The sequence below is a fragment of the Aphelocoma coerulescens genome, chromosome 6 (genome assembly GCF_041296385.1).
Source record: "Aphelocoma coerulescens isolate FSJ_1873_10779 chromosome 6, UR_Acoe_1.0, whole genome shotgun sequence".
Classification (NCBI taxonomy): domain Eukaryota; kingdom Metazoa; phylum Chordata; class Aves; order Passeriformes; family Corvidae; genus Aphelocoma; species Aphelocoma coerulescens.
The window spans coordinates 13437281-13659215 of NC_091020.1; the positions used below are offsets into that span (position 1 = coordinate 13437281).

General features: G+C 38.3%; 3 protein-coding genes across 13 annotated transcripts; 2 read left to right on the forward strand and 1 right to left on the reverse strand.

Annotated features, from left to right (window-relative positions):
• Positions 1 to 10523: 10523 nt before the first annotated feature.
• On the reverse strand, positions 10524 to 17285 carry RPS24 (ribosomal protein S24). Of its 3 annotated transcripts, none has more exons than XR_011151720.1 (7): positions 17194 to 17285; positions 15757 to 15822; positions 14979 to 15188; positions 14449 to 14559; positions 13592 to 13608; positions 11470 to 11510; positions 10524 to 10616 (listed from the first exon to the last, which is right to left on the reverse strand). XR_011151720.1 is itself a non-coding variant. In XM_069019281.1 (6 exons), exons 1-5 carry the CDS (start codon positions 17194 to 17196, stop codon positions 11508 to 11510), a joined length of 393 nt encoding a protein of 130 aa, XP_068875382.1. In that variant the 5' UTR covers positions 17197 to 17283; the 3' UTR covers positions 10524 to 10616; positions 11470 to 11507. The 3 variants fall into 3 exon arrangements, 1 of the variants encoding a protein (XP_068875382.1); XR_011151721.1 differs by lacking the exon at positions 17194 to 17285 and adding an exon at positions 17147 to 17152 and having other exon boundaries at positions 15757 to 15823; XM_069019281.1 differs by lacking the exon at positions 13592 to 13608 and having other exon boundaries at positions 17194 to 17283.
• Positions 17286 to 17933: 648 nt separating this feature from the next.
• Positions 17934 to 59862, forward strand: POLR3A (RNA polymerase III subunit A). Of its 5 annotated transcripts, none has more exons than XM_069019278.1 (33): positions 17934 to 18024; positions 18875 to 19010; positions 19537 to 19674; positions 20204 to 20375; positions 21596 to 21750; positions 22679 to 22918; positions 23828 to 23990; positions 24190 to 24326; positions 24809 to 24912; positions 25606 to 25747; positions 26249 to 26389; positions 27575 to 27644; positions 28329 to 28456; positions 28934 to 29072; positions 30264 to 30428; positions 30700 to 30872; positions 31478 to 31589; positions 32915 to 33033; positions 34352 to 34489; positions 35996 to 36166; positions 36974 to 37087; positions 37804 to 37839; positions 40920 to 41006; positions 41092 to 41174; positions 42582 to 42752; positions 43329 to 43422; positions 43507 to 43599; positions 44035 to 44199; positions 44870 to 45034; positions 45375 to 45506; positions 46740 to 46872; positions 49621 to 49806; positions 55992 to 59862. In XM_069019278.1, the coding sequence occupies exons 1-32, from the start codon at positions 17981 to 17983 to the stop codon at positions 49767 to 49769; spliced, it is 4209 nt and encodes a 1402-aa protein (XP_068875379.1). In that variant the 5' UTR covers positions 17934 to 17980; the 3' UTR covers positions 49770 to 49806; positions 55992 to 59862. The 5 variants fall into 5 exon arrangements, with proteins under 5 accessions (XP_068875379.1, XP_068875378.1, XP_068875377.1 ...); XM_069019277.1 differs by lacking the exon at positions 55992 to 59862 and adding an exon at positions 50360 to 51604; XM_069019276.1 differs by lacking the exon at positions 55992 to 59862 and having other exon boundaries at positions 49621 to 51604.
• Positions 59863 to 64168: 4306 nt separating this feature from the next.
• On the forward strand, positions 64169 to 162431 carry DLG5 (discs large MAGUK scaffold protein 5). Of its 5 annotated transcripts, none has more exons than XM_069019287.1 (33): positions 64169 to 64721; positions 102098 to 102166; positions 113124 to 113289; positions 118401 to 118544; positions 120048 to 120231; positions 123483 to 123742; positions 124853 to 125165; positions 129014 to 129244; positions 130267 to 130451; positions 131069 to 131194; positions 131856 to 131988; positions 132998 to 133125; positions 133819 to 133994; positions 134515 to 134618; positions 135326 to 135418; positions 136294 to 137313; positions 140362 to 140500; positions 142348 to 142495; positions 143020 to 143141; positions 144189 to 144278; positions 145508 to 145676; positions 149381 to 149543; positions 150421 to 150554; positions 151123 to 151287; positions 151630 to 151813; positions 153089 to 153237; positions 153540 to 153710; positions 154026 to 154222; positions 155044 to 155187; positions 155373 to 155500; positions 156259 to 156368; positions 158102 to 158211; positions 160567 to 162431. In XM_069019287.1, exons 1-33 carry the CDS (start codon positions 64421 to 64423, stop codon positions 160668 to 160670), a joined length of 6060 nt encoding a protein of 2019 aa, XP_068875388.1. In that variant the 5' UTR covers positions 64169 to 64420; the 3' UTR covers positions 160671 to 162431. The 5 variants fall into 5 exon arrangements, with proteins under 5 accessions (XP_068875388.1, XP_068875383.1, XP_068875387.1 ...); XM_069019282.1 differs by having other exon boundaries at positions 64337 to 64721; positions 142351 to 142495; XM_069019286.1 differs by lacking the exon at positions 64169 to 64721 and adding an exon at positions 93467 to 93514.
• The last annotated feature ends 59504 nt before the right edge of the window (positions 162432 to 221935 follow it).

Here is a 221935-nt window from a genome sequence, read left to right on the forward strand (position 1 = left end):
GGGAGAAAGAGCACAGAGAAAGACAGGACTGGAGAGAATCAGCTTTTCTTTTTGTAGTGGTTCTGCCTAGTGCTGCTTCCCCTTTTTTGATTGTATTTGCACTGTGATGCCTGAAAGCTGGGTGGGAAACAGAATTCTTCCCTCTGTAAAAACACCCATGTGATCTGAGGGAAGGGGTTTCTTAATGCATAGAATAATTAGTGACAGCATTTCAGAAAACAGTATAGGTTCTACAGCATATTTGTTCTTGTCTACAGTGAAGCATGGAAATACATGTAATGAATGTAGGCACTCTTACATCTTTTAGTCCCCCAAAGCAGTCAACTGCAGCCTTACTGCTAATGTCAGTTATAGTCCTAAAGGTCACAGTTACTACAGAAAACAATGTTGATTTAACCATCTAACCTCGCTAAGATAAGTTGTTAGAAGTTGAACTGAAAGCAAGTGAGAGCAACTACATGAAGGTGTTACACCCCTCTACCAATTTATTAATTTTTTTTTGTGTGTGAATTTGCCATGTATACAAACCCAAAATGTCTTGGAAATTCATAAACTTTCATAGTCTACATCAGACAGTTCCTGGCAGGTAGCACACAACAGGGTCCAAGAGTATTTTCTAAAATTTTTAAAAGCAAATCTTCCTTCTGTAGCTTGTGGAATCTGTCTAGATTTATTTTCTTTCAGGCATTATAAAGTCATTGGGAAGGAGTGTAAATGGGGAAGAGACATTTCTGGCTCCCAACAGTGGAGGGCTATATGACTTGTAATCACAAGTGCTCTGATAGTGTCTGCTATTCTGTGGCTGGAAAATCCCCCTTGCCTATCCCGAAGCTTTTATTTTCTTCTTATCCCTCATTTGCATTCTCTCTTTCATCCAAACAACACCACAAGTTCAGCATTTTGACAGGTTGTCATCAGTATCATTCCTATCCTGAGGGCTAGATCCACGCTGTACAATTGTTCTCCACGGCCTGTTTCATCTTTCCTACGGAGTGCGAAGGAGGACGCAGAAATATTTCAGTGTTTTAACATGCAGACTCCTGTACAAAAGGGGGATAACACATTTTAGCATTCAAAAGGGTGGGTGCCAGATTAATATGACAAACCTGGGAGAAGCCTGATAGATAGCCAGGAAGAGATGACATAAGGTGCAGGAGAATGGGTTTTAAATTGATGCTGAAACAAGCCATGTTAGCACTGATGTCATGAAGTCATGGAGTGTTTGCATACCACAACAAGTGTTTGTTTTCTCCTTAGGGACAGTTTGTGTTTGCTATAGCTGACAAAAAGAAAGGTGAGGAAGAAAGAGCTAGTGTGTTTTAAAGTATGATAGAAGAAAAAAAAAAAAAGGCAAGTCTTTCATATTTTCCTGGTGTTTGGAGACTATTTTGCTCTGCAATTTAAACAGATTGTAACTGGTGAAGGACAGGAGTCCTTCAAAAGAAGGAACATAGGAAAACAAAATGGGAATTGCCAGTTAAATCCTGAATCTGAACTCACTAGAGTGCCGTAGGATAGAGGGGTCTAGAAACTTGAAGTCAAACAGACACTGGTAACTTGGAAAGCCAATTGCTCATGATTTCAGGCCATGTGTACTTCATGATCCTATAAATACAATAAAAAATGGCCCAGACTGTGTTTATCTTACAGCCAAAAGGAACTGATTATCTGAAACTTCAGCATACACACATATACTCACCTGCAGTGCAGTTTGACTCAAAAAATGTCCCAACATTTTGGGGATTTTTGGCTACCCCTTTGCACATAGAGGGTTTAGAAAATAGTAGCTGGTGGCAACCACAGAACAGTCCCACTGATGACAAACTCAGGACAGTTCACTTCCCTCTGTGGTCCTGGGTTAGCTCCAAAGACATAACAACTGCTAAAATCAAAAAGAACTGTTTCACTACAGTGACTCGATATACTCACTGAATATACATGGAAAGACTGTATAAGAAATAAGTTTTACATAGAGTTACATTTTAAAAATAAGTGCATATCCTACTAAGTCTTTCCCTACCATATCAAGTTTTTAAAAGGAAAATATATTTTCCTATCTATTTCAAGCTTTAGGACTTCAAAATTGAGATGCAAAATAAAATCAGTATTTCAAGGTAGAACTGTCTCACTGCTTACTGTGCAGTAGCCAGAACAGAGTAATTTCCTGTTGAAATTAGAAATTAAATAGAAATTAAAGTATGGTTCATCTCAGGAATTCACATTGCAGACAAGTGATGGTATTGTTAACTCCATTTTTTTTAATCTATGTAGAGATTTCTTTTTCTAATTGGAGATCCCTAAGAAATACTCTAAAAGAGACAGGTAAGTGGTAAATTTTTGTATACAGACATGCCCAGAACAGGTTAACTATCTTCAGATGACACCTCCTTGGGCACGCAATTTCTTGTTCTGTTTTGCAGTAATGGATGCTTAACAACCTAGCTCAGAAGAGAGGTAGAATTCCTTAGGCCAGGGAAGCTGTAGCAAATAACAGAATTTTAAAGAATTTGAGAGTTTGCATATTTGTTTTTCTCACATAATAGTCTCAGCCTTCATTTAGATTTACAGCATTAGGGAATGTTTTTAAGTATTTTATCCATGTATCAATTATTCTCTGAAGAGGGCTCCACTGTATATCTACAATATTGCACTTGTGAAGTAAAAACAAGTGTCTGAAGAACCCTCATGAAAATACATAAAAGCCAATTATTGTGATTTGTGTTTACATTCCAGCTGTCTTCTAATGGGATTTTTTTCCATGCCATTAAAAAAAGAGGATAATGCTGTCAGTTTCTGGAGTCAGAGATAAAGTTCATGAAAACATTTAAGTATCTATTTCAGGTTTTGTCTTATTGAGAGATTTTCCTGAAAAGACATGAATTTAAACATATGTAGGAGTGCCTTCCTGAATTAAAAAATTGAATAAATAGAAGGAAGTAAATGCACAATGAGAGTGAATTCAGCCACCCATTTGTAGCCATCATTCCTTCCCAACTCAAAGTAACTGCTCACCTTTGATGATGAATGCCATGGGTATTTCAGGGCAGTCAAAATGACAGAACTCGTTTCAAGAGGAATTCTTCCAGACTACTATTATTTCTACTCGACTTTGAGCAGGGGACAGATGATAAAAGGCAAGACCTTGTTACTGCCAGTATGGGAACTCCAGCTTTTATGGAGTAGCTAGTCAATCTGCCCACCCCAGGTGCAGAGATCTAGAGCCCTAAAGTCCCACACAGACACAAACGTCCCTGGAAAGCAGTTTGCTGAGGCATCCCAGCACAGCTCAGGCATCTGCCCACACACAGAGTAAAAGTTGAATGAACTCCTGTAGGAAGTGGGAGCAGAGTGAATATGCCACTATAACATACCCGAAGTGCAGCTGCTGTAATAGCACAGTGAATGTTCTCATTTCTTAGAGGGTGCCATGCATATCAAACTTTTCCCAGTCTTAATTACAAAACAAAAAATAATATGATCCTCTTACTGTATGTCTTTCTTTACCCTCTCATCTGCTCTGGTGTTTTTAATATCCAAGTTTTAGTTCGAAACAGATGCCTCAGCTTTAGCACCCTCTTGTAATGGCTTAATACTCTAGGTAAGACCAAAGACAGAGGAAAAAGATGCTACAGTGAGCACAACTTCTGAGCAAATGGACTTGAATATTCATTAAACAACATTTAATTTAAACACCCAAACCCTAAAAGCAGCAACATATGGGCCTGTTTTATTTTACATAAGCTGAATGGGAGGTTGTGCCATTAGTTTCTGCAGACATAATGTTCATTACAAATGAAGTATGTTTTCCTTTAGGGAATGCACCACCATTTCTGTAGTGTTGTCATTCCCCCAAAAGGTTCAGTATACTTACCATATGAAGTACTATTCTTGGCAATGTGCTTCAAAATGTAAACAAAATTCCCATAGATTTTCATCGACAAGGGGAACCTGAGGCAAATTAAATTCCTTAATGAGAAACAAACAATGCAAAGAGCCCTCCCTTCTCAGTATTTTACCATATTTAAGAGACTATCTCGACTTCAGTTTGGTACATGAGTTTTTCCCCTACTCTTTGTGATGGAACATTTTTGCCTAACTGTGTGATATGTGGTTCTACAGTCCTCTGCTGGCTGAAGGATTACTTTGCACCACCTCTTACAGAATCTAAGATGTTTTCTTGTACGTGCCTTTACTGAAAAGCAAGATATTTGCTCTTGAAGTTTGTGCAGATTAAAAATGGCTAGAAAAAACATTTTGATTACTCAGCAAGCCCCATGAAAACAACTTTAGACATGCTCCTGCACTTGATATCCCAAGATAGCTATTTAAGTGATAAAACAATTGAAAAAAAGGAAAAGAAAAAAAGTCTGGGAGAACTAAGCTGAACTAAGCAAGAAAAGCTTCACTACATCAGAACTCATCTTGTATCTTTACTAAATAATACAGTTAATGTAGGACTGAAGAAGCATAGTATCCTGATACACCTGGGAAGTCTATCTCCTTTCATCCACACAACAGCAATACAAAATGCTTTACAAACTTCCCTCGACCCTGCAGACAGCAACCTCAGGTTTCTGCCAGTTTTTTTGGCACTTGTACCCACAAAGGTTCCAGTGGAGCGCTGATGAACCACTAGGAAAGAGACTGATAAATAAATTGCTTTATATGAGCTTTGTAATTATTACCATTCTTATCTGGTCTATGGGAACGTAAAGATAGAAAAAGCATCTGCAAGCAGAACAAATAAAAGAAACAAAAAGCCATTAGGATGAAAAGGGAGAGGATGCAAAGTAGAAACACAATATGTAGGGAGATATATCACTAAGGATACATGCCTTGAGACATGCATCAGTACAACAGCCATACAGAGAGCATTTCCCAAAATGAGTGGAAAGGACTGACACAGGGTTCAGAAAGAAGCATGGTCCATATGCAACAGACAGCTTGAACAACGACAAGATATTCTCTTGGCTAAGCATGCTTGTGGGTTAAAGAAACCTCAGGAGTCTTTAAGGAGACAGCAAAAGATCAAAGATGAATTACCTACCTTCCTCCACTTCTAAAACATTAAAATCAGTAGTGATCACACAAAGTACTTACTTTAAAGGACACGATGTTTATGTTATGGGCCAATGAACTTTGCTAATGAACACGGGGATACAAGTTATAAACCTCAAAGAATGCTCCTAGTTAGGTAGCCTGTTATGGGAACAGCTGAGTTGTGAGACTAAAAGGGTACAAAATTATGTGGATCTAGCATCTGACAAAAGGTGTTCCTCAGTCTGGAATGTTCCAGTGCTCCCACTTCACACACAAAGCACAGAAGAATAAAGTATGAGGATATTTTTTTAAGTAGCTCACTGTTTTAAAGGCATAAGTACAAATATACTTCTGTACAAATACATAGAATAGGCTATTTCAGGTGGAAGGGAATTACAACAATCATCTTGTCCAATGATCTGACTGAGTCAGGGCTCACCAGGTTAAAGTGGGTATTAAGGGCACTGTCCCGGGAATTGTAAGGTTGTCTGATGACATCCTGCCAGGACCACAGTCTGCAGCAGCACAGGTTTTTCTAAGGAGGCTCCCCGAGGTCTGTCTGTGCAGCACACCACGTGAAAGCTTCTGTAAAAGTATTTTTTAGTCCTACACTGAGGCTTTCACCCAGGTCATCAGACACTTCATACCAACAAAGTATTTGCAGGAGACAAAACACTGTTGAACCAAAATAAAGTGTTTTAAAGCAATCATTTACCATGCTGAGAGATTTATTGTTTTCAAAAGCACAAGTTGGAGTCACAAAAGTCAACTAACAGACATTCAGACACATGAAGATTTTCACGCTTAATAAAAATGAATAAAAAAGCATATTGCACTTAGGATTTAATGACAGATGTTTACTTTTCAGCATTTCTTTGACTCTGGGTAACTCACATTCACCCTGTTTTCTGTGGTTTATGCATGACTACAATCCTTCAGTACCTCTTTTTACAAGCACTATGCAGTTCAGTGCTAGGAATAATATATTCACAATTTAATTAACTCCTCGAAAAACATACAAGTTTAATATTAGTGTGTGAATAGGAAGCAGTTTCTCCCAATCCTAGGTGCTTACATTATTCTTTCCTTCTGTAAAGCCCTTAAGTAGGGCCTAAATCAACCTCTCTAGAATAACCAGAATTGATCAATTAAAATAAATACTTAAAACATGAAATCTCTCAGTTCTCATGTTTTCTGATACCCTTCTGCTTGTCTTAAAAAAAAAAAAAAAAAAAAAACAAAAACAAAACAAAAAAAAAAAAAAAAAAAAAAAAAAAAAAAAAAAAAAAAAAACCCCAAAAAAACCAAAAAAAACCAGCTTAATTTGACCTCTTGGACTTCTTGTCTGTAGCAGGATCCATCCCACTACAAAGAAAACAGGGAAACAAACTAACAGGAACTATTGATCAACATTTTAGAATTCAACTTTTTTCACGCTCTTAATTTAAAATTATTAAGCTGTTTTTTTTATTGTTGTTATTATTACATTAGCTGTTAAACCAGACAGAAAGCATTGAAAAAGCAAACTGTCAGTCCCAATTTTCTACTTACAGCCAACACTGTACAGGAGATATGGATCTGAGGTCATCTGTCACAGAAAAGTTTTATTATCAGTGATTGAAACCTGTTATCAAATCAACACAAATGATGCCTGGCTTAACAAACAGGCTAGCAAAAATTGACAGAAAATGATAGCAGGGCAGCAGCTCCAGTACAATCAAATCAGATCATCATGAAAGGCAGTGAAGCATGTTTCTCCTAATGGGGGTCAGTGTGCAGCCTGGCCAGCTTCATTAAATAACAGCTGTATTTTAACCCAATGAACACAAGTACAAACTGTTATCATCCACCCCAGTGAAGCATTGCACTCATCATTTTTGCTGGTTGTGCAACATCTACTATGTTAAGAGAAGGCACAGGTGCTCTGAATCCTCTGCCCCAGCACACTACTTGACCTTATCTAAGATCTCTGTGCACAAACAGCAGCCACAGAAAGAAGATGGAGCTTTGTCAGAAGTACTGGCTGCCAATGGCCAGTTCTTGGAAAACACCTTCTAGCACACAGGATGTCTTTTAGCCATTTCTGCATCGGTTTCATTAGCCACAGCCTTTAGAGAGAGGAATAAATTTAGAGGAAACATATGGAATTTGAGATGTGGACAAAATTCCACAGAGAATAAAGACACAACTAGAGTTCAAAAATGTTAGCAACGAACCCAAGTTTCCATTTAATCCCTTTATAATGAAGGTGTCCAAAGACGTGAATGTACTTGGGTGTGCCTGCTCCTGATACTGATTTGTAAAAGTTTACTTAAACTTCTCCCTTTTACATCTTAGATGCATTACAACAAATATGTTCATAGAAATAGTTTAATCTCATTGCTATTCTGTCAGGGACACTGATGAACAAAAGAAATTTCTGCCACCTATATTGGAAAATTCACCTGCTCAGATGTCATAGGAATAATAATGAACTACTCTCATCTTGTCTCTTGCAGTATCAAAATACCCATCCAAAAAAAAGGCTCACTAGATCTTGTTTTGCTCAAACAGAAGCACATGAGCAAGAAGCATTCACAACGGGAATTTCAAACTTACTGTGTGAATCTAGTATCATCGACAGCTGCTACTGGTTCTATTTCCTCTGTGTAAGAAACCAATGCCATTAAAATTCTTTTTTTATAGGAACTGACCAGAATAATATGGACAAGTTAATTTCTCTGACTGTTGCAAACAGATTTGATAGCAACCTACATACTTTAGTCCTTAAATGACACATTTTCTATCATTAGAAACCACATTGCCCATTCAGCTGACTGCTGGCACTGCAGTCTTCTCAAAGCATACTCTGCCTCATTTATTTCAAGCCACTGCTGCTGGTATCAGCTTCATTTCTTCCCCTTAATACTTGTTCTCAAACTTGTTACAAGCTGGTCCCTAGACAAAACCACCTCATTGTCCCCAGCTGGTGCCAAATTTTACCATCTTTCATCCTCATTAACATTCTCTTTTTCTGTGCAGCCAGGACGCTAATCCCTCCTCTCACTAGGCCTGCTATACAACTTTGAGTCCTTCCTACAGAAAAATATCAACATTTTCTGTGCATGCAACTCCAACAAGCCCTAGCCACTGTAAACAGCAACTAATAACATTCTTTCCACATATATAAATTTGAGATTGTTCACCACCAGATTAATTTAGAAGTTGTTCTCCAAAATTCCTTCATCTTCTAATCTAGATTCCAGACTGTCATTAAATAGATAAAATTCTTGAGATATTGAAATATGAGGGCCAGGCCAAGCAGGCAACAGGGACAAAACTACTACTTCTAAATGATGGCATGTGCCAAGATCAGCATGAAATAAAAGGGTTCCTTCAGCACACAGTAAAGAAAAAAAGTGAAGATTCCTGTTCCACTTAATTGTTTTATCTCCCACAGCAAAGGGGATTAACCTATAGTGTTCACAGCATGACGCGTGCATTAAACCTCTGAATTACAGAACACCTGCTATACCTTGCGTAAACTGGAGTGCAGAGACAAAACATTGGCAGAACAAACATCACATGAAGACCTGCATAAAACTCCCAACTGCTGAAGTGCAAAGATCCCAGTGACAGCTCTTCAGTTGTTTGCCATTTTCCAGGTAGAATGACAGGAGAAAAGGACAGATATACGAACACAGAATGTTGCAGAATAGTGGGAAAACTCAAACAGCCTGATCTGATTTGATCAGTTAATTCTAGGTCGATGTCATTTTCACCCCTTCCCTATTTTTTGTGCTTATTCCCTCCCATTGCTAGACCAGAGTATATCCTATGGATATGACGTTGTAACTTAACCCTGCAAGGAATCAATTGTTCTATGGATTCACTACATATTTTTTGCTGTCAATCTTCAATCAAAATGGGGCATGAAATACTAAATTATGGCACCAAGATGTAACTATTTCAATCCATCTGCTTTGCAGAATTACTGTACTACCCACATAAACAAATCTGTAATGAATAAAATGTAAGACATTACAAAACTGAAGAAGGAAACCTTCAGTACTCCAATTCCAGAACTAATTTCTGCTTCTAGAGGCAGACTGCCCAGAACAGTACTGTTTACTATGTAAAGTCAAAACATCAATCCTACACAAGGCATGTACCTTTCCACCAGCACTTATTTATAGATCATTTCTTGATTGCATAAAACTAAGGTAAGGAGGCTTCTGAAAAGAGCAACTAGAATTTGTGCCAGCACTCTACAGCTTTCAAGCAGTAAACATTTGGAAAACACGAACTCCTATGGTCTTCACTGAAACAGATGGTTTCCATCAAATTCAAACCAAGAGTGAAACAAGCATATCACTTCAAGTCTCAGCTCTTTAACACAACTATTTTTAACGCATGTTTTCAAAGAAATTGACCTCTCTGGCCAGGAACAATTTGGCTTCCTTCCAACCTATTCTAGGAAGAATTGCTGCACGTTTTCCTTGCATTTGTAGTGCTCTGTTCACAGCACCCCCTAGTGATTGTTCAATTACACTAAATAGCCTAACTCCTCTCTCTAATGTTCATGCTGAACATTATATATGGGAAGGGCTTACTGCAGCACCACAGCTATGAGCTGTACAGCCAACGGTGTGATGCTGCTGAACACAGACAACAGCAACCCCACTAGTTCAAGACTGGGACTGAAGGTACTACAAGAGGCATTAAGTGCCTTATCTATACTTAGCAGAGCTTGTACAACATCCCCTTCTGACCCCTTTAACAACTCTTAGCTGTGGTAGTGCTGGTTTTCTCCCTCAAACGCTAAAAGCACTTTACCTGTCTTAAAATGTGCTGCCCAGTACAAAGGTGGATCAATTAAAAAATACTGCATTTAGGTAACAAAGAGCCTTAATCAGCACAGTTGCTAGAGCTGCCCAGTCTGTTTCACTCCTCTTTGAAACACAGAACTTCTGCTTTCCTTGCTCCTCAAAAAACCTGCACCAGACTGACCACACTTCTCTTAAATGGCTCCTTTAACACTATTAGATGAAAAATTAGGGATGTACCACACAGTCTGCGGGTCAGAGACAGATCCCAGAGCCTGTCCTGACAACCCAGGAACAAAAGACAAATCATTCCCATCATCTTCACTAGCAAAAACTTTAACTGTGGAAGTAAGCAGCTCTGAGTGTCTCTGTCTGCATGTTCTGTTCTCCTTTCCACTGTGTTCTACAGGTCTATATAAAACAGGCAGCCAAACAAAAAGACTTTCCAAACTACAGTTTGAACAAAAGCATGTCTACCTCTGTGAACTAACAGTCCCTGCTTGGAATTAGCTCCAATACTACCTGCAGGAAGCTCTGGTTCACTTCGAGCTGATACTCAAGACAAGACTTGTTTAATTATGAAAAGATTTTAATCCAGTGTGAACAGTACACCCATACTGAATTTCTCAAACTTTACAAAATGGTAGCTTTCAAATCAAATTAAAGGGCAAACCAGTATTTTATTGACAGAGTTTATTTGATGTTAGTCAGATCAGCAGCTTCTGCTTTCCAGAGTAATTAATTCTATAGTTCTTCATGGAATGATGCTGCCTGTAAAGGAAAAAACAGATCACTGACCCACAATTAAAACAATTTTTACACTCATACCTCTATAAAGCCTGAAAAACTGTTTCCCAAACAAGTCAGGTGAACCACATTGCTCTTTTTACAAGAGCCTAAGGTTCAAAATTTCCCAGCACCATCATGGCAATAAATGAGCCTAGATTATAGCATTTCTGGAGAAGAGATCAACAAGCTACAACTGCTTTGACAGCTTTCTGTTTAAGACATTATACCCATGATATCAGCTCCCAGACAGACTGTTTAAGTTGCTTTCAACTGAGTCACTCAGACCATTTGTAATAAAAGCAGAGTTTTTTCTGGAGCAGTTCTTGACCACAGCTCTTATGTTTCTGCAGCAAAGACATAAAAATGTAGTCTGACTTGTATGTAAGAGTATCCTGTTTGTTTGTTTGTATTTTACTTGAAATGAGTACCTGTAGGAAAACAATAATCTTCCAAAAATAGGTATCATGCTACTGTCGTCTATTTAAGACAATAAAACCCAGAAGTCTACTATCCTCTCTTTAGCATACCTACAAATGAAAAATATAAGCCTTGTTTACAGTAAGACTAAACAATCAGGAGCTTTAGCAACAGTAAATCTGAAGTGCCTGATGTATTATTTCAGTCTTTATACTAATCAGGTATTTCATCCAAGTCCAAGTCACATAAGCTACCAACTCAGTAGTAAGTGCAAGAGTGATTTGTAAATATTCTTAAACTCTTGCACTGGGTTCTATGTCTGCACAAGTATCCCAGTCTTTGCATAAATCAACCTCAGACTTGTTACAATGACTGCACTGCTGAATGTCTGCCCTTACAAAGTATTCTGAAGTCATACCTGTTATCCGTTTTCCACCCAAAGAATGTTCTGGTCATTTACTGAAAAAGAGAAAGCATCAATTAATAATAATTTTATCTCAATTTGACTACTGTAGAAAATTAAGCTTTGAGGGTTCTTACTGACACTCAGAACGTGCTTTTTTTCAATAACCACGCTGAAATGCGATAGGAAACCATCAAAGTTTTGACTACTGTAGGCACTGAAGACTTAGATTTTACTATTCCCTTAAGTACTCAAAATAGTTCTTAACAATAGCTACTTAAAAGTTAACTAATACTCAGAAAGCCTGCTCATTATACCTACAGGCTACAATGGCTTAGAAGTGCTTATCCATCCACACTTCTATTTGACAGCCTTACGTGTCAAAGGCTGTCACAGCTACAGTTATGACATTAAAAACACTATAAAAATGTTGTTTGGCTTATCAATGTTTTGAATGCAGAGACCAGGTTAGGCATATCCACATATACTTGTTCCAAATTTTAGCAAGCTCAGCAAACTCTAGAGCCACAGAATACACTAAAAATACTTTAAAACACTTCTCTTGAAACTGCAGGGGAAACAGAATGGGAATTCTAAAGGAGTGCGAAATGAAAGGAAGCACCAAAGAAAACTATGCTGATGTCTTGCTAAGTTATGTCAGTTTTTCATGACTGTATCTGCTACTTAACTTTTAGAACAATATGCACTTGCCTGCACATTTCTCAGAATCAAGTACCTACGCATTTCTGAGATAAACAGTTCTCACCGATTCTGCAGGTGGACTCAAAATCATATTCCAGGGCTCCTATTAAAAATTCCTCCACATAGCTGAGATAAGGATGATGAACCATGCCACGCCATGATCTTTGAACATGCATTTTTCAAGACAAAGCTTAAAGACCTAAGTGTATTTCACAAACGTTTTTCTGTAATGCATCACAGAACTCTTCTCAAGCAACTTTTTCAGGAAGTACACAAAATAATTTATCCTTAGCTTAAGTGACAACACAAAGATTAACAAATCTGGTAAACAAGTCACATCTAACCTGTGCATACTTATCAACTGAAAGATCATTTTAAAAGACATCAAAATAACTCTAATCAAAAACACAGTTCACCTACTACTAAGACTGCATATTAGTTTGACAAGCACTTGATACAGAAGTCACATCTCCTATATAATAACCACAGGGCATGATCCTTGCCTTTAATTTCTGAAGTGCTGATATGCTTTGAGAGAGTTTCTATGAACTAGACAGCATCAATAATTCAAGTGAATCATTTAATCACTTTTCATCAACACTCAACAACAGCTACCTTCAGGTGCAAAAGTCTTTAAGGGACGAAGTTCATCCATACTAGTGGGATTGGTGCAACATGAAATGACTCCTTGGCCATTGACAGAAGTGTACACATTAGGTGTTACTAGTATACCAAATGCTCATTTTGTGCCATAAACAATATTAGGACTTAACGATTAAAACACCATTAAAGCAGAAAGGAAGAAGGCTCCTAATGTTTTCTAGTAGAGTAATTCCCTGATCTAACAACTGTCAGTAACACTGGTTCCTTTCCATCCAGGGATAACAAGAACTTCACTTCCACACTAACTACTACAAAATCTAATTTCACTGACATTTCCAATTCCACTGTAATTTATTTCTTAACTAGGAATACTGCAGGGCAATAGTTAAATACAGTTTAATGCTGACAACTGTGCCATTTCCAAGCACCATCTCAAATGCACCAAGTGTGATGTGACTTAGCTTTCACGTACACAACTACTTTCACACAATGGTCAAGTTACACATGCAGTTGCACTGTACTACTTTGAATCAGATCCTGCAGTGTCTGAACCAACGTTTCAAGTCAACAACACTGAGTTTCTTGGATTTTTTCTCACTGGGAATTATTTTAAAGTTGATTCACTAGTTTCAAAAAATCTGGTTTGCTACTAGCCAAATTTTACTTCCAAGTCACACAAATAAAATTCATTATGGAATTAACTGAACCTTCACAGGACAGATCTAAATTTAAATCAAACATGCATACAAGGCAGTACAGTGCTTCAATTAAAGGATGGACACATTTCAGTGATGTATAATTCAGGCACCACATCCATGCTCATTTCCAGTACCTGTAGATACTTCACTTCTGATGGAGAGTTCCAAGAAAGTAGGAAAAAAGCAAAAGTGAAGATTACTGAAGTTCAAGATGTCAAGGCATTTTCTCAGCTACAGAACACTACCCTCTCTCCCCTTGTTAAAACACTTGAAAAAAACCAACCCACTTGACTGCACAGTTTAATCAGTTTATTAGAGGACAGAACACTGTGAAGGAAAGTGACTGGCTGGCTTCCCACCCAACCTATGCCTCAGCTTTGGTTTTGTTTCATGATGGAGGAAATCTGCCTCCCCCCAAGCTGCTTGTATCAGGTCCTAGATATAGCCCAAGAAGGCTGTATCAGTCCAGCCACACCAGAGGAAGACTCCACTACCTTGGGAATCAGTCTCTCAAACCCAGATGCATTCTACCTTATTTCTATTCACACACTGTTCTCACTGCCTATACCACACAAACTTACCTCTACAGATAACACCATACCAACAGTAACTTGGTGGAGAAGCATTAGGTGTTTAGGCAGCCTGAGTAACAAGTGTTAAGATTCTCTAACGTGTGTATTGCGAGACGGAGTTACGTGATTAGAGCAATACTGTTAGATTTATGAAGTTTAACTTTAGTTCAAATGACACATAGGAAACAGTAATTTAGGAAGCATTGTTTCATGTCACATCAGCTAGGCTTGCAGCAGTGAGGAGCAAAACTAAGCTACTGAGCTGATGACAAGCTATACAACACACAGTTTTTACCTTCTGTTATCCAGTAGAACAGGTGAAAAAATGGAAGAAAAACAATGTTATTCTGTTGAAGAGTTTCTAATCAACATTTCAAAGCCATATGCTCACTCTATTTTAAAAGATATTCTCATCCTACCTTCTTGCCAGCACCAACATTTGCCTTGGCTGTGCCCCTGACTTTCTTCATTCTGTTCTTACGCTCTTTTCGCTGCTTCCTGGAAGTCTTTTTCTTTTCATACAAGCCGTGCTATTAAAAACAGTTAAAAGTTGCATTTAACATTGTCTGTCTACTAACAACTCTTGAACTTAAATTTAAATTTGAAATATTAAGTAGCAGTATCATTAACTAATGAATGATTCAATACAGAACATAAACACTGAAGTAGGACATCTCTTATGCTTCTTCCAGACCATTATTAGTGTTTTGTTAAAAATTACTGCAAAACACCTCTGGTAACATCAGTTTTGCCTTCCCAACTCCCTTGTAATATAGCATAAAAATATACTTAGCCTATTTTGCAAATGCAGAAGTTAATCTGTACTATTTTAAGAACTCTCATACAACTGTACTTTCACAAAACTTGAGTTTTTACACACACAAATCATGGGTAACTAAACACTTCCAACCTATGCCAACTGCTTTCAAGACACCAGAAGACAACATACCCTGGCAAGCCTGTGCTTTGGTTCGTTTTTCTTTGCATAGTCCAGGGAATCATAGATCATGCCAAAACCAGTTGTCTTGCCACCACCAAAGTGAGTTCTGAAGCCAAAGACGAAAATTACATCAGGGGTTGTCTTGTACATTTTTGCCAGCTTTTCCCTGATTTCTGTTTTGGGGACTGTGGCCTTCCCAGGATGAAGAACATCAATCACCTAAGAAAGAATTTTTACAAGTTGATAAAAAGTCAAGGTCCAGTACAAAAACCAGGTGCTACAGTCCCACCATGAGCTTAACATTTAAGCTAACCAATTTTAGCAGCATAAACTATTACTCATTTGATACAAAAGCATTCAAAAGCTTCTTGCTTCACAGAGTCATTTAGACTGAAAAATACTTCTAAAATCATTGAATACAATAGTAAATCCAATCCTGTCAAGTCTCACACTGGCACTAAGCCATGTCCTCAAGCACTACACCTACATGTCTTTTCGATACCTCCAGGGATGATAACTTAACCACTTCCCAGGGCAGCCTATTCCAATGCTTAATAACCCTTTTGGTGCAGAAATTTTCCCCAACATCCAATCTCAAGCTCCCCTGGTACAACTTCACTATCAAGATTTACCTTAAGAATACATCAACGCATCTAAACCCGTAAGCTCTTACAATTCTTAATTTAAGAACTCTAGCAATTTTAAGACCCCATACTTATAGTGGCTAAACCTTCTTCCAGCCCAGAACAACCAGAACAAATAAAGGCAATTTTCTGTAGTATTTTACCATCTGCTTGCGCTGCAGAAGTCTGTTGGTCATGAACTTCCTGGTTCTGATGGTCACTGTGTCATTCTGCAAGAGAAAACATTAAATAAACCAAAACAATAGCTACAAATGCAACAGAAACTTAATACATACATAAACAATGTACAATACCACAACAGCCAGGAGCCTCTGATACTGACAGTGAATTCATAACCTAAGTGGACCGGTCCTGGGCTACAGAAAATACTTTCTGATAGTACAGTGAAAAACTGACAAACTCATCCCCAGATTCCAAACACCATAGCAACATACACACCTTCACTACCGTGAAAAGCTGAAGCAGCTTTTAGTAGAAGACATGGATCTCAATCCCGAGTATTACAACAATATAACAGAAGTTTCCTTCTAAGCCCAAATGCTACCAACTCTGTGGCTGACCAGCCCTAAGGACAAGGGAGCACCCGAGATACCTGGATGCTCCTGGTTGAAAGGAAAAACAGAGATCAGTGAGTCCACAGAAGCTTACCATGATTTTTCAGTAAATTACACACTTGGCATAGTACTTGGTATGTTAGCACCTGACCTCAGGGTAAGGACACGGCAGTGGGCTGAGGGTAAAGGGCAGGATGAAAAGGAAGCGAGGGAACAGAAAAGAGCGAGTGACCACACACTGGAGGAGTAAAGAAGTTCTTCCTGATGCTCAGGCAGAACTTCCTGTCCATCACTTTCTGCCCTTGCCCCGGGTACGACTACCTAGCACCACTAAGCAGAGCCTGGCTCCATCCTCTGACACCTCCCTTCAAATACTGGTAGACACTGGTAATGTCCCCTTTTGTCATCTTTTCTTGAGCTAAATACGTTCATCTCTCAGCCTTTTTTGTAAGAGCAATGCTCCAGTACCCCAGGTTATCCTCACTGCCCTCCACTGGAGCCACTCCAGGAACTCGATGTCTATCTAGTACTGAGAAGCCCAGAACTGGAACACTCCAGGTACAATCTCACCAGAGCTGACTAAAAGGACAGATCAGCGTCCTCGACCTGCTGGCCACGCTCTTCCCAACGCAGTAAGTTTCTTTGAAAACCCTGCACACCACTATTTCCATAAGGTTTCCAGACAGGAGCAGCCGTGATAAACGCGAGTGTGACCCACGGCAGCTCCTAAACACCCCCAGAGCAGCAGCACACTGGTGCCGCATTATCAGAGCCCGGGGCTGCTCTGACCGAGCACAGACACGGCGCAGCCGAGCACACGGCGCGGCCCTCACCCCGCAGCTCGCTGCTACCAGCGGGCACGGACGCGCGGCGGCTCGGCCGCAGGAGCCCAGGCTCGGTGACCGCCATACCGCCGCGGGCGGGTGCGGGCAGGCCGGGCCGGCGGGGCGCGGCGGTGCGGGGCCGCGGCGGGGCCCGGATGGCGGCGGCGCGGGGCGGATGGCGGGACGCGGCCCGGGCACTCACCATGGCGGCGGCAACGGCTCCTGCGACCCGACGGGAAAAGGGCCAGCGCCGCCCCTCGGCCAATCATAAGGCGGTGCGGGGGCCCTTCCTGTGCGGGTGGAGTTCTGCGTAGGGCTGTCTATTCCAGAGCCGGACCTGGCAGGAGATAGCGGCAGGGGCGGCTTCTGTGTGCCTGAGGGGACCCGGGGTGGAGGCAGCTCCGTGTCCCACCGGGGGAAGGCTCAGCTCCGTGAGCGCCTTGCGGCGAGCTCAGTTTAGCAGAGCCGAGCTCAGCCCCGCCGTGTACTGGCACTGCCCCGGGGGTCCCGCCGCTGGTGACCGGGGCCAGGCCCAAGGCTGTTGTGGGGACACGCAGAGCCACGGACTGAACGTGGCGGCTCAGCACCGGCTGAGGAGTTGTTTAAGCCGCAGGGAGTTGGGCCTCTTCAGCCTCGAGAAGAGGCGACCGAGAGGGGACCTCATTTATGTGCATAGCTAGGGAGGGCTGTCAGAGAGCGGAACCGGCCTCTGCTCCGTGGTGCCGGGTAGTAACAAGAGGCGATGGGCAGGCGATGCTCAGGAAGTTCCACCCGAAAATAAGAAGCGATTTCTTTGGTGCGCACTGACCGCGCACGAGAGTGGGGTGCCGGAGAGGCTGCCGAGTGTCCCCCGGTGGCGACAGCCCCGAAGCGGCGGTGCCGGCTGGGGGCGCTGCGGGCGGAGGCCGCGCTGACGGCCCCGCCCCGGCCCGGCCCGGCCCAGGCCCCGCGTGCAGCCGCGCGGGTCCCGCCGCGCCGCCGCCGCCGCGATGGTGAAGGAGCAGTTCAGGGAGACGGATGTGGCCAAGAAAATGTGAGTGAGGGCCGTGCGGTGCCCGCGGGCTGAGGCGGGGAGCAGCAGAATTCCGGGGGGCGGCGGAGGGGGGCAAACGCTGTAGCCGGAGCTAGGAGAGTGTTGGCTTGGAGGGCCGCGGGGGGCGGCTCCTGGCTCGGCTGCTCCGCTTCTTGGAGCGCTGGCACAGGCTGGGTTCTCCCACACGGGTGGCTGTGCCTGTGTCCAGCTGTGGGGATGCTCAGGAAGGTCGATAAATGCCTCAGATAAAAACCACCATCTCATCGCAAAGCACCTTTATTTTTTATAGTTGTCCGAAAAGAATCTGGTTGAGCAATGTTGTGAATCAAGGGCAGCGGAGCTGGCGAGGGGTCTAGAACACAAGCCCTATGAGGAGTAGCTGAGGGACCTGGAGTGTTTAGCCTGGGGGAAAGGAGGCTCAGGGGAGAGCTTATCAATCTCTAAAACCACCTCAAAGGAGGTTGTAGCCAGCTAGGAATTGGTCTCTTCTCCCAGGCAATCAGTGACAGGACAACTGGACACAGTTTTAAGTTGCGGTAGGGAAGGTTTAGGTTGGACATCAGGAAGAATTTCTTCACAGAAAGAGTGATTAAACATTGGAATGGGCTGCCCAGAGAGGTGGTGGAGGAAAGGCTGGATGCGGCACTCAGTGCCATGATCTAATTGACAAGGTGGCATTTGGTCATAGGTTGGGTTCCGTGATCTCCGAGGTTTTTTTCAACCTCATTGGTTCTGTAGTTTAGTGATGCTTATGTGTATGTATGCTTGTTGCTGTAAGTTTTTTTGCATATATATGTATATATGTGTGTGTGTGTGTGCCCATGCATACATCTGAAATTTCCTGTCCTAGAAGCCACATCTGTTTTGGCATGAAATCTCCAGAAGAGATGCGTCAGCAAGCTCATATTCAAGTGGTTAGCAAAAATTTGTATAGTCAGGACAACCATCACTCTCCACTGCAGTATGGAGTGCTGGACCATCGCATGGTGAGAACCTTTTTTCTTTGTTTTCCAGATTCTTTCTGAGGAGTTGCTGGAGTGGTTAAAAAAAAAGTTGGGGTAACTGAAATGTACTGCTTGTCCAAAACAAGTTCAATTGAGTCTTTACTTGAGTTTCATAGACTTTTAGCTGTGCTGCCAGCTATTTTCTTCATGCTTTTGGAGGGCAGAAATGCATTCTTTTGAGGCAGGACGTAAGTTTCTTTCTGCCAAACTGCTGGGACACCCAGAAACATGTGTCACCAAAATGCTACAATGTAGATTAATGGGCTGTAGATCAGCTGCAAGAGCTGCTTGAGTCCGGGTCATTGGTGTCAGCAGGTTCTGTGTGTAAAAACCATTTTTCTTAAGGGTCAGAGTGACTATAATGCTATTGATGTGCTTCTGATGCTGGGGGGGAGTGGCCCTGCTATTAGGATTCCTGATTAGATTATAAACTGTTGCATTTTGTATCTATCCCATAAATTACAGCTAACTTTTTTTCCTCTACGTGTGTGTTTGCTTTCTCCCAAAGGGAACCAGTGAAAAAGACCGTCCCTGTGAAACCTGTGGAAAAAGTCTGGCTGATTGTTTAGGGCACTATGGGTACATTGACTTAGAACTACCATGTTTTCATGTTGGATACTTCAAAGCTGTGATAGGCATCTTACAGGTAAAAATGATTATGATTTGTTGTCAGTTTTTAGTCTAGAAAAAGGAAATTTTCAGGAGAGATGATGCTTGAAAGTAATTGACAAGGCCAAAATAAGGTTGCATTATTGATTTATCTTTATGTACATTTTCTTTTGTAAAATACGTGTATTTAAAGACCAGTCTTAGTGATGTTCTATGTAATCTCAGACTGATAAATCTAATCCATTATTTTTCTGCAGTTTGAATTGAATATATGCAGGATGATTTGCCTTTTAGAACATCCCAGTAAACCAAAGCTCTGCTTGCTTTACAGGGATTTTTGAGTCCCTGCAGTGCTTAGCTAAGGATTTGCCTCATTGGCTGTATTTCTCCTTTTCTTTTGTGCTTTTTAATGTGTATTCCAATATGTGAATTGGTCCTTCAATCAAGACAGTAGTATCTCATTCAAAAAAAATGCACTGTGTTGAAGAACTTAAGCTATAGTTCAAGAGGTTACATCTCTGAATGTGTCTCTTAGACAACTGGATTTATATGTGTTTACACTTAAGATGATCTGCAAAACCTGTTGCCGTATCATGCTGTCAGTGGAAGAAAGAAAGCAGTTTTTGGATTACCTAAAACGACCTGGCCTCACATATCTTCAGAAGAGAGGGCTAAAAAAGAAAGTGTCTGAGAAGTGCCGAAAGAAAAACACTTGTCCTTACTGTGGGGCCTTTAATGGTGAGTATTGACATCAACAATTTGTGAAGTTGTCTGCTCTGATGGTTTTTACCTTGATGGCTGTGATAGGATCCAAATCTTGAATATGCTTGTTCATTGCACAGCTAATGGGTGTTCTCTCCGGCCTTCGTTAAGAAACATAATTGCATTTTTAGGGCCAGGCACATGCTTGTTCACATCTCATTGGTGTGGATATAGACAGTTTCCTTGTTGCTTGTATTGTTTCATGGCAGTAACCAATATTTGATACTTGAATAATGGCAAAAAACCCCCCTTTTAACATGTTTTTAAAAATATTGGGAGCTATTGGCAACGATTGATACATTCACATAAAAGCATTGGTAGCCTTTGTAATTTTGAGTGAGCATCATTTTTCATCATTGTATTAAATTATCTTTCTTAAGATTATTCCTTCTTCAGGGCAGAGTATTTTTGTAAGAGTTCACATCTAGTTTTCAAAATATATCTTGGTTTTTTTTCATCTACACTGATCACTTGTTACTGCTGCGTAAGGTCTTGGAGGATTACAGATTCATAGTTGATGGTTAATCCATAACTTAAAACTTTTAACTCATGAAAATTGTGGGTTGTTTGTTGTAATGTTCAACAACCTCAATAAAAGGAGAGCTGCTTCATTATAAATGTCCTAGGTATGCATAGCAGGCATAAACAGTAGGCATTTAGAAAAGTTACATGATGGCTCAGAATACTTCAGTAAAAAACAATGAGTATCTAGACTAGTCTCTGTAAGTTTTAAGAATAATGATAGCTGCATGACATGAAAATATTTATCAGATTTTTCTGGTAATTCACTTGCAAAATTACTTTAGTAATTAATGTTATGATACGTAAATGGCACTTCTTAGTCCTGGTTTTAGTGTGGGGACTTCTACTTTGGAAATATCTGCTGTGAGTGAGGTGAGGCTGAGTTAACGTGTGGGCTAAACCACCTACTTTCAGATTCAGAGGCTGCATCATGATGTACATACACCAAGCCATCCATATAAGAAGGTTTGACTTGCTTGTTCTTTTGTTGCTCTGTGAGTTTAGGAAACTAGTTAGTAAAGCTGATAAAGTTTTATTTTATTCTTGTATTTACTGAAGGTTTAGCTTGTTTTGGAACTGTAACTTACTTAAGTTTTGGTGGTGTTTTGTTTTGTTTGTTGTTTTTGTTATTTTGAAATAAAATCCCAAGAGAATCCATATTTAATTCCTTGCAGGAACTGTGAAGAAGTGTGGTTTATTGAAAATAATACATGAAAAGTACAAGACAAATAAGAAAGTCGTAGATCCAATAGTATCTACTTTTCTCCAGTCCTTTGAAACTGCCATTGAATATAACAAAGAAGTAGAACCCTTACTGGGAAGAGCTCAGGTGAATTTTATTATAACCTAAATTTCTTGCTAGTTTTTGTGCATGAAATAAAACTCCTCAAAGGTTTGCAATGTATCAACTGAAGTCTTGTGGTGATCCAAGAATTTTGTATCTCAAAAGACACATGAAGAATGTTTGTATCCAGTGCAATAATGCTAACTTTGCTAAAATAAAAAATTTAGTGTATTAGCATGGTCTGATATACCATTACCTGCCTGTAAAGAAAGGGATGTTCCTGGTGTGTTATGCCTCTATAAACTAGACAATGAAGAAGAGACACAGGTCCATATAAAGTTTGCATGTATATGTACATTCACGGTAACTCCAATATTGCTCCAATACACACTTTTGTTTTCCTTCAGAAGTTCTTAATGTTGAGACGAGAGGAGGCTTAATTTAGTAACTTTTTGTTTCCTTTAGCTTTTCATTGTATGCAGTTTTGTTTCTTTCTGCTCTTTGCGAGCTGGAAAGATCTCCAGGTACATACTTGGATGGAAAAAGTAGTGAATACGGCTGTAGCTGTACTAAGAAGAGAGAAATTAAGCTCTGAAAAATACCTAGAAAGTACTGTAATCATGCGATTTACTAATAAAATGAATACAATGTACTGTAAGTTTGTTGTAGGTAATTGAGTTGCTTCATCTATTAACGATGAAATACTCTCCATTGACTCTTGAGACGAGAGCAACACGATAAGAAGTAAACACTCATATAGAGGGAAAAAAAGGAAGGAGAGAATATAGCCAGTTAACATCTGAGATGCTAAAAGCAGTCGTTCAGAGTAAATAAAACAGTTGTTTGCATGAATAGTTCTCTATTTGCTTTTGAAAAAGACTATTTCTGAACATCAGTAAAATAAGGGGAGGAGGGAAACATTGAAACGTGACATGATGGCTTCTTCTCCCCATTTTCCCAATGGATTTTGTAGGAAAACTTGAATCCTTTGGTAGTATTGAACCTCTTTAAAAGAATTCCAGCAGAAGACATCCCTCTACTTCTAATGAACCCACAAGCAGGTAAACCTTCAGATTTGATCCTCACACGACTCCTCGTGCCTCCACTGTGTATCAGACCCTCTGTCGTGAGCGACTTGAAGTCTGGCACCAATGAAGATGATTTGACAATGAAACTGACAGAGATCATTTTCCTCAATGATGTAATAAAAAAGGTGAGTCAGCCTTCACACTCCTAGACTGTTGCCTTCAAAAAGATTTGTTTAGAATTGAATATAGCACATGAGTTTACTGCTTACAGTCTGATGCTGCATTTCTATGTTGTTGGGCATTTTATTGAAAGATAGGAGAAACTTGCTTCGGATGGAGCTGGCTGACTGGCTGCTTGCAATGTAGGATCTGCTGGAATGCTTATGGGAAGTGGTTTTCCATTTCAGCTCTGGTCTGATAACTGTTTTTCTTAATTTTTCTTTTTTTTCCCTTTCCCATGACTGTCACACTTTTTGAGTGGTCACTTTCAGTGAAAATATTGCACCTGTTGATTTGTGTTGTTGTTTTTTTTTTTTTCCCTGTAGACCTTTCTCTTTTTTTACATCTTTGTGCTTTATTTATTCTACCATCTGTTCTGGAGAAATCATTTAGCATAGTCATCAAATTGAGACTAAAAGAAAATTAGGCAATTTATCATTTGTTTAGAAGAGCACTTCTACCAGACTAATATTTTTCACAGTTTTCAAAACTGGTCTTTTTTCAGGCAAACAAAATTAATTTAGTAGTAAATCTTCCATGATTTGAAAAATTAACTACTTATTTTCTTGTCTGTTAAGTTATATTATCTTAAGTGGATTGGGAAGATTATAATTTAAATCAATATCTAATTTTGTGAGCATTTGTTCAAACCCCATATTAGTCAAAAGAAATTTTTCACTGGGTTGTCTTGTGGCTGTCCGTATATTATAGCAGTATATCCTGTTATAAAGTTACTTTCTTTTTTTCATTCCAATCAATGGAAGTTTCATGATATTATTTGCAAAGGAAGAGTTGTACTCTAACAGAGAAATTCTTGGCTAGTTTAATATGTGTTGTTATATTTATTTTCTGAATTGGGTAACTATTTTGTTTAGCATAGGATATCAGGAGCCAAAACACAGATGATTATGGAAGACTGGGATTTTCTTCAGTTGCAGTGTGCCCTGTACATTAATAGTGAGCTCTCTGGAATACCCCTCAACATGGCACCTAAAAAATGGACCAGAGGTTTTGTTCAGAGACTTAAGGGAAAGCAAGGTTTGTCTAGAAAGTTGCTTTTAATTATTTTTTATAATTGAATCACAAAATTTGCTATTGCCAAGTGTCTCTCTGCTACTATTGTGTTGCACTTCAGTGCTGTACCTTAAAAGATGTTCTAATGTGCTGTCTTAACAGATAACATTTTGAAAACTATTTTTATTTGAAGAGTTTTAACTGTTTTGTTCTGTTTTGTTAGGTCGGTTTAGAGGCAATCTGTCTGGAAAGAGAGTGGATTTTTCTGGCAGAACAGTCATTTCACCTGATCCTAACTTAAGAATCGATGAAGTAGCGGTGCCTATTCATGTTGCTAAAATACTGACCTTTCCTGAAAAGGTAAGTAGTGTAGGACTCAAAAACTCTTTCTGTTCCATTTTTTTTTTCCCAAGCCAGCCCTCAGTGTTGTTTCTTTACTCGCTCAAGAAGGGAGTGAATGTGTTGCATTGTGTTTGAAATGCCGTTCAGTGATGCTTTGCCAGTTCTCTTGCTGCTGGCAAATAAAGATTTTTAGTATTAGATATAGGCAAGTGCTGACAAGATGTAGTGTAAGTCACATCTGTAGAAGGAAGAGTTTTGCTTCATATTTTTTCAACTAAGTTTACCTCCCAGATTTTTAATTTAATTTCCCTCAGATAGTCTGCTCAAAGATGGTTGACGTTTTCCTCCTCTCTTCCCTCCTGAGAGTTCCACTCAGCAGCTGGAGACTGTGTAGGGGGATTGTCAGTTGAGCCTAAAATTTGAGAATGCAAAAGCCAACAGTAAAAACATGATCCTGAAACATGTTTTGTTTGTTTCTGATTGAAGTTTTTATGCAACAGGTGAACAAAGCAAATATTAATTTTATGAGGAAACTTGTCTGTAATGGTCCTGATGTTCATCCTGGAGCAAACTTCATACAGCAAAGGCACACCCAAATGAAAAGGTATCGTGCTTATTTGTAATGATTCACTTTTTATTTGTCCCCATCAACTCGTTCTTTTTGCTATGTGAAGGCAGTTATATCTTCAGGGATTAAAATCTATTTTTAGGATCTTTCATAAAGGGCAGTAAAAAAAGAATTGTCGTTATGTTCCCAGGTTTAGTGTACAATTCTTTTTTAAATACTCTCATGCATGTAAACTGAATTGCACATGCTAATGATGTTGAACTGCAATTAGATTTATATTTTTTTATGTCTGAGTCTATCTTAGTTGAAATAGAGGGTGTAGTGCAGACATAAGTGAAAACAGGGTTTTGGGCAAGTTGTACTGGCTATTCTCGTGTGGGAGCTAATCTGCAGTCAGTTTATAGGTAGGAAGAAGGGATAATATATGAATGGAACTTCCTATACTTTCTGATACAATTGAAACAAATTCTGTGGTTTTACAAATGGACTTTTTTCTTACTTATTGTTCCAATCACTGTTGCTTTGTTGACTAATGTCAAAATACATTCATTGCTTAAAATAGCAGCAACTGATGTTCAATCCACGCCAGTTTTGTCTTCTGGTTATTGTAATACAAATACTCCAGCATTTAATGGAAGAGTTGGCATTATAAGCACAGAATTAATTTTCAGTTGTCTCTCTATCTACTGTCTGTATCTTCTGACTGCATTATTATATCTTCCTATAAAGATTTTTGAAATACGGGAACCGAGAGAAGATGGCCCAGGAGCTGAAGTTTGGTGATATTGTGGAGCGACATCTTATAGATGGTGACATCGTCTTGTTCAACCGGCAGCCCTCTTTGCACAAGCTGAGCATCATGGCTCACATTGTGAGTGCACACAGGCTAGCACAGAGATGGTGCAGCCCACAATATTAGGCACTTGACCTTTATGGTGTTTCTGTCTTACACGAGCAAAAATAAACAGCTCCTGCTGAAACAGTTGGTGGAGCAAGGAGGAATGCAGTGCACTTGTGCCTGTGTATGGGAATTGATGTGTACCTGGGCAGGATGCTGTGTGCACACTTCTGCTAAGAGCTATAATTGACCTAGCTATCTATACTTCTTGTGTGAGCATTTCATTTTTGTGGAGTTGATGTGATCTTTACAAAGCACATTGTCTTTTACGCTTTTTATAAATGAAAATTATTAGCTACATTTCTATAATATAATGTGAGTATGATTTCTGTTGGGTCCTGGTTGAGTTAAATCCTATAATCAGGAATTTTGGCTCATGTCTGTAATATAAAGATAAGGTCTGCAAGGAAGCACTGACTTCTTTAGCCATGCCCAACTGTGTGTGCATCTTTCATGGTTTTTTTCCTTTTCCAGGCTAGAGTAAAACCTCATAGGACATTCAGGTTCAACGAATGTGTCTGTACACCCTACAATGCAGACTTTGATGGAGATGAGATGAACCTTCACCTTCCTCAGACAGAAGAAGCAAAAGCAGAAGCACTTGTTTTAATGGGGGTAGGTAGATAAAATGCTCGCGTTGGGACTTTGCTGGTGACGGATGGCTTCAGCCCTTTAGTTCTTAACTTGCGTGTGAAATCTGAAATACTGTCTAGGTTACTGGGTGGGGATAATTTACAGCTTTGGAGCTGCCTGAAAATTCTGCAAGAGGGACTTCAGAATTAGGACTGTTGCACACTGGTAGTCTAATAGCCTTAGGTTTAACATCTGTGGAAAATCCAGTGGTTTTAAGATGTCATCGTTATGTTTCTGCCTGACTGTCCTTAGCAATTGCTACCAGACTAGGGTGGCTCTGTTAGCAGCAAATAAATCATTTGCAGGTCAGGCAGCCTGGGAATTGCAGACAGACAGACCAGCTGGAAATGAGGCAGTGATACTGGGCTTGTACTGGAGAAGGCAGCTTCCCAGAGAAGGCAGGAGACAGTAGGCTCATAGGGCAGGGTCAAAAAGGGAGAAGGGAAGGTAGATAAATAGGGATCTGATGGTTGCAAGCTTTGATCAGTGGTGTGAAAGTAGAGTCAGTAGCACCAAGCTGAGGGTTTACCAATCCATTGTTCCTTTAGGGTTACCAAATGCCACTGCTACTTCAGATGTCCCCATACAATTGTTGGCTGCAGTATTTAGGGGCTCACTGAACTGATTTGTGAGGTTAAAAAACACCCCCAGCAATTCAGGTCTGTGTGGGCTTGTGTTCAACTTCCCCATAGGTGGGGATGATAAAGTGGAGCAGTAGTTTGAGTAAAACGTGAGAACATGGGGCTAGAGGTGGCTTGATTGTTACTCATCAGAAGGGACCACACAGCTTGGCATATTCCAGTAGACCCCTGTAGCGAATGTAACATCTCTTGTCCTTCCCCTGTTCTCAAAGCTAGCTTGTCTTCCTTTCCCTGTCCCTACCAAAACATATCAAGTTGTTTGCCACTTCTGCTTTGGAAACAGAATATGTAATTTGCAGTAACTTTCCTCAGACTATTCCTTAACTGTCAATAGATGTGCATGGACTGAAGTGAACTGAAACTTCTGGTTTATTTTGTCCTTTGTTTTGAAGAAAGCTGTAGTTTGATTTAGAATAAGCTTTGACCATTTCACCATAAAATAAATGTCTTCAATGATAAGTTCCCTTTTGAATAGCAAATGGAGTATCAGTGTCTTCAAATGCATAATTTTTTTTGTGTCGTGCAGACTAAAGCAAACTTGGTAACACCAAGAAATGGAGAACCTCTTATTGCTGCTATTCAAGATTTCCTCACAGGTGTGTATGACCTTATTTCAGAACTGTGTGATCTCACAATTGTTCCTTCAGAATCACTTCAATTTTTTCAGGATTTTTCTATATTAATTAAAAGCTTTCTCCTTTCACAAGTCAAAGTGACATTATGAAATAAGGCCATTGTTTACCTGAAATATAAGTATGTTCTCAGGGTAATTTCTGATGCTGTCTGCCTTTGTAGCTGCTGTTACTACTACCTTTGAGTGTATTTTGCTGTGCTTTTCTGCAAGTGAATATCTGGGATCTTTGTCTGTTTTACATAGACAATGTAAACTGCTTATGATTATGGTAGAGGAGTTGATTTCACTCAATAAAAATTAATTTTAACCTACAGTATGTACCTTCAATTTCTTTTTAGGAAATGTTCAATGAACGTGAGGAAGAAAGGGTACAAAAATAAATGGCAAGGCTTTATTTCACTGGTGGAATAGAGTCTGAGAGCAAGAGAGTAGGTTATAGAAATAAACTATTTCTAATTTTTAGATGTTTAGTGTAGAGCAATTAAAAAAATTATGGAAAGGATTTACAACTGAAGCTGTCTAAACTATTGTCATTTAGCTTAGTAAGTACCTGACTAGTATTAGAATAAAATAATTGACACTGAATATGCAATAGCTTTTAAATTGAATCTAAGTTTAGTCTGTCATAATACTTTTTTCGTTTCAGGTGCCTATCTTCTTACATTAAAAGATACCTTTTTTGATCGAGCCAAAGCTTGTCAAATTATTGCTTCTATCCTGGTTGGCAAGGATGAAAAGATCAAAGTTCGTCTTCCACCCCCAGCAATTCTAAAGGTGTGTCAACTATTTTTTTTGTGTTACTAAGACTTTCTCTGTTGTGTGTTCTTGACCCATGGTGATGTTATATGATTCTTCAAACTCCTAAAATTTTAAACCAAAGGTACTTTATAAAGAAGTAATTATAAGTGTTGCAGCCTCTTTGAGAAATGAAATGACAGCAGCAGCATCTTTGGGTTTTTCCCCTTTTCTAATCAGAAAGGGGAACATGACAGTAAGAGGGAGCAATGAGCACATTTTTCAGAATGCATGCACATACCCTGTTGTAAAGGATAACCATTCAGCACTCAGGGGTTTAAATCTATAAAAGTGCATAATATTTTTCAAAGGAATTCTGCTATGCACTTCTGCAAGTGCAGTTCTCTACAGACAGGTTCTGTATATAAAACAATTTTACAATTAAATTATTGCTTGCTCTTTTTCTGTAGTTGTAGCACGAACTTGTAATCTTAATTCTTCTCCTCTTTCTCTCAGCCTGTAACACTCTGGACAGGAAAACAGGTTTTCAGCCTCATTCTCAAACCCAGTGATGATTGTCCTGTAAAAGCCAACCTACGAACAAAGGGCAAACAGTATTGTGGAAAAGGGGAGGACCTGTGTTACAATGATTCTTGTGAGTGATGCTTCTAAGTCCTTGTTTTGGAAGTCTTCAAAGAAGTAGAAATTGTTGAGCTGACTGTAGGTGTTGAAGCAGTATTTCACATAAGTGTTCTTGAAATGAAACCTAAAATGATGCAGTTTTTCTCAAGAGTTGAAGTCATGCTAAATGTGTTTTCTTAAACTAAAATGTCTTTTGTATGATGCTCAGCTTGTCATGACGCTAACTTAGTGTTTGAAGGTGAGAGAGAGGAAACCACAGCTTAGGGAGTGGTTGTACAGAGGTCAAATGGAAAAATTTAGTCTCTTAAGTGGGGGTAGTAATACAGGGATTAGAAGTCAAACACTGAAAGGAATTAGAATATGCAGGGAAGATAGAAATCCCTAGGATATCAGGCCATGTATGTCCTTCCAGTTAGGGAAGTCAGTGGCAGATGGAATGCAAAGCACCATGGTTTAAAAGGCTGTAAGAGATGAGCAAGACTTAGCTTATAATTAATTTAACATTTGTGGGGTGACTGTTGGACAGGGACTTGAGCAGGCAGGGTTAGGCTGGTTCCTTGCTGCTCAGAAGTGTAAGTTGAGGAACAATGGATTTCTATTAATTCTGTCATACAAAGTTGCCTCAAGATAGAATTTCCCAGTTAGCACTCTAGTCCCCCCTACAGCAGACTGAGTGATTTCTGTAGATGAAAGAACCACTCTGTGCTGTGAAGTTGGTTGTAAACATGTGGGAAAATTTTTTTCAGCTTCTAAATATTGTAGGACAAAAGGCCACAAAGCAATCCTGCTCACACGCCTGTGAACATGAGACATCTTTATTTCACAGTCTATTCATTTTAGAAAATGTGGGAAGATTTTCAACTTCCTGAGTTTGACAAGAGCACGTGAATGTGGAAAACTTTTAGATTTCATTGTTGGCTGTATTCTCTGAAAAAAAAAAGATTTCTGATGGTGTAGTAATTATCTTTAGAAAGTTCTCTGCAAATTCTCAAAAGTCTTAAGAAAACCTGGTATCATGTTTTGATTTTATATGATAAGTGATAGCGCAGTTACTTGTGCTTCAAGAAGATGATACCTAAATTCACATTGAAAATATTGAGCATGGTACAGAGCTTTTAATTAAAAATTCTCTCCATAAGTGATTACCAGTGGTTAGTGAATGTTTTAGAAAACTGGTGAATTCTTTTTGCCTTTTCATTTCTAGATGTCACTATTCAAAACAGTGAGTTAATGAGTGGCAGTATGGACAAAGGAACATTGGGGTCAGGATCCAAGAACAACATCTTCTACATCTTGCTGAGAGACTGGGGCCAGGTGGAAGCTGCAGATGCCATGTCACGTCTGGCCAGACTTGCTCCAGTCTATCTTTGTAAGTACATTTCCTTGGAAAGTAGTACTTTAATGCAGAAATAGAGAGCAAGCAAGATTTTTGCTTCAAATATGACGTGTTGTGCTTTAAAAAAAATAATGTAGTTTTGAAGCTGGCAGACAGTGAAAAAACTTACTGTTTATGAAGTGCTTGTGATGGTCACATGATGGGAGGTGAAATTGCAAGTTCCCAGTAACAGTTCCTGGTTTTAATTTGTTTTCTCTATATGAGATTGAGCTATCAAAATAATTTATTTTCTTTTTAATAATAGCTAATCGTGGCTTTTCAATTGGAATTGGTGATGTAACCCCTGGGCAGGGCCTGCTAAAAGCTAAGTATGAGCTCCTGAATGCTGGCTATAAGAAGTGTGATGAGTATATTGAAGCTCTGAACACTGGCAAACTACAGCAGCAGCCTGGTTGTACTGCAGAAGAGACACTAGAGGTAAACTTTTTTATTTAGATCACTATCCATTTTGAGCAGAGACTTCACAAATACATTCATATACATTGTGATCTCTAAAGTTGTCTTCTGAAACCTAAAAATACAAGCAAATACAGTCCCTAGGCATGCAACTTGAGCTGAGTCTATATAGACTTAAAGGTGTTTATATGCATCTAAAAAGGTTAGCTAAACACATAACAGCTGAGATCCTCCAGGGTGTATTGGGGCGATACAAGAGAATAGAATTACGCAAGTAATTGGAATGGAGTTGATTACATTGATCAAGATTTTTGCAGTTATCTTTCACGTAGCACAGTGTGACTTAGTGCAGTGCTCAATTTGGCTGAAGTTTTTACTGCTGCTAAGAGATTGTCATGTTCCTGGATATCCCTGTCTTATCCCAACAAAGACATATTCTGCAGCAAACTGGAAGTTAGGCAAGCTAAAATTTCAAACTGTTCTACCTGAAGCAACAGGTGGATTTCTTTGTCTTTACTGTATTTTGAATTCCCTTTGACTACTGAAGGTGTTGCTGGGAGTGATAGAGTTCTGTTTGTTTAAGTGTTTTTTGGCAAATTCTGAACCTCTGAAATACTGTATTTCAGGCTTTAATCCTTAAAGAGCTGTCTGTTATCAGAGATCACGCTGGCAGTGCCTGTCTCAGAGAACTGGACAAGAGCAACAGTCCCCTGATCATGGCTCTCTGTGGTTCTAAAGGTAGGGATAGCTGAACTTGGCATGTAGGTTGCTCACTCAATCACTTCTGTGAAAATGACTTGTTCCATCTTTATAGCTTGTTTTATACTGTCAGTTGTGCATGTTCATGTCATAGCTGTTTTAAGTGGCTCAATAAGTACAGGTTGGGTATGGTTTGTTAAAACCAAGTTGATGTATTTAGGTATTTTTGCGTCTTAAATTTTAGTACAAGTTGGAAAACATCTTGTTGGAACTTTGGATGTTCTTAGGACTTGAATGAATTAATCAGTAAAACATTTTCAGTTGTGTTTCTACTTCAAGTATTTATATCACATAGAAAAATCAACTGCAAATGATACATTCAGAATTAGAACTAACATTTCCTAGAATTGTGGAGTTATTTGGAAGGGAGCTTAAAGATCATCTAGTTCCAACCCCACTGCCATGAGTTGGGACACCTTCCTCCAGACCAGGATGTGGCATCCACAGCTCTCTGAGCAATTTGTTCCAGTGCCTCATCATCCTCATAACAAAGAGTTTCTTCCTGATGTCTGATCTTAACCTGCCCTCTGTCAGTAATTCCTCCTGTTCTACACTACATGCCCTTGTGTGAAGTCCCTCTCTGTCTTTCTTTTAGCCCCTCCTTACGTACTGGAAGGTGCTATAAGGTCTCTCAAATTCTTATCTGAGCTTTCATTTGTTTTCTATAAGAATTTGAAGAAAACACTTAACCTTTTGCCTTTTTTAGCTGTCTAATAAATTGTGGAATGCCTCATAGTGACATGATGTGTTCTAAAGAAATACTAAAATCTAAGAAGAGTAATATCTTAACTGTATAATTTTTGTGGAGGTGATGGAGAAGCATTGTTTGCAAGCATATTCAGCAAATAAAACTTCTGAGTTAGTGACTTAATTCGTTCTAGGAGTCCTGGTAGGTACTGAACCCTTTATAAAAAAATATTGTTAAAATATGTTTATTGAAGAAATTGTGAAGCAAAATATGTAGGTTAGGATCATGGGCTGTGTAAAACACAATCCGTAAAACAAACCAGGATAATATAAGGACTGGAATCAAATAATGGTGGCATGAATGTCTATGACCCAAAGGAAAAAAAAAAAAATTAAAAGTTGACTGTATCATAGACTTAATTGTCAGCCTTTGCACAAATGCTGAAATGAACAGGATGAGTAACAGAAAAGCTTCTCTAACTCTCTTGCAGCTCTGTTTTGTTGAGCAATTACAAGGCTGAATAATAGATCTTCATGGAAGTGAAAGTAGCTCATCAGGGAAGCAGTGTATTCCTCATTTGTGAGTGAGGGGCTTTCTTTTCCTTTTGTCTTTTCAGGCTCCTTCATTAACATATCCCAGATGATTGCTTGTGTAGGTCAGCAGGCTATCAGTGGGTCCCGCGTTCCTGACGGGTTTGAGAACAGATCCTTGCCTCACTTTGAGAAGCATTCTAAGGTAATTCTGTACATTTACAACAAACTGTGAAGGAAAGTGAAACAAGTTTCCTTAAGGCATTTTGAGAAGGATGCATGATAAAATCTGTTTTTATGATATGCTGAAGGAAAAGGATCAGATATGGTCAGTGTAAAATGTTTTGTGTGATTTGGGAGTTAACAACAGTGTTCGGAATTGCCATAGGATGTCTAGTTAGCTTGACTATTTACAGCTAAGCCTTCCTTTAGCCTTTCTAATATAGAAAATTAAAGTGAAGTGATGATACATTTTTTATTCTCTTGAGAGTCCTAAAAATAGTATGTCAGAGTTTCTCTGGTGTAATGCTTGACTGCACTAATACTTTTCAGGAAAACTGCTGAATGTATGTTGGTATTTTTCAACAGGTGAGATATGCCAGATAAACCATTCGGGAGTCTGGTTTTTCTCTTTTTCCACCAGGATAGGTATCATGGGTTACTCAGTGTTTCACATTTCAGTTCTGTCCTACATGAAGCAATAATGGGTCTCATGCATTTGTTCTTATAATTCAGTGACTTTAATTTTTTTTAAAGTGCTATTTGAAATCTAAGAAACAGTAAAGAAGGTTCTAGGTATAAGCCCATAGTCTAATTAGTGTGTTAGCTAAGTCTCAGATGTTATCTATGGTACTTGTGTTTGTCACTGAATTCCAAATTTCAACTTCTGAGTTCTGTAACATAATGAATAAATAGAAAAAGAAGCAATACTGCATGGTTTAGATGAGAAGATAAAATTTAGCTCTAGCTTTTTTTCTAATTTAGAAAGTATTACCTGTTAAATAACAACAAAAAGGGATTTTTGACTTGAAGGCGTCAAGTCAAAATTGCTGCATAAATTTCATTGGCAAGAGCTTTCCTCAGGGGTGAAGGCAGATCATTCAAAAAATTAATTTTATACATATCTCCAGTAATATTTTTTCTGGCTTCCTTAGTCTTCAGCAAATAGCTTTGCACTACTCTAACAAAAATGAGCATTCTTAATTGCCTTTTCAATTTTTGCAAGTTTAAGGGAGTCTGAGGTGTTGGTGTAGTGTTTGAGAGGAATAGCTTGAAGTGTGACAGGGTTTGTAGAAGGAAGGAGAAAGTGTTAAATTAGTTTGGAAGAACTAGGCAAGGGTTTCTGAAACCTTTATTTGCATCTAAAATACAAACATGGAACCTGAGAGCTAAGCAGAGCTGAGATCAGTGTTAGTAAGGGTGTTGGCTAATTTTCAGAATTTAGAAGACATGCATCATGCTTTTCTGTAACATACAGAACGTACATTGCATTTTAACTGTGTTTTTCCCGCTCTTCCCTGCAGCTCCCTGCAGCAAAAGGCTTTGTTGCTAACAGCTTCTATTCTGGGTTGACTCCCACTGAATTTTTTTTCCATACAATGGCTGGTCGGGAAGGTTTGGTTGATACAGCTGTAAAAACAGCTGAAACTGGATATATGCAGGTAACTGTCAGCAGACTGAGGGTTTTATCAATCTGGAAAAATGTGGATATTTCTCATGTGTATGCTGAGGTGACAGATCAGGGGGAAGTGCAAACACTCTGTGTGTGTGTGTTTTCAATGTAACAGAGTAATTTATACTGTGAAATGCATGGCTTGGTCTGTTCTCCAGGAGGTGTGGAGTTTGCACACGAGACCTCAGCCACTGATACGGTAACATGCTTGTATTAAGCTGTTTCCTCTCGAATATGGGTTGTAAAAGTCCTTGTTCTGTGCAGTTGTTGAGGACTACCTTCTGTGTAGTGTGTTTGCAAAAGTGATGTGAATTATGACAGAAATGCAGCTACAGCTCCCTTTCAGTGTCTGTTCTCTCTAGGTAAGAGGCACCTTGGCCATATAGACTAAGACTGGTTCTGTAAGATTTTAGTGTCTTTGGCTGTACCTCCTGTGCAAATAAATGTCCCTCCAACAAAGCTTCTTGCTATTATGTGCAGTCTTAAGACTTCTGTTCTAACATTTAAGTACTGTTCAAATTATAGCCCTCCTCCCAGTGTAACAGGCAGTTGAAAAGCCAAGATAATTTGGGGCTGGGAACACATTCCAAGATACACAAGTAACTGTACAAAGACAGAACAAACCCTCCTTTTGGAGTGGGTGATTAATTAGACCATTTGTCTCCAAAACTAATGGAATAATCTTGGCATGTCTGCAAGTATTTACAAATGTATATAAATACAATAAGCAACCTGCAAAATATTTTTCATCTTCAGCTTTCTTCCTATGTGAATGAAATGTAACTCTTAGACTTTGGAATTAAAAAAAAAAAATCTTAACATTTATTTTATCTTACCTTTTTTCTTGCCAGTGAGAAAATGCCAATTTATAGTCTAGTTTAGGTGATCTAATTTGCTTTTGTGGAACAAGGAAATCCATCTTTCAAGTAAAAATGTTTTTCACCTAAAATGTTTCATAGCATGCTTTCTTTTTGGGATGCAAAGGAAGATGGTAGTTAAGGGATTTCCCAGTATAAGGAGTTAATGTAAGAAAAGCAGATAACCCAGACAGAAAAATGGCTTTGGCAGATGACCTTTATGGTTTTTGTCAGTGAAAACAATCGTTGAGTGGTTCTGCTTCCATACACAAAAAGTAATGTATCCCTTGAGAAATAAACCTCCTTGGAAGAATATGAGTATTATGTCCCAAAAAACCCACATAAATCCCTCAAACTACGGTAGGTTCTTGCAGCTATTTAGGTCATTAGCTTTCATGGAATTCTAAATGTGGAGTATTGTGTTGTTACTTGAAATTTTGTTGACTTTTATGTTCTGTGAAATCTACAGTAAAGCCTTAGGGGTAATGTATGATTTTAAATAGGTTTTCATGCCTGCTCATCATTGTGTCAGATTTATTTCTGGAGTCCAGTTTCTGTACTTCTTGTAATGCAAATCAACAGCTATTTTTAAAAAGATCCGTTTTACTTTCCTTGTACTTTTGTTTTTTTCCCTTCAGAGACGTCTGGTAAAATCCCTTGAAGATCTTTGCTCACAGTATGATTTAACAGTCAGAAGTTCTACAGGTGACATTATACAGTTTATTTATGGAGGAGATGGCTTGGATCCTGCAGCTATGGAAGGGAAGGATGAACCACTGGAATTCAAGCGAGTTCTAGACAATATCAGGGTAAGGATTGCTGAAATCCTTTCTGGAAATGTGAAAATACTATTAAGCATGGAGGAGAAAGCAGTAAATGATGGGGAAAATTGTTTCATTTGAAGTATTTATTTTCAAATTGCCCTTTTTGAATGGCCCTGGTCAGGGTTTCAGCATGTGTGTTCTAAGAGTAATAGATATTTTTTGCGGTGGAACAGACCAATTCGTGCACAGAGACCAAACTGTGTGTAAACAGTGAAAAGTAAAATTTCTTTCTGTGCTTGAACATAGTTTTAGGGCCTAATATTGAACTCACTAGATAAATTACTACTGGCTTATTTGGGTACCAGTTTGGTACATTGCACAAAATAATTCTCTATTAAATCAAGACATGGATGTTCTTTGAATTGAACTTGGCTGATGGTTGTTCAATAATACTGTGATGTTTGAAGACCTGTATTGTTTAGTTTTGGTTTTGTGGTTGGTTGATTGGTTGGTGTGTCATGACCCCCTTCTCTCAGAGAAAAGCCTTTTGCTGAACTAACCGTTCAGCTTTCTGTAATGTGAGTGTAATAAATGGATAGAACTAGAAATGTCTGGGTGTATACGTTCAGATATGCAGAAATAAGTAGAAGTGGATGTGGCCCTTCTTTTCACAGTAGTCTGATATAGTATAGTAAACCAAAACCAACCCAGCAAAAAACCCCATTAAACAAGCTACACAACCAAAACTAAAGAATGCTGTTAATCAGTTCTACATGTCTGTATTCTGTGTCTTTGCAATGGAGTTTTTGTGCATGTGCTGTCTGTGAAGAAGTCATGTTTTTTCCTGTTAAGGCTGTCTATCCATGCAGAAATGAACCAGCCCTTAGCAAAAATGAATTGGTGTTAACATCCGAGTCCATCATGAAGAAGAATGAATTTCTTTGCTGCCAAGACAGTTTTCTGCAGGTAATTATCTCACTTCCTTATCACACTGTGATTAGCTTTTCCTTATAAATTAAGAACAGGACTTCAGCCTGTCTGGAGACTACTTACACATCTTTTAAGGATGAGTGAAGGTTCATGTGATTGCTTTCACTATGAGTTATAAAATTCAATTTGTTTGAAAGAGCATTGGGCAATTTTAATATTTATGAGAGCAGCCATTCTCAAGACTTCCTTGAGAATCACTGGTCAAAACTGTGGAATTAACCTGCCTGTAGAATTAACCTTACCTTCATATAAAGCTGTTACCTTGATGAACCTTCTGATTCTGAGTACTGGCAGTGATGAGAACAAGATGAATTTAATGACCTATAGATGAATTTAATGACCTTTTAATAGATCAGAGTGTTTCAGAGCACAAGGTAAACCTGAATTGCACTTCCATTCATAGAGTGGAGTTGAAAAAATAGCTATATCCATATTTGAAATACGCTCTAAATCTTAACTGCAAGTCTGAAGGAAAAGAAATCAAATAGTTTAGTATCAGAGTTTGGGGATAAAGCTGTTATTTGAAATATACATCTTTTAAATCATATCATGAAAATCTAAGTAATGGTTACTAATTTCAGAAGCACAGATATGGCTACATCACCTTAGTGATAATTAGCTTGACTTAAGATTTTTAAGTTTTAGATAGTTATGTTTTCTTCTTTCCTTTTTTTTTCTGTTCATCCTTGAAGACATTAACTGAGACAGGTTATGAAAAATATAATGAGGTAATCGTAGCATGTGTGTGCACTGTGTGAGCATTAATGTTAGTGCTTTTTAGCTAAAGATGTGTGTATAGTGCTAAAGTAATTGGTTAGCATATATACATTACTGCTTGTTAAATTATGACATAGGTGTTCATCACAATTATTTAACTTTTTTAATGTGGAAAGTGTGACACGTTAATTAATACCCATTGCTAAATTCAAGGATTTTGAGGAAGCTTTCTTTCAGTGCTTGACTCTTTTTTCTCAAATTCATTCTTTCATTCTCTAGGGATATTAGCATGTTTTTCTGGTGTTTTCCTATCCATTCCTATCCACTTTTCCATTCCAGAACAGAGATGCTTCTTAGTGCTGTTATTTTAGCAGGAGGTTCCTGTAATGAGCTTACCCACTCTAGTCTGGAACAGAGTGTGTCTAAATAGTCTCTTCTAAACAGACAGCATTCATTCTTCCTGCACTCTGCCCTCACTGGAGGGAATTCAGCTGATGAAAAAGCAGATTGTTGGCTGGCACAGTTTCAATTGTGTAAATGTTTTAACATATTTGAGTATATTAAGGTACAGTTGAAGGGAAATTTATTATTTTTCTTCTGGTTGTAATTGGGGGAAGTCCTTAAAAACCCTCACAATTTAAAAAAAAGCCAGTAATTTTTCTGTGGATTTTTTTTGAGACGTTAGGAGTTTTGGGAACGTGGTGCAAACACAGAAAAAGCTCAGCACACAGCCTGTCAGTGCTGCCATATGCAGAGTTGACCTACTGGGTCTGCTGGAACTGGAGCAGATTTTGGCTGAATCTCATGACATTGTCTGTGCTACTGTGCATTTCAGTGGCTTCTTCACTGCAAGGATTGCAATGCGAGCAGTGCTTCAGGTGTATAAATGATCCCACTCACTTGGGTGCTGGGGCACCTGAGGCAAACCCTGGGTGAGCATGGCCTATACCCTGAACTGCCCTTGACTAAACAGCAGCTCTGTAGGAGCTGACAAGGCCCATATTGAGACAGACCTTACTGAACCCATGTGGTGCCCTTTTGTTAATCTGGTCCAAAATAAGACTATGGATTTAGAAGGTGTGAAAAAAAATCAATGTTTTTTTGAGTCCACTCTGGAAGTTACATAGCTGTGCTTATAGAGTAGAGTGTTGTACTAAAGATTTTAAGTCCTGAGAGAGAGAGACTCAGCAAAGAGTGAGCTACATTTTCATTCCATTTGTAGCATGAATTAATGCATAGTTTGGATAAACTGCCAACAGATACTTGAAAGTTGAGAAGAATAAGTAATTTCCTCTTTTAGGTCTTCTTCATGAGTAAAAATTTGACAATGAAAAATAAGTCTTCAGAGATTTATCTTTTATCTTTCACCTTTTCTGACTCTGGTGTATGGAAATAATGTATAATTTGAGTACCTTATTCAGAATTATGTATAATAATTGATGTACTGTGTTGGAGTTTATGGATTTTTTTAAAGTACTTTGGAACTCAGGCACTCTCAAAGAGGAAAAGTCTTCTGCAAGTCCTGCAGTGTTCCTTTTTTATGTACCTGTAGTAAAAAGATTAACTTCTCTAATACCATATTATTGCTTAAACACTTATTTTAGGAAATAAACCACATTATCAATTTTATGCAATTATTTTGGGGTCAAAAGCCTTTAAAATGTCCAGATATGTTATTTGTCAATAATGCTACTTACTGCAGGGCAAAAAAAAAAGGGGCAAAAATGTAAGAATGCATCCTGTCATCCAAGTGAAGAAGCAATTTTGAAGCATCCATTTCAGCAGCACTTCTGTTGTCTGTGCTTCCATTTGAACTTGCTTCTGGTATTCACAGAAAGTAATGTACTCTCTGGAAACACCTTGAATACCAGTAAGAATGCTGTTATTTTGAGAACTTGAGAATTCTGTTAGGATGTAATAGAAGTGCTTTCATAATGATTCTATGAACTCAGTTAAAAAAAAAAAAAAAAAGACAGTCAGATACTTACTCAATTTTGCAAGTTATTGTCAGTGCTCGGCTGCTGTAGTGGTTGCAAGGAGTCCAGTACCTAGTGCAGAGGAGGTGATATTGTGTAACCATGACTCAGTCTGTCAGGTAGGACTAATGGGGTAGAAGGGGTTTAAAAGGACTCTAAAAAGATCAAACTGCTTCTCTGTGGAGCTTTGCTAAATCATTGTTGAAATAAATGGGAAGGAATGGGAAGGATTTCCTCTTGCTTTTTGTTTATATTTTGGTTTTGATAACCCTGTGTTATAACAATGACTTGCACTGAGTCCACATCTGTGGAAGAGTTTAAGCATGGACCTCATATTTCATAACTTTTAGTGTACATGTCTATATCCAAAGTGTAATGACCAAATGATCTTTTATAGAACACATGTTGGATATTTTTTAAACAGTATTGTTTCAGTTTGTGTTCCAGTAAAGACTATGAGAACTTCTTTGGGTTTGCCTGATAAGAGAGTGAAAGGTTTATGTACTATGGTATGTTAAATGCAATTATCTGCAAGACCTCTCCACAGCATAGAGAAGCTATTCGAATTATATTAGGTAGACACTGACGTGTATAATAATTTTGAGGTGTTTTTCCCGCAAATAAAGTGCATCTGAAGTCTATACAGCAGATATACTTTATATACTTCCTCTCTTGCCAATCTTCTATTTTGACTATTTTGACTATTTTGAATGGGGAATGAGGGAGAATGTGTTCGTGTCAGTATCATCAAAAAATAAGGATTTTGAGTTGTGGGGTTTTTGAGTTTTTCAGTCAGTTTCAGTAAGTGGTGGGTAGGAAGGTAGGATCAACCCAAGCTGGGTATCTTCACCTGCCAGTGTGTGCTCAGGAAGGATGCTCTTACTCAGCATGGACAATATTCCTTATGTACTGCTACTGATTTGTGGCTACACAAGAGTGGATCTGGTTTGCTAAACTCAAGTGTATGTGTTTGTCTAAATTTTGATGTTCTTCTCTCCATATTGTGCATTATTAATTTATTGTAAATATTTGGAACTTTAAGTAAGTAACTTACTGTTGAAGACTTCAATATGGAGAGCATGTCTTTGCTTACTGTGGCTTTAATGTGATTTCAGGAAATTAAAAAATTCATCAAAGGTGTTTCTGAGAAGATAAAAAAAACTAGGGACAAGTATGGAATTAATGACAATGGCACAACAGAGGTAAATAGTTTCAATGGGGTAATGATGTAGCTCTTTACAATCTTCATAAGTTGTTGCTTTTCCAACTATTCCTTTCTCTTTTCAGCCAAGAGTTTTATATCAGTTGGACAGGATTACTCCAACACAATTAGAGAAATTTCTAGAGACTTGTAGAGACAAATACATGAGGTGAGTGTTTACCCTGCTGTGTTCTCAATGCTGTTTTGTTGGTAACATAGGGGTGTATTTTGCTGTTTTTACTGTATGACTGTTGTTTCTGTTGTGAATGTAGTACAAGGAATTAGAAACAATTGCTCCAATGACATAAACATTGCAAGACAAAGGTAGGATGCCATTAAAAAAAAAAGGCATCCCTGTCTACAGGTGGGCTTGTTAAAGCAGAATTGAGTCTTGTACTAAAAGTTCTAGAGGTCTGGCAGGTGGGGTTTTTACATTTGACTTGAGTCAAAATCAGATTCTTTCATAAACAGACTTTGTTTGGTATCCTTTTACATTGTAGAAAAACTGCTTTATGTTTCATTTTATGTTTCTTGAATATGCAGAGTTATCTGCTTGTGTTTAAGCACATTCCTTCTGAAATAATAGCAATCATACTAAGAGCACAGTTTTAGGCTTTAGCTGCTCACTACTTAAATCCACAGATTCTGTTTTGGCAGCAGATTCTGGTAAAAGCCAAAATTGATAGGATTCAGAGTAAGGGAGGGTATTGTTTAAACATTTAACATTTTTACACCCACTGCCAGACATGTTTTCTTCCTCCCCCTCTTGCAGGAGGCTTTTGAAAACCTGCAATAAGTCCATGCAGAACAAACTCTAAATAGATGAGTTTCAAATTCATGTGAATCTTGATAGCTGTTCTTGATCTACACAGTCTGAGGAGTTGTATCACACTTTGTTCTAAAATGTTCTTTGATCTGTTATGCACTCATAGGATCCTTTTGTTTGTTGTTCTTGGTTTCTACCAAGATAATGCTAGTGTGGATGTTTTAATCTCTTTATCCATTGAGATTTATTTCATTTATTTAGACTCCTTGGATTTGGACATCCACCTGCAGCCATGGGTGTTCTCTCCTTTGTGGCCTATCTGCATCAATTGTTTCCTAATGTTTTGTTCTTCTAGAAAATTCATGTATATGTTAAGTTCTTAACTATTTTAAATAGTTTACCAGTTTTTTTTCTTTCCCTTATTAGGAGAACTTGTTTACATTTGTCTTCAGTGTTTTTAAACATTAATTATCATTTTTACTGTAATAAGTAAATGTTAGCATATGGGATTTCCCTGAAGGGAGAATCCTGGATCTACTGCTTGATGCTTAGGAGGAAGAGGACAAGCATTTTGTTATCTGTTATGGAAGTTATACTGCACCTATGGAATGCTTATATAATGGGCATCTTCTTGCTTTGCATGAAATCAGTCTTAAAGTATTGGTGACCTTTCAGCCTCTCTCTTGTTTGTTTACTATAATAATATATTAATAAACTTCTCATATATCTACCAGAATAGTTTCTCTTGCTATTTGCTTAGGATCTTATACCTTATTCAGTTACATATCTCTTTCTGTATTTTTTTATCAGGGCGCAGATGGAGCCTGGTTCTGCAGTAGGAGCTCTTTGTGCACAGAGTATTGGTGAGCCTGGCACACAGATGACTCTGAAGACTTTCCATTTTGCTGGTGTTGCTTCAATGAACATTACTTTGGGTGTGCCAAGAATCAAAGAAATCATTAATGCTTCAAAGGCTATTAGGTACTGACATCGTTTTGATTTATTTGGCATTTTATTTCCTTTGCCTACGTGAAACCTGATGGATAAACTTGCAATACATGATAGCATTTCCCTGTCCTCAGCAATATACTAGACATCATTCAATGCAAATACCCAAACAAGAAAAATCTAATGTCTGCCCAACTGTATGTGATACTTAAGCCCAGAGAGAAAATCAAATAAAGGAAAGGATTATTTGTTCAGTATAGTATTTCCTTAGATGTCTCATTTATTGTGAAGTGCTCTGGTGTTTAGCAGTACTTGAAGCATACCTATTTGTAGGTATGCATGAAGCCATGCTTAAAGACTAGGATAACATATGCCAGGAAAACAGTCACTAGTACTTGAGTGTTCGCTTGTTTTTACCATCCTGAATTACATGAAGAGTAATTTTTCTTAATACACCTGAGGAACCTGAAGATCTCTTTATGTTACTAAATACTGCTCTAGATAAGAGATAAATTCCATAAGGAAGCTGTAATTCAAGTTGCCATCTATACTCTAACTGAGCAATTTCCTAGCTGGGGTTTTTTTTTGTGTATGTGTTTATTTTTTTAGCACCCCTATTATAACAGCACAGTTGGACAAAGATGATGATCCTGATTTTGCCCGTCTGGTTAAAGGAAGAATTGAGAAAACTTTGTTAGGAGAGGTAAGAAAAAGTGTATTATTGCTAATGCTTTAATGGCATTTTAGCCATTTTTGCATGCTAACTTTTTGTTCTTGTCATTTAAAGATTTCTGAATATATTGAAGAAGTGTTTCTTCCAGATGACTGTTTCATCCTAGTGAAGCTGTCTTTAGAGCGCATTAGACTACTGAGATTAGAGGTGAGTTGTTCAGTTCTTATGCAGAATACACCTTGGATATGTCCCAAAGGGTCTTTTAATCCTGTGTCAGAAATCACACCAGTGGAAGTTAAAAAAAAGGAAGTGAGTGATGGATGTTGTGTGGCTACATTACGTCTTTTTTTTCCCTTGCAAAGTGGATAATTTCCCCTTTATTTGGAAATGAGAGAACATGCATTTGTGTCTTGCTACACCCAGGGATGCAGTTTCTGTCCATTGATTAATGTATGGGCTGGTACCCTCAGTATAAGGTAGTATTTCATGCAATTTGTAAGACTAATTTAGAAGAGAATATTTGGGATTTTTTTCCTACATTCTTCCTTTTTATAATCTGTTGAAAGACTTTTCTATTTATTTGAGCATGTTGATATATGCTGAGAGATAACCCTGGTGTTTGCTGGCTGACTTTTGCCACAGGTGAATGCAGAGACTGTGCGCTACTCAATTTGCATCTCTAAGCTCCGAGTGAAGCCTGGGGATGTTGCTGTCCATGGAGAAGCAGTTGTATGTGTGACCCCTCGTGAAAATAGCAAGAGTTCCATGTATTATGTATTGCAGTCCCTCAAGGAAGAACTGCCAAAGGTAAAAGCAAAGGCTTTCTCATGCTTTTGTGGGAGGTAATCAGTAGTAATAATTCAGGGTTCCATGGTGGCAAGACAAAATAATTCTTGTCAGTATTGACACTGAAGATAGGCTGAGGTCAGTAACTCTTAGATTGTGGTCGTACTGCCTTGCTGTTGAAACTAAGCCATCCTTTGCTAGTATTTGTAAATAAAATGGAAGCTTTGATATTTCCCTCACAGTTTACTGAAGCTTTCCAAGTTCAGCAGTTTTATTAAATAGTTGCATCTGTTTCCAGCTGCATCTAGAATTGAACCACATGACAGTATCTGGCATTTTTTCAGCTTTCTGTGAGGAGACTGTCTACTCTGGATTCTAAAAATAGAGATAAATGAACCTTTATTGTTAGCAGCTTGCCCTTTTATTTGTATGGGTCTGCTGCTATTCAGACACCCAAACCTGAGTATGAGAATATCTGACATAAAATATAAAATGTAGATAGTGAGCAAGGTTTATAGTACAGTGTCAGTTTGTGTATTTAAGAATAAGAAATTTTATTAATATGTGTTTTGAGTGAGCCTTTACTCCACTTACTAGACCTTCTCAGTAGGTTTGAATGCTGTAAGTGTTACCCTTTTATACTGTGTTACTGTATACATCAAAGTTACCAGGGTTTTTTTGTTTTATGAAGGTTGTAGTGCAAGGCATACCAGAGGTTTCCCGGGCTGTCATTCATGTTGATGAACAAAGTGGAAAGGAAAAATACAAACTTCTGGTTGAAGGTGATAATCTACGAGCTGTTATGGCTACTCATGGAGTGAAAGGAACAAAAACATCCTCTAACAACACTTACGAGGTAATGTCTAAATGGGTGCTGTGGGGTTTTCCCCATAGCATCTTTATTACAAGTGCTCGTTTGTGCTCAGATGCAGGAGTTGATATGCAATCAAGCCTGATTTCACTAATAGGTGTCAGAATGCATTAACACAAGAGAATAATTCCACTGGCAGCACTGTTCACTTCAAAGAAGCTGTTTCTATAAATATTTTTCAAATGGAGAAGTTGAAAAGGGTAGTCATAGAAATGGAATATCAATATGCTATCAGATGGTATTTATACCAGGAATATACTTGCTCCAAGCAATTGGTTCTTCTTTCATCTAACACATAACAATCATGTAACAATATCTTGTGTAGGTAGAGAAAACTCTGGGAATTGAAGCTGCTCGGACGACCATTATCAATGAGATTCAGTATACGATGGTGAACCATGGCATGAGCATTGACAGGAGACATGTTATGTTATTGTCTGATCTAATGACTTACAAGGTTTGTACTATGTCTTATCTAAATGTTACTATTGGCCTGTTTATACAAATTAATTTTACCAGCTAGCGAGCTAGGGAGATGGAAATTCATCCTAGGCTTAAAGAATTCAAAGTTGTACTGACCTAATACTGTTATTTGTATTTTACACAAAATGCTTAATTACCCCAGTTCTTGGGCGAGGAGGGATCTATTTTGACTGAAAACAAATGGATAAAATGAGAAGGGAACAATAATTTCATACTGAAAATAGGAATCCTGAAAATGACGGTGTGAAAATCAGCTGTTTGGGTAGCCATGCATGCAGTTTAAGGCTTGCTGTGGAGAAAACCCCACGGGGTGTGGTTCATAACAGCTGCACCATATGTGAGAGTCAAAGGATGCAGACACTACACATAGAATCAGCTGATGTGAACAGTCTTACAGAATGTGTTAGAAAATCAATCAATAAAGAGCAGATATGATTTTGCACTTTCTTTCACATCCAATGTGGTTTTTAGAGTTGAGTACACTTAGTGAAGTAAGATTTTCCAATTTGCCTGCCAGAGTGCAAGGGTTTAATTTGGGTGAAATGGATGAAGTTCTGATTTGTTCCAAAACTGCAGAGCTTTGTTGTATTGAGCTGCAGCAGTCCCCAGGGCTGACCCTATGGAGCTGCAGCACAACAGTAGAAAAGGGCATCAGAGTGTCATGTTTTAAACTTGGTGGGCTCCTACCATGCATTCTTTTGCCTGTACTTGTGACTTAGGCTTCTTTGTGCAATCTGTTATAATCAGGATTTTTCTAACAAACATAGGCAGAAATAAGTTAGTTTAAAAAGCTAATTACCTTTTTTTCTGGAGAATGAAAAAATGAAGATTTAGCATCTTCTGTCAACTCCTGGCAGCTGAGGTCAGATTTGTCTGCAGATAATAGGCAATAGATTCAGCATATTGCTCTCAGACCCCACTGAAGTTTGTAGCTCAGAAGCCAGTTTATAATTGTGGGGGCTTTTCTCATGGCCATGTTTCTTCCAATCTTTTCAATACTCTTGCTTAAAAAAATGATCTATTAACTGTTTGCAGCAGCTTATGTTGTATATGAAGAATGACTTTTGTTTTATATAAATATTGATTACTATCAAACTATTAACCTTCAGGATGTTCAACTGTAAAGCAATGTCTTACGACAATTCTCTATTATAGATAATATATTTATTTACTTGGACTTACTCTTTGGGTTTTTCCATCAATCAAGGGTGAAGTGCTCGGCATTACCAGGTTTGGACTGGCAAAAATGAAGGAAAGTGTGTTGATGCTGGCTTCTTTTGAAAAGACTGCTGACCATCTCTTTGATGCTGCTTACTTTGGACAGAAGGATTCTGTTTGTGGTAGGTATTGCAAAGTCTGCAGTTTGTGGTCCTTACCCAACGTCTGTAAACTTCTTCAAAGCATTGGAGTTTTGCTTTGTTAAGCTTCCTGTTCCGGTGGTATGTCAAAAGCTTCAGGTCTGAGCCTCATCCATCTTCTAGGACCCCCTTGGTCCTAGAAGTTTGGTGTATGTTTCTCTACTTCTAATCTCTGACTGAGATCTTCAAATCAGTTGGATATTTGCTGGATGTTTCTTAAAGTACACTTTTGGTAATTTGGTTTTACTTCTCATGCTAGATCTCAGTGAAACACTAGGAAATTTGTCCCACTATCACTAGTTCTGTTTTTTTCTATTGTAAAATGTTTGTGTATCTTCAACACCTAGAGCTGATGAATAAATGTAGTACCTCACTCAGTATTTAGATTTCATTTTCATTCCTGCTAAGAAGTAGGAAGACAGGTACATCTCAGCCTAGCTGAAGATTGCACTGTTACCTGATTGCTTAGGTGATTTGGCACTGGTACCTAGAAATAAGCAGAAAGGCCAGGTTCTTGACTTCTTCATTTAGTTCTAATCTAAATAGATGAAAATTATGGGTCTTTGTTTTTTTAATTAGAAGTCTTGTTTATCATTTAACAGAACAGACAAGATACCTGTTGTCAGAAATTTCTTTTTAAAGGTATCTGTTCTTCAGTTTTAAATTTAAGTTCATTAGCATCCCCTGAATCATCTTACTGAATTCATGAATTAATCTGGTAATTGAAAATATATGGCTACATATCCACAAGTGTATGCATGCCCACATACATTCAGCAAACAGAATATTCATTAAAAGAGTTCTGGTATTCTGTTTGTCTCTTTATTTTCTATTTTTGCCATGTGCTCTAATATTTGGAATTAGTTGGTTTTTTTTTTAATGCCTTTGCCCCCATTAGCCCCCAATCAGATTTTCTTCTCCTTTAAGCTACGTACATTTTGGGACTGAATTGTTAAAAAGTCTGTCTAATAGGTTAAACGGAGAAAAGAAGTCAAGCAGGTTTCACCCTTTTCAAGATCTGTTTATGCAATACCTACCCTCCTGGAGCTGGAATTGCTCATTGGGAGTTTCTGGGTGCTAATGAAATACAGAAATATGCATGTATTATGTTAAAATTTACTGGTTTCTGTGTATGTCTAGGTAGTCTTAATGTAGCCAGTTTCAAACAGTGCTTTGTGCACAGTATTTTCTGAATCGCTGGAATCTGTGGATTACTAGCTTGTATTTTGAGAACTCTGCCACTTCTGGCTCTCCAGCATTCCACATGAGTGGGATTTAATTTCCTTTTTTTTTTTTTTAATTTTTAATAATTTGCCCACGATTAAAGCAAAGATCCTTTCTGAGAATGATTCAGTCCTAGACAGTAAGGAAAAGAAAATGTGTTCTCTAAGTCCCCTCTGAGCTGGTAAAATCCTGTTTTGAATAATGTGAAAACCAAAGGTATTTTGATGTCGCCTCCTATATAAATATTTTAGTTTGAATAAGGAAATGCAGTGGAGAAAACAGCAATTGTTGTCTGCTTACCAAAACTGAAGAGATGATACTGGCTTGCTTGTGTGAAAAATTGCTGTGCAGCTGCCTGACTTATTACTTGGTCCGTGAGGCAAAAAGGAGGTGGGGAGGAAGGCTTCTTGTTGTGTATGTGGAAGTATTGCAAGTGAATAGGGATGTACAAAATCTAAATTCAGTTTTCATGGTTCAGTGGTAGACTCAGGTTGAAAGATTATTGTGCAAAAGCAGGGAAGGTTTTTTTGCTAGGTGTAAGAAAGGTATTTCCTTTATCTGTTGTAATGTGCATGCTGTAGGGGCCTAAATCTACAGTACCTCTTGAAAGTTCTATTTTGCACAAGATTTTTAAGAGCATATTATTGGCAAATAATGTAGAAATGCAGCACTGGTCTAAGAGCAAAAATACAGACTCTTCATTCCTATACATTCAAATTGCAAATCATGCCTTGCCAGAATTTTGAGTAAATGTATTTCACCCTTTGTGCATTCAAAGGTACATCTATTTATTGCTACCTTCTTAAACATTTATGTGAAGGACAATCTAGTTATATTCCTGAGAACATGCAAAAATGTCATTTGGATCATAACAGTGTGCTGAGAGAGAAACACTGGTATCTGAGAGCTTGCTTTGAGTGTGGAACGTTCTTTGGAAAAGGTGTGCACATTGGTAGATCTGGAATATAAATGTGTCAGCACATTGCAGTGAAAATGTTACAACCATCAAAAATCATTGGGACAGACTCAATCTTCGCTTCAAAATGAGCACTTTCTGAGTGGTGAAAATGCCAGAAGTGTTAAAGCTCAAGTACTTCTGTGCCTTTCTCACTGGGAACTTGGGGAGGTTTCAAAGGAACCCTGCCAGATTTGACTGAAGCCTTAGCACTGAGTCAGAGAATTAACATCAAGTAAGTTTGCCTTGCATGTTCTGCTACAGGCACTGCATGGAATATGTCTTCTCCAAAAGGAAACCTTCTGAAGGGCTTTCATTACTGGAGAAGATGTCTAGGCTAGGTTGAAGTTTTCCTGTAGAATTTAATGCTGTTTAAGTAACATACTGGTCTGATGACCATGACATTTAACTTTGTCGAGTGAAGGGGCCTTGGTCCTTACCTGTGAAGTTCAAGACTTTGTAGGCAACACATAACGGAATGGGCAAATGAAAGTAGTTTTGTAAATCCTTACTGTTCAAATGTTCACTGGGTTTGTTTGGTTTTTTCCTAGGTGTTTCTGAGTGCATCATCATGGGAATTCCAATGAATATTGGAACAGGACTCTTTAAACTGTTACACAAAGCGGACAAAGAATCAACCCCTCCCAGGCGGCCTCTGATATTTGATCATAATGAATTTCACATTCCCATTGTTACGTAGCACTTGGACACAAAACAAGATAGTAAACCAAGAAATAGTAAGCAAACATAATTTAAATTAAGAGAAGTGTATTATCAGTTCTATGTGTCTCAATAGCAGTGAATTGGTAAGTTAAATACTATCAAAAGAATTGCCCAGTTGTTCACCACCTGTTTTTAGTACAGACCCTGAAAGGAAAGAGTGCACCAGAGAGTGGAAATAAATTTAAAGTAGATTTCACCTGATAGCATTTTCATGTGATAGTGTTTGCTTTTTCTATTACTGTTAATGGGTGGAAGCTGTTATTAACTCAGTATTTATTACATGTGTATTCAGATTTTTTTTACTAAAAAAAAGAGAAAATTGCAAGAGAGTTCTGGGAGCTTGCCCAGAGTGCTTTTGGAAATGTCCTTTCAACAGGAGCTGCAGAGGTCAGTCTACAGCTGTTAAGAGCAGGAACTTCAGAAAGCTGGAACTAGTCTGTGATTAATTCATAGTGAGTTCAGGAGTGCTGTTCAAAGTGTTTGAAATACTTGCTCTTTGCTTTTGGTAGTTTTAATTGGTTTTTCTTTATCCTGAGTTATTATCCATTAAATTATTTTCCTCCCCAGGATTCTGTTTTGGGACCATATCTACAAGAAGCTGCACATTGTGGATGCTACTAAATTCTGAGAAGACTGTTGTAAGAATATTACAAACTATAGATAGCTTTTCATATGACAGCAACTGTCTAACTGCTGGAATCAGTAACTTACAGTAGTCTTAGTTTAGGGAAAGTTTCATAATTGAGCAGGATCATCTGAACAACTTAGTTTTATTTTACTATCTAAAGTAGAAATTGAAGCGGATGCTGTTTCTGTGCATTGCCGTGAAATAATTTGGAAGTATTTTTAGATTTAGTCCACTAAAGCAGTTTTCAGAATGAATATAGATCTCAAATCATTTCAGTGTAGTATGTTTAAATTTACTGTGGTGCTAAGGAGGGAAAGTACCTTCTTGTTTTGTCAGCAGTGTTTGGATACTCAGTGTGCTCATGACATGGGTCAAGGAAGTAGATAAAAAAGCAGAAATTGTGCCCTCATGAAGTAAAAGGTGACTGCTGAGTATTCTAGCATTTGAAAATGAACACATTAGTGCTGCAGTTTGGCTTTATGTCCAAGAAAAGTGTAAGGCTCCAGTCAGAGACTGTAAATCTACTGGTTTAAGTCTTAAAGTGCCACTGTGTCTGTTTTTTAATTCATGCTCCATGCAGACAAGATCTCATGTGAAATTCAACATAGCTATTCTCAAATTATTTTGTATTTTCAGTGTGCTGCTAAGATCTACATCTGCCTAGATTTTGGCAGGGTGAAGATGGAGAATGTAGTGCATTTATTATCTGCTCTAAAAACTACATATATTTTGCTATCTCTGTTTTAGCAATAGAAATTTCAGAAAAAATTAAAGTTTTCTTTGTTATCTCAGTGAGATTGCCACTTACTCATTTGTCTATTTCTTTTTCAAGTTGTAAATTTAACATGGGTAGGGGCTTCATGGAGAGAAAGCCCATAAACCTTTCCTGTGGTTCAGTACTTTGTTTTATCATGGGAAATTCTACTGACAGTGCTTGGCATTTTTCTGAAAAAAGATTCTTCCCAAGGTCAAAATGGGTAGAGTTTGTATTGGAACAAATAACCACATCTTTCTTTCTTCCATTTTTGGGTTTTTTTTTATGTTCTCTCATTTTTTGGTTTTGGGTTTTTCTTTTTGTTTGGTTAGGTTTTTTTGTTTGGTTGGTTTGGGATTTTTGTTTTGTTTTGTGTGGTTTTGGTGTTTTGTAAATATAGAGAAATGAGCTATTTAAATGGTGGGTTCACTCTCTTTATGTTTTAAAAGTAAGAATTAAATTACATCTTTTATCATTGTCTTAAATATGACAATAAAAAGAGGCAGAGGTAAAGAATATGGAAACTTTGTGTTTTATTGGTGTATTATATTTCTGCATAATTAATTTATGGATGAGATAACCTCCATTTCCTTTATTTGCTTAGTTAGTAAGACAATTGAGAATTACTAAGCTTAAATCTCAGGTATTTACAATGTAAATTAATAAGTAATATAAAACCTATCTTGCCTAAAGTCACTGTGTCTTGTCCTCAGATCATGCTCTGAGCCTTATGAGTGTTTCAACCAAAAATAGATTGTTTACAAGAGCACTCTGAATTAGTAATTATTGTTTGAGCTCTCTGTGCAGTCAGTAAACAAATTAGCTGTTGGATTTCACTCGTAAGCAGCTTTTTCTTAAGGGTTAGTTTTAACAGTAAAGAAATGGAACTTTGTAATAATAAAATTTACATTTTTAGTAAATTTTTTAGCTTATTTTGGGTTTTTTAAAAATAAATACTATTTTTCACATTTTCCTCTATTTTCTAATTAATGTGCTAATTGAAATTAGTGAAGTGTAAATTTTCAAGAAATCAATTTGTTTTCAAATATCCATATGCTGCTTTCTCATCTTCATTTTTTCCATCTGTTTTAAAACAAATTTAAACTCATAAAATGAAGTACTTTCTTGGTGTGTTTATCAGGAAACTACTTCACACACGTCTCTTATCTGCAGAGAGAGAAGAAAGCAGCTGCACATGCTATATAGGTTTCCTGTTATGACTATGGAAAGTTGGAAGTAAATCCAGAATTGTGCTGCTTTGGTCCATAACTTGAATAAATTTAGTATAGAAGGCTATTTCCTTTTTTGATTATCTATGCTTAAAGATAAAAAAGAAGACGAAAGCATATGAATGCTGTGTTCTATAAGTTAATTGCAAGTAGGAAAAAATCTGGCTGTTTCAGGACAAATATTCCTTGGCGTCTGACCAATTGTCACTGTTTCAGTATAAGTTGAAGGAACCACTGCAACAGGAATTCCTCAATTTTTGTATCCCTATGCTTGCAGACTGAAATGTCTTTAGAAACCCATAGCAAACAGGATACAGGTTTTCTTAGTATTTGCATATTTGCCTGAATTATTCTGTGCATGTAACTAATAAATCTATCTTTGAAGTGGTTGGCTAAGCTTTGTATTCAGACCTAGGAAAGTCTGTTGGTTTAAATATGTTGGGAAAAAACATAAGAAAATAAGCAAAATTGGCCTATTATTTTTATATTGTCTAAGAACAGAAAAACTAAAAGGGACCAGATTATAAGATATGTTAATATTTTAGTGCATCAGTACTTGACAGGTTATTTGGATGTGGTTATGGTACTGATACAAATGCATAGCCAGTTTATCTTGAAGAATGAATACCAGAATCTCACAGGCTGATCTGAAAGACTCATAGAAAACAAACCAGCCCTGCTACTTTGGTGTTTCAGTGCTTGTGAAAATGAATCAAAGTTTCCTGGAACTGATAAAATGAAAATTTTAAAACATTCCTTCTTAATGAAACCAGATCATATATCATCATCTTCCACTAGAGAGCAGCATTTTCTTCTGAGAAAAGAAGTATTTGGGTAGCTTCCTTATTTTTTTTCTATTAAAAATGGTTTTTTTGCAATATCAGGACTGAAATAAGAGGGAGAGTTACCTGTTACAATGATGTGCGTGAGGAAGGAAATTAAGGGAATTTATTTTCTTAAGAAGGAGAAAGCAGAGTCCACATATGCTTTTTCATTAATTAGTAAAATTTTCACTTGAATATATTTTGTCCATCTGGCTTAAAAAATAAACAAGCAAAAAGCAGTACTTAAGTAAAGGCTATAGTCATTCCTAAAAGGATGTAGTGAGTTGCCCCTGGGAAGTGATAGAACAGCCAATCTGCAGTGAGTGGGGACATGTCTTTTGTGGCAGCATTTTCCATGCAGCCGTGATTGTTCCAATCTGCAGTCAGTCTTTCCAGCGGGCACTGAAATGCAGCTCTGAGAGCTGCTCTGAAGCATGAAGTTCTGGCAGCTGGCTGGGGAGTATCTCACATCCTTCAGCTGCTGCTGAACTCCAAGGCAAGGCTGCATTAAAAACACTTAAAGGTGATGCTGATTGATGCAAGAGACCAATGGTTAGGACTGGAAATAATACGAAACTGGTGGTCTTCTCTGTGTATAGACAGCTGAAACCAGCAAGATTTATGACAGATGACCTCCACTTGAATGTCTAAAAGCTACAAGCATGCCCGTAGTTTGTTAGTTCCTGTCGTATTTGTGACTCAATTCACAGTGGTGAGAATCTGGTATTGGCTGGCTGTGCTTAGGGGTTCTGTGGGCCATGAGCTGCTCTGACACTGCATTGCCTCAACCACCACAGTTACTTCTGTGTGAAGCCACTGTGTGTATCAGATGTTAAAAGGTGTTTCTTCATCTAAAGAGTCTGTCCTGTGAATCCAAGCCTGCAGGATCAGGAATAATTGCATGCTCCTTTTGGAAGCAATGAGAGTAGATAGGACTGATGTATATAGAAATATGGTGGTTTCTGCAGGTGTTGAGGATAAAGGGAAGAAAGCAGAAAAGACAGGAAATGCAAAAATAAGCAGGGGTATATGGAAGCAGTGTAGAAATTCAGATCTGCTTGGGGAAGAAACAGACATGGCAGCTGGGTAAAGTGACACACAGTTATTCATAATCTCTTTAAGGAGTCCTAGTAAAGTACTGGAAATAGCTGGGAAAAGGACAGGTATTCATTCCTGAGAACTAAGATTTTGTCATTTGTCCTGGGGATTGCCGTTAGTGGCTGTGACAAATTATAGTTAAATCATCATTTATTTTGTGGGTGACTTAGTAATGAGCAATAACTCCAAATTAATTCCTCCAGGTATTGTATCTGTTTAGTTATAAAACTCTATCAACCAACTGTGCATAATTACAGCTGCTGAACTACAGTGATTGCTACTGTTAAGTGTAAAAACTGCTGTTCCTGGTGGGTTCTGGTACAGCTCATGTGGAAGATCATAGCTATAATTAGCAGATGAATAGGAATCTTTTAAAACATGTTGATACCTGCAGTTAGATCAGAAATATTCCTAGAAAATCCTTATCTGAGGAGTTCTTAGTAATATGTAAGTCCTGCTACTGGGACAAGATACAGAAATTACATCAGTTACATTCCTTACGTTGTGTCTCTTCCTGGAAGAGAGGTGACAACATCTATGAAGAGCAGATGGGTAATTCACTGAAGTCTGTAAAGGAAAGCTATTCTATGTTGGTTTTTCTATTGTTTCTGTCGATCGTAGCACTCTGATGGCAGACATTCATTGCAAACTGTCTTAATTTTTATGTTGGTTTCAGATCCAGGTAGTGCAGAGGAATTTTAGTCCATGGGTAAAAGAGGACATGCAAGTGTCTCTCTGACTGTGGCTTTCAGGGTCCACAGAAAGCTGGGGTACCGTACCCTCAAGATTTCAGTCCAAGTTCCTCTCCATGATAGTGGTGTTTTGTCAGGTGGAGACAGTGTTGGCCAGCAATGAAGCTGTTGTGAAAGCAGCAGGTGCCTGGATTATTAACCACAGGCATTTTATTCTCCTTTTTGTGAAAATGTAGGTTGGTTGCTTAATCTTTTGATACATATGACAGTTTTCTCAGTGTGCATCCCTATTAAGTGTTAAATTGTGTGGATTTTTAAAAGCAAAATAAAGAAAATTAATTGCCAAGAAATGCAAAAGCAATAGTGAAATTATGCTGGTAAACTTCAAGAGTCCCAGAAAATGTCAGAATTAGTTGTGAGACTGAAATTATTTTTCTTGATTTATTATTCCAGGGTTTGTTGGTTTCTGGGAATTGATTAATGTGGTGTGATTCATCCTGGTGTGTCACAGGCAGGGGATTCTTTGGCTCAGGTTGATTGACAGCATCCCCATGGTAAAATGCTGTTTGTGTTTGGAGTGATGAGGATAGTTTGGCCATGTCATGGTGCAGGCTTGAAGCACTGACAGTGTGTGACTCATTTCTGAAGGGCACAGTGGGTAGGGGATCTCATTCATGGGAAGGAAGGACACACCTCACCCCTTACTCTGCCCTGATCCCTGCACTTTTCCGATTCAGTGATGCTAGAATGTCTGCTGTGTGTGTGGGTACCTTGACAAGCCCACACAATAACTTTCCCATATGCCATTGTTCCAGATTTTCTACTCATGCAGGTATTTTCCAGTTACATCAAAGACTTTCTTTAAACTTTTATTTTTCAGAAGATGTATAGTTCTTCTGACTTACACTATTGCTGTGCATTTTCCAGTTTCCTTTGCATTTATTTCTGTCTCCTTGTCCTCATTTCTCCCACAGATTCCTCCCTTCTGGACCTGTAGTGACTGTCACTGCTGGTGACACTGCTTCCCTGCAGCAGTGCTATGTCAACCATACTGTGCCACTGGCTGGATTCAGCTCAGCCATGCAAGGTTACCATGAACATTTGCCTGGAGGATAATTAAACCACTCAAGGAAGAAACATCTCCTCAGCACATCTGGATGTGGAAATTCACTGCCATCAAAATTACAGCTATAGTCAAATAACTTTTGAAAAAAAAAATGACCACATTATATGAGGGAATATATTTGTACTCTAAACCAAAATGAAAGGCATCCCTGCTTCTTGTGGCTCTTTGTCAGCACTAAAAACTGTATTCTGCCCTTTAGATCTCCAATTACTTTTGTCTTTAGCCTGTTTCTGCTTTCTTCTTCAGCCTTCCTACTTAGCTGGCACAGATGTCTTTTCCCTTGCTTGTGGTTTTGTGTATTCTGTTGAAAATAAGTATGGGGAAAGATGAGCAGCACAGCAGTTTGGGAGGTAGTTGGTACATGTAGAATCAGTTAACTGTTGCTGCCACAGACATATAAGACCTGCGGAAATCTTTAGAATCTCTGTACTTTAGATTCAGTCTGTTAAAGACTATTAAGTTATAATAGTCTCTCCTGAGCAACATGGTTGTGATAAAGCCATCAAGGTGAGAGAAGGGACTGTGCTTGTGAAAACATCCATGTTGTATGGATTACTTAGTAAATAGCATTGCCAGGATGTGTGGATTAAAGAATGTGATTAGCATCTGCTGTATATAGTTCTTTTTATTCTTTCATCTTCCAAAGAAAGTCAAAAAAGGCTAGTTGGTGCTCTTGAAGTCAGCTGCAAGATAGACACTGACTTCAGCTGGAAAAGGAGAGGGCAAAGCAATGAAGCTCTTGGCTTCCATTAATATTCTTGGAAGGGGAGGGTGGCAGCTCTGAAGGTGAGTTAAGGGAAAAAAGTTCTAAAAATACAAATAGCCCATGGTAAAAAGGATAATATTTGGCTTGCCTTGCTGATGAAGTATATTTATCCTTCATGGAATATCCCTAGCAGATTTGGAGACTTTTTATTTCAATTATTCTTTTGCACAGTCTTTTTATTACCAAACTGGGGCTTAATCCAAGTCCCCTGGAAACCAATTAGAGAACTCAGCAGAACTGGATGAGCTTTGATATATGCATTATATTAAATATTTCTATCATCAAACTCCCACCAGTTAATGCATCTTTATAAGTTGCAAACAGTTGAACAACACTTCTCTAAATATCATTGCTGCAGACTTGATTCAAAAAGAATCATGTTAACCTAAATCCTTTTTAAGGCTTCCCTGCCACTCAGGACTTTGTCTCAGATGTCTCTCCTTATTCTGGGCCATGCTGGATATGCTCTTTTCCATTTAATATCGAGGTGGGGATTTTCTATTTGTCTTGGGAGTTGTTTGTTTGTTGTTCAATTCTGACAAATCTTGGTATTTATAATAACTTAAGTTCTAAATTATTTTTGTAGCATTTTTCTTTAAAAAATACTGGTTAACTTGAACTGTTGAATGTTTAATTTTTACATTTGTGTTATGAGGGGAAAAAATACAGATAGGTTGAAGATCTGTAGTTCATTCTAAACTGTATGACCAAACCTTGTGGAAGCTGGTAATGCAGCTGCCACTGTACCAAGCTGAGACTTTATTTCATTCTGGAACTCTCTGATGGCTTTCCCATCCCTCCAAGGCATGTAGGCTGGAGCAGAGACTGTATTACTTTTGCCTTTTAAATGAGAGTGTAATTTAGGAGTTACTTCATTTCACGCTGTTTTCAGAACTGATTTTAGTTAAGTCCAGTATTTTTGTCATTTAAAACACTCCTCAGTCTTAAGCTGCATCTTGGCCCATGGTCTGCTTTGCCTGAGCAAATTGACTACAGCAAGTTGTACAAGGGTTTCTCTTTGACTTTATTCTCGCTGTCATCCCAGTTTTGTGTTTACCTCCTACGAAAATCATTTCCCTCTCCTGCCCAAGGACTATCATGCAATATTAAAAGTAAAAATTCCTTCTCAAATTAGAAGCATATGGAATTTATGCAGTACTTACGTAAACAGAAATCCATGTATCACTGTCAAGTGGCAGTTCAAATCTTAGCTATGGGTATGACACACAGAATCTGCTGCAAGTCAAGCTTATTTTTCAATGTCTTGACCATCTATCTTTGCCTGGTTTTCACAGACACTTGTAAAACTGCACAATTAATGAAAGTACACTAGAAATGCTTCTCCTGTATCATAAACCAGATGAATTCAGAATGCTAGAGCATTCATTATGAAGCAATAATAATCCCCTCTAGCTCTCTACAATCCTGTTTTATCTTCTTCCATGCATAACAAGCTTTTGCAGTCCAACCACTTCTGAGTATTGGTCTGTTCTCAAATGTGGATCTGCTGGGTTCTGGGGATTTTTAGGAAATGGGCTGCCACCTCTCTTTTCCCCTTAGCTTAAGCATTACAGAATAGATGAGCTGTGGGATGAGCTCTTCAGGCATGTGTGGAAAGACAGGTGTTGCATGGTATCTAGGGAAACAGAGAACCAGACTTGCATGCACACCTGTCCATTTTCTCAGGGAGCTCTTTGGGCTTGGACTAGAGATACTTGGACTACTCTGCAATTTTCAAGGAATATTGACTTTTCTTCAGCATCAGGAACCATTTTCTTTGCGTTCAGTTGTGCCACAATCAAAGCACTGCCCCTGGAGTCCCTGGAAAACTTACCTTGTAATTGACAAGGATTCAACTCTTAAACCCTTGTATGTCAGTGAGCAGGGGAACTACCTGCTGTTAAAAGGAGATACGTAATTCTTAGCAGAGCTGAGAGATGGAACATAAGGAAATGCCTTTCCTTCTTCAAGAGCCTTTAGCTTCAAATGCACTTTGAAAATACTCATTTCTGACAGAAAACCAATGATGATGGTGAAAATGTGCTGAGGCAGTCTCTGGAATCCTTACTATTACATTTTAATATCTTCAACTGCAGTTTGGGTTTTGTTCTTACGAGCTCCCAGTTTGTGCATGGCTTGTTAATAGAAGTTGCCCGTGGGTGTTTAGGGCACCCATTTGCTTTTATCTCCCCATTAGCGCTTAAAGAAGTAAAAGCAAATGATTGGTATAAATAATCTCTTGTCTTGACTTGAAAACTGACCTAGAAACTGAACCAATAACAAACTTCAACAAACAGCTTTGAAAGGGCTGTTTAACATCTGCTTGCTTATAGAAGTTAACCACATCACAAGCCAACCCAGTCTCCCAAAGAAAATTAAATCACCCCCAGTCTCCCAAAGAAAATTAAATCACCCCCCTGGTCTGTTCTAAGCAGATGGGTACTTGGGATTTGCTTGCAGAGTGTCTTCCCTACAAAAGCTGAAACTTTTACCCCCCTGCAGGATCGACGCCAGTGTGCCTCCATAGTGTTTCTGGTTTCCTTTTGCTGCCTGTTTTTGGAAGCAGTTGAGAAACAGAAGTGATTGTGTGTATTCACAGCTCCAGGAGGAGATGATTTACCTACCCTTTTCTTCTCCCCTCCCTACCCCAAACAAACAAACACCCTTCCTGCCAGCTATTCTGCCCCTGAGGAAGGCCTTTTCTTTCTCTTTTAACAAGTTGATTAAGTAAAACAAGTTTTTTATTTGCTTTTTTAACAGCCCAGGGGGAATCTAAAAACTTCAGCAAATGGGGTATTTTCTTTCTGTTGAAGCTTGTTGAAGCTGACTGAAATAACTGTCTCATCTTCTTCATTTTAATTTGCCCAGAGTGGGAAAAGACCACAATAATTTTTATCTGAAAACTGCCTAGTATAGTACAAGATGAAGTGACTGGTGAGTTTTATGGCTACAGAAATAAAAGGCAAAAAAAGGTAATATGATCCTCTGGTCTGCTTTCCCTCATACAGTCTGTCACAGAAGTTCAGTGAAGAAAGAGCTAAACCATTTCCTGGAGTTCACAGTTACACATTTTTGGGAAGATAAATGATCCATGTCCTTCTGTGAGTGTCCAACAGCAGCTCCCTCAGTCTGCAGCTTCAGCAGGAGCTCTGAGGATCTCAGAATTTATGGCCATAGCCCATTCCTGGAGATGATACTGCCAGGTGAAATATTTTCCCTGGGCACTGCCCAGACTGCTCACATTATGGTTTTGGTTTTTTTTAATGGCTAAATGAGATCCTTTGATCTGCTGGCATATTAAACCAGCACCTTCTTATCCTGCAAACGCTAGTTAATTGTCTATCAGTTACATTAATCTGAAAAAAATAAGCTTCTGTTGAGAACTGCTTAGCTGCTAGTGTTTTCTATTCCACCCATGACCAAGTCTCTGTGCTGTTCACTTTGTACCTAAAGAGCTCTAATCTTAACTTGGTGATTACTTGTGTTTTTCATATACCTGTCTTAGAGATTGCATAACCTTCCTTCCATTACCTTACAGTAGATCTCTCGATATTGTTCTCTAAACCCATAGTTGCTTGAATCATATGATTACATGAGAAGCATAGCTTTTGTTATGAAGCCATTTCTAGTGTACATGTCTGCCTGAAGATCTGTGTCCTAAGGGCTCCAATACCAAAAAGCAAATGAAATGTCTCCCGTATATTTAAAAATAATTTTAAAAATCTTCAAATCTTGAAGTAAATTCTCTACTTTTGGCCATTAGAATCTGTGATTGGTTCAAACCAATGATTTTGATGAGGGGATTTACCAGCGAACCTGTTACTGTATCCCGCAGCCGTAGGGAGGAGAGGAAAGAAGATCCAGCAGGCAGGAATTGTGCAGCAAGATTGATTTATTTAATTATTTTACAAACTCTTTTATAGACTTGTTTCTTCATAGTCTAATTGGACAAAGGATCAGCCACCCCCCCTGGGGTGATTGGCTAGAATCCTAAAATATCGTCAAAATATTTTTCCACTGTACCATAAACAAAGTTCTACAGGGTCACAAGTGTTCATAGTTACAGAACTTCTGCAAATATCTTCGTGAGAGAGAAAAGTATCTCACGGGCTTAGAAAGAAGCAGGAAAATTGCTTGGTAACAGCATTTTTGTATCCACACAAACCTATGGCAGCAGAGCTGCTGCTGTGACTCGGGCAGCAGTATGCAGGCAGGTGCAGAAAAGGAGGAAATGTTTGAGGAGTGACAGCTAATTTTGCACAGAATACTTGTCTGATGAAAAGTTCCATTAAAATGAGGATAAGAAGCCTGTTTTAAAGACTAGATGTGTCTAAAGGGTGTCTTATCAGGAAATATCAACATTCTGGGGTACTGTAGTGATCTGAATTTGGGTCACTGTATAAACTTCTGGCATAATAAATTTGCATCCATTTCATAATTTGAGTCTTCAAAGTATGCCTAAGTCTTACAAAGACTTTCCCTTGCACTTGCTGGAGAAGGTCTACACTGAGTTAAAGTAACCGAGGTAACAGCAAGGTCCTCTCTTAGGCAAGTGTGGCAGCTGGACCCATGGAAGAGACATCTGAGCAAGGAGAAATTTATCTGAATTCTGCTGAGAGCCAAGACATGCCATTTGCAAGAAAAATTGAGTGTTGGAGACTCAGATATGATAAAAAGGTAGAAACTGCATTTCCAGAAAGTAAGAAACCTGGTACATCAGGGATTTACCTGCTACCTTGGCACTACCTGAGAAGGGCAACAAGCAATGTGGATCTGCAGGCAAAAGGTGGGGCAGGCAATGCACCATGAGAAGATGAATGTTTTAGTTTGAAGAGAAGGCAAAGGACTAAGACAAACTTCTGGGAAAGGCAGGAGTAAGAAGTATCCAGAGCAAACACTTACCAAGGTACACTTCCCTCTAGATTTTGAAATGAGACTCAAGATAGGGCATAATGTGGCTGCTTGAGCAATGCCATTCCTGTGTTACTGCAACCCCTGGTGAAAGGTGCACTTCAGTGCCCAATCAGGCAGAGAACAGAAACCAAGATTGTCTTTATTACTTCAAGTAGCAGAGAACTGCTGCATCGACCTGAAGTATGGCTCTTAACATAATGCCTCGTAATGAAATTTGATGGCATGTTTCCTTTCCTTTACAGGAAACTATTTAAGCACATACACAATAAAATAATGTTGTTAAAGGAGATTAGTTGATATTAAAAAGTCTTAAAAAAAGGACATATTTGAATAATTTGTGCAATCTTTGTTCAGTCTTCCTGTGCATGTGCCTTCCAAAAGCTTTCCATTGCACGATGTCCTCTGGCAGGCACAAAGGGACCTGTCTTGGCACTGGTCGGGGGAGGTCTGCTCAAGTGGGTGACACCAGGCAGCTTTCACTTCTTACCGGTGCTGTGAAGCCAACAATTAATGCACACTGGTGTTAACTACTACTTAGGGAATGTACAATTACTTTACTGGGTAAACTGCCCAACTTACTAGAGAGATATAGGCAGATTTTCTGGTAAATTCAAATAGACTAGAACTAACATCGTTTGCAGGAATTTGTAACAGTAGTCATCAGACAACAAAGGTAATCTCTGTGTATTTTGTATAGCAAAGAAAGTTGTTAGAAAAAATGGATGCAAAATTAGAAGAAATTAGTCTACAAGAGCATTAAATAACAATGAATTGACCAAACATGAAAATACTTGTTTCAAAATCACCCCATAGTTTCAAGTATTGTTGTAAATAATGACTTAAGAAAAATCCCTAAGACCTCTTATTCTCTATCTGCCTTCACCAGAAGTAGAATCCACAGCACAATCATGCACGTAACCCAAGGCGTTTTCACATGAGAGAAATCATCATCTACTGAGCTACATAAAGTGTCTTGAGATCAGTTCAGCACCTGAATTCTCCCAATCGGTGTGTTAACAGGAAATTGTAGGGAACAAAGGCTTCCCCTTGTACCTTACTGAGTCCAGGTCTCTGGATACTAAATAAAACACGTGGTTGGTTGGACCGGAGACTGTCAGATAATTGCGGTTCTTTCTTGATGTAATGGGGTTAATACCACTACCAGTAAAGCCCTTTCAGTGTAATTGAAACGTATGAAATGTGGATTTATGATGATAACTGCTTGTGGTCATTTTGCAGTCTGTTTGCCTCGCTGTTTGCAAATTACGGTAATATTTGGTGCAAGTGATGTTGGCAGCCCATTTAATTTCAGACAGAAAAGTTGTTACTCTCCTGTTTCTTTGCTAAACAATTGCATCCTCCTGCTACGCCTGAGTACGGACACATCTGTTCTCTATTTGTAAATTACCTGGTCTCTGGTCATTCATGAAACGCTGATGAAATTTACAGGGAAGACGAGCCAACAGCTATTACTGGTGTTTAGATCTCTTGTTTGGAAACTTTTGTTTTTACAAAATCTAATGGACAAAGCCCCTATCCAGTCTGCTATTATTTTGATGTTTAGCTTCTCCAGGCTTGGGAAGAAATAAACCTTGATGCCAGAAGCTGCCGCCCGGTGCAGACTCCGGCTCCGCCGCTGCACGGCCGGCAGCCTCAACAGGCGGCCGCTCCCGCCTCCGGGAGAGGGCAGCGGCACGGCCCGCCCGGCCCCGGCCCCAGCGCGGCAGCGCCGCCTTTGTCTCGCCGCCCAGACACCCGGGCTGGGCACCCCGTCCTGTCCCGGCGGAGCCCCGGCGGGAGGAGCGGCTGAACCTCCCGCAGGCCGCGCCGCGGGTCCTTCCCCCGGCCCGCCCCGCTCCGCTCCGCGCCACACGGGGGCCGACGGGCGCCCCTGACTGACGGCCGGGGGGCGGGCGGCGGCCGGGCCGGGCCAGACCGGGCCGGGGGAGCGACGGCCGCTGCGTCGGGCGGGCGGCGCGGAGCAGAGCGGGGCGGGCGATGCGCTGCCGCAGCCCCGTCTCGGCGCAGGCGGCAGCTTTGTGTAGCCAATATGGCTGCGTGCGCCCGCCGATGAAAGGAGGCGCCTGGAGCTGAGCCCGTCTCCCCGCACCCCCTCCCGGCCGTGTGGCTGCGGCGAGCGGCGGAGAGAAGTTATCCTGACTGCCCCGCGGGGGTGCGGGGTGCCGGGAAGCGGCGGCGCTCCCCGCAGCTCCTGCTCCCGGCGGTCTCCTCCCGCGGGCAGGCGGGAGGAGGAGAAGTTGTTTCGCCGCCCGGGGGGGCGGAAAGGAGGCGAGCGGGGCGCCAGACGGAGAAGGAAGAGGAGCAGCAGCCCCTGACGGCGGCTCGCCCCCCGCCTGCTGGAGGAGGAGGAGGAAGAGGCGAAGGCAAAGCCGCCCTCGGCCCAGGTCCTGTCCCAGCTCCGCTCCTCCTCTCCGGACGAAGTTTCGCCGGGGGCCGCTGCGGAGGCGCCGGGTGCCGGAGGAGGGCGGCCGGCGGCGCCCGCCCCGCCTCGGCCCGCGCCTCCCCGGGGGCGGCGGTGGCGGAGCGGCGGGGCCGGGGGCGGGCGAAGTTTGGCCGGCGGCGGCCCTGCAGCAGCCATGGAGCCGAAGCACAAGGAGCTGCTCGCTCAGTGCCGGCAGAGCTTGGCACAGGCCATGACCGAGGTGGACAAGGTGGTGGAGCTGCTGGAGGCCGCCGGCGCCCTCGGCCCCCGCGACCTGCGCGACCTGGAGGCGGCGGGCGGCGGGAAGGCCGAGCTGCTCATCGCCCTGCTGCTGGGCAAGGAACGGGACCACTTCCAGGACCTGCGGGTGGCCCTGGAGAAGACGCAGCCCCACCTGCTCTCCATCCTCTACCTGAACGGTGTGGCGGGGGCGCCGGCTGCGGCCGAGACGGCCGGTGAGTGGGGCCCGGGGCGCGGGGCGGGAGCAGGAGGAGGGCAGCGCGGGCCCCTCGGGGCCCCCCGCCCGAAGGTGGGAAGGGAGCGGGCGGGGGTCCTCCTTTTCCGGTGGAGAATAGAAGTCCCGTGTTTGCGCTTGGGCTCTCGATGCTTGTTTTGTGTTTCCGACCCTTTCGCTTTCTCTCCTGGCGGGAGCGCTGGTACTGGTCCCCGAGAGGTGCCGCGGATGCTGCGCCCTCCCTTTGGAGAGGCCAGCCCAGCCTGGTTCTTGCGGCTGCTCCCGTCCCCAGTAGCCGGGTGTCGACTGAGGGCTCGGGAAAACCGAACGCGAAGGGGCTTTTCTCCCTTGAGCACCAACGCCAGTGGTGTTACACAGTCGCCTCTTGACCGGGCAAAACTGAAGCTCCCCCCTGCAGCCACTCTGCCGGAGCTGGCTGGCTGGCAGGACTCCAGCAGATGTGCCTTTGAGTGAATACTGTAACTTTTTCTCCGGACAACCATCTGTTTGTTTGAGGTTATATTGTTGTAACTCTTCTTGGTGGTTAGAACAGGGAAACCATTAGTTTAACTGCAAATCCAGACGAGAAGAATTTGAGTGTAAAACACGTCCTTAGGTAAGTTGGGCTTTGATCCACGGGTCTTTCCCTATTCTCCTCCTTCCAAAACAAGTCACAACCTACTTTCATGTGCACAAACCAAAGCTTTAAAATAATGATAGGTGACAGTATATAAGGCTTTGCAAGTGCAGCTTTGTTTCTAAATGAAAAATTGGAGTAAATGGTAATTCTGTATTTTAGTGATGTCTAGGTATTCTTATCTAGTGTGAGCAAGTTGGCTGATTCAGAAATGCAGAGTCTCTCTTTGGTGTTGTTATTGGATTCGAGATTTACAGTGTCACTACCTATTTACATAAGGAAATGCATTGGGAGGGCTTCTTGACTCTTATAAATGATACCATTTCTTTAAGAAAATGAAGCCATTTAAGAGCTACTTCTGTCAGGAAAATAGCCCTTGCATGTGTGGTTGTGCTGTGTACTCTGCCCTTATTTGAATTATGCTGTGGATGGTAGGAGTTCAGTAAACACAAATGCTTGGGGGTCATAGGTTTTGTTTTATTTCAGTGTAGTGTAGTGTATGGCCTTTTCTAATGAATATATGGCAGGACCTCACAAGATGGGGGAAAAATGGACTGAACAATAGACCTCAATACTTGAAACATTATGTGGTCTGACATCAATGGGAGATGAGGGCACTCACTGCCTTCCAGAATGGGACCCATGATGGCTTTGTATGGTTAGAGCAATGCCCATTCTTGCCTTGTTGTGAAGATGGATTAATGGTTCTGGGCTACTAGCACTCCCCAGCCTTAAAATCAAAGGTGCAAAACACGAATGGTGGAAAAAAATGAAGTAGATGTTGGACGTAGTACTAGTCTTCATTTTTAAAATGCAAGTTGGAATTGTAGAACATCTCACAACACTGAGTTCCCAAGGGAAAAGTAGCTTGATTGGCAAAGTGACCTATATCCTCTTTGACTGACTGTGTTCAGGAGGCTAATCTGAGTTAAACTAACATCTGTGTGGGGAAGGATGTTTCTCTTATGTGATGTGTTTTAAAGTGTTATTGCTTTCATTTATCAGTGGTAATAAAGAGCTAGCTTTGAGAGTTATGGATTTGTTTTCCTTGTGATAAACATGTTTAAAAATTAGTTCACAGGAGATTGCTGATAGCGAGCTTATTTAAGAATAAACCATAGAAAGGTAATGTACCTGAGCTTTCAAATACTGTTGTATATATTCCAGCATTACTCCCCTAAGCAGGTGTTATGGTAATTAGTCATGAGACTGCTTGTGTGCCCACTGAAAGCCTTTGGTAATTCCTGGTCTTTGTGTGAGTTTGTCCTCGATGTGGTATACAAAGAGTTAAAGTTTGAGGGTAACTGTGGAAGAAAGGTTCGTGTTTGAACATGTATTCAGCTATTTTATTCTAATCCGTTTTATTCTAATATCTCCCTGTAGGAAGTTTGACCACCCCTCTGCTCTTCTTGTGCCATTTGGGAGTTTTAGTCCTTTTCACTGGAGATATTGTAGGTGGATGTGTCAAGTCACTTTTTGGTTTTTGGGTGTAGTAGTAAGTGGGACAGTGAGAAGTGTTGGATTCTGTATTTAAAATACCGAAGTGAAATAGTCCATGTTATGTAAAATGCCTTTATTCTTAAAAGCAAAAAATATATATCTTAAACACCCCTTTGATTGACCCTATAGAGTTGAATAAGTTTTTTATATTGCCCATTAGCATGTGTAAAAATGATAGTTTACGGTGGTAAGCTATCATTTTTAGTATTCTTTGGAAGAGGAGGCTAATAAAATGCACATCCCCTAAATGCTTATTGGAGATGAAAATTATTTATAGTCAAAATGTCTTGTAGTGATGTTTGCTAATTTCTTTTTTTCCAGTGTGCTGCTGTTGTGAGGGAAGTGAGAAGGTAATTTAGCAGCATAGTTTTGTTCAAAGTTTCAGAAATCAGCATACAGACCACTCACTACAGTAGACAGCTTCTTCATCCATTTTAATGTGTGACACTATAATGTGCAACATGTACCATTACTTTGTGTTTTCTTCCTTCTCAGTTTAAATATTGCCTCCTTTTGTACTTTAAAGGCGATGTGTGAACTCGGATGGAAGCTCAGGTTGTTATTTATACCAGCAGTTTTTGTGACTGGCTGGACAATGTAGAGCTGACACTTTTATAAGTATTTATCTGTGCCACACAGAGGGAAGTAAACAGCTGGTCAGACTGCTCAAGAGAAATAAGTGAGGTCCTGGAGGCTGCTGAAAGACTTTCTCACTCTGTCTCTACAAAGAGGTTTTTTATCTTTATAGAGTTTCCCCTTATTCAGTCACCATTTAAATACGTTTGTCTTCTATACGGGCTTCTAATTGCTGATTTTAAATCTGAAACTGTGTAGTTTGTCCACTAAAATGTATGTTTTTTAACAAATGTTAAAATGTTTTCTCAAATTAGAAACAAAGCTTAGTATGTCAAACAGTTAAAACTGAGTGCAAAATCAAACAGGAAATTACCTTCTGTAAAGCAGAAGCTAAACCAAGTGGGATTTTCTGTTTCATTTAATGGTGTTTGGAGACTTTAGTTCTTCCTTGAGTAAAATCTTTGATTACTGCATTGCACTTCTTTGTAAACCTTTGTGAGAAAATTGGCTCTGCCCATGTGAGAGTGGTTGCTTGGATGGTTTAAAATCTCCTAGTATTTTGCACATGGATTAATTCTATAAGCAGTGTGCTAAGTATTTTTGTTTATTTACTTGGGAGTGAACTGATAGATTACCATTGAATATTTGATTTGGCAAATACCTCCATCATGCTTCTGAGAAATCCTTATCCTGATGGAATTACATATCCTTTCTAATGTGAAAATAAAGTATTTCTGAGCATTCAGTTGTCTGTTAGATATCTTGATAACCAGAAAATGTTTCATTCTTACTATTGCTTTAATGTGAATTTTGTGTCATAAAAAGTGTCCATAACAATAATGCAATGGAAGATAGTTCATTGTGACAAGTGCTATTAAGATGTATTTTCTTTAAATGTAATTAAAAGGTGAGAATGGAAATCTGAGGAAACTGTGTAGTCTTCTGATTGCTTCAGATAACGAAGGGCTTTGTATTTACATTTTTGTGATACTGAAAAGGTGGGAAAAAGGCAGGTTTGGTTGTTGAGCTTGGAATTTGTTTTCGAGATAAACTTGTGGGGCTACAGAAGTGCACTTTATCTTGAAACTGAGTAGATTGCTGAACACAAGAGCTTCATTACAGCTTGCACAGTTAATAAAATTTTAGGTTCACAGTTTCCTTTTGTATTAGCAATTGGTCTTCTGTACCTCTCCAGCTGCAGTCAGTGAGCATGTGTTAGGCTTTAGAGGTGCTTTCTTTAACAGTTTCAAGATGGGGATTTAGGTTTTAGAACTCAAAATTGATTGCATATTTAAAAAGATCTTTAAAGGGGCAGGAAGGAAAGAAGATGGTTGTAGATTGACTTGGAAAGTTTTTCTTCTATTATTTATTAAGACTATTTTTCTCACTGTGTTTGGTCAGACATCAAGTGTTAATTTTTGGTCAAAAAGTAAATGTGGGCATGTTTAAGAGTAGGAAAAGAGTTCCAGCTTTCTCCTCTTTTTAGAGGGATTATCTCAACTTCCTCTCTCTGCTTTCTATATAAAACAGACAATATGGGATTTGAAGTCACAAAGTTTACTTTTAAATATTTCAAAATCTTTCAGCATATTTAAGATGCAACACAAAAGGCGAGCTCTGTAAGTATGAGTTTAGGAGTTGGACAGCTGGGACCCACTTCTCTGGCAGCATTACGGGAGACCCACAGGAAATGCAGTAATTCCAGGGTTAACCTTGAAGAGCTGGAAGCATGACTGCTTGGACCTGGTGCTGGAACCTCCACATTTTGTCTCTTCTTTCCCATCCCTCACAAATTCTTGCCTGATCCCCACAAAATGTTGGCTGATGACTGGTGAAAGGAGCAAGAATGAAAATTTGTGCTTGTGAGGAGCTCAGAGACTGTCTGGAGGAAGGTTGTGATGTGGGGAGGTGGGATGTGCTCTCCTGTAGGAGCAAGGCAGAAGAAAGGGCAGCTCAGGAGGCTCTGGGGTGAGGAAAAGGGAGAAGACAGTACAAATACTTGGAGATGATAATTACTGCTGTAACTGTGCATTCCCTGGGAAAGGAGAGAGGGGAGAATGAGGAGAAATTGTAAAAGCATGATTTACTGACTCAAGGACTGAACTGACAATTTTGCAATTAAGTACAATTTACACTCCCTTCTGTCACTGGAAATTGAAGAGTGGGAGAAGTAAAGTAGTATGTCTGGGTTTTTCCAGACCTGTTATTAGTTCCCAGGGTAGCTACGCAAGCCCTGTTGCAGAATTTCCTAAATCGTGCTGATGAGAAAGCAGGCCGTGTTCAGAAGTCACCTTTGGAGAAGTGCAGCTCTTCAGCAGTGCTGAGCAGTAATTAAACTCAGTAAAATACCCAGCAGTAGTTTAGCAGTACCTGTGTCTTCTGATGATCTCAGATTCTTGGTATCTCATGGAATTGCCAGGCAGAAAAAATTCAGCAAGATTCTGGCAAGTGTCCGGATGGGTATTCCCAATGAAATGTCTAATAGTAGTACATGGAAGTAGGCTCTCAATTCCAAAGAAGGAAATGCATGTTTTAGTAGTTCATAAATCCCAAGGGTGGTAGTTCTCAATTACATTTTTGCTGTGCTCAGGGAGGGGGTAGAAGGAAAGCTGGCCACAGTAAACTCCCAGGGACATTGTTTTCATCAGAGTAAAGGGAATAATAACTATTTGTGTGGTATTGGTGCATCCAACTATCAAGTTGCTTTGGACACACGCAGGACTTGGTGTCTTACAAAATTAGACATGATCACTAAGGAAAGCAAACAGCTTCCTGTAACTTATTCCTTACTTACTTGTTAAAGCTTAAAGCTTGCCTGTCTCAGAGGTTTCAGATCTTTAGCTTGTTTTAACTACTGTTCTCAGTCTCACTGTTCTCTTGCAGCTGTAACCAGTCCTGGTTTGCTGATTTTTTTGGGCCCCTTGTCTAGCTAGTGAAAACCAAGCCACCGCATGGATAGTGACTTTGGGCTTTCCAGTTCTCTCAGCAAATCCAGTAATTTGAACTAAGTTTTTAGCATTTGGGTTTTTTTTTTCCCCATTTTCTGCTTGCTTTTGCCACTTTCTGGGGTTTTTTAACCTTCATTTCTTTATTTTTGCTTTTTAGTTTTCCTTGTTCCTGTTAATTGTTACCTTAATTATTATTCTCTAGCATTAACATTATTTTTCATAACTCCAGTCATTAGAAAGATGTCAGTAAGTCTTGATAAATTGCTTGTAACAATTCCTTATGCTGTAAAATCCTGAGGACAGAGGTTTCACCTTTCAGAGCTGTTCAGTGCTGTCCTTGTTTTGGCTGGGGTTAAAGCATGGTAAGTCACCAGCACATTTTGGGTTTTAGTGTGGACCTGTTGTGGGTTCTTTTCATAAGAAGAATCTTAAAATGCTGTTCATATAGTAATATTAAAACATTTCTTTATGTAAACTGTTCATAGTATTGATGGAGACAGAAAAATATGTTAGTGCATATAACTTCCTGTGAAAAGAGCTGTAGTAATGAAGTTGAGACATCTAGGCTACTGAATTATATTGAGTAGTCCATGGTGAAACATTATTTGTGACCTTCAAGATGCAAGTCATTGGCTTCTTTTTTGTGAACGGTGGCAATTTAGAACTGAATCATTCTGGTGTAGGAGCTGGTAGGGTTGCAGTGGCTGAACTTTGGCTTGAGGCCAAAAATGCTTTATTAGAAAATAGAAGCTTTATAGAAGCATACAAGAAGGATGCTGTCCTTTCAAGAGACCAGTTTTGAATGTTGGAGCCTGGCTCTTCCAAAAGGGCCATTTTTTGGAGTTCTCAGTGATACCCTGGTATATTAATTCTTGTCAGTGGAAGACAGAATTACTAAAATATTGAAGGAGAACCATAGTGCTATTACTTAGAAACCAATTCAAAACAGCCAGTGCACAATGTGTGATGTGTAGTAGGTATATTCATGTTTATCACAGGTTGTGGTGTACTAGCAGCTGTGTTGATGGTGATGATGGGGTAATACCAGCATCCACTCCTGTTGCAGCTAACAAATAAGGTTAGCTCTGGGAACTCCTGTTGTCAGCTGTTGTGCAGGAGAGTCTGATGTTCACAGGGCACCCTTTCCAGCCTTCAGAAGCTGGTGATAGTGAGAATTGATGGCCCTTGAAGCTGACAGAAGCACTTGGCCACTTGGGATGAGCATTGAAGGATATTTTTTCTTGCGGAGCAGTCCAGAATAATGTACTACAACTGGAAGGCCCTTCTTACCCAAACTGGTGTCAGAAGAATTTAAGGGCAGCCTATTTTATATATATAACACCACCACCTTCTTCCTCACAGCTTCCAAAACCTCTAATTTCACAGTTCATAGGTTGAGGTGCTCAGCAGTTTGCTTGTTAACAGTGTTAATATGTTTGTTCTGGAGAGCTGCTCTTTGTATTTTAGAAAATAATAATTTTTTTTTTAGTTCTCTGATGGAGGCATTGTATTTTAAATAGGCTGTATCACTGTGATTAAGATTTCCAGACATGCAACTGACCTGCAGCTGGAGACAGAAAGCAAGTGAGAATGTAAAACCATTAAGTATTTCAGCTGGAGAGTTGAGGGGTTGGTTTTTGCAGACTTTTTATATAGTTGAAAATTTATTATGTATTGGATGATAAACCAAAAAACTCTTCTTCCCCACCTCTAAACCCTCAAAGCCAATGTTCTTTAAACTTACTTCTGAATTAGCTTTCCTAAAAATCCAGTTGGGAGCATTCACACTTAGTATTATTAATGCCTTGTGACAACTTTGTTGCCTCTTGTGCCTCATCTCCTTTTGCTTTGGCTTTTATTCTACCTGCACATAATTGCTGATTCACGAACATGTTTATTATTCATGTACTTACCTTCCAGCATGTGAGTAATCCCCGTTTATATGTATCAGGTTGGGCATGTGCAAATGTTGGCAGAATCTAGGCGTTGCATACTAAGCTCTCTGGCTTGAACAGTGTCATCAGCAAAGTACCTCTTGTACCTCAGAAAGTGAGGCTGATGGTTGTTTGCTGCTCAGTAGTGCTCAAAATGGAGTTTGTGGGGAAAAAGATAGCAGTGGTGTAGAAAGAGAGGTATTTTCTTTGAGGATGCATGTAAAATGTAGTTGGAATTGTGAACACACCTGGCATAAGTGAACTGTCTTCTTTAGATATTGGTGCACCAAAATCCCTTTTCAAGTATATTCTCTTTTTCTGAGACAGACCAGCCGACAAGTATAAATATGGTTTTCTGTAGAAGATTCAGAACTTTTGGGTTGGGGAAATAAAGCTGGTGTAGAAAATATCCTCATCAAAATTACCAAGCACTGCTTCCTAAATTGTTACATAGATGTCCATGGGGTTTTTTAATAAGCATAAAACTATATTTATCTTCTTTATTGTTTCTGTTTCTTGTTTGTATTTGGTTTTCTTGTGGATAGCTTTCTTCTGTTGCATGCTTTTGTGGAAAAATCATTGTAGGGGGAATTTCGAGACTTGGGTAACTGTGTGATCTTGCTCTTTTTGGAGCACTTATATAATCTGAGTTTGCCATCCACAGTTATGATCCTCTTGCAGAAGGAGGGGTTGATTGAGTTGTTGGGAGTTCTTCAACTAGAAGTTGACAGATGATTGACAGATGTTGTTTTAATGACTTCTTTCAGGAAGTCTTGTTATTCAATTTTAAAGTTCTCTTAAACGCTTCATGCATAATTTCATGAACACTTGCAGTGATTTTTAAGAAGGTTAATTCGCATTTAGGTTATGATGTGTTTTTCAGGTGGTGAGCAAGTGCGTATTTAATGGTGGTGAAATCAGGTTATCTAAAGGTTTTATTTGAAGCTAAATGCATCAGCACAACAAAAATACTCAGTTATTAACTTCACTTCTCAATATTTAAAGTAGTCATGAATTTGCAGTCTGGTTTTTCCTTTCTGAACACTTTTATGAGAGAGAACGATGTTATTTGAGAGCTTGCTTAAGGTTTAATTGAATGTAGGGCATGTTTTTGCTCTTTCAGTTTAAAGGCCATTTGACTTAAATAGGTGTGGTTAAAAATAATATAAAATGCTAAGGTCTTCAAGAAAAACAAAACAAACAAAAAACCCCAACAACAAAAAGTCTTAACAGGCTTTCCTCTGTAATTGATCAACTGATTTGTTATTGCCATCAGTTGCTCTATTATATGTACTTCTGGTGCAGGGTTAGACTCTGAACAAACTCTGTAGGTGTACCTGAATTTTAGAATAATAAAATCACAAAAAGTGGTACTAAACCCTCTCAAGATCAAAAAATAGGTATACTCAAGAGGGCATTCACTTTCAATTATATTATTTTCGCCTTGAGGTAGTGGTATTTTTTCCCCTCTTTTAATAGGAGGGTGTATTAAAAATCTAACCTACTTGTTCAGTCCCTTTTCTGCTTTCTGCGGCAATGAACCTTAGGATGCTCACACTGCCTATTTTCACCTCTCTATTTAGATGTGCTGCCACAGCTTTCCTTTGCTGCTCTGACAGTGCACAAGCAGTCTTTCCTTTTTTTGCTGGAGAAGTTTAAAGTTTTGAGGCTTCTAGTTACCTTTAGGGCATATTAGGAAAGGACACTTTCTGTAAGATGCATTGACTACTTTTGGTTAAGGGTCTGATTAGTTTGCCTTAATGGGTTGACCCTGCCTCCCTCCCTATTGAGTAACCCCAGGGCTGATTTAGATATAGACTGCAGACATCAACTTTGAGAGATATATAGTGAGATACTTTTCTAAATTGCTGGTAGGCCAGCACTTTAAGGTATGCTATATTTCAGATATATTAATTTGTTATCCTGGTTCATGAACCTTTCCTATTTTCCTGGCACCTTTGAGGTAATCGGGAGTATTTTGAGGGCTGCATTGCTGCAAGTGTCACAGCAGTGTTTTGGCTGAACAGAAAGTTCCTTGATAACACTGAGAAGGAGTTTCAGATATGAAGGTCAGAGGTACTTTCTGTCTCGGGATTTTAGGACGTGGTAGGACATCAGGAGTATTGGTATTAGTATGAAAATCAGTAAAAACATACAAGAAAAACTTGTCTGTCAAGGCTGGTGGCAGTCCTGTTCTGTACAACACTGCCTGAAACCTGTGTGTAGTGTGTGCTGGACTGGAATAAAACACAATGTGTAAATGCTGAGCTGTTTTTCTAGCTCTGGCTGAGTTGATCTTCAGTGATATGCTGTGCATACATGACTTGCATAAGATTTCATTTGTCAGGGAGTATCTCATATTGTCTAGAATGTCAAATCTCAATTTAAATTTAGAGCCAACTATAGCAAGTTTCTTAACGTGCTGCAGAATGCCAGGTTGTTAGTATGGTTTTGATACTGAGCTTGTTTTTTGGGGCCCATGATTTTCTCCATAGCAGTGATAAGCAGAAGGTAAAGGCAGACTGGTGCAACTGGAAGGATTGCCTGGTTACAGTGATGAGCGCTGTGCTGCACTGTGCTCTCTTGTAAGGAATTTCAGGGTGCTACACTGCATGTTTCTCAGCATCTCTGGAAAGTTTTTTTCTTCTTCTGCAAGTCTGCATTGCAACAATACAGTGTGGAGTTTATTGGTTTTGCCCTGTATCTGTTTGGCTTTCTCACGGGCACATGAGCCAGATCCTATCTAAGGTTGTAGTAGCTGATGGAGGAAATCCACATTAAAAAATTCTGTGAATTCATCTCGTCAAATGCATTGTATGTGTACATTTGTGCATGGAAATTTTTAATACTTGCTTCTTTTGTAATGAGAAATAATTAAAAAAATTATATATTGAAAGTAGATAAGACTTTTAAAGACCAGTTTTCTCAAATTTTGGCTTGTTCCTACAGTGCACCCCAAAATTAAAGCTTTGTTGAAGTTGCACAGATTTTTGTTACCGTGTGAGATGCAAATGCACAGTAATAGCTAAAACCATTTTATTTGACATTGTGGCTTTTGAGAGATAATAAATGTTTAGAATAATTCCCTGGTCTTACAACAGTTAGAGGAGGTGAATTTGGATCATTGAGGCTGTAGGATTTCTGATCTTATGGATTAGATCATGAAGCCTTGGCCTTTGATTTAATTCTCAGTAGTGTCTAATGTCGATAGTATCTGCATGTTACGTGATCTGTTTCAGAAAATAAATAAAAGTGTACTTCATTTCTTAATTTCTACAGAACACTGTTAGCTTATGGAGTGGAGTCTCATTTGGCTGGCTAATCTCTGTTCTCCATTTTCTGCTGTCCTCGTGCTTTTCAGTTCACATGTGTATTGTGAAGACAGGCTTCTCGGCTTTCTCACTGAGTACTCGGTGTCTATTCATGATGGTTGTGGTAGGGGACCTGTTATCTCTATGTTATCTGTATGCTTTGTGGAAGATAAACATATAAGAACATATAAGAAAGAGCTTAACAGCACAAATAACTGTATTACCTTAAGAGAGATCCTTATGCTAAGCACAACTTTTTCAGTGAGACTCAAAAGTTATAATTTTCGGTAAATTACGTAAGTTTTGATTTGAAGAAATTACAGAAAACATAAAATTCTGATGTTCGTGTTGTAAGCTTATTTTGGTTAACGAAGTTGTTCTGAACATTTATAAATACAGGTAGTAAATGCTGTGACATAATGGGAAGGGGAAATGAATCGTCTGTGTCTCATGATTGGATTGCAGGGTACACCAGTGTCTAGGCATTTCCTGAAAGGTTTTTTGAAAGTCCTTGAAGAAATAAAATTTTTCTTGAGTTCTCTTGTTAGGCTGGACAGAAGTGAATTATGGAAGTTAGTCTTTCTGCTCCAACAGTTTTTTGATATTGTGTGGGTGTTTTAATAAGGGCATCTTAAATATGTATATCTGCAGCATTCTGAATGAAAATTTGGGTTTACCAAAATGTTTATTCCTGTAACAGATCTTGCTGAATTTTTTCCTTCTTTTTAAAATACTTCAAAGAAAATGCTTTGTGGTGCTTTTTGTCTTAATTTTATATCAGCCTCGAGAAATTTACAGACTTCTTCCTAAACAGGAATTACCCAAAGACTAGTTTTCATTCAGCATAGACTAATTATCATAATGAAAACAATGAAATATATATAATTCTCCCTGTATTTTTTTTTCAGATCAAGATTAGGATTTAAATAAAGTAATGTGGAGTCTTAGAAAATTTCATTCTGTACACACTACAAGGTATAGTGTTTATCTGCAGTTTTGTCTGGAAGTGGCATCATGGGGAAAAGGTGCCATTCTGAGGTCTTCCAAACAGCTCTAGGTCATTAAGAGCTTCCTTAAGAGTGAACCTGCTAATGCTTAAGCTAAAAATGCTTATTTCATCTTTGTATAAAAACCAATTTCAGCTTCAAGTAATGTCACTTCAGAGAGAAGCTTTCTTTGCCAGCTGCCTTCTGATGATTTTATTTCAGCCATTTTGTGGATGTCTAAGCTGAACATCCAGCATTACTGATGGTAATTGCTCTGTGCTAGTTTCCCAGTGCAAAAGTAAGGATTAAACATCATGGAGGTAAGTGTGAGAATGTTGTTAGTGGAGTGATCACCTCTAAAGGACTTGGAGACTTCTGCCATGGAGAAGAGAGAAAGGATGTGTATTCAGAGCAGGATGTGAATAATGCATTGTTACTGAAGTATGAGGCAACTGATTGCAGGGACTGCTTTCGTGATGAAAATCAGGTGGAGTTCTCTAAGGGGGAAAAAATATATAATGGGCAATTATATGTGCTTGCTTAAGCCCTGAGTTTGTTGGCAGACCTAAGTGACTTTTCATGGGCTCCGGATGGGGTGGGATTTAAGTGTTTTCAACTTGCCTTGCAAATCAGGTGTTCTGTGAGCTCGGGGTCAGAGGAGACCACATCAGCCAGCCTGGGCTCGGGGTCTCTCAGCTTTGTTGCATGGGTGGAGTGATGAGGAGCTTTCTAGAGATTTAGGGCTGAGATGTGGAGAGGGTGTCTGAGAGAAGTAAGAGCAAACTTGTTGAACTTCCTCTGCCAGGGTGACTGTGAGCTTTTCCTGGTTGCTTTGATACGAAGTCAGTTAAGATGGCTGAGATTGTCCTTGCTAAAAGTTAGAGTTTGCACAAAGAATTCCCTGCCACACATAATAAATGTTTAAAAAAGCTTTTTACTTACCAGTGCTGTTACAGCTCCCACTCCAGTAAAGTACATCTGGTTTTGGCATATCATTTTGAACATCAAGGCCAGGATGTTTGTTGTCCAGGTCTTCGGCGTGGTCAGATATGCAGTGATCCATAATTAAAAATGTGCATGAATACCCTTGTGTTCTTAAATTTGTCAGTTGATGACCCTAGAGTTAAGAGTCTGGGTCTGAACGTTTTACCATTACATCCATCTATTTTGTGATTCCTTTTTCAACTCCTGTGTAAAACTCCTGAAGAAAGCCCTTTGCAGTGCATGGGAGGTGTAGCTGATTTCCCCAGCTTGGGTGGGATAACTGTGGTAAAATGGTTAATGCAAATTTAATCTTTGCGGCTGCTTTCAGAGAAGCAAATGGCTCGTGTATGATGGTGGGATGTGAATTGACTGCATTATATGAAGATATATATATGAAGATAAAATATTCTTTTTTTGCTATGCTTAAGTGCTACTTGGAGATCTTAAATACGAGCATAAAAACATTTGAAATGTGCAATCTTAGTACTGTTTTCAGACACTAAGCAGAAACTGTTCGTAGGTTTGTGGTTAGTAGAAAATGCCAAACTGCATGTCTTATGTCTTGCTATTGGATATTCCTCTTCAATACTCTTACTGTAAGAAATTATAGAAGTATAGTTGAGTTCTAGTTGCTATAGCATGTTTAGATGTAGGATTACCAAATTCACGTGAAAAGTTGATTCTTAGATGGATCACAATAAGATCACAATATTATTGTCTCTTATCTCAAAATTGACAAAAGTTGTGAATTTCCGTGAATGCATGATTTTTAGTGACATTGATGAGTTGAAGTCTTGAGAAGGTTTCCATCATTTGGAGGAAACTAAAATGTGCATGCAAATACCATGGCAGAGCAGAACATGTATTACAAAACCAGAAACGATGTGCCACGGCACAACTTTTTTTTTTTTTTTTTTTTTTTTTGCGAATTTAGGTTCAAAATGATGTTTTTTCTACAGTTAATCTCATTTTACATGTTCAGAATGGTGGTAGAATAAAGTTTTACAGTTGCAGAGGTGAGGTCTGAAGCAGAGAAGGGAGGAGCTGATCCTGAAGGACAGAAATGAAGCTGGCAATGCCGTACTTACTCCAGCACTCTGTGAGACAGTGCAGCCTGCAGAAATAAGAATGCAGTTGTAATTTTTTTCAAAATTAGTGCTTTATAGTATACAATGCAAGCTCAAGTTAATATAAAAGTACTGTGACTATATCACAGTAGCTGTGTCTTCCTGGTATATTTTGACAAAAATAGCCTACCACCCTGTACAAAGTAGAAATACAGGAAAGCCTGCAACCTCTCCCAGTGGCTTACTGCTGATGGACTTTGTAATTACATCTGTCTATCTCCATCTGCACCCTGCTCGGCTAGAGGCTGGATTTAAGGTTAATTGTATGATGGAGGATCCTGGCTTACAGCTATATCTTAATTAGAATTCACAATCCTCTTTATATAAAAATATCTGAAAACTCTTTTAGAAAAGAACACTGATTATAAGGCAAATGAAAAGATTTTGATATTTCTTTTTTCATAATTTGTGAATAACTTAAGTATATATAAATATATTCCCATCTGGTTTGTTTCTCTCTTCATCTTACTCTTGGCTTCTGTCATCTTGTTTATTGCTCTTTGGCTTTTTAATTAGAAGGAAAAAGCAGTAGAAATTACTTTTGTGATCACAGTAACATTTCAAAGGTTATTGAATGCTATGAAAAATAGTGCTGTTCTATGTTTTGAGATTTTCTGCTTTTGAACATAGCTCTGACATGAATGTATTAAATCCCTTTGAGTTGGGTGTGTAATATTCTAATTAGTGTAATTAATCAAATTTTATTCTGTAAAATATAATGTTTTTCAGAAATATATAGTTCAGTTCTTGAACTACCATATGGAGATTGAACTATCCATGGTAAGGTTGTTACATTTAACTCCTGTGTTCTGGTGGTGTCCTGACTGAAATAGATCTGTTCCTAAAAGTTGTGGTTTGGGAGTATTTAATTAAATGTTCAAGAGTTAAGAATTATGACGTTCTGGGAACTCTCAGGATGCATTTTGGTGAAAACTGGTAGAGAAATTTTGTCTGTTCCAATGAGTTAAGAAGAGAAAAAGCAGGAAAATGTTTCATTTTTATTAATTTCATGTCAAGTGCTACAGTGTAACTTTGCTGTTGGATTTGTTTGTTTGTTTGCTTTGTTTTTTTTAACTTGTAAAAACAGTAGTTTGATCCCAAGAGATTTTTCTTCAGATGAAGTGAGTTTCAATAATACAACCTTTTAGGTCTTAGAAAAAAAGAGGGGGAAGGAAAAAAAAAAAGAGGAAGTTCTAAAGAGCTTCCTCAAACAGCATCACTTGAAAGATTCAGTTTGGCTTAACAAGGTGCATAAGCATATGCTCGTCTTTAGCAAGAGAACACTTTGTCTCTTGGGTTGTATTCAGATATTGCTGCTTACATGAGTTAGGATGATTAAGTGTGACCCTAATGTTGTTAAACCAGTGCCTGAGTTCCTGATATGATAATTGGCAAACAAAATTTGCTTTCTTATAGTGTCAGTTGCATTCCAGTTTGGCAGCATTTGGAAGTTAAATGCTCTCTCTTGGCGCTTCCTTGCTGCTGTTGAATATCCTACAGGGGAATCATCTTAAATGTGAAATAAGGTGCTGGACTGAAGCAAAGGCATGAAGATATTTTTCAAACCTCAGGATTTCAGTGTTTTTATTTGAAACTTCTATTAAGCACCTGAATCATGGGATAATAGTTTTTAAGATCCTTTAAAAATCAGGAAAATTAAGTTATTTTTTACTCCAGACATAATGTATTTTGAAAATTCAAAAATATGCAGATTTGTATACCAGTTGTAGTGTGAATCCCCAAGTACAGGATTGCATGAAGGTCTGCCACAAGGATGTGTAACTGTTCAGAGTACCTGACTTGAGCTAATTTGATTAGCAAGTGTTCTTTAGCCTTACTGCTGGAGCCATACTAAGAGTGAAGAAGAAAGAAATCTGTTCTGATATTTTAATTACTGTATAATCTAAGAGCTTCTTGTCTTTATGTGATTAAATGACTGGCATGGTATAGAGGTGTTGTGATCTTGGCCCAGTTTTTTCTGCTTCAGATCTGTCTTTATTAGTTTGGCATGCACATTTGGAACTGGTGGTTAAATGAGGAGAGTTGTGTCTTGGGGAGCAGCAGAACTGAGAGAGGAAATGGTCCTGTGACAGCACCTTGGGATTGAGGTGGTGAGAAGGGCAGTGCTGTGTGGTGGGATAGATGGTGTTGATGCTGGTGGTGTCTTCAGCGGAGCGCAAAGAACAACTGGGCTTCTTTGTAAGGAGGTATTTCTTGAATTTATGTTTACACCATATTTATAGAACTTACAAGCCTTACTTAGTGCTGGAGTGTTGTACCTTATTGCTGCAGCTTGCGTGTCTGGCAATAGGGTGTGATTGTTGTCCTTGCTAATTACAGCTGTTCCCTCCTTTCCTCGTCAGTGTCTTGGTTAACTTGGTTACATGGTTCTGTAAGAGAAGGTAACACAGTATCTGTCCTTTGCAAACTAAATTTGTTGTATATATGTTTAAGCTACCTAGCTCATCTCAGGAATTGCGCTTTAATTTTGCAGTAAACTTTATACAGAAAAAAAAGTAAAGTAGCGTTGCAGTCACTTCCCTAGATCTGGGATCAGCCTGAAGGCTGGTTGCGCAAAGCCAGTAATACTGCTTTATAAAGGGGTTGTACTGCAGCGCTAAAATTCATCCGTGAGTGACCTCTTGGAACTCTGTAACTCTACACCCACGCATCCTAATTGTCTGCTTAGGTCACAGCCAGCCTTTGATGTCCCACAGACACGGTAGGGTACTGGGCCAACTGGTTCAGCTGCCGCCTGCTGCTGCCGCGGAACAACAGCCCTTTGTTGTGCCCGGGCTGTCGCGCTGCTCGAGGACCGCGAGAGCCGCCGGCTGCCCTGCGCGGCACTAGAGCCGGCACTCTGGGGTACCTTGCCACTGGTACCACAAGGTCCAGGCAATATTTGCAGGGTGTTCTGTTTGGTTTTGGCTGGGAAGGTGTCTGCTCCGTGCTCTGTGCACAGTATGTAGTGCCTGAAATATGGCAGTAGTTTCTGGGTGAGTTAGCAGACTTAGGCTTTTCAGCCTGTGTTATTGCAGGAAATCTGCTTATGTTTTAGTTTGTACCAGTGATGTTTCTTGTAAAGCTTACTAGAAAGTAGTTCGGGTTTGCTTGGTTAATTAGTTGGGGTGGGGTTTTTGTAGTTTGTTTCTTTCTTTGGGGCTTTTGTGGGGGTTTTTTGTTTGTTTTTGGGTTTTTTTTTGTGTTGTTTTGGGTTTTTTTTTACTTCTTCTTTTCAGTCACTCTTGGACAAAAGCTTCTACTCATAGTTAAAACTAACACTGGAATGTTTTCTCCAGACCTCTGTTGATAATTGTTCTGTTATTGAGAATAAAATTTTAAACAGAAAAATGTTGATATGTGCACACTGCCTTATGATTCCAACTATTTGGAAAACCGAAAATCTGTGTGGTTACAGAGATGTTGCTTTAGAAGAATATTGCCATGCCAGGAAGCACATGAAGTATTTTGAACCTGTATCTAAACTGATTGGCATGCAAGACATGAATTTGTGTTTCATTTATTCAGACACTGCTCTTAGGATTGTTGGTGCTGATTTTATAACTTCTTGCCACTTATTAGTGTAAGTTCCTTCTGCAGCTTGACTAGTAGTGTTCCAGTAATACTTGGTTGTTGAGCATACAGAACTATAATTTCTCTAGCCCCCCACACCACAGCATTATATTAGCTTATATTTTTAAATCACAGGGACTGAGCTCAATTGTCTGATCATAGTCATAGAATATATGTTGGTACATACACAGTGCTTGGCAAAAGTAATATGGTTGCTTGTAATAACATTTCCTGTGTGCTTTCTCTGATAGCTTCTTATTCTGACTTTTTGTTTTCAAGCTTGCATTAACTTGAGCTTAAAGCTTACTTCGTTTTATGAGTACTTGCTTGCTGATCTCATTCATCCCAAAAGCAATACTGAAGAGGGCAACAAATACAATTATAGGTATAACAGAGTAGAAATAAGGAAAATGAAGTGTTATGCAGGCAGCATCTGAAACCAGGTGATAATGACTATGGTTATTAAGCAAACTTGTCTGTCTTTAATCCAAGACCTGTTTGTGGAACACGGACTTGATGAGGAAGACAATAACATCATGATAATGACAAAGCTTAGCTGGGTTGGGAGGATTTGGGAGCAGCATATATGAGATACTCTCTGTACAATCAACCTGTAATCTTTGGAGCTGAGAAGGAAGATGAGTTGGAAGAGAGCAGAAGCAGAAATGCATTACTGTAAAGCTTCACTGAAAGGTATTGGAAAGTTAAATGGTTACATTGGTGTTGAGTATCTTTATGGGCTCTTGTTGGTATTCCTTTGGCTTTCTGCTTGGTTTTGGAAAGGAAATGGTTAAAGGTTGTGAAAAATTTTGAGTAGCGCTTCTTTTTTCCTTTTGTAATTCCTTTATGTTACTCTTCACCTTTTCTGAGGGATTCAATTTTTGATAGTATTGATCTGTGGTTAGATGAACAGTGGATAGATTTATTTCAGCCATTCTTTGCAGTAAGTTGGCTGTAAAATACAGCAAATTGCTGTTTACAAGCAGAAACAAATTGAAATAAATTGCCAAAACTCCTTTAAAGAAGGATAAACATTTTGGCTAGCAAATCAAAGTCAAATGTTCAATCCAGCCATTATTTTATAAGGTTCGTGCTAAGAGTTGTGCAGCATGAAGAAGTGAAACATTCTGAGGCCAAAATCATAGTTTTCTTGTGGTTTGATTGTGGTAGTGTCATAACCTACTTCCCTCTTTCTGTGTTCAGCAGCATGGGAAGCTCTTAACTGAAGTCCCAACAACCTGGCTTCCAGTGTTTGTGTGGAGACTGATTAAAAGCAAAACATGGGGGAGGAGAATTCTTTTTTTCCTTCCAAAACAAGTATTTGTGTCTTTGTGTTCATCCCATCCCCAGCCCAGGATATATGTTCTACCGCCACATACGTGCTGTGAAGTAATTTCTCCTTGAACCACATTACCTTTTTAGTTGTGTATAGAACCTGTACCTGTTGGATAGCTTCTCAGGTCTTATGTTGGTTCCTAGGCAGTCAGCTTTTCTAGAGACAAACTGCTAAGTGATTTCTGGTAACAGGTTGCCAGTAGCTAAAATGGCATGTCAAAAAAATTTCAAGCATGTCATTGGTCTGCATGTGTGTCATATAGAATGTGATAGAAAGGAAAGGGGTCCTTCTAAGTGGGATGTTGAAGTCCTGTGTGTGCAAGTGTGACGTGTCAATTTATACCTTCCTCCATTTATAATCATGTATAGAAGATACAGTCTTATTAGTAGCAGAGGCTGAAAAATGAAAGCATTGCAAACCTGGCTTTGACATCAGGGCTTTCTGCAAGTGACATGTATGTAAACAGAGGTCTGGCGAGTCACTGTCCTCAGACATGGTGTTTTCATTTCTGTATCATCCTTCCCACACCCTCGATTATTTTATTCTTTTTTTTTTAAATCTCGTGGAACTTTTCCTGGAGATCTCATGGGAGAGTTTTGGCAGTGCATGTAAGGAAGTCTTGAGCTTGCAGCTGCAGAATCAGGTGGAAGTTGCTGTGTTTTGAACATGCTACAGCCTATATTTTGGATTGAGTGGCATAGCTTTTTGCTGTGGAAGTTAATTTATTGGCACAATGTTGGTTCTGCACAGTGTGTGTCAAATGGGGCATGGCTGAAAGCCGCAATTCTGAAGCTTGCCAGGCTTTTCTAGAAGACCTCGTGTATTGAAGGCAGAAGTGGGGCTGCAGTGCAGAGCTGTTGTTTTTTTATGAAGCTGTTATTCATAATCAAACTTACTTTAAAATAAATACTTTTAATGAGGAAAGTGAGATGTGTAGTTGATGTTGAAAGCATTTCCCAGAGTTTTTTGTACCTGTATATACACGCACACACACACAGGTTCCTAGACACATCTGTAATGTACACCACTGTGAGACATTCAGATGAAGGAGATCATGCTTTTACTGGATATATGAAGCCAAAATAATACCAGTTTTCAGTTCTTTAACTGGTGCAATAATCAGTGTAGTATTTCAGTAGTGAGAACAGATTTCAAAATGAGCAAATTGCAATAAATTAACTGGGTTCAAAGTTTTGCAAACATGAATAGCATCCGGCACATTAGCTTCTTATTCCACACCAAAAAAAAGTCACTAAAGATGAAAATAAACATTAGATGGTGCACAGCAGTTGTCTTCTGCTGGTGCTGTGCTGAGGCTCAGCTTTTGAGGAGCCTATGCCTCCTGCAAGTTATAAAGAGCTCTTCTGTCTGTTTTGATGAAAAATAAACAGAACGGGGATCTCTGTCACCTTGGTGTGAAGACTAAGATTTGAACAGTCAGCAGCTTTTTCAGTCTGCAGGAAAACACAGGGACAGGGATAATATGCCTTTACTGTTTGCTTCACTGACATAGAACTTAATTTATGTGAGACATATAACTTATGTGGGAAGTAAATACTGCTTTTGCTATGTTTCACATTACAGCATTTGTTGACTGAGTAGACACAGGAATATCGAGACAAATGAAATTGGCTCCAGTTGTAGATCAGCTTTCTTCAGGTTCTCAATTTCGTCCCTTTGTCCAGCAATTTAAAAGCACTCTTAAATCTCCTTAGAAAATTTTTGCAACATTCCTCTGTAGTACTTCTATTCAGACAATAAGCAGAATTTTATAGGCCTGCCTTTCTAACAACCACAATACTGCCATACTGGAGCTTCTGTCTTGGTAAGAAGAGTGGGTTTTATCATTCCAGTTTTCTTTGTGTGTAGAAGCCATGCTGACAGATTTTCTGCCATTCTTGTAAACACAGAGGCAACAGGACTTTTTAAAACAAAAGTTGTGGTTTTTTCTTTAGGGCTTCTGGGTCATGAATCTTACTCCTCTTAAAACACACTGTTAGAGCTTTAATGTTGCTTGACTAGACCCATGGAGAGCATATCCATGCTACATTGAAACTCTATCCAGGATATTTTTTTTCTTTGAGTTTGCTGAAAGTTTTGTAGTAGAAAAAAGTTGATGTGCTAACAATTTTTTGGTTTCAAATTGGTGTTTTACTGTCTAGGTTTTAACATAATTTAGCTTAATAATAAACTACATGGAAAAGGTGTCAGCCATTTAAAGATTTATCATGCCTTCATGACTCTGATTTGGTTTCTGGATTTTTCGTATTCTATACCAGCTTCTTGTTATGGATGTGTGAAGTTGGGAGCTGTGTTTCAGGCTGAGCTGTCACAGTGAGATCAGTGGTCACAGTGGCAGGAGAGCTCTTGTGCCCTGACACGGTTCAGAAAGCAGTCGAGAAAACTTCCCTACTTTTCCCTTCTGCCCTTGTTCTTTGCATTATTTTCACTTCATGCTATCTGTGCTTTGACCTAGTCACAGGGATGCAGGAGGTTCCTTCAAGTGCCCTGGAAGTTCAGCATAGAGAGCAAAACACTAAAGAATGTGTCAATGTTGCTGTTACTCCTGAATAGGTGAACATTTCCTTTCACACCACAGCGTTTTCTCCAGACCTATTCCTGCTGTTAATTAGCATGTAGTATTGCAAATAGTCTATTACCCATTCTTTTTTATCCTCTTTCTCTATGCCTGTGTCACTCACTAAAATGCAGTTTTTTATGGATAGCCACTGGAAAAAAGACTGAGCTACTATGAGTGATTCTGTTTCTCAGAAAGCTTTCTGCTTCCCATTAATTTAGCGAAAAAGACTCAGTAATTTAACAGTTGTTAAGGTTGATTTCTATTCTTTTTGTGTTGAATATTGCTGGCTAAAACTTTTGGCTGTCAAAACCCATCTGTTATCTTTCTTCTTTATTGTCATTGTTTGTGGGAAGAACAATATATGTATAGTCTATGGACATGTGTGTTTTAACAAATTTTAATCTGAAATTTTAAAACCAGTAATAATGTTTTCAGTCATCACTAGATCAGTATTCATGCTTTTATAAATGTAGGCTACAGCACTTGGCATAAGATAATGTTGATCTTGACCTCAGGTATAGAGGTTGGAATTTTTTTTAACACTTCATAGTTTTAAGAAGGTAAACATAATCTTGCTTCTGTGTATCAACAGTGACACTTAATTATTTTTTAAATTTATTTTTAAAGAAATTAATCAAGCCACCTTATTGTTCTGTGCCAAGACTTGCAACAGAAAACCATTGTCATTTGTTCCAAGTGACATCTGTTTGTTTAACTCATAACACAGAAATACCACCTTGGTAAATTGAATTAAATATGCAATCAACCTTTGTGCTGCCTCTTGTTGCCAGTTAAGACTTAAATTTTTCCACTTAATGAACATGCATCCTTCAGATAACAGTATTCTATTAAAAAAAAAAAAAAAAAACAAACCAGAAAACAAAACCAAACATGTGCAAGTGTTTTCCTTAGCTCATTTCTTGAAAAGTAAAAGATACAGGCATGATTTCTAGTTTTGAAAATACGGTATTAGATTTCTGGGAAGGAAACAGGAATACTGATGAGATGATGGGTACTTTTAAAGATTATTGTATGTGTATTAGGAGCCAAGGCCATGGCAGGGTGTTTCTGGTCCTATAAAAGTTGGTCTGTTTGCTTTCAGAATGCAGCTTTTCTTTCTCTTCTCCAAAAATACTAATCATAAGAGCTCCCCCCCCCCAGAGTAATGAAAATTCTTGCCTTTTTCTTGCTAAGACAAACAAAAATTTAAAAGTAGGAAAATTATAGAGGTTGGTTTCAGCAAGAAGATAAACAGTGTCTCAGAAAGCTGTGAAAGATGATGATGAAGGGCTAGTAGCAGATCTGTTTCTGCAGTGAGATGTAAGGAGGAGACAGGATACACCTTCACTTCAGAGGGATAAGAATAGTACAGGGGTCAACAGGTCTACTAGTAGGGGGAACGTGGAGTGTGGTTGTTGCTTTCCATTGTCTTAATGAACCAAGAATAACTTTGCTGGTGCCAGTGTGGATTTCCTTATCCTGTTTCTACTAGTTCTAGTAGTTGGTTTTTTCCCCATCCAAGAGAAAGGGAATGCTTTGGAAGATCCACTTTTGAAAACGCAAAGCAAATTCCAGTGCCTCACTAGATGTGCCAGTAAAACATAATGGCCTGGTCGTTTTGTGTATAGTCTTCCAGTTTGAATGTTTATCTTTGCAATTTCTTTGAATCATTTTGAGTCTTATGTTCCCTTTAGCTGTCCATTATCACTGCTACTTATGTGCTGGTTATGCTGGATATTGCTTTTATTTGCATCCGCTCTTAATTCGTGTAGGTGATAAATGTGCAGTTGTGTTTCTGTGTGTGACAAAGCATCCCAGTTGCCAATCTACCAACACTTTGTTTGTGATGAATTCTGGCCAGAGTGCACTACTTGCTGTGCAGGCATGAATCAGTGAGTGATCATTTAACCTGTGCAAATGCTTGTCCTTTTTGCTCGAGCTGAGGAACCAGGGAGGTGACTTTTTAAGAACACTTTGTGACTAGAATCATCCTGCCTTGAAAACCAGATGATAATGCTGATCTGCTGTGCCCAAATGTCAAGTGAGTAATAATAGTGGTTAGTATTTGCACTTCTAGGAATAATTACAGGGGTTCAGCCTAAAAGCAGCAGGAGGGAGGTAAGTTCTATAACCAGGTAGGGCTTGTTCCGACTTGTTTAAAACAACATATTTCCCTAATACAGGTTTTTAGTAAAGGGGTGTTGCTCATCTCTTCAAAGGGTCGTGGTAGCTCAGATACTCGGTTTAATTTTTCAAAACTTTCCTGATGGCTTCTCTTTACGTGTCATAATTGCTGTCTGATGGCATCACCAAAAAGCACTCAAAGCTGTGCTTTTTGATGGGGAAACTTCTTGATGTAGAATGAACGGGTTCCAGATGTTCTTGTATGCAAACTGAGCTCGGTTTTGAATTGTAAAGCTTTTCTTGTATGCCTGGGAGGGTGCTTCTGCTCAGTTTCTCTTGAATAGTTGCAAATACTGATCAGCTCCTGGGTTTTATGTATGTGGAGCTGGTGGCAAGTCACCAGCTTTAGTTTTTTTTCCTATTAGCCTGCCTGAAGGTAACAACTTTGATGTATTGCGTATTGTATCATAGGACTGATGCTTGGACTTGTTAATAGTGTGGGGGACTGAGATAGGAACTCTGGGTAGGTGAAGAGGGTTTGTGTGGGGTTTTATTTGTTTGTTTTCTCAAGTGTTAATGTGCATTTGTTCATTGAGACCCTTCCCTCTGGTAATCTGTCTAGAGAATGGAGAAAAGCATGCTTTATGAAGCTGAAAGATAAATAAATATGACCAACCTCAAACTCTCACCTGTCAGGATACATAACTGGATATATACAGAGAGCATGCCAAAAAATAAGAGTGCTCATGGGATTAAATCTGTCTAGTTCATCCCGTTGTCATACTGAAGATAGTAGCAGGTAGGTAATCTGACTTTGCTCTTGATCAAAAAAGCCTGGACCTCTGTGAAAGTCCATGAAGTCATAAATGTTTCCTCTGGCTGGAAAGAAATTGTTGGGTGTTTGGGGTGGGTTTTTTTTTTTTGTTTTGTTTTTGTTTTTTTTTACTTTCGGGCTCTTTGCAGTAGCTTGGATTTCTTTTCCCTCATTTATTTCAATTATCTTAATTCTGTGCATTTAATTTTTTTCTAAAGTACTGATTTATTAAGTGTTTCTGGAAGGATCTCTGCATTTTAAATAAAACAGAATCAGCACAAGCATCTCTAATTAAAAAGCAAATTTAGCCCTTTAAGTGCAAAGTTGCAAGATTTGTTTTCCCATCAGGAAAAAGGGTAGCACAGGAAGGGAAAGCAACGATTTAAAGAGCTACATGCTATCAACCCTCTTTACAGTTGAGGAATTTAAATTTTCTTTGAAGTTTTCCTGTGATGTTATTTGTGAAAGAAAAGAGATGGTTATATGCTTTTGTACAAATTAAAACCCTTTTGGGATTTGTTGCATTGTGGATTTTGAAATGTGAACTACTTTCTAATGGATCCAAACCAATATTCACGGTTGTTTTTAATGTATCTTCTAATGTACTCAAAATGTCGATTTTTGGAAGATATTATCCAAGCAGAGAGAAGATGTAGTATTTCCCATGAGGGATTTGTGATTTATAGCACTATTAGAAAAGATGGAACTGTTGATCTGAACTCCAGTCATCTGTTTGCTTTTACATACTTCTGTTTACACAATTACATTTCCTTTTTATTTTTTCTACTCTGTATTCTTAACATTAAAATCGTGCAGCAACATAAGAATAAGTGGATGTGGAAAAACTGTGATTGAATGTAACCTAGTTTTTTGTAATTTAAGTATCTGGAATATTCTTGACTTATCTAATGGCAATGTAGAATAAGAATACCTGTAACAACAGCAGATGATGCACTACTATGTGAGAATAAAGAAAAAAGTGGCGAAACTTTTCCTGTAGTGAAGAGTTGCAGTATCAAAGATGGCTGTAATTCATGTCAGGGGAGATTTTAGTCCTGTGGTAAACAGTGATCCTTCTCAACCTGTGTCTTCATTATCATTTCCTAAACAGTTTTTCATGTTACAGAGTAGTAGAATTTGGTCTTCATTGTAATGTCTTTCAAATATATGGTGGTAATGGGTGCTTGTAGCATTGTAATTCATCTCACTTCAGGTTTTTGGTGGGTTTTGTTTAGGGGGAAACCTTTTCTTAGTTTATATTATTTGCATGGTTTTGATTATTGTGTAGTCATGACTGTATGTCAGTGTTTCATGCTGAAAACCGTGTGTATGTGAGGAAAACAATGGATGCAATGAATGTTTACCTTTTTTTTTTTTTAAACCCATTCTCCTCACGTTTTTTGTGTCCTCTGCACACCCTTGACCTCACTATTCTCATAGGTATTGTTGAAATGGAAATCAAAATGGAACACTTGATCCTGATGGCAGCTGGTTTTATTGACACCATCTTCTTCAGGAAAATCCCCAATATCTACAGAACCTGATCAAGGAAAAAGATGTAAAGAAGGCCAGTATTCTGAAGGCTTAAGGAAGAGAGGAGGGGTCAAAGTCTGCCATGAAGCCTGCACAGCAAAGCCTGTTCAAGGCTACCTTTGGAGGCACAGTATTTACTGCCTCTTCTGTTGTTGATGTGGAATCATTGAAATATGGATGTTTATATGGTTAAATGAAGAGGTTGCAAAGTCTTGCAGTCTGCTATGCCTGACCACCTGGCATGTTTATTTAGGGCACCTTTGTGCTGCCATCAGTAGGTGAATCTGAATATTAAACCTTCATGACTGACAAGTGGTGCTGGTGGGGAGGCAGCATCTTCATTTGTTCCTCTGCTCCAAAACATAGATGAGAGATGGTGTCAGAGACTGAAATACTATATTTTATGACTTCAACATTTTCTTAAAGGACTTTTAAAACTGTATTACAAAAGCTGAAGAGAAGACTACCACACCGTGAATGGGGCCCTGACTGAGGCCTGACACTGCTTGCTGATGAAGATAAAGTAACAACTCAGGGCTGGGGACATTCACTGAGCACAGGCTTAACACCTCCAAGATGAGGATCACAGCCCCAGGGCTATCAGCTGCCAGGCTCGAACAGACCCTCGAACAGACCCTCGAACCAAGGGGTGGAGGGAGGAGAGGTTTGGGTATCTTGGAAAAGCCTCTGCTCAGAGGCACAGTGACTGCCCATCCTCCACTGTGCAGAGGAGCCCAGCTGAGGGGTCCTCACGGCGGGGGGGAAGCTTATCCACAGCAGAAGGGGGTGACATGGCCCATCACAGGGGCCCCCTCAAAGGGGTCCCCAGACCCTGCACCAGAGATGATGCAACAGACCCTCAGTGCTGCCAGGGACAGTGTCAAGCCGGCCCCTGCAAGGGAGACACGAGGGCGTTCCCACCTGGCCCACAGTGTGTATTAATCCATGGGATTCTGCACTCTTTGGCGTGTGGTGGCGTGACATGGCGTGTGGCAGCATGTAGCAGTGTGGCCATGGCGGCAATGGGGGATCCTCACCACGAGCAGACCAGATGGAGGGGGAGCCATGAGACGTCATTGGGACCCTCGGATGGGTGATCTGCTTCCACCTAACCCCTGTCACCTCTCCCTGTTCCCCCACCCCCCACACACTTCTTTTTCTTTCTCTCTTTCTTTTCTCTTCCCCTCTCTTTGCCTCTTATACTATTAAATAAAATACATCCATTTTTTGGCAAGAACATCTAACCTCGTTTGGTTTTAATCTCATTTCTGGGGATATTTTGAACCTTCTAAGTTCTTTTCAGTTTATGCTCAGAGACTTAGTTTGCTTTGCTTTTCTGGGTTTAAACCGGATTGTAACAGATGGTTAAGGAGAAACCAGACCTCTCTGACAAGCAGGTGACTTCCCAGTCAGAACAAGTCTTGACTTATGTCTTAGTCACCTCTCTTGGGTGGGAGGCCACTCTTTCTCCCCTCAACAGCTCTCACTTCTGCTGTCCAAGATGCCATGTTCTGCTTCTTCTGTGGTGTAGTCCTGTTTTCTTTCTTTCTTTCTTCTTCTCTCCTGTCACTGCCTTAGTGGACTGGGGCATTATATTTGTGTTTGGAGTAGCATGCTGGACATCAAGAGCATTTGCTGAATTTTTAGCCTGTGTCTCTTCCACAGACTCCGAGGAAGTCAGCTGCACTCCATTAAGCTCAGTGTGTGCTGTCATGTAATGCTAATGCTACTGCTTCCTGTCAGAGTGTGATTTCAGGCTTTTGGCAGTACACTGTCAGTGCAGTAAGCTTTAGAGCTTTTTCCAGAATTGATAGAGCCATCTGTCAATTTTCCATCAATTGATAGAGCATTTAGCTATCTGTCTTGCAGGCATTGCCCCCCTTTCCCCCCTCTACCCTTACAGTTGCTCTTAGGGTGAAAATTTGGGTTCTAAAAGTCCTCTGCTTAGTAAAATCTGCCTGCTGGTCACTAGGACCTCGAGTTCCCACCTATACCTTGTAAGCTTACTGCAACTGCTTGCTTGGTAACCCAGACCTCTTGGTTTAAAAGGCCCTAAGTAAGTCATTAGCCACTAGGTGACTTGTTATTCTTGCAGCAGTTACAGTTGCTTTCTCCCAAAATAATTGCAGAAAAGCTAAAAGGCCTGTCTAGCATGTTGATACACTTGCTATGTAGGAAGAGTCCTCTCTAGACACTCAAATGGATTTAGTCTCCAAACAGGGCCTTGTCATTTAGAAGCCAGAAGAAGCCACTAGGAATATCTATGTTTAAGCAAAGAAACTCCTTCAGCATTGCAAAGCACTGTGTGGTTTGCCTCCCCACTCTGTTGAGCCACAGCAGAGGCTGAGAACACTGTCTTCTCCTTGTCCTGCCATGACTGAGAGAGAAGGAAAAGTAGCAGCAGTCATGTCCTGCCGAGAAGAGGCAAAAAGCAGGAATTCGTGCCATAATGGCTTCCAGATGAGTTCCTTTTTTTCCCAGCATTCTTAGCTCCCAGGTAGAGAGATCATTTGCATGAGCACTCTGGTGCTTGGGGTAAGATGGGTTTTTGTTCGATTTAAGTTACATGTGTTACTTTTACCTTTAGGAAGCTTAAGCAGTGTTTTTCTGTGTATTTCCCTGTGTGTGTTGGGGTGAGGTCTGCTCACACACAACCTGTCGGTGCCTGTGCCAATGGAGGAGGTTATCAGGTTGTTACTGCCTTGTCACAGCCGAAGGTTATCTCCGGTGAGGGATGAAAAGTTGTGGGCGGTGCAGCTGTAACCAGAAGAGGCATGAAGTTCGCACCTGGGGATTTCTGCACCAAACTATTTTTGTAAATAGTTCATAGGTAATAGACTCCTGTAATAATCACTCAGTACAGCTGAGTACTTAAGGACATACTTAATCGCGTTGTTTGAATGAGAGCGTAGGTACAGTTTCTTTTTTATATCTGTGTGTTTGTCTTCTGGAAAAATACAGTCTATGGATCAAATATATTCTTAACTGATATTGTTACTTTCTCCGCCCCATCTTCTGAGATCATAGCAGTGCTTGGAGTTGTCTGGTTATGTTATTACCTTGAAACTGATACATTTCTGGAAAGATCCTGTAGAGATGCACACAGAATGATTGCTCCAGTCTGTCTGGGTTTAGAGAGGGGTCTCCATCACTTTGCCACAGATTCAACATTTCCTTTGTCTGTGGTACTTGGTATGTGCAAGTAGCACTCACACAGGTCTGATGACCTTCCTGTAACTATGGATGTCCTGAAAAGGACTTGGGCCTGAAGTCTATAGGTAGCAGGGACTTACATCTCTTACTGAGCAGAGTCTTGTACGCTCTGCCTACAGAATAAATATATGTGTATTTAATATGGAATTACTGCTGGCAGTAGGATTTCCTGATCTACAGCACTAGGAGGGAAAAACCTGTATTTTTTGTTCTTCTTTACTTTTGCTATCTTAAATGAAGTAGAATGCTGGGGACGAAAATTAACTGGCCAGGGTGACAAGAAGATTTAAATTAAATTTTCTAGCTTAGCTTTATCTTTTCTCTTAGCATTTTAAGTAACAATTGCTGTAAACAGAGACAGAAAAAGCTTGGATGTGAGTTCTCTTCTGTATGAAAGTATGTATAGTTTTTTCCATTGTAACAGCACAACAAAGTTGAGTTTAAATCCCTTCTGTAACATAGCTGAATGAAACCATCTTGGGACATTTCTTTCCCAATGTTTTTTTCTGAGTGAGGGTTGAATATTGAAGCCAGCTATGAAGAGCAATATAAGGAGAGTTCATTTTTTTAGGGCTTAGTTGGGGAGTATGTCTCTCCTTTCAAGGTTGCAAGGAAGTTTCTTGAGCATTATGCTCAGTTTCATACCAAGTAACATGAACCACTTTTTCAAGAGATTCATGATTTGGAAAAGTCATATCTCCCAACATGACTAATTTCAAAGGAGGCACGTTCAATAGTGACTCCTACATAGACCTTGTGTTGATACATCTCTTGCAGTCCTGAGAGCAGTAGATGTGAGCTGATTTGCAAGTTGTAGCAAAATAGGGATTCCAGATTAGAACCAACAGGCTCATATGAGGAGGTATTGTGTAAGTAACTTCTTCAATCAGTTGCTGGTTTGGTGCTTCAACAGTAATGGACTGCTTTCTGAGAAGAGTGTTCCAACTACTTTGTTCTGTTTCTTGTTAGAAAAAGAAGTTTGGCCCATGTCAATTTGCTAGGGTTGTAGAAATGAGGATATTCAGAGAAGATAGCTTTAGAAGATTAAATTGTACTCAGGTGAGTTTAGAAAAAGTAGATAGTATTAGGAGAGAATAAAAAAGCCTTTGGACTTTGATACGTTACTCCTCTGCTTGGAATCACAAAGGACTGGCCCTTCTCTTTCCATGATCCATAAAAAGCACAAGGCTTTGGTGTGATTGTGGTTATGTTTGCATTTAGGTGCCTTCCTCCTTGTGTGTCTAATTCTCACACTGCACAGGAGTGAGCTAGAATTATGTTAAATCCCTTTGTCCTTCTTTCAGAGTCTCTGCAGAGCAGAAATGCTTTGTGACTTTAACTGTTCCATTATCATTGAAGTAGATCAGTTCTTAAATTTAGACTACATGGGTTTGAAGTCACCCCAGCACAACAACATTCATGGATAGGTGTAGGTACCTGTTTGTTCTTGATGACTTGTCCTAAAAAATCCAGTTTGAACCACAATGCTTATTTATCATGGACAAATCTGAATTGTTAGCAAAATGCTCAGGTTAGGCATGGGATGGACGCTCTTGTCACCTGCAGTTCCAGGTGTGCCCCCAACTGCTTTTGCAGAGGAAATACCCAGTTGCAAGATACAGTAAATTAATGAAAGGACTGGATGGGATAAGAGGCTAATCTTGAGGATTTAATGCTTCCTTCCCTTGTTATCTGGTATGTTTTGAGTCTTTTGAATGACAGTCCCAGTCAGTTTTTCATTTTGGTTTGTTGGGGTTTTTTTTAATGGCATGACCTATTTACAAACATAATTAGGTGGTTACTTTGATTCATTTCCAAAAATTAAAGTTTAAATATAGCACTTACTTGTAGAGTTAATAATGCTACTTCTTAAATTTTATTTTGCCATTCATATTACCTGACTGTACAATTATTTGATAAAATACCTATAATTTAATGCATAATCTAGATTAAGGAGATAACCTAAAGAGAAATAGGGTTTGAGACTGTAGGAAGCTTGTTCAAAAAGGAAACTATTATTATATTTTATAATTTTTTTCTTTATTTTTTGTCTTTGGCTATCATATACAATCAAGGAAGCAACGGTAATATTCCTGATAGCTAGAAGGAAGAAAAAAAGGGGTATTTTGGCTTTTTACTAGTGAAGTGAAATGGGTTCCCTGCAATGCATTAATGGGAATTGTTAAAGCATCTGTGTTAAAAATAATTCATAAAAATATCTATACTTGTTTGATAAGATAGTCAGCTGTAATGCCACATGATGTTTTAGAAGAGAAGACAGCACTGCTGCATTGATAATAACCTGTGTAACCTGTGTAATCCACATGAGCTGAAATGTGGGACAATTTGTTTCACCTACCTACACTGCATTTTTACTAAGATTTGATTTTAAATGCAAATTTTTCCCATCTGTACTAAATGCTGGGTTTGAAGAATCCATAATCAGTTATTCTTTTCTCTGCCTTTGTTCGTGTGAGCCTATAAAAATAAGTTTTTCTCTTGCTCAGATGTTGCTAAGAAAATAGGAATTTTCTGGGTATTTGTTTGGTGTTGTTTTTAACAGCTGAAGATCAGATGCTGTACTGCCTGACAACTAGGAACTGAATTCAGGTCTTCTTTACTGATGTCTCTGGCCTCTGGCAGGTTACTTAATTTTTTGAATCTAAATCTTAACAGAAATTGTCATATTAGATCATAATTAGAACTTAAATCTGACTTTAGGTTCATTCTTACTAAATGTTTCAGAGAAAGGTGCCCCAGTCCTTTTTCATGTGTGAAGTGTTCTGTCCTTAACGAGAGTGTGTTTTTAATCACTTAGAATTCAAGACTGACTTAAGCAATAAAGCATCTATATTTTCCCAAGCTGCACTTTTAATGTTAATATCTAAATATTTCATTAATAGCTTGTTATGAAAAACTTTTTCTATTGAAAAGGAAAATAAACTCTTTGACCCTCACTATTTCTGTGAAACTGTTATAGACTGAGCTATTTGGGAAATTAAAAAAATGTGATTTTTTGTCTGCTTGATTATTTAAAAAGCCATTTCATATTCATTTAATTTTCATGGTGTCCCAAAAAGAGATACACAGAATAAATTGCAAAGTCATGTTTAAAAGCAGACAGGGAAGAAAGAGCAAACTTTTGGCAAGATGGTATCTACTTTTATTTGACCTTTACTGCTAAGTTTGTACCTTTGTTCTTGGAGTTGCTTATATCCTTAAAGGTAAATGACTGTGAAACATCTGGAATAAGTTTGACATGGATGGAAGCAAATACCCAATCGAAGGTTTTGTATGAGATCAGAATTCAGTGTCTGAATGTCAAACAACTTGCAAGCAATGACCGTGTCTTGTGGTTTGTGACAAACCTGGCTGTACAGGCTGCCCAGGAAAGAATAGCTTTAGAGACAGAGCATAGCAGATCCATGTGGCCTTGAGCTCCTTGGGCAGCTTTGTTGTAAAGGCAAAGGGAACATTGAATTCAGGGCCATTTCCAGTTGTAATCAAACAACTGCTCCCCCCTAGCCCGCAGGAGCCCTGCCAAAGTCAGTTTGGTTTGGTGCATGGAGATGTGGATAAAGCAATGTTTGTCGTGCTGCCCTCTCATCCAGTGCTTTGGATTTCCATCAGAAAAATCATTTGCTGACAGTCAGTTGAATCAGCTGGCAGTCACTGTGCTGCAAAGGGAGGTGGGAGGAAGAGCAGAGTTTAATTAACAATGGAAATTTGCAGCTGGGGTGTTGTTTAACATGATCCTTAAACACAGACAAGCAGCAAAAGAAATTTGCACAGGCAAAGGCTTCTTTCAGTCTGGGTTCTACAATAAGCTAAGTGTTCCTAGTTAGAAAACATACTTAATTTAGGAGTCGGCCATACTGCAGATCTAAATGCAGTCCTTAAAGATGGATGACCTACCAAGAGCTGTGCAGCCAAGATCAGAGCGCTCTCCATCTTGTGGGATAAAACACCTCATGCTCCTTGAATAAACCCCTTGTTTTTCACACGCTGAAGCAGGTTCAGTATACTTGTCTCTTTGTCCCTGTGCTGAGGGGGTTTATCTGAGGAACTACTCCTATACAGTTCAGATCATATAATGAAGTTCGGAAGATAAAATAGCCTTCTTTGAATCGGATTATAGATGGGGGGGGGGGGGGAGAGTTAGAGGATTGAAAGCATATGTGCAGTGAATTTTGTCAAGGTGAATACCTGTATCTTGTTTTGCCACTCCAGTCCCCTTGGATACACTATGCTCTAGAGCTATGAGCAGAGCCTGCATGTATTTGTATGGAGGAGGATGAGAAGTTTCTATGTAGTACTGGCAATTGACAGCTTGTCTCTCTTAATGTGAACACTGTATTTTTACTCACAGGTTGTTCAATAATGTCCTAGAAGATATCATACTTGATCCTTTGTGCTGCTTTCTTACAGAAGTGCAAGCTTGTTTTGGAGGCTTTATTTGGAGATTAGCTGACTTTGCTTTTTTTAGTTTCTCCTTGAAGAATAGGTGATGTCCAGTGTTACATGGTGTTTCACAATTCAAAAGTTAGAAAGACAGAAGAGAGAAATGTTCTGTTTTAATTTTGTGTGACTAGTTTAATTCCATTAATCTTGATTTGGTATTGCTGATGAGGATATTGCTGATTTAGACAGTTGCTGTCTTCTTAGGATGTGTAACTCTTCTCTGTATTTTTTGTTTCTGTTTTTTTTTCCTCTTTCTTCCATCATTGTCTTTTTTAGCAAGGAAAAATACATGTCACTCTTTCTGTGTGGCTGTTGCTGTTGTGTGAAAGATGAAGGCAAACTGGAACACAGTTCTCTGTTGTCCCTGGAGGTGGCTTCCACACTTAAGCAACAAGTTCTTTTCCTGAATTTGTGAGTTCTCAAGTGGCCTTCCTGTAATCTGATTAATAAAGACAGTAATAACTTAAAGAAATCTTACTTGCTCTAGTTGTTGAAAATAGAAGGAAATGAGATTCTTAAGGTTCTCAAGTATATACTGTAGCAGTTTCTAAATCCTTGTGCTCTGTCAAAGCTGTTTAATACAGCCAGGAACTGATCCAAAGCTTATGTCTGGATGAGTGAAAAAGAAAGCAAGTCTGCCATGTAAAGACAGGATGGTTATGTATTTTCCCTCTCTGTATGAATGTGTATCTGTAAAAGACATGCTTGGTTTTTTGTTTACTTGTGATTTTGGGATTTTTTGTGGTTAGTTTGGGCTTTTTGTTGATGTAGTTGTTGGTTTGTTTTTTTTTATTATTATTTTTAAGTATGTATAGGTTCTACTGTGTTTCTCAGAATCCTGTCATGGCAAGTTGTAATTCTGAACTTTAGGAACATGTCAGCAATTGTTATAAATTGGTGAATTGAAATAACATGTAGCAAGTTTTACCACTGGGAGATTTCAGTATGCAAGGCGAATACTAGCAGAAAAATATTAAAGTCAACTATTTGTAAAAGTGTGGTGAAGGGCATGCGAACTCCTAGATGTGAAGCACTTTGAACGTTTATCTAAGGAAGTATTTATGGCTTCTTGTTTTGTTTAGTGTTCTGATCTGATTATTTTGTGCAATTTGACAAGATGGACAGTTAGAAAATGTTAAGAGTAGGAAATCAAGTGGAAAATTCTTTTGGGGGAGGGTGATTTTGCAACAAATTTATTGGAATACCGTGGCTATGTAGCTCAGAAATAAACAGGGTGTTCTAGTGCCTTTGGTTGTAGAAACTACCCTGTGCCTTTTTCTTCTTTTTATTTTTTTAACTGTATATGGATTGCTGTTGGGATGATTTTGAGTTTTCTCATTTATGTGAAGAGGCATCCTATAGAGTGGGGAAACATTTCTTGGAGCATTTGCAGGTACCAATGATGTATTGCTAGTTTGATCAAGCAGAATATGCCAAGCACAATGCCACTTTAGCCTGGATTTAATGCAAGGCTGTGTGTCAGCACAGTACCTAAAGATGAATTCTAATATTGTGACAGCTGTGTAGAGACCTCTGGTTGTTGTTTCTGATGTGTACTAATACTGCTTCTGATGACAAAGCTGGCACTTGTTACAGATAATAAACTTGTACCCTGTGTAGTTTAAAAACAAACCAAAACCAGACAATTGTTACTACGTTGTTCTAAGTGAGGAATTATGAATGGTCAAATGATTCTTCCCCTCTTCCCCCTCACAATTGTAGGTTTTCTTGATAACATGCCATGCATACCAGATCTTGCATTCACAAATATGAGCTAATGTTTTAGGAACATTGCTTTGGAGAGTCATATTTCTCCACTGATTAAGTCAGTTTCACAAAACCTTTCTGTCCATTCCAGAGAGCAGAATTTAACTCATTTTGAGATCTGTCTCTGGCTTGTAATTCAGGACAAGAAGACAGAGAGGATCAGTGTGTCTTGAAGATAAATAAAATGAAGGTCAGTTAAGATTATGAGATTTTGAGTCTTTTCTTTCTTCACTCTTAAAAGCAAAAGCAGCTAACAATCACTACAAGTTTCTTTAGGTGTGGAAATCCTATGTAATCTTTTAGAGGAGCTGGGCAATTTTGCCTTAAATTGCTGAGCATAATTAAGTGTCACTTCGTGGCACAAGATTTTGTTGTGCATGAGTCCCACGCAGTTTTGATACAATCTCAGTACACATTGTCTGTCATAAAGATGTCTTACTCTGTTTAATATATTGATTTGTTTTTTTCAACTTAGGCTGATTAGAATCATAAGGAAAGTCCAGACTGTGAGAAATACTGCAAGTCATATGAGTTTAGAATATGCAAGGAGATTGACTATAACCAGTGCAGAAATTATTTTGCTTTCAACAAGCTTTGATTAAATGGGAATACAGATTAAATTATTATTTGAAAATATTTGAAATGGAAACAAAAACGTGCAGCAGATTTTTTTCTGAAGCCAGGCAGTGTGTCAGTGACATGCTCGTTGTATGTTTTGTTTGAAAATCTGAACAAAACAAACAACTTACATCCCCAACAAATAGAATTATTTGTAACCAGTATATTTAAAATCATTTTTCATAGAGATTTGTCAGATTAAACAGTCTGCTTCAAGATGCAATTGTTTTTGCTTCTTTTCAAGTCTTTTTCTTTTTTTTGATTGATTTTTCTGTTATTGCCTGTGTTAGTAGAATTACTTTATCCCATCTTGCCTTTCATTCATCTAGCACTGTAGTAGTTACAGATGTCATGCTTTTCTCTAGTAAGAAGCAAAGGAGATGAACAAAAACCACTTTCTTTATTTTCTAGCCTATCCTTCCTTCAGTCTATTCCATGCAGTTACTCATGCTGCTTCTCAGCTTTTATTTCTTGGTTTCAAAGAAACTGGAAGAAGGAAATATTGAAATATAAGAAGGAGGGACTATAGGAAATTGAGCTCCTGAAAGCATTGAAACTGTCTTAGAGCTTGGCTGTTGTGAGCACAGGTCTTGCATCCTGGTGAGTGCTGAAAATAGACCAGATTTCTAATGGCTTTTGTACATAGTCATTCCCTGTCTTTACTATGGTGTGTTTATCCTGACTCTGAGGGATGGTGGAGCTGTTTAGTTAATGTTTTGAAATAGGACCTGTTCTTCTAGTTCTTCTGGTAAATAAAATCTGGCATATTTCTAAAATAGCTAAAATGAAAGGCTTCACTCTCTATTGATCTATTAATAGATGAGAAAACTTGTTGCTTTGTTAAGACCAGATACTGGAAGTTGTAAAATGGATGTAAGCTAATTTTATTTACAAATTAAATGAAATTTTTAAGTCTGAATGAAGTTTGAGGATAAGAATACAAATCAGTTACACAATGAATTATGAGTTGGTACATGTAAAGACATAAGAAACTGAGATTGTCACTATTGTCACAAGTATCACTCTTCCTATTGTAGACATGAAACTCTGTATTTTCAGTCTGTCTGAAATAACCAATCTATGTAATATTTTGCTGAACTCATTTTTACCGTGTCATCCAAAATGATTTTCTCCCCAGTGCACTGTGCAATGCTCATTTGCAAATTATACTTTGCCTGTTAGATTTTTATGTTTCAGTGATGTGTGTTCTCTCTAATTTAGTAATTGGAATAATTTTAGTAATTTTAGTAAATTTATTTGGCATCTCCAGTATCAAGAAAATGAATCATAACTTTGTTTGGAGAGAGGAAAGGGGGGAGGAAAAATAATACTGTCTTTATTTTCCTGATTCTAGGGTCTACTTACAGTGTGCTGTCCATAATGCCTTCTGACTCTGAAAGCAGCAGTTCTCTGAGCAGCATTGGTGAGTGAAGTATTAATGTAAGAACTTGATGAGTGTGTTTTTTGGGAACGGGGAGAACAAGTTTTTAAGATTGCCTCTGCGAAGGGTAAAGGGATCCTGGTCATAAAACCAAGAAAGTTGAACTGTAAGATGTAACCATCCACCTTCAATAGAAACAAGTGCACTTTTGTGCAGTGCAAGCTGAGCCTTTTTCGTGGCTGGCTGCAGTTGTAGCCAGTAAAGTCTGTTACATTTGGGTATGTGAAATGATGTAACTATGCTTTGAGTTACTTAGTAAAATGATATAAGAATGGCAACGTTGTGTTTACACAAATCTGTGCATATGAAAATAAGATATAAGCAGGTGTATATGTGTATGTATATATTTATGTAGATGTGAAAATTGTGGTCAGAGTCAAAAGCGTCATGGAAGTTGTAAATAATGTTAGCCAAGGCCATAGCCTTCTAAACTTCTGACAGTTGCTGCAAGCTTTAGCATTTTTTCCCTGTGTTCAATTAATTGCTTCATTTTCTCTGTTTTGAAAGTCATAGGGAAAGACAAAATACTCAGAAAAAAACCCTGGAGGTATAAGAAATGTTATTAGAGGTATTTTCTCTGCAAGATGATCTTGGAGCAGCTCTATTAGCTGCCAGTTTTCCTTGTCTTTACTTATAGCAATACCTTCTATTGTGAAATCCCTGTAAAAGTCATTTGCCCTGGATAGGGAATGCAAGCTCCTGCATATTTAAAGTTCCAGTATTTTGTCAGGCACCTGCAGACTTCCCTGACAGCACCAGGCAAGTCAGTTGTCTTTTTAAGGATGTGGGTAGACATCTGTTGCAGTAATTGAGTTGAACTTTTAACTCCAGCAAGCAGGAACAAGATTTTAGGCCTGAATGAACTATTTACTGAAAATACTGGAAGCTGTGACATGTTAGTTTGATTTTGATCAAGACCACACTTGTATGCCACTACCTGAAGGAAGGATAGATTTAATTTGCTACAAATAAACTGGGACTGGAAGTAGAAAGAAAAAAGATCCTAAATTTTTAGGACAACCAGACTCAGGAAGGTGCATTCTAAAGAAGGTAGTTTTTCTAAAATGAAATCCAGTAAGTTTGTGGGATAATTGGAGGAAGTGATGACTGAGGTCGGAGAAATGTAGGTGGTCCGGTCTAGTTGCATGTTCCTCATTTTAAAAAGGAGTGGCACACTTAAATCTTAATTTTGCTTAACTTTTTTTAATGTTTCTTCCCACAAACTATGTTTTGTTCATATTTTAAGATCCTGAAGTTCATTTTTAATTTGGATCTGTGCACTTGACATAAAAGGCTGTCCTCAGAACTGATTTATATCTTTGGAGTATGCAGTGATCAAAGTTATTTTATAACCTGAAAATTAAGTGCTCTTCCACTAAAACATAAATTGTGATCTACTGTTCTCTGTAATTTTGTTTTATTCAAATGGTTCATATGAGCTTGGTATTTAATATTTAATAGATTAACAGCCAGGGGAATTCTTTGTTTGAAGCTGTCATGTTTATTTTATGGTGTGATTATAGACTTGTTATTGAGTATGATTTTTGCTCCAACCGTTTTCTTACCCTAACATCTTGTTCTGCAAGAGACAATATCTTTTGTGATCCAAAATCAGTAGAAAAATTGCTTAATAACTGACATATACTAACAGACATCTTTGCAAGTCACTTTAAAGATTATTTTAATACTGACTGATTTACTGAATGACAAACCATCATAGCTAAAACTGCCTGCATGCCAGCTCCCACTAAGGTTTCATATGACTTGTGTGAATGGAATCCCAGCAAATACTGAGGTGCTTTAGCATTTGAGGAATTTCACATGCATCTTCCCTCCACTCTGTCCCATCTCAATGAAATAATTTTTGCAAGGCTAATTCTGTGTGGTGGAAATGGTAAGTTTAACCTATGAAATGAATGCATCAGTAAAAAAGGGCAAGTAGGTCATGGTTTGGAGACAATGTAAGTTTTTGAATATGTTCATTTTGACATTGATAGTTATATGTGCATACACATGTATATAAAGGAGTATTTTCAGTTCCCCACTCACATAGACCTTCCTCACAGGAAAAATAAGGGATCTATTTTATTATACCTGTGTTCAAAACGCTGGTTTACAATTAATACCTTGATTCTGTTTGTTGAGCAGCTCAAAAACAGATTGGCACATTTGATTTTTCAGGGGAAATGCAAAAGGTTTTGGGGCCACTACTTAAGCCCAGATAAATCTTGAGATCGTTAATCTTAGCATTGTCTAATTTGGAGAGACAATATAATCTTTCGTATGTTTTAGATAATCTTTTAGACTCCATAGTTCCTAAATGCAACTAGAGATTCCTGTGTCCATGTGCTTCATCTTTTCTTCCCAAAACTTAATTACCTTAGCTATTGTTAGAGATGGTTTCTGCTGCCAGCATTTTTAATTAAATGATCTTTTTCTGAAACACTTCCAAATAAGTCAGGAAGTTCTGAAATGGAGATGCTGCTATACATTTTACAGCTGTCCTGGGTTTGATTTATTTATGAAGTTAAGGTGTATAACAATGGGCTTATTTTCTAGAAAAAGACTCTGATCTAAGAATTAATCTTACATAGAACTAAGATTGTTGTTAAAAGATAGTTCTGGGAAAACACGGGCTCACTCTCAGTCCAATGAGTAAAGCATGGTGTTAGGATTTTGAAAGGAAGAAAGAAAGATGAGACAACATCGTTTAATCACTGTATAAATCCATGGTGTACCCAAGTCTTGGGTGTATTTGCAGTTCTGATTCTCTCATTGAAAGCCAAGAGTGCAACAAGCATGGAGAGCAGCAGCACAGATGAATGAACAATTATCCAGCAGCTTCTGTATGGGTAGCAAATGGTTATTCTGGGCTTGTCTCAGTCTTCAATAATGTCAATATAAGAGCAGAGCAAGGAGTGATGCAATTTGCATAATGTGACTCAGAGATGAGCTTAGGGCTAGTCTATTCCGAGTACTGTGCTGTTATCCAAGCTTTTTTCTCTTTCCCTGTCTAAATGGGGCTTGCAGGGCATGAGGGATGCAAGAAGAATGGACTTCCATCCTCATGTGCATGTGACAGCATACGCAGTTGAGTGGAACCCAGTTTTCCCCCCTGTGTAACGGCAGGTTAGCAGCCTTGGAGAAGAAACTCTGCCCTTTTTTCTATTTGTATCTGTATGTAAATAAAAATGCAGAGTGACAGCAGGTTTTTCTTGTATATTTTCCTCATTATCCAAAATTAATTTAGATGGCAATGTTTTCTTTTTTTCTCTTTTGCTTGCCTCCTTTTCTTTCTGATGTCTTAATAAAGTTCATGCCGTGCATGTAAAACAGGTAGTTTTGATGGTATGGAGAGCAAATATTCACGATTTATTTCCAAAAGAGGTGCAATATAAACAGCTGTAATGGTGTAATACCACCACTGTCTGTCAGCCCCAGCTTTGTCACCTCAAAGGAACAAATCCTCATTAAATTGTCATGGTTTCCCTCCATATTTCTTTTCTTTCTGGTCTTGGCCAATGACAAAGATTTTTGTGTGTAAATAAAAGCACCCTTTATCTGCCCACTCCCTGCACCCAGCAAACTCTCTGAACAAACTACAGTCCTGTGTCTCTGATATCAGAATAATTATTTATGGAGATTCAGTGCCTGTCGTGCCAAGCACAGAACAACAGCGTCACTTAGGAATTGGATAGAAACCAATAACACAGCTATATGTGACAGTCCCTGGCTAGTCTCCCACTTGACCAGTCATGATAATGGAGAGGAATAGAACACAGAATCAAGACCCCTTTTTAAAAAATTATTTTTAAAAATGTGTCAGTTTGTATAGCACACTTAATAATACGACATTTAATGCCATAACAGGACTATGGTTGCTAGAATCAAGCCATTTTATTACTTATCCTAGTACCATAATGAAGCTTGAGAGTTTTCCTGTAGAGCTTTTAAAATGTTTTTTCCTCCCCTCCTCAATGCACAGATGTTCGGGTTTTGGTTTGGTTTGGTTGTTTTTAGGAAATGTTTTTTAATGGAACGCAGCACCTTGCATGCAGGCAACAGGCTGTGGCTCTGAGAAGATCCTCCATAATAGTTTTTATGAGTTTTTAACAGAAAGGCATTGCATACTCTTCCATTCCTTTTGAAGGCCACTGAGATCCTAATTAGATGAATTTTGTAATGGAAAAGGCCTTCCATCTTTTCACATGTATAAATTTCTTCTTTCCACAGCCAGACCTCTTTGCACTGTTTTGATTACAGCTGCCAATCTTGTAGCCTCTTCATTCCACATTGCATATTATCACCTTTCTCTTTTAACAGACTATTATTTTTCCAGCTGTTCAGTTCTTTGCAAATAGTGTCACTTTTTCATCAAAAGTGTTTTTCCTTACTCTTCTCTGTTCGTATCACTGTGCTACATTTTGCTGTGGGAGCTTACATAAAATCACAGAATGGTTTGGGTTGGAAGGGACATTAAAGATCATCTAGCTTGGACCCCCATGCCATGGACATAGCAATCTGTAATGAACACCACCACTGGCTCTACAGTTTTATGCCTTTCCTTGCAGCTGTCAGGTGGTCATGTATCTGTGTCCACCAAGTTGTCCAGCTTTGCCTTCAACTGCCAGTATTTCCTTACTTAACACTGTTTTAGCTTATCAGCCTGCCAGGCTATTTACAGATAGTTTTTTGCTAATTGCATTTTAAGTTGCTTAATCTGAGAGCCTTAATTCTTACTCCAAAGCAAACATTCCCCCTTTCCCATCAGATTCCTTCCCAACAATGTTAGTCTTTCACTCCTCATTTTCATATTGGCCATTTTGACAAGTGTGCTTTCATGTTGTTGTGATTTCAGTTTATTGCTTCATACTTTCTACAGCTGTATGTAACAAAGTAATTGTTTTCACTATTCACAGGAACTGTTCAGTTGCAGGTGTGGCTTTTGATAAACACTCTGTCCTTGTCTGAAACAGTTATTTATTTCCCCCCACAGCCTATAGTAATCTCTCATTGCATTTCTTGCCTGGTTTAAACAAAGTTTATATTTGCTAAAGACACCTCAACAGTTAACACCAAGGAGCAAGTGACAATATTACACTTGCTGAAAGGCCATGAATGAATAAGAAAAGGTACTAGGAACACTACCAGTACATCACATTGGAATCCTTTTCTGCACTGCAGTAATTGCCTTCGATGTTCCACCTCTTCACCAATCAGTCTTTCTATTCGGAAATCGTTTTCCTGTAAAATTTGGTCTCAACGATTGAATTAAAACTCTTCATATAGATTTATTTCGTATGTAGTAAGCTACCTATTTAGTTTGCTGGAAACTTTTGGAAATAAGCACTCTTCCACACACTTAAAGTAAACTTCACACTCTGATTTTACTCTGTGAATCATGTAACTATCTCTAGGATTGATCCTTAATCTCTAAGTGATTTTCAGTGTGCTTGTTAATAAACATCTCCTCTTAAGTAATAAGCATTCTGAATTGCTTCAGTGTGTTATTGCTGTTATTGCTTTGATGTCCATTTTCAGGCAGCTATGGTTCGACATTAGTCATGCACAGGGTTCTCACAACTTCTTTCTCTTCAAAGGTACTTGAGTTTACTCCATGGACGTCATGCCCTGTTTCAAAAAAAAGGAACATAACAATAAAGAAGTCACCTTTGCTCATTTATCCTGATGCAGTCTTGGAGAAGGGACAGTGGGGTTTTTGTGGTGAGAGAACCACTAATGAAGAGCTGACCACTCCATGGTATTTTGCTTGTTATAGTATCTTCTTAACATTTGGCAGGTCCATGTAGGAATTTCTGAAGATTTGGTTGGTCTGCAATGATTTGAATGGAAATAGTGTATGTGAATACCCATCTCCTGCACTCCAGACAGCACCTCTGGATCCCAGTGTCTTTCACTGCTCCCTGAGACCCTTTATCAGTCTGTGCACTTAGGAAATCCTTTTGGTGAAGGTGGTTTTCTTTTGGAGCCGTGAAGTTGATGTGGTGAGTCAGTGCTCACAACTCTTACAGGAGAAGATGTGAAGGATGGAATGCTGGAGGAGTCTCATCCCCTCGGTTGGTGTGCAGCTGGTGACCATAGTCACTGTCTCTCTTGGGTTCAGGGTGGACACTTAAATGTGGGTTATGCTTTCAGTACACTGTTGTAAGCCTGACAAAGGTAGGGTTGGAGCTGGGGAGCTACTGTAAATTCAAACCCAGAAGCTTCAGCTGTATAGACCTTGGCCATGGTAACAGATTTTACTCTCACTTGTATTTTAGCTCAGCAAAATTCTGCAAGGAGATGCTGCTCCCATCTCCTCTGCTATTTTTCAGTATTAGGTTGTAGATTTTCTTTCATGTTGACCTTTCCAGAACCACTGTTCAGTTCTTTCTGTAGTCTTAAACTTACTGAAGTTGAAAGTTTATTTTAGATGCTGTTGGCTTTTATGTTTTTATATTCTGAATTAAAACAATATACTGAAATGATACCCATTCTTTTGTCCTTGCATGTTACATGATTGTCACTACTTTCATAATCTATTAGGTTTTCTGTCTGTCAGATGAAACTGTTTCTACAGTTCATTATTCTACCTTTCATTTTTCTTTCCTCAGTGTACTGCTGCTTGTTTTTTCTAATGTTTCATTTCGCCTGCATGCAATTCTGTTCTGTGCTCTCTGCTGTTTCAAAATCACTTCAAAAGATACATCTGAAGAAATGAATCTAAATAATAACTAGAATGTAATTTAGAATGTAACCCTCTTCTAGTCCTCATAAATTTTTGAAAGAAAGTAAATATTTTAGAATGCATTTTCCTACAGCAGGCATAAGTCTTTACTCTCAACACCTTCCCTAGCTTGGGGAGAAACCCTGTTGATCATGCTTTGCAATACCTCTTGGAAGTATTTTTTAACGTTTTCTGTCATGATTTACAAGGCCATGAAGAAATAATATCCTGAATATCTCTGTTGATTTTCTTTTTTATGAAAGAAAACAATGGAAAAGGCTTGACTGTACCATGAGAAGTCTGAGTTTGTTTTCAAGCAGGAAGGAGCTTGAAATTTATGAGTTTAAGAAAAATCATTGTAAAATTCAGACATTCTGTTAGCTTGTGACAGATTGCCTTCTGAATTAGTTGAATCTGTCATACAAGTGTATTTCTCAAAGACCAAGGAGTTTATTATAACTCAAAATATGTTAATGATATTTCTTAAAATTAGTTGTCTATGCATTGGTGCCCATTTTCTTATCTCAACAATATGTTCATTTGGCATAATGGTACATTTTGGGCAGGTTAATAAGTTTTTCAGCCCTGTTTCTGTTAAAATGTTCTGTTATTCTTTAAAAGTATGCTACCCCTTCTCCACATATGAAGTTAACTTCTTCAGTTTCTGTGTGGACATACTACCTCTTTAGTCATTGTTGAATAGAGTAATTATCAAGAATTATAATCAGGATGTGCTACAGTAATGGGTCTTTGTGGTTTCTTTGAAGTCCAGCATTTGGGATATAATAGGGAAGATATGATTACTCCAGGTTCTGTTTTTAAGGCTTTTCTTTCATGCAACCTATGATGGAAATCCTGCAGAATCTCACTTTGGATAAGTCAGTGCATGCTCAGGCCTTAATGACTGTACTGCATTATGGGCAAAGTGCGTTCTCTCCACACGACACATCCCTGCTGTTGGCTGCTCCCGGACTCGGTGCAGTGCTGCTCACCTGGAGGCTGGCCTGGGAGTGACTTCCAGGCGGTTGAGTTCTCAGTGCAACTTGCATCAGAAATGAGTTGTGGGGCTTATCAAAGCAGCTGAATGAGTTACACTTGGCAGGACAAGCAGTAAATGCCTTTTCAGAAATCTAGGTTGTCTGAGAAAGAAGGTGAGTTACTGATAGGTGGCATAATTTGGATAATGGAGATTTAGCCTTCAGGCTTGTGCATTTTAAGATCAGTTTGACTGGTTGAAGTACAAAAAGGAAGTACTTTTGTGTAAAATATGCAGTCAGATGGAAAAAGAATACAAAGCTGGAAGCACAGGTCACTTTCCTTCACTGCATCAAGATGTCAGATGCAATAAAAGGATTTTAGCATTCAGCAATAAAAGCTCCTTTAAAAGAAACCAAGACTATGGAATTTCTCTGATGAAATAGGATTTTACTGAATGTGTGTGCTTGTTTTTTAAACATTCAGAAATCTGATTTAAGCTTTAGAAGACCTTTTGTACAACTGTTGAGAATGGAAGCTTGTTAGTAAATCAAGCAGAGGTAAATTTTGAGTCTTCTTTTAAGGATAGGAGCAGGAAGAACTGGATTACACTGATCTGTGTTTTTACAGCACTTAACAGGTGTACATCTTGTGGCTGATATTATGTGTCAAAAATATCATTGCATTAGAGAGGAAAGTATCTGTTGATGTACTTGTAAAAATTGACAAGTTAATGAAAAATAACCCCTTTTGGTACTAAGACAAATGGCTTCACAATTGTGAAAAAAGCTTCTTTCCTAAGGCTAATTAGCCTGTCTTTATTTAAAGCAGACTTTTCTTTCTTGGCACAGTTTTGGGTCTGTGCACAAATGTTCTTGCCTGAAGAAGATTGTCACTCGGATGCTGTCAAAGCTGTTGGGGGAGGAAGGAGGTTGAGGAGCAGAGGTAGATCTCTGGCCTGCTTTTACTGTGTTTAAAGATTCCCAGGGCAGCCGTTGGATGCTTGTCTAGGTCTTGCGTAGCAGACATTGTCCATGGGACTGCTGCTGGGGTTAGCACTGACAGTAGTGATGGACATTGTTCATCCAGTGCCCTTTCCTCCCTGTAGAGCACAGCAGCCCTCCTGATTCATCTTCTCCTTCCTCTTGACCTCTTGCATCCTGTTCATCTGTCTTGCTTGCAAGCAGCCCCAGGGTGACATCAGCTTTTGAACCTCTCTGTAAGGATGAGAAGGGGATTTTTTCCATGTTACACATCCTCTGATGTGTCAGCTCAAGTGAGATGATGTGCAGGTTGCCATTGAAGTTACCAAAGCCCATCCAGCTTGTCAGTACCAGACTGATTTCTCTGCCTTTACCTCTTAGCTTGTTTATGAAATTCCTTTTTCATTGATGTGTCCAAACTCTTTCAAATGAATACATATTCTGACTTTTTGTGTCTATTTATTTTCTTCATTAATTCTCTATATCACTGTATCATGTGTATTATTACTGGTTTCTGTATAAACTTGCCATAAAAATATGTAGCACATTTCTCATCTAAAAGAAAGGATAACTCCATTTTGGAAGTGTGAAATCCTTAGTCCTTATGGATGAAGGGGCTTTGTCTGGATGCAGGAGTGAAACAAAGTAGTAGGAAAAGCATACCCCCACTGAGAATTCTTCAGAGTGATGTGAGTTTGTCTTTCTACAGAATGCAGGTCCTTCCTGCAATTTTTTATTTCTTCAGTTTGCTATTAGAGCATTTGCATACATTATTAGGAAATAGTTAGATTAAAAGAAGAGTCTGTGCTCATAAATTCTCATTGAAGAATTACAGTAGCAGCTGGAAGGTATAAGAGCAGGGATCCTATTGTTGTAGATGCTGTACCTATGATAGCCCTGACACTGCAGTTATTTTGGTGTGAGAACTTCAAAGCAGGGGTACTTTTGCTGAAAAGCTGGAGGGAGTTTTTACATTCTGCAATACCTTTGTGAACTGGGTTTAGAGATAAAAAGTCAATCCTTGCAATTCATTAGCATTTGATCCAATGAAATAATTTTGAATTTCTTTCTTTGAAAAGACAATGAGCAGAGAGCATTGTTTCTCTATTCTTTGTTGTTTCATTAAGTAAAAAAAGGCCTAATAAAGGTACCTCCTAAGAAGTTAACACATATGTCAGCAACTTGTTTCAGTTGTATAATTTTGCAAACTATTTCTAAAATTTCTCTTTCAGGTAAAAAATAATGAGCTGTATATTTTTAAGCCTTTACCTTTCACATCTGTGACTCGTGTCTTTGAGTCTGCTCTCGTGTCTGAGCGACACATGAGCAAAACTACATTTACAACTTAATTTTAAATGAGCAGAACTAAAATTAGGGCTGAATTAGTTGTCAGCAGTTGTTAGGAAGTGATACACCAGACTCTCTTCTCTTGTGAAGGAGATATTGTTGTGCTCTTACAATTGTCTGAGAGGACAGTAGTCACCATAGTTCAGCTCTAACATTAGGAAAGCTGAGAATTAAGAAGTCCCACAAAACCCTTTAATGTATGACTGCCCCTTAGAGGAAATTTGATGTGTAGTCCAGTTGCAGTGATTGTAATGTGCTTTGTGTTAGCCAGTGTTGTTAAAAATGAAGCCCAGTTTTCATCATTTGTTACTAAGTGAAGTCTTTAATTTCACGTACTAGACTGAAAAATTATAACATGTGAAAGCATAGAATTGTATTAAAAATAAATGTTGTCTGTAGCCTGTAGCAGAATGGTATTTCTGTGCTGCTAGATAAAGGAAAAGAGCCCCTGGGCTGTAGCAGTTTCTTGCCATCACTGGAATAAGTTGATGTGGGTGAATTTTACTCTTATTTTTGGGGGGGGGGGGGGGGGGGGGTGGTTTAAGCATGGACATTGTTCTTTATTTTAAATAACTTTTTAACCTATGACTTCTTGTCAGTATGGTAGTTTCTGAGGTCTTTGCAATTGTTACTGCAAACTTGCCTTTTAAGCTACTTGTTCCTGAGTAAGCAAGGAACCCATGCAAACTGAATTTGCAACAGAGGGCCTTTCTGCTAGCATGAGATCTGACTGGCGTTATTCTTCTTTCAACTCAGTGATGAAAACTTACATGAATTGCTTCATTTTTGAACAGGATTTTGCAAACAGAAATGTAGGGTTTTTTAAAATTAGTGCTAACTTCTTTAGTGGAGTTGTATTGTTCTTTTGAGGCATTAGCTCACTGCCAATTATTTATCTCTTCATCAGGTACGACTGGTAAAGCATCATCTCCACCACCTGTGATAGACACGAGACAAATGAGTGAGAAGCTGGAGACTATTTTATATCAGCTCCGTCAGGTGACTCGCGAGAGGGATGAGCTGCGCAAGCAACTCGCACTTTCATCTCCTGGGTCAACCTTCGATGACTGCAGGTAAACAGAAAGGAAATACAGCATTTTCATTTAGTCTTTAGTAGTGTTTTCAAGTGTCTTGACACCTGCTTGCCTGGAAAGCATTAAGGAGCTTACAGTGTCTCTATGTTGCTCGTAACCTACTTGTGTCCTGGTGATGTGGCCACATCCATGTTTCAAAGCTTCCTGTTGAAAGTCTATTCCTACTTTGTCCAGCAGTTTTTCTGTGGGACTGAGGGGAGAAGGTTTCATCTCTATGCTGAGAAAATAAAGCAAAGAAGTTGTTTAGGCTTCATGGGCTTTGTTGTGGGAAAAGAAAGAAGACAGTGGATGAAGCATTTGGTGTTTTGAAAACAAGAGAGAAGAAAGGGAAATAGCTCTGAATACTTGGCCGGAGAACAGAAATGAGGAGAGGAAAAAAATCTCAGCTATTCCTATGCTTCTGCAAGGAGGGAGAGGTTTGGATTTTGGCTGAGTGGAGTGTTTTTTAGAAGATCAGCTTCCTGGTATACATACATTGGGGAACTTGTAGCAGAAATATGTTGAGAATAAGGAATTCTCCTCCACTGAACATGCTTTTTAAGTCATTCAGCAGCCAGCAGACTTACCTAGCTCATGCTAATTTGGGGGCTGACATGTTACAAGGAAGAGAGTACTCAGAGTATGAGTTAATTGTAAATAAGGGTTTTATTGGGTAGGCAATAGAATTAGTTTATTTTGAAGGGTTAAAGATGTGCTAATGTTTAAATGTGTCTGAGTACACTGAGCACTTTTTGCCTGCACAAACCTTGGAAAAAAATCTGTCACTGAATCTGAAACAAGAGCAAAAAACAGATAGATTTTCTGGGTGGTGTTGCCATCATGTGTACCTTTTCTGAACTTTAATGTGTTGTTGTTTTTATTTGTTTTAATTAAACTTTTTGTCTGTATGAGAAAGTTAAGATTTGAACCAGTGAACTGGCATTGAGAGAATCTGGACGTTTTATTACCTCAGTAGCTTCTCATCCTAATGCTCCCTTCCTCCTTCCATGAGTTGTGAGGGCTACTTTAAGAGAATCATGTTCTGTATAACAGTCTCAAAGTGTTGTGGGGATGGGAAAGGAAGAGATTGTCAAATGTCAACGTCTTTTGCATAGCTTCCAGTTACTTAGTTGTATAGAAGGATTTCTTCTTTGAAGTTACTGGAGCTTAGGCATAGAGGATTTTATAGCTCACAATAATCTTTTGCATAATCCAGGATGCTATTAATAAAGTTCTGATGAGCTGTCCTCTAGACTGCCCCAGTTTTCTCTTTGTCAAATCAATCCTTTGCTTTCAGTGTAGGATTTGTATGTTTTATAAAACATTAATGTTTACAGCTTCAAGAACAACCCATCAAAAATAAAGCTTGTATTTGTGCAGTCCCTGGACAGTACACGTTAGATGGAGAATGCTGGTTTCCAAACAATCAGATATTTGAAGAGTGGGAAATGAATGAAGATTATTAATTGATATTCTTTTCCTTCTGTGTAAAAGCAACTACTCCTCCCATCTGCATACACATTTATGGTTTTTGAAATCTTACTGGTACTTGTTCTACTTTTTGAATTCTTCCCTCTTATAAAACTCATCTTCATCCTTCCCAGAGTCGAAGTCCAGACATGGTAAACTGTTAATGCTGAAGTGTGAAAGCTGAGAGATGATTATGTGGATGGTGACTTTTACTACCCTGGCTTTATTTTCCTGGCTGTGTATGCTGCTGTAACTATGGCTGTACCAAACACAGGTGGTGCAGAGGCAGACCTTGACACGTCACCTTGGATGCTTCACAACAGCTCACAGCACATTTGTAGTCTGGGCTGTGCTGGCTGAGTAGGTTGCAAAACTGAGCGCCGTTTTCCAAAGCAAATGTTGGCTGAGTCTAGAGCAGTGGAAGAGGAGCCACAGCAGTGGATTGTGATGTGCTGAATCAGATCAACATGTGCCATCCTGCTGGACAGGAGTAGCATTGCTCATGCTATGCTTGTGGATTGACAGTGACTGTACGTATGCATGTGTGCTGGTGATTACGCCAAGATTTGACCAAATAATTTAGCATGCTCAAGTTGCTTTTTATAGACTTAAGCCTGCTATTATTACTTACATAATTGTCATAGTAGAATAGAACCACAACACAAATAAAACCCCTGAAAAGTGTCTTTAAGAAGAGACTGTTTTATGTGTTATCTATAATTGCTGTTGGAATTACAATAATAAATGATAACACTTGGAAGTTGTTAGGTAGGCATTGCCCACAAAATTGGGCCTGTGGTTGGCATTAGCTTTTACATGAGCATCAGATACATGTAAATGTCAGTCTCACTGTGGCCTTGATTTATGGCCCGGGTAATTCCACTATAGCACAAAGGATTTTTGAAGTTCTTATATAAATATCAAAAAAACATTTGGGCCTTTGATACTAGCATTTTAAATTTTGTTAATGTTTGAACAAGAGCTTCCAAAGTAGTAACTGATACTTCTCCTTTATTGAAACTGTTATTTTCAGTATTTTCTGGGGCATTTTAGCATAAAACTGTGGTGGTCTGCTTAAATAAGAGTCAGCCACTACATGTGGTTGAATGGACTGTTGTGTTGCAACAGTTTTGACTTTTGGCTTCTGACCAATATTCCTTCTTCTCTTATTCCTATTTTTCTTGCTGAGACATAAAGCCTTGGAACGGCAGTGTGGAACATATGGCCTTGGATATCCATGTGGTTTTTATTTCATGTAGATGAAGTAGAATGCATAATGTTATTGGTGGCATTGTTGGTCCTTCCTCATTGTGTAGGTTGGCTAACTTGTGTAGTTACCTACATGGTTTCCCTATGTTTGTAGGTGGTTTCTTGGGTTTTTTAATTGGTTGGTTTGGGTTTTGGTTGGTTGGTTTTGGTTTGTTTGTTTTTTGGATTTTTTTTAGAATAATGTCAGTGTTATTTCAGCAATATATGAAATACATGTGATGGATGTTAGACTTGTAGAACAAGTTTCACCATAGCTTTCAGACTGGCCTAATAGCTTAATAGGAACATCTGTTAATAGGTCTCAGTAAGCTTAATGTTACAGCTGAGAGTTAAACTGTGCTCCAGTTAATGCTGTCATTTGAAGACTGTGGTGGACAGATGGTATCTACTTTCAATAATTTTACCCTAAGGTCTAATTTAAATCAATAACTTGAGGTTTTAGTGATTCTGTCAAGGGTGTGAACATTACAAATCGAGTTTAACTTATGCTAACTATGTCTGTATTTTAAAAGAATAACCCTTCACTAGTTGCAGTGATGTCCATAATACTGTGTGAGTAACATTCTACTTTTGGTATCCCTCGAGAATGAATTTTAAAATACCCTAAAAGGTACCCCTGTAGTTATGACTTGAACATTTGGTTACTTTACATGATTTTGGCTTTTAGTTGTTGGCGAAGTTTATTGAACAAGGAAGGGGTTTTTGTTTTGTTTTTCCCCAGAAGCACTTCTCTAGAGAAAGGAGAAAAGGAGGAATTACGATTGAAGGCCTCACTACTCAGCAAAACATATGCAACTGAGTTGCCAAAAAGTACCTTATATCATACACACACCCCCTGAAAATCTGTGAACCAGATGTGTCTGGCATTTCTTTTTTTTTTTTTTTTTTAACAACTCTAACCACTGCAGTAGTGCAAAACCATTTTCATTTTGATTCAATTGCCAGCTGCTTTTCAGTTCCAGAATCCATGTTGCTGTTTTTTGTATGAAGCAAAGAAAATTCTGATTGCTTTTCAGGCTGTGCTTACAGAGAAGCCATTTGGGGGAGTTTGAGGTTTGAGGGAGGAAGAGTGATCTGTGCAGCAATGGAGCAAATCTGATATGAGGAGAAGCAGAGTTAAATTAGAAAGCAGTTGTTTTCTTTTGGAGGCATTCGTTTTCTCTTTTGGTGGTTTGCTTGTTATTTTTTTCATTGCCTGTGGGGTTATAAGAGGCCCTGGAGATGATACACAGGACAGCTGTCAGATGCTTCATTTTGAAACTGGAAAATTCAATGGTGCAAAAATCCCGTAACTGTACAGAGGAGGAACAGTTCAATTTAGTGTCTCTTTTAGATGCTTAGTGCTACAAAGTAAGAAGACAGAATCCTGCTAATTTAGTTTCTAGCATGATATACAAATGTAATTAATTCTAATCTACAACTAAAGGTATCGTGTACAAGTACCATACATTCTAGATATAATTTATGCTAGTCAATTTCTTGACAACGTAGATAATTTTAGAAAATTTCTCTCCCAGTCATCCAAAAGAAATTTGAGTCAAAATTTTTCTTTTGACTGACTGGCTTTTATTTCGTTCAGTTTACTGAAAAATGCTTTATGGAGATTATATTGTATTGGAGATTTTTAATAACCCAAATTCTGTTCAAATAATTATCTTATGGAAATGTGAGGTATATTCTGGCATGTTTTCTCATTCATTTATAGTAGTTTAAAAGAGTATGGTAGCACATAATCAGGTGTGCAATTCAGCAGAATGACTTGGTTGAACAGGTCAAGTTCTGCCAGTACAGTGTGTGTGTGTTTGATACCCCAATGGAAGTCTTTCTCTCAAGCCTAACTGCTTTTCCTAGGGAGTTATAGACAGGGTCCTTCAGCTGCTGCCTATAGAAGCTTTGTTAAACCCAGGTCTCCATGCACGCCCAGCTGACTTTGGCAGCCTCTTCCAGCCCTACCCTCACTGCAGATCTGTGCTTTGTCACTGAGAGTTTGATGTGGTAGCACAAGAAAGTCGAGTGTCCTGTGATGGACTTGTTCTTGTATCAACTGAGGTTCTGTTCTGTGGTAGTATTGCTGCTCAGAATAAAGGGATATGCAGGCTCAGTACCATATTTGGCCATGTTAGTTACAGTTAGACAAAATCATCCCATTATGAGATATTACATCTCAATATAAAACTAACACAAGTTCAGGTCAGTGGCTTTTTATTAGCAGCTGCATCTTAATGGGAACTGGTCAGTATTTAGAATAAAGCATATTATAACCTAAATATCATCAGTTGTGTGATAGCGTTTTTTTGTTGGATAGTTATTTCCCAGGCTTTTCATTCACTTTAGTAGCCATTGTTTTACCCCATATTATTTTTCCATGCTAGACCTAGTCCGAAACCAAATCATGATTATGAAAGGCTGAAGATTCAGTGTATGAAGGCCATGTCAGACCTACAGTCTCTGCAGAACCAACACACCAAGACACTGAAAAGATGTGAAGAAGCAGCAAAAGAGGCAGATTTTTATCAGTAAGTATTAGTAAAGCTGTACAAGGTAAGAGTTTACCACTCTGTGCTAGATCAAAAAGTATTAGAACATGGTAATCAGGTAGTTTTTTAATGCTGTTTTTCTACTTAAATTGCAAGATCAATGCTTGCATCAGATAAAACATTTCTGGCCCATTTGAAATGATCAAGTATGGACTGCTTGTTTTACCTTTAGGAATTTGAGATAGAAATCCCCAATGTCTTCATGGGATCAAAAAACAGAGCCTGATTACTGATTTGAAGTTGCAATCCAATAGTTCTACTGTCAGGCTAGAGAGCAGAATATAATCTAAGAGAATGGAATTCCTTACTCTGTTTTAATAGATTGTGATAGCTCTCTTGACAATTTGTGGAAGTTTTAACACAGGTTAAATTCAAATGTTATTTTCTTCTGCAGTAGTTGTTAAAACCCCGTGCTCTTTAAAAAAAAAAAAAGTTGACATTTTAAAGAGTTTATCATTGTCACTGAAATCTGAATGACAGCAGATTAATAACCTACATGTAAAGATTACGTGTGCTTAATTATGGGAATATAATTTTTGAAAAGGCTTTTTTTTAACAGGTGTTCTAATTTTAAGGTAACTTTTTTTAATGCTTTGATCATTCTGTGGAGGAAATGTTGGTATTTCACTTCATATGGAAGAAATAAAGTGTATCTTAGAATGCAAATTTTTTATATATAAATGCCTGTTTAAACATTTACCAGCAAGTGTGAGAGTTCAGTTAGAATAGTTCTGTTTCAACCACAGAAATACTTGTCAGTATCCAAAAGCCACTTTTTTGATCTGCAGTGGTAAAATACATTCAGTTGACTTATCTGCTCTTTTTCAGCATTGGTTTAGTCTAATTTTAGACTTGTACCTTGAATTTTAATCTGAATGATAGCCTCCTCATGCGGCTTTCAGTTGTTCAAGTGAGAGTGTATTTCTTCCAATAGTTATGGCTGGCATAATGAAGTGAGGAGGAACTTTTTATCTTGAGTGTAGTTGAAACATACATAGTGTGTTTTTATTGGCTGTGCAGTTTTTCTGATAGTTTGGGGATTTCATTTGTTTTTAAAACAGTAGCACACAAGGAGATTTTTGTTGTTTTCATCTGTGTTTTGTTTAGCTGATGCTCAGCTGAGAAGCTTGAGAGAAAGTGGAAATGATTGGTGGGACAATTCCTGTTATCTCAAGAATCATCATATTATGCTATTTGTCTGCCTGCTTTTAATGGCTATGAAGTGGCATTGACAGGTGGCATAAATCCATCATCCCTTCTGATGAGGTTTAAGACTGCTGTGTACTTTCATCTGATTGCATACTTATGTCCCTGTTTGTTTCTGGTTTTGTTTTTTTCCTGGTGCTTGGAATACACAAATATGCAGAATTGAGTCAGTTTGACCTGCTTCCTTGGTAGGAAACTCATGTTTGACATTAGTTACTCCAGGACTTTGTCCTTGCAAGTTGGCCTCTAAGAGTATTTTTTTGTGTGCCGTGACAGCACATTGCACAGTCGGCTGCTGAGCGACCAGTCCCAGCTGAAGGAGGACATGGACACCCTGAAGAGGAAAAACACGCAGTTGGTGCGGGAGCACAATCACCTGCAGCAGTCGTGTGAGGAGATGAAGAGACTTCATGATGAGGACCAGAAGGAGATAACAGACCTGCGCAGCCAGCAGCAGCAGGTGAGCTACGGCCTGCAGTGTCTGTGCTGCAAGAGATCGTGAATTCTTCCTCTCATAAAGAAATCTGAATGTGCAGCACTGCTGCTGCCTTTAGTGTCTTACTGGTTCTGAAACAGCCTCCTGGCCTGGTACAGTATTAGGGGAGACAATGACATCTTGATTACTAATTGATTTTCTTTGTCTAGCTGGAAAAAAAGAATAAGGAGTGTTTAAGTGCAGAGATGAAAAGATGTACATGAAGATTGTGTATGCATGATATTTTTTAAAGTGGGTAGAGAGGCATCAAAAATTAAAGTTACAAAGTGATTAAAAAGATGACTGTTTTCTTAGGGTACTTTATGGGATAGGGCTTACTTTAAACTTGCATGCTATGTTTATTTGTTTTTTGGAAAGAATCACAAAAGGTTGATTAATGTTTTTGAACTTGAAACAAAAAGAGACAACATTTTCAGGACTGGCACAGTTGGACATTCCAGAACTTTATATCACAGACTGTTTCCAGGCCAGTGTTGTTGAAATATTCTGAAAATTTAAAAAAGATTAATACTAAGGAGCAACTGATTGTATCAGGTCCACTGTTCACCTACCAAAAAGTCTGTTCATTTAGTTAGAATTGTTATGGTAACATGTGCAATGGTTAAACAGAATATCTCAATTCACTGTGTGTAGGCTGATTCACAGGGCAAACTTGCAAGTCAAACATTAGGCTTCAGAAGCAAAATCTAAGCAAGCCAAAATAATTATTTGCTAGGGTAGGAGGGGCAAAGGTCAAAGCAAGCTGGATGTGCTGAATGGTACTTTAGGAGGTGCTTGAAGGTAGTGCAAAGATGAATCAAGATTTGTTCTTCCTTTTTTGTCCATTTCTCTAAAGCTATCTTGCAAATTCTGCTGTGAAACTGTTTGATGGCTTTGTTCAGAAGATGGCAGAAATGGTTTGCTGTGTCAACCTGGGCAAATAGCTTAATTCATCTGTGCCTCAGTTTCCCAGTCAGCAAAGCAGGGATGCAGAACCTCTGAGAGAAGGCTGTTCTATTTTGCTGAAGTTTGAAATTATTTGGAAGCACAGAAGGAGGCTGATGTATCCTTGTCGGGATTGATTTTAAGAAATCCAATCTCATGTCAACATCATGATTAAACCTTTAAAGAAAACTATGTATGAAACCTAGTGGGAAAATTGTGTAACTCCATTTCTCAGCCTGTCAGAGTGAATCATGGTATCTTGAAGGGGTGCCAGAAGTCTTATCTTGTCCCTGTAATTTCTCGTATGAATTAGTCTAACTCTTTGTTGATCCCTCTGACGTGTTCTGTTGTCAGGCCATAACAAAATACATCTTGGTGGCCTCAGAGAGCAAAAGCTTTTGATCAAATTACTCTTTGTGTGAGATTGTCATGGATTTGCTGTGTAGCAGCTGACCAGCTTAAGTTTCTGCAGCTCACATATGGAGTTTCATGTTGCCACGACTGTGTTTCTTGGGCCAGCTGGGACTATTTACTTTCTTTCAGACTAGGATTTTAAACAGGAGACATTTATTGCACTGGTGGGTCCATCTTCCTCTATCAAATCTCTTAGGAAGTTTATGCTGAATTCATCCAATTTCTTCTATATTAGTCCTTTTTGATAATTATTTAGTGTGTTTTCAACATCAGTACATTCCATATATGCTTTAGACAGTGAGAAGTGGTTTGTTTCTGTTTGGATTCTTAAATAATTTGTTCTCAAACCTGTTCTTAAACTCCTTTGGGAAGTAGTCTTCAGAAATACGGCTTTCTGGAGTGGGTTCAAATCTATGTATTTAAATTTTGTGTATGCCTGCATTTTACCCCGTGTTTAGCTTATCTGAAATGGTTCACTGAAGCATGCTGGCTAATTATGTGTCCAGCTCTGTGTGGGTTATGCTGCTGTATCCCTTGAGGATTGGGATGTGAGTGGAAATAGCCCAAGTGCAGTCTCGTTCCAGGGCCACTTTTATATATCTTGGTTAGTTAAAGGAGACCAATGTCAGACTGAAGAACTTTAGTCTCTGTTATCTTGCCTGTGTAGTAAAATGGTTTGTTAACAATGACAGTTGTTGGCCTCTACCTCTGGGCAATGAAGAGTGGGCAGCCTCTTGCTGTCCCCTTCCCTTCTGGTCTGCAGGCATCCAGGTTCTTCCATGTTCAGGAACTGGTCCTTACTCTGAATATAAAACACAAAAGAAGATGAGGAGCCAATTTATGCAGGATAGCTGCTGTGTGTAGGGTTTCAAATTTTTATAGAGCTCGTGTTTTCTGTCGTTTTTCCTTCTATTTATTTATACTTTTTATTTTCAGATAGTTAGGAGCATACCTTTGTCGGCTAATGTTAGTATTATATAATTCCTGGCACCTCTCTATGTAGAGCATTCCTCTTTCTTCCCACTGCTCCATCAGGGCCAGATTTCAATTTAAAAGACAAAATCAGAAAAAAGGAGCATAGAATGAAAAAAAAAAGGGGGGGGGGGGAAGGCTTTAGGCTTTATTTCAGGCATATTTTTTGCCTTTAGAGAATGAACAAGGACTAGATTTGCTGACACTCATTAGGGCTTTCTTAGGTTGTTGCTGGTCATGTATCGTCAGTGTTGCGATTTACAGCAAGGTTCCTACGTTGATGTAAATTAATTTAAAAGTAGGATTCAGGTCAGGCTTTATTCATGTTTAAATGGATATTTCTTTTCCTGTTCATATTTTATGTATGGTTTTTGAAACACAAACCTCTGTGGGAAGTTCTCAGATGAAATATTGTATGAATATTAAAATAATATGCCTGAGTGTACAACATATTTTGGCTAGATTTTATTCTCATTAAATTTTTAATTATTTAATTCATTCTTAGAGGATACAGGCAACCTATCAGGAATGCCACCTCGTGGACATCTCCTAAATTACCACTATCATCTTGGTCATCAAATAGTGATTACCTCTTTTTAAAACTACAAGTGCTTGAAAAACAGCATGGTTTTAGTAGGTGTTCATAACAATTGCCATTAGAGAGAGATTTTCATACACTGGTGCACTTGTGATAAAGCAGACAGAAAGCAGATGTAATACTGCTTAGAGTAACAATGGCACTTAGAAGAGATTCAGTCTTTCCTTAGTCATTAAAAAGAATGATTGCTAAAATTGGTTAATATATTTTTGTTCTAATTTTGTTTATTATGTATATCTTTTAAATCAAATTTCTTGAACTGATTCATCGTAAAGGTTATTGATAGAGTTTCTGGCATTTTTTTAAGGTTATGAAGCAAAATGGATCATCAGAGATATTAAACAAACTTTACGATACAGCAATGGACAAGCTGGAGGGTGTGAAGAAGGACTATGATGCTCTGAGGAAACGGTACAATGAGAAGATTGCGAGTCACAACACGGATCTGAGCCGCCTGGAGCAGGCTGAGGAGGAGAACAGACGTCTTCAGAAACAGATCGACATGCTAATGAAGCAAAGGGACACAGCAATTCATTTCCAGCAGCAATATTCATCCTCTCTTAGGAGGTATAATCAAGCTTTGATACCTTTGAGGTATCAATTCCAATGTAGCATCTTATTTTCATTGTGGTAGAATCACAAATACCTTTCTAATCTTTTTTTCTAAAATTTTCCTGTAGCGTATGTAATCTTGGTGTGATGAGTAAGCATGTGTATTTATATAAGAATTTCTGAAAGGTTCTAGAATGCATAATGGGGATGTTAATTTGGAGAAATGGTGCATTTTCTTAAGAAAAGGGTTTCCCAGTTATGGTTTTGGAATTGTGTGAGGAATTTTAACCATTGTTTAGCTTGTATGAGAAAGGGATACTCTCCTTTTCAACCTATGTTTATTTTTAGTTGTAGATAGAGGAGTCAAATATAACCAGAATTTTGTTTAAGCTCTGACTTTTTTCCAAACAAACTCTTTAATGCATGGTGAGCCTATATATATATATATATCCTTATTTAAATATAAAAGCAAATCTGTAAGGGAATATAATTTCTAAAGGTGTTTTGCAGATGAAGATAATCTCAAGCCTAAATTAACTTTTCATGGTATTAGATTTGCAGACTGGGGGGCGGACTGTGAGACAGGGTTTAGGGCTGGCAGCAGAGCTCTCTGGCTGCAGGGGTTTGGGAGTCTTGCTTCACTGAGAAGGTGCTGCTACGAGCAGTGCACGTGTTAAAAAAGGAGGACACAGATGCTGTTATACCACACTTATCCACCCTCTCTGCTTCTTGATACCAAGCCTACACAGTCGACCATATGGGGTAGGAAGGGCATCAGCATATACAAGGACTGCTGCAAAGAGCATCCATGGGTATGTTAAGAATGTTTTCACTGACTGTTAGGGGTGATACACAACTCCTACAGACCAAAGCCAAAAAATGGTTTTTTCCATGTCCGTAAATGGTTCCTCATAATTGTTATGGTTCAGTCCTTAAAGAGGTTCTCTAATATTCCTTAGGTTCACTAATGTTCCTAAAGCAGTGGTTATTTTTTGCAGCACAGAGAATACACTTTCTAAGAAATCTCTGGTTGTTTTACCAGTGGATACATTTGGTTACCCAGCCAAATCCTTAATGAATGAAATGAGTAACAACTGTCTTACTGGTGTTTCCACTTGTTTTTAGGTTTGAATCAGTACAGCAGGAACTAAGCAACACCACAGCACAAAACAAAGAGTTGCAGAGAGAGATGGAGCGATTACAGTCAGAGGTGACAAGGTTCAAAACAATGCAGCTGAAAGCAGCCAAGGATGCAGAAAAATACAAGGAAGAAAGGGATTCTGTTTTCAATGAGTACCGCCTAATAATGAGTGAGAGAGATCAAGTAATCAAAGAGGTAGATAAACTTCAGACAGAACTGGAGCTTGCAGAGTCCAAGCTGAAGAACACCTCTTCTGAGAAACGAGTGGCCAGTGAAGAGATGGAAGCTTTGAGACAGGTACTAACCTATTGTTTTAATGGGGAAGGGAAATGAGTATATGCTGTTGATGCTGGAATCAGGAATGTATGACTGATGAATGGAAAATAGGAATCCACTGCAAAGAGGAAGTTGTTTCCTGATGTTTTCCTATAGCAGTCTTTTTTACAATCAATTTATCAAGCTTCCATATTTGAACAGAGTACCTGCCAGCTGAAATTTGCTATTCACTTGACTTAATTCTGTTCTGCATATTATAAATCCTTTCCTTTATTGTGTTAGTTGTTTATACCTTCTTAAGTAATGCTCTCTATAATAATATAGCTCTAAATACTCATTATTTTAAACTTTTAACCTCTACAGGAACCACTGGATACTATCTGCTGTGGCTTAAGACGGTACATGATCAAGTCATCTCAAATACTTATGCAAAGCCTGTGCTGACATGCATGTTCTTACTCATTTGCCCTTCTACTGCTTATAAGTTAAAGAGGATACTTTGAAGATTTTTTTGTTTAGAATTCAGGCATGCCTTAAAGTGTATGAAACCAGAACTTTCTATTTTTCAGCAATATGTTCTTGAAATGCTTATATTACAGCCATGTCAGAATGAAGCTGTTATGATTTCCAGAACACAATTTGCTGCTCAGTTTCATTTCCGCTGACATGCATTCACTTGACTATTTGGTTTACAAATACTTAATTTAGCATGAAATAGATACAAGCAAATGAATTCCATTGCCTATGAATCTCATTTTACTCTTTTCACAGCATTACATCTCAACAACATATTCTTACAAAAAATTAAGGTGTGGAGCTTTCTTTTAAACAAATAACACCATTTTTTGAGGAATAATGTGGATTGTGACGTGACATCAGAGCTTCTAAACATGACTAAATTCTGATTTTAAGAAGCCATATTTTTCAGCTCTGCATATTTGTCAGCTCAGTAATTCAGCTCTACAGTGACTGAAGTTTTAATAGGTTTTATACCTCTTCTACTTTCATCAAAACATTTAAGCCAATCAAAATGTCTGTCGATTTCAGTGGTAGGGTAGGCATCAGGGTAGGTTACTCATGGAAATAGCCACAATTAGTCATTCTGCTTCAATTTGTTCTATCTGTCATTGTAGCACTGTGAGTAATTTTCCAAAGTGCCTTAAGGGGCAGGGAATTAAAATTTTAAATACATGGGTATTGACTTAAAGGGGGTGTTTGAACAAGAATCAGCAAGAGCCTAGGACTGGTGAGTGTGGTGCTGGCAAGGTGGATCCATTGCATTTTTCTTCACCTTCAGAGCTGGCCCTTCAGTGAGCTTCTGTAATGTTCTGAAAGTTGTAAAATAACTGCACTTTGAGTTGTCTTTTTGTTCCCATTTTTCTTTCCTGTAGCTAACACTCTTCTTCTTGTAAAGAGGTATGTTCTTGCGTCGCTAGTACTGGCTTGCTGCAGCTGTGTTCAATGCATAAAGGATTTTCTAGTTCTGTCAAGGAAAATGTTTGAAACATTGAAAAAATGTATCAATGAATTATCAATTCACTTGAAATAGTATCCTGAAATATGTCCCCTGTAAGTGGGATTATCCTCTCCGTGTATAGTTGTTCTGGTGCTCTCTGAAAAGGCAACTTAATGCTTTTCACTTTTCTTGTGATCTATGATACCTTTAAGTGCCCTGTTTTGTAGTGCTAATTGATTGTTTGAAACAGCACTGAACCCATTTAGGTAATTCTAAATGTAGTTTCTTCCCTGAAGCTTGTGTTTGCTAGTGTGCCTTTGGTGCCCCTGAAAAATTGTAGAACAACTGAAATGGAGAAGAGGTTGATTTTTTAAGGCATTGTGTCTGAGCAGCTACTGATGAGGTCAGACAGTTAATTTCCAAGTTAGACATGTAAGCTTTTATTAGTCACACATGCCCAAACTTATTGGTTCCTTAGACATCTGACATGTACTAATTTTCTGGTATTAATAAATGATAGAAGAAATCTCATGATTTTTGCACTAATGGACAGTTTTGGATTAAGTTCTTATGAACTCAGCTACTCAAAGCCAGGGATTGAATGTTATAGATTTCCCCCTCTCCTTTCTCCAATGGTGGTTTTTTGTTTGGCATAATCTTTTGCTCTGGCAAGTACTTAGAATGTTATGTTTCATCTCAGTGATAGTCGGTTTTCCCCTCTGTTTAACAGATCTGTTATATTTTGTCCTTATGTTATATTCAGATGTGGAACTTCCTTAAAACATAAAAATAATTCACAAATTCAGAATCATTCAACTCAAACTGCTCTACTGTTTTCAAACAGAAGCTGTTCTAGTCAGTGCCAAATGGCACATTTCCCTGTGCTGTCATGTTGTAATTCTGTGCAAATGTCACAGGAAAAAGACAGAGGTGAAATTTTACCACTGGCCACTGGAGGCAATGGCTGCTCTTATTCGGATGGTTTATATTGAGCATGCTGAATTAAACTGTGGTAGTGTGTAATTTTTCCAATCACTTAAAAAACCTGTAAATTCTTGTTTAGTGAAGGTCTTACTGAGAACTTTCCCCTCTGCCTTCCTTGTAACTTTCAGCTGCTTGTGGGAAAAGGCTTAATATTTTTGTGTAAGTTTTATACACACATTTGAATGCAAGTTTTATACAAACTATAGTTAAACTGTGCAAAAGGCTGTTTCCAGTACTAAAACTTGTCTGCACCAACAGACAGTTCAGGGATTTTTCTCTCTTCAGAGATACTGAGCAAGGAAGGTCTTACTGGTGTTGAAAGCACTTGGGTGTTCTGGTAATTGAGATTCACTGACAGAGTCATTAAATTCTAGTGCTTGTCTGCTATTGTACAGCAAAAATGGCTCTCTTAATGTCATTGTTAATAGTCTGACTAGTCTTAATTAGATGCATATCTCAAAAACGATTCTATTAGTACAGCAAAATGCAATTATCATCTGTGTTTTAAATATTCAATTTTATTCTTTGCAAACTGTAGAGGTAGAATCAGTTTATGGCATGGTGTCTTTCTATCCCTAAGCACTTGAACCCTTTCTTCATTTTGCTTTTGAGATGTCAGCTGTCTCTGAGTTTTTTGCGATCAAAACATCAGTAGTTTCCAGCTAGGAGAGCCTGTGTGTAGGAGGACTTCTTTGTAGCCATTGACTGAATGCTTCTAGAGAGCTGAGCCTTCTGAAAATTTAGTGGCATGAAATTGGATCATTTCAATGACCCATTCTTTTAATGGGAAGCCTAATTTAAATAATTTTAGAAGGGCAGATTCTGTTTTAGAACACAACTATATTTGCCTTATCTTTTTTATTACAATGCAGTTGAATTCCACACTTAAGATGTATTGTCATTCTGCTTTATAGAATATTGTAGTTTTATCTTCAAACATTCCGTAGCACATTGGTATCTTAATGGCATATAACTTATGTTCCTTTAAAACTTACGGAGAAGCTGTAAGGTGCTTATGTAGCTGGGTTGTCTAAGTTATTTCAGTCCTGTGAAATTGAGGCAGTTGTTTAAAAATATTTGTAATATATTCTTACCCTTCTCCGTATTTAACAACTTTTTTTTTTTAAAACACCAAGTCTGTCTGGTTAATAACACTTTCTCGTTTAGGTTCCTCAAAGCTATGAGCGCTCCCAGAATCTTGCTTACTTTTGACAAAGCACTGTGCTCATGTGATGGTGTGATATTTTTAATATCACATTTAATATTCTTTGCTAGTACTTACTTGTATGTAATGTGATCTGCTCCCATTTTTCAGAAAATTAGTGGTAAACTCTCTAGGCTTTTAAGGTGTCATGACATGTAACCAATTGGAAAGATGAACTATTTCCTTCTGAACCTAACCTGCTGCAAACAACCGATCTTGTTTTAGGAACTAAACTCTGCTCTAGTGGAAAGAGATCGAGCGATTTGTGAGAGGAATGAGTTACTGGAAAAATACTGTCATGAAGTGAAGGACAAGGCTGAGGCCCAGAAGGAGCTCGATCAAGCTTGCAAGGATATAGAGACAGTGAAAGAAGAAAGAGATGTTGCCAGGAAAGAGAGAACTGAAGCTATCATCCAGAGAGACCATCTCCTAAGGGAATATTATCAAGCCCGTCAGGTATTGCAAGTCTTCACTGATGCCTTTTTTTCTTTTTTAGCTTAGTTAGGTCAGTAACTTGCAAGAGATTAAAGGTCTGGGCACATTGGGAGTCTTCCCTCTTTTCCTCAAGTCACTCTAAAATACATACATGTGCACGTATGTTCTTCCAGACACACCAACAGAAATCCTTGTTTGGAGGAAATACAGTTGTGCTTCATATTAAGTTTCTGTTTGTAAATATAAATAGAAAAAGTTTACATTTTAACCAAATAGTAAGTCAAGATTGATTAGTTTCATTTATGTTCTTGAGATTAACCACATGCAGTTGTTTGCAAGCCCACAGCTTGTTGTGGGCTGTACTGTTGTAGTTGGCTTGTGTTATTGTGCTGCAAGCTTGGAGTTTTCTCTGTGTGTTTGTCTTACTGTTGTCACCATCTTTCTTGTTAAAAATAGAGAATTTGAGGGACAAGTTAACTTAAGAATAAAGTAATTATTATCTAAAAGAAGAAGCATTAAATAAAAAACTTTCTTTCAATTCCATTGCTCTTTAATTTCATTGCTTTGATTCCAAGGGGACCTGAATCCCAAGTCTTGGGATTGTTGTCCCAGGGTAAATAACTGGTGTTAATGCAGGAAATATGTGTTGTAACTGCATACGGTAGTGTGTCTGATTTCCAAGTATACTTGTAAGTTTTTTTCTGTCTGCTGAGCAGAACAAGTTTGAAATATAGAATGTCATCTCTGAAAAATGAAACATTCACTGATGTTATTTTGAAGTGAGGATACTTATTTATGTAGTTGTACAAATCTGTGTGCTACTGGATGAAATGCATTACAACAGGTTTTATCTTTCCTCCCACCCCCCCAGGGTTGCTGTTAAAATAAATGAATATTTTTCATGAAAATGTAAGAATTTACATTTCAATTTCAATTTTCATGAAAATGTAAGAATCAGGCAACATACATATAGTAAAAGCTGTTTGTGCATAAGTATCTAAAGATTGTGCCTAAAATACTTCTCTGTGTTTCTTAATTCCTAGATACAGGATTCTGCTACCCTAGACATAGAAAGAGCAAACAAAGAAATCGAAATGCTTCGGAAACAATATGAGGCAATGTCACAAGAACTAAAGGAAGCTGTCCAGGAAGCAGAAGTAGCCAAGTGTAGGAGGGATTGGGCCTTTCAAGAGCGGGATAAGATTGTTGCAGAACGGGAAAGTATAAGGTAAAGAACTGCTCGGTGATACATGAGTGATCTCTGTAACACCTCGTGTGCGGTTGGTGCAGTTCTAGGATGGCTGGATTTGCTAGCACTTCCTCTGCATGAGCTGTCGTGTGGTGATTTTTTTTTAAATGTTGAGGGCACCTTACAGGATCTTTGTCATTTTCTGTGCTTTCATAACCAAAATGTCTCTAGTAAATACCCTTGAGTCTTAACAGCGCTGCTGCATAGGAGCAGCCAATCGTGCATTCTTTTAGGCGTGCTATACTAATAATCCTGCTGTAGCTCTAGTCCTGCAGATAATTCTTCACCTGTGGGGACATGCACAAAAAGTATCCAACATATTTGCTACTAAATGTATCTAAGGAACTAAGGGAAAATACTTAAATAAGGGTTTTTTCTACTAGTTTAAAGAAGATAAGTAGAAACAAGGTTCTGAAAGGGATGAAGAATTAAGTCCCAGCATATGTAATTTTTTTCTTCCTTATCCTTTTTTATTTTGCAGATAGATACCTTTCGAAACTGCTCTTTGAAATTTTACATTAACTATACAATGTGGTAAAACCAGTTTACTTTAATAGGATTTTAAGTAACTAGATTGAAACTTTTTTCTTTTGAAGAACTTTGTGTGACAACTTAAGGAGGGAGAGAGACCGGGCTGTGAGTGACTTGGCTGAAGCTCTTCGCAATCTGGATGACATGAGAAAGCAGAAAAATGATGCCATTCGTGAACTGAAGGAACTGAAGTATGTTAGAGAAATGATCAAACTACACGAAAGTTTGTGATAAAAACTTTGTTTTGTTAGCTGTGTTCTTAAGTGAACCATATGTTGTTACAGCTGTGGGCAGCAGGCATTCATGTTATCGTGCATGGAAGCATTGCCTTTATTTATAGTTATCATGGAAATTATTATGCTGGACCCTATTAATTTTATCTTATTAATGAGACTCATAGTGTAAGCTTTGTGCTGTGGAGATACACTTAATGCTGGGATCCTTTCACTGAAGTCATATTAACTGCAGTTTAGTTCCTCTCAACTGTTTACTTACTGGTTTACGGGAGAGGTTTTGCCATTGGTATTTATCATGCCCTACATACTGATGGAGCTCATCTGAGGGTAAATTAAATGCATTTTTGAAGATATGAGAAACCTAATAGTGCCCTTAGTCATGTAAAAATATTGCAAAAAATGTAAGACTATGTTAAGACAATATATAGAAGTGGAAAGTCGATTTGATAGCAGACCAAGAGTACTGGAAAGACAGAAGCTGAAGGAAATTTTTGACACAGCTTGGATTTTTGATTTAGAAAACCAAATACAAAAAGTATCACAATCATGACATTATTTTTCACTTTATTTAAAAGGGGGTTGTCTCTGTGTGCAAGTAATAATTTTCTTTGCCTAGGGAAAAGATGGAAAATCAATTGGAAAAGGAGGCCAGATTTCGTCAATTGATGGCCCATAGTTCTCATGACTCAGCCATAGATACAGATTCTCTGGAATGGGAAACAGAAGTGGTAGAATTTGAAAAAGATAGAGTAAGTAAAATCATACACTGCATTTTCTTGTGTATTGGATAGCTCTGAAGCCAATTATAATCTTTTAATACTAGATAAGATTAAAAATATGATTTTGGTCTTTTCAGTTCTTTATTGTTTGGCAAAGAACCATGTAGGTGCACATGGAGGTGCACATGGAGGCAGCAAGTGCAGTTACAGCTACATGAAAGTAATTGATAAAACCAAGCTGTTACATACAAGCTTTATAATTTTCTTCATATGCATTATAAATAAAAATAGTTCCTACATCTAATGTTGCAGGGTACCCAGGTCCATCTAGTATAGGGCTCTTTAAGTTTGCAATTCACTGCAGACATGGAAGTGCTAAGGCAGCCAAAACTTAAGATGTGAAGGAAACCATGATATTAGAGGCCAATCTTTCACTCTTACAGGCAACGACACTTAAAATCTATGCATAAAATAGTTTTACACTAAGCTATTTCTCATACTTTTGCTCAGATATGCTGGTTAGAAATTTTAAAGTATTAAAAGTATTAATGGTGAACATGTATTTTAGTGCAACATTTCTTTTCAGTTTGAAGATCTGGGATGAAAGGAGATGCTAATCTCTTGCTTGTCTGTAGAGGAAATTAAATCCCTTTTGTATTTTGGCATATTAAGTAAAATTCTTATGTTTAGCAATCCAGATAACCTCTACTTCCTCTCATTAACTTAGCAGTATTTTTCTCCCTATAATTTCACTTTTTTTCATTGTAGTCCAGAATTTTTATTTTGCTGCTATGTAATTCTTGTATGTTCTTCTATTTGAAATGTTTGGCTGGTACATCACATTTGTTAGTGTTAATGCCAGAGGACACCTATAACTAATGGAATTGGGAGCTTATATGTTTACGTACAAAAAATAAAAACTTGCCTGATGCAGGAACCCTGTAAATGTAAGTACATAGTGCAAACATTCCATAATGCCTCTTGCTAACAGACACTGTTTGCCAGTGCAGTTGAATCACTTGTTATTAATATTTGCTAGGATGATATGGACTTGAAAGCACTTGGTTTTGATGTGGCAGAAGGTGTGAACGAGCCCTACCTCCCTGGAGACTGCGGGATCTTCGTTACCAAAGTAGACAAAGGAAGTATTGCAGATGGTCGGTTAAGGTAAGGTTTGACTTTGGAAGATACCTGTCTTTTTTTGGTCATAATAGACTATGAGCATATTGGAAATTGTCTTCATTGTTTTCATTTTTTGAAGTTCTTTTTTCTTTATCATTTGTCATGTGTATATTATTAATGTTGGTTGGGAAATCACACTGGGAAGACCAATGCCTAAAAGCATTACAGAAATTAAACACTGGTTGACTCAGCACTTAAAACTCAACAGGATTTGAAATGTTCTTTTGTTGCACTGTGCCCCATTTACTCCATTATTATCTCCTCAAATCTGTTTTTAAAAAGATCTATTTATTTAAATTTTGGGAAAGATGTGAGGCTAAGTTTTTGAGGGAGGGCAAGAGAAAAGGAGAGTAGAGCAAGGGATCATTTGGAATCATCTATTCTTCGTGTTGATAGCAGCTTTTTAGTGACTCTTCTCCGTACAAAGAGTTGCTTTTAAATAAGAAGTAGTCGGTACTGATTTAAGGATATACTTTTCCTAGTGAAGTGCAGGCTAGCAGTCCTGGTTTTCATTTAGCTGCTATTTAATGCTTTTTCAGGAATGGATAACTCCAGATAATGGAGGATGAGTTTATTGAGATCAGCTCTGTTGCATGCCTTTTCATGGAGCGTTATTCATGTGCAGTGTCCAGCAAAGTGTGCTTGTAACTGACCTGCCTAATTCTGTATATCTACCAGAGTGAATGATTGGCTGCTGAAGATAAATGATGTGGATCTTACCAATAAGGACAAAAAGCAAGTTATAAAAGCTGTTCTAAATGGAGGAGGTGTTATTAATATGGTGGTTCGAAGAAGGAAGTCTTTAGGTGGGCGAGTGATAACACCTCTTCACATCAATGTTTCTGGACATAAAGGTAATGACTGTAAAGGGTGGATGTAAATGGCACATGTTTGTTCAGCCAGATAAGGTTTGCCATAAAGGTACATGTTCTCTGAGCCTTTGCTTAAATCACACTTACCCTGTTATGACCTCCTGGATAGGGGTTTTCTTTTTTTTTTTGAAAAAAAACCAAGAATGCTTTTATTAATAATAGCTTCATTCTGTAAGTACAGGTTTTCTTTTTGTCCTTGGGTGAGTTTGAGTTGATTTTTTTTTTTAAATGCTTGTCTCTAGTTAGCTGCCAGTTTGGAATGTTCCTGGGAGTGTAAACAAGTCTGTTAAACCCAGTTACCCCATCTTTGTGTGATTATATTAATTTTTGGGATACTCAAAATCCTTGTTTTCCCTGTCTTGTTATTTCTTTGAAAAGGTTTTCAGAAATTGAAATTCATTTGGATTGGTAGTCGTATTTCTTTCTTGTGCAGGCAGGTCAGACATGCCATTTGAACAATATATTTGAATTGCAGAATCAAATTCTTTTTTGTGTATTTCAGATAGTGGCGTCAGTCTAGAAAATGGAGTATTTGTTGCTGCTGTTGTGCCTGGAAGCCCAGCTGCCAAAGAGGGTTCCCTTACTGTGGGAGACAGAATAATTGCTGTAAGTCTTAAGAATGCGTTTGCCTTTTTAAATTTTTATTTATTTTGAAGTGTTATCATTGATGCTAGTCTTTAAGATGCCAAACATTCCAATTAGTTTTTTATTTTTGCAATACTAAGTCCTTTTTGTAAATTTAGAATAGTTATTCTATATTAATTTTTTGTATGCTGAGTGATGAATATAATGTGCAGCTTACTTCCTGAGTTCATATGAGAATTTTTGTCAGAAGCATTAGCTTATTCTTCACACTTGGCTTATATATATGTATATAATGATATCTGTGATTCTTTTATTGACTAGGAAAGGTCAGTTCCAAAAAGGCATCCCTTTATCAGATGAGAGGTTTCTTGTCTTGTAAATGTTGGTACCACAGCTGTCCTCTGTTCTGGGGAGGAAGTGTGTCCCTGGGTGCATTTGCAGCCTTAGGGGATGGGTGTGGTTTGTGCACTGTGAAAGGGGAGGTGGTTGCTGTTGGTACAGCTGCACAGAGGGCAGGGGTTTTACACTGTGTCCCTGCAGGAATAGCAGATTGTACTCAGGAGTTTTCTATTCTCCACTCGTGAGGAATGCACTAACATCAACCAGACTTCAGTCGTGTATACGTTGTAGAGTAGTGTTTTCCCTGTCTCAGAGATACTCTACCTTAAATCCTCCCCACCTATTACCTTTGATTTACAGATGTCTGTTGTGGTTTCTTTTGTCTATAGATCAATGGCATTGCACTAGATAATAAATCGCTTACTGAATGTGAAGCCCTGCTACGAAACTGTAGGGATTCCCTTACTCTGTCACTCATGAAGGTGAGTAGCAGAAGCTAAATTTGCAGAATACTCTTGAACTTATACAGAATTATTCTAGTTGTTCAGGGAAGAGTATATAAAAAAAAAAAAAGAGTATATCAAAATGGGAAAAAGACAACCATCTGGATACATTTCAGTGGTGGTACACTCCCTCAACAGTTATTTCCAAGGTAAGGCTCTTGTGCCATCTAGTAGGAAATGGGACTAACTTACTCTCTTCTTTCCCATTTGTTTGCTGGTCACATGAAATGAGTGCTACCACAATTGCTTGCTGCTTCTTGTGTTTTGCTTCAGAGCTGCAGCACTTTTGTACGTGAAAGATAAACTGCCTGCTGACTAAAGAAAGGTAGCTTTTAGTCAGGAGGGTGTTGTGCAGAAAATCGAACTTTTGTTATCATGAAGATTAAGTACAAAGCTTTGTTTTTCAGGCTTATTTCTATAAAGTACTATTCTGATTTGCTCTCGAGTTTAGAATCCTATTATTCTGGGCCTGTCACATGGATTTTGAGAGTCGTAATTTCAGATCTAGAGACCTTGAGGTTTTAAGAAAGTAAGATGATGAAATGTTCGAGGGGAAGTAGGCAATGAAAGTTATCTTATTGGCATCACTTATCAGGGGCAGAAGTAGAATGCAGGTCCCTTCACTTTCAGTTGAGTACTTTTGCCATCATGTGGAGTTGCCCTTGGGGAATTATTCTGAAAATGTTACAAAAATTTTTTAGCTTCATTTAATCTGATGTTCTGTGCTTTGAATTGTATTTGTATTGATATTTCTAAGTGTATATTCAGGTATACATAAATCAAGGAGGCTAGGATATGACATACTAAACAGAAATCAGCCACAATAAGGTGATCACATGTGGTTTTCGTTTTAGGTTTTTCCTCAGAGTTCATCTTGGAGTGGTCAAAATATATTTGAAAATTTGAAGGATTCAGAAAAAATATCAAACTGTAGAGTTCATGCATCAGAGATACAAGCACAAAATAAAAGAAATCTGAAACTCAACAGCTCAACCCAGACCGACATTTTCAATCCAGACATCATGGATGGCAAGAAGGACCAGAGTGATCAGGGCAGCACTTCATTTTGTGATCACAAACCTTTCCCTAGTAACACATTACGAGTAGACTCTCGTAGGAACACAGTGCACAGTTGCCATAGTAATTCAGAACACAGTCTCAGCTCCTTCAGCCCAGAGACATATGGGGACCAAGGCTATGGAGCTGTTGACTTGGACAACAGGAGGCTGCCCTATGAACCTACAGGAACTGACTGTATGATGGTTGAGACAGCATTTGACAAAGGACATGGAACTAAGCACAGTGGTGGTACCTGGCCAAAAGTCATGGTTAATATCTCAGCAACAGAAACAGAAAAGTTCTCTGTGTACAAAAAGCCAAAACAAAGGAAATCTATTTTTGACCCTGATACTTTCAAAAGGCCACCAACTCCTCCCAAACTGGAGTACCTTTCCCCTAATCAGGTGACAGGCCATTCACCTCAGCCATCAAAAGCTGAAGTGGCTTCAACTCCTCCAACTCCTCCTAAGAGAAGTGACTCTATCAAATTTAAACATAAACAGCAGGCAAGCTCTGCATCAGAGTCTACAGTAACAACAGGATCACCACCCACCAGCCCAGCCACTGCCCAAGCTCCAGTTTCCTTGGCACTTAAACAGGACTCTGCTACTTTCAAAGGGCGCAGCAGGAATGCTGGGCATTATTATCGGGAGGAGGGAATTGACTGCACTCATCTATCTTCAAGGAAATCCTGTGAAGATGACATTGGCTTTCAAAGAGTTGAAGAGCCAGAGATTAAAAGACCAAGGCCAAAATCGGCTCCTGCTCTGAGGCATAAAATGACCCCTGTGCCCATTCCTAATCCTGCACTTCAGGTAGAAGATTGGTATATTGAAACACAAAGCTAGAAACTTTGAAGTGTATTAGCAGTGTGGTTTTGGGTGCCCAGTTACCTACCAAAGCAGGAGAAGCATAGCCTGTCCTCAAAATCCAGGTCCTCTGAACTCAGGCTTAGTTGACACTTGTATCAAGTATCAATTTGTGGAGTTTCAGTATTTAACAGGCAGTGGTGACCACCAAACAGAAAAATAAGAGTTCTGCTTAGCTGCCATATCTTGGGTTTTAGTGCTGCTTGTTGGAACATCTGGGCTCTTGAAAAAAGAAAAGACATAAATAAAAATGAAAAGACCTGAAAAGACATAAATAAAAATGCAAAGTATCAGCTTTAGAAAAACTGAAAATAGGGTCTCTGAAGTTTTGCATAAGTCAGATTGGTTGTCCAGATCACTGTACAATTTAATGGAAGAAGGTGTACCACCCATAATATTGGGTTTTTTTAAGTCTTTGTATGTGCCTAAATAGTTTTGTGCATCTTATCTGAAATTCATTGGGTGTTAGGCCCATTACACTGTAAAGGTGAACTGCTTATTAGAATGTGATGAAAACTCAAACTCAGCATATAATTTGTTAGAATAAACAACCCTGCTTAGAAGATGGTGGGTCATATCTTGACAAAGAGTAGATGGAAGAAAAAATTTTTGTGCTCTGGGAAGGACATATTTAGATGGGTGCATTATATAAAGTGACATAATAATGTCATTTCAGGTTCACTGCCTCAGATTTGCTCAGCTGGCCCGTAGAGATTTTTTTTTCTTTCCCAACTGAAGTTTATAGAAGCATTATTTTTTTTTTAATGTAATTACATCATAATGACTTAGAAGTTCATCTTCTTTTCCCTTAGTTGTTTATACCTGGATAATCTCACTCTGTTCACAGAATTTTAGAAGCAGTACAGATGGCAGAGCTGAATGGGAAGTAGTGCAGGGTTAGAGCCATATCCTGCAACAGTACTGGTATAAGAGAACAGTTGGAAGGTTTTTATGCCTTTTTTTTTTTAGTCTGCTTCCATTGTGTTTTGTCTGCTTCCATTCCTTATGCATTCCCAAACATTTTTAAGAAAAGTAGTTATGGAGAGCTTTAGGCCTCTGTGTAAGCACTGCTCAGCAAAAACAAAAACATGCCTGTATTACCAGCACTGCTTCCAGCACATTAAAAAAAAAACATAGTCCATACAAGCTACTGTTAAAAAAATGAATTCTGTCCGAGCCAAAACCAGCACAACAAATGACAGAAAAGCGTAAGGGTTTAATTTTGTAGCTGTAATCAGCAGATTTGGTCTGAAGAGTAGTATGGCTAAGAGAAAGGTCACCTGTTCTCATCAAGAACTGCACTGCAAGAAGTGAAGGAGGGCATATGCTAATGTCTGTTTTTAGCACATATGTAACAACAAAACAACATCAAGATATTGAACACATTTGAATAGGGGGTATTTGCTTTATGTAGAATATCAAGTTGATCCATTAGCACTGATAGTCCCATTCTTCGTTGTAGTGCATTGTCATGAGCATACACACTGCCCTGGTTATAATTATAGTATTATTTGTATTGTGAGAAATGAGTGAGGGAAGAGTTGCCAGTTGTGGCAAGGACAAATGTAGCTGAGGACTTGCGCCCAGGAGCTTTGTTAGCTGGAAGAGAGTGGGTGGTTTTGGCACTCACTGTTGAGGAGACCAAAAGGGTATATGGGGACATACTGCAGTTGCTTCAATGTACTGCCCAAGCTGTGTTACAGGTGTCAAGTAGACATTGGTTCAAGGCAGAGAGGAAAATTATATAATAGAATTACAGTGACTTTTTTTCTGGTTTGTTTCTTTAAGGTTACTTTATGTATTAGTTAATTTTTGTTTCTAGGATTAAATTAAAACTAGGTTCTATGATTCTTTGTTATTTTTCTTCTCTTTCCCCTGTCCGCCTGAAAATAGGCAGAGCTTTGTAACTCTAAAGGTATTGGCTGGAGAGCACAAGTGACACTGTGCCTCAAAATGTGGACATCATTCACTCTGAAATTTTTTTTCTGATGGAATTGCCCTTGTCCATTGCAACTACATCAGGCTGTTGTGACAGTAGTGCATGGTCTGCACGCATTCACTCCTGAAGTAGTATTTGTAATATCAAAATACAGTGTAGTTTAATTTGTAGCCATATTGGGTGTTGTCAGTTTACTTAGATGTGTATATACACAGTTAATTTTGTGTACTTTGATAAGCCGATAAAGTTAAGTGTACTTTAATTCCTGAGTAGCAGGTGGAACAATTACTAGTGCAGACATGAAAATGATCAAGTACTGGTTCTAAGAAGGCACCTCTGCCTTTTAGAGCCTTTGAGCTCTGAGTAACTCTTCATTTAATTAAAATACTGCTATCATAAAAACTGTGAGAACATTTTCAATAATTATTTTTCACTTTTTACATGCATCAGTCTCATATTTTGTGTTGTACATTTCAGATGTGTGAACACCATGTGCTGAGCCCTACACTTTGCAGCTCTCCTGGATCACTGTCAATATCTGAGCTATTCTCATGTGTTCTTAACTCACCAATGTCTACTTGTTATATACAGAACAGAAGTTGTGAAGTTCTAAAATCTGAATTTCTTGTTGAAGAAAGGTTACTCCACATGTACCTGGAAATGCAGGCTTAGAGGAAAATGCTTTCTGGCTTTTTAGCGAAATTTTCTGTAGCAAATGCTTGCATCACCAGCAGCTGAAATATCCTATGAAAGTGTTATTTTAATGGAGAAATGTAACTAAATCCTGGATGTTTCATTGAAGCAAAAAATATCAGTTAAATTGCAAATATTGGCCTAAGAAGACTGCAAAAGAAAAAAAAATAATAACAAAGTGGGATGGAGGAAAAATGGATAGAAGGACATCATTGAAAGACAAAGGTGTAAAAAACACTGTGGTGCTTCCACATTCTGGAATGGATACTTGAAAGTTTGACATTGCTTATTGTTCCACAGTTTGGCTATTTTACTCTTTTAAATCTCCAACTTCCTGTAATCAAATTTCTGTGTTCTTGTAGGTGCAGAAATATGCTCCAGCTAGTGAGGAGCATCTGTCTCCAGAGCTACAGGAATGGGCACCATATTCCCCAAAACGTTCTGCTAGGCACAGTGATGGCTTTGTGCCTGCTGCCTTGTACCCTGGCAGCATGTCAGGAGGTGAGTGACAGAACCTAACTGCTTTCTAGGAATGCCCCAAGGCATTTGTTCACATTGGACAGTATTGGGGATTAGTCAGTACTTCTGCACTTAGTTAAGTACAGAAGAAATACGACTCAGAAAACATATTTCCATGGTCTGTTGTAGTCTGAACATGGTGTGCTCAGCTTTTGGACTGTAAAGAAGTGAAACCTGCTTAAGAATCGCTAAGGAAGCTGGGCAGCTTCTGCCTGAAGGATTTGTTTTCATCAGTTTCTGTGCAGAGAATTTCTCAGTACATTAGTGCAGAACAAGGTGTAGCCTGTCCATTAGGGGGACAAGTAAGATTTCCAGTATTTTTGAAAGTAAATGGAGTATCCCAGACTTTAGCTACTTTATTTCTGAAATACTTACAAGGAAAAAGATCTGTTATTCAGGAAGTGAAACACATTAAGTTCTACCTGTTGTAAATATTTGGGATATCGGATATTGAGTACCCAAACTGACTGTGATCTTAATCTAAATAAAGGTTAAATGTGAGTGTGTTTGAGATATTAAGATACTGAAGAGGGGACTCACAAGAAGCTCAGTATATATCAATATAATCAGGTGGAACAGAAACCATCATTTTGTCTCAGTTGATTGAACAGTTGTTGGTATTGAAGTTCACTTTAGCAGGTTTTCCACTGACTAAATGGAGTGCTTAACGAGGTAATTAGGATGTTGTATGCTAGTTAATTTGAAATAGTCAAGAAGCATTTGGTAAATGTGTTGTCAGTCAGTTTGCTCATTCTTTAGTGTCTAGTCTTAGATTTCAGTTTTCAGCAGTTGTATATTAATCTTAAATTTCAAATCAAGATAATACTGATTTTTATGAGTTTATCCTCTCTTCTTGTAAAGCCCCAAACTCCTGTAAGGTCTAGAAATTATGGAAGATTTTATTCTTACTGGAGAACATGAAGGTAATAATCTGTGTAGCTGGAAAAATGGAGAGCTTCAAACAATGGTGTCCCAGTCAGTTTTCAGAATGTAAAGACATGCTCAAGAGTAGCTCACACCAAGAAGCTTTTGCTCTTCTTTGATTTCCTTTACTCTTCTCTCACTTTCTCTCTTTCTCAATGATAGTAGAAAAAGTAATAAAAGGTATTATTTCTAGCCTTGTAGTTAACTTTTATCTTGTATTGATATTGCATGATATTTTTGCACAATAACTGAGTCAAGTCAAACCTACTAGACAATATTAGACAATATGAGTCTATGTCTTGAAATGAGAACAAGTCTTTGCTGTTGCGTTCTATGACACCAACTCATTTAAGAGAAAATTAGAGTGGTTTAGTACTGAAGGATGAGTGTACTTAAAAGAACAGCTTGAGTAGTAAGTTTCAGAAATAAATATTGAAATTCTAGAATTTAAAGTCATGTTAGAAGTGGGCCTCTTTGAGGCAACAAAAGAGAGGAACCAGAATAATTTTAGCTACAGTCAGTTCAAGTGCCAAATAGAAACATGCATGGTTGGATGACTAAATGCAGAATTTTCATTCCTGAATAAAAATCTTCTGTACTTTAAAAACAGAGCATCTTTTGATTTACTAGCACATACTAAAATCATATGCTGTGAATGGCTTCATTTTGGGTAATATAATCTACTTTATTACTGACTCATTACAGAATTAGAAACAAGATTTTAAACATGCATGTGTTATCAAAAAGGTGTTGTATGGTGCTTAATAATGTATTTGTATGCTAATATTTTTATTTATCATATATGTAAATGTTGTAATATATAATTATAAAATATTAAGGTATATTTTAAATCTGTGCTTTATATGGTAACAATGTTGATAAGAATATGCTTTTATCATCTGAAGCAGGGACGGTACCAAGAAGCTTAGCACCATGTCCTGCAGTGACTGCTGTTATGAGAAATCCAATCTATACTGCCTGGAGCCATAGAGTTCACACCAGCAATTGCCCATCAGTTGCCAGCCAAATATGTCATCAGCATCTGCATCCCAGGTGTTTTGAATTTTTTATCTCCCTAAAATTTTGTTTTCATTAGGATAAAATTGCTTCTGGTAGTTTGGTAGAGTGCAGAGTAAAACACACTGCTGTTGAGTGTTATTTTGATCCAGGGTTCTCAAAACCATTACTACATTATTAAATGTGTTCTTATTGCATATAAAGGATGTGCCAATTTCTTTTGTGTCTTTCAGTAACCGATGGATTAGGTTTTTCTCTGCCCCACTGACTGATACTGACAAAGAAATTAACTTTTTAATTAACTAATTTCTAATATTTTTTCTTGTCATTGCCCAAACAAGCAAAGCTTTCTTCTCTTTTATAGTACTTCAAGGCTATTTTTACTCTGGCTTCTAATAATTCATAAAACTATGGGACAGTGTGAAAGTGGGAAAAGAGAAGCATTCATTTTATTCAGTAGCATAGGGGCTAACCTAAATTTTTTGTTGGCCAGTTTCTATTTGCTGAGGTTCTTTGCCCAATTCTAACTGTTGCCCTATACTGCTTTTCTTTTGATGTAGTTCCCAGCATCAAGGTCGCCTGAGTTTGGACCTAAGTCATAAACACTCCAATGACTACTCTGAAAATTCACGTACAAGAGCATCTCATGGCTCAAATTCTTTGCCATCTAGTGCCAGACTTGGTAACTAGCTTTTCTGATTTATTTACTGTGGGATTTCTGTATATTGGAGAAAATTATAAATGGGAAACTCCTTGAGTACCCCTGTTACGGCATTGTCATCGTTGGCAAAGCCTAAAAGCTTCTGGTGTTCCTTTGCTTCATTTCTTTTGGGTTTATGGCTAAAGATGTTCCCTGGAAGTTGCTGTGTTTAGTTTGTTCTTCACAGTCTCTTTGAAATGGTCTATGTGTGTGAGGGATTCTCCTTTCCATGCCTGTTACACTTTGAAAGTATCCTTAGAGAGATGGGAGGCAGGGCCAAAGGCTGACATTCCATGAGCTGGCGAGAGGAAAGAAAAGGAGAGAGCCCCCTGAACAAAAAGTCAAGGATGACTAATGGTCAAATGTAAACTTGTATTCTTGGAAAATAAATTATGCTTATGTTAGTTGATTGACATGTAAACTTTTTTTATGCCTAGCCTAATGATGCCAAAGCAAATGCATGCTTTGTAGAAGTGACATTTTAACATTTTAGGTTTATTTAAATTTTAATTTATGTAGTAACTGGGGGTTTTGTAAGTGTTTGTGCTCCTGTGTTCTGTCAAAGACTGAGTAGAGTATGGTAGCTTTATAAGCACAGCAAAAAGGAGCATAACTATTTGCAACCAGTATCAGTGATGTATTCATCCAAGCAGAATGTAATAAGAATATTTTAAATGCCATTTGCAAAGTCCTATGGATTCTTAGTGAACAGAGATGTTAGATTCTTGCTTGGACTTAGAGTAAAGTTTAACTTCATAGGAAAATACTCAAAATATTTTTTCATACAAGAAAAAACAGTGCATATATACTGTGTAGCTGTGTTGTGCTCTGTTTATACTGACTGTGTAATCAAGATCATTTGCTACAATTATGATATTCACAATTATGAGGGTAGTCATCAAAGCTCTTGTCTTGATCATTTAGAGGCCATTTTAATCCTCATTGAAGAAGTACAATCTAAATGTACTTTTTGTTTAATGTAGCTGCTTTTACTTCTGTCATTTTAATGTTTCCTTGTTTTAAAAATAGGTTCTTCGAGTAACTTGCAATACAGAACAGAACGAATTAAGATCCCTTTAACACCAAGATATCCAAGGTCCATGATGGGCTCTGACAGAGGTGAATTATTTCATAAGTAATTTTAATTGTACTGTTTTCAGTATAACTGATACAAAGCCCTTGCAGTTGTTAAATCAGGTTGCTCCACGATCTAAGTAGGACAATTTTATTAAGATTACAAAATCTGCATTTTGCCAGGGAAACATTAAAAAAGAAAAGAAACTTCCACTAGAAAGTTGTTTTTTTCTGATAGCTGACTTGAGTACTTGGCACACTGAGTAAAAGTGCAGACAAAAGTAAGAATAAGCATTGCTGTATGTTTTATAGTTGTCATTTCTTCTAGAATGATGCCTTGAAAATTTTAACAGTGAGATAACTTGCATTTCTTTTTTCAGTCTTTAAGTGTATCATTTACTTACGTTGTATCACTGATTGTAAATTATACTATTTGAAATGCAGTGAAAATATTCCAGTACTTTGCTCAAAATTGCTTGGTGGAAGATGTTTAAAGACAAGCAGTAGTTGGAGTGCTGTGGAATCAGGAGTTTGCTGTCAGCAATCAGCAACTCTTCACTGCCATCATCGCTCAGATGTTCTGCAGCCTTAATGTATTGTATGCAGTGCTTTTCCTAACTGGGCAAATACAATTCTTAAAAATAGCTTTCATTTGTGATTACTAATTTGAGTTTATTTTCTCTAGCTTTTCAAAGGGAGCAAACTGTGTCAGGGCACTTGTTTGGTAGATTACTTAGGGAGCGGACAACCAGGGTAAAGGTGCAAACTAAGTCATGTCAAGCTTGTCTGAAATTTCAGAGCTTTCTTGTCCCTGTGTAGGATTCATGCTTGGGTTCTGTTATCTTTTTCAGGTGTTGCATAATATATCTCCTATGTAAAGGGAAGGGCTGCACATAAATATTTTATTTGGAAACAAACCTACATATTAGATTTTTATTTTACTTCCGTCCTGTCTTTTATTATTTTTCTTTAACGTGCTTTTCAGACATGCTCATGGTGTAGCTTGTCTGTAACGTTGTCTCCTGTTGAAAACGGCAGTAGTTGTTTGCACACTTAGAGAGGACGGATTTAACACAGAGTCATTAAGGACAGTAAGTGTGCACTGTCTGAAATGAGTTACCTTGTCTGCCTAAGCCCATTACATGACTAACAGATAGTGAACAGACAGCCCTCTTTCTTGTCTCATGTGTGTGATGTCTTTCACCCTGTCTGGGTAGATCTGCCAACTTATAACAGATGCAGGATACTAAAACTCAACTGTTGACTTTTCCTAGGCTCCTTGTCACACTCTGAATGTAGCAGTCCCAGCTTGATTACTCCTCCCCAGTCACCTCTTAACTTGGAAACGTCTTCCTTCACCAGCAGCCAGTCTCAGAACTCCCTTTCTACATTACCGAGGATTTCCATTAGCCCTGTATCTGTTGGAGAACGTAGAAAAGATAGGTAAGGTCCCCAGGTTTTTTGTTTTTACTACAAAGGTGTCTGAGGAAATTTTGTGTGTTTATTAGGCTGAAGGAATGTGAACATTTAATTTAAATGATGAATACATAGGTGCAGAGGTGCATCTCAGGGCCTGTTATTGCATGGTTTTATTTTCTTTAGAAAGTATGTAAGCGATCCTTTTGTGGATTTTAAGAATAAGTGATTTCATAAAGGTTTTGTTTCTTCCATGTTAGATTAATGACCACACCAAGTAAGGGCAGTCTAAATTGGAATACACCCTTTCAGTTCAACATGCTTATTTATGATAGCCTTGTTCTGTACTCTGGAAATCTAAACAAAATTAAGACTTAGTAACGTCTGATAGCTAAATATCAGGTGCCTTAGCATTGCAGAATATGTGCTCTAAACACTGTGCCTTGATTCCATATAACCAGATAACGTGAAAAATTGAGTGCATAACTGTGGAAGAACATATCCATATGTACAGATGCAATTTTACTGCTCTGACTGATCCCTTTGCCTGTACCTGGACCACTGCTAGTAATAGCATTCAGTTTATGTGTAGCTGCTTGCAGAATTTGAATCTAATGTGATAGCTTTCTTAAAAACATGTGCTTTGTGTTTAATGACTTTATATTTCACAAATGAATATTTCAAAGATACGTTGCTTATAGTATCAGTCTTGGACATCTGTTTTCATTTCATCATGATCTAGCTAGAGCGAATATATGAAAAAGTTTACACAAATTCAAAGCAGAGAACAGTAAGACACAAATTTGAATCAGACTTTTATTTCCAATAAGGCAGCTAAATGCCATTCTGGCAGTGTAAAGGAGCTCCCATGTGTTGAAATAGGTTACATTTATGTGGAGTTCAACACCCCTTTGTATGCGTGATTTCTGTAAAAACACTGACCACAAGAAATGTGAATGGTAAAGTTATAAGGATATTCTGTATTCTAACCTTTCTGGCAGTAATAAAAATGTATTCATAAAATGTTATATGAAACTTCTGTTTTCTTTGAAGATTTTGTGGCTAAGTTATCATAGCAATTCTAGAATGTTTTGTGTACAAAGAACAGTGTTATTTTGAAAGGAAATGTAAAGAGGTTTTTGTGAATTTTCATTCTTTCTTACTTCAGTGTGACTTCTGTACTACATGTACTCAACTTGTGTTCTTGTATAAATGTTCCTCTGATTGTCACTTGCAAATTCCAAGTCAGAATGTCTTTTCTCTTTCACATGACTAATGATGTGAGTGTTCAGCTGAACAAGCTGGGGTTTTGACACTCCTATATTTTTGTGTCTTTGAGCACAAGATACACCTTCTGATCTCTGGGAAATAACAATTTTTGTTAACGTTGATCAGATTATTGAAGTACATCCAGGTTCCAGCCCCATCACTCTTGCTGTGCTAATGTATAGTCTGAATTCACTTTCTAAAAAGAGTATAATTCTAAGGTTTGGTGTTGGGTTTTTAAAACAAAACAAACTATTAAACAGTTCTTAGTTTAGGAAAGTAGCTACTTATATCTGTCCTAAGAAATGTTTAAATTTTGGGGGTTTTATAAGCTTTCTGTTTCCCACAAAATACAAAACTGACCTTTCCCCAGATAATAATAATATAGAAGGGAAAAAAAAAATCAATGTTTCTGTTTGTTCTGTTGATTTTAATTTAAAGGAAAATTAAAAGATCTTATCAGTTAAGACTTTTTCTCTATTCCATGTCTAGGGATCCTGGCAGGCAGTCTGAATATTATAGAAAAGTGCTTAGCTTGATTTTGATAACACTGCTTATCAAGTAAAACATCTTTTTAATGTTATCATTCTTTTTTACTTTATTACTGATTTGCTATACAGGCGTAGTTATCTGTCATCCTGTACTTACTAGAATTCTCAGATAGGATCCTGTGTAATTTGTATAGGTTTGATTCTTTCTTATTCCAATACAAAACAAACAAACTAAAAATGGGTGTGGTAGATGAAAAAGCAGAAAAGTACAATAAACAAAGCTCAGAAAGATGCAGTTCTAGTTTTTTAATGAGATAATACACCTTGCTAAATTTTCTGACATGAAGAACCTTCATATAACATTGCTTACATGCTCAAAAGTGAGTGAAAAAAAAAAATCAGTTTTCTGCAAGTTACTAGAATTTAGTTAATTTAGGTTACATGCAAAAAATGTGAGCATCAGTATTAAGTTCAGTACATTGGTAAGCAATTGCTGAGGGCATTACTTCTAACAGTGGTGTAACATAACTGTGTTCCAGACTTGCATTCATGTCAGCAGCCAACAGTTTTTATCTCATTTGCATTAATAAGCTGGCAAACTATTGCGCCTCTGCTGCAGAAGGCTACCAAAAGGATCCCTCCAAAGTCTGGCAATATGCATAGTTATGAAACAATATCCCCTTCCCTCTGCCCCCAGCTCCAAATCCTACTTTTCCAGAAAATATCCTTCCTCAGCCTCACTCACTGCAGTGGTAGTGAGTGAAGTCCAGTTAACTCTTCTTGTCTCTGAACAGCACAAAAAAGTAGTTTAAGCAGTTGACACAATTTAGAGAACATCTCTATGGCACAATGAAATGCTAGGAAAGAAAACATTCAAATTAATGCATGTCAAATGCAGTATAGTGGTATTAAAATAAAAAATACACCACACCTGGTGCCCAAGCTGTTTCATTCACAGTGAGCTCAACTGTTAACACCTGGTGATGCCTCTTGCTGTGTAGACATTATTAAGTTTATAATAGTAGAAACCAGGACTTTTTAGAAGGCTGCTGTTTGTTTATACACATCATGAATGGACCAGCCCCATTTGTACAGGTGGATAGATCCCAAATACGGGGGGAGGAAAGAGGAATGTATCAGGGTTTTCTTTTGTATACTTACTTGTTATACTTACTGGTGTCTTACTATTGTTTGTCTTGTTCTAAGTGTTCTTGTCTTCTCAAATCTTCTACATCTTTCAGATATCTGTTCCGTAATAGGTCTTTTCTGAGAATCCCTGTGGCTCCTAGGCCTAGGTTCTCATCACTAAGGAGTTTGAGGTTGGCCTGATCTAAGGTTGTCCTTCTCGAGCAGTATTGCGCACTTTGTGCTTTTTTTACGTTTGGATAATTGCCCTGAGGAGAATTTGCATGGTAATTGTAATGCTACCATGCAAACTGCTGTCTTAATGGCTTGAGTTTGCAACTGCTTAATTTTCATTACTAATTTATGTCTCCCAGCATACAAATATGAAATATGGTATTTGTGCTTTGTTGTCCTTTGGTTTACCACCTTATTATTCATTAAGTTTATTTTCACTGGCAATGAAGACTCCCAACATTTGTATTTGTAATATACCCTTCTGGAATATGGTTTGACAATGACATATTATATACAATGGTTCAATTCCTTTCATATAATATGCATCTGGAAGCTTCTTTCCTATCAACTTCATGACCATACTATTTATAATTCGTATTTACCATCATTTTTAGAGCAGTCATGTACCTGCTATACATTTACTTCTGCCCCTGTACATTGCATGGTGTTAAGGGAATGCATTTAAGACAGTTGACAGTGGGTTTTTTAAGTAACTGTTTAAAACTGTTTTATTATTACGGTTCAGACAGGCATAAATATTGCATGTAACTTTGATATTGTGGTGGTTCAAGTGCAATTTTTTTCTAAATCAGTTTTAACTATCTCCTCTAAAAGGCCCTACATGGAAGAACCACGCCATGTTAAAGTGCAGAAGGGTTCTGAGCCACTCGGGATTTCCATTGTGAGCGGAGAAAATGGTGGAATATTTGTCTCTAAAGTAACAGGTGGGAGCATTGCCCATCAAGCTGGCCTTGAATATGGTGATCAGTTACTGGAGGTAATTGTTTTCTTACTATTTCTAAGGTTTAATAAACCAGTTTGTATGACTGCAGCCATAACAGCCTTCCCCAAAAAGGCTGTTGGGAAGCCTTGTGCACTGAGATGCAGCAAAGAGTACTCTCTATTGTAATATTCCATGACTGTGACTTTTTTCAGCCTTTATCATAAAAATAATGTCTTTTGATGATATACCTACATCCCATCTTATATAGATATAATTCAATTTTAAGCTAGTTAGTTTCAGTACTTTAAAAAGTCCCAACACCATACTCTGCCTGGTGAGGTGAGTACATTTTCAAGCAGCTGGCTTTTACCGAGCTTCATGCTGTTGTTGCTGTGCCATATCCTTAGCTAAGATACCTGGTTAAAAAATTACTCATGCAGGCTCAGTGATGTTTCTGCCTACTGTGTTCGATAAACACACAGAGTAGCATTTTGTAAAGCACAGACCTGCTTTGTAAATGTAGCATCATGTTAAAGCACCTTCTGTTGCACAGTGTTTCTCATACTAAAATAGATCTGAATAGATCTGATTTATCTTTAAATTCTGAATTTACTCAGATTGGTGATCTGAATCAACTTGTATTTAATCAGTAATATCAAATCATAGCACAGCTCAGAATACATATGTCTTTTAACAGTGAAAATATTGTTAAACTCCTTGTCAGGTTACCAGATACTTGAAAATTATGATGATTCCTTCCAAGGAATAAACCCTAGAAATCACTGTCTAGCAACATTTTCATTCTCCTATTTGCTCCAGTGGGATTAAGTGAGCATTTAGACATTAAACTAATTAGGACACTGAAAGAATGACTTTGCTAGTTTTGCTAGTTTGAAAACTTGACATTCTGGTTTGTGCAATTTTTCCATAGTTTAATGGAATAAATTTGAGAAATGCTACAGAGCAACAGGCTCGGCTAATCATTGGGCAGCAGTGTGACACCATCACCATTCTGGCTCAGTATAACCCACACATGTATCAGCTTGGCAATCACTCACGGTCAAGGTAAGGCTGGCTAGACTTGGGAAAAACCAGCTCTCCTGTCCACACAATTATTTAGCTAGTACTAACTTCTGTACACTTAATATGTTTGCAAACATGAGCACATGTGTGCTGATACATGTTTATCAAAAGAAACATGAATACATGTTTGTCAAAAGAAAAATGTTTGATGCATCTAAATATATTCTCTCTTTTATTTAGGCATAATCCTTAAATATACTAAACTAAAATCCAAGATGACTTCTTCCTAGGATTATGACATTTTAATAATTCAAATATTTTTTACTATTTTTTCCACTATTGGAATTTCCAGTATTAATTAGAGAAGGCATATGACCTGGTGAAATTACCCATCCTACTTTGATGCATGATCACACTTCAAAAGAGAGCTTTGTCTTTCTCTTAGATTTATGGTGAACGCATGTTTTTTGGCATGCTCATTTGAGTTATTTGGTTTGTGTTTTATCTCCCTTACTTTAAAATTGACTTACAGCAAAATTAAAAATTTTGAGTGGAAGATATTTGGCATTAACCGGCCAGTCTTTTATTCTGTTTTTTGCCCCTGTCATAGTTCTCGCTTAGAACCTGTGAGTAATCATTCCACCCCTCAAGGCAGTGGAGCTGCAACGCCTGACAATCATTCCGTAATCGACACTGTGAGCGAACAGGATGAAGGAACAATGACACCACCATCCAAACAAACCACTCCAACTACAAGTCCCCGCAATTCCTTAAGGTAGAGAGTAAAACTTTTGTCTTAGAGGAAAATAAATGGTCAGGGTGGATATGAAGAGTATTAAAAAATGAAGTGTACTTCTGTGAATGCTGTGTAAGGTTAAAGTAAGTCAGCAGACAAGTTAAGTGGACCCCAGAATATAAATGTACATGTTTTCAGACTGTTTCTGAAACATGAGGTCTGCAAAGAGCGAAGAAAGTTTTCTGCAAGATTGGTTTAGTTGGAAAGGTGACCTATTATGAATAATATTTATATAAATATATATTCTTCAGATGGCAAGTTGATTTTCTGCAATGCAAGTTTTTAAATTCCAGTATGCATGTTATTTCTTTCTGTCAAAAGGGGCCCTGTGGACACAAACAAAAGGACCCCTGAACCTAGAATTGTTGTTGTTAAAAAATCCCAAGTCGATCTTGGAATCCAAATATGTGGTGGAAACCTGTATGGAATATTTGTGTCAGATGTGGATGATGATAGCCCAGCAAAAGGACCTGATGGACTAGTTTTGGGTGACATGATACTTGAGGTAAGCACTTCAGAAATGTCTGCAGTGTACTGATGAGTGGCTGGGATAGTATAAAGAGGGAGGAACTACAGCAATGCTGTGCTGTCCCACAGTGTGGAATATTCCATGAATTTTGAGTTCCTGCCACAAAACTGGTCAGAAAGCAAACTTGCATTTTGGCTGCAGCACATGAGGAGCTGGATGATGTGAACCTGGAGAACTATCACTGTTGATAGCACAAGATTCCCCAAAGTTTGAAAGGACTCACATATGTCTACCTGTAATTATTAACACCTGCTCCCTTTATCTAAATGGGAAGCTTGGAATTCTGTATGTAGGAGAAAAGCAAGGATATGAAAGATAGTGTAAAACAGAGAACAGTATTGATCTTACCTCTATGAAATTTTAAAGAGAGTTTGGGGAAAACCATTTTGTCGGCGATTGAATCACGGACACAGACTGGCAGGGAATCTGAATCGTTTATTCAAAGGAGTGAGCTGGTTTTATACACTTTCTAAGACACAGTATTTCCTTATTGGTGTGACCTATCCCATGTTGCCACATCAGCAGCACACTTCTTTCCATGTGGTGATCACACACTGCTCACCAGTCCCTCAGCTCCCAGCAGGCTGCTCTCCATAGGGCTCTGCCCTGTGACACCTCCTCCCCCCAGGGGCAGTGGAGACAAACCTCTGTGTGCCACCATGTGCTCCTTTGTGCTGCCATGAGCCTCTGCAGGCAGGTTTTATAGCTCACAACCCAATTCTCTCTTATAATTCCCCATACCATATATTGTGTCTTTGACTCTGCTTTCTGTATCTGAAATGAGAATATTTACTTGCTTGTGAAGACTGTTAAGGTGATAAATGTCTGTATGAGCTTTTCAGATACAAGTGAGCATTGAGACTCTCCCATTGAACTTCTAGTGTCTAGATTTTGCTTTGTAATCATGTTTGACCTCCTTCAGACTACTTGCTATCCCTAAATATATTAATTTTTTTCAGTGTGAATTTTATGATTCTCAGATTACGCTTGGAAAACTTTTTCAAGAAGTGCTCTCTCACAGTACCTCTCTGCTGTTTGCACTTGAGTTTTTTGTTTTCCACTGTAATGTCTCAGTCTTCTGCTAGACATCTTAAGGTGCAAACTGTACTAGAGTTAAGTGACAAGACTTACGTATACAGAACCTGCAACTGAGAAAAACAAAATCATTCTGCATGTTTTACAAGCTCACCTAATTCTATTTCTTGTTAAAATACAATTTCACATCTAAAGGTTTCTTTTTGTGTTTTGCAGTATGGGTCCATTGACATGCGAAATAAAACGGCTGAGGAAGCCTATCTTGAAATGTTGAAGCCTGGAGAAAACATCAAAATAAAGACTCAATACAGAATAGAAGAGTTTAATAAGATAAAAGAGCTTCCTGGAGATGGATTCTACATCAGGTATTTGAGCATGACTGGTAATGACAGCATAAGGCTGTTAGAATAATGTGCTGACCATCATGAAAGAGAGAGAGAGAGGACATTAATTTTGCCAGGTTTTTTAAAATTTAGTTTACTAATTTATCCAGCCATTCTCTGACAGCGAGTACACAGTCTAGCATAGCGAGTCTTCACTTTTCACTCCTTGTGTGTTCTTGAAATTCAGAGTGTGCCACTAATCTGTTAACTTTTTTCAAAAAAGGTGTGTTCTTCCCTTGAGTTGATATAGACCACTTGCAGAGCCTGTTTGTCTTCCTTTCCAGAGCACTTTATGACCGTCTGGCAGAGATGGAACAGGATTTAAGCTTTAAGAAAGATGACATTTTATATGTGGATGACACTCTACCACAGGGAAATTTTGGTTGTTGGATGGCTTGGCAGCTAGACGAGAATGCTCAGAAGCTGGAAAGAGGACAGATTCCAAGTAAATACATGTAAGTGACCTCAGGTGCAGTATTCATCTTTAAAAAGTATTTGTCTTTAAAAGTCTGACTAGTGAGACAGAAGACTTGTTTGCTTCTTTCTGGGAGTTAGTAATTCTTAGATATGTCATTTTAGGGATGGCATATTTTAATATATATTGAATTAAGTATATTGCTCTATCAAGTTTGTTTTAATGCTGCTAAATAATAAACTAGAAATGACAATGTCCTGGGGTGCATCAGGCACAGCATCACCAGCCATGATACTGTCAAAAAATTCTAAAAAGATAACTTTCAATACCAGCCACTTTGTCTGTTTTATTCTAGGATGGATCAGGAATTCTACAGGAGACACAGCATGTCTGAGGCTAAAGATGAAAACAGTTCATCTAAGACATTGTCAGCAGCAGCAAGGAGGTCATTCTTCAGAAGAAAGCATAAACATAAGCGAAGTGGTTCCAAAGATGGAAAAGATTTACTGGCTCTAGATACAATCAGTACAGACTCAATTCCTTTCTTGGATGGCAAGTACCTTTGTTATACTTGGGAGGGGTTTGCCTTTATTTCTCTTTCATTTTTAATCAGGTGCAGCACAGCACAACAAATAATGTTACTTTCTAATTGCTCTGAATACAAATGGTGATAATTACTTCTAATAACTTTTTTTTTTTTTTGTATTAAATTACAAGCCAGTGTGTTTCAAAATAATACTTTGGTAATTTCTTCCTAGACCTATTAGCATTGCTATTTCATACACAGAATCACACAGAATAACGAGGTTGGAAGAGACCTCCAAGATCGTCGAGTCCAACCCATGCCCTAACACCTCAACAAGACTATGGCACCAAGTGCCATGTCCAGTCTTTTTTAATTTCATTTGGAGAGGGAGATTCTTTTTGATATATGGTTTTGATCTTCAGCTATTTAATTTCTGTCTTGGTTGCTTAGTCTAGACAGAAATCCTGTGCACCACTCAAAAACTTCACTTTTATTTCTTACTCCTTTAGAAAAATCATGTTGGTTACAGTGCTTACTTCCTTGTAAAAGCTCAACAAACCAAGCCAGAGATATCAAATACTGTGTATTTTTTTACACTTTTAGGGATGATTGGTGAAGGTGAGGAGTTCAATTTTTCTAAATGAACACTAGGTTCATTAAGAAAAATGTCTGTTTTCATCTGTCAAGTGGAAAAATCGCAGTAATGACTGACTGTATTTTGTATTTGTCAAGGTCCTTTGACCTTGCAGAGGAGGTCTTCTCATAATTCCTAGAAGGATGCTTCTTCTTATTTGAGGAATGCCAGGAAATGTATACTTTTACAAATAAATATCTTCTGTATGTGTAGATTCTGCAAGTTTGGCTTATCAGCGTGTCCAGAAAGTGGACTGTACCTCCCCTAGGCCTGTCCTTATTCTAGGACCTTTACTTGATGCTGTGAAAGACATGCTGGTCAAAGAATCCCCTGGAAAATTTTGCAGATGTCCTCTTGGTAAGTATGCAAATATAACTAATTTATTCATGCTTAGAATACGTGATAGTAATGTGTATAAATGAACAAAATGATAACACAAGTATGGATAACACCCCAAGGATCTGAACTTGCAGACATTGTCTTCTTAGCCTTGTTCTGTGCCTAAGGAATAGTAATGAAAGGGGATCTCTTCTATGAAACAGAGGTTATGAAAGCTTCCCAGCAAGCCATTGAACGAGGTGTGAAGGATTGTCTGTTTATCGATTACAAACGGAGGAGTGGACATTTTGATGTGACAACTGTAGCTTCAATAAAAGAGATAACAGAAAAGGTGAGTCAATTTTAGTGCTGTAGTTCTTTGTACAATTTACATACTTATGTTGGGGGGGGGTGGGAATTTATGTTAGCAGTGTCATCCTTTAAGACATTCTGAGAACTGTTCCCCAGGCAGCTAAATAAAATAAAATTTACCTTACTTGGTCATGTGACTATTTAAAGGAAGCTCAACTTTATAGAAACTAGAAATTCTTCTACAGTGTTATTAAATAAAGTTAGAAATAATTTTCTTAAATTCCATCCTCTACCCCCTCCAAAAAAGGATTTAATTTTTTTACCTATTCCATTTAATGCAGTCATATAGAATATAAGCATCATCGTAATCCTGGAGACAGATGTTACTTAAAGTCTGTTCATTGCTTACAGTTTTCAATCAAACCACATGGAAAGTCCTATTAATGCTTGTGTTTGCTTATGATTTCTGAAAGAGAAAATTAATAGGAATATTTAAATTTTGAAAAAATGTATTGCATATATTTCAATCTGAGTTTTCATTTCATTAGTTCTTCAAGTACTTTTATTTCTATCAGTGCATGCTTTCAATACTATGAATGCAATTTCTTGCAGTTTTTCATGTTTTGTCTTTTTTTATAAATCCTTTGGGTACAAATTGCTCAGTAGTCCCAAAATGCTAAATGTATGGCAAAATTCTTTTGGGTTGCTATGATTTAAGTAAGGGAAGAAATGGGGGATTTGCATGTGTGCTTGTGCTCTTTAACTGAATGAGTGTTTTGCATTTACATTTGATCTTAGGATTGTCATTGTCTGCTTGACATCGCTCCTCATGCCATCGAACGGCTCCACAGTGTTCATATCTACCCTATTGTAATTTTTATTCGCTACAAAAATGCTAAACAAATCAAGTAAGTCTGTGAGGGGTATAGTTCAGGGATGCTTATTCTAGCTTAAAATAAGTCTGTTTTACTGTTACTGTTTATTTCATCCAAGTCATCTTAAATCTCTTAAAACAGCCACTGAGATTGGCTCAGTGCCTGGTGCTAATGACACCAAGGTTCGATCCCTGTGTGGGCCATTCACTGAAGAGCTGGACTTGATGATCCTTCTGGGTCCCTTCCAACTCAGAACATTCTGTGATTCTGTAAAATGGGGAAATTATTCCTCATAAAACCCACTGTGAGGTATATGGTCTTAACTTCATTTCAGTTGCATGACAGTTAAGTGAATCTTTGAAAGAAGCCCATGGAGACCAAACAATGTCCTCCAGAAGGATCTTTCCTGCTAACCTTTCTAGCAAATTGTAAGACAGATATGGGTAAGATCCATTGAGGATTAAGTGTTGACCATGACAAAGAGCTGTTCTTCATCTTCTTAGAAGGGGAAGGGTGTGGATGCAGTGCCAATTGATTCAACAACATTTCCCACCTTCATTCTCTAATAAACAGAGCAAGGGAAGCCCCCTTTTGCCACATAGTACATATACTGTGGTCTTCTCAGGCTGTGTTCTTTCAGTAATTGTGAAATTCCTGCTTGAATATAGCCAGGAACAGAATACATGAGTTGCAAACCCCAGTCCATCCCTTGATGTTTGAGAAAGCCTTTAAACATTTTGATAGATTGATTTGGCAAGAAGGAACATAATCTTCCAACATGAATATTAAGAAACACTTCTGCTAAGAGATCTTACACTTGTGCTCTCTTCATATTTAAAGTTGAAGATTTCTTATATTCTTGATCTGTAGGTAAATTTGATTACTGCCTATTTAATAAGAAAAGTATCACTACTTTAAAGTAGAAACAGGACATAGAGCAATGAGGTGTATTTCATTACCACTATAGGATTGTGCACTTAAATGATAAATGGAAATGTCATGTCTTGACCCCATTGGAAATGAAATGGTGACCATTACAGCTTTTTCTTTTTTTTGGAAAGTGACAGAGATGAAACGAATCAAGCAAGGATTTCTGGCAGTATAGGTTGCAGTGGCACATTGTCTCTGCTTGTTGTGAGCACCAAAAGTTTCTCCAAACATCCTTTTTAATACAGCACAGGTTCTATTGGCATTCTCTGAAATGCTCCACAGCAATGATAGGTTAGTTCAGTAATTATGTTTTTAAATAATTATTTTAGCATTTGTATTTCTCTGTTTTTTTTCATATATTTTCAAGAGCTTGTATAATAGAAAAAGAGGCATCTCAAAAATATGTCGTATATATGGTAACATGGAAATACTGTGTTTGCTTGATGCTTGATCCTTCACAAGCCCTTAGAAGAGCGGTACTTGAGCCCAGCTTTGTGTAGGGAGTACTGGCATGTATATGAATTGATGATCCAATTCATATGAACAGGAAAAAATTATATTATTTCCTCCTCAACTGCCTCCCAGTCTCTGAAACTTTAAAGAAATACTGTCTTGGTCTGACAGCAGATAAATTTGTTAGCACTGAAGTGATCCTGATGACTCTGCTGATACTGCTGAAACACAGTAGATGGCACTCTGGGCCTAGGAGTCTGCTTGCATGTGAATTAGCCTTTATTATGCACTCAACTAGAGGGACTCTTTTCAAGTCCATTAAAAAAATTACTCTTATACAAGGTGTTTCCTTTTTTTCCTCTTTTGTTTGTTTTTTTTTTCAGAGAGCAAAAAGACCCAATCTTCCTGAGGGACAAAGTTACACAAAAACATTCCAAAGAACAATTTGAGACAGCTCAAAAAATAGAACAGGAGTATAGCAAGTACTTTACAGGTTAGTATTTAATCAAACTTTCAGCAGGAACACAGTGGTAATTTAATCCATTTGCACTTTAATTCAAAAGATCAGTGTCCTTTCAATGACCACCTTGGGTTTTTTCCTTCTGCCTTCCCTTTTAACAAACTCATGTTCTGTTATTTTATTTTACCAGGAGAGGAAATATCAAGATAGAAATCTTCTACATGTTTTTCTTCTGAATGTTATGAATCTTATGATCTAAAGAGGTTCTGAAAAGGTTTTATTACTAGCCAGTAGTATAGAAACTGTGGTCAAGATTTGACAATTTGACACAGTGTTGTCAGTGTTATACCCTGTAAGGAGTACAAGGGGTTTTTTTTAAATTGTAAAAATCAAACAAAACAACAGAAACCCCTTGTAGCTTAAATTAACAAATTATGATTTCCAAAGGTCCGTTCCAACCCCAACCTTTCTGTAATTCTGTGTGATTTTGTGATTTGTGAGACATACTTTAAATGTTTCAGCAATGGAAAAAAGATTGTCCAAGGTTTCTTGAGCATGCATTGTAATTTGGAATAATTAAATTCACCTTTAGAAGCCTTTTTAACTTCATAAAATTATGAAATCAGTCTTGGATTGTGTTTTTGTCAGAGAAAGGAAACAGTGTCTGGAGACTGTTCATTTCAGAGTATATTTCCATGTGGTTCCACATACCTAGAATTTTATCCCCCAGTCTTTTGAATGTATCTTGATGTGCATGGCAACAAAACTTAAAAAAAGAACAAACAGCCTAAACTTGCCAAAATCTAACTTTTTATCCCTTGAAAAATGGGATTCTTACAGAAATATTTTACTGAGTGGAGAGAGACAAAGGGGTGTGTTTAATTTAGAGCTTGCTCAGTGCATCCTGAGAGAAGGCACATGTTCTCAACAAAATCATTTGCCTGTTATGTAATAGCCATAGAAATGTTTTTACATAGTGCATACTAAACTTTCACAGAAATGTACATGCATGTGGCCAGATTGCATCACCACATGTTACCTTCTGCTTCTTATTTCATCATTTGTGACATTTTGGTTTCACCCTGATAGTGGAAGTGGCACTCAGTCCAAGAGCGTCTTATGTGTATCTTCTCATATGCCCCATGGGAAGGGCCTCCTTCTGTTGGTGCCAAGTGCAGTGGACTCCAGCTGTCATCAACACTTCCAGATGCTGGTAGTCAGAGAGGGTTGGTGTTCAAATTGCACTGACATTCAGGCTTGTTGAAGTTACAGTGTTGTACATAAAATAAGCCTGTAGATAGGCATGCTGTACACGGAAGGTTAGTCATGGAGCTATAGGTCACACTCTCTCAGACCAGAGCTCTTTAACTACCTCATGAAGTTCAGTTTTTGACCAATGCCTTTCAAGTTGACATTGTTTCCTCTATGAAGTTGTGAACAGTGTGTAATCTCAATAAATTCTTCCCTGCCATTTGTCACCTTTCATAGACCTTTTCAGTTACCATGTTCTGTATCCAGTCACCTGACATCATTAACTGTAGTATATATAGCAGAGCCAAATATTTTATGTTTAGTGACATCATATTTTCTCTTTTGCAAAAGAAAAATTATGCCTTAAGCTGTATAAGACTTCCCATACTTTTCAGCATTAGTAGTAACTGTGGCCAGAGGCTTTGCTGACATATTTCTCAAGTCATGAAGTTCCTCAGTTTTTAAGTATTAAAGACAATCCTCCCATGTGTCAGTGTTGGCATTTTACTTTTTATGTTTAGCAAGGGTAGAATAAAAGGTGTTCATTTATCTTTTGAATTGATTTTCAGGGAGCTGCCTGCTGTTGTTCCTTGAATGTAGCTGGCGATAAGAATTGCAGTAGCAACCAGTGCTGTTTAATTTAGCTCAGCGATCTGTGAGCTGCTCATAATTTACTTCTAATATTTGTAAATAGTGTCTAGTTGCTACAGCTATAGTCTCTATGTATATTACCCTGTAAATATAAAACTCTTAACAGCACATGTTGAACAGAGAAGGTTTATTATAGCAGGTTCTGACCATCTTTAGTCTTAAACTTTGCCACCTGATGCCTCTGAAAATAGTACATGGAGGCCTCTTACAAAACAGTTGTCTTAGTTGATTATAGCCATCAGTTCCTTGACTTCCCTGGATTGTTTTAGGAGCTAGCAGAAGAAACTGTGTATTGAATGCTTGACCTCTTTGCTCTGTTTATTTTCTTTTTTTTTAAATAGAGCCATGCATCTGTCAGATACTGAGTTGAGTTGCTTAATTCTGATCTGTTGATAAACACTTTGCAGATAGATGCAGAAGACTGTTCTTGGTAATTACTTTTAACTGTTCCAGTCTCATTTGTGTGTGTGGTTTCTTCTTCTACAGGCACTGTCCAGGGAGGAGCCCTTTCAAGCATTTGCACTCAGATTATGACAACTGTTGACCAAGAACAAAACAAGGTCCTGTGGATCCCAGCTGGCCCACTGTAGATTTATTTTGCTGTGAAACTACTTTCCAGGTGTAAATAACCAACTAACATTCTATCCAATGGACTCAGTTCATTTCTGTCTTTATAAAGATATCCATAAGTGATTTCTGTTTCATGAAGGGGAATGATAACACTGAACACCTGAGGACCTGATGAGGCATGTGGGAAGGGGTAGATCACTTCAGCAAGCTTGTCTCTTATGTCGAACATGTACACATGTGACACATGGCACACATGTCACGAGGGTTGTGACCTGTGTGTACTTGTCAATGAGTAATGAATTTAACAATGCTGCAAAACCCTGTAGAATGACAAGTTTACAAAAACCTTTTCAAAGTATTTGGTTCTTGCTGTTTACTTGAACGTCTTTTTGTTTTGTTTTGTTCTTTTTTTAACTCTGTGTCCTTTCACTTAGTGAGGTAACTCTCCAAAATGGAGTGAAATTTCTGAGTATGAGTGGACAGTTTATGTACAATGTGACTCTTAGTTACAGTTTTGACCATTTCTAAGCACATTGTTGACTTGACAACCAGGTAATAATGTGAGATTGAATTGGTACACATTGGGAGTAAGCTCAAAAGGAAGTACACTCCTACACAGGGCAGACCACTGTTTGTATCCTGTCAATGCTTGTCTGTCAAAGATATCGTTTCTTGTTTTATGCATGAAGCTAATATTTAAACGTCATAAGGTATCTGAGCAGTCCAAGTTCAACATGTGTTGACAAATAATAATTTTTGGTTGTTGGGCCTGGATTAAGTACTGGTGGGGGAGAGTCATAAACTAGGCCTAGCATGCTGTGTTCTATCACTTTTAGATACTGTAAATATGGAAAGCTTATGTTGGTGCAATTTTGCAGGGTAATTCTTAAGCTTTGTACTTCAGTGTGTAGCATTTACATAGACTTTTTATTTAAGAGCAGACACAGTTTTAGGGCTTTGATTAAAAGCCTTTAGAAAGGTACTTAATTGTTAGTGTTTTCACTGTCAGAAAATAAGTGATTGTTTAGTTTTGGTTGCAATACTTATTTACCTGTTGTACCAAACTCTATTATATCAGTTCCCTTTTTGGTTTTTTGCACTTCTGACTCTGTGTTCCTAACACAGGTTTTGTACCTGTTTCTTCTGTCTCTTGTGCCATGTTTCCTGGGTACTGTATTTTAATTGTTTTTAAAATATTATTTGAGTAGACCTGCTTCTCAGTCACTGTTTCTAACATTTCATTATGTAGGGTTTCTAGTTTTACACTACAGGCTGTAATTTTGCTTCTGTTTGCAGCTTTTATAATTAAAAAAAGGGATTCTTCTTGCACAGCTCTTCAAGAAAGATCTAAATTTAAATTCTGTTCTACAGTTGCTATTTTATGGTTCAAAATACTTTTTATAGCATTTATATAGTTATACACTATATAGAGTATTCTGAACTATAAAAACATCTAAAATATATATAGTATTTTATATAGTATTATACCATACTATTATAATACTGTATATATAAATTAATAAATATGAAATGGTATGGATGAATTAGTAGTCCAAGTACTTCTCATGGTGAGGGACAGAAGTTTTTTGTTTATCTTAATTTTTTGTTTGTTTTGTTTGTTTTTTAAAGTTTGAGATCAGAGTAGACTCCAGTGGTACAACTGAAACAGACAGGTACTGTTCTGACATGGATTTTTCTGTACTAAATGAAAATGTCACTTTGTATCAAAAAAAAAGTTAAAGAAACTGATTACTAAATAAAGGTCAATTTCTGTAACTTCACTTGTGTGTAACGGGTGCATAGAGCTCATGCTCTTTTTGACTCTGTTTAGTTGAGTCTTCATATAAGGTTTTAATTTCTGACTAAAATTGGCATATCCACCTTATAGTTTCAGATAACCACCTTGAGAAGAGCGAGTTTGTTTTGTGCTCTTGCCTATCCTTGAATGCATAAATACCAGAGATGTTCAAAAATTGCAGGACACAAGAAGTTAGATGTTGTTTTGTGTTAACATTTTTAATGTTCTGGCCCATTGGTGTTAAGGATTTCAAATGGAAATGCAGTTGTTTGGATGGAGGCTTTAACTGAAGAATGAATATATCACTGATATTTTCAAGGGAGAGTCACTGGGGAAAAATGTGAATATTAGCTTAAAAGCACATTGTAGAATGCTCTCAGCTTTTACACTTCAGACAGTCCAGCCTCTTTTGTTCATTGAGTTATCTGAAAGCTTAGAGAAGGTAATTATTATGTACTAACTTTTCTGTTTTATCAGTTTCTTTATTCTCAGATGCCGCATAGTCAGCTTCAGCATGAACCCAGTTGATGAATGGACAGGTCTTGTAATCTGCATAACTAGTAATAGCCTTTAGTCGTAAGACAGGACTTGCACCTTATCTGCTCTTGAAAAAACCACACCGTGGTAGTGTCATCTAACAGAGGATGAAGAAAATGAGAATAGGCAGGTTCTGGCAGGTCAGTAACAGCCATGCATTGCATATCTTCTGATCACAAAAAAGTAGAACTGAAGTCATGATGGAACACTAGAAAGAAATGCCTTTAGCTCTGATCAGGAGTTTCCTGATACACCATTTTGCTTTATATATTACATGCTGGAGATAGATTTAGCCTGGAAAGAGTAATTTTGTCCAGATGTTTAAATAAAGAAAGTAGTGATGTGGGTATTTTAAAAATAGTTTAGAAATAGTAAAGTTAGAAACAAAAAGTCTTAAAAATTTCACCCTTATGCTTTTAAGCCACCACTGAGCATGTGTGGCTGCAGGTAGAGTTATCTAGAAATCAAAATCTTTGAACTTTATTTTTCCACAGCTAAACTGACGTAAAATGGCTGAAGATACTGCAGCCCATATATATGATTTGTTGTTAATATGTTGACAAATGTTTACTTGTTTTCAAACCTTTGCATTCTGTTCACATTGACCTGAATTGCAGGGCAAGTGTTTGCCTCATCCAAAATTACACTATGACAGCTGCCAACCTCTTCACCTCAGACAAGGGTTCTTTTTCAGTGCCCGATAAATTTGGAGGCCATATCATAGTCCTTTGTAGGGAATGCAAACATTGTCTTAAGCAGTCTTGAACAGCTCTCCTAGGTCTGCCTCTGATGGATGTATTTGTGTTAAAATACAGCCTTGTAATCTTTTCTAGACTTATGTTTAAGGTTCCATGTAATTTCTACAATTCTGTGCCTACACTTCGCAATGGACAGTTTCTGTTAAAATAGACTGACATTGGGAAAATATGCACTGGCTTGGAAACTAAAGAGATTACTGTGAAAAATACAGGTACCCAACAGAGCAGACTTTGGTCTTGTGCAACAACTAGTGAAGGTTCCAGAACTGCAATAGTAGCTGAACAGCAGAAAAAAGGTGCTTGGCCTCTTCCTGTAAATTTTCTTAGGCTGCTGTGCCCATGAGTGTAAGAGTTTCTTACTCATTTGATTGGGTTTTTTCCATTGTGTCATTTTGTTTAGAAAATGTCTTGCTGTTCTTAGCTGAAAAAGTACATTTTTGATAACATTTGGTAGTAAAATTTTTAGCTATTCAGTTTGTCTTCTTTCACTGTTGGAATACTGAGATATTTTTTTGCTAACATGACACAAATGATGTGAGCATGAATCCAAAAACCAGGGGAATAGGGGATCCTATTACTTAAGTGTAAAAGTACCAGCTTAATCTGGGATTGTTCAACTCTGTTTTAACAAACAATTCCTTACAGGCTTTTGTAAGAATAGTTCTTTTTTGTGTTTTCTATAATTTTAGATGAGGACTGTAACTTTAAGCTACTTCATAAGTTGTCTGTCTACATGGATCCTTTTCTTGAAGTAAACTGTGGATAAACTGTGGAAGCATACTGTGACTAAAGAAATTTTAAACATTTTCAGTTCTGGAGTTATCTTGTAGACCTCCAGTGTGGAAAATATTTTGAGTTTTTATATTTTTTAATATTATTTAATCATATTACTTAAGTCACTTGGAAAACAGTGAGAAGAGGTGTATTAAAATTTTTCAGATTTCCTTAGTTCTCATTCAATTAAGCAATTTTAATTAATTTTCCTCTGCAAAATGCACCTGTTAACGATGAAGAGGTTTTATCCTCCTGTGTGAAGTGTGAATTTCTAGGTGATTTTTTTTAACATAGATGTACACACAGGTTTTTAAAATATGAGTCTTTGTTCTAAAAATGTAGGAGGGGAAATGGCAGAGATATAATAACTGTTTCAAGAATCAAATCAAAAATCTCTGTACTATATAGCCTAGTCCCATCATATTATGGTGAATTATCTGTCATTGATACATTTTATTAACAGCATATTGTATGCTGAGTGTGTGTGTTCACTGTGATATTTTCTGTGTCTACCATATTGAAGAAAATTGCACCAATGGCTGAGGAAGCTTTCAAAGATACAGTCTCTTCATTTATGACTCTTTTCCTTCAGTGGCTCACACTATAAAGTGTCCAGGAGCTAAAGTGCTTCTGCTGCTAGTTAAGAAAAACAAACAACCCAAGCCTGAAACAACAACACCCCCCACCCCCGCCAAGCCCAGTGTACAAAAGAAAACAACTCCCTTCCCACCAAACCCCACTTCCAGAGTATCCAGTTTGGCTTTCTTATGACTTCATGTCCTTCCTGTCTTCCTGAAGATACATTAGAATTTCTTAAAAAGAAATACAGCAGTTTACTCTTAACTTAATTCACAAACATACTTCATATTTCTCTAGAATTAGAAACAAGTCTGTCAAAACGTTTAAATTTTTTCAGCAGCTTGAAAAAAAATCTGTTTCTTGATAAAATCACACATTTGCAATGGCATTTTTTCTTTTAAAGTTTTTCTCAGTGCAAATGTTAATGACATTCCTTATGTAATATTCCTTATGCCCTTCCTCTGAAGGCAGAGAATGATCAGCTTTCTGAAGATGGTGACTTCGATCTTCAGAGCAAGTGACCCTTTTTTTTACAACTTTTGCACCTCATTTTGGTGCAGATTAATCTTACCTTGTTAGCAATAACAGCAACCAATTAAAATTATCTTTATTCCTTCTCTTGCCAAATCTGTTTGGTCCACAAATGCTTACCATTTGAGTTTAGCAGTTGGCTCAATCATCAGATTTTTTAACCAAGTTGAGATGAAATTTGTGGCCTACTGTGGATAAACTTAAGGTATTAGGTTTCAAGCTTGTCTTTTTGGCTAGTGTAAGAAATCAAAGGCTGAAAATGCATTTTTTTTTTCATCTAAATACGTGAAAGGAATTTAAATGTGATTGTAAGTTTTATAGTTCTGTGATGAAAAATAACTGTTAGTTATAACATTTTGAGAGGATAATTCCAGCAAAGTCAGCGAGAAGAACCTAAGGTAAGAGAGAGAAAATGGTTCTCTGCTGTGAAAATAGGATTTGAGAGTGCCAGCAATTGCTCGTATCATTATAGTAACAAGTAGGTTTGTGATGCAAAGATGAGTAAGTGCAATTGCTGAAGAAACCCAACACATGGAGCTGAATTCCAGGAAGGTGATAAAAGCTGCATGTCCTCAGCAATTGCCACAGTTGGTCCCATGGTAGCAAGTGTGTATCTCTTCTATCTGGGGTTGGCTGAACTGTGTGGCCTTGCAGAGCTTCTGGCTGCAGATGTATTTCTAGCATTCAGATGAATTCTCATACTTTTATACCCTGACTTGTGCTGTAGTAAAAAATGTGTGGATAATAGCTGCAATTATAATGTGATCTGTTGAGACCTGCTCTGACTGATTTTCAGTTCAATTATTTAGAACTCATTTGTCAGGGTGGTACCACATATTTTGTGCCAGAGTGACTATTTTACAGCTGCAAAATAATTCAAGTGAAGTTGTAAAAATCAATTGGATATCCTCCCCCTCCTGGTCTTTACATGACAGAGTTTCCTCAGCTGCAAGACTTGAAGTCTCCTGAGTTCACTTGAATTCCTGTCTGATGCTGACACTGCTCTGCTGTCCTGGCAGGATGTGATCAGAGCTGATTCCTGACTGTGGAGCAAGGAAGTGTTGAGCCTGCCCTGGCCTCAGTCCTCAGCTGTGCTCCTGTATGGAATACTTCCTAATGCTTCAGTCTTTGCCTGGGTTAACTCTAGTGAGATGCTTCCAGTCCTGGCTCCATAGGGCAGTCCTGTGCCTTCCAGAGCTGAAATGGGATTTCTGATCAGCTATTGCTGCTGTGTTTTTCCTTTCAGTTGTCCATTTTCTGCTATGTTGCCATACACAGACATAGAGTTGTGTCAAGTGCTCCATGAAATGTTTCTCAGATGAGCAGTGAGGTTCTTGTTTGTGAGAGCTGTATTGTGGATACACATCACAAGCTTTGCCCTCCTTTTACTGTTACATGTGGCTTTAATTTCCCTTTGCTTTGTAGTCTTGCTATCACTAGTAGATAAATCTTTCAGGGTGTGTCCCTCATCCAGTGCAGCCTTTCCAGTTTGCCCCATTCCTTGCTTCATGCTTCACTTACACATCTAAACTCTCAAAGATATTTTTTCCATTGGTGATGCAACCTAATCTCTCCCTTCCTTGCCCTGTTATCTAATGCTAAAGTATTTTGGGACATTATGTAAAGTCTGTTTGTTTCACAAAGCATACTATGTGGTTGTGTATTAATCACTGATTTGATTTTAAACACTTGTTATCCTCACTGTTGATGATCTCATGAACAGCAGTGGCTGATCCACTCCAGAATTCAGCAGCCAGCAGCTTCAGGTAATGTTTTAGCAAGGTCTGCACGTCTGCAATTTCTGAAAGTGATGCCTTGATCTGTTTCCAGCAGTGTCAGCAGTATATTTGTAGCAGGACATACTTGGTAAGCAACAGAAGACAACTTGGGAAAGTCCACAAACCTGTCTTAAGATTTTATTACCTCTGCTGGCTCACAGAGGCTTCAGTCTTTGGATTATTTTGGATTTTCCTCTGCACTGTTCAGATTCTGTGATAACCCAGCACTGGTAACGTATGCAGAGGTATAGCTGAACTGATTTCCTGCAGATTGCTGAGATCCACAAATGGTGCCTGACCTTCACTAGAAATGAACTATTGTTACTCTAATTTTAACCTGTTTTGCTATCACTTAGGCTATTACTGGAGTTACAAGATGTCAGTTTATAAAATGCCAGTTCCAGTTTTGAAATGCTGGAATTCACCAGAAGTAGCTATTTTTTTCTTGTTTCTTTTCCATCCTACTCTTGCCCTAAAGCCAAGTTTTTATTTTACACCCATTTATGCCAGCCATTGCAAGTTGCAGGTAGTCTGTAATACACAATATAACGGAAAGAACAAGAACTGCAACAAACCACTGTTGAATGTTGCAGGGCCCTTAAAATCTTTTCTCAGTTCTTTTGGTTGTAGAAGGAGCTACTCAGAACAGAAATCCTTTCTTGAAACAATTAAGACAGTGAAAGTTATTTTCTTTTTTGTTCTCAGTGCTCTGATAATGAGACTTTCAATATCTGACTTGCTTATTTTTAAAAATCTGGTGTCCAGACCAAAAGCATCTGTGGCACCTTAATAATTGTTCCTGTGAAAATACTATTTTAACTTCTCTGCCTCAGGGTATGTACCTCATTATGTAGAGCACTTTCAGCTTTTGTTTTATTAGATGTAAGCCTCATCTATTTCAATGATTTGGGGTTTATCACTTTGTTACCCCCCGCTACTTATAGGATGTGGTTTTTTGTTTAAATAAAGGGTTTTTTCCATCATAACCCATCATCCAGATTGATGGTGCGAGTTCATGGTTCTATAATCACTCCAAACTGAAGTGTCCTGTTTCTCAATGGGGAAAAAAGTTAGGCCGGCTAACCTATCCAATGTGGATGATCCCTTTTTATTGTATATATATCCCTGTGTTTGGTGAGTGGAGCATTTTGATCTCTGTTTTGTATCTGATTCTGCAGATTTCACACACACCATCTTGAAAATCAGTGGTGCTACAGATAAGTAATTGACCAATTATGGTTTGTTAGTCAATGTGTAACAGAAAATGGCAAAATGGTTTAGAGTGAAGCTGATGGGTCACATAAAAACCACAAACCCCTGATGCTCCATTTTTCAATTATTTAGCCTTGTGTTTCATTTTTAATATACCTGCCTTAAAAGGGTGTTATTAGCCTGAAAGTTATATTTGGAAAACAAAAGCATTGGAATATTCATTTAATAAACATTGAAATGAGACATTCCTCAAAAGGAAAGCTATTGTTCTATTTCATCTTGGTATTTACTGTTTTTATGAAAAATGATTAGTAATTTCTGAAAATGAAAGCATCCTTTAAAAGATGTCTCAGGCCAGATACTGGAAACAGGACTTATACTATAGAATTGCTCATCATTCAAAGTTGTATTTGGGGATTTTTTCTTTGTGTAGTACAGAATGTAATGATTAGAGAAAAAAATTATTTCTGGTATGTGAAAGAGAATAAATGTTTCTTTTCACAGTGTGCTAATACAGTGGTACAGAAACTACAATAGATTTAAAAAAGCACAAAAAAATATTTCTTCAGCAATACATGGAAGATGACTTGCATTTATCAAATTATTCTTTTAAAATCTGAGAACCTGTCCCTTGATGCAAACTCACACATCAAACACCTCTGACACTATTTATTTCTATACTTACAACATCTCATTTACAGTCAGTTTATGCTGTATATAGCACTGATTGTTTTTCTTGCAAGATTAAGAGCAGAGTTTTAAACTGTCTTCCTCAAGGTCAGAAGCCTGGCAGTAAATTCTTCTCTTGTTTTTCTTTTGTAAATCATGAAGTACTTTAGTAACAAACATAAAAACCCCCTCAAACCAAAACAAAAAACACCAGACAAACATGCTTAGGTTAATGAAAATCAAATTATATGTATTCAAGACAATTTCTTCCACAAGACAGAAAGTATCAGCAAAATCAATGGTGAGAACTTGCAGCCCTACTGATGACTCTAAATCAACAGCTGCCATGCAAGGCATGGAAAAACAAAGTAACTGAATCTTAAAATAATGTGTGTGGTAGTCTATAATGCAAAATTAGTGGGATTTCAAATATTGGTGGTTCTGAAGGGATTGAAAAGTATTGCATATTGCTTATCTGTAGATCCAACATTTCTAGTGTGTTAAATTCTGACACCGATTATAGGCTATTTTATAACGATCACTCTAAATTGATGAAGGCATACTAAGCCTTGTATGGCCACAGACCTTTAGTTGAGACCAGACAATAATAATCTAGTCTCTAAAGTATGCAAAAAGCATGAGAGAGCATCAGGCTCACTGGCTTAGTGTCAAGTCCTTCTTATAAAAGGTATGACTTAAAATGGAAAGCCTTTGTGACAGTTTATGCAGACTAACTTAATGTGTATAGCCTGTGCAGACAGTTATTTTCCACCTATTCGTGAATACACAAGCAAGGATATTTGGCTTTAAAGATAGAGGGGTGCAGAGAGTTCTTTTGTTTAGTCAGATAAATACTTTCCAATATTTAACCAGTTTTAACTTACGGGGAACAGATGGTTTTTCTTCATTAGTAATTGTTTTTCCAGAAGATAAGCCTGTATTAAAATTTGTGAGGATTCATGAGCTCTTTTATTCTAAGTAAAGCTCTTTGTTGAAACTGCTCAGTTTTTTAAAAAATAAAAGAACCAAGAGATTTTCTCAAACCTCCAAATCCTGCTAGTTTATTTTATTCTGTTTTTTAATAGAGGCAAAGGCTGTCAAACATATTGTTGCACTCTTCCTTGGAAGGAAAGTCCCTAAGTGTTCCTAGGATGCAGGCACAACAGATGTTCGCTAAAACTACCTCTGCTTTTAACTCAGGTAAGACTCAATGGCATCCGATCAAGATGTCAGGTGCAAGTCCTGAAAACTCTTTTGACTCCACCTGTGACTAAAATAAATGTTCACAATTTCATGAAAGTGAAAAAGTTTTGTTTTTGTTTTGGGACTAGTGAATGGTTGGGTTTTTATGTCTCCATCCTTGTCCCAATAAAATAGACACTTTACTCCCTGCTATAGGAGCAAGAACAGGAACTGAGGCCTGTCACATTTCAAATGCCCCTGTCAGAAGCATATTGTTAAGTTCTATTTAAAGCGTATTCAGCATTTTGAGTAATGGGAACAATACCAGGGAATTTTAACCCTCATAATTGATATGCTGGTTTGACAAGGTTTTCACAGCAGAAGTCACTGTTGTATAAGCCTTCACAGATACAGTGCTTTTCTCATTATGGAAACATGTACAGCTTGAGTAGCATTTTCCTTTTATGACAGCTCAGAAGCTCTCTGCAGTCCTTTATGGGATATTCATACAAATTTGTGGAGGAAGCCTTCTAAGGCACAAGTATATGAAATACCAGTGTCTAGTTATTTGGACTTTGAGCTTAAAATTTTAAAGGTCCAGAATTCAGTGATAACAGCATTTTCCCGCTGACAACATGCACATTTTTAGGTACCAGCTTCTGAAGTTAGACTTACAAAACTTCCTCCTGATAAAACTACAGATTTGCATCCTCATTTTTTTATGCATTGGAGTAAGTAATACAGTCATTAAGTTGTCAACAAGCTCCTCTGCCATGTGTTGCTGTCTTGTACGCAGCGTATGCAAATTGTCCAGTGCCTCATGAGAAGTTGCTACATGTCTTTCCTTTTGCGATCCATGCATTGGGCCGTGACCTTTCACTGGTGTTTCTTTATTCAAGTTACAGACACCTCGGTGTGCAGGTTATGAAGTGCTGTGTGCCTGTTGCCAGTGCTAACCTCTACCATCAAAGGGCACAAGGAACAGTCTCGCTCTGGCGTGAGGAGGAGTGTGGCTGTGCTCCAGCTCCACCTGCTGTGCTTGCTCTGTACATTTTGTGTTGCTGTTTTTGAAGAGACTGAGACACTGGCTGTATTTCTTGCTTCTCTCTTCACCCTGCTGGAGGCCCCAAAGCCCCTGTTAGCCACACTTTATTTTTTCATTTGCTTTGATACCATGGATGTGCTGTAAAATTACCTGGGTTTTACAGGTGTCTTGCCTGTTTGTACAAAATCTAGTGTTCAGTGGGTGGTTGGCTGTTCCTTTAAACAGGAAAATAATTAATACAAGTTCTTCAACAGTGAAGTTCTCTGTGAGAGGCAGAGCACCACATTTCCAGATGTGATTGCAGGGGCAGGGGTGGGGGTTTTTTTTGAGTGTGCCTGGTTCTTGAAGGAGCTTGTGTTTTATCCCAGCAGATTATAGAATCCTTTTTATGCAGCTTAATGTTTTTCTTTACAGATACCATACACATAGGAAGCTGTATCCTATTTTACAGATACAAAGTTGCAAGGCAAATAGAGACTAGTTTTGAAGAAATCATGTGGGATTTTTAAAATATGGCTAATAAAATATTCTAAATGATGCCATAAAGAGGAGAGGCATGTTAGAGCTCTAAGTATGTAGCTTAACTGGAGAGCTGTGCTACACAAGGCTGTGTGAAGTGTCAAACTACCTTAAGTGTGGCTGATTTCTGGGCACTCACTGAGGCAAATAATTACTCCAGGAAATAACATTTCAGTATCTCTCTATCAGCATTTCTCTGAGTTTACTCCTCGCATCATTCTGTTCCTCTTTCTTCTGGTCTTTCAGAACAGAGTTTGAGCTCTTTCCCAAGTGCCACTGAAGGCAATAGCATTTCTTTTGCAGCTCAAAGGCAAAACTTGTTGCTGCCTTTTGTTGTTATTCTGCAGGCCAGCAGTTCTGACCTGTAAGGAATGAGGGGGTAGGGGACAAAACCATGAATTTTCTTTTTCTTTTTTTTAATGCAGAGAGACCGATGAAAGATAAATTTGGTGCTCTTTGGTTTGTGTGGATTGGTTTCTGCATTCTTCTTTCTCTTTTTGGATTTCTGGGGGTGTTTTGGGTTTGTGGGACTTTTTTTTTTTTAGGTAAAATTGAGTTTCTTCAAGTATAAAGCTGGGCAGTCCCATATAATTGATGTTGCCATGGCCTCCAGCCAAAGCTTGAGGAGTCATCAGTTAGTTTTAACCTGGAGAAGAGCAGAGAGGGACATAAATCCCCCTCTCCAACAAGATGTAAACATTTTTTCTTTTTCTTTTTGTGAAACTTGTAGAACAAAGGGAGTATTTGGAAGGAGAAAGATCTGGACTGAGTGAATGCTTAGGTTGTTAATGGAGTTTGTTCTGCTCTATCACCACTGTGCTAGAAGATCAGTACTTGTTATGCAGCCGCTTGGTAGCTCCAGTTTTACATGCAGGACATCTCAAAGGCAGTTAAATTACAGCCTTGATTTCCAGCAGGTTCTGTGTATCAACATCCCATCCCTTCCTTTGCTGACAGAAGGGAGTCCATGACCAGGAGCTGCATGAAGCTGTGTAGGTCAGCTCTCCAGTGCCCTCCTCACTGTGCTTGCAAATGGGGTGTGCACCTCCCTGACCTTCTGTGGTCAGTCCTTTCTGTCCAGAAAGACAAGCACTGCCTGTGCAGCTGCTGGGCTGCAGCACAGACTCAACCTGTGGCACTTGTGACAATATGAAGGACGTTAGACTGCCTGTATTTATTGACTTTCACTACAAAGTCATTTTCCCCTAATACAAAGGTATTAATTACAGATAGAGAGAAACATGGTGACTCCAAGGTCGAGAGATGAGAGCATGCAATCTGGAATTTCCATCACAACTGATTATGATTATGCTCCAGCTATTAAAAGTTACAAGGTTGCATTTGTTACGTGGATGCTTGCTTCTAATGAAAGAAAATGCCTATCCTTTAAGAACTCAAGAATAGATTCTTCAACTTAGTTTTTCAATAGCCTTTTCATATAAATGCTAGCTTTTTCATTTTCTGTGCTAATGTGGTTTGTGCATTTGTTGGGTGAATTAAGGACTGCATTTTTACTCACCTGATACCTTTAGAGGCGAGTTTTGCCTGCAGCCTGAGACAAAATGAGTTTTGTAGTCCTTATTCTTTTCTTTGTCTGTGGTGCATCTCTTTTCCTTATTTACGGTCTGTCTGTGTGGAGGTGCTTCAGACAGTTAATCTAGTCAGGTGAATTGAACATTGACTGCACAAACCAAAATGGACTGTGTGGATATAGTCAGTCAAGAATAGAGGCTCTTTGAAGTGAGTTACACTGCAGAAGTAAAAGCTCCTTGGATTCTGATTCACATTGCAATGTGAGATGTGCAAGTGCTTCACTTAAAAATAAATTTAAATTACTTTTTCCCAAGTGACTCTTTGCAAGCACAAAGGACTTGTACTCGAGCATCTTGATAAAAGAATGAATCTGTGCATTTTACTCTTCACCCCAGTACTGATGTCTATTGTAGCAGAAAGATAGGCACAATTTCCTATATAGAAAATATCCTCTTTTCACTAGTAACCTTGCTGCTTTATTTGTGTTTCAATGGTCTCATTTGTACTCCCTGCCTGCCTTCCTTATTGCTCTCCTATTTATGTTTTCATTATTTATTATGGTTTGCTTATAGTGTAGATGGGGCACTATTTCTTGACGCAAGTCCTTTATGATGTTTATTGATGAGGCAATTGTGAGAACAGCCTCATTGTACCCTGTTACCATTTGTGTTTCACATTACTCTGCAGCTTTTCAGAGACTTTCTGTAAACTGCATAAATGAGACTCCCAGCCGAGAGCAGTTCACAGCATCTCCCTTTGGCATAGTAGCTGCCTTTCTATTTTAACTGAGAGTCAGTGAATATACTGAGTCTTGGATGAAAATGTGCATCTGAAGTTATGTTAGCTTAGATGAAGATTGCAAGGGATTTGTCAGGTGTGTACTTCCAAAGAGATGCTCACTTATAGCTGTACATATATATCATATTTGTATTATGGGACAGTCTTCTGTCAGCCACATTGCTTTGAAACAGTTCAATTACTCTTTTCCTGTCCTTCTCAAAGCCCTTGATGTGTATCTTGACTAGAAAAAGGTAGGATAGCAGGTTACCAACTCCCATACAGAGCTGTTCTGTCCATATGTAACAGATATACAATCAAAGCCGAGGTTGCGTTCAATGTACTGTGCTGTTGGAAGATGCAGAAATAAGGAAGGAAGGTATGAAGACATACTAAGTGGGGGCTCAGAAAATTGTCTCCCATTCTTTTATTATCCTAGGCAAGTCAGTCTGGTTTGATACTAGATATTCCATGAAAATCTCAGAGCTGAAAGGAAAGGAAAGAAATATTACAGTCATAATATCCTTGAACTGGAATAAATCTACCTCAAATTCAGAAACTTTGCCCCAAGGTGTATATGTCTTCTTTAGTGTGTTTTCTTCATAGGCCATCTAGACTAAGGAGACCCACCCCAAAGAAGTGACATTCTGTCTCACTCAGGTGAAGAATAACATCACTTATCTTTCCTTGCCAGTTTTGTTGACTTCAGGCTGTAGCTTTTGATCAATAAATTTGTATGAAACCTTGTAGAAAGAGGTTAGGATCTCATCTATGACCACTGAGCAGCCCTGATAGGAAAATTTCCAGAACTGCTATACATGGAAGAAAACATTAAAGTAACAGCTTTTAGACAGCATGTCTGTTTGGTGAAAGGAGGGGTCTGGAGCTGCTGGAGCTGCAACTGAGGCACAAAAGAGACAGTGTTACTTGTTGGTAACAGAATGTTTGGTGCTTTACAGCTGAGTCTCCACAGCCAAGTGGCGTGAGGGAAGTGCTGGTTCTCCCTGCTCTCCTTCCCCTATGCCTTTCTGGTTTGAGTTCTTTGGGAGTCCACAGGAATGGGCAAATGCATTTTCATTGCACTACCAGTCTGCGTCTGTCATGAAATTTCAGCAAACAAACCACAGCATTTGGTAAACAGACTTTAAAAGCAGAGAAAAAACCAAAGGGCACAAGTGCCACAATGCAGTATCTGATTTATAGAGAATAAAGCTTTGCATTTTGCAGGAACACATAACAATTAAGACATAAATAGATAAGCTACAGAAAATTGGCTAATGGAATATATAAAAATTAATTTAGTGCAAATTTTCAAGCACTCTGGGCAATTAATTGGATGCCTGTCTACCTGAAGTTTTGGCTGTACAGATAAATGTATTGATTGCAGAGTAAATGTGTCTCCCTTCATTCTTTCCCAGTAAAGAAAATAGCATTTAGTGACATGGGAGTGGATTTGCAGGTACCCAAAGCAGTGAATGCTGAGGTCAGGCCTGCAGTGACAAGCTTTGCTGCCAACTGCTGTCGAGTGGCAATATTGACATCTTGTAGCATCACTGGAATACCCATCTTGTGGCTATTCTTGCCAGCATCACGAATTCCTCACAAAGATGTTTTATATCTGCAGCAGTTGTAGGTATGCACTGGGAAAGAACCCAAAGCTTTCACCTGTTGCCATTGCTGTTGTGCTGGCTGATATCAAAGGGCTGTGGTGTTCAGGGAAGAAATCCAAGTGGTAGAAAAGGGAGCATTGCTGCTTGAGTGAGGGAAAACCTGTGCTGAAAGAAGAGCATCCTTGTTCCAAGAACTTTGTAAGACAAATGAGCACAACTACACTGTATGCTTGGACATCTTGTGGGTGATTTTGGACAGTAGATGTTTATTTCAGGGAATGTTTCCTCATGAGGAAACCTAGGGCACTGCAGGAAGGAGCAGTGAAATTGCTGTACACAGGTCATGCCTGAGCTCGGCCTCCAGGCTGGCCATGGGTGCAGATGTCTCTTTCTTTGGAGGGCTCCTGTTGCTTATTTACTTTTATTACTGACAGCTGCTCTCTTTTGCAAGTATGATATCCTGGTCTGATATTCTGGCCAAATTCTAACTATAATCCTTACCGCCTGCTTGACTCAAAATAGCCCATACATTAAAATGTGTCATTTCTCTTCTAACTGAATGTGATGTTTTTAAACAACTTCCATTTTTCATCCCAAATATGGCTCTTTCAGCTTTGGATGTTTCTCTATTTCTAGCTTGTTAAAGTACTTGGAAGGCATTATGCATTGCATGCATAAAGACAAGCTATTATAAATATTTAGCTAGCTAAAGCATTTGTGATTTTTTAACTTCCAAGTTAGAAGTAAATGGGATACTTGTAAAGACTCTTGCATTTTTTACAGAAAGTTATCTAAGTAAATCTTTCACAATAGCTTGGGACTTTTTGTGGTGTGCCAAAATACATCCTACCTCAGTACCACTGGGATTCAGGAATTATACCAAGTGTCAGAGAGACTAAAACAAAGACTTGTGCCTGGAATATTCCTAAAAGAATCTGACAAGCATCAGTGCTCTGTGACTGAGTGGTGCTGTTTGGAGAGGGTCACTCAGTAATTTAGTTTTCCTTTTTCTTCAGGAAAGGAAGGGTATTCCAGTGGAGCCCCTGTTTATGTTTCCCTTTGTCTCCAAGGCTCTGGGTGATCTCTACGAGGCTGTTTAGCCTCTCTAGGCCTTGCTCTTAGGCTATAAAATAGGAGCATTGGTACATCCTTTCCATGTGGAAACATTTTCTGGATAAGACTCTGAGGTACTTTGAAGCAATAGTTCTGCCTTTTGCACAATAACTGGGTAAATGTTTCTTAATTGTTTGATTAATATCCTTTTATCATAGTACAACAAATAACTGAAAGTACATTTTGTCTCTGTTTTAAGAAAATTGAGTGTTTTATCTATGAGCAGTATTCTCATCTTAACAGTATTTTAGCAAAGAAGTTTGAAGAAATCATGTCAAAGAATGTTTGTGAAACAGCTAATCTTAGACAAATAGAAGTATTTAAAGAAGGCAAATGTTGGCCTCTAAGACAACTATTTGCAAAAGGAGCCTGGTTTCACTCAAAGTAATGGAAACAGCTCTCATGAGCTATTTATCAAGTGGTTTGCAAGGCTAGGGTTTAAAAAAAATTAAATTGTTTAGTCTTCAGCCCAAAAACCTATTGCAGAAATTGCTTAGAGAATAATGGTAAATGTGAGAATAGGAAAATATTCAATAGCAATTCATAAGCAAAATATTTTTTCTAGTGCGTTCATCTCCTGAATCAGTATTTCTGTCTAGATGTGACTTTTACCTTGCAGTCAGGCACAAAGAATGGAACTCTGAAAAGGAAAGTGTTCAAAATTGATTTATTTTAAGATTATGGAAAAGTTCCACTATAAAAGTCTTTCCTGCTTTTCAGACCAGGTGTAGATCATAACAAATACACCCAGGATGGCACAAGCACTGCTCAGTCTCAAAGCCATCCTTATCTGCCTCTTTGTGCTAAAGGCACCACAAACCACTGGAGAAAGCATTACACATTTCCATCATGTGTTTTTATTTTATTTGGACTGGACTTAAAATATGTCTAGATGCTCTTTCAGGATGCTGTGGCTTTCATTTTTTTCATTGAGACTGACCAGAAGCGATAATTTATATCTTGTAGAGCTGATGACTTAGCACTTTCCAAGTTAGATCTGGAGCCAAACACTGCAGTAATTATTCTGCAGTTGATTTCTAACAGACCTTTGAAAGCTTAGTGTGAGGATGGGTGAGGCACAGAGGCAGTGCCGCAGAGCCTCTGACAAAACAGCAAAGGGGGTCACTAGCAGTTCATGCAAACTCCAAATCTCACTGTTTCCCATTCTTTTCCAAGAGAAGCTTCCAGTCTGTGATGGAAGTGACTGGTCTTCCTCTGTAGAAAGCAGATCAAAACTGTAACACACGTATAGTTTGCTGAAAAGATGTGCTAAAGTCTTTGCAATTTAGTACATCACATTTTGCTCCTCCTTCCAACAACTGAAGGTCCATAATCACAGTATTCAAGAGCCTGAGGATCTCTAAATCTGCTTTTCACTTAAAGTTTCGGTTCTTGATTATTCTTTTAAGCTGAAACGACAAAATGAGTTGAAATGTATTTCGAAAAGAAAAATGGTGAAAAGCATGAAGGAGTCAAGATACTTCTCAAACTCCAGGGGTATATGAATTCACACTGCCTGCTAGGTGTGATGTTTATCTCTGTCTAGCTTTTACCTAGGCCTTTTGTGTCTGAGAGAAGATGAAAACAAGGGAGAAGCAGTCTTTAGCCCTACTTGTGTATAGGAGGTAGTTGCCTGCCTTTTTGCCTCTGCTGTTTGTATCATATTTATTCCACAGTAGTTCTGCCAGCTTAATTTGTCCCGTACTTCTCTTTAGTAATTTCTTGGGAATGTTATTTCTTTTATAACCTGACAACTTTTAAAGTAGGAGTTAAAATAAAACTTTAATAAGACAGAGTGTAAGCTACTGCCTTCCCTCCTCTTTCTTCAAGCCCCTCAGAGTCAGCTCCCACATGGGGTCCATGCCCTGCTGACCTGTGCACAGCTACCCCGTGAGTGCATTGTAGGAACAGTGCTTTCCAAGAACTGCATATGTACTGCCCACCATCTCATCGTGAGTCAGGGAATTTTTCAAATCTTCTTAAAAGCTCCAGGACTGTTCAAACCTCACCAAGGTCAGCTACCACAGCGCCATGGTATGGACATGAGATCATAACTTGCAACGGCACCTACACGTTTGTATAATAAATGATATTGAGAAGGCTTAGAGGAACATCACATATACTCTAAAAGTGTACATGTATGTGCATTTTCTGTTTGCTGCAAGACTTGAGATAGGCTTTGGCAGCACCTTGGTGTTCTCATCTGTCCACTGGGAACTGAGCTCCATGAAGTGCTTTGAGAAGCTGATAGTGCCTCTTTTGAAACAGACCTTTCAGAATCTCAGATGTAATTTCATGCATTTTAGGATAATGCAGGGTCTGGAAATTAAACTGTGATTGAAAAAGTCTTGAACTGTCTCCATGGGAGCCTGTATTAAAGTAGTCCTACTCTAAAAATAAGGAAAGAAATAAAAGAGAAAACTACGTAGTGTTGTTATTTCCAAATCAACCCAGGTGAATATCTCTTTTCTGATGCAGAATTATCTGAGCCAGAATTGAGAAATGGAAGTTGCCACCACAAAACTCAGCTCTTTTTGGCATATATAGCAGAATACTCTTCACTGCCCTCTCACCAATGCATTACCTCATTTCCCCTGCTTCTGGTGCCTGAACACTGCCTAAAAAGCCTGGTTCCTAGTGATATGTATAGATTGAGTGGCACGCTTGGGCCTTGCAGTAGAACTTCTGAAACAGTGTGGTTTATTCATAGTCTCTCTGTTGGATTTAATGCCTGATTTTCGTTGCTGGTTTGTTTTCTTCCACTGACATAAGCATTTTAGGGCTTTTTAATTTTGTTTGTTTTCAAGTCCATCCTCCCACCTGGAGTATTTACTTCTGTTTTTCCAATATTCTGAGAAATACACTGTCTCATTTGTCTGCTCTAGTTGACCCTTATTTCCATCCCTCCATGCCAAACACTGACTTTACCTATAATTCCTCTTTTCCTGACCTTTCTTGTCTTTACCCTGGGAAGATCTGGTAATTTGTTAATCTTCACTCCTAGTCTTGTCTGAGCAGTCAAGTACAGGAGGGGGTAAATCTTTTTTCCCTTTTCATAAAGGGTCTTGGAAGATATGGCAGCAACCAAAGACGGGGTAGAGAGGGTGTCCTTTAGCCCTGTTGACTCCAGATGTGTCACATTTTGATTCTTCTTGTAGCAAATACTTCCCTGTGCAAGGATACACTTTTGGAGAGGAATACGTGCCCATTTGGCCACTTGGCTAACCTAAGAACTGGCTATAGTTTCCCCATGTTTTCCTTTCATTTAGATTTATTCAGCTGAAGCTACCACAAGCATCCTTATGTCAGTCATCCTTGACTGCCCCAGTGTAGGCAGACTAAAAGGCATCAGAGTTCATTCATTTTGCAAGTTGTGATGATGGTATACTCCATCTCAGGTCTCTTTCTTACAAATTCTTGAATAGCTTATTTCCAAAATCATCTCTCTTGCTGACAGACAGGACAGAAAGAGCAAATCTGTTTTCTTGGTTCAAGGCCCACCATGCAGGTTTTTTTTTCTGACCCTCATGTTGCAGACTGTTTCCTTATTTCCTTTCTTGGCAGTCTCCTTCCTTGTGGTGTAGCTCCCACAGCTTCTGCTGGCCAGTACCTCTGAAATTTCCCTGGCTCTGAGACAGTGTCTGTCTGGCTACTGCCTCTGTCTCTGACAGTGCAACGTGAGTGAAGACCCCTCTTTTACTCCTAGGCTGCTGCTTCCCATGGACACCGACACCAAATCCTACCATCTCCTGGTTAGCAAGGCAGCCCCTGAGCTCTCTGTGGAGACAGAGAACTGCTGTTTTCGGTGCTCAGCTGGACTTCTCTACCTGTTCTCTGACCAACGTGGAAGTGTGCTTATCCTTACTAGTGACCTACCTATTATGGCTCTTTATGTCCTTTATTATGGTACTTTAATGACTTCTATCTATCAAAATATAGTTGAGAATTCCTTCTCTTCCATATGTGCTTAGGCTTGACAGGAGGGGGAATATCACGCGCAGGCAATGAGCCTGCCTTGCTTAGTGAGCTGAATAATTAGTAATTTACAAATTCAGTAAACAGTAAATGTGCTCTTGACCTTCCACTTGCACCAGCTGCCTGATGAGGCACCCAGCTGACACGTCCAGCTGCCTAATGCCTTTTCCCCCTGTAACGCCCCCTCTGAAGCTCCTACTTGCTCTGTGCTGGTGTTTCAGAAGGCAGCATGGTACTGCCTACGCTGCATTGTGCTTTCTGATTCATACTAATCCCCTCATCTTCCTATGGAACATTAAACATAATCACGATATTGAAAATGAAGGCGTTGCAGATTTAAAAGTGGGATCTGCTTAACTAAAAATAGCATTAAAGCAAACCCTGTCCTTCTGTACTGAAGGACTGGCTGGTATTTACAGTTCTGTGGAGTCATCAGACTTGAGCATAGGAATAGGAAAGAATGCCAACCAAGGGAGACCAGGAATTATAGGCTTGTTCTGGTTCATTCCAAGATCTGCTCCTCCTTAACTGTGTGACCTTGAGCTTGTCATATGGTGTTCCCAAACCACCGTTTATTCTTCTGTAACATAGCTATAAGGCTGGTTTTGCAGCTCCTGCGTGTGAATGAAAGAATTTGTATTTGCATAGTGCTTCAGAGGCCTTAGAGCTGTCCTAGTGATCGGCAGACAGCCATGGATACATTCACTATTCATTTCCCTGAATTCTAAAAGAAAAAGGTTTTTATAATAGAAAAGTTCAAGTCATTCTTTGGGAAGAAGATATCTATGGTGCACCTTTCAATATCCAGCCCCAACTACAATGGTTTCAAGATTTGCTTTGACAGCACTATGTAGTTTGAAGCTAGCTTTTAAATACTGCATACCAAGGCAGCTACAATGGAAGGAAAACACCATATTTCTTTATCTTTTTCTCATTTAGCCTTCTGTGCTCCAGAACTTTGCTGGTTCCTTTGATACTTCCATGCACTTCTGTCAAAGTATTGACCTTTAAAACAAGACCATATTTATGATAAGAACATTATACTTCTCAGTAGATAAGTTGTATAAATGATGCATCTCCTGAAGTTTTTTCCCCTTTCTAAAGGATTCACTGTATTCACTAATGTTTAATTTCAGAGAGGCTGTTACAAATTTGATGTCAAAATGACCTAGTCAAGAGCTAAAACTGTTCTAATATTAAATTAAATCAATCTCTCTCCTTAGTCCCTTAATTCTAAAAGCTGAAGCTCTAAGGAAAGCACCAACTGTCATAAGTCTTGCCAATCTGCTTATGCATCTCACTATATCAGTTTTCCTTCCTTCACTCTCCCTATTCTCTGCAGTTGACTCAGGCTTTTTTTCTAGGTCTTAAAAACCTATTTAAAACTCTACAGCTTGCCTCCCACACTGTCCTCTCTATAGTAACAAGCAGCTACAGTCTGTGTTCAGATGTCTTGTGGTCTGCTTAGGGCCAGGGTCTGCAAGCTAGTCAGGGTATGGTACATGTGTTCAATATGGCAGGATCATCTAAATACCCAACCTTTTTTATCAAATCCAGGGAGAAAGTATTGAGCAAGCGAATTACCGCAGGTCTCATTAGCACTAATGAGCCACTTAAAGCCCTATTCCATTAGATCTTTTTCCTCTTTTCATTCTGTAAAGTAACTAAAAGAGCTCAAGAAGAAGTTGTCTTTCCCTTTTATCAGAAGTAAGCAGTCTGATAGACATCCCTCATTCTAGGGCTCTCAGAATATTTGATACTGGCCCTTGGCTGAGCTTAGGTAAGTCTCATGATTGATTGTGTCAAGTTAGACCACCAGGGTGCCTCTTGCACACTCACTTCTCACCTTCCAACCTAGACTTGAACCAGGAGAAAGTTAAAATGTTAGGATATTTCTGCCTTTGGAATGCAAACTTCAGGCAGTCAAAACAGTGTGGAAGATAAGAATTGTGGTAACTGTGTTGTCATGGACAACCCTGCACTTGAATGTGAAGAAATAAAACTGCTCTACTAAACTTTTACCTTATGTAGAGCCAAAAGGAGCTAAGGTCCAGGCAAGGCTTTTTGTTGTGACTTGCTGGCTATTATTTTTGGAATGGCTGCCTGAACATCAAGAAGACAGTATTGTAAACAAGGCTCTGCTTTTCCCTTCTTGTTCTTCTTGTCCACATTTAGACATGGAGTGATCTGTGGTGATAATATGGGTTTGGTTTCTTTATATCTATGAAGTTGTCATTTGCAATAAGGTGCTATTGTATTTTTGCTGTCATAAAATTAAAATTTTTGAGAGGTCACATTTCATGTTGGGTTCTCTACTGAGGTTTATTCTGGCTTAGGTATTTCTCATACATCTATTATTGCTGTCATGACTATAAAATAGAGACAAGGATAAGCAGGCTACAGGAGATATTTTTTTAACTCAATGGAATTAATATTTTTTTCTCCTATCAGGCTGGATCTGCCCTCTTGGCAACATACCCATAGTAATAAATCTGGTTCTATGTATAGCCACAGACAGCACAGCTAACTAAATTGCATATACACAACACAGGCACTAGAACCCAGGATCCACTCTTTGAAAAGCTACAGGTCTTGACCACTGTTGTTCAAGAAGAGCAGCTCCTGCTATTTTATTGACTTGTAGTCTGTCCTCTGTGCAGGGGAGATATCACAGCCACAGGGAGAGGCACACATCCTGACTGAGCTGATGCCACTGAGCAGATGTATACATAAGCAGACATTTACATAACAGAAGGTGGTAGAACTTATGTAAACTTGGTGTTTTATATCCAATACACTCAAACATACTCTCGGGTGTTGCTGGCTGAAACTCGGATTTTCTGCTTCTAATTAAAAGAGCATCTGTTTTGAATATCCTAGAAAAATTATTCCAGGCTGAGACATATCCAAAAAATAGCTGCTCCTCTAATTATTATGCTGAATGCTTATCTGTTTTTCTTCTTCCTAGTATTAAATGGTTTCATTGAATTTGGTGCTCACTTCCATTTGCAAGCTATCTAATAAATCAGAAAGGAGATGTCAACATGTACTACATTAAAAAAAAATGGTTTATGTATTAAAAATAAAACAATGTGCTGTTTCATGGCATATAATGACATTTACATAAATGGCATGATGAGCATAATGTGGGATATGGCATTCCATACTGCCATTTTCAAGTGTTCAAGATCTAGCATATATATTTGATAAAGAAGATCATTTCTTTTAAGGAGAAATGTTGAAACTAACCCAGCGCAGTAGAATTTTATTTCTTTTAATGACCTTCAAGGGTCAACATGATTGCACAGCCATGTAAAGGAAGTAATTTAAGAAATTTTAAAAAATCCCCAAACCCAGTCTTTCCAAGTAGAGAGTGTTTCCATGCAAGCAACAATGAATATTGCTAGTTTAAGCTAAAACTGGAGCATTCTATTAGAGATATGAAAACTTGTATCAAAATCTGGTTTTATCACATCAGAACTTATGAAGATTTTGAGAGAGTTGTTTGGAACAGACTGTTGATCTAGGGTATAAAAGGAGCAGTCAGGGAAGATAAAAGCCATTGCTGAAAAGCTAAATATATTGGCTGCATCACTATTCAGGGAAAAGGTGATCAAAGAAATTCTTCCAGCTGTACTTTTTTTTTTTAAACCATGCATTAATTGGAGTAACATTGAAGATGCCATAAAAGAGGTGTTATTTACAGAAATCTTCCAGTCTCTTAGTAAAGAGTGCCAGGATTTGAGATTATTTACCTTCATGTTCAAAAATATGTTAAATAGAAATTGTTCATGTAGCAACATGGTGTTACTTGTTCCTCAAGATGTTACCAGAGGCAGAGCCTGGGATGTCTCCTCCTTGGGTCCAGGGATGACTGCAGGTTGACTGTAAGTCTGATTTGCATGCTAGACAAATTAGTAGAACTGTAACAAAGAATACAATTAGTAGACACACAGGTAGCTGTAATATACTGGAGAAGAGGTGAGAGAGCCTTTGTAAAAGGGATAGCACAATCTCACACCTCTGCATTCGTTAACACTGTCAAAGGCTTCACGAGGCATGACTGCAAAATTATTAGGGTTTTAGGAAAGCAGCAAAGAAGGTTCTTCATGAGGTCTGTATGGGCAGGTTAGTAACCCTGGCATGAGAGGAATAGTCCAGTTCTGAATTAAGACCCAAATAACAGAAGACAAAGGGGGGACAACTAAGTGCTTAGTTTTCCATAAGAAGGAGGTTTCCAGCAGCCTATTCCTATGTTATCTATAGAGGAGAGAAAAAGTGGGTTGACCTAAGTTTTCCAAGGTGGTCAGCTCAAAGCCAACTACAGGGAGTTGCAGGATGGTAAATGAAAAGCAATTTAAAAAAGAAAAGCAGTATATGTGTGTGTAGCTGATGTGATTCATAGCTAACCATTCAACTCTGCCTGTGTGGTCCATACCTGTACATGGTGGTGTCTGCTCACATCGCTGCTGTCCCTGCAGACCCAGGAAACTCCACTAGTGGCCTTCCAGTATCATGTATCCCCAAGGCTTCTTGCTCTTGTTTCAGTGAGGCAGCAGGTAACTGAGCACAGTTTTCTGGGCCCTGCAGAAACACCTAATGGACTGGGGAGAAAGCAAGGCCGGTAAATACGAATTTGTACAGAGTATATCCCATAATGATAACAAAACACTGTGAGCCCAGCCCTTTGAAAAGTGAATCCAACAAGCTTATATGTTGCTCTGCATAGTTAATAATGTCCATAAAAATCCCACATGAGCAGCAAAAGAAAAGAGCAGCTATCATGCTTTAAACACTGTGTGTGAGAAATATAGCCATCAATGTACGAAAATAACTATCTGCATGCTGTATGTCAGCAGCCTTGTCAATTTGATAATAGCTTCAACTCTTTATCTGGTTACAACTTTAAAAAAATAAATCTTTGTACAAGGTGCATTGTCATTATACACTTCAGTGGTAAGGCTGTGACTGTCTTTTTGATGATAACAGATTCTTTCCGAGGTAGCTGAAGTTTGGCCATAATATTTGTTCTGGCTTGGCTCATTGAAAACATATCTTATTAAAAGAGACTGAAAAATAATAACAGCAAATGTGTCTTGCTGTTGTTTTGCAGCTGGCATCATTATAAATGATGCCCCATAGCAGCAAATGGCCTGGGCTGAAGGAGAACTGTATGTTTTATCACTTCATTGTAATAACAAACTTATTGTCATCTTCAGAGGAATAGAAGAAGCTGAATTTCCAGAAAAAAAAAAAGGCAAAATATTGTCTATTTCACTCAGGATAACAAATGAAAAGTGTACAGAAATTTTAGCACAGAACTGGAGAAAATAATTAGCATGAATACCGGAGGAATTTGCCATAATCAGTGCCTTTCTCTGACAGGGCTAAGTGAGAAATAATTCATGGCCAAGAGTTTGTCAGAGCCAGAAAAATAATTCACATTATAGGCATTTTTTGCTTCACAACTTCCCATACATTTAGATAGCTCCTTGCATCTCCCTGGTCCCAGACCCCCATCTGAAACAGGATGTGTGTTTACATCTATAGCCATCAAATGGGACTTTGGATGAGATCCCAAATGGCAATTTCCCTGTGAGCTTGTGTAAATCTTTACTGTATGTTTTTTTAGAAGCTTTGCATTTCAGGAACCCCTTACGGGGAGTGGTTTTTAAAAGTATTTTAACTTTTTTTACTCCAGGATCTACTACAATTTTAAAAATATATGCTATTTTGTGTATAGCTGCATTTGGTTGCATGAACTATAATATTTTGGGTATTTTTCCTGAGTGAGTGACCATGAAAGGGAGGGAAATTGCACTTTTTTGAAAGCAACTGATGCTGACAGGTAGGAAGTTTTGGAATTCAGTATCTTCATGTGAACAAACTCAAAATCCTATTCTTCGTGCTCATAGAAAGCAAAAATAATGAGCCATACTTTAAGCCTCTTTACTTAAAACATGTGACAAATGGCAAACAACATATGTTTTTTATATGCATGTAGAAAAGTCATCCACTTCCCTTCCATACATGATACCTAACCAAAACAGATTTGAATCAAATTAACAGAAATCATGTTTTAAAACATTGTCTGGGTTCAGCTGGTGACTATATTATTAATTAGCATTTCAGTAATTAATCTTGTTTAGCTAAAATAGGCTTGTCACTGACCTTTACTAAATTGATTTACTATCCCAAAAATGAGTGTATGCAGAGATATACACTCAATCATGTTCTGCACATCTTTCATTTGATTGGTATAAATCCTTGCTGAGATTAGATGGGAGGGAAATGACAATTCCAGCAGCAGAATGTGTGCATTTCAGATGTGACCCTGTGGAGCAAGCTGGCTGGGGACAGCAGCAGACTCAGGCACTTGAAAAAAGGCTGAGCTCTTGCTAGCAGCTGTTGATGTGGCAATGGAAAATACTGAGGGTTCCAGAGATTACAGAGGTATAATTTGGCCTGCAGTGAAAGTAAACAGAAATGCTCACTGAAAAGAACTCCTGTTGTAATCAATGAGGTTTTGCCACTAGCTATAATGAGAAAAGCTAATGGGTATTTTTCTCTGTGTACGTTTTTACTCAAAAAGTATTTTAACAAGAGATTTTTATGCATAGCACTGTATGGTTTTTTTATGAAGACAGAATCATTCCTGATAAGCAACACTTCCCATTACGAGCTGTAGTTATATCTTCATTTTATTTAGAATGTATCAGAATATAGTATCCTTTAGAAACATAAGGAATAAATGTTCCATAGTTTGCAGTATATTACAAATATATTAGAATTTTGGAATGCTGCTAGGATTTTAATATGTTGCTTTTAATTTTGAGTTCATTTCACATTCAAAGATGCCATTGTTTAGGGACCATTAACAAGCCCTCTAATTCATTTCATGCTAGGTAAGACATAGTATAATTAGCAGGAAAACATTATTCCCAGAAGGTGTGGTCCTGCATTTTTTTAAAATCAAGAGAGGATATTTTGTTGCGGCATTAGATGCTACTACTGAAGGATCCAGAACAATGGTAGGTAAGGTTTTTAAACTTTCCATAGTAATTATGAAGCTCTTTGCCAGGACTAGTGACCATATGAGCACTAAATCCATAAACTACATGGAGCAAGACTAATTCTGATTGGGTTTGGGGGGAAGGAGGGAGGAAGGAGGAGAGGGGTACTCTACCATTAAATATAATTTCTGTTGTTTTTTTTCGTTACTGTCTTTGCAACCAAAATGACTTAGGGCGAAATGTTAAATTCCTCCCATCCTTTGTTAATTAGCCACACTGAGAAATAATACCTTTAATAGTTTTGTAGAACTTAGTTTGATGTGGCTCAGACAGAACACTTCTTAAAATCCCCTCTCACAGAAATGTGTAGCAGACCTGTAAACAGCATAACCTATGCTAACAAAATACTTGACAGACAGGGAAACAAGGTTTCATGTTAGATTTATCATGGTGTGTTCTTGCTTTACTAATTCTATGTATTCTCCACAAATACACAGGAGTTCCCTCCTCCTTTGGCCCTTTTGAGTACCATTTCAGCGTGACTTCCTTCTGGCTAGAAGTTTGCTAATGGTGTGGGTTTTAAGAACAAAGAGAAGCCAGGAAGAACTTGCATCCTGGGGTCTTATTATTTGTCTTGAGGCAGATCAACCAACAGATCTGTCCAAAATCAGTTTATCATAGAAATTGCTTATTTCATGGTGACCTTTCCCAACAGACAAGCAATAATGAAAAATTATTTAGGATATATTTTTCCTTGTAAGATTTACTGCACCTTTCCTGTTACTTCATTGTGATGGCAAAATAGCAACATATCCCCTGCCCTCACGATCTTTTCTATAGGCCCATCTTTAAAATATCTAAACTATGTGTCATTCCTAACTTACAGATGAAGACCTGAGAAAAGCAGTTATTTATTCTAAAGCTGTTCCCTAGTTCTGACAATCTATTTTCATACATACAGGAACAGGGTTTTTTTCAGAGCACTTAATGTTGTGTAGCATTTCATGAGTTAACAGGATAAATAAAATCTGAACTTCACACTACAATATGTTGAATTCTAGATTAAAATAGCCCATGTTTTTAAAACAGTCACTTGGACAGAAGGTCAATCAGCAGATGTAAAGGATTAAAAAAAGTCACTTAATATGCCTACACCTGGAAATGCTCTAAGTGAGGTTTATAGAATTTCTAAGATCTAAGGGGGCAGAGTTTTATACAGAAAAATCAGGAAAAGAAACAATGGAGAGATCACTTAGAGTGTAACATCTTACTTTTACATTTTCATTCCAGGATTATAACTGTCACACCACATTATGCTTTGCAAATGCCTTCAAGAATAGTTGCCATTTGGTAAAAGCACAAAAAATTTAGAAAACACTACTTTAATCACAAAACTAGTGTTCTTCCACTAACCCCAAATAGTAACTGCTTTAGTCTTTGTTCTGCTTCTGACAGTAAGAAGCATTATGAAAACGATGACATTTTTTACTGTGACACCCAAGTTGCTATATCCTGTACTATAGCATGATGTTTAAATGGGTTTTGAGAGAAAAAAAGATTAATAATGATAGTTAAAGTTTCTGAGGGGTAATAATTGGAGAGAGACCCCAGCCAGTCAAAGAGAAGTGTTTCCTTCTTATTACAGTAGCTATTTTCTTCTTCTACCTCTTCTTGCTAGATAATTGCCTACTGGCTGATGCTTACTCACAACCTTAATGCCAGTACAGGATTTGGTCTCCTATGCCTGCAGCTGTTTTGATATCCCAGAATGCATACACATTCTGCCTACCTTTTTCACAGCTAAAGTTTGGAGAAAGAAAGTTAAAATTCTTTTGATATTTACCATATCTTCCCATGCCTGGTAATTCCTCCGACAAGCTTCCACTGGATTCCATCAATGAAGCAGAAGTATCTCTTGACAATCACAAAAGATAGTGAACAACATCACTTACTTTTTCCCTTAAAACTACCAGCTCTGAGTCTCCAGCTAGAGGTTCTGCATCAGAAATATAATGATTTCACCTACAGTGGCATCAGCAGCAAGCATCAAATGAAAAGAGATTGAAATAGAGAGTGAGTGCTTCTATTTCTCATTCTCTTCTGTGCTTGTCAGCATGCTGCCATTTCGGATATTGAGATCACTCAGCCTTGACATGAGCAAAACCTGTCTGTGAGGACAAGATGGCAAGTGAAAGAGCAGCTTTTAGACTAGAGTCTTTTGAAAACACATTATTGCAGGCAATTATGAAAATTCAGCATTTGTCTTCCCCAACTTAAACATTTTCCTTCTTACTTTTATCATGTAAGTGTACATTCTTCACCTTGGAAATGAGAAAGAAAACCAAATTTTGAAGCTTTTTTGAGAATATTTGAATGATCCAGCCATCACACAGGATAAGGTACTGAAGCTGGTAAAAACACCTGTTACAAACACAGTCTGATTTGTTTTAACATAACGAAACTTTGTTGGCGCTGCTAACCATCCCCATACAAATAAGGAGCTATGTTCTTGTATATCAAGAAGCTCTAAATGTATCTTATGTTTTATTTCCCCTGAACTTTTACTGTTTCTATCAAGAATCACTCATAGACTGTTAATTGGCATAGTAAAAAGAGAGTAAAGAGAGAAAAAGCATTAAATGGAGTGAGCTTTCACATGTCAGATGGAAATTTGGGAGAGTGGAGGTCTTTTCTTCATTCTGACAGTTTTCCTGAGATCCTAGGTACAATCTTAAATAGCTCATCTCTGTTGCCCATCAATAAAATGGGGGAAATTGGACTTTATATTTGTTTCGCTGTGATGCATTTAAGAAAAGTACATCTCAAATTTTAAGTTTCATAGATACTTTAGTAATGGGCAACATGGAAGAATGAAAGATAGCAGCTTCCTCAAGAAAGATTAAATTTAACAAGTTTAGCCAAGGCAAACTCTTAAGCAGTGAGTAGACAACAGTCTGACCTGCGTTGGTGAATGATATCAAAGTGTACCAGCTTCCTAAATAATACTTTCAAGCAGGAGAACCCTCTCCTTTCTTAAAGAGCTTCAGTAGGTGCCCTTATGTCCTTTGCATCTTTATACTTTGACTTTGTTCTGCCGAGTGGGTTGTGCTCGGGAGCGGTTTTCTCTTTGCACAACAGGACTGTGTGATGTGGAGCACCAGCAAAAACTCAAAACATTTCCTGTAGCTGCTGTTGCTGTCCCTCCCTACATCTGAGATGAAGACAAGAGCAAGTTTCAAGATCACAGGTGCGCATTGCATGTCTGCCCTACTGCATAGAGATGATTTATTACATCTTAGGTTAACAGCTGGTAAAGGAGAAAGATCAATAAAGGAAAGTGCAGGGAGACACAGATTTTTTTTGGGTTTTTTTATGTCTCCAGAAATAAGTTGAGACCAGAAGGTTTTGAACCTTTCTTTGAGACAGACCAGAAATGTCCTAATGGGACATTGGGCGATTTCTCTGTTGAGACATAGCTGCTTCTGTGTTAAGTTTCATCTGTCAAGGTCCTTGACAGTGTTTTGAGAACATTAGCTATAATGAGACCAGTTTATGAGATCAAGGAAGGACAAAAGTTCTGAAAAAAAATGCTACTGAAATTTTTGAAATTCTCACTGAGTTAGACTAACTTCAGCCACTGGCTACCCGTTTTTGTTCCTTTTACATCACAGTTGAGTTTTAAACAGAACAACACCAATACCATCACAAAAAGGGCATTTTTCTTGTCAAATTTGTTTGATTTCTTTTTTGTGTCATGTGAGCTTTAGTTGATTATTTCCTTTATCATTTTACTAGTGATTGCTGTCTGAAAAAGGAACTGTATTTGTCCTTGTTAGGCTGGTGCCAAGCTAGAAGCATATTACTGCTGCTGTCCAGAAAGTTGAACAAGAAATAAGATCTTTGTATGACATGGCAGGGCTGGGGTCTTGGGAATGTGCAGTAAAAATTTTCTTGAAATTTGTATCCAGGCTGAAATCACTGGTCAGTGAATTTGTCTTTCATCTATTTCAGTACCTTCTGTCTCCTGTTGAAATTAGGTTTGCATGCTGTGTAGCTAGAAATGCTTCAGCTACCTCTTTGAAATGTCATAATATATTTTCTTAGTGGTACTGGACAAAAACTACCAGTGGGAGTAGGGAGTTGGGGCAGCCACTAAAGGCTCAGCTACCTCAGGGTCACACACATCTCTGCTCTCCCTTTCAACTGCTGCTGGATGAGCCTTGTAGTTAAAATAACAGGAGAAGAAAGGTTACGAGACTTTGATTCCCAGTTTGGAGTTCATGGTTCTCAATAAATGTAAATATGAAGGCAATGATAGCAGCAGCAACTTCTCAAGGACAGGCTGTGTGCCCACTCAGGTGGAGCTGTTTTTCTGTTACACGGGTGGCAGCACTGTAAACATCCTGCTTCATGCCAGGCTCACCCAGCGTAGAAGAGGGAGGGATTGCTGGTTTTCCAGTAAAAAAAACCGTGATGGGATAAAATGTTTTACAGCTCTGTAAACCTTTGAAGCAATTTATGACTGCAGAAGGACAAATAATCAAAATCTCTTGTCTGGTCTCTACTTATAAATTACTAATGATTAAGAGGTTTTCTAGGTAACTTCTTACCATGTTTAATGACATTAATTAACAGCATAAAATTTCACCCCATTTCAGCTGAATTTTTTTAGTCTTTCCCTGCATTGCTTCTCAAGACTGGGATTCTGATGGCCATGTGGAACGGTTCTTTTTATAACTATTATAACTGTTTTGTAACTGTTCTTTTTATAAAAACATTTAGGTTTTGAAGAATCACAATCATGACTTCCTTCAGTCTCCTGCATTGTACTCTGAATTCCTTCTGACCTTGTTAAGGGTCCTCTTCCTCTAAGCTTATTATCCTTTTAGCTGTTTTAATATGTGCTCACTGCAGCTTGTTACAGCTTTCTCTGTGCCTTGCTCCTGGCTCCTGTTTAAGACTTTTCCTCAGTCAAGGTTTCATCAGCACAAAGCAAGGTGGAATACTTTAACATGTAATGGATCTGGTCATTTCATGCATTTAAGATCAGAAAATTCTGCTCCCCTAGTTGCCTTATTTTTCTTGTTTTATTTCAAAGTTTGAGAACAAAACCTTTGTAAGCTCTGATTTATATTTTCACAGAGCTCATGTTGCCAAGACAACTATAATAAATGTTCTCTTCTGGAAAAACCCTTGTAGACATAAGAAGCTTTCCCAGATATACCATTCCTGAAATGTTGTAAAATAAATAGTGAATTCACTAACATTTTTCCTTACACTGTCCATTTAATTAATATGGTAGTGTTATTCCCCATTCTGTACTTGCAGTTTGTTATTTTTCATCCTCATTTGACTAGCATAAAGGAAAAAACCTACATTTTTGTCTTGATGTTTATTGAGTTTAAAAGGAGCACAAAGTGTTTCTGGTCAAATATTTAGGTAATAGAAACGCATGTTCTCTGTGTTTTTCTGACATCAATTATCAGTGTCTTCATAGGGAAAAAGCGAGGGAGGCTTAATTTCTGGCAGAAATATGTTAGCTGCTAAAGCAACTAAAGAAATTAGCAAGATTGTTGTTGGGGTTTTTTTATCAATTCCTGGATTTTTTTCATGATTTCATATTTCACTTCCTCAGTGGTGCATAATGCAAGGTGTCTGGGGGCAACAGTACTGACCCTGGATCGATTCTGCACATTTGGAAGCTGTAAAAAAGAGATATAAGCTGCTATCATAATTTTACCAATGGAATAAATTAGACCTGTGCTTCAGTTCATTGTCATTGGTCTTTAGTGTTTGTACTTGTTTATGAAAGAACCAAAATCATATCACATGAATACATGGTTACATATCACAGCATCCATACTGAATAATTTAACACTGCATCTCAACTGTTATATGAACAATCATCAATTTACATTGTGAGTGTTAATGAAAGCCACAGGAAATAATCCATATAATATTGTGAATGAAAACAGCTCTATTTCCATCTTGAAATGGAGTGGTGTGGTTATTGTACAGCTGGTGTTGTATAAATTAAATCTGTAGTCACACAGCACAGTCTCCTCTTGATAGGGAGCCTTGGTCGCTGCATAGACACATAGCGAGGAGTCATAGCTCATGGGGGAGGAAAGAAGTTGAAGAACACACACTGCAGGCAATATGAAACACTAGAGCAATGCCTTAGAAAGACATTAAAATTAATAATAAAAGGTATTGCATTTTCATACAAACCCAAACCAACCTGTGTAAAATCAGAATTCTTGAAAAATATTCTGTGTGACTGACTAGTTAGCATCTCCTGAGCAAAATTGTTTGAACTGAAATATTTTGGCCATTACTCTATTTTCAATCAAGGTAGGGAACACAGGGACTGTTTACATAGACAGATTCCAAAGGAACTATTTTTGCAAATGGGTTAAGATACAACTGATGAATGCACAAAGAGCTTTAGCTCTCCATTTATTTTTTCTTTTTCACAGCAGCTAGTTTCAGAAAGCCATTAGAGAGCTTTCAGAAGTAGAATAAGGAGCTAGCAGGAGCAGCCATGAACGCATGTAATCCCTTCCTCCCACCAGCCCTCTAGAGGATACAGAGTACTGAGAAGCTCATTTTAAAAAACTATCATTAGCCATGACTTTTCAAAAAGGCACAAGTCTTTACAGATATAACTGTTCTTGTTCTAAACATGTTCCAGTGATCAGAATGTGGAAAATAAAGAGACATCTGAAAAGCTGTATAACGTAATGGCTGATTAAAGATTCTGCATCCCCAAGAGCATGTGACCACAGCTAAAACAGAATTTTCTTCCTTTTGTGAAAACACACACCAGTTCTGCATTTATATAAAGTAATCCTTTAAGGTGGGTAAAAAGAGGTTCTTGGCAACGGAGAGGTCTTTGTGGAGGAATATGTTACTTTCTCTAGAGTTCCATCAACATATTCAAATTTCCTTCCAAGAATCTTCCAAGAATTAGCATATTTTTTTTATAACTCCTTCTCAGATACACTGTGTCACTTGCTCTCACAGTTCCCATTTATAACTGATATCACATGAGCATCATTAAGACACGGAGCAGAGCCTGAGTAGTTATGACACAGAATCACATATATGGGCACAAACTTTCTTTGGCAAGTAGTTTAGAGGTTTTTTATTATTATTTTTAAGATAGCATATCTATGCTAAATATAAGTGCAGTCAGAACTGAAATAAATGAGGGTCCTGGGTCTCATCAAGGTTTTGCTCCATTCCAGATCATCTTGGCAGAGAGCTGTGGATGCAATTTCCCAGAAAATTGTCAAACACTTTTAGCCACAGGAACTAAGAAACTCAGATTTCTTTCACAGTAACCTGTACTCTCATTTGTAGGTAAGAACCCACTCTTTATCTCAACTAATTTTCTCCAATCATGGGAGGGCGGGGGGGAGGGAGGGGGCTAGATCAGGCTGCTAAGTTTTGTGGTAGGTTTCCACCTTCCTCTGCCCAATCACTAACTAAGGTCATTTACAGGTATTATTTATTAAGCTCCAGGTGTGATATCTCTGGAACCCTCCTGTTCCCCTCCTGAGGCACATTATGATATAGATATCCTTACTGTGGTGCTGTCCTGTGACCTGTGCCATAGGCAAGGAATAGATGTTGTGTGACTTCCTGAAGTAGATATCTCCCACATGGTTACCTGAAGCTGGGAGTGCTGGTGTGGGTCACACACACTCTGCCTGCCTTCCTGTCCTGTCCTTCTGTCTCCTGAGAACATTATCAGCCCTGCCATCCCTGCACCTCACACACAGAAGAAGCATCCAGCTTTATACTCCACAAATGAAATACAGCTATCAACAGAGCTGTGACAGACTGGAGCTCGGTGTGGGCTTGCTGCCTGAATATTTATTTAGCTTCCTGGGCAGGTTTTCCAGCTGAATCTGTCTGCAGCAGCTACATGGCTAGAACTTAGCTGGGTGAATGTGTGCATTAACCTGCAGTACAAGCTTAATGCTTGAAAATGAGCTGCAGGGAATGTAGAACAAGATGACTGGCATGAGCACAAGAGTATTGGATGCTTTTAGCTAATCCATCCCTTAAGGTGTTCTCCTGTAAGTGACTGTGTACCAGCCTTATAAATTAAAAGTTAAAGAATAACTTTCATCCAAAGTAAAGGGACTAAAGCAATATGATATATTGGGGAACGACGCAACTTTTGATTTACTCTGATGATTCTGTGGCTCAGCAAATCTGTATTTCTGTCATGTACAGGGTAAGATTCACAGTTTATATCCCCAACAAAATGTTGCAAATGTGAATCATACTAAATCTTGCAACTTCAGGCAAAGAAACAACTCCCAAAGCAGCCATATTCCAAGAAGAAATAAAGAAATATATAGCTACCTACTACTATCACAAATATTAAAATGCATCATCTCTAATGAAAAAAAGCCCAGTGCATCCAAATAAAAAGGGATAATCAACTTGTAGATGGTGGCAGACTCCATAAATTGTACAGTGAGGCAGCAGTACAGTGCTGGGTAGCTATTAAATATACCATATTACAAATTACAGAATGCAAGACCTGATCCATGCAGCCATTTGAATACCAATGCCAAGAGGAGGGGACAAATGGCCCTTAGGGCAATTAGGATCTCCCAATGGGCTGCTAAGGCAGCTGGAAGCTTCCTCTTTCCTCGGTTGTGCTTTTATTTCTTCTCATTTTCTTCAGGCTCATGTAAGTAAAAAGTTTGTGTAAGATGAAAGAGATTCCTTAGATATACCAGACAAAGTATAGCAATGTTAGGGATTACAAAGTTCTGTAGGGCTCTGACACATTACTGTCTTGTTGGAGATTTTTCTTCCAGATATTCCAATAGCAAATATTTGCACAGTGCAAGAGATCAGAATGATAAAATAAATAAACATTGTCCAACTGAATCTGGAAAATCTCAGCTGCTTTGCTAATGTGTGCGTGTGTATATATGTGTATATACACACACATACATCAAGAGGCAGAATGTGAAATGGAAACCAGGGAGGTCAGTGTGAAACCAGCTGTACTGCTGGTTCTTTAGCTGACTTCACTGACTCTACTGCCTTTCTACAACATTTGTAATTTGCCATAGTCTCCTTCTTGCTCAATTAGAATTTTGTAAGGTGCTTTTGGTTCATGTAAATCTGTACCTGTTTGAATTTATCACCTTGTGTTCCCTGTAAGCAATTTGTGTTTTAGTGCTTTTACACACTGAATTCTTGCAGACTTAAGTAGAATGCAAAATACTACCCAGAAAAAGGTAAAACAGCACTGTCTATAAAGTGAGTATGGATTCCAAGGGGATTCAGGAGTACTAGGTTATGTATTTGAACTTCAGGGCAAAGGGGGAGTTTTGGAGCAGCACGTACATCTGGGTGTCTTCTTATCAGCTCTGCAGAGACCCAAGAGCTCTATGTACTGCATTAAGGGCGTGGTCAAAAGTATTGTTAGGAGTTGGCAGACTGTGAAGAGCTGTAGTGTGGTCTCCTCAGCTGGCATAGCCACAGAATCTACCAGCAGGAACATTTGTCATACAGATTTTGCCATAGTATAGAAAATGGAAACTTTTCTTTTAGTCCGAATAAGTATTATTCTTACAGTAAAGAACTAGAGTTGAAGAGTGTGTGTCCTTTGGCAAAGAGTGATTCCCTAGTCTAAAGAAGCTAGGAAAAAAGATATTTCTACAGAAAAAGAAACAAAAAAGACATTTTGTTCATGAAAAAATTTTGCATTTCCTTTTTTATCTGCATAGAAGTTTATGAAGCACTAAAATAGTTGTTACACAGAAGTGTAAAGTGCTATCCATATTTTGCAGGGCACTGTTGGCTTCTTGCCTGCCTTGGCCTCAGTATGAAAGGAAGAAAAGAGGAACCTTTTAACCAGGAACCACATTGAAGTGAGATTTTGAGTCTGGATACCCTTGGGTCCAGGCATGGCTCCCATATTTTCCCACATCCAGAGCTGTGAAAGGGTAAGCACAGAGCTCTACCATTGTTTCTTCTCCTGTTTCACTGTTATGTGAGTCTTGGCTTCATCTCCAAACTGTCCTCAGCTGCAGTGGTTGTGTGAAAAGGAAAGCTTTGCTAGACTTATGCCAGGCAGCAAAGAGCCCTCAAAGACAAAGGGAGAACTTCAACTTTTCTGTGTTTGATCTGGATAAGCTGATGCAGCACAATCTGTCGGCATGTCTCCAGAGCTTTTCCCAGCAGAGTGTGGAAAGTGGAGCTCAGGCCAGAGCAAGGCTAATAGCCAGCAGTGCAGGAAGGTGTTTGGGTTGCTGCCTTACTTGTGTCTGTCTTTGAACTAGCTTTCAACCTTGCAACACACTCAGTTATACGAGTATAACTGGAACATATTGGTGTGACTGGGAAGGAAGTGGCAGAAGAAAGCTTATTGAAAGTTTGTCTAATGCTTCACACATCAGAGACTTCCGGCAGCGCTAAGGACTAATTATCCATCAGAACTCTCTGAATTACGTAGATTTGCACTACATGGGGTTAGAACTGCACCAGCAGACAGCTCATTTCATGTGCTAATAGCCTTTAATATTCTTCGGTCATGTTTCACAATCCAATTATTCATTTATTTATCAAATAAAGCTGAAATGGAGAGGAAAAGTGTTACAGAGCATCTTAGCCACAGAAGTGGCCTTTATTTTAAAAACTGCCCCTTTCTTTTTTTCTTCATTGACAGCTGGTGACATGACTGGTATAAAGCTTAGGAGGGAAGGGTCTCTACCCCAGCTTGGCATCCTGCCATGAATTCCTGTGACCTGGCTGTTCTACACAACCAGGTCCTTCCACAGCCTCTATTTGCAGACTCCCTCCTCTCTTTATTCTACCATGCTGGCAACATTTGTGCAGGTGTTTAAGCACTTTATTTCCTTAAGTCAGATCTGATTAAAGTGACACATCAGAGACACTTCCTGCTGTACTCCTGTCCTGTATATGCTCCTGTTATAGGGCACTCTGTGCTGTGGCTGGTCTTTTGTTATATGCATGAGGTCCCAAGAGTGAGTTTCTTATTACCAATGAAGTATCCCTCATTACCTTTCAGCTCATGTCTCCCTTTTAAAGTACACTATAGTTTTTTTTTTATTCAGCTTCACCATACTGATGTGTAAATTTAGTCCTCTTTGATAACTGTTCTGGAATAAATCAGCATCTTTCCCTCTCTCTGTGAGAAGGGAAGGGAAGAAAATGGAAGAAAATTTTCTAGACTCAAAAAAATCATAGCAGATAAAACTTGAGGAACACCTTACAATGAAAACCTGAAGAAAAGGAACAAGGCAACCCTGTTACTTCCTTAAGGTGCAGCCTGCAAGCAAAATGCCAGAAAAACATGTTCTGGCCTAAACCCAAAGTAAATAAAACCCCCTTTCTTCTCCTTATTTTGTCTTATTTTTTCACTGAAAAGGAAAAATACTAAATAAGAAAACTTATATTTCTTTGTTATATAATGATGCCTGTGAAAAGCAAAGGAGTAGAATGCAGAGAATAGAAAATAAAATATGAATGTAAGCTTTATAGGACTGAAGGAGGAAAACCCTACAGGCATTTTCAAAGCCTCTTGCTAATTACTGTTATTTCTAGCAGTTACTGAGTGCATCCAGAATATGACCATTGCTTGAATTCTGCTTTTGAATTATTCATCACTTTTACTTTCATGTAAAATAACTATTTGCAGTCTTTAAGTCTTTTTTTTTTTTTTTTTTCACTAAAACATGGAAATTTAAGGAGGACTTTGAGATTTACCAAAATGTAACTCTGTTAAAAACCTTGCCTAATCAGAAGGAAGTATGAGAGACAGCTAGTAAGAGTTATGTCTGTAACTCTGCCATCGTGATACTTCACTGTCAAAATGGCCAAGAAAGTTAAGGGGACACAGAGCCATAAAAAGTCTCATTTGCTGAAGATCTTGCTATGGGACAATGTCAAGGCCAGGAAGAGAACACAAACCTATGGCCCTTGTAACTCTTTCCCTTACATGTGTCTCCTCCTTGCTTCTGGCCATTGGATAGTTGCTCTTAAACAAGGATATTGCTTTTTTTCCCACATATTCAATTTAAAACTACTGCCAGCAAGATGGAGTGTCAGAACAATGTGAACTCTTATAAAATTATTTGTAAGTATTTCAGAAAATGTTTCATTAGCCTTCAAACTTTTCCTTCTGCCTTTTCATTTTCAAGCCCCACATGGAAGTAGTTACTGGTGTCTCACGGCCTTCTGGTTTGCAGAAAATGTACTGTCATTCTCTGTTCACCTAGTTTTTCATAGTCTGTTTTCCTAAAGACAGCTTGCTGTGCTGTCCATGTCTGTTTCCTGCAATTGCTGTCTCTCTCAAATCACCTTTAAACAGTTGTCTGATTTCATCCTCATTTGGGAGAACTGAAAAAAAAACAAAACTGCAGGAAAATGAGATTTCTACAGATGAAGCAAAAAATGTCAGGGTAGACAGAGAGGGGAGATTCTGCTAGTGTTCTGGCTGAAGGAGGGACTGCAGGATAAAGCTTTCCTACTCCTGGTATCCAAGGAGCTACTCTCCTATCTTTACCCTTCTCCTGTTATTCCCGTTAATTTCATTTGGATGGCTTACTAGGGAGAAAGAAAAAACAAGTGCTTTTCACATGAGCAGTCACTGTAAGCACTAGCATTGCTGGATTCCATGTAGGTAGAAGTACAGAGGGGACACAATTTTTCTCAAATGCTGGTTTTTTATCTCCATCAAACTGTTAGTTATTTAGAGCTGAAACATTTTTGGCAATTCTAAAGCTATTTTCTTTCTTTTTATTCATGCTTCTTTTCTATGAGGGGAAAGATTTAAATAAATAAGGTGAAAAGAAACAGAAAAAAACCCCAAAGTTAATGTCGTACTTTCTGCCATTTCCATTGAAACATTTCCCTCAAAAACTGTTCCAGTCATTTACAGAAGAACCTGTCGTCGCATTATGGTCTGTTTCCTCTCATGGTTCAACCCATTTAATTTCAGGAGACTTGCTTGGTCATCCACCTTCTTCCTGAGAAATTACTATTATTAGGAAAGGATAAAATTTTTACTTTTCTTCCGAGACATGAATTGGCAAACTCTCAGATAATCTGTCTTGACCAAATTGGTTTGTGCTTCCAGTTTTTGGTTAAAATATCTGTCTTGTTTCAAATGGGATATATGGTAAAAATCACTACATTTTATTTTCTGCTCTGTAGCTAATGCTGAAGCTTCCCTAACATCTGAATTTTTTCTAGCAGAAATGAAATCTAAATCTGTCAGTTAATAATAGCTCTCTCAGGGATTTGAGGCTTTTGAATCCCTTTACTCAGTCTTCCCTCGTATTATTTTGTTCTCTTCACTTGGCAGGTGTTCTGAGGCTGGGATTTCACTTTTAAGGTACTGTGAATAGTGCCTGTAGAATTTGAATGACTTTGGTTTGCTCATCTGAAAGGAAAGCTAAAGGCAGTGAGGCATCCTGTTGTATTTGTTTACTACGAGAGACATGTTCTTTAAGATAGATAAGATGTGAAAGGGTGTCCATTAGGGCTACCCCTTTTTAGCCTCCTTTATTGAATGAAAATGTCTAATAGTATTGACTACTGTTTCTGACAGGGGCCTAGAAATCAAATATTACATCTTGGCCTATGCACAGAACCCTTTTCAAACATGTAAAATGAATAATCAAATGTGCTCTGGAAAGGAGAACCATTTACTTTCATTTTCTAGAGGAGGAATGTACTCATACGTCCTTGTAAAGATTAAAAGAGAAACTTGTGGTTTTAAATTAGATCCATTACTTGAGGAACAGATGTCTCTGAGTTTGAAATTGCATTGTGCAAAGAGCCCAAACACACCACACAGAATACTACTCAAATGTACAAAATGACTGAGGATGATATCTGCAGCTCTATTTTGTATGACACAAGAAACCCTGAGAGAGAAAGTTTTTGTTTTGCCTTAGGGAGAGTATGTAGGCTCAGGGGAGGAGGAGATTGCTAATCACAGCTAGCACTGTAATGACTCTTGCCAGAGAGTAGCTGGCTCCACAGGGTAATAAGATTACAGTCTTCCCTTCTGGAAGAGCAGGCAGTGCACCAGAGCTGAACTGTCCTCTGCAAGTATGCAGTAAAAACTCAAGCCTGGGCACAACTGTGGCACCCAGTTCCTGCTGCTACAGCTGGAGAGGCAGCTTTTCTCTCTCATCACCTTCTATGTGAAAATGAGGTTTTGTGGCTTTTCCAGAACAGTCCAGTGCTGGCTGTTAAGACCCATCTTCAGTTGTCCCCTTTCCTTTTGAACAGGAGAAAGAGTGAGGCCTGTAAGTGAGCAGGCTTTTCTGGCAGCAGATGGTTCAGGATGTAAGCTCACATCCCTGACCTGAAGGGATTTGGTGATGGGATGTAGAAACTGTCACTCTCAATCATTGCCTCAACTCAGATCCAGCTGTTATTTCAGAAGATTTGACATCATAAACTCAATAGTTTAAAGTCTGATGTTCTCTCTGGGATGGTGTAGTGTTTAAAGTTTATTTCCTAATGAAAGAAAAAACCACCAAAACCCAGCCAACCAACCAACCAACCAACCAACAAACATCCAACAAAAAAGCCCCAAACCAACACAAAAAACAAAACACAAAAAAAGGGTCTTTGTTGCCTATCTCAAGTAAGACTTTGGGTGAAATGGTCTTAGAAGAAGACTCTTGCTTTTGTGGGGAGTAGCCCACCAGGGCTTTCAGAACTGCATATTTTCAGTAGTAAAACAAGAGAGCTCAATTACTATAGATATCAAAAAGCATGTTCAGATTTGTTGCAAGTCACTTGATAAATTTGCTTGAAAATCTCATTTCAGGAGGTTTTTTCTATACTGCAGTAATATTTAAAAATATAAGGTAGGCAGAAATTAAAACATTTATACCAGTAATGCTAGTAACTTCCACATTTTTCTTAAAAAATCTGTATGGCTGGACAACATTACAGCTACTGACTTCCATATGAGAACTTACAATATATTAGATCACTTGAAGCTTCCAAATTTTGGGCAGTTAGTAGAAAGTGTCCATCTGACTCCATGCACATTTTGCTTTTGTAACAACTGGTTCCTGATTAAAAACCTTATACTAGAATGGAGTTTTGGCTGAGTCAGCCAAAATGCTCCAGACTTCCTATAGCACATGGGCTCTCTTTTCAACTCAGTATTGTACTTCATCATTGCTGTTAAATTTTATACTGTGGTATGTCAAGTAATGGGAACCACATAGGCCAGACGTCACTGCATTGCTGAGATGTTTAGAGTGTGAAACTCTTGGCATGTCTTTTGAGGAACAGGCCCCTTTGAAAAGCAGTGCCTTCTATCTGCTATCTGGTCATTTTGTGTCTTCTAGATACAGTCATGTTTTCCTTACATCACCAACTGAGAACATCTTTTTGGGACAATCAGTTGAGAAAATTAAGGAAACGAATATAATTTGTCTGCTTCGGATACTGACATTGATTACAGAAGGAATGGAGGTAAGAGAGGACCAATTCACAAATTCCTTTGAAGAAAGAGGGAAATGCTTTTTATTTCCAATGGGGAACCATTCTTTGTAGGCAGCAATTAAGATAAATGCTCTAATATTGTTGATATAGGCTGTCAGATAAAGTCCTGGGGGGCATATATTGAGCAATTGCTCCAAGTGGAGCATTTGTCATTAACCTGAGACACGCTCTCCGGTTGGTGTGGCTTGTGTTGCAAACGGAAGACTGAACCTAAACTGGGGACAAAAATTTTCTGACACTCTCCTGTTTTGAAGGTAATGTGGTTGATAGCTGGGAGAAAGCCATGTGGCTGAAAGCCCTAATTGCCTGTCTGGCACAGAAACACCGTCTTTCCTTTGGTTAAAGGCATGCAGGGAGGGGGAAGCAGCCTGCAAAAAGTCAGAGACAAAGTAGCCTTCACCTGAGAGCTTGGGGTGACTCTGGCCAGCTGGGACTGCCTTTTCTTTATCTCACATGTTTGTACCATACACCGGTGCTACAACTACATTTTTTTCCTATATGTGGCAGCTGAGGGAGATTAAAGACGTCAGTGTGTGAGGAGATCTGCTCTTCCCACCCAGAGCCTTGCTCATGAGGCAGAGTGATGCACAAGGGGAGAAGGAAAGTCTGAGATTCTCTCTTGTGAACAGACCTGTCACAACCACTTATGCCTTGTGTTAACAGCCCATCAACCACCTACTGCTTAACACACAAGGATTAGCAGAGAAAATTCCTAAACCTGCATGGATTAAATTAAAGTTATGCACCAGGTATGATTCATAAAAAGCTGGTTTTCTCTTGACTGTGAAACTGCATAGGCTGAGTCAAGAGTGAAGCCTACCTTGTGGCAAAGAAGTGGAGTGTTAGGCTGGCAAAATTTGAAAGCCAAAAGAAGAATCCAGAATGGGATTTCCATTGCTATTAACCAATGAAATTATCAATGTTTAAAGGACATTAAGTCAATGGATCAAGATCTGTCTAAAATAAGAAAAAGCATTTTTTCATGTTGGCTGGTAAGACTGCCTTTATGCTTATTATTACAAAATATAATTCAGTATGGCTGAAGCAGAGAGAAGATCTTGCCTGCAAGGAGCATGCTGATGGCCTAGTGCCTCATCTGGATATTCTTTCTAGTAGAAATGTGTTGCCCCTTCTTCACTTGAATAGAAAATGCACAAATCAGTAATGAAAAAAGTCCAGAAATTTAGCAATGACCAATCAATTGGGCTGCTTCTTATTGTGGGCATCTAGTATGGGAACCCTTGAACTGATTTCAGAGGAGTTTACATGAGTTGTCTCTGACAGTATCACAGGTTTTGCACCCTGAAGTGAAGGCATCACAGGTCACTCTGGGAAGCCTTACGCTAATTATTAATGTTAAACCTGTAGAGTCTCTGTCCCAATCTCAGAGGGTGCCCAAACACAGCATGTTGTTTACCTTCATAAACTGGTATTTTTGATGGCACATCTTACCTTCACTAAAAACCTGTTGTGTAGACTCTACATCCAAGCAGCCACTTTCCCCCAGCTGTATCTCACCAAGTTGGTTTGCACCGTGTGCCAAATGCAGACCTGGAGATATCACAGGAGCCCCACCCCTGCAGCCATGCTGTAATGCAAACCTCTTGGCATTTCTAAAAGAGCAGTTCCACATATCAAAGCATGCTTGTCTCAATTTGTGTTCAGATTCTCTCATCTGCTGTAACAGCTGTCCCTTAAGTAGCACAGAATAGGCTCTGTGGACAAATCCCACCATGGGAATTCTCCTCCGAGGGAAATCTTGCTCTGTGGTAATTAACAGCTCACATGCTCAGACTGATGCATGCCAGGCATATCAAGCTGGGGAGATGTTAAAGGAGCCTTGATATGGAAAGTTGACTTGCTTCAGATATGGGTGTAGGACAGCACATGTGTAACTCTTCTACATAACTCTTCTACATATGCCAATGCAGCACACAGGAAGATGTACAAATTGGGTGTCTGAATGGAACTGAGAACTGGTATTCTTAACTGCTTGGCTTCAATTTGTTCTGTTCCTTTGTGTAGCTTACCTGGCTGTCTCATTATTTTCCAACTGTGAGTGAGAGAATACTTCTCATACTTTTACTTTTCTACAGATGTTGGGGCTCACAGCAAGGCTTGGATTCACGAAATCTCTGTTAGAGCTTTACTGAAAGCTATTGTGCAAGGGGTCTAATTTCAGGATGACCTCAACTCCTGTGGCATACTTTTCCTCTGATAAGCAAGTGGTGAGGGTTTTTTTTTTTCTATTTTTTACCCTGTTCAGAAGCCATTGTCATAGCAACTTCCCCTTGAGTCGTCTTTAGGTGGTTACTATTCACCCTCAGGGCTATCTATGTAACTGCTCTGATTTTACCTGAAAAATTAAATGACTCTTAGCTTTAGGGAATAAACAAATATCATCTAAAAAAGCATATTTGTATGCTCACATACTGCAAAAAACACTACTGCTTCTACTGTGATATGATAAATAACCAAGCAGGACAGTCTCATTTAGAAAGATAATAGTAGAGAGTTAATAATTTTTGGTTTTGAATTTTAGTTTTTCAAGAAAGCAACTATAACTGAAATATAGTTATAGCTCAATATAATAAGATGCATAATACGAAAATCTAATAAAGGCCAAAAACCTGAGCAGCTCTCAAAATGGAACAAACATGATCACCCTAAAACAGTTCAAAGCCTGAGAGAACTTAAAACAGCTTGTAAAATTTAACGGTTCTCCTCCTGTCTCCCCATCTATTGCTACTGCAGCTGTTCCTGCAAAAGATTCATTCTGCAGAAGTTAGTTTTAATACCAGTTGCAAAAGGAGACTAAAATATTTTTGCTATGATCAGTCTAGATGAATTTCACACCTCTCTAACAGAACCAGCTAGGCCAACAGCAGTGAAGTCACACTTAATCCTTGTTTTGAGGGTCTAAGGGAAACATAAACCCTGTGCTGGTTCTCAGCAGAAGAATAAATGCAGGGCAAAATCTGTCCCTTTCTTTTAGCTGCTGGGAAGTCTCGCAATAAATAGGGGTAACAAAAGGGAATGCAATATACAGCAATTTGCAGATCACTGAGGCTGACTCAGCAGGGGCTCTCTGTGGTACCAAGTGTGAGTTGTCACTGCTGTGGGCTGAACCCTTTCCTCCCCCGTTTTCACAAGGGCTGTTCAGGTCGCTGCTCCCGCTGCTGCACGGAGGAGGTGACAGGGACCAGCAGCACCGAGAGCTTGTGGGGTTTCTCCATCCTGGGCTCATGTACTTGAGGCTGGTCTTACAGCAAGGACTTCGGCATGCTTGTTCAGGCTAATTGGCTTGACAGCTAATTAGAGCTCACAAGCCTGAAGCACAAAATAAACATGACATTCCGGCATTTCGCTCATTTTGGTGAAGCCTATTCATGTCACATAGATTGAAATACCTCGTTGATCTCGTTGATCTTGTTACCCATATGACTGCCCTGAGCACATGATAATGCCTCTTCTAATGCCAGGAAGCATATGAATTACACAATTTAAGTCACTGCAGTGTTAACACGGGTCATCCCAATGGGAGCTCTCCCATTTATTCAGAAACGTGTTTGAAGGATTGAACTAAAATGATTATTATTAAATGGAAGGACACACATATGGAAGATTGTTTGCAGAGCAACTATCACAGTGAAGTTTTGAACTGGATGCAATGAGTACTGAAACGGAAATAGCCACTAAAAATGACTGAAATGATGATATTTTAATTCATAGGAAAATGAAAATATGAGTGTGAATATCAGTGTCTGATTCATGAATTGTGGAAAGAATAACCTTGATACAGCTGAGCTGATTCTGCTGCACATTATGGAAAGACCTGCCAAATTTTACTCTATACTGCTGAAAGACATTGTCTTCACTGTTATTAGAAAATAAAATTACCAAAATTAAAATTAAAAAAAGAAAACAACAAAAATTTATCCATCAATTTACTCATAACTGAGCTGTACTTTTCCAGGTCCCAACAGGGCACCTGAAAAGGAAAAGGCTGACCTGACGTCTCCACATCCAGTTTTCATGCCAAAACACAGAAGATGCACTGCAGCGCTACAGTACGTATTTGTCAGTTTGAATTGAGTTCCAGAAAGTTTTTGGGCAAGTGTAGCTGTCTGTTTCTTCCGTGGCTGATTTCCAGACTCTGAATGGAATTACACAGGCACTGCAGTTGTATGTAGGCTCATTTATTCTCTTTCTGGGTTCAGTTTTGCCTTAAAGGGAGGCTTCAGACATGTAACATCATCTCTGAGTCTGTGCAATAAGAATGGTTATTCCTCCTTATTCAATTAATTATTTAGAAGACTAGATGAAGCAAAACTGCCTTTTTGTGTGTAATTTTATTTCCACAAGTGAAAATGCCACCATATCAGGTTCATTGTAAACTTACTGTTGGTACATAAATGATCACAAACACTGCAGACAAACTAGAGCCTTTACCTTAGCTGTTTATGAAAGATTCAGATACCACAATGACAAACATCACAGAAAACATTACAGTTACAAAACCAGAGGACTTTTCTCTACCTCATTAGGCCATAAAGTATTGTTTTTAAAGTATCCAATTTCTTAAGTAACCATGTGAAAAGGAGAGGCAAAATAGAGCTTTTTGGATGGATGGTGGTTACAAAGCATTTCAGTATCTGGTTCAATGAGACTGATCTTGATTAGGACATCCAAGTCCCATTATAGTACAAACAGATAACACATCTAGATACACTTTCTACATAGGTAGGATTAATGCATCATTCCAACCAGGATTCTAGGAAGAAATGCTTACCAAAATCCTTTTGTATCAGAGATGTAAAACCTCAGGCAATAAGGGAAGCATTAAATGACTTTTTATGGAAAAAAACCCCCAAACTTCTTGTTTCAAAGGCAATTACTACAATTAAGTATGAAATAGTACCTTCCATGCCAGCAAGTCACTCCACATGAGTTCACTTGGCCAGAAAAGTGCAGTTTATTCTTAAAACTGGAGCTAGAAGAATGCAATGTTCAATCTGGGAAGATTTCAGCTATGTGTTGATTGGGTGAAGAGTTGCTAAGGTTAACAGGAGCTTTTGAGAGAAAGGGAAGGGATAAGAGAAGTAGATGTCATTTTCTTAGGTAATTGTTTCATTCACAAAAAACAGAGACAAGAAGCACGTGTAAGAGCCCTGGGGATTTTAAGTCTTTTATAGGGGAAAAATTACCCTAACTTTCCTTGAATTAGTAGGCAGGGGTTCCCATGGGCCCAGTTCATTCTACCCCTGCAAGAAGAAGGGTAGGTGTTATTCAAAAGCCACTTCTTTCATATTGCATGGCTTTTCCTCTTGGGTTGTTTCAACAGGATTTTCAGTTCACTGTCATAGGATCAAAGGCTATTTGCCCCACACACTTTAATACAGGATTGCATTGTTTCTAATGACATACCAGCTTTGATGCAATTAACAAGTCCTTAAGGAAATGAAGGATGTTTAGTGTGACCTCTTCTCATGTAACACAGTTTATTACTGATTTTTACCTACTAAATCAAAACCACTATTTCTTTGTATTACATATATAAAGAATGAGCAGGGCTGAAATTAAACAAGATTCTTAGTGAACATACCTTACTGAAAGTAGTAGAGGCATATTTCAATATTTTACATGGCATGCTTAAATTATATTAGTTTTTAGACTACTTTTCACAGTCTGTGTGATTTCCCCTTTATAGTTGCATTCTCATGGAAAGTGGTAAAATGCTTGTGATACAGACTCTTTTGAGCCTTTTATTAAGTGGCTTTGTCTCCAGCTGAGGGAAAAGAAAAATATGTTTCATATACACAGGAGGATTCTGGGGATCTATTTCATGGCCTGTCATCAACCTGGTAACAAATATTATTATTATTATTATTATTATTATTACTATTGTTATTATTAGTCCTCCAATAATTCTCCAGTGCTCAATTCATAAGCAAAACCCTCAAAACTTCGTGCCAGAGATATTAAAGGAACCAACCTCTAAGCCCACCTCATTAGAAGGAATTGCTGAAGAATATGTCGTGCCTCTATACAGATTGCCCCTGTAAGGCTGCCAATGTCAGCAAGACCTTGGGTGCATCTGTCATGCTTGTGACTGTAGACTTGATACATTTTCTTGTGTGTGTTTGCTCATGAATACAAAAAATTTCTAACTTTTTTTTTGTGAGTGTGCTCCCTTTGCTTCTTGCATTATATAAAAACAAGCAGCTGGAATTAGAAGACAAAGTCTCTTTTCTCCTATCTACAGGATTTTTTTCTGATAATTGAGTTGATATTGAAAGTCAAATTTTTTTTTTGTCTGAGACTTCAGGTCTTGAATTTATTGGATAAGTCAACAAATAAATTCCTTTACATATATTAGCTAAACAAAATAAGGATTTTGAAGCAGTAATTGTGTGGATTTTCTAGACCTGTTATTTTACTATCTCAGTGTAAAAATGTCTATCAGATACTTTTCTTGAAAGGTTTCTTCAGGACAAGAGTGCCTGTGGTACTGGTGGTTGCTTGCATTGAATTATTCCCTAGTTCCCAAGGTGGTCAGTGACAGATTTCTTCTCACTGCTAGTCTGAATACTACTGCAGCAGGCTCAAACACTCAATTTTGTGCAAGAGTGATTCCATATTAAGAGTGTTGACTCTGTCCAACAGATCTTGTGATCCTTTAATGGCTGCTATTGCCTTTTGCCACCTATTTGTTTTTAATCTGCTTAATGTATGCCTTATCCTGCAGTGCTCCCAAAGCTAATAGTTTATGAGATATCTTATTGCAGTGGGGCTACATGACTTGCATAAATCTACTAAAACAGTGGCCTATTGCATATTGCCTTTAAAATCTAATAAGCATTCAACTTTATTTCTCAGCCAGCTGGCAGACTTTTGTGATATCACTCTGATTTTATGATGAAACACTGATGTAAAGCAGTGCTAACTAAAGCTAGCTAAACTGAGATCACAAAACTGAATCTAAGAATCAAAGGTCAAGGAAAGGTTTATATAGAGCGACCCAAAAAACATGCAGAAAACGAATGTGATGACAGCCATGGGAATGCCACCTTGAGATCCCAGCCTGTTCTGCTGCCTTTATGTTCATGTTTGTTCTGATCACATGTCAGAGAAGGATTGAGCATTGACATTGTTTAATGTCAGTGTCCATGGGGGTATCTGGAGTCTGCATGAAAATGTTTTTGTGGTCAAGACATGGAAGTTGAAATCATGAATCCTGACTCCAATACCTCTGTCAGAGCTCTAGAAGTAATCCTCCAAATGGAACCCATTCCTCCCACGGAGGAGGGAACCAATCAAAGTATGCATGATCTGCAAAGCTTACATTGTAAAACGTGTGAAAGGGAGAAGAACTAGTTGACCCAACAGATATTTTCCCTTCTGGCTTTTGCATTTAATGAGAAAATGATAAATAATCTTTCCTAGCAATCCTATTTTTCAAATAGACATTCTACTGCAGGAAAGAACCAGAGATTCTCTTCAAAAATAGAGAAGATGAGAGCTTTGTGACCAATGATATCCAGTGCCTGGAATGCCTGGAATATTAAGTCCTCTTCTTACAAAAGGTAATGGAAGAAAGCATAATGATAAATGAAAAAAAAACAGCCATGCCTCGCTTACAAATGTTGATTTGTCCAAAGAGGATATTTCAAATGTGAACCCCCAGGATAGAAGGCACATGTGCATTTTAATCAGAGCTGAATGGTTAATCACAGAACTGGTTCTCAGACATGAAAGGGCTCAACCCTGTGCTCATCTGCTGCTGGGAGGCTGCCTCCCTACCTAAGCCTGGGTATGGAGGCTATGGTTTTTGAATCTGTCAGTCATAAGACTTCCAGCCAACCTAATTCACAGCCCTAGACAGTTACCAGCCAGGACTCCTGTTAGGCTCAACCTTGCATGTTTCATAGAGCCAGTTCTGCTACAGAGTGTTGTCATCCACAGAGATACTTCCCTGACTCAGCAAAGGCAGAGAGGAGATGTACTGTAATTTTGAATTTAAATTTTTTGAGTTGTCTAAGTCATCAAACAACTCTTCTTGGGATAAATAACAGCCATCATATGTCTTTTTACGACAAAAGAGAAATTGATGTAATTCATGTCAGACAGATTGTGCTTTGCTGTGTAATGGGAAGCCGATGTTGGATTTGAGATTTGGTGAATGCAGTCTATCAGATGGTTTACCAAATCGAATACCTCTACTGGCACCATCTTTTTGGACAGTGATACTATCTGCTTTGGGATTGAAAGCAAGAGCATTCCAGCTTTGCCATTGTTTTTCACATTGATCTGTAAACTAATGTGGTTTAAAGTTGGGACAAAGAACTGCAACGATATTTCGGAGATACAGCTCTTAATAGGATTGATTTAGTTCAGCCCTGTAACAAGGTAACTTTTTTAAAAACTCCTGGCAGTCAGATGTAGTCAAGGACAAGTCAATTTGTTTTAATGCACATGGAGTAGGGAAGAAACTAGTGTCTCTTGTGGGAAGGAGTGAGCTATCTGAGAAAAAAGTGATGTAATTGATTTCCAAATCCCCCTACAAGACTGAACTGTTATACACCTGCTGAATTTTGTGCACCTCTCAGACTTAGCACTTTTCCTTTCCTTTTTTCCCCCTCACTCCATCTGTTCGTATAGCACCTGTACTTCTATGCCTCACTGACTCTCCATCTGTTTCCGTAATTTCTATCTTTCTCCTCTGCTTATGGCCCTTGAAATTTATAATAGAAGTAGGGAGACATTAGGAATGAATGCCTCAACATGTTCATCTGACAAAGTCTTTACACTAATGCTTTCAGTTCCTGCCTGCTGCAGGAACTCAAGCCTGTTCCTGCCACTCCAGGGCAGCTTTAGACGATTTCTAATAGCTCACCATCTGGTTCCTATAAACAGTTAAACCTTATTTCACCCAGCTGCTGCTGCTGATGCAATTTGTACCTTTGTCCATCTCCATTCTTCATTAGAGAGTACGATCCAGCAGCAGGATCACTGTAGACCACTGTGACCTGGTTTCTTGCTGCCAATGACTGACTGGCTTAGCTCATGCTATACTAACAAAGTAGGTTTCATTCCCAGCTGGATGTTACTAGCCTGGAGAAAAAAAAGTATTTCTCTTTCTTTGTTGATATTGGCCACTTTAAAACTTCACTCTCACCCCTCACTTTTCTTTCACAAGAGACAAATTTAAAAAAAAAATTAAAAGCTGTAATTCTGTGTGAAATATAATGCTAGAAATTGATCCTGTAGTATATTAAAACTAAAACACATTAAGTGAAAACATATATTTGCATTCATGTCTTCAATTACAAAACTCATAAATACACACACAGAGGCATATTTCTGCCAATGCCATTAAAGTAACCCACACAATCATGTTCTACATTACAATAGTTCAGAAGGAAAGAGAAGCTGCATAAATGGATGGAATTAAGACCTTACGAACCTCAGAACTCCAACTATGTTTTAATACACATTATCTTAATCAAAGTCCAGCAATAGTTAATTATAGGGTGGCACTGGAAGTTCACTGGCCACATGAGAGTTAGCTTGTGCTCCTGTATCATGTATGATCTGGTGTGATGAGTGTTTGGTTACAGCCGTTGAGCTACTGCTGGAAAACTGAGGGTTCGGCACTTAAAAAAAAAAGATGCAGGACTCATAAAAGCCAACAGAGATGCAGATTGGTGTTAGGGTGAAACCAAGTTGGATCACAAAGCAGCTGTTTTCCAGACTAAAAGTCATAGCCATTTTCTCATTGTACCCTGTGTCAGTCAACTGATTATCAAAATGGAAAATCTTCAAGAGTTATTATTCCAAAGGTCTGAGCCTCTCTGCCATTTTTAGTTTATCATAATGCAATTCAATCTGTCAGTGAATGTCACTTTGCTCATGTACACATTGCTTGTAATGCTTTCAGTGTAACAAAATATAGTCACTCCCACCATTTCTTAATCTTCTGCTGGTATTCAGGCCATTTTAAGAAGGTGACCTAGTATCATTCTCTCAGGCATTCAGTTAATCTGGTGCAAAAGAACATTTAAATAAGTAGCTGCTCTAGTCTGTTTTATTGGAGAAGACATGCAGCTTTGTACAAATCCCTATGCTGGATACCTGAGACATAACCTGGAAAGACATGTATGTATATATTATTAAGTCATACTTTGAGCTTTTACAGTGCCTTTCACCTAATGCTCTAAAAGCGCTGTAGAAATATTAATGCCCCACAATACCCTTTGCACCGAATTAAACACAAAACCCATGGAGTACAAGTAACTTGCTCAAGGTCACAGATCAAAGGCTGCATGTGCATCTTGGGGATTCTGCTCTAATAACTAAGCTACAAACCCAAACCCTCAGAAAATAAGCAAAAAAAAAAAAAAAAAAAGTCATTTTCTGTGGTCTGGTAGGACTGGCTGGAAATGAAGTATACTTCGGATGACTGCAAAATAACCTCACTCAGGTGTGTAAGTTTAAAACTCACTTTAATTTTATATGGAATTATAACAGTAATGAAATGAGATTGAACTCAAATGAATAATGAGCTCTAAATTGAGAAATGGTGTGATAATACTTTCCATGGTTCAATTAGTCAGCCATCTGTAGTACTTTCTACTAATAGTTACATTGCCTGGTTTAGAAGATATTTAAACGCCTCTGTCTAGTTTTCAAGAACACGTACCCATTATACAAGAGGTATTAGGCATCATGGGGAAAATATGACAGGAAATGTGTGTGTATTGACCCACATCCAATGGATCTAAGTTTAATATGAAGACAGTCTGAATATTCAAAATTTTAACTGGAAAAAAAAATTAAATATGACTTTAGCTGAAATGGCACCATGCATTTCCTCTGTAACCAGCTACTTCAAAACCTTATCTCAGACTTGAATATCTTTTTGCCTTCAGTGGCCACTTCCATCATGAAGTCCCTGTCTGGATGTTGCCTGGTGTGTTCCCACTCAGTAGGGCTAAGGCTAGGACTGTCTTCTGTCACACTGTAAAAGAATTTAAAAGCACTGATTCCTCACATACAGCTTTATCCTCAGTATGGGATATTTTTTCCTTTGTATCTTGAGTTCATAAGGATCTCATCCTTCATCAAGGAGAGTTTAAAACTCTACAGAACTGTGATATTTTTATTATTCTTAGACTGGGATGACAAGAAAAGGTGTTTCTGTGCTGCAGAATTATTGGTCCAAGGTGAGAATTGGTTAACATGGTAGTTTTGAAGAACCTGAAGAAGATAAAGCAAATCTATTCTAATTGTTCAAAGAAGAAATAGCTCTACCTGTAGTATTTCCTGAAACCTGATACCATTCCAGAGAAGACTGGAGAGGTGACACTGCATGTTTAAAAATGGCTAATACTGAATTTATTAGAGTCTGGAAGGCAGGATTTTTTTCACAAAAGGGAAGGTAAAACACTGAGGAAGGTTGGCTGTATGTTTTAGTTTGTGTTAGAAAGCACTTACTGTACCATCCAGGAGAAAAGGCAGTAGAAATCCTCTTTCTTAAGAAGAAAAGTTAACATAATCTACATCTTTATTGATAGTGATAACCCCCTGGTAAATCTATTACTTTGTGATTCATGCAATGCATACAGAGGTGTGTTGCATTGACACATCAATCAGGATTCGAACACAGGATTTAATTAGTTGCCAGTGCCTGTCACTGAAAGGGCATTAGCCTGATCCACAATGAACTAAGTGTATTGCCTAAACACTGTCTGTTAAAATAGTATTTATTTATATTAAAGTTAACCTGCCCTTGACAAACTTTCATCATCCTATGGCTCTATTGCAGTTAGTTAATAATTTACTCATAATTATTTGCCTGTAAGAAGTTGAATCTTTCCACAAACAAAAGAGAAAGTATTTTTATGAATGATTTTTTATATAAGCAGGGTGCATTTCCTTCTAGGAAAGCAATTTAGTAGTAAGCTGGTTTTGTCCATGCCCCATAAATTCTAACTTAATTTTTCTTGTTTTAACGTGGAATGAATACTGTACTGCTAGAGCTTTCCAGGACCACACTAAGGTTATTGAAGTACTGGTTATTCTATGTTATATAATCTTAATATGGCTATAGAGTTCTCTAGCACTTAAAACACTTGTACATTACAAGGCTTTGCATTTCACCTGCCTTGAACCTAAGAGACATAGAATGATTATAGATTTTCATCTCTTCACAGACCTTAAAAACTTCTAGGTTACCCATTTCTTGATAGAAAAAGGAAACACTGGAAATCTGAGATCAAAAATTCAAAGAAATTCAGAGAAAAAAAGTCTTGATTATAAGCTTAGTAAAATTGATGATACCAAGTAACACTTTATAATACACATTTAACAATAGGCATAATTTATGAAAACCAGACCAAGTTCAAGCACCATAAACCTGTGTAAACATTAGAAATATTCTAACCATTGCAGTTGTCAACAGACTGCATATATCAGTTTTTCACATACTGAGGTAGGTGAGCAATAATGTATTCTCACATGTATAGCATCGAACTTCCTTTTAGTAGAAGAGACACTGGGAAAACCTGTTGTGTGAGATAAAGTCATATAATACACAGGAGTGTATTATCAGAGACTTTGAATAGGACTTGACTGAGACGGTGAATAGGTGGAAGTTTTGTGATTAATATGTCTCACAGTTAGATACAACTCAGTATTCCATTGCCTAAACCTGCATGTTAATTAATAATTTTAAATTATCTTCAGAATATCAACCTGTGAACCTTTATGAAAGTATTATGTTTTTCTTCAAAGATACTGATCCACTAATTACAAATTACCCAGTGTCTAACTATTGTTAGATATACACATGTAAATTATTATTAGATATCCACACGTATCCTTCATTGATGCAGCTACAGACTTGTATTCAAAGGCAAAACTGCCCCTTCTGCACAAGACACAAACAATCCATGCCTCTTCCCAAATAACTTACATTAGTTCTGACCATAGGTTGAATTACAATTAGCTTATGAGAGGAAGAAGAAATTAACATCTGCCCATAGATCAGATTAAATTAAAGCCATGAACATGAGTAGATGCAGCATGTGAGACTATTCAGTTAACAGAGCTTCATTCTACCATTATAATACTGCCCAGAGGCTGCAGCCGAAGGTCAAAACCACACCTTCTTTTTGTCAGTTGCCATTAGGTGTCCCAACATTCCACTGAATTTAGCACAGGGAAGAAAAATATATATTTTTGCTGCTGGAAAATACTTCCTTTTAAAGGCAGCTTTCATTTTGGCCTTGAATTTAATTATTTTGAATTCAGCCTGAAGGTATTTTGTGACAGCCTGCTGCAGACTTAGTATCCCATATAAGACTGCTGCATTAGCAGAGCTCTGACATTTGACACTTATCTGTGATTACTGGTATATATTTGATCCTTAGCAGCACCAATGACTTGTGAGGGGACATATTTGAATCTATCCATGAGAAAACAGAATATTATGCCTTTAGAATACTATTTCAGAGATTCGTCTTTTATCAGGAGTACAAAAAATAATGTCAGTTAATCACTGATCCTTCAAAAATTTTGACTAAGTTGGGTATTATTTTTTCATTATTTTGTTAATTGAAGAACATATAGTTCCAAACAGAAAAGAAAATGCTAAAGCTATATTAATTCTGGAATTAAAGGTCACCTTTTGCATGCTAGCAAATACAGCCCCAGTAAGATATACATGCTGATGAAGTCAGCAAGCAATTAAGGACATGACTCCTAGACAACCTCTTCAGCTTACTAGTCACTTAATCATACAAGGTGTCGAGCCTTGTCACCCTGGACCTAAACCACATGCTTAATTTTAAACATGTGACTCAGTTACAGGATTCTGTGAGATTACTTGTGCATAACATTAGACACCTGTTTAAATGCTTTGATGGATCAAAGCAGGAATGCCCAGCATTTTGCAGGATTGCATGTTAAATGTGTTGTATCTCGTCCTCCTATTGGAAAAACTCTGGTGGATATATGTTTACGTAGTGGGAAGAGAAAAAGCATCTTAGTCTTCTGATTATGGTGAGATTCAGCTTTTCAAACCTTACTGTATGGGCTGATGTTTGATAATAAAAGATTTATTTTGGTCTAATATATTTTCAGTTGCAAATTGCCAGTTCTCAGCTATTCAGCTCCAGACAAGTGTGAGAGACAAGAAAGCAAAGCAGGTCATTGCAAATACTGCTCTTCCTGCATTATGTTGAGGCTATTGTCAAAAATAAACACCGAGTTCCCAAATGTGAATATATCCTAGGGAGAGCAAAGTGAAAGTGTCATAATGAGCTGCAAAAAAATGGAGTGGCTGCTTGTAAACATATGATCTCCTCTTTAAAGTTTTAGTATGATGTCTGATTTTTCAATGTTAAACAGATTTACACCTTGTGGACATCAAATTAGCTACTGCTCAGAGCTGTTGTTCTCAGGGGCTGGTTTCAGAACACACACCTCTTCACATTTTTCTTGGTTGTCACATTTAGCTGACTTTTATGAAAATTTCCCTTGGCCTAATTGGAGCAGAGCAGCAGTACTGTCCTGCTATTGCTTTGCTCCCCAAGCAATTTAAATTGTACACAACAGATTTTGGAGCCCTACAGTACGTTAAGGCTGGCAGCCGGTTTCGGGAATGACTGGCAGAGCTTCCATTGTAGGGGCTCTGACTCTGACAGCAATGACTCACTGCAAGTGCCACGTGGCAAAGTTGGCTGATGGACTTAAAAAGAATCATCCAATGCAAACAGGCATCTGTAGATTTACATTTTACAATGAAACTTTTTTCCCTCCATAGCCTTTTAGTTGTGCCTTAGAAGGATCTGGAGTCAAAGGCAAATCGTTCCTAGAAGCAAGCAAATAAAGCTATCCGGCCTACACAATTCCAGTATGCAAGATACCAAGTAAAATGAATGGAAAATACTAAAAGATGAGGCAATAAATATTTAGTTCACCAAATTAAATCCATTAGAAAAAATTAGTATTTGTCTTTGAGATCATTATGGCAATACTTGAGCAGTTCTGGAATGCTCTGTTTGTAGATAGTAGCTATGGCCACAGCATGAACACTGCTGTTGGAAACTGGGGGACGCTGACTGCTTTGTGTTTTCATAGTTACATCACACAGAGGAGATATATATAGACATAGATATATACACACACACATATATAATTGCTGTACTACTATAACAGTTCCTGTATTGCTCCATTAGCAGTTTCTGGGTGTATCTGGAATGACCAATGGTTGTCAATATTTCTACAAAGAGCTGGACAGCTTTCACAAAACAAAAATTGCACAGAAAGAAGTCCTGGCATTGCCCTGATATGTTTGCAGAGTGATGTAGCTGTCCTGCTTTGATACAACCCAAAAGAACCAACACACATCATAGAGAAGTTTTACCCTGCTTCTTCTTACTGCTCCCCTGCAGTGGTTCTTCGCACACCACTGCACTTCTCTCTTGTTCTGTCATCATCATTCAGTAGAGGGTGAAGGGTTTGCTTCTTCTCTCTATGGTTTGGTCATCAGGACCCACTCAGAAAAAGAGGAACTAGTGGTTTAAGAGAGACATTTTAAAGGTAGTTTTATTTATGTGTTTTCCATTTTGTTGATACATTGTTTAACTGCTATTTCTGTAGCTCCTTTGTTAGTCTATCTGTATTTCAACAGTGACTGCTACTATTCTGTCTTCAGAATATCCTGATATCTTCCTACTTTCTTCTCTCCTGGCTGGAAGGAAATACCATTAGTACAAACAGTAATAAACAGGCTCTGATTTGCATGAGTCAAGAGTGCTTTTAAGTGTTTGGATTGATGTTTATTAAGTGCACTTACAGACCTCAGACCATCTAACATGGCTTAATTAATATCGCTCCTGAAGTCATCATCTTGCTGTCACATTTTTTCAGATTCTAGCCATATGTTAATATTCTGTTATTGCATAAACCATACTAATTTTCCAATAAGAACTGAGATCCTACTGGCAAGAAATATCACATCTAATCAAAACCCACGTGATTTGGGAAACTTGGTAAGAATGAGGAAGTATGTATAGGTCTAACTCTTAAACAAAATACAAGGATATACAAGAATTGCTTCATTAAAATGATACCAAAAAAAAAATCAAAAGAAAATATTTTATGTTTGAAATATTCATTTTTATTAAATTTCTATTCATACCATATGGATTAGCGTGAACAAGGGAATTTCTTTAATATTTTATTTGGCTGGATTGAGCGCAAGGGTTCCAGTACTCTGGAGATGATCACTCTGAATGACTGGGTGACCCATTAAAGCATTCTGCTGAGGTATGTCTTTGTCCTGCCAGCTGGAGGACTTTACCAGGGTTAAGTGCCAAAATAGATCTCAATACAAAAGTTTTAACTAATTCAAGGAAATCGTTACGTAACCTCACTGCCAAGAATAGTGTTCACGTATACAGTTACGGAGAGATGTGATGAGGTTGAATATATTCGTATTTGCAAAGTACTTTGATAAGAAGCTGCTACAGTGTGCAATATATTATCATGCTAAATATGTACTTTGGTCTTTGAACAGGGATTGGGCAGATAGAAAGTAAGCTAAACAGAATTTTCAGTTAATATGCACCGAAATAGGTTGTCTAAATTCTGTGAAAACAACAAAAGCTAAAGATAATAATTTGCCATGTGCAAATATATAGTTATGTGCATATTAGTATAATCTCCTGCTAATATGTCCTCTTTAGAGTCTTTAAGACAAGGACAGTAGATCCAACCTTACGTGCTTTACATCAGTATCTCAGAGAGCTAACATTTTGCGTTACAACAAAAATCTCAGAATTATTTCATGATATGATTTTGTTCCAGTATCCATCTAATCACTACAAATGTATTATTTTTCACTCTACTACCAAGTAGAAGGACAAAGTAGAAGTAGTAAGGAATAGTATTAAAGTGAGGCTCAGAATTAATTATGTAAGACATTTGTGCTTATATCTGAAGTCTGGCTGACACTGTGTCTCCAGCATTTGAAGTCAAGACCAAGTGCCCCACTAACCTCAGAAACACAGACCTAGCCTCTTGAGTAGAAGTACTTTTTATTATTATTTTATGCTATTTCTGTGTCTAAGTGCTTGCTCTGCCACAGCCACTGATGTTACATAAAAGCCAACAGTGTGTACTATAGGGACAACAAAAATGTGAAGGAGGCTGTTGGACACAAATAGTTGGAACTTTGAGGGTTTTTTTAACCTTGGAAAGTATTTACCTTTACTGAACCTTAAGCTGCTTCCTCAACATTTTCTCTGTGCATTTAATCAAAGTTTAGGAAGGTTTTATATATAACCATTTAACAAAAATGTTGTGGTAAACAAGTTTATGGTGTACTGTTACATAAAGGCTTTTAGCCTTTTAAAATATAATTTCCCTCAAGATAATAACATGCAGTTGTTTTCTATCATTTCCCCAGACTCAGTCAGACCAAATGCCTTTAGGCAAAACTGGTGAGTAGACATTTATTCTTTCACATTTCACTTCCTAAGAAAAAAAATTATTTTTTGTATAATGTAGTCATCATTTAGAGAACACATAAATCTTAACACTCTTACTCCATTCATATGGATTTTTTTCCAAACTGCCATGCCAAATTAATCCCTGGTGCAATATTGTGTCACCAGTGAAGCTGTGCCACTTACTTGCTTGGACTCTTCAGTTTTAATTGAAAGATTTATCATTCCAGAGTTTCTTTGTCTTCAGTACTTAATACATGGATCCTTGGAAACCCTGACTGCTCTGCCATTACTGTCTCTTTTCTTTATATAGTGTATCTTTTCCTTGTTTTTTAATCATGGTTTCTTTTAATGGAATGTGTGGAAAGTTTTCTCCTATAAGCAAAATAAAAAACCCCACTGTGATTTGTACTTGACTCATATAGGTACAGTTGTGCAACTTTATTTAGCTTTGTTGTGTTTAATTAAATAATTTGTTATAGATAACGTGTAAATGTGCAAGCTGTATTATGATTAAATGCAATAGCTTGTTCTTCCTCACATATTTAATTGCTAAAACCAAGAATGCCAAGGGGTTTGGATAATTGATGAACAGAGGTTTTAATTGCAAAGATCCAGGATTGATGAATATTTTAAATACTTCTGTGATACTGTACACAGAATATCCACAAGAGGGAACTGTTTTACATAAAGAGGAGTCATTTCCTTGCTGCTAAAACACTGCTTTCTGGAACCAAATCCTCCAGAATTATGTTGAGTAGGCATGATTGTGACCTGGACTACACGGTAGGAACAGGAAAAACACAGGTCAGCACAGTGTTTGTTATGT

What these genes read in the sequence shown, in the direction of transcription:
- POLR3A (XM_069019278.1), top strand. Translation starts at nt 17,981, where the DNA reads ATGGTGAAGGAGCAGTTCAGGGAGACGGATGTGGCCAAGAAAAT. An exon ending in TTACTGTGGGGCCTTTAATG is followed by an intron (nt 20,376 to 21,595) that starts GTGAGTATTGAC and finishes AATTCCTTGCAG; the next exon opens with GAACTGTGAAGAAGTGTGGT. An exon ending in CCTCTAACAACACTTACGAG is followed by an intron (nt 45,035 to 45,374) that starts GTAATGTCTAAA and finishes TATCTTGTGTAG; the next exon opens with GTAGAGAAAACTCTGGGAAT.
- RPS24 (XM_069019281.1), bottom strand. An exon ending in TTCTGCAGCGCAAGCAGATG is followed by an intron (nt 15,189 to 15,756) that starts GTAAAATACTAC and finishes ATTCTTTCTTAG; the next exon opens with GTGATTGATGTTCTTCATCC. An exon ending in CAAAGCACAGGCTTGCCAGG is followed by an intron (nt 14,560 to 14,978) that starts GTATGTTGTCTT and finishes TGTTTTTAATAG; the next exon opens with CACGGCTTGTATGAAAAGAA.
- DLG5 (XM_069019287.1), top strand. Translation starts at nt 64,421, where the DNA reads ATGGAGCCGAAGCACAAGGAGCTGCTCGCTCAGTGCCGGCAGAGCTTG. An exon ending in TTACTCTGTCACTCATGAAG is followed by an intron (nt 135,419 to 136,293) that starts GTGAGTAGCAGA and finishes TTTTCGTTTTAG; the next exon opens with GTTTTTCCTCAGAGTTCATC. An exon ending in TAAAAGAGATAACAGAAAAG is followed by an intron (nt 155,501 to 156,258) that starts GTGAGTCAATTT and finishes ATTTGATCTTAG; the next exon opens with GATTGTCATTGTCTGCTTGA.